This window comes from Pseudoliparis swirei, chromosome 11 (assembly GCF_029220125.1).
Source record: "Pseudoliparis swirei isolate HS2019 ecotype Mariana Trench chromosome 11, NWPU_hadal_v1, whole genome shotgun sequence".
Classification (NCBI taxonomy): domain Eukaryota; kingdom Metazoa; phylum Chordata; class Actinopteri; order Perciformes; family Liparidae; genus Pseudoliparis; species Pseudoliparis swirei.
The window spans coordinates 18597533-18876558 of record NC_079398.1 but is presented as its reverse complement, the minus strand read 5'-3'; the positions used below and the strand labels follow the sequence as shown (position 1 = coordinate 18876558).

General features: G+C 43.7%; 11 protein-coding genes and 2 long non-coding RNA genes across 24 annotated transcripts in view; 6 read left to right on the top strand and 7 right to left on the bottom strand.

The window, feature by feature from the left end:
• Positions 1-29981, top strand: part of efna2a (ephrin-A2a) — a 68356-nt gene extending 38375 nt beyond the window's left edge. The window contains exons 2-4 of the mRNA XM_056426440.1: positions 23023-23315; positions 27474-27539; positions 28901-29981. Of these exons, the coding sequence (XP_056282415.1) occupies positions 23023-23315; positions 27474-27539; positions 28901-29025 (484 nt within the window). The 3' untranslated portion in view covers positions 29026-29981. The remainder of the gene's footprint in view (positions 1-23022; positions 23316-27473; positions 27540-28900) is intronic.
• Positions 29982-35469: 5488 nt separating this feature from the next.
• LOC130201909 (synaptosomal-associated protein 23-like) lies at positions 35470-49790 on the top strand. Of its 3 annotated transcripts, none has more exons than XM_056427108.1 (8): positions 35470-35568; positions 39691-39805; positions 43121-43162; positions 43457-43505; positions 43773-43890; positions 45137-45316; positions 45397-45541; positions 46138-49790. In XM_056427108.1, exons 2-8 carry the CDS (start codon positions 39749-39751, stop codon positions 46198-46200), a joined length of 654 nt encoding a protein of 217 aa, XP_056283083.1. In that variant the 5' UTR covers positions 35470-35568; positions 39691-39748; the 3' UTR covers positions 46201-49790. The 3 variants fall into 3 exon arrangements, with proteins under 3 accessions (XP_056283083.1, XP_056283081.1, XP_056283082.1); XM_056427106.1 differs by lacking the exon at positions 35470-35568 and adding an exon at positions 35626-35764; XM_056427107.1 differs by lacking the exon at positions 35470-35568 and adding an exon at positions 41023-41060 and having other exon boundaries at positions 39715-39805.
• A 151-nt stretch (positions 49791-49941) lies between these two features.
• sptb (spectrin, beta, erythrocytic) lies at positions 49942-96778 on the bottom strand. 2 transcript variants are annotated; one of them, XM_056427105.1, is made up of 37 exons: positions 96687-96778; positions 92331-92557; positions 82384-82535; positions 81801-81974; positions 78266-78363; positions 77159-77239; positions 76877-76992; positions 76641-76753; positions 76364-76551; positions 74821-74938; positions 73882-74040; positions 72737-73039; positions 72509-72659; positions 70813-71683; positions 69958-70095; positions 68623-69382; positions 67404-67606; positions 66221-66311; positions 65329-65475; positions 64156-64422; positions 63565-63789; positions 63321-63410; positions 62118-62420; positions 61496-61626; positions 61084-61288; positions 59972-60195; positions 59718-59868; positions 58803-59047; positions 58054-58192; positions 57549-57633; positions 55617-55813; positions 55314-55396; positions 54611-54674; positions 54237-54493; positions 53423-53596; positions 52657-52699; positions 49942-52399 (listed from the first exon to the last, which is right to left on the bottom strand). In XM_056427105.1, exons 2-37 carry the CDS (start codon positions 92488-92490, stop codon positions 52190-52192), a joined length of 7116 nt encoding a protein of 2371 aa, XP_056283080.1. In that variant the 5' UTR covers positions 92491-92557; positions 96687-96778; the 3' UTR covers positions 49942-52189. The 2 variants fall into 2 exon arrangements, with proteins under 2 accessions (XP_056283080.1, XP_056283079.1); XM_056427104.1 differs by lacking the exons at positions 92331-92557; positions 96687-96778 and adding an exon at positions 88411-88981.
• Positions 80139-81424, top strand: LOC130201911 (uncharacterized). The gene is made up of 2 exons (XR_008833269.1): positions 80139-80544; positions 80864-81424. It is a non-coding gene; the product is annotated as an uncharacterized LOC130201911 (long non-coding RNA).
• A 1269-nt stretch (positions 96779-98047) lies between the features above and the next one.
• Positions 98048-139998, bottom strand: stard9 (StAR-related lipid transfer (START) domain containing 9). Its single transcript, XM_056427103.1, has 32 exons — positions 139783-139998; positions 137588-137657; positions 134612-134728; positions 122459-122575; positions 122311-122343; positions 122151-122212; positions 121682-121794; positions 119672-119814; positions 119398-119465; positions 119080-119177; positions 118720-118941; positions 118387-118484; positions 118219-118296; positions 117901-117978; positions 117163-117342; positions 116142-116193; positions 115691-115816; positions 114900-114982; positions 114627-114688; positions 113686-113879; positions 113021-113495; positions 106083-112361; positions 105538-105738; positions 105245-105431; positions 104840-104980; positions 104652-104751; positions 104204-104370; positions 102430-102494; positions 102056-102258; positions 101150-101229; positions 100631-100789; positions 98048-100031 (listed from the first exon to the last, which is right to left on the bottom strand). The coding sequence occupies exons 1-32, from the start codon at positions 139827-139829 to the stop codon at positions 99900-99902; spliced, it is 10230 nt and encodes a 3409-aa protein (XP_056283078.1). The 5' UTR covers positions 139830-139998; the 3' UTR covers positions 98048-99899.
• A 309-nt stretch (positions 139999-140307) lies between these two features.
• cdan1 (codanin 1) lies at positions 140308-157390 on the bottom strand. Its single transcript, XM_056426906.1, has 28 exons — positions 157297-157390; positions 155803-156491; positions 155057-155257; positions 153107-153297; positions 152761-152877; positions 152571-152649; positions 152334-152454; positions 151211-151320; positions 150958-151047; positions 150433-150508; positions 150085-150290; positions 149180-149312; positions 148941-149084; positions 148661-148827; positions 147461-147542; positions 147253-147342; positions 147095-147149; positions 146187-146323; positions 145987-146090; positions 145744-145893; positions 145501-145564; positions 144881-144959; positions 143807-144033; positions 143096-143203; positions 142936-142999; positions 142611-142822; positions 141382-141489; positions 140308-141254 (listed from the first exon to the last, which is right to left on the bottom strand). The coding sequence occupies exons 1-28, from the start codon at positions 157372-157374 to the stop codon at positions 141129-141131; spliced, it is 4008 nt and encodes a 1335-aa protein (XP_056282881.1). The 5' UTR covers positions 157375-157390; the 3' UTR covers positions 140308-141128.
• Positions 157391-159379: 1989 nt separating this feature from the next.
• On the bottom strand, positions 159380-182769 carry ttbk2a (tau tubulin kinase 2a). 4 transcript variants are annotated; one of them, XM_056425797.1, is made up of 16 exons: positions 182478-182769; positions 175377-175528; positions 173532-173679; positions 172320-172393; positions 171541-171681; positions 170420-170524; positions 169518-169583; positions 169280-169372; positions 169028-169153; positions 168707-168864; positions 168379-168586; positions 168079-168296; positions 167420-167984; positions 166290-166643; positions 164496-165499; positions 159380-164077 (listed from the first exon to the last, which is right to left on the bottom strand). In XM_056425797.1, exons 2-16 carry the CDS (start codon positions 175443-175445, stop codon positions 163591-163593), a joined length of 3816 nt encoding a protein of 1271 aa, XP_056281772.1. In that variant the 5' UTR covers positions 175446-175528; positions 182478-182769; the 3' UTR covers positions 159380-163590. The 4 variants fall into 4 exon arrangements, with proteins under 4 accessions (XP_056281772.1, XP_056281770.1, XP_056281771.1 ...); XM_056425795.1 differs by having other exon boundaries at positions 169028-169372; XM_056425796.1 differs by lacking the exon at positions 182478-182769 and adding an exon at positions 181756-182042 and having other exon boundaries at positions 169028-169372.
• Positions 182770-183037: 268 nt separating this feature from the next.
• Positions 183038-200823, top strand: tmem62 (transmembrane protein 62). Its single transcript, XM_056425804.1, has 13 exons — positions 183038-184447; positions 184834-184945; positions 185089-185226; positions 185603-185648; positions 186141-186282; positions 187022-187146; positions 187863-187985; positions 188418-188573; positions 191637-191796; positions 192654-192852; positions 193397-193492; positions 195060-195178; positions 195852-200823. Exons 1-13 carry the CDS (start codon positions 184247-184249, stop codon positions 196173-196175), a joined length of 1941 nt encoding a protein of 646 aa, XP_056281779.1. The 5' UTR covers positions 183038-184246; the 3' UTR covers positions 196176-200823.
• A 43-nt stretch (positions 200824-200866) lies between these two features.
• On the bottom strand, positions 200867-207573 carry ptgr2 (prostaglandin reductase 2). 4 transcript variants are annotated; one of them, XM_056425809.1, is made up of 8 exons: positions 207531-207573; positions 203776-203894; positions 203424-203615; positions 203098-203268; positions 202590-202799; positions 201507-201716; positions 201372-201411; positions 200867-201267 (listed from the first exon to the last, which is right to left on the bottom strand). In XM_056425809.1, the coding sequence occupies exons 1-8, from the start codon at positions 207556-207558 to the stop codon at positions 201203-201205; spliced, it is 1035 nt and encodes a 344-aa protein (XP_056281784.1). In that variant the 5' UTR covers positions 207559-207573; the 3' UTR covers positions 200867-201202. The 4 variants fall into 4 exon arrangements, with proteins under 4 accessions (XP_056281784.1, XP_056281783.1, XP_056281782.1 ...); XM_056425808.1 differs by lacking the exon at positions 207531-207573 and adding an exon at positions 204846-204931; XM_056425807.1 differs by lacking the exon at positions 207531-207573 and adding an exon at positions 204022-204667.
• On the top strand, positions 205018-232306 carry mideasb (mitotic deacetylase associated SANT domain protein b). Of its 3 annotated transcripts, none has more exons than XM_056425801.1 (13): positions 205018-205108; positions 209599-211309; positions 212963-213241; positions 213828-214209; positions 214404-214470; positions 217027-217169; positions 217742-217845; positions 222214-222289; positions 224164-224252; positions 226100-226243; positions 227329-227481; positions 228566-228792; positions 229693-232306. In XM_056425801.1, exons 2-13 carry the CDS (start codon positions 209831-209833, stop codon positions 229973-229975), a joined length of 3426 nt encoding a protein of 1141 aa, XP_056281776.1. In that variant the 5' UTR covers positions 205018-205108; positions 209599-209830; the 3' UTR covers positions 229976-232306. The 3 variants fall into 3 exon arrangements, with proteins under 3 accessions (XP_056281776.1, XP_056281774.1, XP_056281775.1); XM_056425799.1 differs by having other exon boundaries at positions 227326-227481; XM_056425800.1 differs by lacking the exon at positions 205018-205108 and adding an exon at positions 207581-207680 and having other exon boundaries at positions 227326-227481.
• A 2647-nt stretch (positions 232307-234953) lies between these two features.
• LOC130201109 (uncharacterized) lies at positions 234954-237326 on the top strand. The gene is made up of 2 exons (XR_008833134.1): positions 234954-235029; positions 236111-237326. It is a non-coding gene; the product is annotated as an uncharacterized LOC130201109 (long non-coding RNA).
• A 4830-nt stretch (positions 237327-242156) lies between these two features.
• Positions 242157-247291, bottom strand: crip1 (cysteine-rich protein 1). The gene is made up of 5 exons (XM_056425813.1): positions 247148-247291; positions 243680-243774; positions 242824-242881; positions 242538-242578; positions 242157-242386 (listed from the first exon to the last, which is right to left on the bottom strand). Exons 1-4 carry the CDS (start codon positions 247185-247187, stop codon positions 242538-242540), a joined length of 234 nt encoding a protein of 77 aa, XP_056281788.1. The 5' UTR covers positions 247188-247291; the 3' UTR covers positions 242157-242386.
• A 20125-nt stretch (positions 247292-267416) lies between these two features.
• Positions 267417-279026, bottom strand: part of crip2 (cysteine-rich protein 2) — a 19123-nt gene continuing 7513 nt past the window's right edge. The window contains exons 2-8 of the mRNA XM_056425811.1: positions 277203-277297; positions 272113-272170; positions 271450-271581; positions 269362-269430; positions 269155-269249; positions 268607-268664; positions 267417-268398 (exon numbers count right to left, since the gene is read on the bottom strand). Coding sequence (XP_056281786.1) covers positions 268331-268398; positions 268607-268664; positions 269155-269249; positions 269362-269430; positions 271450-271581; positions 272113-272170; positions 277203-277297 — 575 coding nt within the window. The 3' untranslated portion in view covers positions 267417-268330. The remainder of the gene's footprint in view (positions 268399-268606; positions 268665-269154; positions 269250-269361; positions 269431-271449; positions 271582-272112; positions 272171-277202; positions 277298-279026) is intronic.

Below are 279026 nucleotides of genomic sequence, written 5' to 3'. Positions count from 1 at the left end.
CACATTCTGCTCAGGTAGATAATTGAGGCAGGAACACACACACACACACACACAAATAAAATTGCTCACAGATGGGTAATTGATGCAGGAACACAGGCAAATACACACATGCCCGTGAATAAAAGCCTCTCTCACACACACACACACACACACACACGCATGGCCGGCCCCTTCGGCTTCGCTCTTATTTCCTCCAGGTTAGAGACGTCGAAGGTTTTTTTTTTTGACATTGAACTCAACAGAGGGGAAGTAGTTGATACGCTTCAGTGACATGTGATAATGAGGGGGTGGGGGTAGAGGTAAATAAAAGGGGCGAGGTTAATAAGCTCCGGGTGGAGAAGTTGCGCTCCAACTCTGGAGGAGCGAAGAGACCCGGAGAGTTCAGAGAGATCAAAGTCTTACATCCAGATTTCTCCTCTCGGAAAACAAATTGGCGTCGGCCGAGGACTTCTCTCTGATTGGAGCTACGATAGCATCAATTAGCACTTCAAAGCGGCAGAACAGTTTTTATTTTTTCTTTCCTCCAGCTATCTTTAGATGCCAGTAGGCGTCATTTCTTCTTCCTCTTCTTCTTCTTCTTCCGGGCCTCTTTTTTTTCCGCCAATAACTCTTCAGAGTTGGCCGTGAGTTTTTGCCGGAGAACAGTGGAATCCAGCCGAGGCCAGAATCACCTTCGTAATTGGCGAGCCACGCGTTACAAAAAAAGAAGGAGAGAGGGAAAAAAAATCACGAAGGCAGACGTGGAAGAAAAGAAAAGCAATACGTTGGCGGAGTGGATTTAGTGTGTGTGTGTGTGGGGGGGGGGCATTTGTGCGTGGGACCGTGTTGTCTCTCTGGAGCGGCAGGCTTCCTCCTGGCAAGAGAACGTTCTAATGATGTGCATGAAGTCATCAATGCAGCACTGTGGAGTCTTAGAATAAGAAGAAGAAGAAAAACCTCCTCCTCCTCCTCCTCTTCCTCCTCATCGTGTATTATCTCAGTCGTCAGCGCCGCTGCATCTGACTCCAGCCTCGGAGCTGCGTGGGAGGGCAGCGCGACCCTAATATGTTGGGCCCAGACGGTCTGATTGCCGCTGATTGAGAGAGATGAGATTGCAATAAAGCGGCTTCGCTGTCGAGAGAAAGAAGTAGGAGAAAAAAAGCCTTTGTGACCCCCCCCCCCCCCCTCCTGCGCTTCGTGGGATTGAGCCGGTTCATTATCATGGAGAGGCTGTCGACTCGTTTGGGGGGGAAATCCAGAGGGGAGGAAGAGGAGGGAGGAGACGAGGAGAGAGGGGGAGGGAGAGAGGGGGGGGGGGAATCAAAGCAAAGTTTGGTAAACTCTTCCTGAAGGTCGTCCGAGAGCGTGGCTGGGACGGGCCTCGGGGGGGGGGGGGGGTTGGGGGGGGTGTGGGGGTGGAGGGGGGGGGCAATCAAAGACGGCTTTGTCGACCAATCAAACGGTGAGGCTCCGTATCATCTTCAATCGGCTAAACGAGCCCCGCGGAAACAAAAAGAAAGGGAACGCTTCACTTCCTCAGAAGGCAAGTACAGAGGGATCCTAACCTCCATCTGTAGACTCCATCGGCAGCTTTGACCTCCACGGCGATAAACAGGCATTTCTGACACACACACACACACACACACACACACACACACATACACATACATATACACAGAAATGCGTCTTTGTTTTTCACTTCACAAGCACACATAGCAGGAAATTGTATGCTATTTCACACACACACACACACCTACACATGTACGCACACACACACACACACATGATACAACACACACACAGAAATGCACTCTGTCCACATCTTTGTTTTTCTCCTTACAAGCACAGATAGCAGGAAATTGTATGGTCTTTCACACACACACACACACACCCACATGTACGCACGCACGCACACACACACACACACACACTGCTCGGTGCTCTGGGGCTGTTTACATAAGGCCTTGCCCTGGGAAAGCACTGTCATGCTGCCAATGCTGCCAGCAGCGAAAGAGCGAGTGAAAGAGATGGAGGGGGTGGGGAGGTGTGTGTGTGTGGGGGGGGGAGGGGGGGGGTATATGGGAGATAGGGCTTTGCCAGTCTGATGTGCTCACCGCCCCGGGGGACCGGCGGTCACTCAGAATGAGGGATGAAGAATGGACGGAAGGAGGGAACGCGAGATAAAAGGAGAAGTGTAAAGGGAAGAAAATCTTAAGCAAGGGGAAGGACAGATTTGGATGGATGAGGTGATGAGGAGATACACATGGGGGAGGAGGAGGGAGGAGGGGGAGGAGAGGGGGAGATGGATTTAAGTCGAGTGAAGCAGGCCAAACTAAGCGGGGCGGAAGAACGGACCGACAAGCGCAGAACAAAGGAGGTTAGGGGGGGGGGGGTAGAGGATGGAGAGAGAGCGAAAGACTTGCAGGAGTAAATTAAAGATGGAGACGGCGGAGGAGAGGAAGAGTTCCCGAGTCCCCTCGGTTTGATGCCGCTGCTCAAACATGTTCACACACACTTTGAACCTCCATGTCCGCAGCTCGGCTCGGGCTGAAAGAAAGTTTATTTATTTAACCCATAAAAAGGAGGTCGGGGGGGGGGGGGGCTTGTGTGGTACTAGGGAAGAGGGTATGCAGGGGGGGGGGGGTGTGCCCAAGGTCAAAGCCACTTAAGTGTGTCCATCTTTCTTCTTATATAACCCCCCCCCCCTCTCTCTCTCTATCTGAGTTGCATACTAAGACACACACACACACACACACACAGAATCATACTAAATCAGGCAGGAGTGTATCGATTTAGCATGGTGTGCAGATTCCCACCACTGCCCCTATACGCAGATTAAAGGGAGAGGAGAGGAACACACACACACAGACACACACTCTCCTGCTCTCTCCCATACACACAGACGCCTCTGCACACACACACACATACACACACGTTGGCTCTCCAAGCTTTTTTTCCCTTATCAGTGCAAGTGGGCTATCGTCATTCTGCATATTCATTTTATGCATATTTGTAATTAGTTCTTAGGCGTTAAGTGGCTGTGACAGTATTTTCCAAACATGCAAGTTTAGAGGGCCCGCTTTTTAGATTTAATTTAACAGGGACGTGCTGGTGTGTGTGTGTGTGCATGTGTGTGTGTGTGTGCGTGTGCGGGTGCAGGCGAGCATGTGTGTGTGCATAATGATCATGCGCCTATGTTGGGGCTCTCACCATGGCAGCTGTTATCGCCTGCTGTGCGGCCACACACACACACACACACGCCACACCTACGCGCTCACATGTCAAACCCTCTCCGTTTCAACATTATCAGTCAGCAGGGCACTCCTGTGTCTTCCCGCAGTCACGTCTCGGAGTGATGTGTGTGTGTGTGTGTGTGTGTGTGTGTGTGTGTGTGTGTGTGTGTGTGTGTGACAGAGTGTGAGCCCTGTGTCATCTCTGTGTTCTCTCAGTTCTCCTCTCACACACTCTGTTCCTGAGCCCCCGGATCCTCAGAGATATTCAGACTGTGACCCCCAGAGCAGCTCTATAGCACGAGGAGATTTGGCTCCTTTAAAAGCATTTTCACTTGTTTTTTGTAAGCACGGCAGATTTTTTTTGGGGGGGGGTTTCTTTCCCCATTCTTGCTGTGTTTTTTTTTTTTAAAGCATTGAATTCATGAGCATACGATTTCCCTCTAGACAAAACATGGCTGACACACACACATATATATATACATATATTTATTTATTTATATGTATACATATTTATATTTATTTATATGTATACATATTTATATTTATTTATATGTATACATATTTATATATATATATATATACAGTATATATATGTATTTATTTATTTATATGTATACATATATATACATATATATATATATACAGTGTATATATATGTATTTATTTATATGTATACATATATATATATACAGTATATACAGGACTGTCTCAGAAAATTAGAATATTGTGATGAAGTTCTTTATTTTCTGTAATGCAATTAAAAAAACAAAAATGTCATGCATTCTGGATTCATTACAAATCAACTGAAATATTGCAAGCCTTTTATTCTGATTTATTGCTGATTATGGTTTACAGCTTAAGAAAACTCAAATATCCTATCTCTAAATATTAGAATATCATGAAAAGGTATACTAGTAGGGTATTAAACAAATCACTTGAATTGTCTAATTAACTCGAAACACCTGCAAGGGTTTCCTGAGCCTTGACAAACACTCAGCTGTTATAAATCTTTTTTTTACTTGGTCTGAGGAAATATTAAAATTTTATGAGATAGGATTTTAGAGTTTTCTTAAGCTGTAAGCCATAATCAGCAATATTAAAAGAATAAAAGGCTTGCAATATTTCAGTTGATTTGTAATGAATCCAGAATGCATGACATTTTTGTTTTTTTAATTGCATTACAGAAAATAAAGAACTTTATCACAATATTCTAATTTTCTGAGACAGTCCTGTATATATGTATATATATACAGTATATATATTAATATATGTATATATATAATATATATATTTATTTATTTATATGTATACATATATATAAACATATATATATACAGTATATAAATACAGTATATATATATATATGTTAATGCGTTTACTTGATTCAATTGATTTTCTTCTCCCCAGTTCCTGATGTTTTGTTGAACATTTCTAGAGGCGTCTAACAGCAGTTTGATTGGCAGTAAGAAGACGCCGACGTGACGCAGCACAACGATGTCACAATAAGGAAACACTCATTTAGGGCTTTACGCCGGTGGATTATCGGCTCAGGCGATGTTCACGTGTCTGGGAGTTGTTTTGCTGTACGATGAATGAATGCCGGAAAAAACTGCTTCATGTCGTGAGGTAAACAAATAAAATAAAATAAAGGGGCTGTGATCCCTCAATCATTTTAATACGTAATGTTACACAATGATCAGAGTGTGTGCCATAGAGGTTCATGCAGACGATACAATAACCACGGATTGCTCACTTCATCCAAACACTTCACAACAACAACAACAACAACAAAAAGAAGAAAAAAAAGAATAACTTGTATTTTATTTTGAAATTGAAAAAAACACACAAAGTATATATGCAGGCAGAGATCTAAATAAATACGGTGCATCCTGAAGAAGAAAATCTTTTTTTTTAAAGGGGGAGGAGCCAAACATGTGATGCCATGAGGGTCCAGACTTTAAGAGAAACACATCAAACTAACCGACAGCAGTCGTCTGACAAAGCCTCCACTCAAACGCACAAAGAGACGAGGAAAATAATCTTCTTTTTTGTTTACAAATGGCTACAGTGTGTCTCTGTCACACGGACCGTTTGGATTGTTTCGACCAATAGAAACGGTCGTCTCACTCGGCGCACACGCGGCGGCCTCTTGTAAGAGCTGAGCTGCAGGTCGTGGCGGCGGTGAGCTACTCGGGCCTCGGACTCCTCTCTTCTCCACCGTGCACTCGGGCGTTGGAATAGATAACCACGCACCTTCCGTCTGTGTTGTTGTTGTTGTTGTTGTTGTTTACGATTCATTTAAAGTGTCCGCTGTGTCCTTTCGAGGACTTCTTGCAGCGTTACACGCAGACACAACCGGTTCACGCGGTGTCGTCGTACAAAGCGCGGCTTGTTAAAAGAGGCTGCAGATGAGATTCAGTGTGCAGCGGTTAAATATGTCCTCTCTACCGCTCTTCTCTTCCTCTTCCTCCTCTAATTACCAGCCAAGACGAATGAGACCTTTACCGGGAGAGACCTTTCCCTCTTGGCATTCGAGAAGCTGAGGGGAAAACATTCAAACAGCTCTTACTTTCTCCCTCTCTCTCTCTCTCTCCCTCTCCCTCTCTCCCTCTCCCTCTCTCTCTGAGCCGTGTAACAGAGACACTGATGGAATCAGGAAGTCTCTCACCGTCGTGTGAGATCAATGTAACATGACAGGTGGGGGCCAGGTATTCATATAGACCCCAGCAGGATGGCCTCCCCCCCTCTCACGGGGGCACTTCATTATCAGGTGCAAATAACACACCGTGTGTGTGTGTGTGAGTGTGTGAAAAAGGATGTCGAGGAGCTGGTCAGGGAAAGTGGAAAAGAATGTCAGCTTCTCTCACTTGGTGTTCCAGGCTGTCCCTGGTCACTCTTACCATGCACTAAAGGTGTGTGTGTGTGTGTGTGTGTGTGTACATTAACATCTTCCCATCACTCTCTGAGTCCTTTTTAAAAATCTAAATCCTTCTTCCGGTGCTCAGCCATCTCTGCTCATACAGACCTCTCTCCATCCTCTTGTTTTTTTAAATACAACCCGTATATTTATTAGCTCTAATGTAACCGTCGGTTCGTTAAAATGTTCTCTTTGAAGTCTCGGCCGCCGAGCCGAACGCACTAAATGTGTCATTTGAGGAGCAGATTAGAGGAGCAGGAGAAGGAGTAACAATCCAGTCAGCGAAACTCTATTTATAAACCTCCGGCTGCTGATTGGACGATGCACGCTTGCTCTTGTCTTCATTGGATAAAAACACATGAAAGAGTCGGGGAGCATGCACACGCACACTCACACACTCACACACACACACGCTTGAACACACACAGTTGCCACCACCAGCGTGCGAGTATTCTTATTAACATTTAAACCCGCAAACTGTAACAGTACAGTACAGCCTCTAACAATAAATGTATCCCCTCTCCCTCTCTCTCTCTCTCTCTCTCTCCCTCCCTCTCACACACACACCTCCGCTAATCCGCCATGTGTTTGCTGAGAGGTTTTCCCCTTCCCTGCTTCTTCCCCATCTTCCTCTCTCACTCATCACATCTCTACTTCTCTTCATCATTCCACCCATTACACACACACACACACACACACACACGCACGTCCTCCTCCCAAACTGCCTTGAAAGAAAAGACTTAAGCGCTTTTCTCGAGGCTGCAGCTTAAGGGCGCTGTGAGGTTGTGAGTGTGTGTGCGTGGGACAGGGACCGAGTTCAAAGTGTGCTTGTCCGTATTCCATTGCACTAGTGTGTGTGTGTGTGTTTGTGTGTGTGTGTGTGTGTGTACGTTTGAGGGTGAGCAGGGAGGAGGAGGGATGGAGGGAGCAGCAGCAGCAGCAGCGGTGATGGTTGTGTGTCTGAGTGCACGGTGTGTGTGTGTGTGTGTGTGTGTGAGAGAGGAAACAGCAGCGCAAGCACTGCTTAATTAATCAACATCAAAAGACGGCATTAAAAATGAATGCAACCCGAAGCAACAGTTTGGCTAAAGTGAATAATTCAGGCGTGGCGCTCAACCCGCCGCCCGACGTTTTGTTACGATCTCAGACACTTAGGAAGTAGGACCCAATTGCACGACCCGGGAGACAGAGATAGGTTCTGCAGTGAACAAATCGTAAGCTCACGTAGTGAGGATCAAAAGCTTTCAAGAGCACAGCACATGGTAACAAGACACAGGTGGGACCAATCAGGGGCGGGGCTGACACTGATGAGCATAGGAGACAGGTGTGATGACAGGTGAAAACAATCAGGAAGCCTGGAATGAGAGAAAGCGAACATAAATGACCTGAACCTCTCTAGCATATCTGTCGGTGCACAACACGTTTCTATTAGGGACTCGAATCCAAATCTTTTTTTTCTTCTTCTTCTCCCATTTAGTCTCTCCGTTTGTACGGAGGATCAATGACGGGCCTCCGCCCGGGTGAACGGGAGGCAAAACAAACTGCCGCTCCACTTTTCTTTTTTTTCCCCGGGCTCAGAATGCCATTAGTCTCACTGCTGACCACAGTTATGCGCCCTTAGTTCCAAATTAAGGCTCTATGCCCATTTTTTTTCTTTCTTTCAATTAATTGTATTCGCAGGAAGTGGTTTTCAATTAAATGGAGAAGAAAAAAAAAGTTGAGATCTTTAACCTATAAGTGAAAAAAAATCCATTCTCTTTTCCCATTACAAGTGTAATTTGAATATCTGCCCCATCCCAGTGAATTAAAACACATTTTTATTATTTATTACGCGTCCGTCAGGCATCCATCCATCTGTCAATCAAAACTCTGAATTAATGTAAATATCTTACATGTCATGAAGTGCGACTGTACAAAATATTCTTGACTCAAATCACGCCTCACGCCTCCACACGGCTAAAAACGGAGGCAACATTTAAATTTGACTCCCACTTCCTGTTTGGGGAGGCAAATCCAAACTGTCGTGCATGAAATCGAGGCCACGCTAGACGAGTTGAAGGCTCCGTCTTTGTGCCGCTACAGTCTGGACTCCGCCTCCTGGAGGTGGATAGCAAAGGAGAAGTGAGCAAGGAGAGGAGACAAAGGGGAGGAAGGCGTGCGGCGGGACCTCCTTCAGGAGCCTCATCAGAACCAGATTGTTTCATGAATCATATCTCGCCGCCGCCCGCGTAGCTGGAGCGGTATGCGTGAGATCTTTGAAGTTGAAGACGTATAAAAAACCAAAAGCTCTCGGCTACGCAGCGTTCGGCCGGGGGGCGTTTGATCGCCCCGATCCTCGGCTGCAGGAGAGAGAGGTCGCCGGGGTCGAGGGTCGTTTCTCTTCGTCTGTGCGTGTCGGGGGAAAGTTCACTTCTTCACATCTTGTCGAAAGCCACACGTGCACACGCACCGGCACACGTGCACACGCACCGGCACACGTGCACACGCACTAGCACGGGCACGTGCAAGGGTAACTCTTTTTTTAGGGAATCTTTGCCCCCCCCCCTGAAACCAACCTCCTGGGACACATCAGCTAAAAACAGAAAGGAAAAGGAGACATCTGGAACAACAGTCTGGGTCTAAAGGGTGTGGGTGTGTGGGTGTGTGTGTGTGTGTGTGTGTGTGCACGTGCCATTGGGTGTGTGTGTGTGTGTGTGTGTGTGTATTTTGCTGTATTTTACTCAGCAGTCGACAATTTGAGTTCTCCTTCTCCCCAGAGTGAAAAAGTGGGAAACCATGCTGGTGTGTGTGTGTGTGTGTGTGTGTGTGTGTCCATGCACTAAACGCATCTATGCTCTGGCAGTAGGGTGTGTGTGTGGTGAAAGGAAAGGCTGGAGGCTGGATGTGTGTGTGTGTGTGTGTGTGTGTGTGTGTGTGTGTGTGTGTGTGTGTGTGTGTGTGTGTGTGTGTGTGTGTGTGTGTGTTTCCTTCTTCCTCCTCCCTCAGCGATGAAGCCTATTTCTAGATCCGTTTGAGGGTCAGTGTTTGGCCATCGGTGGGGAAGAGCTGTGTTCCCATTTGAAAGGAAAAAAAAAAAGAAGAGGAAGAAGAAGAAGAGGAAGAAGAAGCTCTCTCCTCACAATGAGAAGCAGAGTGAACACACATCATCCTCTTAGAGCTTTAACCCTTGATCTGCCACACCGCCTCGCAGCACCAGGTCCACCCGGAGGCCGCCGCGCTCACAATGGAGACGAAGAAAACTAAAACCTAAAATCCGGACAGCAGCGACCATCAAGTCAAACTGTCTCCATTTCAACTCGTCTCTTTATTGTTGTTTTGGGGGGGGGGGGGGGGGGGTGGCTGAGGAAAGCCAGCGGCAACGAGCTAATGTCACCGCCGTTGCAGTGATTACATCAGAGTCGATGCTCCTCACCTGCCCCCCCCCCCCTTACATCACTGTTGCAACACGGCAGCTTATCATGTACATCAAGGCGTATTTATGTATTAATTAATTATATCAATATATAAGATTTAAAAGGCCCACAGTTGTGAAATTCACTCAACATTACTCATCTTTCGTTTTATACACATTTACTTAAACTAGTTAAACTTCATTAATAAAGTAATTATATAAGATGTATGCCATCGTGTGTAAATAGATGTTTTTTGTGTTCTTCTTTCTTTGTTCGTTCGTTGTTTTGAGAGTCACAACTTTTTTATATTCCATCGTTCTACATCTTGATTACCGCGCAAATAGACCCAACTCAGGGATTTTTTATTATGTTAATTCGTTAACATAACGCGGTGCTGCATGCTTTATTAAAAACTCATATTGGTCACCGGGCTGTGTGTGTGACTCCGACTCCGACTCAAAGGCTTTACCATCAGGAAGTTATGGACTTTTTTTTCTTCTCAAGGGAACTCTGGAAGGCCTGGACCATGTTTATTTAACTTTTAAAAGAAGACATTTAAGAATATACTTTAAAGAGCCAACGTGTGTGTGTGTGTGTGTGTGTGTGTGTGTGTGTGTGTGTGTGTGTGTGTGTGTGTGTGTGTGTGTGTGTGTGTGTGTGTGTGTGTGTGTGTGTGTGTGTGTGTGTGTGTGTGTGTGTGTGTGGTGGTGGGGGAATAAGAAACATTCATCATATTTTTAGTGTAAGAATAACCTGATTACATACTAAATACAATTTTTTAAAAAGAGAAAATTATGCTGGGGGGGGGGGGGGCTTAGGTGCAGACGGCGAAGATGCATGTAAAGTGATTTTAAGATCATAATCAAATGAATAGATGAAGATATTGAACGAGTATATTTGACTTCTGGTGCTCGATTAAAAATATGTGACGATGTATCAATAACAAATATTTCTGCAGTCTGATTAAATGCTTCCGGCGATGATGTCGTCTGTTGGGCACCAGATATTAAACACATTTGGCGACGTTGTGGTGGAGTGTGTTACGCTGAGATATAACTCTCCAGTGGGGCAAATGCATATTATTATATTTTTGGGAGATTCTTTTTTTTTACTCACTTTTTTACTCACAAAATTGTCTGTTGGCGTTTTCATGGTATCACCACCCAAATAATATATATATATATATATATATATATATATATATATATATTATTCTAGCTGTTAAAATGCTACACAAATCACACACTAAGCAGAATTTCGACTACCGATAGTGACTCTGTGTGACTCCTTGCAGACTGTGCCATCTAATTGCCCCCAGCCCTCTCCGGGCCATCACCTGGCTGATGTCTTTTGACAGAAATAATGGTGGCATGTCGAAAAAAGAAGGAAAAAAAGCCCAAATTCACGAGAATTTAAAAGTCACACTCGCTGCAATTTAATGCTCCATAAAAACTGAGCAAACCGTTGGTTTTCACTGGGATGTATTCCATGGCATTGCTTCAGAGTCCTCTGTATGGAGAGTTAAGGGACAGCTTTGAGATTGACTCTGGCATATTTCTCCAAGTACATGTATATATATTGATATCTTTGTGTGGTTCATGATGCTCTACTTATACATATTGATCACAGCCATGCCATCCTCAATGCCGACCATACCAGAATGACGGGAGGGGGGAGGGTGGGGGGGGGGGGTCCTTAGCGTCCAGATGTGACCCCGACTGTGAATCTTAATGGCAGCATCGGCTCAGGCCCGCACACACACACACACACACACACTCATAACAGCCAGCGGCCAAAGATCGAGGGTCCAGTTGGTGATTTGCATTGGCTCTGCGGTGATGGATTGACACCCCCCCCCCCCCCCCCCCCGACAAGTGTTTGAAAAACATTACCGCGGGACATCTTTGCACAATTCCCCCCCCCCCCCTGCAGTTGGAGCGTCCTCTTAGAAAATCAGCCCGTGTACGTTTCTGAGACGGATGAAAGACTTCTTCTACATACCATCACGACCGAAAGTGGCTTCAGGCCAGGTTGAAATCATCACCAAGATTGTCTAATGTTTATGGATTTCTTCTCTCTGTGTGTGTGTGTGTGTGTGGTGGGGATGAGGAGAGGGTGGGGGGGGGGGGGCTATCTGTGACTATTTGGGGGAGGAAAAGGGAGCGAGACTGAGGAGCTGAGGCTCAGGGAGAGAGAGGAGCAGTGAGTCTCTGCGGAGTTGTTTTGGTCATGGTGCTTGAGCACTCTGATTAATGTTCATAGAGAGACACCAGATGGAAAAGAGAGAGAGAGAAGGAGAGAGAGAGAAAGGGTGGAGAGAAGGAGATTTGGGGGAGAAGAGGACCGTGGAAGAAGATGATCAGAGGGAGAAGAGATGGTAGGAGGTGGAGAGAGAGAGAGAGAGAGACTATAGGCTTAGCACGTGATGCTAAGCCTATAGAATTACATCACCCCCCCCCCCAAAAAGAAGAGAGGATTCTTCCGAGTTCTTTGCTTTACAGCTGCAGTGTTTTCTTTACTGATCCTAAAAAATCTTTTCAAAGTGATTTTCAAAGTCTTTAATAATATATGTGTTTTACTCTATTCAGGGGAAGCGGCTCCCTCTGAATAGATTATATATGCTCCTTCAGCCTTTTAAATCCATCGTGTGGGTGTACGTGTTTGACTGACAGCTGAGCCCGGCGGCGACACTCGGTATTAAAAGTAAAAACAAAAGCTTCAGCTTCCTCGGCGGCCATTTCCAGCAACTTTGGTGGCCCCTCCCCCTCCGCCGTGTCACCAAGATGGCGACCGTTGAGGGTGAGAAGTGGGTACCCATACAAGTAGAACACGCTTTCTCTGGGGAAAACCTCGCTGCGGAAATCAGGTCTCTCTGATGATTGCGCAACTTGGACACAAAAACTCAAGTTGTGCAAAGGTGTCGGATTACGGAGGACGCTGTTAAGCCGCTGTTAGCGCTCGTCGAACTCCAGCTAGTTGACGTGAGCGATGCACTCGCCTCCCTTCAGAGCCATGGCTCCTGTGGTGACATCACTGTGGTGACATCACTGTGGTGACATCACTGTGGTGACATCACTGTGGTGACATCACTGCTGGAGAAAAAATATATAGCGATTTCATTGGCTGTAAGCCGAGAAGACGATCCTACGCGCGCGGTCCAGACAGATCATGCAATAACATTCACTTTGACTCTAAAACAACGGAGCGTGGTTCTTTAAAACGAGCTTCAGCGTGCGGTTTTATTTTGTAGCGTTGCCATTTTTTCCCCCCCGTAAATAAACAATTTGACTGCGATTCTCCAAAGTCTGCAGAAGTGTTTCTTCAACTCAAGAAAAGCTTCTCTCTTTTTTTGGTCTCGTTGGAGCGGAGGGATTTTTTTTAAAGGAGAGAGAAGGGAAGAGGTTTTGGGGGGAGGGGGGGGGGGGGGCAGAGAAGGAGATGAGAAAAGAAGGTTTTTGGGTGCAGTGTGATTGAAGATGTGGTGAGTGGGAGACGGGAACACGGAGAGATGGAGAGACTGAGAGACGGCCTCACTTGTGGAAATTTAGGAGATGTTTTCCCAAATGACGCAGATAAAAACAAAATGTTGTGTGTTATTTGGCCTCCACGATGTGGTTTTCCTCTCTTATTTTAACCGTTTTTAAGTCGCTCGAGAACCTTTTTTGTCTATTGTCCATCTTCACTGAAACAATCGAGCAACACGTACGATCGCGGCTCATTATCATCTCAAAAATATGTTGCTGTCGGCCACATGAAGCTGATTATGTGTGGAATGAAGAAGTGATGTCATGTGACTTCCCGTGATATTTATGCTAATCACATGCTCACTGTTTCCTTAGTAAATCAACAAAAACCAAAGATCAGAATGTCTTATTCTGGTTTATTTGGGGCTGAATTGCAGCTATAAACGAAAGCCCGGTTTATTTATTCTCCATTTAGTTTTCTAAATAAGGTCCAGGCCTCTGACCAGGTAGCCAATCACAGATAAGGGGCGGCAGTCGTGTTTCACGCCCCACAGGACGACACTTCAAACAAACTATTCCGTCTCGAGGGCTTCAGCTCTGATCCCGAGAGTCATCATTCACAGAGAGGTCACTTCAGACTCCAGAACAATCGACCGGCGCCGTCGGCTTTTACTCGACGAGGACAATCTGGGTTCAGAATCAGTTTTTGTCGTTTTAGGGGGGGGGGGTGTTTTTCGGGGAGCTTCTGCAGCTTTTTTTCGGGGGGGGGGGGGGGGGGGCGAATTGGTCCCGGATAGCGAATTGAAAAGCGAGTGACATGAAGAGAGATTGACGTGAAGAGAAACGGACAGAACTGTGGAGAGAGAGACGGAGAGGTGGTGATCGAGGTGGCGAGACAGTCGCAGAGATGGAGGGAAGGAGGGAGGAAAGGAAGGAGGGAAGGAAGGAAGGAAGGGAAGGAGATGCTCGCTATTAAAGTTCTACGCAGTTGACCTTCAATCCATCCAGAACCGTGTTACGTTCAGAGCATGTGGCTCCACTTAGTGTGGCGAGACTTGTGCAAGAGTGTGTGTGTGTGTGTGTGTCTGTGTGTGTGTGTGTGTGTGTGTGTGTGTATTTTTGATTTCCTCCCAAGTGTGACTATTAGCACGGGCGTGCATGCTTCCCTATGTGTGCCTTTGATTGTGTTTACATGCGGATGTTTACGCGTGTGTGTGTGTGTGTGTGTGTGCGTGTGTTTGTGTGTGTGTGTCTGCAAACGCAGCGTGTGTCTTAATTGGACTCTATTCAAGTGTTTAATTACTCATTAGAGGTGCCGCAAAGCAATCCATACCCCCCCGACCGACCCCCCGCCGCCCTCTGTGACTTTCAAACCCACGGAGGCTCAAACGCTTTGACCCAAACTACATGGATTAGTTCACCTCGTCAATCTGGATCAACCTATCCATATCAGATGGGGGGAAATCCCTGAGTTGGGGGGGTTAGCGGTGGGGGTTGGGGGGGGGGGGGTGAAGCCAGAGCGAGACAGGCAGTTAATAAGCAAGTCAACCAGTCGGGTTTGACACACTTGATAGATTAGTCAGTCAGTCAGTCAGTCAGCTGGCCCTTTTTTCATTCTGGTGGTCAGTGATTCGACCCGGTGACCCCTCAGGACCAATCGGTCAGACACGTAATCGCGTTGCCAGTCCGTCTATCGACGTGTCCGTCCGTCTGTCAATGAACACTAACAACCATCTGACCTCCTTCCCGTGAGTGTGTAGGTCTTCACGAGCAGAGAGATAAAAACACAGTTCAGTAAAACACCACAAAACGGTGACGGGGGAACGATGGGGTGTGCCATAAGACAACTGAAGGTTATTACGTTGTCCACCACATAAAACAGAGACGCCCATGCAGCGACAACTTCCTCCAAAACAAACCAACAAAACATGTTAACATCATGACGGGAGGATTTATTGTTATTTTACTACCTAAAAAGTGCATTATTTTTCTTCAAAAGTTGAGCTTACAACAATAAACGCCTTGTTTTATAATGAACCTGCACGGTGGAGCCTGATTGGAGGAGAGCACCAGGCTAAAAGATGATGAATATGTAACGCAGCCAAAGAACAATGGAGTGTTTTCATTTGGCAGCTTCGAGGGGGAACTTGTTATCTGGCCCCAAAAACGTGCGATGTGGATGTCTTGTGGATGCAAATGAAGAAAAACTAAATGTTGATTGACATTCCCCCCCCCCAAAAAAGTCATTCAAACTGCATCGTAACATCTAAGGAATGCGTGAATAGAGATGAAATGAGAACACCAGCTCTCCTCTTCAGACATTGACTCTGTGGCTACGTGACTTCCCTCGGACCGCCGCCATCAATTCCTCGCGCTTCGCTTTCGGGGCCAACTTTGTCAATTCCAATCCAGGAGAGTGATGTGTGTGTGTGTGCGCGTGCGTGTGTGTGTGTGTCCTTGTTGTTGCCCGTCTTGAAGAAATACATAATAACCTTTCAGATGTGCTGCGTGTCCCCACGGTGATATAAGGGCGAGTTTATTCAGAATGACAGACGTGAAACTAAAAAACACCACAACTGGAGCTTGGGAGCACGAGTGTGTGTGTGTGTGTGTGTGTGTGTGTGCGTGTGTGTGTGTGTGCCGGTTTCTGCCGTACAGTCTACGAAGTTCTCGCGTGCGTTTCTTCTTATTTCACATACGCGTGTGTTTACTTTGAAGTGAGAATCAAGAGCTTCGTTTACATAATCAAACACCTGTGTGACGCGGGGTCACGTGCGTGTACGGGGTAGCATGTGATAGAACGTGTCGCATGTGCCCCGGCATCATGTATGTGTGAAGGTGCGTGCGCCTCAGCTCGAGGTTTACGTAGGAGGAGGTAAAGTATTTACTTTGCCCCACATACCGACGGCCCACAATGCAATGGGGGAGACGCAGGCGGAGAGACACACACAACAGCGTGAGAAAGGAACGGCTCACGCTGAGAGAAAAGCAGGAGGAAGTCTGTCTGTGTGTGTGTGTGTGTGTGTGTGTGTGTGTGTGTGTGTGTGTGTGTGTGTGTGTGTGTGTGTGTGTGTGTGTGTGTGTGTGTGTGTGTGTGTGTGTGTGTGTGTGTGTGAATCATTTTAAACATGCATAAAGAACAAGCCGAAAGCAGGAGGCGGGGTTGTGGGTAATAATGCAGGAATGCGGGAATGCAGGGGATGGGGGGGAGGAGGGGGGGAGTTCAAACAAGGCAGATAAAAACAGAAGGGGGGAGTCATGAAGACTGAAAAGAGGAGAAAGTAACAATGTCAAAAGATGCTGCTGTGCTCCTGGAAGAAAAAGGAGGAGGAGGGGGGAGGGGGGAGGAGGCGAGAGAGTAAATGAACCTGAAGTGAGGAGAGATGAAGATTGAGGGGAAAGAAAAAGGAGCAAAAAAAGGCCGAGTGAGGACGGGAGGAGAGATGAAGACGGAGAGATGGGAGCGGAGAGAGTAATGTGGACTTAATTGGAGACATTAAGAGTGACTGGAGCTGAGCAGCAACCTGAACCCAGACTGATCCCAGACCTGCCAATCGGATACATTAAGGGGAATTATCCCATTTTCAGATGCTCAAGACACAATGTTTCATGAACTCAAAAAGGGCCTGAACTATGTCTGAAGTAAATGGTGCAAAAATTGTGCTAAATGTTAAAAGAATGGTGCAAAATGTTAAAAAACGGTGCAACAATGGTGCAATCTCTCTGTGTGTGAGAGCCAGAAGAAGAAGAAGAAGAAGAAGATGATGATGATGATGATGAAGAAGAAGATAAAGAAAAAGAAAAAGATGATGAATAAGATGGAGGAGTAGAAGAAGAAGAAGAAGAAGACCTTCTCCATCTCCACCACCACCTCCTCCTTCTCCTCCTCCTCCATCCTCACACCAGGATAATGAACCCCAGACTCTGCAGGACTCCATCACTAGAACATAAACAGTAGTCGGCTGACGCGTGGTCCTCCCTGGAGGCCGGTCCCCGTAGAGCTACTAAAAGTTAAATATACCTTTTTTAACAACGTGTCCACATCCACGACAGATGAACATGAAATAAAGGTGTAGTTTATCTTCTTGCTCCTCCTCTCCTCCTCTCCTCCTCTCCTTCTCTCCTTCTTACACAACCTTCGAGGTGTGGGAAGCGTTTGCATCATTCAGTTTCATCTGCAGCTTCTCTTTGAAGCGTCGTTTGAACCCTCGAGAACACGGCGGCTAAAAGTGATGGATGGAGAAGAAGAAGAGAGAGAGAGAGAGAGAGACAAGCCCTTTTGATGTCGGCCGGTTGATCCGGCCTGCTGTTTCGGACGCGGTGCGGTTCGGTAAACATCCGAGGCTTCTCCCACCGGCTTTGATCACGGCCGCGCTGAGAGTCCATGTCGGGGGGGCGGCGGTGCCGGATCACCAACGTGGCCATCACACTCTCTTCTTCTTTATTTAACCGTGCGAGCGTCTATACAGGAAATTAAACACACACACATCCAGTCACACACACACAAAGACGTGGGCTTTCATTCTTCCCCTTTCTCTCTTTTTAATCGTTCATTTGAACTTTTAAACTCTTGAATTTATATTTTCTTTTCTTTATTTTTATCGTGGTCCAAACCTTTAAGAATGAACCATTCTGAGAGTCAGCAGCCAAAAGTTGCACCGAAGGAGTGAGACGTGTGGCGGTTAGGAGCCGTCATAGTGCGCAGGTTTACACTCAATACTAACAACTCAATATTAAACAGCATGCCCTTTAACAACAATCTGCTTTATGGGCATATTTTACAATTATCTCTTCTTTATTTTGCTGCTGAAGATTCTTCAAACTAATTTTCACGATCTTCCTCCTTTTTGGTAGTTGTACCTGTCAGGATAATATTGACTGTCAGTATGCCACAAAGTAAAACAAAACAACAACAACAACAAAAAGAAATAAAAGACAATCAAGTTTTATCACCCGGAAAAAAACAATCAGACGTGTGTGCACTGCTTGTTGAGCAGAGTTTACACAGAATGTGTGGAAGTATTAGTGAAGCTTTGTGTTTGTGCTCTTTGGTGTGCAGCGCCGTTTAAACACAAATGCATCGGGTTAGGTTTTGGAGATGTGTTTTAGTTTTGTCAGATGATGAGAAAACCCCAGTCAAAATATTGTCTCGGTCTTAAGAAAGTGGTTGTGTGAAGCAACACACACACTTTCTCATATATACTGTATAGTGGGTATACGGAAAGTCTGCAGACCCCTTTAAATGTTTCACTCTGTTTCATTGCAGACATTTGCTAACATCAATAAATTTCATTTTATTTCTCATTGATGTTCACACAGCACCCCATCTTGACAGAAAAAAACTGAAATGTTTGCAAATTTATTAAAAAAGAAAAACTGAAATATCACACGGTCTGAATATTTTCTGTACCCACTGTATATCTATATATGAGAAAGTGTGTGTGAAGCAAGACACACACTTTGTCATATGTATACATATATATATATATATATATATATATGTCCTTAGTTTGGATTGATTGAGGCTAAACGTGTGTTTGTCACCAGATATTTCCCCCAGGAGACGACTACAATTGAACTTGCATTCATCAACTCCACATGCATGACATCGCTCCTTAATTGCCACAACGTGGCTTAAAGTACCTTAAGGAAACCGTTCAATGGTATATTATTATGCTTTTATTACCGTTTGAATTTGATAGTGAAGATATATCCGAAACGGTCAGCGTACCTAAATTACAACAATTACTACAATTATTAAAATATCAGTAGCAATGTCCGTGTTTCCATCGGAAGTACTTCCTATACGTTAGAAATAGTCCCGATGAAGTGTGTGTGTGTGTGTGTGTGTGTGTGTGTGTGTGTGTGTGTGTGTGTGTGTGTGTGTGTGTGTGTGTGTGTGTGTGTGTGTGTGTGTGTGTGTGTGTGTGTGTGTGACACGAATGAGATTCCATTCTTTTCCACCGTAGTTGGGAGGACACGGAAGTCTCAAACTTTAAGACCGGGAACCCGCAGTGTATATTTATACGCTGCTGTAGCTACATCTTATCGTCAGAGCGAAGGAAATCATCCGGGAAAAGAACACACCGCCAAAATAAGAGTTCCCGGAGGTGCCGGGTTACTCTTTAAAAGCACCACCTCGTAATCGCACGTATTCATGAAGTTTGATTAATGTCACTTTTTATTAGTGTCATGGCGGCTTCGTGCATAACCCTTCAAATAAAGTGTGACAGAATATCAGTGAAGTCTCTTAACGGGGTTCACCGGGGTTTTAAAATCATATGCAAACCGTGATCACTGCACATTATAAGAAATACACACCGATACCCACACACACACACACACATCATGAGCGCCACGAGGAAGAGGTTGGCTGTAAGTGTGAGAGCATTCCCGTGTCTTCTTGGCCAGCGCCGTGTGTGTGTGTGTGTGTGTGTGTGTGTGTGTGTGTTTAATTCCTAATGAGGGGATGCAGGGACACACTCACTCACACCTCACTGCACACTGACATGTACTGTTTAGCAGCTCGGTGGCACACACCTGCACACATACACACACACACACACACACACACCTGCACACACACACACACACACACACACCTGCACACACGGCTTCTTCCGGCCTGGGGGGGTATTAGGAATGCAGAGCGTGTCAGAGGAGCAGGGCAGGGCGCTGAGTGGCTTAATACAACCTAATGTATCCTGGCACATTAGCCCTTTCTTGGTTTGAGCATCCTCACTCATCGAGACCCACTTTGCCATTTAACCAACCACACACACACACACACACACACACACACACAGGCATCGTATGCCCAAAGTACTAATGCTTTGATGCTATAGTCATCCATAAATGTATCAGTGCACAATCAATAGGCAGAGCACATTTGAGGCAGATGGAAAACCACAGTCGTACAAATTGAAATGAAAGACCCAAAAAAAAAAAAAAAGAAGAAAAAAAACTCCCCCCTCCGTCTGCTTTTTTCTCCAGCTGGCCCCCTCCTCCTCCTCCTCTGCTCTTTCTTTCCTCCTCTCTCTGTCTCGTTTCACTCTCATTATCCCTCTCCGTCCCCCTCCTCTCTTCCTCTTTTCTTTTGTCCTCGTTCCACACGTATTACTCCCCTACCTTTTCTCTCCCTCTCCCCCTCCCTCTCTTCTCTCCTTTCAGCCCTTTTATTCTCATTCTGTGCTCTCTCTGTTTCCCTCTCTCTCTCTCTCACTTCTCCCCTTTTCGTTGTTAATCAGAGCTGATTGGGGAGCAAAGGAGCCGAGAGGAGCTCCCCAGTGGATCAATGCCTCTAAATGATCTGTTGGCGGATCCCTCTAGAACCCGTGAAACGGGCTCTGATAGGGCAGCGAGGCTTGAAGGCGCTCATTTCACATCTAACTCACTTCCTGATTCGCCCTCTGGGAGAGAGATAGGGCCGCCGGTGTGGAGGGGTAATTTGTCCCGGAGCTTAATACCCCGCTAACCAACAGTGCTTAGACCAAAACGTCTTCATCCCAGGCAATCAATTACTGCCAAGGTGTGGGGGTCGGAGGGGGGGGGGGGTTATGAAGCTCAGTCTGTGTGCGTCGGAGACGTCGTGAACGACGGTCTTTGTTTACACTCGTTTGAAGAAACGTGCCGAGCTCCGAGAAACAAGATTAGATAATGAGCTGGATTCAAAACGTGTATCTGAGGGAGTCTGACATTAAATGGATCGCAGGAGAAGAAGAGGATGATGATGATGATGATGAAGAAGATGGAGGAGGAGAAGAAGAAGGTGATGATGAAGACAATATAGATGAAGGAGAAAATGATGATGAAATAGAAGAAGTAGAAGAATGTGAAGAAGATAAGGATGAAGAAGAAGAAGTTGGAGGAGGAGGAAAAGAAGGAGGAGGAGGAGAAAGAAGCGAAGAAGGAGGAGGAAGATGAGGAGAAGGTGAAGAAGGAGAAGTAGATGAAGAAGGAGGAGAAGAAGGTGAAGGAGAAGAAGATGATGAAGAAGAAGAAGGAGAAGATGATGAATAAGAAGAATAAGAAGATGAAGAAGGAGAAGATGATAGAGGAGGAGGAGGAGGAGACGGTAGAGAAGAAGAAGAAGAAGAAGAAGAAGAAGAAGAAGAAGAAGAAGAAGGGATGACACCACGATGTCTCACTAGAGAATGTTCAAAATATTAAAATGTGAGGAACTGAAGAATCAAAGCTGAATCTTCAGCGAGATCATTCATGAAACAAAGAAATGTGTTTTAAGACTTATGTCTGAACTAATACTAAAGTTTACTGATTCTGCATCAGAGGACACAAACTGACAGTTTTATCCTCATAACATGTTTCAAGGATAAATTATGTAATATTCTATATTTTCTTAATGTCAACAAATTGCATAGATACCAAAACAACAATGAATTTAGAAGCTCATTCCTTTGTGCCTCAAAAATAATTTAAAACTCATCGAAATATCTAAAACACGCTTTGATTTTTGAAGATTAAAGTATGCATTATAGAGTCGTGTCTTTAGAGTCACAAAGTAAAAAAAAAAAAATTTGTGTTTTAATGGGATTTTGTCGACAATGACAAAAACACACACTATGGGCAGCTTCATCCTTTAACCCTTTATCAGGCAAGGAACCAAATATGGTAACTTCTTTTATGTTGTTACAAACAGGCAAGGAACCAAATATGGTAACTTCTTTTATTTTACTACAAACGAGCAAGGAACTAAATATGGTAACTTCGTTGATGTTGCTTTTCTACCTAAAACGATCTTGACAGAAACAAACAGAAATGTAGATATTTTTGCAAATTTATTGAAAAAGAAAAACTAAAATAAATCACACAGTCTGAAAACTTTCCATACCCACTTTATATATATCTTTATTTATTAATTTAATTTTTTTTATCTCACAACAATAAAACAGTATTGTTATGTCCTCCATTGCACTGTAGTGTTGACATTTTGAATTGGGCTTTTCACCACCGTTAAGGGGTTCACTCCAGTGACTTCGAGATTGTAAACAGAAGTTTGACGTTGGCATCGAAACACGAACATGAATAGAGCCCCCTGTAGCGGAAAAAATAAATAAATAAAGGCCTCCATATGTTTCTAATGTCCTCTCACATGCCTTGCAGAGGATGGGGAGTCGCCAACATGTGTTCAACCATCTTGTATTAGATGTGACCTGCTGGTATTATTTACAAGCTCTTTGACTCTTCGAGAAGGACAAATACCAGCAAAGTAACCTCACCCCCCCCCCCCCCTCACCCTCTGGCAGCGTCTTCTATCCATTAATATTGCTTCTCCGGTGACCTCTGACCTCCCCAGTGATCCGCATGTGTACAGAACTAAGTGGGCTTTTCACCACCGACTCCGCTACGCCGCCTCGGGGGTCAGTCGGGATAATAATGTGCGCTCCCGACCAATCGCGTGACCCACTTCTCTTGGGCGTCGTACGAGAAAAGCACTAAAAAAACACACACACACCAAAAACACATATTCCAAACATGCTAATGACTCCCTCGGAAAGCGTTCTTAGAATAACACATTGGAAAGGCTTTTAAGGCAACCTGAGGGGTGATTATTGATTTATGTTGGCCTCATCTTGTCTTATTAAAACGAGTTGAAAACACCCTCCAGGATGTCATGACTCATGGGTTCAAGGCCCTCTGTGCTGGAGTGTCCTCGAGCAACGCGGCAATCGACCTTGGCTCCTCCCCCGTGGACGGCGAGCAAACAATTTCATATAATTTACGGCACTAAGTGGACGCTCACTGCGGTTTCCGCTACACGGAAACTCAGATTTTCTGTATTATTTTTTGTCTTCATGCAGATATTCTAACGTTGTGTGTTTTTCTCCTCCCTCCGCTGTGTCTCGCAGGTTCAGAAACTCCAATTTTCTCTATAATTTTTTTCTTCACGAAGAAATTCTAACGCAGTGTTTTTTTATCCCTCCCTCCGCTGTGTCTCGCAGGTTCAGAAACGCAGTTTTTCTCTGTCATTTTTTTCCTAACGGATCGTTTCTTTCCCCTCCCTCCGCTGTGTCTCGCAGGTTCTGGCACGGCGAGTACCGGGTGGCGGTGAACATCAACGACTACCTGGACATCTACTGTCCTTACTACGAGGGCCCTCCGTCCCACGGGCGCATGGAGCGCTACATCCTGTTCATGGTCAACTACGAGGGCTACACTTCCTGCCAGCACCGGATGCGCGGCTTCAAGCGCTGGGAGTGCAACCGGCCCAGCGGGCCCGACGGGCCGCTGCGCTTCTCGGAGAAGTTCCAGCTCTTCACGCCCTTCAGCCTGGGCTTCGAGTTCAGGCCCGGGCACGAGTACTACTACATCTGTGGGTTATCACTGTGTGTGTGTGTGTGTGCGTGTGTGTGTGTGTGTGTGTGTGTGACCCGTTAGTCACGGTGCTGTTCAATATGCATCCGTAAACGGTATGTAAATATGCAATCAGCAGAAGTTGATTGAGAAGGTTCTGAAACATCAAACATCGCGCGTGCCCCCCCCCATGAACACACCTTCCCTCACTCCCCCGACTCTCTCTCTCTCCTTAACTCCCTCTCTCCGTCTCCCTCTCTCTCTCTCCCTCACTCCCCAGACTATCTCTCCCTCTCCCCATCCCACTCTCCCTCTTCCTGTCCCTCTTTCTCCCTCTCCTTTTCTCTCTCCCTCTCCCTCTCTCCCTCACTCCCCCGACTCTTTCCCTCTCTCTCTCCCTCTCCCTCGCTGCCCCGTCTCTCTCTCTCTCCCTCCCTCTCCCTTTCTCTCTCCCCAACTACCTCTCTCCATCTCCCTCTTCTTCTCCCTCTTCTTCTCCCTCTTCCTGTCACTCTTTCTCCCTCTCCTTTTCTCTCTCCCTCTCCCTCACTCCCCCGACTTTTTCCCTCTCTCTCTCTCCCTCTCCCTCTCTCCCTCTTCCTGTCCCTCTTTCTCCCTCTGCTTTTTTCTCTCCCTCTCCCTCTCTCCCTCACTCCCCTGACTCTTTCCCTCTCCCTCTCTCTCTCCCTCGCTCACTCCCCCCTCCCTCTCCCTCTCCCTCTCTCTCCCTCTCGCTCTCGAGATCGTAAGCGGCGCGCTCAGCAAAGTGGTAAAAATGTCACCGGGCGTATTCCGTAATCATTTTCATATTAGCTGTATTGATTGTTTCTCCTCAGTCCCAACACACACGTGATGTATTAGTATCACAGATGGGCCCTCGCCCCCTGAGACGGAGGGAAAAAAGAAAAGAAGAAGCTATCATTCTCCCATCAGACAAGAGACAAATACTCGCCTCAAATTACTCTTAAACATTGTTTTCAGCGGCCAGAAGGCCGGATAGATTTACCTTCATCCGGCTGCTTAGTGCTCGGATCATGTTGGCTGTCACAGAAACATTGAACTGACTTTCAAAAAGCTCGTGACCAAACGTTTGACTGGTTGAAAACCGCCTGCCAGACGGAAAAAAGCGCAAAAAACCCTGTATTTGTGTCAGAATTGACACGTCAGGATAGTCTTACGGCCTTTTTATCCTGGTGTTCGCCCGGCGATGACGGCAAGGTTGCGACCTTTTGTAGTTTTCTCTTGTAACCTTGACGACTACAACCAAAGTTACGACCCGTCGCTCGGTGTCTAGTTCACAATTTGTCACGTAGATGGACGATTGCGATTCTTTGCCACCTCGCCGCCGCACACGGCTGACCTCATGACCTCATGACCTTCGTCGGCGGGACACGATCTCACCGTGACCCCGTAATGGGGACGAGGTTTCCTCCGCCATCGGCGTGTGTGTGTGTGTGTCTCGGCATGCAGGTATTGCGACATGGTTCGTGATTGAGTATTTTGGCCTCGGAGAGAGTTCTGACCCTACGGGGGCAGGGGGGAGGGGGAGGGGCCAAGGGGAAAGAAACGAGAGAGAGAGAACATCATTCCGTGATAGATGTGTTCAGCTTTTCATTTCATTTGTTGCAGCGTCGTGTTTCTAGTCGACAGAGATCCACTGAATTAAAAGACAATGAGATTAAAGTAACGCCGTCTCACTCTGATTTTTAAGAGTTTTTAATAACGAGCAACACAAATATGTAAAAATGTTTCATTTTTTTGACACAGTCGTGTTGTCTGCACTGTCACAAAGACACAGCGGGCGAGAGCCGGGGAGGCGAAGATAACAGCCACCCGATGTCCTGCTGCACTTTTCCCAGTCTGAGCACGCGTACACACACACACACAGGCGCGCACACACACACTCACACACTCTCTCTTTTGTTTTCGGTCTCATGTTAGGATGGACAGGGCCCCTCCAGAGTTGTATAGTTGCTGACTCTACTATTGTGTTTCTGGGACCCTTGAGGGGAATGTGTATTCTACGAGATTGGTATGTGTGTGTGTGTGTGGGGGGGGGGGGGGGGGTGTATGTGTGTGTTGCATGCATGTCTTGTAGGGGGAGGGCTGGTTGTGGGGTCAGTTGTCAAGCGATTGTGAGTGTCCGTGAAAAGGCCATGTCCATCATCTTGATTGACAACCACACACACACACACACACACACACATTTCCGTCTTGCACGGTTTCACACACGCACACAGACACACAGACACACACAGGTCAGTATTGATGTGGAACAAAGGCATTTTGACATTTGTAACCACGCAGCCCTTCTGATGAGTGTGTGTGTGTGTTTGTGTGTGTGTCTGTCTCTCCTCCACCGTAAACACCCCACAAAGTAAAACACATCGATCTATTGATGGCGATATGTGGCCAGACCTCTCTGTGTGTGTGTGTGTGTGTGTGTGTGTGTGTGCACCCATGTGTGCGCGTGGCTGTGTGTGTATTTGTCATGTGGGTGACATGTTGACGGGTCCACTCCGCCCCCTTACTTCTCCCAGCTGCCACCTGATGAGGTTGAGTGATTCTCAATGTGGGTTTTCAGGAGACGCCCGAGTGGGAAGCGGAGGCGCTGCGAGAGCCGATAAGACTTTTTTTGAAAAATTACTAAAAAGCGAAAAGAAAAAAAATTCCAGCAGCCACAAAGAAAAGCGAACGCTCGCCCCTTTCTCTCTCCGTGGCGTGTTGCCGTTTATCAGCGAAAACGCACTTTCGCTCCGAGGCCAGACGGAGGATGCGAGGCGGTGGAAGCCGGCTACAGGGTGAAGGGCAGAGAGAAGGATGGAGGGAGGAGTCGTGGGTCATAAAGGGAGGGGGGAAAGGACGTAGGAAGGGTCCGCTTTATTTCCTGTGCGCCGTGGATCTTGATGATGGGTCAAGATCCACCCTCTCCGGGGTCACTCTGGGCTCCGGCTATGCGGACTTCCTCAAGGGAGGAGGCCAAAAGGTCTCAAGCACCAGTGTGTGTGCACATCGTCTGTGTGTGTGTGTGTGTGTGTGTGTGAGTGAGAGTTGTCCGCCATCTGCTTTTAAGGTCTTCAGTTCTATTTTACAATCAGAGGCGAGATGGCAAAAAAAAAAAAAAATTCCAGATTCAATTTAATTTATCTACTTTGAAGTTTGTAGTCATAGTAACTTTCTTTTATTTTTTAGTAAATTGTTCTCATTTTCTTTGGGGGCTTTCAGCCAGCGCTCTAGTGGTTATAGCGCCGTCACCTCACGGCGAGAAGGACCCCGACGTTCAGGTGTGACCGCGGGTTCGAGTCCCGGTGTGTGCGGGCGCCCGATCCCCTCACACACTTGTTTACATTGTCTGAAGTGCAGTGCAGTGGGTCTACGGGGGCCCATGAGCTTAAAAATAGAACTTAAATAGGACAAAATATGAGTAATAAATGTCATCAGGAAAGCATTAAGCTGCATTAACGATGACATTAATGTCGAATTGTGACAAATGAGAGGAAAATGTCTTCATAATTCCTTCGTTTGCCAGCGCTGACATTTTATTTTAAGCATACATGTGTTTTACTTTAAAGAAATGTCGACAAAAACCTGCATAATCATGCTTTAAACATTCCACATTAAAGCCACGCGGATATATCAGAATAATAAATGTATTATGAATCTGGGAAGTCGTGAACTCATAAATATGCTGACTTCATACTAATTGGGGTTAAATTGAGGCTTGTTGTCTTTGTGTGTCGTAGGGGATCAAAAGCTCCTGATGGTTCACCGCGTGTCAGTTTTAGGGTTCATCTGAATAATTGTTTTAATGAGTTTGAGAACAGGTGCTTCTAAATTAAAATACTTTAATAGAAACCAGTAAAGGCATTCAGCCGGGCTACCTGAAGGACCCGGTTGGAGTAGCCCCTATATTTTTTATTCAAAGCAAATCCTATGGAAAGTCCACAACTTCATTTAAAAAAAATAATAATACTTACTGGCTAAACTGTCTCTGGCCCAAAACCTGATCTACATACAGCTTTAAAAAATATATTTAAAAAAAAGAAACCGGTCCAAAAAAAACCATCGTTACAGGAACAACATTTAACACCCCAAATTTCAAAATAAAAGTTTTTCATCTCAATTACTTTGAGTTGCACACTCAATTAATCCCCTCTTTCAATTTGCTCTTTCACAGCGTCTCCTCACCCAAACCACGTGGGGCGAGCGTGTCTAAAGCTCAAGGTGTATGTCAGACCTCCAGGTAAGTCACGCTCTAACTACACACACACACACACACACACACACACACACACACACACACACACACACACACACAAAAGGTCCAGATTGGCTATCAAAGTGAAATTAGTGGTGGATAAGAGGTCTGATAGAATGCCCCGGCATCTCTCTCTGCTCTGATTCACAGACCAGCCAGGCAACACTTTAACACCTTCACTCACACACACACACACACACACACACACACACACACACACACACACACAGATTCTGACACATTCACAGATACAAGCTCACACCGAGTGTGCGCAGGCGCATGCACGCATGCACAAAGTGGCATACGCACTTCACATCAGATCACATCACATGGCCCCGGCCGTGAGGGAGACCTTCTGTCCTTGTAGGAATGAGAACGAGAGACGGCTGAAAGTGCTCTCTGAAAGAAAAGAGAAATGTTACCGGGCCTCGGCATCCGCTGCTCTGAGAAACACGAGAGCGATCTAATAATAAACCCATCGCATGCGCTTAGCAGTCTAATGTAATAATAGACACTTTCTTCATAAAATTCCCCCGTGTGCCTCTGGCCAGGTGGTAAATGGTGAAGTGTGTCTTTAAAAAAAATATTTTAATTGTTTTTTTGCATAACGCCACACAACACCTTTTTGATGATATGTCCCTCATAGGTCGCCGTAGTGTTAGATTGTGGCATTTAAGACCTGACAGTAAGTCCCCCGACAGTGAGCCGACATGGGCAGTGGGTCACGGCGGCCATTACTCTAGGTTGGTTTTTTTCGGGGGGGTTTTTCGGGCTAAGCCTGAATCGAGCCTGGATAATGACACGGCTTTGAAGAAAAAAGCTTTCCACAGACTCGGCTCGTTCCCTCTGCCGCCGAGGGGGAAGGAGACGATCTCCTCCTCCACAGTTACTGAAACAAAGCGGATTCTTTTTATTCTTTTCATTCTGTCATTTCTGCGGCTCGTCGTCGAGATTCTTCTTTTTTTTCTTCTTCTTTTCTTCTGCTCTTAAAGTAATCTGTGTGACATTGCAACTTCCATCATATCCATGAAATACTGTCACTACAGTGAGCTGTGAGCGGCTGCACGTGTGTGTGTGTGTGTGTGTGTGTGTCAGCTGCTCCAGATTGGGAGTCTCTGTGATTAAACTGTAATTAGGTTGGTAAACCCTCCTGCAGAGCTCCGTCGCTGTCTTCTCCTCCTCCCTCTTTCCTCTCCTCTTTCCTCTCCTCTGCGCTGCCTTTTCCTCGGCTCTTGTGCCGTGATAGTTCCACTCGTCTCCCCTTTCTCCCTCTCTCCATAAATCATACGTTTCGTCTGGTCTCTCTCGGGTCAGATGTTTTGTCGCTCCTCTCTTCTGTGTTTCAGATGGGTCGGGATACGATTCCCCGGAGCCCTTCCTGACGGACGGAGGTCCGCGCTGGAGGCCGGGGTCCACGGTCCTGGTCGCTCTTCTGGCCTCACTGCTCCCAGGACTCTCCTCCTGGCTGTGAACCCTCCCCCACCCCTCTTCCCCCACCCTCCCACCTCCTCCTGGAGCTCCCACCCAGGGCCGCTGGGCTGGGCTGGCTGTCCCTCGAAAATCGACCACCCCTCAGGGAAGCCCTCTGTCTCCGTCCCCGCCTCCCTCCCTCCCTCCCCCTCCCCACCCTTCTCTCTCCCACCTCCACCTCCTAATACGACCACCCCCCCAAACCCCCCACACACACTGCCAGCCCCCCTCCGTGGCCCAGCAAACGGACACACTGCTCCCCGGATTGGCTGAGAGGGGTTTGGGGTTTCTTGAGCCGTCGCTTCATCTCCGATGCAGCTGGAAGAAAAACACAAGGGGAAACGTCTCTGCACTCATATCAGGGGGAGGGGGGGGGAGGGGGGTCCTTTTGATTTGTCTATTGACTCTCGGGCCGCTGACGGGGTAGACGTAGCCGCGGCTATGATTAAACTTGTCGTTTCTCGGTGCAATTCCTCATCATCCAATCACGAACAGGATGCGTTAAGCGATAGGCCTGGATGCACAACAAAATTAAACTTTTTTTCTCACATTGCTATCCTATCGAAAAACATGCATGGGAAGCGACCGAGCTCACGTTGTAATTGGAGTTCTGTACACGACCTGGACCGGTTGCAACGACGACAACAACAACGAGAGGAAAATAAACGTAGAGGAGGAGAAAAGAGAGAAAGGGAAAACAATGCGGGGGACATATTTCAATAAATACGATCGTTATGGCTAAATGTAAATGTGTGTCGACATGTTCCAGACGCAGTGTGTGTGTGTGTGTGTGTGTGTGTGGAGACGCAGTAATGTGATGCACACATCCTGCAGTTTGTCATTTTTATGTTTTTTGGTTGTTTTTTTATGAGAAGCTAAGATATCACATTCTAATGACAAGTATAATCATAGGCTGTTTCAGTGGGAGGGGGGAGGGTGTGTGGGTGTGTGTGTGTGTGTGTGTGTTCCGGGTGGGTTGGGCGAGGTGTATATTTCCAGGTGGGATGTGTTCTGTCTTATTCGCGTTTTTCTTAAACAAAAAGCATTTATCACAGCCCGGGCCAGCACCGTCTAATGTCGACTGGGTCGGGGTGACTTCTTTGGGGAACTGTAACTTTCTCAATGTATGAATGTACCACCGGTCCCCCCACCCCCGTCCCCCCACCCCTCTCTCTTTGTCTCTCTGTATTATTATGACTGGTCACTCAGCGGGATTTTTGTTGTTGTTGGAGGGATGGCAGGGGGGGGCGGGGGGAGGTGCAGGAGGAGAGCGAAGACAAAAAGGAGGCGACACTCAAAGTTGCATGACCACTGTGAAAACCTTGGGATCGGTTTGTAACGGGGATATATTTTTTCATGGGGGGACAATCAGAGAAAAACACCATACAACCGAGCTCTCTTTTTCTTTCCCCAGACATCGAAAAGGAAAAAAGGAAAATGCAAGCCTCTCTCTCTCTCTCTCTCTCTTTTTTTTCTTTTTCGGATCGTTGATGGATTAGCTCTGGCCGGGAGATAAATGGACCCACAGGGTGAAACTGACTGTAAATCAGCCCTCAGAGCCCAGGCCACATCACAATGGACTTAAATACTGACTGGAACTGGTCCTGAGAGTTAAACCAATACGGGACACGTGTATAGACTGTGGCAAATGAGGCGAGGTGGGTGTGTTTGTTTGTGTGTGTGTGTGTGCACACAAACATATACATGCACACACACACACACACACACACACACGGTCTTTGATAACGGGACGGTTCCTCTGAGATTTTGGGAGCATTAATGGACTATAAAGGGAACAGCATGTAGAGGGTGAGAGAGAGTGTGTGTGTGTGTGTGTGTGTGTGTCATGGGATGGAGACTTCTTTAATGTTGGGAAGTGAAAGCACTGTGAACACACACATTACGTCCAGTGTACAGATAAACACACACACACACACACACACACACACATGCAGACATATGTAGAAAAAAGCACATGCAGATCTAAACATTTACAAAGACAAGGCATGCACATACATACATTTAGAAACACACACACACACACACACACACACATGAGAAAACACAAACAAGGGGAAGCACTTCCTTTTCAGTTTCATCTTATTTTTGTAGCATTTAAAATCACTGTTAATGACTCCTGTGTGGGACGCAGTGATGGGGGTATAGCCTGTGGAAGATTTTTTTTTAAAGAAAAGTGTTTTCTCTTCTATTCCACTGATGCCGTGCGTCTGTCGTTCTTCTTCTCTGGTTTGTGATCCATGGTCGGTAGTGGGTAGGATGCCTCCGGGTCTGAGCGTCATGTATGAGTTTGTCTCCTTTTTCTTTCCGTTTGTGGTGTTTTTTTTGTTTTTTGTGTGTGACCTCAGTCATTAAAGTCAGTCGGTCAACAGTAAACACAGAAAGTCGGAGCAAGGAGAGAAACACACAAATAAAGATTGTCTTTTTGTCTACTCAAGAAAGAAAAAAGAGTGGAATTTCTTCAGCAGAAATGTGAATTAATGGTAATTTGATGGGCCCAGGTAATTGTATTCATGTATTAAACTGCACCTCCCGGTCTTTATCTTCACCAGGTCTATCTCCGAAGTCTTGTGGCGGTGAGCTTTGAGCCAGTCAAAGCATGAAATGTATTCAGATGGAATCACCCACTCCGATCTTCAGCTGTTTCTCCCTCGGCGACGTGACAGCTAATCTGAACCGCTGACAACACGGAGACGGAGGAGCGTGATGGCCACTCTCCTCTCGTCCCCATCACATGTACAGCAGGACGGCCTTCATGGGGGGGGGAGTCCATTTACTCAAGTGATGTGTTGATGTACGTGTACTTCATACTTCACTTGAGTATTTTAATCTACATTATATTTCCCCACCACTACATAATGTGCTTTTTACTCCATTATTTTACAGCAATGGTTGCGTTGATGTTTAGAAAGAAAAACACATCATTTAGGAGTTGTATTTGCTAATTTTCTGGAAATTCGGTTAAAACTTATCAGGTGTTATTCAAATTAAAACCTGAGAAGTCAACTTATCAGGTTTTATTCAAATTAATGTTTTATTCAAATTAATGTTTGAGGCCCCAAGGGTATAGTTCTAAAAAATTCATTTTAAAAAGTCTTTTAGTAATTGATGAAAATGTTTCCTTTTTTTTGCAGATTTTCTGGAAATTTGGATACAAAATGTTTTATTTTTATTAATGTTTGAGGCCCCAAGAGGTGAAGTTATAAATGAAAAGCACGTTGTTTGACGTCATTGGATAAAAATGTTTCTTTCTTTTGCTGATTTTCTGGAAATTTGGATAAAACTTATCACAAGGTTTTATTCAAATTAATGTTTGAGGCCCCAAGAGGTATAGTTGTTTTGTTTTTTATACCACGTCCTTTAGTAGTTGATGAAAATGTTAATTTATTTTGCTAATTTTCTGGATATTTGGATAAAAAAGGTTTTATTTAACCCTTGTGTTGCCTTCGGGTCAATTTGACCCGATTCAATGTTTCACCCTCCTGTCGCCTTCGGGTCAATATGACCCGATTCAATGTTTAACCCTCCTGTTACCTTTATATTTACTAACATATTTTACCCTTGAGGTCAATATGACCCCAGCTATTAAAATCTCCAGAAAATTATTAGAATTAATATTGTTTTCCAAGTTTAAGTGTGAGGTACTTTATGTTTGTTTGTTGACTCCCGAAAGAACACCGACATTAAACATTGAATCGGGTCAAATTGACCCGAAGGCGACAGGAGGTTTAAATATTGAATCGGGTCAAAATGACCCGAAAGCAACACAAGGGTTAAATTCATGTTTGAGGGCCCAATAGGTATAGTTCTAAAAAAAAAAATTAAAGCAATGATTAGAGAAAAGTTTGTAAAAAATGCATGCGAATATTTGCTTGGAGAAACTAAAAAAAAAAATTATACAACGACCTCTAAAATGTACTCATGACCCCTTGGAGAGGGCCCAACCCCTAGTTTGGGTACCACTGGACTCTATACGTTAAGTGGTTTAGCTCCACAGTAAAATGCTACGTACCCATTGATCCAACAACCTCTTCATGTGATGTGTAATGATCGACCGCTCTAGGGCCACTGGGATTTTTCACCGGTGTGAATATCTAACAGGACTTTGACTTCATTTTTTCAAATATTTCCACGACTCATATGTCCATCAAACGTCGGGTGAGCTTGAATGAGACGTGGAACCATTTCATGCCTTAAAGGATCTTTCTTTTTTAATGAATCTGTAATGTTTCCTCTAATCCTCGAGCGGGTTTTCTCTACATCGGACATGAATAGACAGATGGACCCTAGACACGTGGCCCCGTCGGGGCTCGTATACGGGTGTACAGTGTTAGCCTGAAACATTTATCAGCCTTGTTTTTTTTAAAGCGTTATTTGAAACCACCGACTGCCTCTTTTGGCAGCGCGCTGCGAAAAGAATACATCAAGAAAAGTTGTTTTTAGGGAAAAACTGTAAGGTGTATGAATAATAAATGAGCCTTGGGCTTGCCATGTTCGGCCCTCCTATGCAAAGCGGGCTAATGGCTATCGATGTCTCCGGCTTCCATCAAATTGCTTCATATGAGAGGCTCAATTCAAACGGAGAGAGAAAGAGCGGATTCCAGCGAAAAGGAGACGAGGGAATTAAATTATCTCCGAACATTGGGAAGCAACGCTTGGTCAGCCAATTCTTTTTTCCCCGACAAGTATATACCAGGTACCGGCGGAATTAGCCTAACGTCAAATTAAGCCCGATCAAGCAAGGCCCCCGAAAAAAAGAAGAAGAAAAAACCCTTCCCTCGTTTCAAATCCTTGTGAGAGGAGAGATGAATGTGTGATACGACTGGAGCAGAGCCAGAATTTAACAGATGTGTTCCTTCAAATCATAGGAAACTATAGCCGTCTGGGCTTTGTCACATGACACACACACACACATGCACACTCATATATATATTTATATTTCCCCATGCAGTCCCTTCGAAGGTCTTATTAATCACTTGATTATATTTCAGCTATTTCCATTGGCTGTCGTACATGTGGGAGAATACTTGGCAAGAATACGGTTGGCCTATACGATGTTGATTTTGGCAACAAGGATAAAGAAAAGCCAGGATTTACAGATGGCGACCCTCTCTCTCCGTCTCCATTCTTTTCACCCTCTTCGCCTCTCTTCTTTTGTTGATTTATTGCTCTCTGCAGACTCACTACAGGCTGATCTCTTCTCCTCTCTCCCCTGTATTATTATCTCCTCGTATTCAACTAACTGGCATGATTTAGGAATTATGGAATTAGGGCAACACGCTCCCATCTCTATTAATGAGAAACGGCATGATGAAAGAGCTGAATCCTGAACGTGCCATCTGTATAGTCACTATTACTTCTGTGTAGACACTATTAATTCGCTTAATCTCTCACTACTTTCTATTCTTTCTCATCCCTGCTTCCTTTCCAGCATCTCCCCCTCTCTCTCTCTCACACACACACACACATCCTCACATTACCGTAGTTGTAATTGCAGAAGAAATATTCATTCTCCAGCTCTTCAAGCGCGCTGTTGGATGTGGCGTGAAATGGTGAAATTCCACAGCAGCAAAGTTAAACTATATATGGACCGCACCGCCGTGCATAGCCACACAGCAGTCCAGATGGACCCTGTGTTATTGCTGAATAATGAATGCTGTATAGACTCTATAAAAGATACATGGGCAGTTCAGTGAGGGCAGCTCTGGAGAGTCCCTTGTACACATTTTTAGTTGTTGCTAAATGTTCAGGATGTAGGTTTTAGCATGCATCTTTTGCTATAGGTGGTCCAAGAAGGAAAACATATTTAGCTGCAGTTAGAGAGGGGGGCCTTCTAGACATTGTCAGATGATATGTTGGCTGGCAGCCCGCCCAGCGTCTTTGCAGTCACCTTGAACAGGCTTGTGTGGTATAAAACCATAAAACTTGGGAATTACACAGCAATGCTAGAGGCTCAGATTTCAGAGCATCTCTCAGAAAACACGATGAATAATATTCAGCACTCTTGTGTCCATGTCAAATACAGAGGTGTGTGTGTGTGTGTGTGTGTGTGGGGCGGGGGGGTTGGGGGGGGGGGGTCGGGGGGTCTAGGTGAAGGGTAAATGCTGCACTCATGTGGGGGAAATGAGCAGCGCCTACTTTTTCTCTGGAGTCATATGACAGGACATGCGCACCATCATGCGCTGCGTTCAAACGCACCCAGAAAGCCCACACTCCTCTGAGAATTAGTTTGAAATACAACCGTTTAAACAAAATAATTTGTTTTTTTCTTTCTTTTTACGCCTCTAACTATATCTGACAGCAATAGCACACGTTAATTTAAATGTTAAATATTGTAAAATGTACGGCTTATAAAAAGTGAATCGCGATATTTCCGACGTCACCTAAACGCATCAACCGACACACTTTCAGTCAAGCGGACGGAGAAACTACTGAAGGAATCCAAAAAGTTACCAGTTGCCAAGTTCACATTCCGTAAAGAAGGAGGAGTAACGAGCTCGTTTTTTTTAAACAAGGAGGGTTACCTGTAAGTATTGACTCCCAGACAAACACCTCGCTCCCTTTCCTCTCCCCTTCAGTTGTTTGTGTGTGTTTGGGCCGCTAGGTAGTTGACTGGAAAGCGGAACTAGCTAGTTAGCACATTAGCTCGGTTCTAACGAGTTCCCAAAGGTTCCGGTTCTGTTTACGACCCTCGCGACAGTCGTGCCACTTTCCGGGACAATGTAAGATACCTTTTTTAAATTAGCTTTTCACAGACTATTCGATGCTGTTCCGGGACTGTTTTATATCAGTTTTAAAGTGTTATTGTGTGGCCACAACGTTGGCAACTTGTGGGTGTGGGGCTTTTATAAGAAACACCGAGTATCCTACATTTCCGCATTCAGCGGAATGTCACCTGTTAATCAAGTGACCTGTGTTAAATAGTTACTAACTAGCTTTACGTAACTTTACACCAGAGTCAGGTGTGCGGATACAGCTTCGCACCAACAACGGAAATGAATATCAACAAGTCGTTATCTGTGCTACTTCCTAAAGTTATTACTGGCAGCTGTGTTGAAAACAGCTTGTTTTTATACACTTTAATGATGCTGTGAAATGCCTAAAGCTCATGGTTTAAGTTACAGTCTGTAGAGCATGATGTCATCGACCCAATTGCGGTTTGTTATTGTACACAGGTCAGCTCGAGTCACCCAGCACAAAACATTTCAGAAAAAAATATAAATGTGTTTATGATTTGAGCACTAGAACGGGCACATGGTAGAGCGCATACCTTCGCATATCACAAGATTGGGCATTGAATTATGAACATTGGCATTAGTTGCATGCCAATTGGATAAAAATTGACCGCGCTATGGTAAAAAGAAGATTTTTACCTTTTCATGACCTTGACCTTTGACCCGATCGATCCCAAAATCTAATCAAATGGTCCCCGGATAATAACCAATCATCCCACCAAATTTCATGCGATTCGGTTTAATACTATTTTTAGTTATGCGAGTAACACGCATACATATAAATAAATAAATACACAACGATTAAAACATAACCTTCCGCATTTTCAATGCGAAGGTAATAAAGTTTATTTATATTTTTGCACTTATCACAGACAGTGTCACAAAGTGCAGTCCAGTAGTCAATTAACACAATTTGGCAATAACGGGGGCCAAAACATTTCAACTTCAAAGTACAATACACAGTAAAAGATGGGGCAGTAAAATAAATAAACAGAAGTTGAAAAGCAAGCCATAGAATATATTTTAAATATATCTTTTGTCGTGAATAAGGAGAATGTGAACGTAACATGATGGGCTCGAGGAAAGACGTCGGTGTGTGCGCGCTGCAGTCGGAACTGGAGGAACGGGTTTGGGTGGATGAACAAGAAATATTTCCCTGTCGCCGTTTTCTGAAGACACTGGGGGTTGGTGCTGTGAAGGAAAGGCAACATGAATGAGTATGTCCCTTTTTTAAACGTGTTAAATGGTTCTACTTGTGCCTGTGAGCGCGTGCCGAGTGGAGCCACGGCTTTGCTGTTTATCCAGTGCGAGGTGTAAACAAACATGCCGTGCTTTTATGTGATTATGAGCTCGACTTGAACAGAAATCATCCGGAATGTACCCGTGCGTTGCTTGGGTGTAACCTTTTCATCGCTGTTATGAGGATAAATCAATATCCAGCTAAACTGAGGTCTGTTTTACTGGCGCATGCATTTGATCTCTTAGTCTTGACGAGTCAATCTGCTTGTTTTGTTGGCTTGGTATTTCACAAAAGTGTAATATATGTAAATTAGTCCTCCTTCTGTGTTCCAGTTGTAAACTCAAAGTAGTATCTTGCCACTAATCGGTATAAAAAGCAGTCGAGTCCGTGTGAACCAAAAGCCCTGACCGCCTTTTTTCTGAAAAAAGCCGAATCAACAACATTAAATCTCTGAGCTGCCCGTCAAGGAGACTCTGCATTTCCCTGTCTTCTTTATCTCAGGATGTTTGGTTGCTGCAGGTTTGAAAGGGAAATTGAAGTTCACAAAGGTGATTTAGAAAAACAAGAAAATGGCACAGTCCTTTTCCTTTAATTCTTTTTAAAGGAAAAGAGGTTGAAAGGGAATAAAGCGGTTTCCTCGGAGCTTTGTGTTTATGGCTAACAGGCTCTGTCCTCTTATTATTATTTTTTTTTAAAGAGCAGTGTTTCCCCATCACAGAAAACAAGCGTCCATCTTTGCCTTCAGTGGTCTTGATCTCGTGTTACCTTGAGCACCAGAGGCCGTCTGAGGCGGCCATCGCGCCAGACGGCTCGGTCCACGCTGTGACGCGGGGGTGCAGGAAGGTCACTCGATGCACAGATTGGATGTGTGTCTGCGAGGGGGCTTTGCTCACGCTCGTCATTAAAAAAATTAACCGGAAGGCACCGGAAACATTTTTTAATTTCGCAACCAGTGGCCCCCGAGTGGTCAACCGCTATCGGCACCTCCTGCTGTTGGTTTACAATGAAAGGCTCTCGGTGACACTTCCTGACTTCAGGTCCGCCCCTGTGCATATTTTGTAAGCTCGTGAAATCTATCTATCTAATTATTTATAAAATAATTCTTGAGTTATAAATGTGATTAAAAACGTATTTATATGGAAGATGTATGTGGTAGTATATATAAATATATTGTTTTTTATTTTGTTTGTTGTTTTTTTTCTTCTTTACTTTATATACATTTTCTGATTTAATTAAATTTTTAATTTAGGATAGGAATTTATAAGCATTTTTTGCTTCTACCTATACCTTTTCAGTCTTTCTCTTTTGTATATTATATAGAATAATTTTGTATTGTCTTTGATTTGATTGACTGAATATAATACACAAACAAACAAACAAATCTGAATTTTAATCAGAAGGCACGGAGCCGTCGAATAAGGACGCAGCTTACTTTTGTTCTAATTTAATTGGCTGAGGGAGTTAATTTTCAGGAAGTCGCATGAGCTCAGTAGTTTAACTGAAGTAACTGTGGCTTTTTGAAATTGAAGATTAGTTCCTTGTGATCCATTAAGATTGAATTTAGTTGCATTTCCATGCACTACACATTGTGTTTGTAAATGTGCTTTCAGCCAATTGAATAGGTTTAGTCTGTTGGATGATAATTTACAGTGGTTGCATAAATAATCCAATTTGTTTGACATGATAAATCATCCAAAAAATTTATTGTGTAACTTGTATGATGATGATTATTACGGCGTGAGAGCCCTGCAGATAATATAGTCGGTCTATATTGCCATTTAGACAACTTCTAAAAGAAAAGCCCGACCTTTTTTACCGCAGCATATATAAGAGGAACATGCTTTATACAGTTTTGGTTTAACAATATTCACTTTTATCAATTAATTTCCATTATTATTGCTATGGCCTTTACATCAAGAATTGGTTCTGTAGTCAACGAGGTTTTTGTGTACTTCTGCCAGTTACCAACGTCCAATTATAAACTCCTCTCCTCTCGTGATCAAACATTCTGCAGCTCAACTTTATTTACACCAACAAAAAACGGCTTCAGGCTCACAAGGAACAGTTTGTCATCTTTTGAAAAGAAGGTTTTTCATTTCCTTTTTATCCATCAGGCCTTCTTCTGCGTGTGTTCAGACTCCCGGCTCTCCTCCCGGGGCATCGCAAGAGCCTGGTTCTGCTTAGGTTCCTCACGTCTTCCTTCCATGCGACACGCACACATTCATGCTCATGCGTCGCATTAATGTTTGGACCTTGAACGTCTTTTCCATATTTAATATTTGACACTGGAAAGGAATACGTTCCAAAGCAGTGAGCACCGAGTGTTTCTGTGGAATAGTGATGTGACATGAGGCGACGAGCCCGATGTACATTAGAAAAGTCTGAGTTCACGAGAAGTCTTGGTCAAACGCAGTAAATAACTAAACCTGTAGGGTCTTTATTAAAAAGTTGTATGTCTTATGTTTACTTTTTAAACTATATTTTTGTAAACCATCAAATATTGACATCTGTAATTCTCTGTTATTTAATAATGATGCTATATTCCCTCACAAAGTGAATTCCCTTTCATAGTGAGAGTCCAGTAAGTTCTCTTATTAGTTTTAGTCACATAGCTCCATTAAGTCGATGACCTCTGATCCGACTTTAAACAAAACAAAATGTGCTTCTCTTCCAGGCCGCAGAATATCGAGCTCGGTGCAAAGAGGGGAGCCTCCAAACAGCACGGCAGCAACATGGAGGAAATGACTGTGGAACAGATCACCAACAAGGCCAACCAAGTGACTGATGAGGTAATGACACACTCACACACACACACACTCACTCACACACTCACACTCTCATTGTCTGGTTCTCTCTGTGTGAGTATGAAACTTCCTTTAAGTAACATTCTGTCCAAAAGGTTTAATGTCAAATGCCAAAAACAGTGCGACCTCCGGCCTCGATGGCACCGAGTGTCGGCAGCATACGCAGCCCGAAGATCAACAGTGAGGGGGTGGGATGTGTAGCAGTGTTTTTGGAAAGTTTCAGGGATATATTTAATTTATTTTTCTTCTGGTAACTTTTTTTTGGTCAGATATTTTCGTAATAATTCTCTCTTAACGTTCAATTTATCGACGCTGCTGCGAAAACAACCTGCAGCCAAACAAATGCTGCCGCAGCTGAGGATGCAAAATCTTAAAGGAATAATTTGACATGTTGCTCATTTGCCTTCTGGTGAAGAAGTTAGACGGGAGTTTAAATTACACTCGTGTCTTTCGGCCAAATAATCGTCCGTAGTCAGCACGCCGTTATCTTAGCTTAGCATAAAAACTAGAAACTGGGGGAAACGGCGAGCCTGATGAGGTCTAAAAGAATCCACCTCTCGGCGCCCTCTGGAGCTCACTATTGAACATCATGAGCGTTTGAACTTCACGCCGATCAAATCTACTTTCTATTTCTTCACGTAATTTGTGTTTTTAGTATTATTGAAATATTTAATTGACCACAATTGAAAAACAATCGGGATTCAACATTATTGTGCTGAAATTTTTTATCCATAACCATATTGAAGAAAAAAAACGACACGCACGTAATCCTGTGGTCGTTTAAATATCCAGTAGCACTGAAAGAAGAAGCAGTGGGTGGGTGAGATGCATTGTGTTCACAGTTGATTATTAAGCTCAGCATTATTGGGATGCGTGTGATGCTTTACGTCTAATTCACCCTGATGGCGCCCGTTCCCCTCGGTGGATTTGAGGGTTTGAACGTTGTCGTCTAGAGACGAGCGTTTTGATTACGAAGGAGATGATGATTGTTTCATCGGCACCGCGGGGAACCATCGGATTCAAATGGATTCAAATGGAGGCAAATTGATGTCGTCTCGCCGGGCGTGTAGCTGTGAGCCTCACCTTGTTGTCATTTAGCCTTTACTGGTGTTCTTCTTTTCTTCACTAAGTCTCTTATTCTAAATTAACCTGCCGTTTTCTCGTTCTCTCTTCTTCCTCCTGCCGCCTGGTTGACCAAGCAGCTCGTAGCAGGGCATGGGAGTGCTTCCTCACACTTTGGGTAACCACTCGGCGCATGCTGTCGATGTATCGGGCAACATTGCAATCAGTTATGAATCACGATTTTGTTTTTTAGGAAGTCTCAACCCGAGCTGTCCCATTAATGTTACGGCTGTTTCCATATGTCAAGTAGTTGAACACCAACATTGTGTCAAGATGCATTGTTTGTGTGCTGCTTTCTAATCATCCTGGTGTATTGCAGACTATTAATACCTGTAGTGTGTTTGTTTGTTTTTTCTTTAAAAGAAATGACGCTTGCATGTAGCTTGCTAGAACCCGCACGTGCCCCGCCTCCCCTGTACTTCCATTTAAGGTCCCAAACTAAAGTGATACGAATACCACGCCATTGTCTGTGTTTCATGAAGATCTGTCGCAGCATCGAAATCTGGAAGATTTGGCTGCGGCGGGCGCTTTTTTTTTTTCTTCCCTTAATTAGCCGAGTTCAAGTGTTTTGGGAAGCGGGACCGGAATGTTTACCCACCCTGTTGTTGATGTTCTGGCTGAGCCAAAGAGAACACGGCCCGGCGCTCCAATAACTCGCCAACTCCATGTCTGTCTCTTTTCGCAACTCGCCGATTTATTAATGTGTTCAGACACGGAGGGACGGAGGACTCGGGTCCTCTCTCTCTCTCTCTCTCTCTCTCTCTCTCGTTAACAGGTAATTAGTGACGGTAACAATGGAGTCGTGCCCCCGGTCACTTCCGTGCTCTGCTCCTCTTTGGATGCTCCGCACAGCGCTCGCTATTAATAGAGACTCAAAGGCCGCACTCGCCTGAACTGACCGCATTCCAGTTCAACGGCAACTCTTTTTTAATGTATTTCTTTAAGTGTGTGTGTGTGTGTTGCTGTAGATCGTTAACTTTTATGCCAGCCGTACCCATTTACAATTAGAGTTTACACCCAGGGACACTGCAGCTGCATCCAAATCCATACTATGGACTAATTCAAACGAGGTTTTTGTGTGTGGTGCGTTCACACTGGAGAAATGGCAACATTATGTTTACTAAATGCAGATTTATTTATTTATTTTGTGGTTGTGATAAAATTGAAAGATTATCTCAAATGTGTAAACTAGAGCATTCAGTTTCGTGACATTTGGGAGACGAGCAGATGAAGCTCACAATTGCGAGGCGTGTGATTAATATTTTAAACCACTAATTAGTTGTCAGGATAGTATTAATTCACCATCAGTCAGTAAATGGATGTGTTGACTCAAAGTTTTAGCGCTGCTCCCAGCTGTCCACTCATTTCTTGAGTCATTGGTAATTTCCATTTCTATGAAATGTCAGAAAATAGTGTCGGAAAAAATAAATAAATCTCAAAAGCACAGGTGGATGGATTTATATTAAAAATGCTTGTTTTGTTCATCCAATTTCTTAAAAGACAAAGAAACCAGCAAATATTATTAACAATATATAAACAGAAACAAAAATATATCAATTAATTAGAAATGCAATCTGGCTGGAAAAAAAATACGTCGACAATGAATCCTAATTTTAATCATTTTGATATTCAGTAGAGTAATAAACTGCTTCCCTTTGTTCTCAGCTGTGTTTTCCTACTTGTATTTATAAGATAGGAAACCTCTCTGGTTATTGAAATCAAATGACTGGATGTTTAATTAGATAATTCACTGTCGTCATCAAATACATGTTATTGTATCCATGGTAGGGGGGGGGGGGTGTTGCTATTTCAAGGGAATTATCGTCATGCTATAATTGGCCCTTTCCACAGCAGGTGTAATTAATAACCTGAATTATGGCCCCGTTCCATCCGGGTGGGCCGAGGCCCAGTGACAGGGCGCTGACGCATTAAATGGAATGGGACCTTTTATTAATGTATTAAATCTGTGCTTCCATCCTCCGACGTGGGTGGGTGGGTGGGTGGCACTCGATCCTCGTGTCCACAAACAAACTCTCTTTCCTCTTCACCTGAAATCTCAAACCAACAGTAACCTGCATAAATGTCAATGTTTTGGTTATTACCATTTTGCAATATTTCATTGTTTTTATTTATTTATCGTTTTTTATTCACTAAACCCCGCTTTTCTTCTTCTTTCAGTCACTGGAAAGCACGCGGAGGATGCTGCAGATGGCAGAGGAGGTGAGGCTTGGACCATCCAACATGTTGTCATGGTTCATGTTTGTCTAAGTGCCCACACCTTGATGAGGTTTAGAAACATTTCATAAATAAGTCTTTTAAAATAGTCCAAAGTATATTTTCCAAGCCAAATTTGAATTTGGTATCAGGACCACTGTTAATAATTAAACCTTGATAACAGATTCTAGTATTTAGAGGAACGTCATAGTGTGGAAAGTTTGACCTCAGCTAACTTTAATGAACTCTTCATAATAAATACATCTGTAATCCTTTCATTGTTGTTGTTGTTGTTTACAGAGCAGAGAGACTGGCACCAAGACACTGGTGATGTTGGACCAGCAAGGAGGTGAGCAGATGTCCCCCACGTAGTCCCACACAGTCCCCCATTTGTTGATGTTCTTCATTCACTTTGAAAACAACTGTCGGTGATAAAGTAATATCATGCGCTAAATATATATATTTAAATCCATTTTGCAAGTGTTTGCTGCAGCTAAAATGAACCAGATGTCATTGTGACAAAGACATTGATGTTGCCGTCTTGACTCCAAGTCATTTTTAAATGAAAGGAAGGAGAATCTGAATTGGTGTGTGTGTGTGTGTGTGTGTGTTTCAGAGCAGCTGAGGCGTGTGGATGAGGGCATGGACCAGATCAACCAGGACATGAGACAAGCCGAGAAGAACCTGACTGACCTCTCCAAGTGCTGTGGCATGTGTGTCTGCCCCTGTGACAGGTACACTACACACACTGCACACTGCACTACACACTGTACCTGCACGCTGTGTTATCGTGCTTTTCTCTGCTTGTCGTGTGCTCTGCGTGTTTGATAACATGCATGTGGCTGGTTTTATAAACGAAATTTCACAGTGATGCATAATGGCAATAAAGCATATTTTTGCATATTTTACTTATTTTACTTTTCTTCTTTAAATTTTGCATATTTTACTTTTATTTAAATTCCATGTAAAGTAAGTGGGGCTATTTCAGTCAATCCCGTTAATTTCTCTCCGTAGACTTGAGACATGAAACTCTCCTGGTTGCATCATCAGCGCTTTAGTTGACCAACTGACCTTAAAAACTAATTTAATAAAAGAAAATGTATTTTAAGAATCTGATACTTTGAATCAAAGGATTCTGTTTTTATTTTATTTTAAATTATCTAAAGAGCGCTGCTACCAGCTGGTGGAAGTTAAATACTTTGGAGCTGATAAAACTAAATACACACACACACACACACAGAGCTTGAATTAATTCACTTTTTCATTTCTGGGTCATTTTTGGAATTAATTCAGCAACTAAAGTTGCCGCGGTTTGTTCCCAACTGCAGTTGAATTCATCCTCCACCACGATCTCCATGGCAACAGCAGCCGGTGATCATGTGGTGTTGTGGTATTTAGAGACTAAAACTGGTGGCGCGTCCACAAACCTGAAGCCCTGTGTGTCTGTTAACTAGCGTTGATGATGATGATGATGACGACGATGTCATCAAAGGTAAATATTGAACCGGGAGGTACACGGCTGTGCCAACATTTCATTGGGCGCTTCATGACTCTCCGTCTGTGTGAGGTCACATGACCACACCGAGGAGAGTAAAATACACCTGTGGAAATGATACCAATCAATCTGTAGCATTCCCCAATTGTTTGTGGATGATGCAACAGTTTACTACCAAGTCCTTAACAAGACTTTACCCTCCCCGTGTGTGTGTGTGTGTGTGTGTGTGTGTGTGTTGTAACATCATATCTGGCTCTAAACATGGGAAATAAATGTCCCCAAAATGCTTTCACTCTGGAGAAGAGGATTCTTTGAGTACGATGAGATAAGGTAGGGAATCGTTTTGCTTCTCGATTAACGGACGCGTGTGTGCGACTGTCGTCATGGCGACTCGTCGTCTCGTTAGCCCGCTGCGGCTTTCAATGAAGTAGTTCTTTAATGTCCACCTCCCCGTTCAGCTGTTGACTTCGTGCCTTTCCCTTCAGGGTGTCGTCGATAGAGCACGACTCGAAATACAAGCGCACCTGGGGAATCCGAGAGAACGGGGACGCCGGCTCCACCGGCTCCAAGGTGGTCTCGCGGCAGCCGTCGGGGGTCCGCAACGGCCAGGCCGGCCAGGCCGGCCAGGTGAACGCCTCGGCGCCCTCGGGCCAGTACATCAAGAGGTGAGGGGGCCATCGGGATGAGCGCGGCGCGTCGGATATTAAATCACCGAGCGCTGAGACGTCTGACCCAACGTCCACAGGATCACCAACGACGCCCGCGAGGACGAGATGGAGGAGAACCTGGACGCCGTGGGCGGCCTCATCAGCAACCTGAAGTCCATGGCGCAGGACATGGGCAACGAGATCGACGAGCAGAGCAAGCACATCGACAGCATCGCCGACAAGGTGAGAGGAGAGGAGAGGAGAGGAGAGGAGAGGAGAGGAGAGGAGAGGAGAGGAGAGGAGAGGAGAGGAGAGGAGAGGAGAGGAGAGGAACATGTTCCCCTTAAAAAAATAAGTTTTTCTTCTAGTAAATTAACCTTTTTATTGATACCATCCAGTGGTGTGAATATATAAATATCATCGTATACACAGTCTAACGATAACGAGTTACAAAAGTGACATTAGGAAAAGTTTTATTTTAAATATTAATAGATATTTACAGACTGTGACAAATGCACCAGAACCTTAATTAACCCAAATGTTTACAAGCAGGCAGCAAACTCACTACCTCCTCCTCCTCCTCCTCTCTTTATTTAATTATTCCTCCACACATGTGTTTGCATCACGTTGAAGACGCCGTGTGGATGTTGCATTCAGTGTTTAAATCTATTTCATTTTAATGTTGCGTGATAAATGTTTTTACTGGCTCGCGGTCGTCTTCCTGTTCATTAGCACCGGAGTTCATAAAGTCCACAGGGAACTTCCAATAATGTGTCTTCATAATTGGAAGTCAGTGAAAAGGGCAAATACATTCATATTTATTCTTTCTTTTGTTTCAGGCGGAAATGAACAAGGTTCGTATTGACGACGCGAACCTGAGAGCCAACAAGCTCCTCAAGTAGACGACCGACAAGCTGCTGCCATCGACCTCGAGCCTCTGGAGCCCCCCCCCCCCCCACACATATACATATATACATATATATATATATATATATATATATGACATTTAAAAAAAAGAAATTCATTCAGGAAGAATATCTTTGCCTGCGGCGCGCTTTCACTGCACTAAGATGTAAATAAAATACGCAAAACATTCTATATTTTATAAATTGGCCACGTGCATCCGGGTCACGCTGGAGCCAGAGGAGCATCGGGGGCGTCTCCAAACAGGAAGTGGCCGCTCGGAGGAAGGGAAGTAGCTTCTTTATCTCGCCGCTTTTCTCTTAAAGTCAGGAAGTGCGAGCGGCGTCTCTCCGTGTGTGTGTGTGTGGACGAGGTCGTGAAAACACACACACACACACACGCCTACCGGCTGACCTTTAGTGAGCGTTAATTCCAGCGCCGCCCTCGAGTTTAATCGTACAACACATTGTCTTTGAAACCTAATCAAGTCTCTTATTGGTTCAATGTGTCATTAGGTTTATTGTATCATGTGTATTATTTTGATGTGCCTTTTTATTTAATTATTCTTCATCGAGCAAAAATGACTTGCGAATAAAGTTGTTTTAGTGTGTTTTTAACACTTTGTTCTCATGTCATTTCTGCCCTTTCACATGTAAAACGTCTATTTCATGAAATATTAAATGTTGTGCTTTACAGTCGTGGGAATCCTTTCACTCCAAGCACCCGCCCCTGAAAGAGAGCAACTTAATACGACCGGCCGAGAAGTCAAGGTTGTTCAATTATTGCAAGTAAAAGAAAAAAAGTATATACAAATGATTTTTTTTCTTTCTATAATGTTTGTGTATGTGTGTATATATTATTAGTAAACAAATATTTTCTTTGCACCCTCCTTCAAATTTGAAGGACACATCAGAATGAACCCTTCAAAGCTTCCAGAACATGTCGTAACACTGAATATGAGAGAGAACTTCATATCTAGTGGGTTTTTCCTCTGTGTTGATACTGAAATATACATGTATATAATGTGTATGTATGATATACATGTATATATATGCATATTTGTGTGTGTGTCTCTATATATATATACACTACCGTTCAAAAGTTTGGGATCACCCAGACAATTTTGTGTTTTCCATGAAAACTCACACTTTTATTTATCAAACGAGTTGCAAAATGTATAGAAAATATAGTCAAGACATTGACAAGGTTAGAAATAATGATTTGTATTTGAAGTATTAATTTTTTTCTTCAAACTTTGCTTTCTTCAAAGAATGCTCCTTTTGCAGCAATTACAGCATTGCAGACCTTTGGCATTCTAGCTGTTAATTTGTTGAGGTAATCTGTTGAGATTTCACCCCACGCTTCCTGAAGCACCTGCCACAAGTTGGATTGGCTTGATGGGCACTTCTTGCGGACCATACGGTCAAGCTGCTCCCACAACAGCTCAATGGGCTTGAGATCTGGTGACTGTGCTGGCCACTCCATTACAGACAGCAGCTGCCTGCTTCTTCCCTTAATAGTTCTTGCACAATGTGGAGGTGTGCTTTGGGTCATTGTCCTGTTGGAGGAGGAAATTGGCTCCAATCAAGCGCTGCCCACAGGATATGGCATGGCGTTGCAAAATGGAGAGATAGCCTTCCTTATTTAAAATCCCTTTTACCTGGTACAAATCTCCCACTTTCCCAGCACCAAAGCAGCCCCAGACCATCACATTACCTCCACCATGCTTGACAGATGGTGTCAGGCACTCTTCCAGCATCTTTTCACCTGTTCTGCATCTCACAAATGTTCTTCTGTGTGATCCAAACACCTCAAACTTGGATTCATCTGTCCATAACACCTTTTTCCAATCTTCCTCTGTCCAATGCCTGTGTTCTTTTGCCCATACCAATCTTTTCTTTTTATTGGCCAGTCTCAGATATGGCTTTTCTTTGCCACTCTGCCTAGAAGGCCAGCATCCCGGAGTCGCTTCTTCACTGTCGACGTTGACACTGGCGTTTTGCGGGTACCATTTAAAGAAGCTGCCAGTTGAGGACCTGTGAGGCGTCTATTTCTCAAACTAGAGACTCTAATGTACTTGTCTTCTTGCTGAGTTGTGCACCGGGGCCTCCCACTTCTCTTTCTGCTCTGGTTAGAGCCTGTTTGTGCTGTTCTCTGAAGGGAGTAGTACACACCGCTGTAGGAAATGTTCAGTTTCTTTGCAATTTCTCGCATGGAATAGCCTTCATTTCTAAGAACAAGAATAGACTGGCGAGTCTCACAGGAAACTTCTTTTTTTCTGGCCATTTTGAGAGTCTTATCGAACCCACAAATGTGTTGCTCCAGATAATCAACAAGCTCAAAGGAAGGCCAGTTTTATAGCTTCTCTCATCAGCAAAACAGTTTTCAGCTGTGCTAACATAATTGCACAAGGGTTTTCTAATCAGATATTAGTCTTCTAAGGCGATTATCAAACACAATGTACCATTAGAACACTGGAGTGATAGTTGATGGAAATGGGCCTCTATACACCTATGGAGATATTTCATTAGAAACCAGACGTTTCCACCTAGAATAGTCATTTACCACATTAACAATGTATAGAGTGTATTCCTGATTGATTTAATGTTATCTTCATTGAAAAAAACAATGCTTTTCTTTGAAAAATAAGGACATTTCTAAGTGATCCCAAACTTTTGAACGGTAGTGTATGTGTATGTATATATGTATGATATACATGTATATATATGCATGTTTGTGTGTGTGTGTCTGTATATATATAATGACACACATGTATGTGTGTATGTATATATATATATATATAGCGACTGTTTATATTAATTCACCAGTCCTTTAGTTAATCTAAATTATTTCTTCGTCATCGTTTGGTTAATAGAGATTTCCCCCCCCCCCCCCCCCCCCGGAGGACGTCTTAACGGCCTGCAGGCTCCGAGAAGGTCCGGGGCGATACGCGGGAAATTAATTCCCTCCCAAGTTTCATAATTGCACCGTCTGTAAGAAGTCTGAAAACAAATGTCGTCCTGTGACACGCGGCTGTGCGTCGTTGTTGTTTTTAATCCGCTCTCATTGCTCATGCAGCGCCGCGTTGTCGTTCCGGGAGACGCAGCAGTTTGGTCGTAATGAGGATAACTTAAAGGAATTGAAGAGCTGCTCCTCGGTTGTGTTGTAGCAGCCGCCGTCTCCTCTCGCGGTGAACATGACGTCTGATGATGGAAAGCATCATTTTGTTTTCGTCGACGGCAGCGAGATGCAAAAGCATCTCCAAACGTGCAGAGCGACGTGTAGCGGATCAAGATGACCACGCCGTGGCGTCCAGGCCTCGCCTCTCATAAAGGAATGCAGTACGGACATATCTGGAGTCTGTAGTCTGCATCGTGGCTTATTCGTAGGTCGAGAAGGAGGTCAGCTGTTATTCAGGGTTTGTGTTGTATGCGGGGTCGTCCTCAGCTGCGATCTGATTGGCTGAGGCGGTTTATTCTCCTGTTTGGCGGAGCTTCACTCTGATCTGAAATCAACAAAGTGCCTGTTGTTGAACAACTGCCTCTGGTTTTAAATGGTTTTTATTCAATAAATCTATTCTGAAATTCAATTTTTATATGGAAATGTTTTCAATGCGTTGGCATATTTTTTTTTAGAATGAATACTGTGTTTTTTATTTTATTTCAGGAAGTATGCAAAGATTCAACTGTGGACATGAAATTTGACATTTAGGAAAAAAAAGATTGAGATGTCAACGAGTGTCGAGTTTCAGGAGTTTATTTTAAAGTTTATTCTCTCAAAATGTGTTTGATATTTCCTGTTCACATCATTCTCTGGATATTTTACATAGCTAGAGTACAAAATGCATATTTTAAAAACCACTGAACAGAAAAGGCAGGTAGGAAGGAGTGGAGGAGACGGAGTAGGAAGTGGCCTTAAGTTACTGTAGATCGTGACCAATGAAAACAAAACTGAATAAATGTAATGCAAGTTTCCCAAACTATTTAAAGGTGCTTTATTTAAACATATTTTATTACTGGTGCTGGAGGCACAGCAGTGAGGTTCTACTGGCCTTCTGCACACAGAAGAAAAAAGTGTTAAGATCACCACAATATTTTCCCCTTTTCTATGTATAAATAATGAAGCTCCCATATTTCCTCTGAGCTTATCAGCCTCCATCCCTTCATCCCTCCATCTCTCCAATGAGGTCACCTGAGGTCATCGTAGTTCTGGGACTGACACGTTGATGTCTGTAGATGAGTTTCCAGACTGAACATAAACTCTATAATATAAACTACATATATTTATATATGTAGAAATATATATATGTATAAATATATATGTATTACTCTATAATGGCTTTATTTGTTGAAAGGTAGCAAATCCTCACTTCCTTATTTTCACATTAAAGACCCGTTCCCTCAGGTGTGTGTGTGTGTGTGACACATCGTCCTTGACTTTGCCCGTTTCCGTGACTCCTGGTTTTCTGCCTGGTGTCATTTCTTTGTTTGTAATTGGTGGTATATTAAATATGTGTGATATCAGAGGTGTTTTAAAAAGCATCACCAGTTAAATCAAACTATCCTGACACTGGACTTCAGGCTGAGCTGAACCAGAGTTACAATGTTCAGTTAAACACTTAATAGTGTCAACTCTTATCTAATTTTTCAGTCATAATTCCAGTTTGCGCTGCAACTAATATGAAGCGACTGTCTTCATAACCTGCAGATTCTTCACCAACAGTTTTCTCCTTCAACGCCACTTAAACACATTAAAGAGGCGGGAAGACAATATGAAGTATTTAGTATATAGTTATTTAACTATTTGTAAAACAAATACCCTGACAGGGTCTTATTATTGTATATTTCAAAGTAACGTCATATTGCGTATTCTACATCTGTATATACTCTCCATATTATGTAGAATATATATATATATGTATATCGCATATGAAAGTGTCCGTTTCCTCCTTATGAATGGATGAATGTCGTCAGTACTTGGGGTCTCACAGTGAACCAGACTTGACTTCAGAGAACAGATTAATCCCAGCTTCATGAAACACCTCAGATTATAACTCCTCATGTGTTGAAGCCTTAAGGCGGTCAAGTCGGGACTTGACTGAGGGGGTTTCCACAATATCACAATAGCGCCGTATCAAACTTCACGTAAAACGTACTTCATGCAGCCGTATATATATATACAGTGTGTGTATATATATACACACTGTACGTGTGTATATGCTAATTAATAGATCGGAAACGTAGAGTTCGATACACAAGTGTTGTGAGTATATTTAAAGTTCACAGACATAACTACAGAGAATACGACCGCACGGGATCAATAACCCCGACTGAGCGAGTCCATCTCCTCACAGTGAATAGAGCATTTAGTGTGTGTGTGTGTGTGTGTGTGTGTGTCCATTATACTCAGTCTGGTTCTGTAAGTGGCGTGAAGCGGTATTACAGTTAACCACCAATGCATAAGGCAGATTCATTAAAAAAAGCACTCCTCAGTACTCTCATATATATATATTATATATATGTATTAATATATATATATATATATATTTATATAATATTATACATATATATGTATATATATATAATATTCATATATATAATACATATATTATATATATATAGAAAGCGTGCCATACCATGAAGCAAAACAAAATGATTAAAAAGCAGGCAAAAATGAAAAGTGTTTAACAAACGTTCTTTGGTTGAGTGTGAAAGGAGCATTCCTGTGCTTTAATTGAACTGCTTTTGAATTTGGCATTTGTTTAAAAAAAACATCACACAAAGTGTGGACCAACGACACACCGGCTTAAATACAAGCGTCAAACTAAACTACAAAAAACTCTTGTAAAATAATATTTTTTTTAAATCTAGCGATTAAATAGCTGTCTTTGACTTGATTGTACACAAAATACATCACTTTCCCTTTCCAGGTTGCCACGGCGACGGCCCCTCCCTCCCCCTCCCTTTCCGATGGCCTTCACTTCTCTTTTCACTTCTTTTTGGCAAAGCGACTGAACTTCTTCTTCTCGTCTTTCTTGGCAGCGCCGGGCTCCGGCAGTGCGGTGGAGGAGGAGGAGGGAGGAGGGGGGGGCAGGCTGTGGGCTTTGGCCCCCGAGGGCCCCGACGCCTCCTCCTCCTCCTCCTCCGCCAGGGGTTGGACGGCCTTCTCCACGGCCTGGCTCCAACGCTGGAGCTCCTCCTGATATGTAAACACACACACACACACAGGATTACAAGGGGAAGTCCAGCTCCAGAGGGACGGTCAATTTAAAAAGTGGATGTGGTTCAAAGCACTTAGCAATGAAACTTTAAATAATGTGCAGCTTATAAAATGAAGTGTAAAACGGTGCCGCCTGCAGCATAAACACCCCGTGACTACAGGACAGGAGGTCAACGGGTCGCGTGTGATTGGTGGTTTGTTCGGTTTGTTTATGTCTCGATGGTCCAACGGCTCACCTCGTCTTTACACTGGAACAGATATTCACTGCCGTCTCGGAGCCTGAGAGGAGCGGAGGAAAAGAGTTGAAGTGAAGTTAAGGTTTACTGTGTGGAGGAGTGCAACACACACGCTTCAGTAATCGATGCAGCACAACTCTCACTTTTTTTCTTTTTTTTAAAATAAAAACTTTTACCAACTATTAGTTAAGTGAGTGCAATGATATATATATATATAAAATATATTTTTTTATAAATACATATTTATATATATAATTATATATATACAATTATATATATCTATATATAATTATATATATATATATATAAAATGATACATATCAAAATTAATTTAAATATATAATTTAAAAAATATATATAAATATATATACATTTATATATTTATACATACATTTATATATATATATATTGATATATATATATAAACATATACTATATATATAAGGGGCTAGCTTATGTTAGCGTATAGACTTGAAATAGGGAAAATAAATTAATGATATATCTATATGTGTATGATATATCTATATGTGTATGCATATACGTATGCATACACGTATGCATACACATATGATATATCTATAAAAAACATTAAAAAAGGGTTATTTGTAATGTTTCTTGGCCAAGAGCACATAACCCCTCCCATAAAACCACACTCGATCTTCTCATCGTATTCTCGGTGTGAACGTGAATATGCATTTCCCCCAAAACTATTCCTGTTAATTCACGAGACAACCGCAAGGACCTGAAGGTGGATGAGTTCTCTCACCGTAGTTTGGCGACGTGCTTCTTCTTCTTGTAGTTGGCGAGGAGCTCCCAGGTGGCGTGGCGGAGGGTCAGCGGGTCCTCGCCGTGGAACGTCGTCCCGTGGCCGAAGCTCTTGGCGTCCTTGTACGCCGACAGCTGACCGGGCTTCAGCACGCAGTACAGGCTGTTCCACGACCTGGGGGGGGGGGAAGAGGAGGAAGCTTGATCATGGATCATTTCAGGAGGCTAATCTCCAGCTGTAATGGAACAAAATTAATTGAATTTACTTCCAATTACGAGAGCCACAACAACATCACCACTCCATTAGGACTTCATTCAGTTCATTAGTGACAACTCAGAGCAGCTCGCTGGAAAGAGCTGCACCCAGACAGCCGGGGAAACATTTTACTGAGGTAATATATGTATATATATATACATACATATATATATATATATATATATATAAAATATATGCTATATATCAGGTGGCAAAAAATCTAAGCTAAAAAAGCGTACAAAATTGTCTTCATATTTGCGAGGTGTGAATATACAATACATGTATATATATATGCATATATATATATATACATACATATATGCATACATATGTACATTCATATATACTTATATGTATGTATATATATATACATGCATACATATATATGCATATATCATGTATATATATCTATATATATATAGATATATATGTATACATATATGTATCTATACATGGATACATATGTGTATGCATACGTATATGCATACACATATGTATACATGCATACATATGTGTATAGAAGCATGCACAGACAGCTCTGGGGTCTGTTCCCTGTTACCTGTTGGAAGCCTTCTTTCCAGAACCCTCCACGTCGTGCTTGCGGCCCACCACGCCCTCCTGCAGCACGGCCTGGGCCCTGAGGGTCTCCGTGGGCATGGTGGCGGCCCTCTCCGGTTCCCTCGGGGTCACCGCCGAGAACGAGGGTTCCAGCTCCAGAGAACCGCTCTCCCTCATTTCGGACTCCAGGGGCACCGTGGAGTCACCGGCCGTCTCCTTCAGCAGGGCGGAGCTGGGCTCCACCGGTCCAGAACCAGACTGGAAGAGAACAAAGACGGAAAGAGACGAGGCGGAGGAGCGTTTAGTTTTTTTAGAAGTGCTTAAAGGAGGTTCAGGAGTTAATAAGAAAGCAGCATAGAGAGGGTGACTACTCACCAGTGTCTGTTCCTCAATGGTGCAGAGCTGCGAAGATTCTTCAACGAAGCCTGTGTCTTCTCTCCTGGAGGAAAGAGGGCAGCAGGGAGAAACTCAAGATCAGTGGGTGAAGAACAATGTTTTCTTTTGTAGAGAGGAAGCAAGCATGAAAAATATATATCTAAATTTGTATTTCAATATATAAATATGTATTTATATATATATATATAAATATTTGTACATACATATTGATATGCTTATATATATACATATTATATCTGTATATAAAAATGTATGTATAAATATTTGTCTAAATATAAATATTTATATTTGTATATATATATATATATACTGTATTTATATATATATATATATTGTTACATATATATAAATATTTATATCTAGATTTATATATATCTAATATATATAAATATTTATATCATATATATATATATATAATATACTAACTCTTTCGAGACCTTTTTTGACCCTCTACTGTCCCTTCTTTCGACATACAGTTCTTTATAAAGACTTTTTTTTAACATCTTCTGAAATAACTTTTCTTCAACATTTTTACACTATCACCTTTTTATAACTTTATCAACACACTCAATAGCTTACATTTAAATGCACTACTGCGTCGCAGTACATTTACTGTGTGTGTATGAGTGGCCCTCCATCACTCAGGTGTACATAATAAGCAGGTGTGTGTGTGTGTGTGTACCTGCTGTCCATATCTGACTGCAGCTCTTCTTTGATGAACTGCTCCATCTCCTGTTGCCGGGTCCTCAGCTCCAACAGCTCCAGCTGCAATCAATAACCAATCAATAACAAATAAATAACCAAGTAATACCCAATAAATAACTAATCAATAACCAATCAATAACCAATCCGTTAGTCCATTTGCACTCCGAAATCGTATTTTGTGGTGTGAGACTTTTATTTAATTTTTCTTCTTCTCAAATCAACCACAGCATTTGTAATGTTTGTCAGTCGCCATGGCGATGTGACGCTCCCTGTCCCTGACCGTGGTGAGGCGCTCCAGCGCCGAGAAGCGCTCCTCCCACGTGGCGGTGGACTTCTCGAAGGCCTCGTGCCTCTTGAGGAGCTTCTCCACCTCGTCCATCGTGTGGCCGACGTCTCTGCTGGACACGTGCGGCTCCTGGGCGATAAGCCACGCCTCCGCCACCGAGGCGTCGCGCGCAAACTGACACACCTCCAGCACTGGGAGCAACGAGACACGGGAAGTACAGGAAGTAGGAGTTTATTTAAGAGATAGTTATGCACGGGTGACTTGATATTTAATTATTTACATTTTGTTAGGAGGAAGACATATTTACAAGGTTAAGACATTGTGTGGAAAGTGAGAACATCGTTAAAATGATGACATTTTGTAAAAAAAATTAGTGCTGTGAAAAATAACGCGTTAACTCAGTTAATTCAATTTCAGGTTTAACTAGTTATTTTTTTTAACGCATTTAACGCATTCGCAGAATGAGCTTCCAATCCGTCTGTTGTTGGTCGTCAGGACGAAAAAAAGTCACTTGCAAAATGAGCTTCCAATCCACCACTTCAATCTGAACTCTGTCCGCTCTCATGCAGACGGTCTGTTCATCGGTAATGATCCTTCCGCAGGTTCACCTCCGGAAACCTTGTTACGACTTTTACTTCTTGTAGATCAGGGTCTCAACACGTCGATCGCGACCTGCCAGTCGATCGCGGCGTAGTGTCGGTAGATCGCATGACATTAAAAAGATTGGCCCGCCCCCTGACATGTTCTCTATAGCACGTCTTTGTTCTTTTATTAAACTAAACGTCTGTTGTTGATCGTATCTCCACAGCAGCATGTCATTTCTGTCTCTTCGCGTTGCGTGAACACTTATCAATCTCCGTGCGCGCGCATCGGGACCGAGCAAAAAAAAGTCACTTGTCAATCTGTCCACCTTTAGATTGTATCATGGTGGAGTTAATGGTTGACAAACAAGAGAAAAATGCTCTGTTTAACCCTCCTGTTACCTTTACATTTACGAACATATTTTACCCTCGGGGTCAATTTGACCCCAGCAATTAAAACCTCCAGAAAATTATTAGAATTAATATTGCTTCCCAAGTTTAAGTGTGAGGTACTTTATGTTTGTTTGTTGACTACCTAAATAGCCCTTTAAATAAATAAAAAAGTTGATATTTCTTATATGTTTGACAGTGAAAAACAGCCTGGGGTCAAATTGACCCCAAAGAACACCGATATTAAACATTGAATGGGGTCAAATTGACCCGAAAGGGAACAGGAGGGTTAAACATTCTGTTTAGGATGAAGATGTATTCATGTTCCATATGGAAGAAAACTGCTAAATAACTGCTGAGTTGCAGCACCATTGTATAGAAGAATGTATAAATGTATATATCCGTCTTTTGTCATAAATCTCTATGTTCTCACAAAATATACCGAGAATATCGGTAATATGTGATTAATCATGATTAATCCACAAAAACCTGTGATTAATCCGATTAAAATTTGTAATCGTTTCACAGCCCTAAAAAAAATGTATGAAGATTTATTTGTATTTTTTAAATTATTATTTGTATTTTATTTTTAATTGTTGTCATTTACAATGTTTTGTCGCCTTCTTTTTTTTGTTCAGTGAAACTGAATAATTAAAAAAAATATTCTTTTAGAAAAGTAAGGAATTCAAAAATATAAATATTACAATAAGCTATTAATGTGGTTGTTCATCTCGTTAAAAAAAACAAAATTTTCTCTCGACTTAAATCGGAAGAGGCAAAAATATTTACACACTTTGAAAACATTTAAAGGGGAATATAACATTCCAATGTTTATAATTACCCACAATTCATAGTTCTTATGGATGAACAACCCCCACGCCGCTATTTCAGTTATAGACCCGTGAAAGGAACGCTACGCCCAGGTGTGGCCTCGAGGTGTGGTGGTGTTACTCACGGAGCCTCAGCCAGTCCCATCTGTCGTCCCACTTGAACATCATCTCCTTCCTTTTCTCCGTCAGCTGCACCAGCTTCTCTTTGATCTGAGGACAGGAGGTTAACACAGTCGCAGTCACACATCAGCGTTATTAAACAACTCCAGGCCCCGAGACCGGTTATTATCCTCTAAGAAATTAGTATTGTGGGGCAATTAACCGCACGTTAAATTCAAGCCGGGGTCAATTGCTCATTTAAATTCTTTTGGCTTCCCCCATTTCTAATTAGTGTTTGCTTTATAGTCTTCCCCCGATGAGTGGGGGGAATCTTTTTTTCTTTTTCGCGGCGATCCAATTTGGTTCCATTGTGCCAGACGAGAACAATCGCTCCCAGAGAAGTAATTAAATCTAATGAAAGCAGCGGTTCGAGAGCCCGGCTGAGGATGAAAAGAAGCCGCCATTGCCCCCCGAAGCCTCATATATAATATATATATATATATTTATTATTTATTTATTTATATCAAATACCTCAGCAGAGTCTCGGTGCCGGCGCGTCAGCAGGGCGGCGCCGAGGTCCAGGCAGTCAGTGAAGGTCGCTCCCCGGGCCTCGATCTCGGAGTGGATCCCCTGGTGGTACTTCTGCAGCAGCTCCACCGATGAGACGTCCCTAATGTGGAGGACGGAGGAGTGTAAAGTGATGCTGCTCTACCTCTGCTGGTCGGGACTGGTAATGACCGGGCGGTTTACTTCATAAAGTCATCATATAGTAATGCTCAAAATATTAAATATCTTCAAAAAAGAGAGAAAACTGCCTTTTGAAAATGGCAAAAATGTATGTTGACGATTTGACATTTTTTAAAATGTATAAGTTAATTTATTTGAGGTATTATCCCATTAATTAGAAGACATTGTTCTTTTATTTCCACCTACAATAAAACAATAAATGTATGGATATATCATACACACAGAAACCCTCTGTTTAAAAGTTGATCTATGTCGAGGTGTTTTTTTATATACATTGTTATTAATGTCAGAAAAACAATTTAATTGACTTTTAGTAAATATTATAATTAATAATAATAATGCATTTAATTTGTATAGCGCTTTTCAAGGTACTCAGACACTTTACATAAGATATTTAAAACATCCTAAAAGCTATACAACAAAATTACAATCACAAATAAAATAAATAAAATAAATAAAATAAATAAAATAAATATAGATGTCAGGTGAACCCCACATGCTGTTTTTAATGACTGGATATTTTAAAGGGTCACCTTGGTTTCTCCTGGGTCTCTATCTGCTGGATGGTGCTCTCCATCCAGGCCATCAGGTCTCGCACCAAGGCGAAGAAGCGGAACTTCTCCGCCGTGTCCTCCAGCTGCGCCCGGCGGCCGTCGCAGGCGTCCAGCAGGCCCCGCCACGCCTCCACCACCTCGCGCTCCTTCTCCTGGATGGCGTCCGCTCGGCCCCCTGCGTACTGGGCGTGGAGCCGGGCGGCGGTCTCCTGGAACTGTTGGACCTGGTGGGAGGAGAACCAAGACGAGAACCAAGAGGCCGATCAGGAGAACTCTAAAGTCTCCCTCTACCTCCGCTAGGCAGAGGGATAATAATAAAAATACTTTCTAGACACTCAAAGATGCTTAATGACATCAGAAGGCTGTTTTAAATCTGCTGAAGGGGGGAACGCTTCTCTGTGCTCATGACAACCATGTTGCAGGGTGATTGTGGTCCAATAAGCAAAACACACGAACTGTTACTCAAAGATATTTAAAGGATAGAGCTGAGCACAAACAGTGGGTTCAAATTAATGAGTAAATTACTTTAAACCATGGCTGATTTTCTTAATTTTAAAATATTGATTGCTGCAGCTTTCCTTCTTTTTCTTTTTTACTGTTCTAATTTAATTTATTTGCTTTGTTTGTATTGTTAGTGGTTTTACTCTTTATTTAATGTTTACCATGTTAAGTGCCTTTGAGTGCCTTTTTAGAGCGCTACACAAAATAAATGTATTTTTATCATACATTGTTTGAATGTATCAATAGGTTTTTCATCCCAAAGCAATGGGATTTAACCCCCCCCATAAGACCCCCGTTAATTGCTCTTTGAGATCTCTCTCTCTCTCTCCTTCTCTCTCTCCCTCTCCCTCCCTCCCTCCTCCCTGTAGAAAAGGAGTCATCAAGGTGTCGTACCTGTTTTCCCAGAGCGCTGATGTCTCTCTCGAAGGCGGCGTGCATCCTGTGGAACGACTCGGCTTTGCTGAAGTCCTCGCCCACGTCGTCGGGCAGCTCCTTCTGCTTGTCGTGGATCTGAGCCACCAGCTCCTTCCCGTCGTCAAAGTACCTGAAGAGACAGAAGAAGAAAAAAGGGGGGGGGATAAATCCTGGATTATCACCACGCTCGTATAATCCCACCGTCACGTCGTCACGCTCCGAGTTCTCCTCACCGGAGCAGCTCGTAGGAGGTGGTGAGCAGCTGGGCGCGCGTGTCGATGAGCTCCAGCAGGTCGGCCCAGTTCTCGTTGATGGCGTCCTTCCACTCGGCCATGGCGGCCGCCTCGGCGTGGCCCGCTTCGATCAGCTCGTCCACGGTCCCGTTGACCAGGTCCACGCGCTCCTGGCCCAACATCCCCGTCTCACGGGCGAACTCGCGGAACTTGTCCCTCAGGAGCTGACGGAGAAGAGGGAGGTGGGAAGAGATTGAGTTAAACGAGTCACAGTAGGAACTGTTTGTGTTCTTGGGAAGTCGGAGTTGCATTTCGTGTCATATGGCAGCGAGAAATCTTTTTTTTAATACTCAAATAGCCAAAGAAATGATGTAATGTGATATCTAAGCGTGATGGAAACAGATGGTTAGACACCAGAAGAAGCAGAAGGATATAAAATATGAAAAGTATCCTCTTGTTTTCTCTCATTCTGCTCTCCCAGTTAATGTAGATGTTCTAGTCAGTGAGCATCTCTTAGGCTCACAGCAGAGTCCACGGTCTCAATGAATCAGACTCCACGAGCAGCCGTCATGGTGGTCAGCGTGTTTACAGAGACAAATGTAGACATTACAACCATTTGATAATACAAATAATATTTTTTTTATATATAACAGTTAAATAATAAAATGGATAAAAAGCCTTCTTGAAGTGGAAGCGTCGCTCTGCCGCTGCAGGAAGAGGAACGGTCGCTCGGTTTGTGGAAATTATGCAGATTTGTGTGAAATATGATCCAATTATGTGGCCGGAGTCTCTCTCTCTCTCTCGCTTTAGCTCTCTCTCTCTCGCTTTAGCTCTCTCTCTTTCTCTCCGTCTCTCTGTCTCTCTCGCTCTCTCTCTCTCTCTCTCTGATGTTTTTTGTGTGAGCGGTACTGTGACGTGGCCCATCTCCTGGGCCGAGGCCACCGGCCACCGTGTCTCTCTCTCTCTGATGTTTTTGTTGTATGAACGGTACCGTGACGTGGTCCAGGTCCATCTCCTGGGGCGAGGCCACCGTGTCTTTCTCTCTCTCTCTCTCTCCCTCTCTCTCTCCCTCTCTCTCTCCCTCTCTCTCTCTGATGTCGTGTGAGCGGTACCGTGACGTGGTCCAGGTCCTGGCCCATCTCCTGGGACGAGGCCACCGTGTCCCTCTCTGCGATCCAGTGTTCCAGCTCCTCCACCTCGCGGCTCAGCAGGAAGTGGTGGTAGGTGTGGTCCAGCTTCATCCCGCGGTCCTCCGCCAGCTCCCTCAGCCCCGCGTACTGCTTCTCCACCTGGCCCTGGCGCCTGATGACCTCCTCGCTGCGAGGAAAAGGGGGAGGAAGACGGAAGGAAAGGAGAAAGTGAGCAAAGAGATTGGATTTGGGTTTCCTGGAGATGAGACGTGCGATTAGGAAACGCTTCACACGCTCGTCTCTCTTATCGCTTTGAGGCAACACAGACAACACGAGCCAATCAGGTTTGCCCGAGATGTAATTGTTGTTGACATCAAGTTATCGAAACACAAACCCATCGGGGTGCTCGCCGCCGAACATCTGTTGGGCGCGGTCGGCCAGCCTCCGGATGGAGCCGGCGAAGTCGTCCACGGCTTGCTTCAGGCCCGTGTGGTGCTTCAGCATCAGTATCGCACTCTGCTCGTCCTGGAGTGAGGCGAGAAGAGGAGGAGGAGGAGGAGGAGGAGGAAGAGCGAATGAGAGACATTAAAGCATGACAACATACTCTAAACTAGAACGGGCACTCGGTAGAGCGCATACCGTCACATATCACAAGATTGGGCATTGCATTATGAACATTTTGGCATTAGTTGCATGCCAATTGGATAAAAATTGACCGCGCTATGGTAAAAAGAAGATTTTGACCTTTTCATGACCTTGACCTTTGACCCGATCGATCCCAAAATCTAATCAAATGGTCCCCGGATAATAACCAATCATCACACCAAATTTCATGCGATTCGGTTTAATACTTTTTGTGTTATGCGAATAACACGCATACAAATAAATAAATAAATAAATGCACGGCGATCAAAACATAACCTTCCGCATTTTCAATGCGAAGGTAATAAGCTCTCAATTATGAGTAATGCATTCGGCGCCATGAACGAGACGATAAGCTCCACCTCCCCGCTCACCTTGGCCTTGTCCTCGGCGATCATGTACAGCTCCTGCTCCCCGATCCAGGCCTCGGCCTCATCGGCGTCGTTGTAGTAGTGCTGCGCCGAGTCGGCGCCGCTCAGCCTCTCCCGGCGCTCGGCCATCTCGTTCCGCAGCCGGGCCCACGCCTCCTCCAGCTCCCGCAGCTGGTCGGCAATTAGCTCCGCCTCCGGCGTGCTGCCCTCCTCCGCACCGGCCGCCGCCGCCGCCGCCATCCTCCTCCCTCGCTCTTGCACTTCGTCGACGCGAGGCTGGTGGCCCTCGATCTCCCTCTGCAGCGTCTGGTGTGCAGGAGAGGAGACGAGTGAGGAGACGAGTAAAGAGACGAGTGAGGAGATGAGTGAAGAGATGGGAGACGAGTGAGGAGACGAGCAAAGAGATGAGGGAGGAGACGAGTGAGGAGACGAGTGAAGAAACGAGTGAGAAGACGAGGGAGGAGACGAGTGAGGAGACAAGGGTGGAGACGAGTGAGGAGACGAATGAGGAGACGAGTGAGGAGATGAGTGAAGAGATGGGAGACGAGTGAGGAGACGAGTAAAGGGATGAGGGAGGAGACGAGTGAGGAGACGAGTGAAGAGATGAGTGAGGAGACGGGAGACGAGTGAAGAGACGGGAGACGAGTGAGGAGACGAGTGAGGAGATGAGTGAGGAGATGAGTGAGGAGATGAGTGAGAAGACGAGGGACGAAACGAGTGAAGAGACGAGTGAAGAGACGGGAGACGAGTGAGAAGATGAGTGAAGAGACGGGAGACGAGTGAGGAGTGAAGAGACGGGAGACGAGTGAGGAGACGAGTGAGGAGACGAGTGAGGAGATGAGTGAGAAGATGAGTGAAGAGACGGGAGACGAGTGAGGAGTGAAGAGACGGGAGACGAGTGAGGAGGCGAGTGAGGAGACGAGTGAAGAGACGAGTGAGAAGACGGGAGACGAGTGAGGAGAAGAGTGAGGAGACAGGAGACGAGTGAGGAGATGAGTGAGGAGAAGAGTGAGGAGACGGGAGACGAGTGAAGAAACGAGTGAGGAGAAGAGTGAGGAGACAGGAGACGAGTGAGGAGATGAGTGAGGAGAAGAGTGAGGAGACGGGAGACGAGTGAGGAGACGAGTGAGGAGAAGGGAGACGAGTGAGGAGACGAGTGAGGAAAAGAGTGAGGAGACAGGAGACGACTGAGGACAAACATCTCACCTGATTCTTCTTCAGCAGCATCTGCACCGTTTGAAGATTGTGGCCGTGCTCTTGAGACGTTGCCAGAGGAATCCTCTCCTCAATCCAGAGCTGAGAGGAGGAGGAGGAGGAGGAGGAGGAGGAGGAGGAGGAGGAGGATAAATAAAAGTGTGAGTTTTCATGGAAAACACCAAATTGTCCGGGTGACCACAGACTTTTGACGATAGTGTAAATAGAGGAAATGTAATAAACCAAAGTGACCCACCAGCTCGTCGGCCAGGTCTCTGTAGAACTGGTGCACGGCCCTGCTGGCCTCCAGCTGACCCCGGCGCCGAGCCAGCGGCGTGAGCAGCTGCTGGAAGTCCCTCTGCAGGGCCCGCTGCTCGGCCTCCAGCTCCGGCTGCTCCTCCCGGCCTCCGCTGTGCCTCGTGACGGCCTCCTGCAGCTCCTCCAGCTCCCGCGCCCGGTCACGCACCTGGTTCTCCGTCATCTGGGCGGAGAAAAAGAAGAAGATCAAGAGCCTCGTCGGGACGCGCGGAGGGGGAAACGATCCCAAAAAGTGAGTTTGTCTCGCCGAGAAACGAGGCTTGTGGTTTTATGACGCTTTTACCAATGAAGCGCAGACTGGGACGTCGTCCCGAGGGCGCACGGCGTTTTACAAGAACTCTAAAGCTTTTTCACATTTGGATTTTACAGTCAACATAAATGTTGATCCACAGGCGCTCACTCGCTCACAATGAATCCAACGAAAGCTCAAAAGCTTGAGATATGAGCTTTAGAGGAGCTCTGAGTCCATGTCATTGAGGAACAATAAGCACATCTTAGCGTTCCTGTTCCACAGCTAGCAGAGACGCACCTGATGCTTCTTCAGCAGGATGTTGGCCTTCGTCAGGTCCCTGACGTCCTGGTCGCCGCCCTGCAGCTGCTGCCGCAGCCCCCCCAGCCACGCCTTCATGTCGGCCAGGCTCTGGTCGAACAGCTCCGAGCGGTTGGCGTCGAACAGCAGCCGGGCTTTCTCCTGCGTGGTGGACTCCAGCTCGTCCCACAGCGCGTGGAGGGCGGCCAGACGCTCCCTCACCACGGGCTCCAGCTCGGGCTTGAACTCCACGAGGTCGTGACCCTCCTGCAGCCACACACACACACACACACACACGCACACACACACACACACACACACACAGAGAAGATGACGATGTTTCCAAAATACTCCTCGGGGCAAAGAATATATCACGGTTGAGGAAGAGGTGAATAAAAAAGGTAAAGAAAATGTGAATAAGATTCACAACTGTGTCATGTGGAATAATCCTTAACTTAATTAATACTTCATGTTTTACCAATACAAGACATTTTTTAGGAACAATGACACTCGAAAAAACATATTTGATCACCATGTTATTTTTATATCCATGTTATTCTTATATTTATGTTATTCTTATATATTCATGTTATTATTATATCCATGTTATTCTTATATTTATGTTATTCTTATATATTCATGTTATTATTATATTCATGTTATTATTATATACATGTTATTCCTATATATTTATGTTATTCTTATATATTCATGTTATTCTTATATATTCATGTTATTCTTATATCCATGTTATTCCTATATATTTATGTTATTCTTATATATTCATGTTATTATTATATTCATGTTATTCTTATATTCATATTATTCTTATATATTCATGTTATTATTATATTCATGTTATTCTTATATCCATGATATTCCTATATATTTATGTTATTCATATATCTTCATGTTATTCTTATATCCATGTTATTCCTATATATTTATGTTATTCTTATATATTCATGTTATTCTTATATGCATGTTATTCCTATATATTTTTGTTATTATTATATTTATGTTATTCTTATATTCATGTTATTATTATATATTCATGTTAAATAAAGGTGAATAAAATGCCGAGATGCTTCCCACAGCCCGAGATGATCTCGAGCAAACAGCCCAAAGCCTTAAATATCTTGGACCCTCTCTTCTGGAGGAGCTGCAGCCCACCTGGTCCACGTTGCTCAGCCAGTCCTTGTTGGAGGCCAGCTCGGCCATGAAGGCCTGGTGCTTCAGCCACTTGCTGTGGAGGTTCCTGGCCTCGTCGTACGATGTGTCCTGAGCCGTCAGCATCTTCTCGTTGATCCACACGGTCAGCTGGGGCACGTAAACACACACACACACACACACACACACACACACACACACATATACACACACACACACAGAAAATCAACCCACGAAGACTCCAGCATGCCCGGCTCAAAAAAAGTCGTGGGAAAGTCGTGGGAAACGTCAGCGTTTTTTTTTTGCACAGAGGTCTTTTTCTTTAAGCAGGATTTACTTCTCTATCTTTTCAAAACAGAGCATTTTACCAAATTAGCCAAATGGGACCTCGATCCTTTCGTACACAGTTGTCAAACACAAGGCCCGCGGTCCAAATCCGGCCCGCCACATCATTTTATGTGGCCCCTGACGGCTTGAAAGACTTTTGATCACCTTTTCTTAAAGACATTTAAGACAAACATCCTGTGCTTTTATTTTGAAGGTTTCAAATTAAATGGATTTATGTAATAATATTATAATATTAGAGAACTGTTCTTATGTACAATATTTCTACACTCAAATAAACAATAATCAAATGCAAAGAGTTATTTAAGTATACGTTTGAGAAGTTTATACAGCGTTACAGTTACAACCCTTTGAGGGCAGCCATGATGCTGGTGTGGCCCTCGGTGAAAATGAGTGCGACACCCTTGCCTTAGAACATTAAAAGTAACAACATCGCAGATGTGGCACATTGACGACAATAATCAACACACAGGCTGAATTAGGTTAGTAATGAACGCACTAATGGACGTTACCCCGCGGCGCGTGAACGGTAAACTAACGGTGAACTCACATCCTGCGTGTTCTGCAGGAAGTGCTGCAGGTCGCTGTTGTCTCGCAGCTTTTCCGACACCTCCCGAGCTCTCCTCTTATTCCGGTTGTGCCTGAAGATCAAAACACACGAAAATAAAAATAAATACATAACCAAGATATCTCCACGGGACGCCCACCTGACGCGGTGACGTCCGTTTCTCTGAGCGCTCGCTAGATCGATATCCATTAGAGCGGGCGCCCGTCTACCCAGCTGAATTGTGGGAGTTAATGAGCTCCCCGTGCCCTCTCTGGCTGTCAATAATGATAAAGTGATAAGACAGTTTCAGTGCGCAGCTGGTTTTCAACTATAAAGAAGAAACGAGTTCAAATGAAGACGTTTCGTATTCTTCGACACAACATCGGGGCTCGTACGGTATTTATAATAAATGATAAACAGCTTGATTTTCACACAATATGATGATAAAATGTCAGCTGGGATCGGCTCCAGCGCCCGCGACGCTAATGAGGATGAGCGGTATGGATAATGGAATGATAATAAAAGTGGATCTAAAGTGGATAAAGAGTCTCATTATATGTGTTGTAATGATCTCTGTAATGATTCCTTCTGGTCACATGACACCTATTGTTCTGTCCATCCTGGAGAGGGGTCCTCCTCTGTTGCTCTCCTGAAGGTTTCTTCTCTTTTTTCCCCCGTGAAAGTGTTTTTTCTATTTCTTGGGAGTTTTTACTGATCCGATGTGAGGTCAAAGGTCGTGGATGTCGTACGTGTTCAGATTGTAAAGCCCCCTGAGGCTAATTTGTAATTTGTGATAATGGGCTGTACAAAATATATTCAATTGAATTTAATTGAAAATAAACTTTATAAGGACGGCAGTACGGAAACAAAGCATTACAATATTATATACACGTATTATATTGTAGTGATGCCCACCTGGCCATTGCTGCTGAAGGTGTTCTGAATTTCCACATAAATAATGAATTGATCAAATTAAAATGGCTTCTTCTCCTCCTGCAGCCCGAGCACAGATGTGATTAATCGTGTGATCACTTGAGATTCTTGATTGAAGTGTCATTTCAGAACTTTTTGTTAAATATAAATTCATGTCTTCTCGTCAGAAATCACGTCAAAGTTTCTCAGAAACACGTCGTTATCATTATTTGCTATTCATCGATAACGCGGACTAATAACCCCAGCGTCTGACCTGTCTCGGACCGAGGTCATCTTGTCCTCCACCTTCCCGGCGTAGAGGTTGCCGCCGTCCACCAGGCGCCGCCCGCCTCGCAGGGCGCCGTCGATCTTGTCCTCGTTGGCCTCCATGGTGCTCGCAAAGTCCTCGTGCTTCTTCAGAGCTTTCTCTGCCCCGGCCAAGGTGTCCGCCTCGTCCACGTGGGCCAGGGTGTACTCCTGAGAAGGGAAGGTTACAGCCCGGTAACTGACCGCGCCACATTCCTCCACACAGCGTCGGAAACACACGAGGGCAAAGGGCAAAACTGACCCTAAGAAATATAATGTTGCCCCTGATGTCACGAGGAGAGGGGCAACAAACGCCGCCACAATTATGATAATTTAAAAGCGTTTTGTTTTTGTTCTTCGTTGTGTGTGTCCTATCTGTAGTGCAAGTACTAGGTAGGTACACACAAAAAATCACTAAATATAATTTTGAATTATATAAAACAAAAAAAGATGTTGTAATTGTTAATAGTTGTTTAAAAATGTAAGAACAATAAATAACCACAAAGAAATACAAATCAAATTGAATAGAATTCATGTTGTCTGTTTGTTCAAAAAAAGCTAAGAAAACACTTTGAATCTTTAGACTACTGCTTAATAGTCTTATTATTGGCTAATAGTCTTATTATTGTAATTTTTATGACAATTGCTCATATACTGTAAGCCTAAATAAATATATTTATTATTTTTGAACAGAGTTTAATATTATTTCACAAGTCTTAAAAAAGTGCCCCCAATTTCTTTATAAATGCTCCTGGAATTCAGTCAGAAAAAATATAGTCAAGACATTGACAGGGTTATAAATAATGATTCTCATTTTAAATATTAATGTTCTTCAAGCTTGTCGCTCAAAGGAAGGCCAGTTTTATAGCTTCTCTCACCAGCATAACTGTTTTCAGCTGCGCTCACATAAAAAGGGTTTTCAACGGTTTTCTACCCCTCCGTTGGTCTTCTAAGGCGATAACACAATGTACCATTAGAACACTGGAGATGGGCCTCTGTACACCTCTGTAGAGACTTCATTAAACACCAGAGAATAGTCATTTACCACATTAACTATGTAGAGTGTATTTATGATTCATTTAATGTTATCTTCATTGAACAGAACGGTGCTTTATTTTGAGAAACTAGGACATTTCTAAGTGACCCCAAACTTTTGAACGGTAGTGTATACGCGTGATGTCCAGTACCTGGTTGTTGAGGATGGCCTCCACCGCTTTCCCGTCCCTCATGAACTGCTGGAAGCCCAGACCCTGGTCCAGGAAGTCCTTGCGGCTGTCCCACATCTTCTGCAGCTCAGCCCAGCCGCGGTCCAGCCCCTTCAGCCTCTGCTCCAGCTGCTGGTACTGAGGATCCTCCTCCTGGCCCTGCGTGACCTTTGCCCCCGTGTCCCTCACGAGGCGATAGTCCTCCTCGTGGTTCTTGATGTCTTCGCGCACCGCGTCGTGGAGGCCGAGCTGCTCCTCGACCTCCGGCAAGGAGGCGGGCGTCTCCTCCGACGCCACGGCCTTCTGGCTCTTGAAAAGCCACGACTGGAAGTCGTCCATGTCCTGGAGGAACGTCTGCAGCTTGCTGACCTCGCCCAGAGAGTCCTCTCGGTCCTTCAGGGTCTTCTTCAGCGCGTCCCACGCCGCGTCCAGATCCCCTCGGCGGGCCAAGATGTCCGCCGCGTCCTCCGGGTGGTCCGCGGCCAGCCGATCGGCCTCCGCGCTCAGGAAGGCCAGCTTGTTCTCGATGGCGGCCAGATCTCTCTCCATGCCGCACAGCTTCCTCTGGATGGTCATGACGGCCGCCAGGTCGTTGCCCAGGTCCTGCGTGGACTCGATGACCCGCGTCTTGTCCCTGACCCACGACGCGGTCTCGTCGCACTCCAGCCCGTAATTGTTCAGGCTGACGGCGGAATCCACTCTCCTCTTCTTGTCCTCCACCGTGGCCTTGAAGGCCTCCCACCTGAGAGGGGATCATCACTTCATGTCATCATAGCTTATGTTTTATTATCCTGACCAGAGCCCTCTAAACACCAGTGTAACACCTGTTACAGGTACAGAAACCTAAAGGTATGAGGCGGCTATATAGAACCTGTTTTGAGAAAATATGAATTATTTTTAATCTGTATTTTAGATGTAAATGCACATTTAGATATTTATAATACTTATTGTTTGAGCACCTTTAAAAAATCTGTTTTTTAAGTTCCATACCTTATTGTACTTACTGTATTAAGTGGCTCGAGTACCTTTAAAAAAAATACCATTTAAACACCTTTTACAGGTACAGAAACTTAAAAGGTATGAGGTAATTATATACCTGTTTTGAGAAAATATGAAAATATGAATTATTTTAAATCTGTATTTCAAATTTATATATGTATGACACCATTGTAAATACCATTGTAACACCTTTTACAGGTACATAAACTTAAAGGTTTTAGGCCTGTTATATGCATGTTTTGATATGCCACAGGGAAAAGAGAAAATATGAACATATGAATTATTTTAAATATGTATTTCATATTTATGATAAAGCACCTCTTATTCAGTCGCAGCTGACACTCTTTGACCTCTCTGGTGCAAGGGTGTCTGCTGTCCTCCAGCTGCTTCACGGCTTTGTTGATGTCATCAACCCTCGACTGAACATTCGCCATGTCTTGAGCTAGAATGCTCAACCTGGAAACAAGATTAAGACAAGAAAATTCAGTTATTTTAAAAAAATCAATTATATATTTATATAGATATATATTGATATATATATATATATATTTATATACACTACCGTTCAAAAGTTTGGGGTCACTTAGAAATGTCTTTATTTTTCAAAGAAAAGCACTGTTTTTTCAAGAAAGATAACATAAATCAAAAATACACTCTATACATTGTTAATGTGGTAAATGACTCTTCTAGGTGGAAACGTCTGGTTTCTAATGAAATATCTCCATTGGTGTATAGAGGCCCATTTCCATCAACTATCACTCCAGTGTTCTAATGGTACATTGTGTTTGCTAATCGCCTTAGAAGACTAATGTCTGATTAGAAAACCCTTGTGCAATTATGTTAGCACAGCTATACAACTGGCCTTCCTTTGAGCTTGAAGTTTGAAGAACAAAATTAATACTTCAAATATTAATCATTATTTCTAACCTTGTCAATGTCTTGACTATATTTTCTATTCAATATTCAATTCATTTGATAAATAAAAGTGAGTTTTCATGGAAGACACGAAATTGTCTGGATGACCCCAAACTTTTGAACGGTAGTGTATATTTATTTAAATATAAATAATAATATTTATTTATTCATAAGTACAAATAATAATACATTTTATTGTGAAACAATAAATCAGGAGTACATAATTAAGTACATAATGACATAATATTTTCTGCGTACCTATTCTGTACCACTTCCAGGTCCTCCAGCTTCTCGGGCACCTCTAGACCCACCAACCACGTCTCCTTCTGGCCCATCCACAGCTCGCAGGCGTCCGTCTCACTGAAGATGGTGTAGAGCGCCATAGCGTCATCGAGCCTCTTCTGCCGCAGGTCAGCCAGCGAGATGAGCTCCAGGAACAGGTCCTTGACGTCGTTCAGGCGCCTCTGGATATCGGGGGTGTTCTGCAGCTCCTCTGGCAGCCCGCCGGCCTGTTTGGACAGGGCGCCGATGGTGGCGCCGTTCTTCATCGCCTCGTTCCTCAGGTCCCGGTGCCTCTTCAGCAGCCGCTGGGTGGTGTACTCGTCGTGGCCCGTGTCGTCGGCGCCCATCTGCCTCTTGGCGTCCAGCAGCCAGGCCTTGAGATCGTCGGCATCGCCCTGGAACTGGTAGAACCTCTGTGTGTCGCGCAGGTTCTGTTTCCGGAAGCCGGCCAGCTCCTCCAGCTGCCGCCACTGGCCGGCGATGTCGTCCGTGCATTCTCCGACCTTCGCGGAGCCGAAGTGATCGGCCCGGATCATCCGGTCCCCTTCGGCCAGCACCTGGTCCAGGTTGGCACGGCGGGCCCACAGCTCATCCTCGAAGGCGCTGTGCTTGCTCTGGAGCAGCAGGACGCTCGTCAGGTCCTTGCCGTAGTCCAGGGAGGAGAAGATGTGCTCCTTCTCTCTGATCCAGCTCTCCAGCTCCGTCACCTCCCACAGGAAGTTCCAGAAGAGACGAGACTGCTCCAGGCGAGCTCTCCGCTCGGCCGCCAGGGCACAGAGCTCCTGGTAGCACAGGTCCAGGTGCTGCACTCGGTCCCGGATCACCTGAGGATCACACGGCTTGTAGCCTGGGGAAATGAAGGGCAATAATGTCAGTGTGGCAGAAGCGCTATACAAATAAAATGAATTATTATTATTACTTATAATGAAAAAAGAATAAATATAATATAAATAATATTTATTTACTATTTATATTGAAATAAATGAAAAAATATATATAAATATAAATGTAAATATATATATATAAATAAATATATACATAAATATATATACATCAATATAAATAAATATAAATATATACTCTGAAAGGTGCATAACAATAAACATAGCCATAGAATAAAACAATGAAAATATAATAAAAATAATAAACATAAATATTGTGAAAGAATAACAGATAACAGTAATATATAAAAAGTATATACAGTATTTTAAAGTAAAAAAATAAAAAATAAAATATGTATGTATGTATCTGCTGAGCCAATGTTAACATTTTCTAAGTTTGTTAAATTTGGTAACGTGTTTAAAAATGATTAACATTTATATTAATTGCACTTAATGGACTTTAAATGAAGGCATTAATAACATAATTTTTTTATTGAAATTGTATATTACTACTGTTTGTTTCGCCCTTTTCCAAATCATGAAGTAATTTTTGGGGTATTGGTTAAAATGTGAATGTAATTCATAAACTTTGACGAAATAAAATAGAAAGGACTATCCGATCATAGAGTATTTAAACGTAACCAGAAAAAGCATCTCATGATCATTTTCAGTATTCTTTGGGACAGTTTTACTCTAATTTTGGTTGCAAACACGTTTGAGGTTCAACATCCGGCCCTGCTTCAGATCCAGGTCATGTCCTCATCTCCTCGGGGCCCCCGGCGAGCACTTACTGTCTCCGTTGGCGAACTGGAGCGCGGCGGCGCTGGCGCCCTGCACTCTGTCCGCCTGCAGGGCGATGTCGTTCTCCAGCAGAGCGTGCTTCTGCAACAAGTCTTCAACTTCCAACAGGTGCTTCCCGAAGTCAGGAGCCAGGAGTTGAGCCTGAAGAGGAAGAGGAGGACACGGCAGTCGGATCGGTTGAACCTCTAACTCATCCGGTTTATGAATAATCGGCGTACCTTCATGTCGTCCATCCAGCTGATGATGTGCAGCATCTCCTGGAAGATCCTCTGCAGGGTCAGGTTCTTGTCCAGCCGCGCCCCGCGGGCCCTCAGCAGCTCCTGCAGGTAGTCCCACAGGCGAAGCATGTTGTCCTTGCGCGCGTCGATGCGCTTGGCGTCGTGGTAGCGCTCGGCCTCCAACTCCCCGGAGATGCCCACCAGCACCTGGACGCGTTCCTCGTAGGCGTCGATGTCCGTCTCGATGGCGTCGTGCTTCTTCTTCGCCGCCTCCACCGCCGGCAGGTCGTAACCAAAGTTATCCTGAAGGGAGACGAAGGAGAAACCTCATGCTGTGTGTGTGTGTGTGTGTTAACCCTTTTTTAAAATACTTTGATTGTATTTATATACAAAGCGGATCATTTTTTTACAAGTATTTTTAGATCTCCAATAAGTTATGTTTATTGTAGTATATTTTTAAGCTCCATCAAATGTGCTGAATATTTTGTTAACAACAATAACAATTAAAAGAAAACTTACATAGAGCTTCTAGACTTTCACTTCTTCTTACGATGATTTTAAACTTCCTTTTTTTTGTTAACAAACTAGCTAAATATATAATTTATTAACTTTTTGTGCTCAAAGCATTTCCATAGACTGTTTTCTAGTCTTATCCTGTTTGTTATTGTTTTATGTTTGTTATTGTTTTATTTTCGTAATTGTTTTATGTTTGTGATTGTTTTATTTTTGTAATTGTTTTATTTTTGTCATTGTTTTATGTTTGTAGTTGTTTTATGTTTGTTCCTGTTTTATTTTAGTAATTGTTTTATGTTTGTTATTGTTTTATGTTTATTATGGTCTGTCAAGGGACTACAGATGCAAATTAGCTGTATAGCTAAAATCTGGTACAGTTCATAAAATGGTGATATTTATGTTTTAATAACTGTACATGGTCCTTTTAAAATAATAATCATAATGATAATAATAATAATAATTTGTTACTCTCAAATAAGACTTTTTAGTTTGTGTCATGTTTTTCTGCAAATCTGTAAAACTATTCTGATGTCATGCATGTAACTTAATGTAATAGGGTGGCCTGATTGAGGTCGAGAGACGCCTCTGAACACATCCCATAATACCCGTGGTTCTCGCGGCGGGTGTGTTACCTGCGCCACCAGCCTCTGGTTCTCCAGCAGCCAGGTCTCCCTCATGGCCGCCTTCCTGTCGAACCTCCTGGCCATCTGCTCCAGCTTCTCCTGCCGGATCAGCTCATCCCTCAGGACTCGCTCCCGCACGTGCTCCGCCCTCTCCAGGCGGCCCCAGGCCTGCAGACGAGGAGGTGGAGTTTGTTTGTTTGTTTGTTTGTATTCACAGTCGAGTGCTTGACCCCGCCCACAAAGATATGAGAAGGTCAACGTCAGCTCCTGGACTGGTGCTGACATTGAAAATGATTCAAAGCATCAGAATATTCTCCTATCTTAAAAACTGGAGAACATGTTGGATATATTTACGTCATAAATTACTGAAATGATTCATTGATTATCAAAAACGTTGCTCTCTTTCGGCTGACTGATTAATAAACTAATTGTTTCAGATTTACTGAGAGTAATCTGATTGAAACATACACACAAAATATGAAAATACTTGTTCTTTGATCACTCTATACCATATTGTGCATTATCAATAAAGTATATATATATATATATATATATATAATTTTTTTTCCGTCTAATGATTAAATTCATCTGTGATTTAATTGTCTCCTCTAGACTGAATGCATTGTGTCCCTTTAAACGAGCTCCACACATTAAGCTGTAGCTGAAGGGCAGAGTCAGTAATCAATTAGTTCATTTGTTTTTAATAACTGATTCATTTGTTTTATTCTGGGGATTTTTTTGGATAAATGGCAAACAAAATCTCAGCTTCTCAATTGAGAGTATTTTTTTGGTGCTTTTATTTGTTTTAAATGATGATAAATTGAATATCTTTGGCATTTTGGACAAAACAAACCATTTGAAGACATTGGATTTATAAATTGTGGTTGACCCTAGTCAAGAAAATATACTGAGGATGAATCAATAAATAATAAACATGCCCCTCCTCACTTTGTTGATGTCTGCGACCAGGGCTCCCTCTTTGGGCGTGTAGACCCTCTGGTTGTTGGCCCGCATGCGGCTCAGGATGGTGAAGAGCAGAACCTCCAGGTTCCCCTTCTCCTGGAACCTGAAGACAAAAACACAGGTAAAAGAAAAAGTAACAAAAAGTAACACACGAGCTGCACACGTTTTGAGGAAGAGGCCCACAATAAAGTATAAATGATTTAAAGACCCATGGGTTTGTTGATTGTCCCTTTTATTCTTTTTTTCTAAAACATATTTATCAATTTATTTATAGTATAATCCAATCTTAATCAAACTATAATTTATTTTGAAAAAAGTTTAATAAAAACAAAAAGGAATGTACTCGTTCTATAATTTTTTACTTCCATCTAAGGTCTAATTATATTAATATTTATTTATCCATATGTATATGTGCTCACTTATATGTGATTAAGATGTCTGATCAGCAAAATATTTAACATGTGTTTGTTTGTTGTTCTCCAAATGTCGAAAATAAATAAAACGTGTCCGTTTAAAAACAGTAAAACATTAAAAAGTCCAAATGCATTCAACGTTTTGATGGTACTGAAAATAAAAATGTATGATAAAATGTACTTATTTGCATTGCAAAGTTTTAAATCACTATAAAATGGATTGAACTTGGCTGGAAGGAAGACAAACGTAAATATATACACATCACACACATGGAAAACATTAGATTTTTTATGGAATCAAACTTGAACTACTGGCTATAATAGCAGCCAATAAGTTTAATGAAAACTGTTAAAACATACAGAGTCTAATGATGGTATTTTGTGCCCTACATGACAAAGTTATTAGATTTCATAGACGACTCTAATCCACTTAAATTACAATGTGTGTTTTTTGTGGAGGTTTTGAGCTCTGATATTTGATGAATTGTTCTTCTCTATTGTAAAAGAGTTTTAAAACTCAAAGACTGATACCACTTACTGCTTTTGAATATAAAATGACAAAAATGGAGGCAGGCTTTCCAAAAATGTCAACGTTTCTTAAATTAACTCTGTTTTGTCACTTGTCTCTTTAACTTTTACTTTCTTTTAAATCGTCTTGTTTTGTGTTTCTTATGTTGTTGCCTGTCTTGTCCAGGTCACCCTCGAAAAAAGAGATGTTTAATCTCAATGGGTTTCACCTGGTTAATCACATAAATAAAAAATAAATAAAATAAATAAAATAAATAAAAGGTGAGTCCTCTTTAGATTAAAAAACAATGCACAGGCGTGTTTACATGCAGATGTGCGGGTTTAGGGTTTAGGATGTGTGTATATGTGTGGACGTCTGCCTCGACGAAATAAGGTTATCTCTTTTTATTTATTTGTTTGTATTAATGTTCCTGTACTCTAGGTGGGTGTACCAGTGGGTGGGGGTGGGTTTGTTGTCTGTTTGTATATGTCAACAAAAAGATCGAAATCAATGGAAGTGTCAGTTGAAGTGCATGATTGCTGCTGTCAATATTTCCAAATAAAAAAAAGAGTGCACAAAGAGAGCAGGGTGCAATGCAACAACTCACTTGGGCGGCTTCTCCGCCGTGCGGTACGTGTTGAAGGCCTGAAGCTGCTGCTGGACTCCCGTCAGCGAGTTGGCGAGCTTCTGGTTGTTCAGCACGACGATGGTCTGCTCGATCCACGGCAGCAGGTCCGACGCCAGCGTCTCGTACTTAGCGATCATCTCCTCTGTCTCGATGGCGTGATCCAGAACCTGAAGAGAGAGAGAAATGAGAGGGGGGGCGTGAAACATTTGTTTATATTTATTTTATGGAAACAAACTTGTCATCGTTCTCGTCTCACCTTTCCGACTCTCTTGCCCTCGACGGCGAGCTGCTTCATCTTGGAGAAGTAGTGGTAGAATGCCACCACGTACGTGATGATGGACTTCTCGTCCGGGTTCTCTGTGAACACATCTGTGAAACAAAACCGGTCAAGTCACAGCCAGAGAGGTCTTTTGATTTATTCTTTTCCACCAGGCTCATAAACATGTCAGTTTCCTCTGTCCGGGGGTGGGGGGGGGGGGGGGGTTCACTTGCCTTCGGGGTCCAACAGCTTGGTGACGTCGAGCTGCTGCTCGGCTACATTGAAGGCGCTCTGGAGGTTGTGGGTCGGGTTTGACCCCTTCAGGTTGCCAAAGTCCACCAAATCTGGCCTGAAGGGATAAAAAAAGATGGAGCAAAAGAAGGAAGAACAAAAAACGAGAGGAGTGGAAGAGATGAAGCAGAATGAGGAGGAGAGACACTGAGCAGACGGGGTGGGGGGTCCTGAATGTTTACGTTGCAGAGCGAGAGTGGATTCGGCCATTCGTCTCTTCTTACCGGTGTCTGTGTATGAGAGCGTTGAAGGCCATGCCGTCTTTCCAGCTAGTGGTGAAGTTTCTGATGTTGACGTTGGGATACCTGCAAAAAAACAACAAGCCAAGGAGACGAGCGTGAGGAGCGAAGATCCAGGTTTTGAAATCGATGTTCTGCTCCTCAACGTGTGCAGCAGGAGTGTTTTCTGCAGACTCGGACATTTAAAAGATCACAAAATGGATTCCAACATGGACGCGAGCAAATCACGACACTTCAAATGAAGACCTATAACCATAAAGAATAGTTTATCATCTCTTTTGCTTTCTTTGCAGAGAGAGCTGAGATGTGGAGATCAACGTCACTCTCGTGTCTGCATGTGAACCTGCGGCCGGTTAACTTAGCATGAAGCCGAGCGTCACTCTGTCCAGCACAAAACCTCATGTGAAGTTTTTATGCAAATTGCACAACGTTTATGCTAATGAGTGAGTTTTATAGGTGCTGTTTAGGGGGATTTTGTTACCTTTGAAACATGCCGGGTAACATCTGTTTCCCCTTGTTTCAAGTCTTTATGCTAAGCTAAGCTAACTGTCTCCGAGCAGTAACTTCACATCGCTTATCTTATCTAACCCTCTGAAGAAAAAAAAGCCTATAATAATTTTTCCAAAAACGCCAAACTATTTCTCGAAGAAAATCGTCAATTACGTCTTTATTGTTATTAAACATATTCTGTTATGTAATCTGTAAAAAAATAAAAAAGGAAGAACGCCTAAACTGTCGTTTTTGATGGGACCATTTTATTACATTGGATCTGCATCACAAAAAGTGACTTTAATTTAAATGAATATATAATACAACATTTAAAAACAACGGTGATCGCAAACCCATTTTCTTCCATAAAAAAACGTGATTAATAAAACTAATAGCAAATGTTATTGATAAAACACTTTTTCAAGACGCTCAAATATGTTTTGCATTACAAATTAATTATTAAAACGAGAAGCTGGAACACTTAAACAATCAACAGAATCTCTTTAATATAAAGAGATTCTGTTGATTCTCACACGAATTCCCAAAAGGTTATTTGCAACATGCTCGTGGAGGCGGAGGTCAAAGTTCACAGATTCCACTTACCCTGCCGTTTTCATCTGACACCACAGAAGAAGAGCGTCCTTGGCTGAGCGCGTCTCCTTCTGGTCCGCCTGGCCCGTTTCCACGACGATGTCCTGGATCTGATTTTTTTTTTTTTTTTTCAAAACAACAAGCACAGCTGGATGATGAATAATGAAGCGTGACTAATGTGACTGTGAGCTTCACAACCAAACAAGAACAATTCACAGCGGGGAGCAAACATGTAACTGATAGTAACGTGTCACTAACAGGACGCTCGCAGCTGGGAAACACTTTTTTGGGCAAAGTGAATACACTTTTGAAATGCATGATTCATTATAGCATACGGGGAGGATTTCATTTGTGTACGACAACAACAAACCTAGCAACATATAATTCATTAATGTTATTTATTAGCTGAGTGGATTCTCACAAATCCAAACCAAAAGATCCAGGTGGTAAATTTTGAAATTCTTCACACAGTGGACCAATAATTATAAATATCTGAGAGACAGGCCCTGAGATAGAGCTACATTTAGTTCTTGCTTTATAAAGACTAAAAAGATACAGACCCGACCCGAGACAACTTATGTCTTTTTCTTTTCTTTTTCTTTGAAAAGGCTGAATAATGCAGGAGGCCGTATTGTTTGAACTAACGCGTCTAAAAATAACAGAGCTGGCTGTCAAATTAAAGCTAAATATACCCCCCCTCCGGGAAGAAAGACAGTCAGACAGACGTCTTCTGGGTTTGCTTCTTAAGGCAGATAATAATGTCTTTGGAAGCTGAAGCATTCGAGGAAAAATAAAGTCTAAAACATCCCAAATACTCTGATTTAATTAATATAAGTGTCTAGAGTAGCATAATCATAATAACTATGTTACGGTCATATTTTAACTGTGGTCAGGCTGCACAGGGCACCAACTGCTGGTGTTATTTGAGGATTGTGAGACACATGTTAAATAACATAAAATATATATATATATATATATACACACACTTTTAAAAAGATATTTATTTATACATATATGTATAAATAAATAAATATAAATATATACATATGCACACACAAAAAGATATAGACATGCATGAATAAATAAATATAAATAGATATATATTAATTAATATATATATACATTTATATTTCTAAATAAATGTATATATATTGTGGCATCACAAGGGGCCAGGTAGTGGAGGGACGCTACATTCCCACTCCAGTTCAGCGGGCACCTGACAAAATGGCCGCTCGGGTGGAAACTACAGCTCCCAGACTGCCTCACCACTCACCCAGCTGCAGGTGCTTAGGACAGCTAATTGAGGCAGGGCTGGAGGGAAGGAGCTGGACAAGCCAGGAGTGGAAGGGCCTCCAGGACGAAGCCCAAGAGAATGAACAAGAGGAGGACTTTGTTAAGCGGACGTTGCTGAAGATAAGTTTTTGTTTAAGGAACCTTTTTCTCCCCCGGGGTGCTTTTTGTTGAGGAATGGATTTTTTTGATTTTGTTTGAATGAATAAACATTCCCGTTCATTTTAAACCTTGCTATTTTGCCTGTTTTTACTCTTCCCTTGCACTGCCCCACCCTACCCGGCACTAGGGACAGCCCGTGACGTGACAATATACATACACACATAAAAAAAGATAATTAATTAAAATACATATCTATATATATATACATACAAATATATTATTTAATATATATATATATGTAAAGAAATATATAAACGTAGTACGTAGCTTTAGATCTGGCACAAGTCGAAGAATTCGTTAGAAAATAAAATAGAGATTAAATAGGACGTTCTTTCCTGGAGGAAACCGCAGACCACAGCGCGTCATCGGCGACGTGCAGTGGGACACGCCCACCACCGGAAGAAAAACATCCTTCTCCGGTAAACTAGTTTAGCACAGACGCGCCTCACCGGGAGAAAAAAACACCGGGGACACAGCGGAGAGATGGCGACCGGTGCGTTCACGGCCGCGGACACAAGACCCTGCTGCGCGACGGCATACGCACGAGCATATTCCTCTGAGCCCCCCCACCCCGTGACGCACACTACTCCCTCACGAGGACCCCCTGATTCCTGTTCATGTGCAACAACACAACAACAAGGATCCCCACATCTAATGTCCGCAGCACCGAGCTGTCCGAGGCTCCACAAACGAGACATGAATTACCTCCCCGCCGCGCGGGAGATGGAGAGCCATGTGTCCCGCGGACCCTCCGGGAGACTCACACCGGAGAGGGCTCGTGGAAGTTAACGTGACCGTATCCACCTGTGACTGCGGCGATGCCCGGGAGGTGGACTCCGGTAGGATGCTTATGCACGATATAATACTGCAGCACATTTCATTAGCTTTGACTCTTATGTGTGTTGAGTAAACGTCGGTGGGTCTGCTTGCATTTGCATCACTTGACTTCTTATACTTCTGCACATATTTATTTGTATATAATAGTCATTGTTAATTTGTTGTATTGTATGATTTAAAAAAAAAAGCTTTTTATCTTCTTCCCACCTCTTTGACCTGTTTATTTTAGTTAATTTCAATACAGTGTTATCCTATTGGGATGAGGGATATTGTCACAAATTTCCCACCTTCCGAGCTAAATTCATCCTCCTGTCATTCCAGATCCTGTCATATTCACCTGATTGTCCCTCATTCCCTTCACCTGGTCCTCACGCCCTTCTCACCTGCAGCCCATCCCCTCATTAGTCCCTCACTATTTAACTCCCTCACTTCCACTTGTCCTCTGCCAGATTGTCTTGTGTGTCACCACCAAACTCTCCAGTGAATTCCTAGTACTAGTTCTGATCTGCCTGTTACGACCCTGTTTGCCTGTTCACCCGACTTGAGATTTTTGCCTGCCCCTTTTTGGATTTGTTGCCCTGTTTGACTGACCACCCGGTTTTGACCCTGCCTGAAATACAGTAAACTGCCTCCTCCTGCATTCCTGTGTTTGTTGTGCTTTTGGGTTCCAGTACCTGTAACCTTTACAGATATAATGGTGATATTAATCATATTTCTTTCTTATTTATATTTAAATAAATGAATAAATATATATGTATATATCATTTAACATTTTGACAAAATCATAAGAGAGAGATAGATCAAAATGTTGTCTGCAACATGTTGTATTCCCTGTAAATTGTTGGTATAATGGTTGCAATAAAATGTTGACTTTTATTTCAACCCACAGCTTGAAAAAAAATCAATGCACTGAATATTTAGCGGTTTAAACCACCACATTGCTATACATTTTTTTTGTTTTGTTGTTTATCCTTGTGTTTTACACTTCTTGCTCTAAATATGCATAACTATAATGAGCATCATCAAAAAATCTGCACATGCAATGTTAATTGTCTGAAAGACGTCTGTTAATGTCTAATTGATGCCGACTTTCAATAAAATAAAGAATGAAAAAAATTACGATTTATAAAATTAATAAAAAAATGTAAATACCCGGCATTTACTTACACAAGTTTCATTTGAACCTCTTCGGGCTTTGAGCGATTGAAAAATAAGTTCCATCCAGCTCAATGTGCACGGCGTTGCGTGTATATCTCACCTGGAAGCGAAGGATCATGGTCCAGATGAGGCCGAGGATGAGGCGATGGTTGCCGTCCACGATGTCGTGGGAGCCCATGTTCTCCAGGTGGACCCTCTGCTCTTTGAGGAACTGCAGAGCCTTGTCCACGTTCTCCAAACAGTGGATGCGCATTCGGCCTTTGGTGGGTTTCGGCTAAAGACGGAAATAAGAAAGACGACATTGAAAAATGACCCAACCCCAGGACAGTAGAGGAAATATACTCGATGGAAAAATGTACCCTCGTCCTAAGGATCAAAGATCCCACGAACAACACAGGGGGAAATGGACTGTATACAAGGAAAAGATGAGCTAAAAAGAATTGATAACAATTGTCAAGAGCGATTGATGACCCCCTATTAATTTAATTTAATATATCTTGTCTACTGGTGGTTTGTCTTTTCTTTATTTGTATTTATTTATATATCATTTTATTTATTTATTTTATTTTTAATTATTAGTATAATATTCGTAAATATTTTTGTACTATTCTTATTTTTGTATTCTAGTGAGAGATTTATATAAAACATATACAAATTTGAGATTTGCCCGGGGAGCTTCTTACAAGTCGCTCGCCGGCCAGCGCCTCCAGCAGTTTGATGAGCATGCGCCCGTCCCGCAGGTCCAGGTAGAGGTTGGAGATGCGGCAGCCGACCCGGGACAGGATGGAGTTGACCCACTTGGTGAATGTCTTCTGCTGAACAGCCTCGCGCTCATCTGAAGGGAGCAGAAAAATAAAGACATGAGCTACCGTGAATAATGAAAATAACTTTGACCACCGATGGAACGGCACCGCCGGAGCCGCTGGGGATTAACCGCCCCGCTCGAGAGCTCCTCGGATAGATGGAGGAGCCCGAGTTGAGTTTACTCTGGAAACAGAGCTGGTTAAATTAATCCTCGGTGCAGAGTTAAGCTGTGCACTCGTACCACTAGCTGGGAAGATAAAGCCTGGATGTAGACAGCTATATTATATTAGCCAGTGAGAGAGAAAAAAACATGAAATTAAAAGTTATTAGATCCATAACCGCCGCTCCTCGACACAGATAGCAGCCTGAACACTGCAGAGCGTACCCGGGAACATGAATGTAGAACATCAAAGGAAACATGGTGAACAAGAGATATTTTAGATATTCTTACAGGTAACTGCAGCCTCAGCATTATTTATTGTCTTTCAATTATTATATAGTCTAGAAGAAAATAAACACTCGGGAAAGCCTTTTTTTTCTTTTTTTTTCAGATTTTTAATATGAACGTAAGCGTGGAATTATAATATATAAAAGTACACACACGTGCATATTTCCAGGTATATTTCTTACATTTCCTTTATTATTTACATTTTTGAATGTATCATGCTCTGCTATTTAGTTAAATTATATTTTATTTTATTGTGAAAAATATTCTTCTGTCGCTTCAACACATTTCCCCCTGGGGATGAATAAAGTAAAATCTAATGTTATCTATACGCTGACGATGTTAACCTGTATGCACACGTTACAGTTGTTTAATTTAGATTTTTTTCCAGAGAAAACTTGAGTCCGTACGTTCTTGTCATTGTCAATTTAGACGATTTTAATTGTGCATCAAGATATTTATTTATATATTTATATATTTTCATTGACAGAAGATAAATGATCAGACCGAGTTATCGCTCGGCTTTGCTTAGGTGCCCGAGGCAAGTGTGATTAATCAATGTCCAAAACTTAAACTTCAGTTAAAAGTTAATTAAATGGTCCACTCCATCACAGTGCCTCCGCCCCCCCCCCCCCCCCCACCACACACACACACCTTCCTGTTAAATGGGTCAAATAGGGACAAGTCAAAGATCTGCTCACGTTATCCCTGCTGTGTATTTTTAAAATGTCATCTCTTCTCTTGGAATCAGAGCAGTAAATAAAACATAAATCAGCATGTGCACTGTTTATTTTTTTAGTTTGTGGACCCATTTGATGTGAATGGGAACGGGGTGGGGGAGGGGGTGGTTTGTGGATGTGTGTATGATGGTATCTGCATTTAGTGAGCGTACTAAACGCCCTGCGTGGTTAAAATCGCCTCTTATTTTTTTTCTTTTTTCGCAACGGCACTTTTTCTAAATTAGCCTCAAACGTATTTTCGGCATATCTCTCAGCTGCGACGTCTTGTTCCCGCAGCGATGCGTCTGCAAAGAGTTCCTCACAGCCGAGTTGGTTTATTGATCTGTAGGTCTAGAAAAGAGATCCATAGACAACAACAACATCATATGCACTTATGATCTTTAAAAAAAAAAGTGTCTGTCGGCCTTCGTTTCCAACATATTAAACGATTCATTTGGACATCAGAGTTTTAAAACGTATAACAAAGTTATAGACTTAATGTCAATAAATGACAATATTACACTTCTGATAACATTTTAATCAATATGAAATCACCCCAAACTGTCTCACCCACCTCAAAACATTCTCAGTAACTCGTAATTTATATTTTTGGGACTATTTTGGATATTAAGTGCTAAAAACAATAAAAGAAATGCTGTCAGCAAAAATATTAATAATATATTGGTCATTTTATGTCATTTCTGATGTAAAAATCCACTGCTCCCACCTTTTAAAAAAAACCAACATGATGTCACCTTTGGCTCGATAATTAGTGCAAGTTTAATAACTCGCTGACATTTAAACACAACAAATAATCATGAGATGAGGACGAGTAGATTTTGATTGAAGCTCTTCTAGAATAATCTGGAGCAAGGGCGACACGCACACACACACACACCCACACACCCACACCCCCACACCCACACACACACTGCTCTTCAACGTTTATCAGGTCAACCGCTGGTGAGACTTTTTCCCATCATGCAACACGGGCCTTCCCCCCCTCGTTGTTCCTCCCCCCAAATATGACTTCAAGCTCCGGAGTGCAGAGGATCGCATCCTTAATGACTCGTCTAATAAATGATTCAGGCCCCCGAGGCCGCGGAGAACAAGCGAAAAGAGGTGGAACAGAAGAAGAGGGAGACGGAGGTGAAGGAAGGAGAGAGGAGGAGTTAAAGGTTTGGGATTAAAAGGTTAAGAAGGAGACAAGAGAACAGAGTGAGGAAGGAGGAGAGGTGGAGCACAGGTGAAGGAGAAAGAGGCCGGGCAACGACGGGCGAGATGGATCAGCAGAAAAGTAATGGAGCGAGTTGATGCAGGCGTTCGGGTTTAATCTGCAGAGACCGGCGAGGAACATGGAATAAGATTTATTACGACACAGTATCTAAAAATTACCCAGCAAGCACCACGGGAAAAAGAAGCTCCCGCTCCATCGTCGGCCTCACCGAAGTTGTTACAGTATGTAAAACACACGGCGCAGCAGAGCACTGTGAATAAATCATATGCTCTCTCTCTGCTGCCCTCGGCAGAACAACGGACCGCCACGCCGTGGAGAAAGTCGTGGCGATTAAAATAAAAATTGCAAAAATAGCACCAAAAGAAAAGGTGTCGCGAGGACCAAAATAATTAAATACAAAAACCTAAATCTAACGAGACGCGAAGGCTCAGAGTGCAGCCGAGGACGATTGAAGTGCATCCTTGAAGAAGAAAAAACTTGGTTCTCACCGTGTCGTCTCACATCGACCTTGAGTGGAGCCCAGAGTGCACATTTAGGAGGGAGGAGAAAGGAGGAGAAGGAAGGAGGAGTGCCGCTTACATGCGTCCCATCCGAGCCGTCTCCAGACGAGTAGTTTACTGAGCTCGATGTGACACCGGCTCAGACTAACTTCTGTTTACTCTAAATAACTCTAAATAATATCAAAATAACTCAAAAATAATAATATCAAAATAAGTCTAAATAATATCTTAATAACTCTAAATAATCCCAAAATATTCTCAAAATAATATCTAAATAACTCTAAATAATATCTAAATAATATCAGAATAACTCTAGATAATATCTAAATAACTCTAAATAATATCTAAATAACTCTAAATATCTAAATAATATCTAAATAACTCTAAATAATATCAAAATAACTCTAAATAATATCAAAATAACTCTAAATAATATCAAAACAACTCTAAATAATATTTAAATAACTCAAAATAATATCAAAATAATACCAAAATAACTCTAAATAATATCTAAATAACTCTAAATAATATCTAAATAATACCCAAATAACTCTAAATAATATCAAAATAACTCTCAATAATATCAAAATTACGAGTAAGGCAAGATTCAATATCGTACAGGATTTCATTATCGTAATATTTCCCATATTTCAGGCGACATTCCAATGGAGAGGTGACACGTCTGAGAGTTATTCTAATTATTTAGTCTTTAATTAAAAAATGTAATCTAAATGTTTACCTCATCGTGCGGGTTTCTCTTCATTCATGGCAGAAGTGAAACGGAGGCGGGGCTTTTTCTTTCTTTATTTGTTACACGTTGAATATATTTCGGTGCAGCTCATAAATGGGAAAGTAGCGGAAATATTTCATCCGAAGGGCTGACCACGACTTTTGCTCCTCCGTGTCTGATGTGTGCTTGTTCATCAGGAGCTAGCGTTGTCGTGCAGGCCTTCTCACATGAATTAAATATTTTGTGAGTAAGTGCCGCTTCTCTCGTTTCGCACGCTTCCCTCTTCTCCTCCGCATATCAATGCCAGCTTTACTAAACATTCCTCTGTTCCACATGCTTTTACTGTGTAATCCCATCTCACTCTTTGACTCAAGTAAAAAATGACTTATTCATGCTGATGGACTTTCCCTGTACACCGCCTGATCCCCCCCCCCCCCCCGCGACACCCTGAGTCACGGGCACTGTCAGAGCCACCTGTCCCGCAGCCGCGACGCCACCGAGTGTGTGTGAACACACCTGTCCCGGAGTTTAAATGTCGGCTGTGTTTACACGCTCAAAACCAGATGAATTGCGCGAGCTTTCGCCAAAACGCACTCACATGCTGCAACAGCGCCGCGTCGGATCGACGACCATTAGAGGCCCGTCGTCAAGAGCAACACACACAGCGGTATGTTGACTCGTGAGGGTTTGAGTGGAGCTACGAAAAAAAAAAATTGCATAAAGCCTTTTGTATCTTCAGAGGGAGAGCGCGTGCCTCAAATGACGTCACTCGAGTCATTCGGTGGTCGAAGACGACAAATTTGAAAATGAAAATAAAAAACAGTTTGAAGTATGAAGTTGAAAAGAAGTCCAGGCCTCTGTCGCTACATTAGCGACATTAGCTGCTACCAGCGTAACGCACTCAAACCTCCAACCAAACAGTCAACAAAAGAGTTGAATTATGGGTAACGTAGGAAAAAGGGAAAATGCATGGAATGAAAAATAAAGACGATATCTCTGTTTCTTCTACTGTCCAACAATCTTAAAGGGTTTCAATGTTCAAAAACGTATTAAAAGATGCAGAAAGCAGCGAATGAACGGGGAAAAACTGAACAACTGCTTAAAGAACACACGTTCACAACCACGTGAGGGTCAAACTCCTGGAGAGATTGCATTTTTAAAACCGTAAACAAGGGAAGATCAAGGGCCTAAACACTTGAAGGCCAAAGTGGACTCACCCAAAAGGTTAAAAGGTCAACACTAGACAGGATGGGGGGAAAAAACACCAACACAAATTGAGTGTGTCGAACTCCCAAAAATGTTTGAAATCAATAAAGCAAAGCACCGACTGCTCTCCCCGTCTCCCTTTATTTTTTTTTATTGTCGTTTCATCCGATCTCCCCCAATAACGTGTGAATAAAAAAATTGAGGAAAATTCCTTGACATGCTTGGCGGATCGATACGCTTGGCTCCCGAACAACCACTCTAATTTGGGAGAGCATCAGAAGTTTATGGTATCAGCTGACTCGGCACTCTGCAATCTAGCAGAAGCAGAGAAGAAAAAAGCATGTTTCCCCTCTCCGTTACTGCATTGTCTCCTCCATTTTCTTCCTCTCGCTAATGCACTCGTCATCGGGGAGTTGGATAACAAAGATCCACAGCTACGAGCCGACCTCTCACTTAAAACTGGAAAAAACGTACCTCGGAAAAACAAGCTTTTAAAAAAACAGCAGAGAAATTGATTATTTTTCAAATGCCGCCGACGCAATGATTAGAAGAAGAAGAAGAAGAAGAAGAAGAAGAAGAAGAAGAAGAAGAAGAAGAAGAAGAAGAAGAAGAAGAAGAAGAAAATGTTAGGATGAAAACACCACTTCTGCTTTTGTTCTTTGGAAACAGTTTGTGAATATTATGAATATGTTTGTTATACTTTCAGAAGAAAGAAGCGCCTCATAGTGCATTACGCGACCTTTTGGAAAAAGGTTAAACATCACAACCTTTTTAGGAGTTTGCCTGTGAATTATTAAAAGCCAAGTCAGTGAACAATTGGGGCAGAGCCACGGCTTCCTGGAAATAAATAAATGACGAGCCTGTGCATTCAATACGAGGGACGAGCTCTCTTTGGAAACTCGGTTTTGCCGCGAGCTTCCTCCAGTTCTCACGGCGGGATGAGAAACTAACAGCGGCTCACATCACGGCTCGAGCAAAGAACACAAGTTGGGAAAGTGTTGTGTCTCTGAAACACATCACACACACACACACACACACACACACCGCTCTTCCATCAGGACCCCTGTACCTTGCAGCTGCCTGAAGCGTCCATCCAGGATGGTGTTGAAACAGATGTTGGAGGTGCTGAAGCTCAGCCAGCGTGCCCGCTTCATACTTTTAGCTGAGGAGGAGGAGGTGGTGGTGGAGGAGGAAGAGGAGGAGAGGAGGGGGGCGGTGGGAGGTTTAGCGGGCCGCTGACGTCTAGGGGTGCCGGAGGAGGACGAGGAGGAGGACGACGACAGCGGGGAGGGTCCCGCGGCGAGCGGGATGTGCAGGAGAGCGCCGTTGTTCTCCGCGTGGCGTTCAGGCTCCTGCTGCTTCCTGCTGCCACCGCCGCCGCCACCCCTCGCCGCCTTCCTGCCTTCGGCTCTCTGGGCCCGGTGGACCGGCGGCATGCTCCTGCTCCGGCTCGCGCCGACCCGAGCGGCGGCCTCTTTCTCCGCGGGGGCGCGGGGGCGGCCGCCCGACGCCTCCTTGGTCCCGCCGCCGCCGCTCCGGGTGGCGGCGGTCTCCCTGCTGCCGGCCTTCAGGCTGATCTTAACCTCTCGGAGCCGGGGTTGGCTGATGGGGGCCGCGCTCAGCAGGCACGGGCTGCTCATCTTGACCCCCCCCCCCCCTCAAACAACAACAACAACAACAACAACACGGCGGAGGAGCTCGGCCCTCCACGTCTCTTCCTCCTCTTCTCCGTCTCTTGGCTCTGTGTCCTCCTTTCCAGATTTCTCTTTCGCGTGTTCACTCTTGCTCCCTCCCTCCCTCCCTCCTTCCTCCTCCTTCCTCCCTCTCTCCTCCGTGACGATGCTGCCGTGCCTCCGCTCTCCGGCAGCCTGTCGGTTCTCCTCCAGAGTGGTTTCTGTCGCCCCGTCCATGCGTACGAGACGTTTCAGTGTGTCCACGTGCTGGCGACGCTCCCTCCCCTCCACGCAGCGCTCCCACTCCGTCGTGACATCACTGGAGTGAGATTCCTGATCCAGCACCAAACGCTCTCTCTCAAAGGAACATGTTTTTTGTTTTTTTGAGGTGTATGTAGGGAGGAGTGCAAACGGGTGGATATCCAGCATGTTATTGGCTGGCTACATATTTCTGATGCCACAAGCTGTAGAGCGTCATCCAGAGCCTCTCTCTCTCTCTCTCTCTCTCTCTCTCTCTCTCTCTCTCTCTCTCTCTCTCTCTCTCTAACAGGAAACACTGATTGCATTACAGGAGCATCAGCGCAGCAGCACTCTAACACAATATCACCGACACCCACACAGAAGCCTTCATCACTTAAAGAGACAGTGAGAGAAGGGGGGGGGGGGCATCCAATAACCGGACTAAATATTTATTTGGGCTGCATATCGAACCTCAAAAATTTCTATTATGTCTTTAGAGACAGAAATTCATGTAGAGCTGGCATCAAATGGCCATTTTTAATACTATTTTATGGCCCAGCACGTTTTCAGGAATAGGCATTAGTCCGAAACAGCTTCTCGAATTTCAGTCAGACACACTTATACGCCACGTTATTGGCTATTAGCAGCACATCTCTTTGGAGGAGGAACTACTCCTGAACAAACGAAGACAAGGAGAAGCAGAAGGTGCCAATCTCTGCCAGGTGGGACTGGACAAATCGACTCCACGTCGAGCACAGTGGGTACGGAGAGTATTCAGACCCCTTTAAATGGAAACTAAAAACACAACTTTTCCGACTATATCTGGATTAAAACACAGATTAGCACTTCAGTGGCACTTAAATGGCTCTTATTATGGTACTTTTGTCATTCGACTATATTGAGGAAATGTTAATTTCTGTATTCTTCTTGTTCTTAGTTTGTACTCGAGGTTGAATGCACTTATTGTAATTCGCTTTCGATGAAAGCGTCTGCTAAATGACATGTAATGGAATGTAATGTAAATGTTTCACTCTTTTTTTCATTGCAGCCATTTGCTAAAATCAAAAAAGTTCATTTTATTTCTCATTAATGTAACTCAGCACCCCATCTTGACGGAAAAAAAAAATGAAATGTAGAAATCTTTGCAAATTTAACCCCAATTGAGCATCTCTGAAGACATCTGGAAATGTCTGTCCACCAACGTTCACCATCCAACCTGATGGGACTGGAGAGGATCTGCATGAAGACGGCAGAGGATCCCCAAATCTAGGTGGGAGAAACTCGTTGCATCATTCCCAAGAAGACACATAGCTGTAGGAGCTCAACAGGCTTCTACTCAATACTGAGCAAAGGGTCTGAATACTTATGACCAGGTGATATTTCAGTTTTTCTTTTTTAATAAATTTGCAAAAATGTCTACATTTCTGTCTTTTCCTGTCAAGATGGGGTGCTGAGAGAACATTAATGAGAAATAAAATGAACTTTTTTGATTTTGCTGTTAACCTGTAGTGTATTGACCTGTTTCTCCCCCCAACCGGATGAATTATTGATGTTGTGGTTTTGTAATAATTGTAGTTATTTTAAAGATTTGTAAAAAAATATATATATACGGTGGGTACAGAAAGTATTCAGACCCCTTTGAATTTTTCACCATGTGATATTTCAGTTTTTCGTTTTTAAGAAATGTTAAAACATTTCTACATTTCTGTGTTTTTCTGTCAAGATGAGGTGCTGAGTGAACATTTATGAGAAATAAAACAAACTTTTTTGATTTTAGCAAATGGCTGCAATGAAACAAAGAGTGAACATTTTAAAGGGGTCTGAATACTTTCCGTACCACTGTATGCCTGTGAGCTTGATGCCCAATGAGAAGGTACAGCACTCTGGCCACAGAGCGGCTCCTGAGCGGAGAGATGTTTTCCCGCCGTTGTTTCCCACATGCGGCCGGTTCAAAGGAGCGAGTGAGGAGTCGATCGGCAATAACGAGTTCATCGACCGGTTATCGTTATCTCCAGGCGGTTACATGAAAGCCGACAAAACTTAAATCCCATCGGGAGAAAGTCGAGGTGCCTGTGAGATGATTGGATGATGCCCGTTAGCTGGTCCAATGATCACGAGGCGTGAAGCAAGCAGCTGACACCAATCAGGGCCTGAACCCACGTAAACACTCCATTTAAAAATGTTCATTATCACTGAAGAGGTGCCAAAACTACCAGGGACTCACAGGAACGGAGGACTAAGTGCATGTGCAGATCCACGACAGTTTGACGGCGTATAGTCACACAGAAATATTTAAAACACCTGCGAACAACACAAATAAATGGCTGCAGCGCGTGACATGGTGCGCACGCAGACTCGTGAGGGGAAACCGGTGCCGGACTCTACGAATCAAGTTCTTAAAAAGCAAACTGACTAACAGCGTTTTGGTGTCTGCACCATGTAAAAAGATTCCACAGTGCCGTCTCCACATTCATGCCTGATACCTCTACGGATTAAGGAAAGTATCCATGGTGTGACCATCGGCTTCAGTCCTATTTTTAAAAAAAACACGAGCAGCCGCCGCTCCACAGGTGGAGCTCTGAGGCAGACGGGCGGGGCAGCTGCCCAGATCGGTCAGACGCCGGGCATTCTGGGAATGTGAGAGCGATTCCCAGTTGCTTAAGGAGGGTGCGGAGCGGTGTCAGGCCTCAGCTGTCGGAACGAGGGTGTGTGTGTGTGTGTGTGTGTGACACCATGAGTAACATGTACACACAAGCCAACACACACACACACACGTGCAAACACAACAACGCCTGCAGAGCTCTAGCGACTAGAGAGGGATTTTGTCGTTTCCCTCAGTTAATCGTAGTGAAGGTTACGCGATGCGTTCAAGTCCATTCCAACCTTCCCGTGTCGAACACACGCCCATTATAGCTCGACCTTTCTGCCCTTCCCACGTTCTTAAAAAGACTCCGTCATCTCAAAAATGCGGCCCCACAAATGCCACGACGGGGGGGGGGGGGAGGGGGCGCGGCCTGTTCCCACCCACCCTCCCCCTCGCCACCCCTCCCCCCGCCTCCCGGTGCCATGCGCTCACCTGCGAGGGCCCGGATGCGCGAGCGCTCGAACAGCCGGGCGGAGCAGTTGTCGTTGTCCAGGTCCTCCAGGTCCGTGAGGCCGAAGCGGGTGTTGATGCGGCTGTACTGCTGCGTGATCTCCGCATTGTCGAAGTCCGTGGTGGAGGTCGCGGAGGTCATGGCGGCAGCCAGCGCGGCGAGCGGGCGGCGGGACGGCAGGTGGCGTCCTCGGGGGGGTTCCGGGTGTCTGGGGGGGAAGAAGAGGTGTTAGTATGATGAATAGAGTTCAAATGAAACTTCGACAATATTTATACATTCAGAGATTCTTGAGTATATTTTTCAAATTGGCCCCATAAGCTCCCGAGGCCCCTTCTCACAATCTCCATTTTGTGTGTGTCCCTTGGCTCAACTGTCACCCTGCAGTGTGTTAGTGTGTGTGTGTGTGTGTGTGTGGTATGGCGGGTTGAAGGGTAGCAGCTCCGATAGCCGTCTATCTGAGCGCAGCACAGCTCTCTTATCACGGCACGCAGGGGGAGGGCAACCCCTCTGTGTGTGTGTGTGTGTGTGTGTGTGTCTGTTGGTGGCTTTCTGTGAGAATTAGCGCGTGAGGTGAAATGAGGCGGGAAATTCAACTTGTGTTGCCGCGCCACGATGGAGGAGAGGGAAGTCGCTGAGCACCACGGATTTCAGGAATATTTTTCCCATCAGAAATGAACAAAAATTAGAGATAAGTGCCAAAAAATCTGCGTTCGTAACATATTTCTGAGTTCACAGTGGTGCAAAGTTACTAATAGGAGAATATTACAAAGTAGCAGAACATTAAAATACTCGAGTAAAGTACAGTTGGACTTCCCAGGTGATCTGCATTCAGAGAAGAGGCCCGGTGAAGCCCCCCCAGGTCTCCCTCCTCCCGCCCAGTATCAGTCCTCTGCAGAGGGCTCTTATCGGAACGCTCCCCTCTTATCACCCACCCCCCCCTACACACACACACACACACTGCACAAACCCCCCTGTGTCCACTAACCGTCAGCCTCTCAGACTCTGACAGCGTCGGAGGGGCTGACGGAGACCGCTTGCTCCCCGACAGACAGCAGAGCGTGTTTAGTGCGGCTCCATTTGGACCGAGGCCTCTACTTATAGACGGACCCGGGACAGGAAGTTCACCGCCTGACACGGCGAGGTGTCCTTGAGCGAGCGGCAGAGCTCTCACTCCCAGTAGAGGTCACCTTGTGGAGCCGTGAGCGCCCGTAATGTAGAATAAACACCGAAATGAATGAAGGGAAATCCCCGTAATTAGAGGGCCGGGCGAGTGTTGCATGATGCAAATGAACAGATAAAAAAAACCTGTGAAATAGTTTCCATGACAGCTGCAACTAACACGTATTTTCATTATCTATTAACCTTTCAATGAGATGGAATGCAAAGCTGTAACGATTAGCGGATTAACAGATTAGTTCAGCTTCAACAACATTAAAATAATTAAATAATGAATCAAATATAATATTAAATAAATATAAATAAATGAATATAATAATAAGAAATAAGAATAAGAAATAAATAATTATATACAATTTGTTTTAATTAAGTCCAAAAACAAGGGAATCCTCACATTTTAGAGGCTTAAAACAGTGAATGTGACTTTTTGATTTTTCTTGATAAATTACTTTTAAGAATTAATATTCCAGCTCATCAACAACTAATCCATTCAGCCTCATAGTTTCTATGTCTAAATTCCATAAAGTGAAGGTTATCCGCACATAAGTGATGTAATCCCATTATAAGTAGTGTTATCATGGTTACCACTATGAGGTATTGGGCATGGATTTGACATGAGGCAGATTGAAATAACAAACCGTAAAGGTTGTTATTGGCCTGTAAGACACATTATGTAATACTTTGGCACCATTCATTGTTTCCTATCGCCTCTAGACAAAGAGCTCGGCACATGGTCCAGTGTTTCATCATCTTTGTGGCTCCAGGTTGTAAGATGATGACTTGAAGGCGCTGGATGAATTTTCAGAAGTTGTTTAAATGCCAAATGAATTCCTCCAGATACTCAAATGATGCTTGTCCTCATTAATATATATATATATATATATATATAAATATATATATATATACACTACCGTTCAAAAGTTTGGGGTCACTTAGAAATGTCTTTATTTTTCAAAGAAAAGCACTGTTTTTTCAATAAAGATAACGTTAATCAAAAATACACACTATACATTGTTAATGTGGTAAATGACTATTCTAGGTGGAAACGTCTGGTTTCTAATGAAATATCTCCAGAGGTGTATAGAGGCCCATTTCCATCAACTATCACTCCAGTGTTCTAATGGTACATTGTGTTTGCTAATCGCCTTAGAAGACTAATATCTGATTAGAAAACCCTTGTGCAATTATGTTAGCACAGCTGAAAACAGTTATGCTGGTGATATAAGCTATACAACTGGCCTTCCTTTGAGCTTGAAGTTTGAAGAACAAAATTAATACTTCAAATATTAATCATTATTTCTAACCTTGTCAATGTCTTGACTATATTTTCTATTCAATTTTCAATTCATTTGATAAATAAAAGTGAGTTTTCATGGAAGACACGAAATTGTCTGGATGACCCCAAACTTTTGAACGGTAGTGTAAATATATATAAATATATATTACATTTCTTTTAATCCAAACATGCTACAATAAATTAATGCCACAAGTGTTTTGATATCTGCACATCAGCTTTGGGGGGAAATGGTTAAAAGGTGTGATAACTCTATTGCACAATAACCTTCTCCGCTGCTTGTGCTTGAAATTGACTGAACCTGTTTTCCCTTCTTTTGTTGTTCCTGCAAAAAATGCGGCGCAAACAAAATCTGCACGACGTAAACAACCAATCACGCAGCTCCTGAGATGAATAATAACTCTCCCAGCTGCAACTGTGTGTTTACACCTTCAGCTGTGAGCTCATTATTCTGAGCATCAGATGGAGAAGAAACAAGAGACGGGTGTGGTCGACACGAATGACCTACAGAGAGTGTGTGGGTCTGTGTGTGTGTGTGTGTGTGTGTGTGTAACCGTAGCAGCAACTGGACTGAGGAAAGGGAGTGAATCTGAGACATGCACAAAGTGGACAAAGATCAATATGGGAGGAGAGGAGGGGTGATGGAGGGGGGGGGGGGGGGGGGTTGGGTAACGGACTGATTGACTCTCAAAGTCTGCAGCTCGAAAAAAAGAAAATTACTTTCACACTCCGTTTAGCATAATCCATACTGAACATTGATTATGTTCACAAAGCTGTGAGAGGGGAACAAATATATAAATAAAAAGTTCCTTTGTCGTGGTCAATAATGTTTTGACTGCAGCGATCGTGAGCTTGGTTAAAATGAATCGATAGTAAACGGTTTCTGGAGTGTGTTTAGGAGTCTCGCCCCAGACATGGACACACACTCACACACGTGTCCTTTTAAGGGGAACGAGGGGCAGCGCCTCTTTTGTTTAGGGGAAGAAGGGAAAAAAAGTTTGCTATTTCTGAAGCCGGTAAATCGCATCTGATCAGAGGACACATGCTAGGGTACTTCAAGAGGGGATTATGAAAGTGTGGAAAGTAACCGGGCTAAGGTTAACATAAGTATATAAACTCAGGTCCTGGAGCTACAAGTACACATTTGCGGTATCTTTACTTGAGATTTTCTATGACATTTAAGATGGAAATAAGTCAATTAAACAGCGTTAGTTGCTGTACCTCAGAATAAAATACGACATAAAAACATATGGCAGGCATATACATTATGAAGCAACAAATACTGGTTAAAATATCAGCTAACTATAATAAAAATAGCAAATATTATCCTTAAAAATATATAAGATATTAGTGCTAAAAATCTTCTGAAAAAAAAGATTTTGCTCATTGTGCACTTTATGAAATATATATACATATATATACACACACACATATACATATTATATATAAAGATATATGTTGGGAGTATTTCTTATCATTCAGAACTCGCAGAGTAAAAGTATCAAAATACTTTTTTAGGCTTCTGAGAAGAAAACATTTGAAGAGCGCAAACACGCGCAGTGACGTCATTGAGTTAGGACGCGCTGAAAGATAACACACCGATATCTCGAGAAGATGTTCCACTAACATAGAAAAGTCTTTATATAGCAGAGTGCATTCATTTAAATAAATAAAAATAATAAGCGTGTGAAAGCTTTGTGAGAGGTTGGCCGTCCAACAGGTGGACTAGAGGAAACTTTTAACTCCACGACAAACAACAGCAGGCTGCACGGAGCGCGGGCCAACCGGTGACCGCGGACAGAAACTATTTGGCCACAGATCAATACATTTAACAACTCGCTCCTCTTCGCCTCCAACGAGCACTTACTCGCTTCTGGATGATGTTTCCTGTCCGAAAGTGTTTATCTTCTCTTTCTCCTGCCAATAAACCAATTATAATCCCATCGAGGCGGCGCGGGGGTCCCGGTCAGAGCGGCGCGAGGAGGGCACACGGGGGTCCTGCACGGGGGGTCGAGGGAAAGGGGTTAGTCGGTGCCGCGCGCGCGCTCCACGTTCATTCCCGAAAGCCAGCGAGTGACCCACCCAGCCGGGTTAAAAATAAAGTGGGCGCATGCATGATATGCGCGCGCGTGGGGGGGGGGGGGGCATTCCTGACCAGAGCGGGTGACTCTACATGGCAGAGAGACACTTCTGATGTCTCGTGCGCCACCCCGCCCCTTGTCGCACACACCCACCGTGAACCCCCCCCCCCCCCCTCAGGAATATGTCCCCTCTGTCGCGCGCCTCTCACGGAGTACACAGGGCCCGCACGCGGGCACGAGCCTCACAGGAACACCGGAGAGAACACACCTGTCACATAAATACCACATCGGAGGCAGAAAGTAATTCATGTTTTGAGGTACTTAAAACATCAACTCACTAGAACAACAATAGCAAATATTATTCATAAAAATAATTTTAAAAGATGATCGTATAGTGCAACACTCTTCTGTATTCTCTCATGTTGATACTTTTAATTTAACTTTTAATTAAAAAATGTTCTCACATTTGGCCAATTGTGTACTCATGTGAAATATATATAAATTTTATATATATATATGTATATATAATTATATATATATATATAATTTATTAAAAAATATATATATATTAGAATTCATGTCCTGGCTGATTTACTCGCTGTTCCATTTCGTACTTGACGCCTCATCTTACAAGAACATATTGTACTTTTCAGAGAAGATTGAATACTTTAAAAAGAACAAAAGGCCTTAGTTTAGACAATATAAAGCATTGTTTAAATCCTTGTCTTGATTCATGTCTATGAGAGTGCTTCTTTTAATGAAACTATGTGACGGTGCGTCAAAGAGAAGAGAACCAGATATGTTGGGTTCCTTCTGACTGATACAACAACACCGTATTAAAGAAGAGGCGCATTGAAAGCTGTCTGTGGGTTTAGATACCAAAACAAAGAAAAAAGTTCTTTAACCCTTGTGTTGCCTTCGGGTCATTTTGACCCGATTCAATATTTAAGGAAAAGCTTTTTTCCCCATATTTGACACAAACTTAAAGAAAGTAAAGAAGATACAAATCTGAGCTTTTGATCCTCTGTTCTTCATATAAATACTGAGGTTCAATTCCCAAGCATACTTAGTCTAATTGCAAATGATAATTAAGGATAAAGAATATTTCTGGGACCAGGACACCAAAAGAAATCACAAAAAAACACAATTCACTTTAAAATGTATTGTATTCGTATAAAAAACGGCCAAACACACGGGCCACATAAGATCTCATTAGCATCGGGAAGCAGGCTGTTTATAATAAAATACACTTACAACACGTCATAAAAACATAAATAACAATGCTTTCTTACACAAAAAAGAAAAGGAACACATACAAATATATAGAAACATAAAAAAAAAAATATATCAGTTCAAAAAGTTGTGTATGTTCCTTCACTCTGGCCGCGACACAGTATTTGTGTCTTCTTTGGTTCTTTTAAATCTCAATGCGAGCGCTTCCTTCAACTCCTGTAAATAATATGGCTTCATATCGGGACGCCTTTGATCGGCGCCTGCATATCTGCAACACTGTGCCAACAAAAAAAAGACAAAATCACTTCTTAATAGGCGGCATTAATAAATGCATTAACGGTCTTGTGCAAGCGGCCGTAAACACTCTCTGCCCATTAAATAGAAAATAGAAAAACACATTCAACAGAAGGCAAGAGGAACAACAATAAATACCAAACACACTTGAGAAACGGGCCATAAGAACTGAGCTTAATAAGATTCAGGGTACCATAATTGTGTCCATGTCTTACTGCAGCTTTAATAATGCATAAAAAGGGAGGTTAGGGGGGGGGGGGGGGCAGCATCTTTTAGCGTTTATACCCCAAAAGTCCTGAAAGTCCCTGTTCTGCTACAAACGCTTTTTTTTAAAGGTTCGGGTCCTCGCTGCTGATTGGTTACAGGTGACGTAACAAATGCCGGTGGAGGCGGAGCCTAATCATCCTCAATATTCCTTCAATGCAACACATTACGATCCAACGGGGACTGCACGGACGTTATTGGAGGAGTTGAACCTTATTTCACTTCCTCCGCCGCGGTTCCTCATGTTTTCTCTTAACCTTTAAATGTATTTAATTGTGTTTAAGTGTGACACACGTACTGCACAGAGAGCCTGACATTAAAGTAAAGTGTTTTCCATACAGTCCCCTCACATATATTTGACCTTTTTATTCTTCATTTTATCATGTTTTTTAGTGGTTCACCTCATCAACTCGGATGACATAAACTCAACTGACCTTCAAATCCATGTATATATTCATAGTCATATCTGCCGCCCCCCTTGTTATCTATCCAAGTCTATCCAGAAACAAAGCATTTACATGCAAATATTTGCAAAAACTGCTTGACCCAGATATGGAACAGTGTTGCAGCCTCTTGTATAACCACAAAGGGGCCGCATCTATTTATCCATCCATCATAGATAGAGAGTGAACACTCTTGTGTAGTAAATACAAATCAATACAACCTTTATTATGTGTTGATGGACTCTTTAAATTTAATTTAAAAAAGGTTTTCCAGCTATGATAACCTTGTTGACGTTGACATATTTGGCTGTCAAAAAAATCAATAGAGACTCTATAGCGAACAGGCATCAAGGGACTTAAATGGCAGATACTCAGGTGACTTTAGACCCGTTTCGTCACATTGATGAAGCGATAAAGTGGAATAGCTTTCAAGTCCTGGATAATTAATTATTAAGCCGTCTAGACAGAAACGCGGAACACTGAACATGGCAAGTCATTCCCTCGGACTTCTAATTAATCTTTGGTACAATAGGATTATGATTGTTACATGTATTCATGTACATCGCAAATATAAAAATACAGTCTCAATATTTTATCAAAAAATACCTTTATATATTTGTATATATATAAAGCTTCAACGGTGTTACTGGGAAACAATAGAACAGTGCTCTTAGAATAACAAGAAAAAGTCAAGTAAATTAATTTCAGGTGCAAATTCAAAAAGACAGACCAACTCCATGAGGGAGACGGTTTAGTCCCAAGTGCTCACTGCCGACGTGTCGCCATGACTCCCGTGGATTTGGCGAGTAAGGCATCGAGATCGGCGATGACGGCCGCGTGTCTTCTGGCAACAGTGTTCAACAGTCGGTGAGGGAAGGATGGAGTTCCTAAGTCCACCTGGAGGAAGACGTTCAAGGTGGAATTAAAGAAACCGACATCACTGAGGCGGTGCGTGTCGCTCACTGACGTAGTAACACTAGGATGTATGAGACACGGGGTTCATACACATGGTGACCAATGGGGGTCCAGGACTTTAAACCAAATTTCCATGACCAAGCATTTTTTTTAAATCTCTATGCATACATGAAAAAGTGAGAAAATGTCGTATTTAAACTAAGAAAGAGAATTCCAAAGCATACAGTATATAACCGTAAATGACTCAAATGAATAAGAGACAAGAGTTTGGATTAAAAGAATAAACATTTATGTCTTTTTAGTTAAGGTGCGTTCACTTGCAGCGCGGAAAACATGCGCGAGTATGAAAGAGCGAATGCCGGCTTATATTTAGAGCGTCTTTCTTTTAAAAATAATTAATTCTTTAAAACTCAGCGTAAATGCACATATGAATATAACGTATTTCCATGACTTTTCCAAAACTTTTGGGATTTTATTTCTTTTTTCTAGAACTTTTCCAGGCCTGGAAATAACCATTTTAAAATGCCATGACTTTTCCAGGTTTTCCATGACCGTACGAACCCTGAGACCATTCTTCTCACCTGTAGCAGGTAGACGACCCTGGTGGCTTCCCGTCCACCGCGTCTAATGGGCTGCAGGATCCAGCAACTGGGCATCATCTCCCCGCGGACGGCGTCCACGCCGGGACGAGGCAGCGACTCCTCGAACACCGACTGCATCGCCAGCACGCACAAGCCGGCCTGAGGCGGAGGGCAAAAGAAAAAGAGCCGTCAATAAAAAAAACAGGCAGCGCAGCCTTTTGATCAGACGGCGACAGCGAGCCGGTTTCTCCCACACCCGCTGCCTCGGGGGTTGTTGACGCTTTCCGTTGCTACGAGTCGTGTCGAAATAGAGTTGTTCTTTTTGTGGATGACAAACTAAACCTCATAAAAGACGGCAACACTAATCTGACAGTGAATGTAATTGTTCTCCTTCCAGCTGAAGTGTGATCTCTGTGAACAAGCGCTCTGAAAGCGATGCTCAGTGGACCCGATACAAGGGGGCGAGACAAGCGGTAATCATCGGGTCCGCCTGGTTGATTCCTGCAGCTGTGCTCGTACCTGCTTGGACTCGGTGCTGATGCAGCAGAAGTCCCGCGGCTGGCTGAGGTGGCAGGCGGAGGGATCCGTTAGGACGTGAACTAGACACAGAAATACAAAAAGGCAACGTGTCAGATCAGGAAAACCTGTAAATAAATGGAACTTTTTCAAGAAATAGTGGAACTCAATGTTATTGAGGTTGTATAGCTAATTATTATTCTACTTTCACAAAAAAGGCAACGTTTAATATTGACGTTTTGAACACGGGAGGCCCGATGATGTTGCAAAGGTATTAAATGCCTCGTACTGCAGGTGTGAGAGTGGAGTTGGTCATGCACGAACACAATGAGCGCTCAGTGATGAATGTACTGTACATAGCTACTGGATGCAGACTCATCATTTGAAGCAAATACATTTGCAGTATCCATGAATGCCTCGCGAAGGTATAAATAAAATGTTGCAGAAATGACAAAAATGTAAATACGTTTCTCTATTAATAAAGTCAACATTATTAGCATAAACCTTGTAACATTCCAGCAACAAGGTGGAGAAAGTAGTCAGATCCTTTAACTTAAGAAATATACTCCGTCGCAATTAAAGGTACTGCATCCCAAAATGTTACGTACAGCTAAATGTACATAAAGTAAAGAAATTAAAAGCGTTGAATGTAGAAAACTGTAATATATATCATAGAATGAATTATTACTTCTGTAGTTGGTTGCGATGGAGCCAAATTCAACTATTTTAAATACAGTTGGGTATTTTAGTCATTATGTTACCATGTAAAATCTTAAGTTATAAAAGTAGTAACTATATTTGGTGGAGAAAAAAATAAGTGTCATCAAATGGTAACCCTGAAGTATAGCTCTTGACCACAGGTGGTGTAAAGACGGTGTCTGAGGAGGACGTGGCCTGACGTAGACTCACACAGCTGAGTGCTGTCATCTAGTGGTCGTGTCCAGACGGAGCGGACGGACGGGTTGTAGGCGTGGCTCCTGGACAGCTGGCAGATGGTGGACCACAGAGCGTCCACAGGTCTGTCCAGCTCCGCGGCTCCAAGGAAACCGTGGACAGACGGGCTGGAGGAGGCCTTGTAGTATGCCTGCACGCCTCGCTCTTCTCCCTGGTACCTACAGAGAGAAGACTCGAAACGTCAGCAAATTAACGATATTTTGTGATGATGTGTTTTTTAAAGTTAACTCGTCACGTTGCAGCTCATTGATCTCAGACGGTGAGAGAGTCCTCGGCTTGAGGGGAGATGATTTATGGATGAGTTTATTAAAGAGAAGGACTGAGCTCACCTCCAGCCCGCTGTGGTCTTGCTCATTAGCAGGTTGCTCAAATCCCCAGAAGAAGCCAGTCGCACCTGTGGGAAAAGACATTTGCAATTCAACCAGATACAACTGTTTGAAGGAGTAGAAAAAAACACTAACAATGGCAATTAAAGGCCGGGTGTTTTTTTTAACCCTCCTGTTACCTTCGGGTCAATTTGACCCCATTCAATGTTTAATGTCGGTGTTCTTTGCGGTCAATTTGACACCAGGCTGTTTTTCACTGTGTCAAACACAGGCACGTGCACAGATAGAGCCCTAGTGGTGCTCAAGCACCAGCCCTTTTGCCCTGGATGAGAAAAGTGCCCTTTTTGCTGGAGCCACATTTTTTATTCATCAGGATTTAAGAATAAAAGTTACTCTCTCTGTCATCAAGTCCCCCAAAATGTGTTTTAATATCCGACGGGGCATTTATTTGAGAATTTCGCCCCGACATGCTCCACGGCGCTCGCGAGCTCACGAGCCCCCCCCTCCTCCCCCCCGCCGCGCCCCTCCCTCCTCCTCCTCCTCCTCCGCAGTGCTCCTCGCGCCACCAAACGGGTGCACCTCCTTCTCCTCTGACCCGCAGCATCAGACACACAGGTCATGACGGTGTTTGTTCCCTGACGTTGTTTTGTGATAAATCAACCACAACATTAGCGCTGCTGAAAACATGACGTCACAACTGGTCCGACGTTTCCTAAACAAAATAAACAAACAAAAACTCAGAAATCCGTGATTTCAAAGCCTCGTCCAGCTGTTTACTGACGTTAGTTATGTTTAGAGAATAGAGAATAGAGAGAGAGAGAGAGAGAGAGAGAGAAAATTCTTATTCCGTTCTATTCAACGGGCTAGTCTAGGATTTGCGTGGCCAGACTGAAAAACAAAATCATAAGGCCTCTGGTATTGTTCAGAGGGCCGGGCCAAATGTGGAGGCGAGCCGTATCCGGCCCGCGGGCCTTAGTTTGAGGACCACTGCTCTTGGCTGTTGATGTCTATCAATATCGCTCATTTTGAAAATGATGTAAGAGGGCAATACGGATCCGTATCAGACCAGCGAGGAGGGCAATACGTGGCTGGCAATTTTTTTTTGGCATTGGGCGCCCTTTTTTTTGGTTTGAGCACCTGCCCCCCAAAATGTCTGTGCACGTGCCTGGTCAAACATATAAGAAATATCAACTTTTTTATATATTTAAAGGGCTATTTAGGTAGTCAACAAACAAACATAAAGTACCTCACACTTAAACTTGGAAAACAATATTAATTCTAATAATTTTCTGGAGGTTTTAATTGCTGGGGTCAAATTGACCCCACGGGTAAAATATGTCAGTAAATATAAAGGTAACAGGAGGGTTAAACATTGAATGGGGTCAAATTGACCCTCAGGTAACAGGAGGGTTAACCCTTGTGTTGCCTTCGGGTCATTTTGACCCGATTCAATATTTAACCCTCCTGTCGCCTTCGGGTCAATTTGACCCGATTCAATGTTTAATGTCGGTGTTCTTTCGGGAGTCAACAAACAAACATAAAGTACCTCACACTTAAACTTGGAAAACAATATTAATTCTAATAATTTTCTGGAGATTTTAATAGCTGGGGTCATATTGACCTCAAGGGTAAAATATGTTAGTAAATATAAAGGTAACAGGAGGGTTAAACATTGAATCGGGTCAAATTGACCCGAAGGCAACACAAGGGTTAAAGAACCAAAAAAGATTTGAATCTGGTTTTCTGTATCTGAGCTCTAGACTCGGGTCTGTGTTACCTCAGCCAGAGCGCGGCCAAGGAGACTCGATGTGATGTCCTGATAGGTCGTGGAGATGGAGGAGGAGGAGCCGAAGGAGGCGGCGCGTTGACGTGCACAAGTTGAGGGTGACGGCGAGGACGTCATCAGGGGCTCAAACGAGGTGACGGGCGGCTCAAGGCGGACATCTTTGAAAACACATAGGTATTAACATGGAACATCAACACAGAGAATGTAAAGACCAATGACAGGGAAACATATTTTTATATGAAAACTGCAAATGAAGATGAACTTCAGTTATGTTGTACTTGAATGTGTAGATGTGAGAATGTGGACAGATAAAAGAAAAGCCTCCTGTCAACTTGTTTGACGTCAATTGTTCTTTGTATTTGAAGTTATTCTTATTCTAAAATTGAGCACACGTTTGAGGACTGTGTTGCCCCCGTTGGTTCGGGTTTCATGTCCTCACCGTGGGCAGACAGCCAGGCTCTCTGTGACTTCACACTTTGAGGACCACATGCAGGCGGACGCGTCCTGACCTTCAGCCCTTCGTCCAGGAGCCCGGGGATCTGAAGGGAAACGGAAACGACAGTCACACGACGAGGATATAAATACATGTGGCTGGGTTTTCATTTCAGCTATTCCAAATCTGTCTACCTGTCCAGTCAGAAGTGGTCTGTTGCCGTGCTGCAGCGTGTTTCCACTGTTGTACCCCGATGTTGGTCCGGAGGAAAGACTCAGGCTGGACCCGGTGCATAAGGTGCTGTTACTGGTTCTGGTCCGATGTCTCAGGTCATCCTGACCACACAGGGAAGAGGGAGAGACCCGTGAAATATACAGCGTGGATAAAAACACAGCACACTTCTAAGATCTTGTAATATATTTTCTGTGATTGCTAACTTAAGTCAAATTAAAGAATTAGCTATTTAAAAAAAATATTCGTCAGAAAAAACTAACAATTTCACAACGTTATCTTTTGCTGCGAATTTGTAATCGAACAAATAATTAATTGATTTATTGAAAAATAATCGACAGTTTTGATCTGGTGATGGTAGAACTGACCGTGACTTCCTGAGACAGGCCCTGCTGCTGCTGGAGCCTCTTCTTCTCCTGCTCCGTCCTCTCTCGCAGTCGCTCTCTCGCCTTAGCGATCTCCGTCCGGGCCTCCTCCCGGGCTCGGCCGTAGTCCCGCAGCATCTGCTCGATGTCAGATGGACAGCGGCCGTCTCCTCGTTGGGGGTCCGGTATTCTGACGTTTAGATAACTCAGTGAAAACTCAAGTCACGTTTTTCCAACACGGAGCCTGAAAACATTAATATTTAAAATGTAGGGCGAACACGGGTATGGAGTCTCACCTGGTGGCACTGATGACCTCTTGGCGGAGCGGTTGGAGGGACTCTTTACGCCTACCGGGCATGGCGGCAGACGCCTTGGGGGAGGAAACCTCTTGTGAAGAGGAGCGCGGATGTCTGCTGGGACTCAGACTTCGAGCTCTGTGGTGAGTCTGGAGACGTTCCTCCCTCTGCTGCCTCAAACCCTCGATACTCCTGCGGTGTCTGAGAGGAGGGATTTTAAAAATTAAAAAAATAAATACACAAAGATGAGATTCTTTTTTTTCTTTAGAAAGAGGCTTTCAAAAAAAATAATACCAATCATTCAAGATCAAATTGCATTGACATATTTTAGGGCTGAGCATTGGACCTGAATACCTGTTCACTTGTTTACCTTCATCGAACATCTATTGATCTATAGTAGAATTTTTTTTTTTTAAATACAGTTCAAACACTGAGGCATGAAGGTTTGATTGTTTATCTTTCTCGTCTGTATTGACATTAATAAAACCAAACCAAGCCATAATCGGCAAGACAATTCATATCCAAATGAAGATTAGTTTCCTCACTCGTCATACAGCCGTTGTTTCGTAGACGGAGAGGCCGGCGCCTCCAGCTCGCCTCTGGTCCTCGGCGACAGCATCTTTAACAGCGTGTCCGTCTCCCCGAGGCCGTAGTGGAGCTTGGCCTCCGTCAGCTCCACGGTGAGAGGTGTGGGGTTCACGTGGAGGCTCACCGTCGCCATCACCCGCTCCCTCTCCTGTCGCAGCCGCTCGATCTCTCTGGCCCGTCGGTCAGACTCCACATTCCAGCCGGAGCTCTCCATCTCGTCCCAGTTTCTGCTCCCGTCATCGTCGTCTTTAGGAGGAAGTGCCCCCGTCTTGTCGCACTGTTTCGACTGCTGGGGGTTGACGCCCGACCAGCCGGTGAACTTGTTGTGCACGGGCAGGTCCTCCGGGCCCCTTTGGTGGCGTCGAGACGGGGAGACGCTGGCGACGGGATCGATGTTCGTGAGGACGTCCGTGTTGCACTCGCTGAGCGCCAGCGACGCCACGTCGTCCTCTTGGAGTTGAACCGTCCCGTTGCTGCCCGGGGGCGGGTGGTACGAGTCAACAAAAACATCTACGGGATCGACCGCAGGCCTGGAGTAGCCCGATGGGGCTTCAGCCTGTTTGTGCACGTCAGCTGGTCTTAATATGGGAGAAATGTGGTTCCGTATCGTGAAACCATTTGAGGAAGGAGAAGTCCTCCACTGCCGCGTGGAGTCGTCGTCGGTGACATTCCTCCCGACTGTGTATCTATCCATTGATGCAGCAACGCTCACGGGGCCTCGAGGGCTCGAGCGACTCGTGTCGCTCACCTTCTCAAGCGACACAGATTCTGATGCGCGAGAGGAAACGTCACCGTCTCGTCTTTGCTCATCCTCTGAAACGGATCGTTTGCTGGACGACACGCCGAGGTCGTCGCTCTCAGAATGATAGTTTCCTCTCGGCTTCGCGCGTAAACGTGTTCCCACGGTGCGAATGGGAGACGACGCGCGGTCCGTGTACGTCGCTTGTTTCTTCAAGGAAAGCGTAAAAAGGGGACCGGGCTTTTCTCGATGGCCGTTTTGCGACAACCTGCGAGAGACTTCAGATGTCGGGACACTTTTGAGACCCAGCGGCTCCGGCGTGCTTTGCTTCGAGCCTCGAGACGAAGCGGATCTCACACGTCTTTGACATTCGCCCGGCGTCTTCGCGGGAGCTGCTCTGTTCTCAGATTGAGAGGCGCAGGTGTTAAAGCTCCGATCGGGACCGCTCTGGATCTTCTCCACGCGGTCCGCGGTCCCGTCTCGGGACACGCCGACAACCTCAGAACCGATCACCTTGACGATCACATTGACCTTGTGAGATTTGGACCCCTCGCCGGGCTTTTGATGAGCGGCGACTTCCTCCGCGGCCGGCGTCGAAGAAGACCTCTCCGTCTGGATCCCGACATCGACGGCCGTTTGCGTCGAGCGGTCCCTCTGGGCGCCGTCACCGGACTCGCTGCGAGAGACGCCGACGTTGGACTTGCGGACGCTCCGGTTCGGACTGGACTTGGAGACTTCGCCCGTTCTCATCTCCTGGACGTCGCCGAGCAGGTCCGAGGTGCTGTCGATCAGCTTGGAGAGGTGAGCCGACATGCTCTCCATACTGGCCCACGTCGGAGATTCTTTTATTCCCACTCTGGTCTTCTGGGTCGCCGGCACTTCCGTGTTACTCCTCTTGTGGCGCTCTCTCCTCTGTGGAGCGCCGCCGCCGGTATTCACCGTCTGAAGGCCGTGCTCAGTTTGAGTGCCATCCTCGCAAGTCCTCCTCCTTCGGGCTGGTACTTTGCTCTCCTGGGGCTCGTAGCTTAAAGAACCGGCGGTCGCCGTCGGGTCGGCCGGTCGACTCGAGAGCCGAGCGCTTTCGTTCCCTCGTTCCTCGTAATCGTCCGTGCTGCTCGGCGTGCCGGAGAGCCCCTTGTCGGCGGCGTACGTGCTCAGGTGGGAACAGAAGGGCGAGTTCTGCCCGTTCAAACCGTTGTCGACGCTGCAGCATCTTGTGATTCGCTTCTCGGCGGCATTCAAAAGTGGAGATTTACAGGAGAGGTCGGCGGCGCTCCCGAATGCAGGGTTCTTATAGGACGGTTGGTTTGAGTCCTCGCCGTGCCGCTGGTGGACGAACGGGTTGATGTCGCTGGAGGCAAAATGCATCGGGGAGTCCCGCTGCGATTCACTCTCCTTTGCGTACGAGATGATGTTTTCTACAGTTGTCCCATGGGACATGACTTGTAAAGTGTGTCTTTTTGGGGCTTTAACTTCACTTCTACTCATCGTTTTAGATTTGCTCACCGACACTGCGGTACACACATCTGCATCTTCACTTTGGACCTGTCGGACTTCTGGTCTACCGTTGCTCAGAGCGCAGAGCTTCACCCATTTCGATGCGAGCCGGCTTTGATGCATTCTGGTGGTTTGCTCGTCCTCCTCGTCCTCGTCCGATGACCTGGGCGAGGACTCGGTGGAAGACGCGGGATGAGTCTGCATCTTAGTCTTCCTCAACCTCTTCGACTTGGCCTTTTTAGAGAGAAGAGCAGATCGATTCAGCTCGTCTCCAGGTGCGTGAGGCTGATCCTCTTTTGACGTCACAGATCCGGAGCGTCTCGTATGCTTGATGGCATTCCCCGGTGCCAAAGCGTGTTGCGGCGGAATAGAACCTGAAATACTCGCTTCATGTTTGGACTCTGCACAGATCTCTGGAGTCTCTTTGTCATTTTGTGTTTCTTTAACCGATTCGCACGTCGAATTTGATACACGTTCGCATTTGTTGCGGTAATTCATATTTACCACACAAGTCTGCACCGAGGTATTTGTACGATTCTGTGAACATCTGAACGCACTCTGTGCCGTGACACACGGTTTGCCTCCGCTTGTGTTTTCTGTTTCACTTTTCCCATCACGGCCAGGAGGAACCAACAACCCGTCCGTAGAGGCGCCATCATCGGTGGACTCGTTTTGGCTGCTGTGAAGAGTTTCTCCATCGGATAATAATTTTGTGCGAGGACTATTTTGGAAATGATGCTTGTGCGAACAGTCTTTATCTTCAGCGTTAGATGTGGCTTCCATACCAACGTCCTTTTCATGCCTACAGCCACGGTTTTTCTTTGCATCGCCCGTGGTGGGAGGTGTTTCTCTGGGTACTTGGTGGAGTTCAGAGCTCCCGGCGTCCACTTCATTCGAAGCATCGTTCTCCACAGTCGTTCCTGTAGGATGGATGGAGGAACAAGTAATCGGGGACAGACTAACTGGTTGCCAAGTGGCGTTGCCAGTGGACTGTTCCGCCTCTCTCTGGCTGTCGAGTGTCATCTTTGTTTGGGCGTTGTTGTTTTTGGCAGAGGACGTTTGGAAAGCACGACGATAGACCGACTTGTTTGATGTCACATCAGAGAAGTTCTGCACACGGTCCGTCTCCCGTGTTACTTCAGAAGATTGAAGCACGTTGCTCTCACGGCTCGTTCTTAATCCGGCCGACACATCCGATGACAGGTGTTCACTGTGGTCCACTGTGTCTTCAGGCTTCATCCTTTCAAGTGCACGGTGTCCTTCAAGGATTTCTCCTTTTTTCACCCCATCGCTCATTTTAACCATCGTCTTTTGTTCTTGCCATCCCTTTTCATCACTCTGACAGCTGGAATGACACGCAGGGGATGACGAGGCAAACGTGCTTCGACTCCCGCCCTTCCCGTCATCCTTGCTGTCAATCAAAGACAAGTGCACTCGCTCTTTGACCACTTCTGAGATTCTCAGGTCAATAGCGCTACAAATAGCATCCGACTTGCATACGTGTTTTATGCTTTCTTGATGTTTTCCGGGTTTATCAAGCTGTGATTCACCCTCTTGTGTTTCTGCAGCTGCTTCCTTTATTGCTACATCTCCCTTTCCAAGTACTCTGCTCTGAGGACCATTGTCACCACATTCAGAGTCCTCAAAGATCTGTCCAGGCTGCCTTCTCATGGGATCAGGAACTGGCGACGCCTCTGAAGCTACTGTGACTTGTCTGATGCGGCCATCAGCGAAAACAGAATCGTCAGCTACCACAGGAGACTGTTCTCCTTTTGAGTCACTGTCACCAGCACAAGAATCTTCCTTGTCAACTGGTGCCGAGCAGAACGTTTCCAACTCTCTGCCGTTGCTCCTTTTTGGAATTTTCAAGCTGCCCATGAAAGCCTCCTGCTGGTCTTTGTTCCTCTTCCTGGTATTTTTAAAAGCCGATTTAACAAGCTCCTGCTGTAGTGCAATGTCCTGCTGACTCAGAGCTCCTTTGGTTTCAGCCTCGTCCGACATGTCGTCCCGTGTAGAAGATACATGTTTGGCGTTCCCAAGCTCATGTTGGATCATGTTTGTCAATGTTTCTGTTGCGCCATCTAGAATGCAGAGATCTTCCTCTACAGTGGACGGTTTGAGGACGCTTACAGGGGAAGACATTTGTTTTAAAACTTGAACTTGGCTATGATAAGAAGGATGCATTACTGATTGATAACCTGACATACATGTGTTCGTGTCAGAGGACATTGTCGTGTCAACGACCTCCATGTCAGGTCCATCCTGAAGCAGTGTTAGTGGCGAGGCTTGTTGTTCAGTGCAGTGGATCTCAGTGGGAGACACACAAGTGGTTTGAGGTTCTACGTTCAGTAACAGTGCTGGACCTTTGATGCTGCGGTCGGGAGTAAACATACCTGCGTTCCCTGTGTTTTCTGCTTGCTCCACACACCACCCTGCTGGCTTCAGGGCGTCCTCTGGCGTTGTGAGAATCTGAGACTCTAATGTTCCCGATGTTAAACCGCGTTCCTGCACGGTTACATGTACACCCTCGGTGCTGGTGGATGAAGAGCTACGTCCACTCTTAGCGTCTGAGAGGTTCGTACTGATTGGACTTGGACCGCTGCTGCTCGCGACACCTTTGAACATTGTTATTCTTTGGAAAGGCAGAGAATCCCCGTGAATCCCGGGACCGTCGGCCGCGTCAGTGGAGGACCAGGCGTCGGTGAGTGCCGGCGTGTTGTCCGGCTCCCTCACACTGCAGCTGCTCAGGGAGCGTGGGCTGAAGGTCCAAGTGGTTTCCCTAAAGTCCTCTATCAATTTGTCTCCGCCTCTGGAAGGAGGCGTCGTTGTGGCACCGCTGTGTCTTGATTTTGGGGAACCTTGCTGGCTCCAGTACGTGTCAGCTGGGTTTACTTGAGGTTTCCAGTCTAAACTCACCTCTGCTGCTGTATTGTGCCGCATGAATGAACGGGAGCACCCCGTCACCAATGAGTAAGCCGGCACCACCGTCTGGCTACGTTTCTCCGCTGTTGAGTATTTCCCGCCGCTCTCCACAGCCAAGGAGTCTCTAGATATTTGACTGTCTTCGCTCTCCGCTTCGCTCTGAGTCGCTTCCTCGAGTCTCAGCTGCTTGGCGAGGGCCGTCACATAAGAAGAGGACAGAGAGTCGACAGAGAAAAGGCTCTCACAGTCCGACCTTACTCCATCTCCGTCCTCTTGCTCTTCCTCCCATCCCGTCATTCCCTGCTGCGTCTCGACCCATCTGCTGGTGTTGCTCATCAGAGCCTCGGTGCTATGCCAGCGCTTCTGTTTATGGTCCTCAAACGCAGTCCTTTGGTCGAGCTCCTCGCACGAGACGGCCGCTTTAACGGCACATTTGCTTTGGTTCATCTGGGTGTCTTTAAGGCTCCGGTCTCTTCTTTGTCTCCAGTGAAATTTGCTCGCTATCCTCCCCAGAGGTTTGGGGTTTCGTCCACCATTCTCACTGGATGGTGGTTTCCTGAACACTTTGGACAGAGCCGTTTTTAGCCTCGGCCCAACAGAAGAAGAGAAACTCTTCCTAATGGTGTCCAGTCCATTGTTACCTGCGTGGGATTGATTTATCTCATTCATGCAAGGGACAATCTGAGAACTGGTTTTGCAAGTTGTGGTTCCTTGTGTATTTTCTTTGCAGACTTGCTGCAAAGTCGTTCCAAGTGGTGACTTCAGAGAGACCAAAGAGTTGTGATCAGATCTGTTCTTAAAAGACAGCTCTCGGTTTGGCAGCAGAGGTTTTCTCTCCGGTCGTTCCCGGAAGGGCTGAGCTTGGGGTTCCTCTTTGGCCGTCGGCCTGAGGTTTTCAGAGGAGTTCCCTCTTCTCCAGCTGGCTTGACTTTGTCCCGAGAAGAGCGAAGCGGAACAACTCTGGGTTCTCTCCCGAGGAATACACTCATCGGAAACCCACTTCCTGCTGCCAATGGAGTCAGAGGTTGTGAAGGAATCTGACGTCAGTTCTGTGGATGCGTTTCTTTTGAGGAAGTGTCTATCGGAGAGAGAGAAGGAAAAATACTTTAGGATTTACATTCAAGAAGAAGAGATCTACAGTGCATATACTACCGTTCAAAAGTTTGGGATCACTTAGAAATGTCCTTATTTCTCAAAGAAAAACATTTTCAATGAAGATAACATTAAATTAATCATAAACACACTGTCTACATAGTTAATGTGGTAAATGACTATTCTCTAGTGTTTAATGAAGTCTCTACAGAGGTGTATAGAGGCCCATCTCCAGTGTTCTAATGGTACATTATGTTATCGCCTTAGAAGACTAACGGAGGGGTATAAAACCTGTGAAAACCCTTTTTATGTTAGCGCAGCTGAAAACAGTTATGCTGGTGAGAGAAGCTATAAAGCTGGCCTTCCTTTGAGCGACAAGTTTGAAGAACAACATTAATATTTAAAATAAGAATCATTATTTATAACCATGTCAATGTCTTGACTATATTGTATATTCATTTAATAACTAAAATTGTGAGTTTTCAACACCAAATTGTCTGGGTGACCCCAAACTTTTGCACGGTTGTGTATAGGAGGTGCAACCAACCACAAAACAGCCAGATAAAGAAATAAAACAGCTGAAACATGTTGGTATTAATATAGTACGAGCCCCTGGGCTCTACAGATGTGTGTCTATGTGCTCACCTGAAGATAGGGGTGTTCTGTGGGTCGAGCCGGGACAGAAGATCTGCTGAGAACGAGTGTCTGCGAGAAACAAACGATCTGAGCTTTGGGGGGGAGCCCATATCAGGAGACTCTGGGCTGTCCGGTCCTGGAGGCAGGGCCCTTTCCAGCTGCTGCAATTCTCTCTTGGCTTCCAACAGAAGTCGCTTGCGGGCGATTCTCTCCAGCTGGTAGTGCAACTGTCTGCGACGGACGCGGCTCTCGGATCGGCGGAGGGCGTGATGCTTCAGGAGCTCCTCTTGCACCGCCTTCTTCCTGGCCCGTACCACCTGGGACGGCCGGTCCACCGTCCGACCTTCGCGATCCTCGGACGTACGACTTGCTGCCGGCTCTGGGAGGGTTGAGGGGAGACGGTCCGTCTGAACACCAGACTCGTGGGTGATTCTCAGCTCTGCGGTCGTTAGGTGTCGTTTCTCCTGCGTAATCCACTGCTGGACTGTTGGGTTAGGATTTAAAGGAGGGAATCATTAGGTGTGGATATATTACAAATGCACAACATGTATCCATATTTCAACTCATTCTGAAGAGCTTATCCAATGTTAAATAAAACTTTGGCTTGGATTTCTAAAGTTGAGAGTTCTGCATGAGAGATAAAGTTTTTTTGTGGAAGTGTAAAGACGACATACTGTCTCTGTGCTGCTGTAGGAGGTGGGCCTGCTCCCTCTCCAGCTCTCTCTCAGCCTTCCTTTGTTCAGCCTGAATCTCGTGTCGCAAACTCTCCACGTAGCGCTGCTGCTCCTCCAAGCGCTGCCTCGCAGTCGGCTGCTCACCGGGGGAGAGACATGCACCCGGCTGGCTTTGGAGCGTCACATCTTCGACGCTATAAAAACAGACACGTCAGATGCAGTGTTAAAGGGAAAAAAGGGCAACTGTGATAGGAAAAGAGCAAAGAGAAAAACAGTAAGTAAAATACAAAGCATTTTACATCACCTCGGCACAATTTAATTTCTAGAATTTAGCAGTTATGTGGTGGGAGGTTTGAAGTAAATGCTGTTGTGGGTTTTCAGTTCAGCGTCTCAGCTGTAACCAAGCAACGGCTGAGCCTGTCCTGTAAACAGCTAACTGGGATTGTTCAGGAGGGAGGGGGGACGGGCTACTAGCAACACGTGTCATCTCGATAACTGAACAGTAAGATGCATTGCCCTATTTCTGCAACATGAATATGACAAGACATGTACCTCATTATAAATTATGTATGCTGCATGTTGGCAGAAAAAGCTCTCTGTGCAGAACACACAGTATACACAGAGGGATGAATATAGGGCAGGATGATACATCTATATAGGGATATCAAATTCATCAGAAAATGTTGATTATTTCATACTAAAGTTCTTAATTCAATCAGAAAATACTTTTAATTTGTTAAGTATTCAATTCATACGAAAGTACACAGAGCATAGTATACAGAACAAGGGGTCGATTTCATATAGACTGAACAGAACACCTGCAATATTATGATATATATAGTTATAGGTATTAATCACTGATATCGTGACAGATGTTTTTGGCCTAATCACCCTGGGTGAATATTGTCTTCTGTGAATTTATTTCTGGTGGCAGTGTTTACCTGTGGTTAGGGGTGGAGGGGCAAAGGTCGATGTAGGTGCAGGTCATGCCAACTTCACTGGCCTGCGGATATTTTAGAGAAGAAACAACTTTTTAATATTTACCAGAACTAGAACAAATAAACAATCACAGCTCTGCTCAGAACAAATGATCTGAAATATTGTGCATCACTAGCTTCACAGTATGTCAATTACAGCATCTCATGTATCTGCTCATCATCAATATCATCACCACTGCCATCATAACCAACAGCTTCATTTGCATCTTCACCCACCCGTCTGCGTTCCCGGAGGACGGCTGCCTCGGCCGGGTGATTGAAGCGGAACTTGTGCACTCCTCCCAAGGTGATCACCATCCCTGGAGGCCGAGAGACATCTCATACATCACAAGCTGTCCTCGTTCTGGGTGTATGTTGTGCAGTGTCGGAGCGGGGCGGGTGGATATGAGTGTGTGTGTCTCTATGTTTAACCTTGGGAAGAATCTATCTTTTCACCTTCAAGTGTGTGTGCATATATATTTATATAATTGTCAATTATTAAAATATATTCTGTTAATTGTGGTTACTTAATTATACATGAACCTATGTATATATATAATTATATATTTATACATTAACCTATATATATATAGGTTAATGAATAATAATATATATATATACATAAATAAAATATAATGTATAATATTTATATACATTTTATATATATATATATATGTGTATATAACCCCATGACGTCATGCTTTCCCCCCCCCCCTGGCATTTATTCTACTATATCATAACTTTCTCTTTCTATTGTTGTATTCAAACTAAGCTTCTAAAGGCATGAAAGTGACAGTTGCCTCAGCATATTTTATTTTTTTTAACAGATATGTGTGAACAGTCAAAGAAAAGTTATATTCAAGTTGCATGCGTGCATATCAGAAACCCTCATATCTAGATCTTTAAAATACGCTCCAACTTTGACTACAGAAAGCCGTGGGAACACGACGGTGTGAACAAGACGGTGTGAACCAGACGGTGTGAACCAGACGGTGTGAACCAGCAGTTGGTTGAGGACAGGCGCTGACCTTGAGCCAGTCTGCAGGGCTCAGTGACTTCTCGGTCGTTCAGCAGACAGACGCTACCCGGCAGCGGTCGGAGCGTCACCACGCCGCTGTGGTTTTCGATCTCACAGCTGGCACTGCCCTGCAGAACTAGGAATAGAACACAATCACACACACACACTGAGTTAGAGAGCTGTGCTGTACCACTCAATATATTCAGCGCAGCATTTAATGAAAAGTAAACAGTCCATTTTATGATATACAGTGTCATATTTTATCATGCACTCTCAGATATATTTCTGCCATTTTTTGTACTACTAGACTTTGCATGTCTACTCTGGGATAATGCATGGTTGTAAGAGGCCTTGAGAATTTCCATTCCTATAATTTAAAAACAGTCAAGAAAAGATCCTATAGTTTTAAAAAAAAGAAATATTTGCAGCTGGATGATGAAACATGGGAGAATAATTAATACCTATTTGTGGTTTTTCAAATTGTTCCTGAGGTCCTATGTGGGTAATTCCTTCCTGTTAAAATAAAAGGCATTGTGTAAACATGACGGCTGTATTTAAAATCTACATAAACAAAAACATCAAAACAACTTGTGTGCATTCTGGACATCAGCTGGTTGTATCATGGATATAATAACAATAATGGTACTCAATGATCTTAAGAGAACTATCGTCCTTCCACTTCTCATCCTCACTTATCGGACAGAATCAATATAATTTCTTTACTTTGAAGTCTTATCTAATGGGATTAAAGGCTTCCTCATATGGTGTCAAGACCACATGCGCTCCCAGGTGGCCTCGGCTCTTCACGTGCAGAGGAAAGTGTAATTGTCAGGCTTGAGGGTATGCTTGTCATTGTCAGAATCAGGACAGCTTAAGCTCCCCTGAGTCCTAGCCTCAGAACTAAGAGCCTCTGATCCAACGGAGCTCTACGCATTGTGGAAGACGCAGAGATGGGAGATCGACAGGACAGTTGGAGGGTACAGAGAAAAGAAAAGACAGTAGAAACGCACCTTTTCTCAAGCGCTTTTCTAGCAGAACAAAGAGAAATAGTGTGAGGAGGTGGTTGAGGAGGAGGAGAGGGAGGGGGAAGAATCTAGTAGAAGAAAAAAGAGAGAATGGTTTAGTCAGGACAGCTGACAAATCAGTAGCTTGAGAGTTGGAGAAAAGTAGAGCGAAGGCAAAGAATATTAGTTTGTGTGATATTGTTCAAATGAGTGATGTGTCGCTGGGGATGAAAAGAAATGTACAAATAACGAGACAGCGTGAAAGCTCATACTTAACAACAGACACGGATAACACTATCAATATCAATATTGAGCGCTACACTTGTAATGGGAATTTCAAAAACTCAACAATTGTGTATTCCAATATTTACTTTAAAAAAGAGAAGCAACAGAATAGAAGATGGACAATTAAATGATACCAAAACACAACAAAGCATGACACTTCATGAACACAACACTCTCTATGTCGTCATCATACCCTGAGGTGATAGAAGACGACCCCGGTGCTGAGCACGTCTCCATCCAGAGTAACCAGGTGCGGCTGGAGGGAGTTGATGAGGAATCCGGCCCGGTCTCGGTTGATGTCCACGCTGTACTGCTTCAGCAGCTCCTTCTTGTCTCTCCAACCCTCCGTCCAGTCCTTCGTCAGCTGCTCCACCTGAGGAGGAGGAGACGTGGACGATGAAGGAAGGACATTAAGAGAGGAGGTCTTAAATACGGGATTGATCGGGTCAAAGGTCAAGGTCATGAAAAAGGTCAAAATCTTCTTGAATCGCATGGAATTTGGTGGGATGATTGGTTATTATCAGGGGACCATTTGATTAGATTTTGGGATCGGTCGGGTCAAAGGTCAAAATCTTCTTTTAACCATAGCGCGGTCCATTTATATCCAATTGGCATGCGACTAATGCCAAAATGTTCATAATTCAATGCCCAATCTTGTGATATGTGAAGGTATGCGCTCTACCGAGTGCCCATTCTAGTTTTATTCTTTTTTTTGTTACTCAGGATAATTCACTAATTAGAGGGAAAAGGCTATTTAGATACAGAAATGCTTAAGTTTGGTTGTTTCACATAACCTGTATGTGCTGACGTTTTAAGTCTATATCATGGACATTTACAAATAAAGCGTGTGCATGTGTGTGTGTATGTGTGTATGTGTGTGTGTATGTGTATATGTGTATATGTGTGTGTGTGTGTGACCAGCCCGTGTTACCTTTAGTTCGTTCTGTAGCACGATGTCAGAAATATTTCCTTCCCTCTCGTCGCTCAGGGATGGACTGGGATTACGCTGCTGTCAATCAAGAGGGTGAAAAAATGGCTCAGTCAAATATGCTGTGCACAAGAAAAATGTGACATGCGTTACAATGTAATCACACGATCTTTACCATCCCGGGGATTACAAATGTCACACAGGCACAAAGCACTGTATTAAAGCCTTTGCTACAACAATGTGTAATGTGGGGTTTTCTTTCATTCAAAGCCTTACAACACTAAGAGGGATTTTTCTTCCTCTGATAAAAGGTGCCCGTACCATTTCAAAGCTGAGCAGCATGCTCTTCAGCCTGTCAATCTCCTCTCTCAGTTCCCGGATCAGCCGAACACTGGCGTCCTGCACGCACACATCAAGCTCACGTCAACCTGCTAAAATCATGCAGATCAAACATGAAGGTTTGGCGTCGGACTCCAAACAGCCGCTGACCTCGTTAACCCGAGGCTTGTTGACAATATTTTTGGCGTGGGCGGCGTAGCGCAGGGTGCTGAGGGTCTCGTTGTAACTGTTAGCGGAGGGCGAGACGGCTGCAACACAAACACACACATCACAAAGAAAAGTTATGAGAGAGATTTAAAGGACCATTTCAGTGGTTTTACTCGTGTGGTTACTGCAAATTATTTTCCAAAGCATAACCATCCATTTTTAAATTAAATATACAAGCTCCCGGCAAGCTATTAAATTACTTTCCGTTAAAAGCTTATAGAAATAAACACATCCCAGCCATTGTCTTTTCACAGTGCTGCCATCTGTTCCACTGACTTGCAATCATGATGGTCTTGGAGTTGCCGCCCAGGCTGTCTTTCAAAAGCCAGGTGAGGACTGAGTCTCTGTAGGGGATGAAGCAGTGCCTCCTCCCTCCTCCTCCTCCTCCACCTCCTCCTCCGGACAGGGAGCTGCTGTGGCTTCCCACCGTGCTGCCATCGACCTCAGAGGCCATGCTGTTGATGCTCTGACAGCTGCTGGACATCTGGGAGTTCTGGGCTGCGGAGGCAGTTGGAAGAAGACGAACAAAAGATGGATTCACGAAGAGCGTTTCAGAAAAGAAGGGAATACCGCGAGGATCAACAACATGTGAAAGGTAAACACAGGAATTTGTGATCATGCTAGATCTCCGTTTACCAAGAGCAGATATGACGATGCCCAAAGTGACGAGCGACTTGTTGATGTTAGAGCCCTCGGTCAGTCTGTCCCTGCAGTAGTGGTAGTCTGCTCGCTCGCTGTCAACCACATAAAAACAACATTAGGTTCATGGCATTTGCAATGATTAAAAACACAGATTATCCAATTTTAAAAAAAATTCGACTTGGGGCAGTAGTCCAAGTCCACTAGGGGGCAGTTTAGTCAAAAGATGTTGAGACTAAACACACACAGAGATACAAACATACACACACACACACACACACACACGCACACAACAGAAGGAAATAATAGTCTCACCTCCCAGCCAAGTCCACCAGGTTAATCTTGCTGACAGTTTCTGAAGGAAGGTTATTTTCGAGGTTTGCCTTTTGGGGAAAAAAGACAAGAGTAACCAGACAGGAATAGGCAAGAAAATGATAAACATTGCACTTGAATATAGATACTGACAATATTAACTGTTTTGGCGTAATAACTGGCAAAAGTAAGAAAGAGGATCATTAGCAGATGGACTGATTGACAGATGAGTGTAGCTGCACACAAGCTGAGTGGAGGGCTGAGAGAGGATGATGACCTGCGTGTACTGGATGGTGAAGATGGCGTGGGATCGGCTGCTAGCGTCGTGGTTGTGAGTTGCTGCGGTGATACGGTTGGCGATGCCTTCCTCCAAAAGGTCCATGGCCTGCTTGCAGTCTGAGACCACGTGCTGGGACAGGTCTGATTAGAGGAACAAAATGTTGAGAAATATAAACAGGGTTCATACACATTTTGACCAATGGTTTTTCAGGACTTTAAACCAAAATTCCATGACCAAACATTTTGTGAAATCTCAGTGTATACATGAAAAAGAAAGATCATTTTGTATTTAAACTAAGAATGAGAATTCCAAAGCGTACAGTATATACCGAGTAAATGAATATATCAAGAGAACAAATTTCCATGATGTTACCAACAAAATTGTTATAATTTCTGTTAATGACTTTTCCAGGCCTGGAAATAACCATTTAAAAATCCCATGACTTTTCCAGGTTTTCCATGACCATAAGAACCCTGTATAAAGCAAATAAACCGAGAGTATTTAAGTTTAATATCGACCGTAAAATCTTAAATTGTATGAAACATGGATTGGAAAACTCTCTATAAGAATACGACAAGTAAAGCTACTTTATTATGCATCAAGATGCACAATGTACAACAGTTGGGAATTAGAGAAATATGTAATTTTACAGAATCTTCTAAAGATTCTGAAGGGAATTTGTATTTATTTAGGTTTTGCTTTCATATGACTGCCAGAGGAACAAGGTAGAATTGGTCAAATTAAAAAACCATTGTTGATCACCTGACAATTTTTGTAAATCATAGTGTAGATAGCTCGGAGGAAACACACACAAAACGAACAATGACCTGACGTGAAGAATCATAAAAAGATGTAGAACACACAAACAGGAAATGTGTCTCATCGACGTTTTCACATACTTGAACGTGTGAATCATGTATTTAAGAGTCTGTTAAACACATGCACACACAGATTGCCAAAGGAGCAGCGTGATGCTATAACATGGGGTAACTTATTATTGATCCAAAAGGACAACTCAACATAAATGTTTATATTATTTTAAAAGAATCAGAGTGACAGTGAAACACTGTTAGATGGACAAGAAGTAAAAGCTGGAAGCCTTTATTAAAGCGCTCTGTGTGAGTGGCCAAGTGTTCTCCTTGGAACCACAAGGAAATGACTTCACTTCCTTTGGTCCACTGGGATCTCTCCAGATACTGACAATGACAAACACAGAGACGCCGGCAGATGAGAGGGAGAGAAGGAAAGAGGGAGGGGGGATGAGGAGACTGAGGGGGGGAAAAGAGAAAGAGAGAGAAAGTAAGACAAGAAGAGTCTGGGTTTAGAGTCCAGACGGACTAGTCTGCATCGGATCAAAAGACTATAAGAGATCAAAATCCCCTTCCTGACCACAGACCAGTAATTTATTGAATAAGTCTTTGAATAAATGATGGATAAAAAATGGTTATTGGACACTTAACATTTGGTGTATAGGAAACCCTTAACAATTATCATATAATTTAAATATGCAAAATCTCTCTGCATGTCTGAGACAAACTGTCGCTGCAAGATTGTTGAAAAGAAAGTTCTTCTTCTGCACAGATGTTATCTTATTTTAATCCCAGTTAAATTACCCCAGTGGGTTAATGCTAATTGGAAGCCTCTAGATCGGCAAGATGGAGAGAAAAAGACAAAAATCAGTAAAGATCTGTTGATTTTTTAGCTCATCATTTTGTGCATATATGCACCCGGGAATGCAGGGTCACGTTTGGATAAAACATTTAAATTATAATTCATTTAAATGTCGTAGCACATACTCTTTGCTCTCTACCTTTTCTGCACAGAGTATAGACGCACACGTAGATATATGACGAAATAGTAAACAAGTAAAGTTGATAAAAATATAGAAAACATAACTTTGTGTTGGGGACATTTTATGTCTCCTAGTCTCACTGAAATAGCAAAGAAAGGATGCTTCTGGTACGTCTACCGCTGTCCAAAGAAGGTAGAAGGTAACAGAGCACTAACCTTGTACATAGGGTCCTTTCTCAGGGTGTTCTCGAACTCTCAGGGAGGCTCTCTTCTTCTGCTCTCCTCCTCCCAGCAGGTCTCGCACACGCTCATTGTAGATCTCCAGAAAGCTGCAGGGCCAAAGGGAAGAGACAACACACTGCTATCAGCACAGCCTGGCATCGTCATGGTTACACGGTCCGGGTTTGAGCTGGTACACACAGTCTACTACGGTAATTACATGAGGCATAATATCTGCTTTGTCACATTAGCATCGCCTTCAAGAAGTTGAGGAAGCCTCCGACGTCGACAAGGTCATTTAGCTTTTTGATTTGCAGTGTTTTGCCTGCAGCTTTGCAGCATAATTGTTCCGTAAGTACCCGTGTAATTTGAATGTCAACATCAGAAACCCAATTACTATTGCGGTGATAAAAAAAATAAAAATAAAAGACAAAGCACACACAGTCCGGCATTTCTAACACAATACCTGATCTCTACTCTGCTTGAGTTTTGCTCATCGGGAAAAGTGTCTTCAGACCTAAAGAGACCCTGCAAGGAAAGGCGAAATGCAAATTACTTCACATGACAACAACAACATATACAAGTACTTGAGTCATCGGTGTGCTCTCCACAATCCAGGGTCATACCTGACAGATCCGAGGGGTCAAACCGATGGAGTCCTGACATCAGACAGGAGAAAACAATGAGTGTTGCTTATTGTACGTGCAGTATGGGGTTTTATACTTTGTGTGTGGTGAGTACGTATACAAGGCCATGCAGTGATTTCCTGCTCACCGGTGTCCCCATCATGGTGTACGTCTTTCCAGATCCCGTTTGTCCGTATGCAAATAGACACACGTTGTAGCCCTCGGAGGCTCCGGACAGCACCGACACACCCAGGTCCTGGAACACCTGAGGAACAATAACACACACACACACACGGAATCACAAACACACAAAGAAAGACTGACTCACAGATATAAATAACTGGGTGGAGTAAAAAAAAATGCCTTGAGAATTAACAAGGGTGCTGATCTAGGACTTGAAATATACATGTTAACAATATAAGTCGGATTGTAAACGCTTGTTTTACCAGAAAAGTCGGGGCTCTCGCGGGCTGATGGAGCGCATACAGTGTAAGCCGAAGACCTTGATCTGACTTGCATTGGGGAAAGATTTAAACCAAGGGTTCAGGGTAACAATGCCGTCTTGCCGTGGCAGCAGGCCAGTGGTGGGGAGGTAATGTTGCCTCCTGCTCATGGTGTTTGGGTAAGGAGCAGGGAGGTCAGCTAGTACTCTGGCGAAACGACTTTGCAGAATGAGTGTGTGAGAGAATTAAATGTGAGGGTGAAAAGACTTTGTGGAGCGACTGGGTCAGCAAAATAAACGTTGGCTAAAAGCTCGGTGGTGAGACCTGGGATCAGGGAGAGACCCACTAACAACAATCAACTGAGGCTTCTTGTTTTCCTTTCCTCCGCTTGTGTCCGAGAGCCGGAACCTGAAGATTATTAACACGAGGAACGACCACAAACACTTATCTTTTAACCAGGATGAAGCCCATGCTGGATAGTGTATGAAATATAAACAATAACAAACTATCATCGCAATATCATACAGCAACTCATGATGCTCATCACCGATTCACTGCAACGCCATATATATATATATATATATATATATACACTACCGTTCAAAAGTTTGGGGTCATCCAGACAATTTCGTGTCTTCCATGAAAACTCACTTTTATTTATCAAATGAATTGAAAATTGAATAGAAAATATAGTCAAGACATTGACAAGGTTAGAAATAATGATTAATATTTGAAGTATTCATTTTGTTCTTCAAACTTCAAGCTCAAAGGAAGGCCAGTTGTATAGCTTATATCACCAGCATAACTGTTTTCAGCTGTGCTAACATAATTGCACAAGGGTTTTCTAATCAGACATTAGTCTTCTAAGGCGATTAGCAAACACAATGTACCATCAGAACACTGGAGTGATCGTTGATGGAAATGGGCCTCTATACACCTATGGAGATATTTCATTAGAAACCAGACGTTTCCACCTAGAATAGTCATTTACCACATAAACAATGTATAGTGTGTATTTTTGATTAATGTTATCTTTATTGAAAAAACAGTGCTTTTCTTTGAAAAATAAAGACATTTCTAAGTGACCCCAAACTTTTGAACGGTAGTGTATATATATATATATATATATATATATATATCACATTTTTGTGATATATGATTTTGTATAAACGATGAGAAGAGATTATGTTTTAAACGGCTTTATGTTTTAATGCCATATAGAGATGAGAATATTATCAAACTCAGTTTTGTAGACAAGATAGTTGTACTATATTGTTAAATGATGCATTCCTATAGATTAAGATATACATTTACTGGAATATGCACTCAGCTGTCAGCCTATTATTATTATTATTATTATCATTAGGTACTACTGATGTAGTCCAATACAACAGTCCTGTAGTAAATGCCGACCTAGATTACATTTGTTATGTTCAGTTTTAGTTGAAACCGTTTCAGACGGGTGTTGATTCCCCTTTGGGATGATTTTGGGGGCTGTTGATGAATGGCTTCAGCTCTCCGTTTGACATCAGAGTCAAACCACGTCTCTAGTGCCACGTCTAGGAACCACTTACACAGGTGCCAGGGGAGAAACGTGGAGCTAACTCACTTTGAGCTTGTCAAAACGCCAACCGGCATATTAATCTCTCGGTGGAAGTGTCCCCGAACCTGTTCTGGCAGTTAAGTATCTCGTGATGAGAACTGAAGAGTCATCCAGTATTCTGCCGATTAATCAAGGAATCTAATATAAAGAAATACGTATGAAGCAATAGTAAATATACAGGAGAGAAAAATAGACAGAATAACTAATTGATGTCCGTTTTAGAAGGAAAAAAAATCTACATTTTATTCCTTAAATTGCATGCAAGAATAATATCTGTCAAAACTAACGCAATGTAGTGCATATTACATCGTGATTTCCCGATAATTTATTTCAAATGAAGACTTGTTAAAAGATCAATTGCATGCATAATGTATGTTTTTACCAGGGGCCGTGCACATTTATTAACTAGAACGGGCACTCGGTAGAGCGCATACCTTCGCATATCACAAGATTGGGCATTGAATTATGAACATTTTGGCATTAGTTGCATGCCAATTGGACAAAAATGTATCGTGCTATGGTAAAAAAAAGATTTTGACCTTTCCATGACCTTGACCTTGACCTTTGACCCGATTGATCCCAAAATCTAATCAAATGGTCCCCGGATAATAACCAATCATCCCACCAAATTCCATGTGATTCAAGAAGATTTGACTTGTTCATGACCTTTGACCTTGACCTTTGACCCGATCAATCCCAAAATCTAATCAACTGGTCCCCGGATAATAAACAATCATCCCACCAAATTTCATGCGATTCGGTTCAATACTTTTTGAGTTCTGCGAAAGATTTTGACCTGTTCATGACCTTTGACCTTGACCTTTGACCCGATCGATCCCAAAATCTAATCAACTGGTCCCCGGATAATAAACAATCATCCCACCAAATTTCATGCGATTCGGTTCAATACTTTTTGAGTTTTGCGAATAACACGCATACAAATAAATAAATAAATACACGGCGATCAAAACATAACCTTCCGGCATTTTCAATGCGAAGGTAACAATCCAGTTTCACCTTCAATGTAAATGTGCAAGAGTTAGCATGAGAGACGAGTTGTATCTGTCGTCTCTGGGCAGGTTATTATAATCTAGTGGCCTTATATTGTACTTTTTTAGTCACTCGAGGATTCTTTACAGACGTATGTGCATGTGTTACTGGTTAATCTAATCCAGAAACTCAGTCCAAAAGCAACACATGCAGCAACCCGATCTTGATCAGATTGAGACGCAGCACATTCCCCCCCAGAAGCATAACACACCTTGTGAGGGGTCCACTGCCCCGGCCCCCGGGCTCAGGCCTGGACCACGGAGACCGGTGGGTAAGTACGCAGAGACGAGGGGAAGAATAATCTCAAAGCTACCACGACCACCACAGATCAAACACAGGAATCATTTCAACAAATATACATATGTATATATGTATATGTGCCCTTGCGAAAGGCCCCGGCCTTGTAAAAGCAATCTTAAAAAGGATTCAATAGTCATCCGGTTGTTCTGAAGAGTGTGTGAATCTGTGTGTGTTTTTAATATTCATCAGCCTTGAGATTTTCTCAGAGTAAAAGGAAAATATTAAACACGGACTCTGTGGGGTGAAGCTCACAGAGACCAACGTCTTATCTCACCGCAGCCGATGAAGCAAAAAGCAGCCGAGGTTCGTCCAGAGACCCATGCTGCACGCAACTAGAATTTAGTCAATATATATTTACAGTCACTTTGATTTCAAAAGCCTGAGAATATGCAGTTGAAACGCCAGTGTGTCCATTCAAGGGCTACGAACTATTATTATACTTATTCATTAAAGGGTACCTGTTGAGATCGCGAATATGTAGCCAGATCAAAAGATAATGTGTTTCTAAAGGTTATTCATGCACTGACGGTCCAGTATTCAATAACAATACGTAGTTTAGGCTGTTCAAAGTCCCTCAACTCCGACAAGCTTCATTGCACTGGTGCTTGAATATGGCGCCGGTGGTGTGACGTCACATCGTTGAGAGATCGACAGCCAGCCACAGCGGATGTGTTCAGAAACCAATGTAAACAACGTCGAGCGCTCGCAAACAAATGCTGAGAACTTGATAATAATATAGAAAACGGGCGAAATATGGACGATGAAAGATTGTCAGATTCAGCAACTGGATACTTGTATGAACCATTAAAAGCAGACTATCCCCATTTAGTTAATTGTAACAGCGATAGCGATGATTCTGATGAAGTTGATGCCAAAGGACCGCCGGTACAGATGCTTCACCGTGCGGACCGTGCACGCAAGTCGGCGGACGTTTGGTGCAGTTGTGGGAAATGCAGGGCTCTCAAGTCTCACGCATTGAGCGTGAGACTCACGCATTTCGGTCTTATCTCACGCACTCCCGCCACACATCGAATTCCTCACGCTGAAAAAACCTCTCGGCTATTTAATGCTTGAATGCAGGGGTGCTCAATACGCCGATCGATTGTTCCGCTGCAGAGCTCCGACGCCCAACAACTCTTTTCGGCTCGATGCCGGCGCGCGCAACGGTCAGCTGTATCGGGTGTTGATGGAAATCTCACGCTTGCCTGTCTTCAAAACTTGAGAGCCCTGGAAATGTGTGCCACAAAAAACAGACATAGAGTGCATTTGTTGTAAAGAACACAAACTTATGTCCGATGATATAGTGACATTAGACCTCATCTGCTTCACACAAAAGCGTGAGCTTGATAGCTACATCGCGCATAAGCCAGCGCTGGAGATGTCTTTCATTGATGCAATGTTCGGCCGACATGTTCGGGGCCTGCACCGAGGGAGAACTGTCAAATCGGTAAGTTTGAGCAACGCGTGTAGAAGTGGCTCCGGATTGGCTGAATTCCTTTCAACGACTCTACGTCATAGTGACCTTTGACATGAGTAAATAACTGGCAATATGTCTGCGCACTGAAGCGTTCACGGACTCGGAATGTTGACAAAGAAATTTAAAGCCTCGGGCTATGCGTGACTTGTTGACAATAGCGGCGGGGAAAATATGATTTATTTGATGCGCCTAATGGATGTAGCACGTTGTTGTTTTGGGCTACAGGTACCCTTTAATGTGCAAATTATGAATCGATTTGGTGTTTAGTCTGTACAACTTTGGGTAAATGTCCATAACAAATTCCCAGAGTTGAAGATGATGTCAGTCCAAAACCAAAATATATTCAAATCAATTTTCATAGAAGACGAAGAACATCAGCAAATGTCGAAGCTGTCATCGTTGCCAATTCATTTTCTGTCACTGGCCTAATTGAATTACTGTCTAATCATTTGTCGAATGCTTTTTATGCATTCAAATCACTGACATCATTTCACATTACTTATTTCCTTACCTACAAGTGCCGAAGAGTAAAGCAGGCAATTCATTCATAAGAAAATACCAAACACTGGATGCAGTTTTTTGCAACTTCTCTCCTTTATCGGTATACATTATTGTAAATTGAGTATCTTTGTCTTTTGGACTGCTGGGCGGACAAAACAAGACATTTGAAGATGCAGTAATGGCTCTGGACAGTTTAAAGACAACCCTATTTACCAAAAACAAAGAACTGTACAGAATAATCAATACAGGACGTAGCTGTCAGCTGCAGCCCAACAAACACATATGATATTATATATATATAAGTATTGTTCTGTAGCCTAGACAACCATGTGCAGACTACCGCCGCGTGTAACTAGTAAACGTGCTGTCTTACTCAGTGACCTTATAAATCACCCAACAGGCGCTGTGGTAAAGACATCTAACACAGCAGTATTTCGCCAGATGGAATACCTTTTAAAACCTGGCAATTAAAACTGGAACTCAGTATATTCATTATTGATGAATCAGAAGAATGTTTTCTAGTTTAATTGGGTTTTTTCTCTAAAAAAGGAAATTCAGAAAACAGCGGAAAATGTCCATTATTATTTCTCAGAGTTATTACTTCATCAGACAAAGTTTAAAAGCCCAGAGATAAAACATTTACCATTAAACATGAAGACATACAATGCTCACATTGCAGGACATTTCCACAAAGAAGGTTTGTTTATTTTTGCTGAAAGTGTGACTGAATAGATAAAACCAATAACAAATGTTGCAGATTCATTTTGTACTCACTAAAACTAATAAACAGAAGCTTTTGTGACCAATGCATAAGCCTGGACAGAGAAAAATAGAATTTTAAAACTAAGAATTTTCCAGAGGAAAAGATAAAAATTGAAACCGGGAGTTACTTACGTAACTTCTACCCAATAAATATCAATGTGACAAAGTGTGCAGCCCTGTGGAGTCCAGACCACCTAGAGGATCCCCCCTGCCTCCTGGCTGAATGGAGGCTTACACACGAAGACAAAAAGCAGCGCCGCCCCGGTCTTGTGCTCATCCTACTATTCAGAAACAGACACAGACAACCTCTCCTCCCTCAAAGACAGAGAATCAATACAGCCCTTGTTAAAAGTGACCCTCTTAAATTCACTCTTTGCGTGCTACGACAAGGCTGAGGGTCCCTCCAGGCTGAGCACAAAGACCAGCAACCCTTCGACTGGAGCTCCGACTCTGAACTCGATTCTCTTTAGTTTTCTCCGTTTCCACTTCGTTTAGATTTTATCAAAACACACGAAAAATACCTAAAATAACCGGAAGAAGAAGAAGCATAACCCTATTTTAACCGGTTGAGAGAATTCTAACTGCGTGTGTATGTTTGTCTAGGCTAGGTCCTGTGGGTCATAAAACAACCCTGTTGTTTGTCATCACTCTCAAACCAACGATAGCAGAAGTTTGTTATTTTGGTGACGTTGTGCTCGGGCGTCCCGGATGGACGTGAAGGCCCTCGGCCACAACCTACTTTCACAGTTTCCCCGCAGCATTGGGAGGTATTTTTGGACAAAACAAAGCAGTTGAGTTAGGAGGCAGATTGCATTGTGGGAATGGAAATGTACCCCAGGATCAAATGAAGCAGGAGGAAAAACAGCCTGGAGATAAAAAGGGAACTGGGCCGGAGCCATAGTGAAGCGTGCAGGCTGATTGGTCGCCTCAAAACACACAGGGGACAGACTACTTTAACAGGAAGGCAGTCGTCATCAGCGCGCCGCTACACGTGTGTGTGTCTGTGTGTGTGTTTTTGTGTGTGTGTACGTGTGTGTGTGCGTCTCAGACACTTTGGAGGAAACGGCGTCCACAAAAGCTTCAGAGTTTGCTTCCCCCTCTGAGAAAAAGTACAACAAAATCAAACAATGAAAGAGGAAAAGCAGAATATAGATTTCATTCTTCTGCAGGAAATGAAGGTGAAACTCATCCGGTCAAAACAGAGAGAAGGGAAGGAGCAATTAGAAACGCTTTAGTTAGAAGGGGCGGATCTAGGGGAAGTCAAAGAAAAGTAAGGTTGGCTTCGGCCAACATGCATGACATATAGTGGTGTGTATATGAGACACAGGTTATAATTCAAACATGACCCACTTTCTTCCATATTGGCCTCTCTCCTATACGAACCAATAAAATCAAGTAGAAAAACAGCATTCAGAGAATATATAGCATGTCAAATGCAGCTGCTATATCTACAGCATTTCCTCATCCTCGATTCCTCAGGGCTGCATTAACAGAGATATTTGGCGACCACTATTGCCAAAATCAATTGCGAAGATTCATAATCCAAGCAATGCAATGTCAAGAGATTAGAAAGAGAGCAGGTTAGTGTTCCATCAGTTGACATTTATTCTGCCACATAAATTAAGTGACTTACAATCAGATGCTGTTATCTTGTACTTCTAACTTACCTCAACAAAATGAGGTCTTCTGAAAAACAAGGGACCGGCTGAGTTTCATGCACGGTAATAAAAACTGTGTTTTGAAACACTTCCCAATCAAAGTAGCTGCCTAGTTGGTGGCCTGGTAAAACAGGAAGAGGAGAGAAAGGCAGCAAAGTGGGGGAGAAATTTTGAAAAACAGCAGCAATAGTGAAAGAGAAGGACAGCATGAAAAAGACAAGCTGACAAGAGTGAAAAAGAAAATGATGTAATGCCTCTGTAACGAGGCAAAAGTTCCTGTAATCACTGGCTGTGGGGAATGCCAATTTCTGGTCTGGTTTTTATGTGGCCTGCGCTACACTAAACGCTGGAGGAGTATTTAGTGTAGTGTGCATGTGTGTGGGAGTGAGAGAGAGAGAGAGAGAGAGAGAATGTGTGTAACATGTTGTCAGGGGTGATGGCAAAAGGCCAGACAAGCACAGTGAAGCACTCCGCCACATTTAAAAACTTCAGCTTCTCATTAGTTTTGCCAGGTTTGATGCAACCTCGGGGACCGAGAGTCATTTCCCTCACTGAGAGGACCCCTCGGAGCTCCATGCGAAAAAACTTGAGACTGAAAGTGAAACAATATGTGCAGAAGGAGAAGCAACTTTCACGATATCCAACAAGATTTCCTTCACTCTCCTCCATGTCCAGCATTGGGCAGCTGCAGGGGAAGAGGCGAGGGTCGCTCGGTTCACGTCCCACGCTCTGCAACTGGGTCACACAAAAACAGCTGGGCGCAAAGCAAAAGTTAAATGCTTTTGTCTGGAGACGCTCTTGTCCCGACTTCCTGCTAGAAATCTGGGTTGTATAGAAATCCGAGGTGAAAGAGGGATAAATGTGTAGACTGCAGGGAGGGAGGACGCCGACAGGGAGACAGCATCATGTGCAGATGAGACTCAGAGGAAGCTGTTTGGCCGGAGTTCAACAACGCTCTTGTTTGTCTCATACAGAATTTGTAGGTCAGATTAGTTTGTGTGTGGGGGGGGGGGGGGGGCAGAGAGGCTGCAAGAGAGGGAGGAGACAGAGATGAACAGGCTGCTCTTCATTACTCAGGCTTTCCTCCGCACGGGAATGAAGGAGAAGAGGGGAGAAAAGAGAAACCGAAATCTGGAAAGTCAAAGAGAACGATAGCAGAAGTCTCTCCGGCAGAGCGTTGCATTCATCAGTCGACACTCTCACAGGCTGGACTTCAAACAAATATATAACACCGTATCTGGAGAGACTTTGGGGATTTGCCGCTCCTCCCCTCAATCCTGATTGAAGCGGGCCGAAGCCGAGAGAGGGGCGCTGCATGTCAACGCTGGAAATGACTTTGTGACTGATGGGAGCCGTGTGTGAAATCCATAGGGGACAGTGGTTCCATACAGGGAGATACAGTGGAGCAGCATTACGACTATTCTTACACTATTTGAGTGTTATGTGAGGCCCACACGCATGAGTTGCTCCATAAATATCACACCTATCAAAGCGTGTGATGTTTTATACATATTCTTCTAAAATCTGGTCAAGATATTAAAATAATTTTTACAAATGGGACATAAAAACACAACAAATATAAGAACACAAAAACAAATTGGAGGTCATCGAAAGGTGTTTTCTGATCACTGATGGCAAAGACAAAGTGTAAGCTGCTAAAATAAAGATCTACCATTGTGTCAACAAACAGCGGTCGGATAAGAAAGCCGTGTTAATGCTTCAGATTGCCAATTGACTCGTCTCCGTGACTTGACTCGGTAGCGAATGAGCAAGACATTTCTCCTTCCTCTTCGGAGGTGGATGATATAGCGTTGCAACATGTTTCTTTCAGTTAAAGTACGGCATTGATTTTTGGGGGATTTTGATGATGACATTTTCCAAAAAGGTTTGGCGTGTTTTAAGCATGTTCGCACCACTGACACACAGACCTAGAAACACTGTGAGTGTAATACAATCTCACAACACACACAGAAGAGGAGGAGAAGAGGGGGAAAAGAAACAGCAAGCCAAACTCCTTTTGGCAAAAAACAACAACATTGTGCTGTGAGATTAATCCTCGGCAGTGACGTCTTTGCGCTGAGATTTAACTGTGAAAAATTACTCAGCGAGGCAGCTGAGAGTCTGGCAGGCGCGGCTGGGGGCTGCAGAGGCTCCCCTGCCTATTCCCCCTCCTTCTGCTCCTGCTCCTCCTCTACCCGAGGAATTCACATTTTCACTCTCTCTCCCTCTCTCCCTCTCTCTCTGTGCCTAATCAGTTTCTCTTGTCATTCCCCATCTCAATCCTAATAAACAAGCTGAGGGGTTTGTGGTGTTAAATTAGGGGGAAAAGTTATTTATTAGCTCGACACACAGCCCCAAAACAAAGGCAGCATTGAGACAAACAGTCCCACCAGCTGGCTCTCATCATGGATTATGTTTCTCTTCCAAAACCGTACTCCTTCTAACCTGGCTGAGCCCTCTACTTCCTCTCTGCTCAACTTTCTACGAGAAAATGTTTTCACTCAAAAGATACAACTTAATGTTTTGTCCAAAATATAGTTAGATACCACGTGTCTGTCTACTCGGTCTGCTGTAACCGTGAACGAGGACGGAAAGCGTCACAAGTATCTGGTGTAAACTATCCGCGATACATGGATATGCATCACCGACGGGAGGGGCCGGGGACCGGGGGCCGGGGGCCGGGCGGCCGGTCTGTGAGTGGTACCGGCTGTTTTGGGATAGCACTGGACTGGAAAAGCAAGAGTTAAGTTCCATGTTGCCCGGCGTCTCGCTCCACTACGGGCTCAGATCATCTTGGCGTCTCATGGGGACGACCAATGCAAGACAAATTCAGAGCAAGTCCCTCTTCCTGCTCTGAAAAAAGAAAAGCATGCTAAACCATGAGAAAATCCAGTGCTGGCCAATTTTTTTTTTAAAAGCATCAACTCAAAATAAACGTGGTTGGATCGCCGCCTAAAAGTAATGGCACCGCATGAAATGAGGGGACTCAACAGTGTGGGGAATTAAAATCAAGTCCCAACATTGCTGTACAATTTTGGTTGTGGATAACAAATTTGCCACTAAACAAGCAATTAGTCTGGTAAAATAGTTAAGAGTGGCTCTTGAGTTATAGTGTCCACCTGCCACCGGGATCCATTAATCTGGCTCGCTGCCCGACAACACAAACACAGCACTTTCTGCTTTTTTAAATCAAGCACACGTCTTCAGATCCACCAGAGAAATGATTACAAATTCAAATAAAATCAAGTGTGATGCGATCCGTTAACGGCTGACGTGGTCATCTACGAGATTCTTTGTGAAAGAGGCAATTCTTTGCATTCTGGTGCAGGAAAAGAGGTCAGATTTAAATCCCCTGTCCTTCAGTGGTGCCCTTTCACCCGCCCCGGGACAACAGAGGAATGTCTTGTGGCGACCAGGCCACTGTGACTGGACGCAATTCTGCGGAGGAAAGCTGCAGCCAGTGCCAGCAAGAGAGGAATAAAAAAGAAGTGCTGTGTTGTCTGTTGCTGTGAGCAGTGTGTAGGCCGTCTTCACAGCCTGCTCTTTCTCAAACACATACAAAGGCATCTCTGACAAGAGGAGCGACAGCCAGTGAGGGAGCGGCGGAGGAGAAGAAAAAGTGACTGTAACACTTAAGGGCGCAGCTATTTTGTTGGAACAATGAAAACTCGATGGAAATACAAATTAATAACAAGAACAACTCTGGATGAATAGGTTTTTGGAGAGATTTCCTGTCCTGGACTTGGGGACCACTTGATCTGGAGCATGTCTCAGGTTCCAGCTACACCCTCCAATCAAAGCAACAAAACGATATCTAATAGCCCAATCAGAGCCAGCACATGAAAAGCGAGCCGACTCTAGCTGTGCCATTTCTGAGGCAAAGAGGCTTCTGGGTAACAGATGGAGCTGATATCATATCCCACGAGTGACCATCTGTGTAAAAACATGCACACACACCCCTGTCTTGTTGTGGTTTGTCTAGGAGGAGCGCGTTTCCTCTGGGCTCTTCACTTGGTACAGAGGCCTGGATTGGCACACACTCAAGAGGGCATGGAGACCATAAACAAATAAAGTTAGGGCACAAATGGCTACGTGTCAAGCTATTTTTTTTAGTAAATCACCAATCGCACATATACCCATCCATTAGAAAAGGACGTAAAGCAGAGAATAATCTCACTCATATTATTACTGACTGCATTATTCAAGAAAACATCCAGATTCAGAAAATGTAACGTAAACCTCAGGAGAACCTCATTAGTTCTGGATCTCCTTTCATAATGAACTGACGTTTCTATCTGAAAGAGAATCCCTCAAAGCACTGTTTACGTTGCCGTCTTTCCTCGAAGACAACCTCACAGAACAGTTGGGCTTGAGGCTGATGTTGTAATGTGCTGTGGAGGGGCCCCTTATTGCGGCTGTGCCCCACAGCGTGTATATGTGAATATTATGGGAATTTTGTAATAGCGCAATAGTGTCTCCGGTTAGAGGTCAAGTTGTAGGTCATTACCTCTTCCTGCGAGGCATAGTGAGGCTCTGCTGGGTCCACCGACCAGTAGCAGTAGTCAAAACAAAACTCCAGAAGCTTCTCCCTCGAATCGACAGCGCCATCGCCACGTCCATCCAGCTTCAGGGAGAAAAGAAAAGCACACAGGGATTATTTCAACCGATCTAATAACAGTCAACATTCTAGCATAACAAGGCAGGAAATACAGCATAATTACATCATTCTGTAAGTACAATTTGGAAGTACAATTCTTTTCTTTCTTCATGAGGTGTGAATGCGAACCTCAGATTGTTTAAATTTTTCCAATACATTTTATATTTGTTCTAGGAAATAAGTTATTATGCAGAACGCTTAAACAAACGACCCGTTAACGAGGCGGCATCCCTAGCCTGCTTACATTTAATAACAAGAAATATTGCTTATTGAACTGCTCTGGGGTGGAATTGCAAGCAAGTTGTTTCCATTCATTAAAAAAGCAATCAGTTCTCCAGTCCTTTAATCGCCTCGCTGCATTACCAGTAAACACTGTTGTGTTTACTGCGTGTGAATCCTGAACTAAGGAGAGACATCACCGCAGCTTTTGGACTTGTCCAGGCACAACAGTCGTAAAAACAGAACTGCGTGGAAACGATTCTTCTAAACCGCTGCATGGACCCGGTACCTGAAGCAGATTGTCTCTGCTGAGAGCACCTGACTGAGTGGGAAACCCGATGCCTTCTGATTGTTATGCTGTCACCTTCCATTTGGCACAATCAATGTATTAAAAAAAATATATATACATAGGGTTATAAATCTCATCAGGTCTATCCACTTTATCTAAAGAAAATACCTCGTACATTTGCATATAGAAGAATTCATTCTGGGTAAACAAGTTTGTGAGCCGTGGGGCGTGAATGTGATAAGTGCATGTTAAACAGCTTCCACTTTGTTAGGTTTTATGTGGATACCATCACATTATCATAAGTATTTAATCACATAGCTCTTGTTTAATAGTACAAAAACAGTTTTAGCATAAGGCATTATTGCAAAACTATCAGACGAGTGCACGTCCAAATTGAAAAATCAGCATTGTTGGAGCAGGGAAAGGTTGAATGTCTTGCTTAAGTACACTTCACTGGCAGATTGATGCCAAGGAGAGAGCTGGGTAATGTTGTCAATGTTATACTTCAAATCAAGCAGTCAGTCGAGTAACTCATTCATTATCCAATTGATGAATCCACCCAACCATCCTGGAAATGGCCTTTTCTTTCTCCGACTGCAGCATGAGGCACACGCTGGGTATCAGGCAACTCTATTGGCCAACAAAGCTCCACTGTCAATAACTTCCATTGAAGTCTATTTATTGCTTCACACTCTGTAATCAAGTTCACTTGCTCTTTATAGCATGTATTACTTGTGGTTTGTTACTTAGCTCTGTGTTTATTGTGCTTTATTTTGTCTTGGATCTTCAAAAACTGTCCCACTTTCCATAAATAATTATTCCCATGAGACTCCAATGAGCCCATGCAAGGGCCTTGATCCTTTTCCATGGCAGAGGGAGGCCAGGCCATATGTGGTTTGTCTCCGTCACATCATTTGTAACAGATTTTCTCCTCCCCCACCCAACTTCCCTCTCGACATCAGAATGTAAAAAAAGAAAAGGGGCAGCTCTGTAACTAATAATTTGATCAACAAAAGGTCTTCGTAGATGTGTGACTAGATTCTAACTAAATTCAAGTTTTCAGTTTGGAGGTGCAAACTGACCATTTATTAACTTTGCATTGAAAATGCGGAAGGTTATGTTTTGATCGCCGTGTATTTATTTATTTGTATGTGTGTTACTCGCACAACACAAAAAGTATTAAACCGAATGGCATGAAATTTGGTGGCATGATTGGTTATTATCCGGGGACCATTTGATTAGATTTTGGGATCGATCGGGTCAAAGGTCAAGGTCATGAAAAGGTCCAGATCTTCTTGAAACGCATGCCATTTGGTGGGATGATTGGTTATTATCCGGGGACCATTTGATTAGATTTTGGGATCAATTGGGTCAAAGGTCAAGGTCATGAAAAGGTCAAAATCTTCTTTTTACCATAGCACGGTAAATTTGTATCCAATTGGCATGCAACTAATGCCAAAATGTTCATGATTCAATGCCCAATCTTGTGATATGCGAAGGTATGCGCTCTACCGAGTGCCCATTCTAGTCTTTTCTATGTTTGCTTGTTCACATTAGAGATGGAAATGTTTTATATATGATCCTCAAAGACGTATATTATACACTTCAAACACACAAAGTTGTATCATGTCAATATTAGCTAAAGCAAACACAAGGCAAAATGTGGTGCAACAACACCAGGCGCTCTGCAGGCGATGCAGCTCACCCAATGAGGCGAGCCGACTCAGACATCTGACGCAGCAGGTTAGCAAATTAGAGAAAGTATCATGTTACAAGAATGTGTAACTCACACAATAATTATTTCCAAATGTGTCCTTGAAACCTGTTTTATACATTCGAAAACAACTGTTCACACATAGTTCTGTTTTCATGCAAACAGAACTATTATGAATAAGGCCTGGGGCCAGAGGTCCGGTAAAAAAAAACTAACTTGACATCAAAGCTATTAGAGATTACATTTGATTTACTGTCGTTTATTCTTTGAGGTTTTAAGGTTTACATCGCCATCTAAAAATAATGAAAGAAATTCAGTCCTTACTATCTGAAGTCTGCTATTTGTGTTTATATTGGGGTCCAGCATGTGTTTGACAGAAAGGGTCTCTCAATCAGTGTGTATGTGTGAGCTCAACACATTTAATAAACAAGAGTAACTTCAGGCAGGAAATGGCTGCCTCCAGGCTGTAAACATCCTGTTGCTGTGATAACCTGGACACACTCCTCTCAATTCACCCAGTGCTACCAACAAAAGATACACAAATAATAACAATATTGGATATATAATACAACAGTTGGGACATTTTCACACCAAGAATACTCACCTTTACATGTTTGACCCTTACAAGCTTGTCCTCCACCTGAACTGCTAGCCTTCCTTCATCCGCCCTCTCCCTGTGAGCAAGAAGAAGACAACAGCCGCGTCAGTCAACGCAGTAAACATCCACATTTGGAATCGTGAAGAAACGTGACAAATCTTTAGGAGAAGTGAGAGAGATCCGATCGGAGAAACCGCTAAGACACGCTTACAATAGAGAAGAGAGGGTCTAGGGGGACGCTATCGGCATTAATCAGTGTCTCCCGCTCCAAATGGGCGACTTCAAACTGAATAGATATAACAAAAGCTTTCACTCTGGATTCAACACCCTGCAGACAGATTCAAATAGGTTTTTAATCTTTTTTCTGATGCAGATGCAATTGAAAGGGTGTTCAGATAAATTTAGACCACTTGACGTGAGGCTGTCACATGACAGTTAACACAATGAATCTTTGTGTGCGTGTGAGCCACGAAATCGCCAACGACCGGATTCAAATGAAAACGGACCATCGCATACTCCAGAGACTTGACGCTGTGTGTGTGTGTGTGTGTGTGTGTGTGTGTGCGTCCTTGCATATGTGGAAAACAAGGTCAACTCAGCTTTGCTTGCTTCAGCAGCTGGACCGAGCAAATATGATGCAACACGCGCGCAACTTGAAGAAATCACAACATGGGCGCTGAGACAATTTTCGATCTCCAGGAGCGATAATGATGGCGAATGCTGCCTGATGTGCAAGCGCTCCTGCTATGCGGTGGGTGAGGGGTAGACGAGGACGCTGTTGGAATCGTGCTTCACCATGCGGGACTCATTTTCCACAACCCCAGCAGTGGCCCAACCCCAAACCACCAAGCTTTAATCTCAGGAGTAGTATGAAGGAGAGGAGGTTGGTGGTGGAAAATAGTAAACCTCATAAAAATGGGTATTGATGCAAACCCAAGAAGAGCAATTGCACAATAAGCCTGACCATTTTTTTTTTAGCACAAATGCGAGTGGCACTGAGCCTAACCATCAGAAGGCAACACACTTCTGTGCAAGACTGAATGAGAAATGTAGTTGACGAGTCTGGTGTTAATATGATCCGTCTCTCAGCAGGCCCTCGTTCAGAAATATAAAGTAAGGAAATACATCCTTCAGAAAAGAGGAAAGTGAGACTGACAGAGATGCAGAGATTTGCATGACAGTGAAGATTATTTTTTAGAAATGCTTTTGTTATGCGAAATACCAGGAAGACTGGTTGAAAGGATCATTGTCCAACCCTTCATAGCCTGAATAATGCTTTGTTATGGTACTGTAGTAAGCACCCCTAAAACACATCCTGCAGGAGTTCAATTTAATTCAATGTACTTTATATGTACTATATACCCGGGCCCAGATAGAGCAATTTACCTTTTAATGTTGCGCTTCAGTGGAGCCAAGTAACTTTACAACCCCCCTGAGTTACAACTTAAACACTACTATAAAGTTGTTTCTGAAAATGCCTCTCACTTAACGAAGGGAATGGCTTAAAAGTATAGTAAGCAAATTAGAATTAAGTCTGTTTTGTGTATCGTAATGTGTGTAGAAGTAGGACTACAGAGTTCATTAGCTAGAATGATGATCAACAGAATACATTAAGAAGCACATAAGCCACATGGCTTCGTTAAATATTATGACATTTAAAAAATAGGAAAACACCATTTACACGTGCTTGTTATAAATAATATTAACCAATACTGCTTATAAGGGGAAATCATACATAAAGAGATAGCGACGGTGTTTTGAATAAATCAAAATATATATTTTTTTTTAAAGTGTACCAATTATCTTAATAGTAGTTGAGTAAAAAGATAACTTTGAACCTCAACCAGCTCCATCTTTTTCTGTACATTACTCTTCGCCACACACGCGCTGCTTAGTCAGTAAACAGCACTGACAGCCACAGTTGTTATTACCCTCCATGTGCACCCCTGCGCTGAGCTTTTAGCTAGAGTTAGCTTAGTTAGCGAACGTTAACCAGCTAGTTTAATGTTAACCAGCGGAACTTTATACAAAAGGCGACACAAGAAGGGTAATATCATGTAAGTACCAGGCGTTAGGCGACAGTTGATGTCGTAATACCGGTCACAACATGTCTGCTATGAATTGAGATGCGGAGGCGACTTTAAATACTTCAAATCAGACGCTAATTGGCGAGAAGAAGCAATTAACGTTGGGCAGCTTACCTCGCGCTGAGAGGGCGGACTCGAACGGCAACTTTAACGTTTGCCATGAATGCGAACAAAACTTCTCAACAGTCGATTTAACTCGAAGCCGGCGTGAAAAAAGCAGCTCCAGTCTTCTTTTTGTTGTGTTAAAGTATTCTTGCATATTAAATCCGTTAAAAAGCTTTAAAGAGCGGGAGTCAACCGTCCAGCCGTCCGCTGTTCACGTCATTTCTAACGGCTGGTCGCGCGCGCCGACCGCGTCTCAACCGACGTTTAACTCTCAACCGAAGTCGTTTAACTTCCTGCTGGACAGAAGGGGCGGGGTCATGTTGCTGGACACGCCCCCACACACGGACATATTCAAATCCCACCGCCCCCCCCTTTTTTTGCATGTTATTTAATCCCACTATTTAAAGTGTTACACTGGAGATTATTCTGTTTTGATGGTTTATAATAATAATCCGATTAGTGGATTATTTCATTGATACATTTCTCCAGCCATTATGGAATAATAAAATGTGTGTGACAATGACGACAAATAGAAACATTTAAAGCAGAATACTTCTTTATTATACTTTTTAAAGGCAACATAAAAAATATTTCAATTTTAAAAAGCAGCAGGGAATACGGCGCTCGTTCAACATGAACTAAAAACCAATCACAAACGCAGTCTCTCATTCATGGAACAAACATGCAATCACTAGTAGTGGCGGTCAAAGGCAATGTGTGAAAGTGCTATACTAAAATGAAGACTTTGTTTTTTCTCTCGTAAGTCTAAAATCCCTGCAACCGCCACAAAAAAGACCATTTTAATATTATTTTAAGTGTTTCTTTAAAATCTATGGCTCGTCTGGTTCAATATTTAACGGAAAAATTGGTAGTTGCATATTTTAAGGTGACAAAAGTTACTCAGTTTGATGCAGACCCGACTTACGTCCCTTCCAATTCTCCACCGTTTGAAATGTTTCATCTACTGTTCTAGTTTTTCCCTTCGGACACAATCATATACCAGGATTGCTTGCGGGAAAGTTTAACAGATCTAAAAAGACAAAAAGGTGTGAAATGATCCGGTCCCTGAGCTACTTCTGACAGGCAGGGCTCTCCTACCTTAGCAAAAGAGCAGAGGGATTCACTAAAAGGCTGCTTTCACTTCACATGTGGAGAACAAAAAGGTCTGGAGCTTGCAAAGCCCGAGCTGATGCCGACTGTGGTGCAGCTTTGATGGGCTCTGCAGTGGCAATTCGGGGGGGGGTCAACAACAACAAGAAGTCACCCAGATCAGTCTCTCTTTCTCTCCTGTGACATCAAACACAGGTGTGGATAACAGAAAAGATGCAGTGGGGTGCAGAGTAGTATTATTGTTGTCATGTAGCGCCCTCTACTGTCTGTTGTGAGACTTGCAGCATATCCAAGTGGCTCTGCAGCTCCGCCAGAGGCAGCAGTGGGGGTTTAATACTCTGTGACTGCAGCTGGAAATTCTCTATCAGCTCCTAAAATGACACGGAATTGAGAGAGAACAAAGTGAGTGAGAGGAAAGAGTTGAAAGGGGTCAAATCGCTAAACAAAATTAATTCATTTGAGGAATATAAGAAGACAAGAATGCAGGGAAACCCTCACCGCCGGCAAGACCAAGTTGGTTAGCTTCTTCCAATGAGATACGACCTCTTCCTCGCTCAAGACCCGTCTGTCCACCAGCTGTCTCACCAGAAACAGGTAGTTCTTCCACTAAAGAAAAGACAAATAAATGTGTTCCAAAAGCATCAAACAACTTTCAAAGAAATATATATATATTTTTTATGTCATCAAACATCAAAAGAGATGTGGAATTTTGGAGCATAATTTTTTACAATAAAGCCAGGTCAGGGGCCTTTTCTTTCTCTCTTCCCTCTACAATCATCAGTCTAAAAGTTTTCATGATAAAGAATGTATAATACCTGCAATAGTAAATCCCAAAATAATGAAAATAACTGACCAAAAGGCTAATCTTGAGCTCAATATGTAGAATAAATCTAGGGCAAGACACGCCATAATGATGTCAGATAAAAATGTTAAAGATGAACACACCAAAAAAAGTTTCAGATATTATTTGAATACAGACTATGACATCATTACCTTCGCATTGAAAATGCCGGAAGGTTATGTTTTGATCGCCGTGTATTTATTTATTTATTTGTATGCGTGTTATTCGCAAAACTCAAAAAGTATTGAACCGAATCGCATGAAATTTGGTGGGATGATTGTTTATTATCCGGGGACCAGTTGATTAGATTTTGGGATCGATCGGGTCAAAGGTCATGAACAGGTCAAAATCTTTCGCAGAACTCAAAAAGTATTGAACCGAATCGCATGAAATTTGGTGGGATGATTGTTTATTATCCGGGGACCAATTGACTAGATTTTGGGATCGATCGGGTCAAAGGTCATGAACAGGTCAAAATGTTCTTGAATCGCATGAAATTTGGTGGGATGATTGGTTATTATCCGGGGACCATTTGATTAGATTTTGGGATCAATCGGGTCAAAGGTCAAGGTCATGGAAAGGTCAAACTCTTTTTTTACCATAGCACGATACATTTTTGTCCAATTGGCATGCAACTAATGCCAAAATGTTCATAATTCAATGCCCAATCTTGTGATATGCGAAGGTATGCGCTCTACCGAGTGCCCATTCTAGTTTGAAGTGTTTTGCGACACCTGTTGCTTTAAATCCTTGATGTGTAAAGCCTGCAGGTGTATAGATGGCCACGCACATGGAGTATGTAGTGAGGTATTTGAGAGTACATGTAGAAAAGGGAGAGTGGTTGTAGGAATCATCATTAATACGATAAAGCATCAGTTGGACGGACCTCAGTGTCGCTGGCCTTCAGCACGGCGGTGACGGTGAGCGGGGTGAACAGCAGGTGCAGGGGGGCGGAGGAACAGCGGTCTCCTCGCCACAGCTCGGCGAGCTGCTCCAGCAGCGCTCTGACGGGCGGCTCTGGACCCGAACCAGGACCCACGACGACCCCTTCCCCTCCGCTGAGCCCTGGCGCCGGCAGTACGGGCAGCTCTGCAGACACTGAGCAGAACAAGAGGTACAACTAGACTTTACATCGTGATTGACCCCTTTATATTGAAACAGTGAACTCGTCGTTCTCCCTGGTGTTACGCGTCTATCCTTCAGACTCTCACCCAGTTGGCAGGCCAGCAGGACCGTAGAGTTCAGCAGCATCTGCTCCGACATCACCGTTGAGAACTACGCGAAGAGGAAAAAGAACAAACGGCGTTACAACGACTGGCAAAAAACCTTAAATCCAACGCAAGTTGTTGTTGTTTAGTGGGCTTTGTGTACCTTTCTGCAGGCCAGTGTGTCTCCCACTCTCTCGAGTAGCGTTTTCACCTGAGAGCCGGTGAGGAGCTCCCCGTCAGTCCGGGGGCCGACTGCAATGCTCAGCAACTCCTGGGGTAAAAATTCAGAATGTTCACTTTTACTCCAGTAAAATGGCGAGCTAAAGCCGCATTCACACCGCAAGGGGGCGGGGCTTATCTCTGTGGCTCTACTCCATGGAAGCGGTGATAATTTCCACCATCCACCACGGAAGAACTAACCACTAATTCTGCTTTATACTTGTTGAGGACATCCCACAAACGTTGGAACATCCAACGCCCTCGTGTTTGGGTTCATAACATTAATATCATATATATATATTTTATTTATACATAACATCACCCGTAGGCTCACACAGCTCGGTGACTCACCGACTACGTCTGAATGACTTCCGCTTCCAGCGCCATCAGAGCAGCAGCAGCGATTGGATTCACCAACGGCGGAGCGTCTCACCGCTGATTGGCTTTCGTAACTCGGAGTCGGGCGAATTTTCGCAACCACTCGCATCTGTGCCTTGACTTTGCTAATGCGATCTACTTGCGCGAAAAATTTGCAACGCTTTTGTTGTGAACGCACCTTAATTATCTGAAGATGCAAGTTATTTCCCGAGTAAACGTAAAGGAAGTTGCAGTGCAACCCTCCGATACATCTGTATTTCCTCTCACGCAAGAGTACCTTCATCTCGATGATGACGTCAGAGGGCAGCGACGCGCTGTGGTCGCAGTGCGGCGGGCAGGACGTCGACGTCGCTCTCTCGCTTCCTTGTTTCCTCGTGGGAGAGGTCGACGGCTCCTCCTTGGCGACGACCGCCTCGAGCGCTGCCTCCGGCGTGTCCACCGGGCCGCCGCCCGCAGCCTTCATCACGCGATCGCACCGGCTCTTCCACTCTCTTCTTATCAGGGCTGGAGAGAGGGAGAGAGAGAGAGAAAGAAAGAGAGAGAGAATGTCTTAGATGGGCATCCTGAGGGAACCTCAACTCGCAGCGCTGGTTTATTTATTTTTTTGCCCCCTTTCATCTACAATGGCATTGATGTTATGCAACAAGACATCATCAGCGCCCGAGAGCTTTAACTGTTCTGGATAATTCCGGAGAGTATGCATGTTCAGTTCATACAGTTTCATGTATTCTTGCATAGATTTAGTGAACGAGATAGAGAAAAAAAAAGAAGTCCTTGGAGAATGTATCGAGTCCAGTGCAATACGCTTGCAGAAATAAAAAGGGGAATAATTTGAGTTACATTGGAAGGCATGTACCAGTGTTTTACGCTAGATAACTAAATGCTTTCTCCCATCTTTATGAAAGCCAGCAGCTATTATTCATTGTGGCATGAAAAATCAATTTGCAGCGATATCAAAATATGGATCCACTGACCCAAAACCGCGGATAATGTTTTGGCCCCTGTGCGACGACCTTGTTCAGCAGATCGGGTGAGAATACATTTGTTGGTCACTGTTGAGTTTCTGCTCTCGGTTACAATCATCCGGTCACGGCGGGCCACCGACTCGAGTTCCACAACGAACCCCGGCCATAAATATTAATGACTTTGAATTAAATGTGTGATAAAAGATCGGAGCGACAAAAAAAATCATGACTCGAGAGAAAAAAAAACTTTGGATTGGTACATTAAAAAAATCAATTAATACAAACGGTAATAAAATCTAAAAGATTGTCCCTCTGTGTTGGAAAACGTTAAAAAAAAAATCTATTTCCAGTGATTTGTATTGAACAATGAGAACACAAGCAGCTACCTGTGATGTTGGCGGAGAGCCAGCTGCAGGCTTTTTCTGTTGCAAGACGTTTGGTGATGTTTTCAGATGTGGTCAGGACCTGCAGAAAAACATGGGAAAACTAGAATGGGCACTCGGTAGAGTGCATACCTTCGCATATCACAAGATTGGGCATTGAATTATGAACATTTTGGCATTAGTTGCATGCCAATTGGACAAAAATGTATCGTGCTATGGTAAAAAAAGAGTTTGACCTTTCCATGACCTTGACCTTTGACCCGATTGATCCCAAAATCTAATCAAATGGTCCCCGGATAATAACCAATCATCCCAACAAATTTCATGAGATTCAAGAAAATGTTGACCTGTTCATGACCTTTGACCTTGACCCGATCGATCCCAAAATCTAATCAACTGGTCCCCGGATAATAAACAATCATCCCACCAAATTTCATGCGATTCGGTTCAATACTTTGAGTTTTGCGAATAACACGCATACAAATAAATAAATAAATAAATGGCGATCAAAACATAACCTTCCGGCATTTTCAATGCGAAGGTAAAAACAAACAGCTATTTTGTATGGAAAAACAAAACCTTGTTAGATCCTTTTGTGCATAGCGATTTAAAACCAGACATACAGCAGGGGACGTCTCGTCGGGGAGCAGAATGCGGACGGCCTCCGGACTCTTCTCGCAGCAGAATCTGCAAAACCACATTGAAATTACCGCATAGTGGAGCAACCCCGAGGGGCAACACTTACTTTTACCTCCAACAATCGAATGGCGATTTGCTTATACATGCATGTAGGCTGTTAACACAGGGACCAGGTACTGAAATCATATTAAATCTACGGACTTGAAAGAAGCCCGTTTTGCTGGTACCTGGTGGCCTTCGCCAGGGCCTCCAATCCAGCGACGCACAGCTGAGCACAGATGGAGTCATTCAGCTTCGAGGGATTTGAGTTTGGCGACTTGAGCCCATCTCGCAGCATCTTCTCTCCTCGCTCCACCAACTCGCTCACTAATGTGGCCCTGAAGGAAAAGAAAAAGTGATGGAAACCGTTCATTTAGAAACGTGCTTCTGTGCACTTCCCACGCCCGACCATCCAGCTGTGTGACGCTCACTTCATGTGCTTGACGGCGTTGGATCCGACCCTCTCGGCCACGAACTCCACAGTGCGACGCAGCGACGGAGGCTGGTTGTGGAAGAAGGCTTGCTCGAGATCCACCTGTCACATGCGAGTGGTTTTAATACTCCGGGATAAACAAAGACAACCCAAGCGAGATCATTTGTATATATCGCGTCACCTCTCCCGTTGACTCACCTGCAGTTTCTGCTGCGACCTGTTGGCGGTCACCGGGTCCTTGAGTCCGGCAGAAGTGGGCGTGATCTTGCGGATAATTCCTCCGCTCTTGGCGGCGCTTCCGGACACAAAGGCAGCGAGGAGCTTCCGGAACTCACCTGGACCGATGGAGGCGAGGCACAACATCGAAACACATTGTTAATACGCGCATGTTGCACACGCCAAATATGCGCTAAGCTACCCGGGTCCTGATTAACAGGCGTGTCTACCCCTTCTGAAACTTTACAACTACAAAATGTAAACGTGCCCGTTAATCCCTGAGGGGACATAAGAGACACAGGGTTCATACAAATGTTGACCAATCGACTTCCAGGACTCTTTAAACCAAATTTCCATGACCAAGCATTTAAAATCTAAGTGCATACATGAAAAAGTGAGAACATGTCGTATTTAAACTAACAATGAGAATTCCAAAGCACACAGTATATAAATAATAATGAAACCTAATAATAATAGATACATAAATAATAATATTAATAATAAAACCTAATAATAATAAATAAATAATAATATTAATAATAATAAAACCATATATGTCTCAAATGAATGAGACAATAGTTTAGATTTAAAAAATAAACATTTATGTATTTTCAGTTAAGGTGCGTTCACTTGAAGCGCGGAAAAAATGTGCGAGTATGAAAGAGCGTATGCCGGCTTATATTTAGAGCGTCATTCTTTTAAAAGCATATTAATTATTTAAAACTCAGCGTAGATGAACATATGAATATAACACATTTTCATGACTTTTCCAAACTTTTATTTTTTTAGCACTTTTCCAGTGCTGGAAATAACTTTTAAAATTCCAGGATTTTTCCAGGTTTTCCATAACCGTACCAAACCTTGAAGACATCTTTCCATGTTCCACTCACCAAGAAATGGACAACACGTGTAGAGCAGCTGCTGATCCACCAGGAGAATGCAGTCCTAAAAAAGATCAGGAGCCTCGATGTAAATGAAAAAAAAACAGCGGGGGGGGAATTTTATGGGCAAACAGAGATGAATAAAAATAAATGAATATTTGACTTACGAGGCCCGCGACGCTCATGGTGCCGCCGTCCAGCTTGGCCACCTCCGTGAACTCGTTGGTGAAGAAAATATCCTCGGGAATCACCGGGATCTAAAGACAGAGTTCAATGAGAGTTCAACCATTTTGAATATCAAACAAACAAAAAAGTGCACGTGTGTGATTTGGGTTTTTTTTATGACTCAATCTACAATTAATTATTGCGCCTCACCTGAAAAAGCCAACCCAACACAGACACCATGAGGAGCTTGTTCAGGTAACACATTTCTCCACACCTGCCCAGCAGCATCCTCCTACAAGCACACAAGAAATAACCAGGAAGAAAATAAAGTCAAAAAACAAAAAGAAAGGAAAATATATATATATATATATATTGTAGGACACTAAGAGCATTTGTGACATGAATCAGATCTGCTCCTATTATATTAAAATGTCCAATACACACAGTGTTTTTTTACAATTTAAAACTATGTTAGTCGTGTTTAGTGAAGCGTTATCTGCACAGCCGGCTGTTTAAATCACACAAATCTCCTGCTGCAAATGTGCTTAGAAAGTATCAACTGAATCTGTATTGATTGATCAGGGCTGATTCTTAAACTAGAGGCGGATTCCTCTCACTTGCTACGATAAGGGGGGGGAATAAAAATCCATGAATCAACACATTGGCCTACAAACATGTCGACTTTCCTCCCGTGGAGCTGAAATGAAACCCACTCGGGTTCAGTGGATGTCCGCCGTCAGTCTGCATGCTGAAGGCGGGTTAGTTTTATAAATGTCCGGTAATGTCAGGTTAGTGATTTTCAGTGTGCACGTCTATTGTAGCACATTTACATATTATATAGGAACCAGTTTTTGCCCCCACTGACTGAAATCCAGGGGCATTAAAAAATAAATTGGGGGCACTTTTTGAAACTTGTGAAATAACATTTAACCGTTGTTAAAATTAATAATAAATATACTTAGGCTTCAGGCTTACAGTATATGAGCAATTGTCATAAAAATGGCAATAATAAAACGGAGAAAACCAAAACATGATACGGCAACTGGACCGGGTCACATAGGCTACGATACTTCTGACAAGTTCAATAAATTTTGGGAGGAAATTCTGGGAGGTATTTTTTGCCCCTCGCCTTGTGATATCGGGGGGGGAAATTATATTCCTTAGGGGCAGTTTTGCCCTTTGCCCTCGTGTATTTCTGACACTGATTGTAGCTGCAATTTAAGCAAATAAGTATGCCGAGAAAAATATAAATACAGTGTCAGTTTTGTGCTTCTTGAGGTGAATTAATCGTTTTTCCACCCAAAGTCGTCCACCCAAGTTAAGCGTCTTTGTGTATTTAGAAAAGCGCTATATAAGTTTGAATTATTATTATTACTCCTTTAACCAACGTTTAAGGAACAGGAGGCAGACCTGTACAGGAGAAGCAGTTTGCCCAATGCCGTCCTGTAGCAGAGCAGGAGGGGACCGATGAAGTCCATCATGGAGAGGAACTCCACCAGCCAGGGCACAGTGAGGATGGTGCGCCTCCTCTTCACACTGTTACTCAGCACGGCGCACACATCCAGCACCGGAACACTCTGAGGGAGATAACCAAATTAATAAGACACATTTATCTCGACGTGAGGCATTTTTAGAGTTCCCCCGATTGAGACGCAACATCATTCTTTAGTTTGGCTCTTTTTTAACTCGCCTTGCGCCGTAGGGCTACCGCGGTGTCCTGTATCTCCCTGGAGGGTCTCTCCGATGTTTGGTATGGCAGAAAGCAAATGAAGCCCAGAAACTTCGCCAGGAGACGCGCGAGCAGCAGCACTGAGGTGAACCGCTGCTTTTCATCCTGAAGAGGGCGACGCAACAGACAGAATAATTAACATGTTGGTCACGTTGGTATTTTCTGAATAAGACCACCCCCCCCGAAACCAAACTCTGTACCTGCTGCTCCATGTCCCCGTCTCCCTCCTCCGGTACCTCCGCGATGGAAGCAGGAGGACTCAGGATGGACACCTCGTCCAGCTGGAGGAGCTGCTGGCACAGGCTGTCCTGCAGGTGCTGCGTCAGCTGGCAGCTGGGGAGACAACACGTTGTGCAGGGTTCATACACATGGTGACCGATGGGTGTCCCAGGACTTTAAACCACATTTACATGAGCAAACATTTTGTGAAATCTCAGGTGTATATACATGAAATAGTGAGAACGTTTAAACTAAACTAACAATGAGAATTCCAAAGCACAGAGTATATACACTGTAAATTAACATATGAATGTATCACATTTCCAAGACTTTATCAAAACTTTAGGGATTCTATTTTTTTTCAATAACTTTTCCAGGCCTGGAAAAAATTGTCTTTTCAGTTAAGGTGCGTTCACTTGCAGCACGGAAAATGTGCGAGTATAAGAGAGCGTATGCCGGCTTATATTTTGAGCGTTTTTCTTTTAAAAGCATATTAATTATTTTAAACTCAGCGTGGATGAAAATATGAATATAACACATTTCCATGACTTCTCCAAAACGTTGTGGAATTTTTTTCCGAGGACTTTCAGGTCTGGAAATAACTAATTTAAAATTCCATGACTATTCCAGGGTTTTCCATGACCATACGAACCCTGGTTGTGTCAAAATTACTGCTGTTTTTAATAAAAACACACAATGAGTTATTATCTATGCAAATGTTGAATAGTTAATAATTCGGGGATAACAAAAAACATCTTGCAACATAGCCACACGCGTCATTAAACGTGAGCTCGGACCCTAACTGGCTGGTGAAGTAGCTCTAAATTTAAAGGATAGGTGTAAATACTATAATTATGATATGATTTAGTAACTAGTGGTCGCTTACCAACTAGCTGTCTGCAGGAAATCCCTGAAGAACTCCTGGTGACCAGGGAAGGACGGTGGCGGGCAGGGTCCGACGACGCCCTGAGGCTGAATGAGACGCTCCTCGAGACGCTTCAGACGCCCGAGGCTGTCGGCTCCCAGCATGCCGAGCAGGTCCGCGTCGGGAGTGTCTCCGGGGGAGCTGTTCACGCGGGGGCCTTTACACATCTACAGGTAAAAAAAAAAAAAACACACACAGATGGATTTAGTGTACCGACCGTGTGCAATGTGCCACTAATCTGGTTAAAAGGAGAAGTGTCATCACTGGAGGTTAGAGCCCATTATTTGTTTAGGTGAGGATGAGGTCTACCTGGACAAGCTGCTTCAGAAACAGGCGAGCGAAATGTGGATGGTTTCCTGCAGCGGTCAGTTGACTCATCATTCCTCTACAAGAAGAATAAAGCAACAAAATACAAAAGAATATAAATCAGACAGATGCATTAGACCAGTGGTTCTCAAATGGAGGTATGTGGACCCCTGGGGGTTCGTGAAGGCCCTCTAGGGGGTAAGTGTACACCTGTGGGTACGTGAAGGCCCTCTAGCAGGTACGTGAGATTCGTTTTAAATATATTTAAAATGAGCATCCATTAAAAAAAGCCCATGAAAATAGTTATTTAATAAATATTCAATAAAATAAACGGAATTGTATATATTAAATAATATATGCAAAATGCTGTGTATTACATCTTTTTTTCAACCCAAAATGCTTTGCACTGGTCAGGGGGTACTCAGCTTTAAAAACAAATTCAGAGGGGGGGGGGGGGGGGTACAGAATTTAAAAAGGGTGAAAACCACTGCGTTAGACATGTAGATAAGACGAGCCGATCGGACTTGCCTTATCCTGTTGCCGAGAGCAGCTGCAAAGTTCCAGCCCTGGTCTTTGTGGAAGTCCTCCCATTCTCGTAACACCTCGTAAAAAATATCTCTGAGAAAAGAGCAAAAACAAAAAAACATAAAAAAGGACAACAGTGACGATAAAGTCTAATTCAGCGGTTTCTTGACCCGGTTGCAATAATTAACTCTCCGAGTCTCGAAAGCTTTACTCAATGTTTTTACTGGACATGTAGGAATACATTGTGATGATATACCTTTGTTTCTTAAAGGTGTGGAAGGCCTTGTCACTAATGAAGTTGGACCGGTTGTCGGTAGCTGGCTGGAATGAGACCGAGTGGATGAAAGTGGAGACGGAAGGAGAGAGCTGCAACACGTGGAGGAATAAAAACATGTTAATGATAGAATAAGTAGGTTCATATACACACTTTGTGTTAGAAGCTACTTTATTCTAACAGGTAAACGCAGTGGAACATGCAATATTATTGTAAAACATGTATAGAGCTGTAACTGTACAGCTTTAACTCATTTTTTTTTTTTTTAAGAGCCACAAAAACATTATTTCTTGGGCATAAAAACATTTTAAAAAACAAAATAAAATTTAAGATTTCTTTTTTCATTGGCATGTATCCCTTTTGAGAAGCTGATACAGTGAAGTACGACTCAAAAAATTTATGAATTATTTAAAAAGCTGCAGATTAATGATTTGCAGATCAACAAATCAGTTATTCAACACCAATAACACAATCTAATAAAAATATAAATATCTGAAAAGCACTCTGAGGAATATTTGGAATTCGTGATATTGGGCTATATAAAATAAACTGAATTGAAAACAGGTGTCTAATTAAAAAAAAATGTTTTAAAGCATTATGTATTGACACTAATATTGTACCATATTCAATAACACTCAGCCACTAATAAGCCTGTATGGCAGTAAAATATCATACAATAGTGTGTTACCTTGGCCGTGCTTCCCTCCTATATTGTGTATTATTTCAAGATTTGTTTTAAGAGCCACTAAAACATAATTGTGTTGTCATAAAAACATTTAAAAAGCAAAAGACATGCAATTTAATAAGATTAAGAACAAAATTGCCATTTATCCCTTTTGAGAAGCTGATATTTTTAAAAGCTTCAGATCGACAAATCAGTTATTCAACCAGCTCTAAACACTAATAACACAATCTAGTAAATATAAATATCTGAAAAGCCCTCTGAGGAAAATTTTTACTTTGTGATATTGAGCTATAAAAAAAACAGAATTGAAAAAGGTGTCATTGTAAAAAAAAATGTTTTAAAGCATGATGTATTGATACTAATATTGTATGATATTGAATAACACTCAGCAACTAATAAGCCTGTATGACGGTATGTTACATTGGCCGTGCTCCCCTCCTGGGCCTGAGTCAGATGCTGCCGGAGCTCCGGAGAGAAAGACGCCACCCGGTCGTTCTCTGCCAGGAGACGCAGGGTACACTTGTCCAACTGAGCTACCAGCCTGACAACAATACATATATCGGAATCAATTTAGGGAGAACAGAATCAGTGAATTAGGGAGCAATGTGCTAATATATATATTCCTGCTGGTGAAATGGGGTAAATGAAACAACTCACTGAGACTGATTCTCCAGAACCTTCACCGCAAAATACACACAGTTGTGTACTTGACTCAGGTAACATCTCTCCAAAATTTCTGAAAATGTGTTAAAAAGTTTTTAATTTCATTTTAATTTTTTTTAAAGTTGAAAAATCCTAATCTTTTGATGTGAATCGGACTAAAGTGACACAATTACTAATTACACACCTGAATTCACGGCACACAAACTTCCCTGTTCATCGTCGTCATGAGTCTGAGGTGATTGAGACGTGAGCAACTGCACCACAAAGAAAAGCTCCAGGAAAATGTTGGGCACAAGGTTTTCTGGAAGACAAAACAAAAATCTTTAGAATCACGTCTTACATCGTACATACATTCATCTCCTTACTCCTAAAACCTCAAACGTAGCTCTGACTTCCTAATGATACATGTTGTGCAATTTATTTGTGCTATACTGCTTCTAAACATCTCAATTATATTAATTAAAAAAAGACCATTTTAACTGTCCCCCCCCCCCTAAGTAGCAAATTACCACCACCTGGTGGTCACTCACCAGAAATGCAGGTACAGTACAGCTCAGCCAGGAGATCCAGTTCCAAGGAGAAGGTGACTTTGGATGGTTCGGGACTGGGCGTCTGCAGATCTGGTGTAACTTTAGCTCCCGTCCGAAGACCCAACTTGGTGGGGGTGCACGGCTCCAGGGAGGCCGGCGGAGGAGGGCCGACCTGCTGAGCACGCTTCGTCCTGACGGCAAGAAAGTTTGAAACGACACGGGTGAACTGAAGCAACGCTGTCGAGGACCTAAAGAGCAGCAGAGGCTCTCATTTATAATGAATGAGAAAATAAAGAAAGTATATATATATTGGTACATATACGTAGAAAACGGTAAAAGAATACCAGCCTCATAATGCGTTTAGACTAGAAAGTCTAGTTTACACAACTACAAATCCCTAAGAAATACAAGAAAATACTATCCAACTATAATGGAGAACCGACAAGGTCCAACTTTTAACTTACTCTGATGATTCTAGAGCCTAAGTATAGGCACAATGAGAATAAGCAAGAGACTTACGGCGCAGCAAGAGGGATTTATACGCATTTTGGGTTCTGTTATTGTCGGGATCTGCACATCACTTTGTTTTAGGCATACTTGTTCATATCAAACTGCGTTTCAAGGCAGTTAAAGTATTTTGCGTCTGTCAAAATTATAGAACCGTTTAAAAAAGTGTTATAGATGCAATTACAACACAAGATAAAAAGGGACTAAATAAGAGGCACAGACCTGTAAATAACCCCATGAAAGGTTTTTTTGTTGTTGATTGCCTGTTTTTGTATCTGCCTTATTGGTTTTGATGTATGCCTTTTATATTGTATTGTTTGAATAATTTTATAGATGTTTTAATCTACTTCCTTTTTAGAGTTAAATCACTTTTATTTTGAAATGTTAACAGGAAGCGCACTTTTATTTTATGTTAAAATACAAACTTGACGATACAGCTACGGATGTTAAGGACGGATGCGCGTTTTATTTAAAGTTTAATAGTTTTAATGGACCCGTATGAGGCGAAGGCTCTTACGGTGGTGATTATCTAAGAGTTTTCATTCATGTTTATTCACCTACAGAGAGAAAATAAAGAAGTTTCACCAGCAGTAAGTTTCACGCCAATTCATCGACGGGGATCCGTTACAGACCTTTTATTTTACTACCTACATTCTATTGGAGGTAGTAAAATAAGTTAATTCAGTTTCAAGAATACTAGAGTAACGGTTGTAGGAGCCATTAGACTAACTAAAAACAGCTAACCGCGCCATCACTTTTAAAACTGTACCCAGGACCCGCCCATAGTACTATTCTGCGTCAGAAATACACGAGGGCAAAACTGCCCCTAAGAAATATAATGTTGCCCCTGATATCACAAGGAGAGGGGCAAACAATGCCCCCATAGTTTCGATAATTTACAAGCATTTTGTTTTTGTTATTTGTTGTGTCTGTCCCGTCTGTATTGCCTGTACTAGGTAGGTACAAAACAAATCAGTCAATATAATTTGGAATTAAAAATAAAATAAAAGTTCTAATTGTTAATAGTCGTTTAACAATTTTTTATAAAAAATAACAAATATATAAGAATACAATTGAATATGATTGTCTGATTTATGTTTTCTGTTTGTTAAAAAAATCTAAGGAAACACTTTGCATCTGTCGACTACTACCCAACAGTCTTATTATTGCCATTTTTATGACAATTGCTCATATACTCTAAGCCTGAATAAGTATATTTATCATTTTTGAACAAAGGTTCAATATTATTTCACAAGTTTTAAAAAAGTGCCCCCAATTTCTTAAAAGCCCCTGGATTTCAGTCAGTGGGGGAAAAAATCCACCCCACCAAAAAATATGTAAATGTCCTACCCTGGTTCTATTACACCTATACATTCACACCATCGTGTACATGGGACGGGTGTTTCATCAGTATAAGTGGAATAATTCTGCACGTGCACTTACTTTTCTCTCTTGAGTAGCTCCCTCTCTTCCTGCAGGCTCAGAGGACTGCCCGCCGTCATGGACCCATCAAGACCCTCGCCCCCGAACGAGGGACTACAGGACTCACTGAACGGGGTGGAAGTGAAGCAGGCCTTTGGTTTGGAGTGAGGCCGTTCGGCACTGACTGGAGTCGGGTTGATTCTTCTCGATGGTTTGGACACCCTGGAGGATGAAAACCGTTAGATAAAGAAATCAAAATCAATGATGGAGTCACTGTTGACATTTAACCCAGCGGTTCTCAAACTGCGGCGCGGCCCTCTAGTGGGGCGCCAAGGAATTATAGTTGGGGCGCAAGGGAAATGCAGATTTTTTTTTTTTTTTAAATAGATTTTGATTTTTACAGGTTGTTATTATCTTGACAAGATATTCAGTGCAAACCCGGTAAATTGCAGCTACAAAAAGCAATTTCTTGTCAAATATTAGTTATTTTTTGCACTGATAGAACTGCATTTGTATTCTGTGAAAGTGAAAACTTTTATTTTTATTTTTCTGATGGAGCAATCTGGTTTAATTAAAAGTGATTATACTATTTGAAAAGGTACAGATGTAGGAATCACAAAAAGTTCTTATTTCAATGAGAAAAAAACCAGCATGCACCATTTTGTTACAATTTTGTTGGGGCACGAACATCTTTCTTCCACCGGAGAGGGGCGTGACAGAAAAAGTTTGAGCACCACTGGTTCAACCTCAGAGTTGTTTGGACTTACGCAGGTGAAATGGGTGACGACCCAACAGGAGGGAAGTCCTCCAAGTTGTTGAAGTTGAGCTGGCCCACCGATGGAGGTGAAACCTGCTCGCTTATCCTACTGTTCCCTCCTCCTCCTCTTCCTGACCTTTTCCCCCCGCTTTCCCATCGTCCACTCTCATCACTCTGATGTCCTCCCTTCCATCCTCCATGTTTCCCTTGTTGTACCGCCATGTTGCCGGCACTCTTCTTTCGACCCTTCTGTGACTGGGAGCTGGGGCTTTTTTGGAGGTCGGGAGGAGAAACCATGTAGTCCCCCAGACTGCTCTTCTGGCTGGACCGGCGTTCGGAGCCTGAAGGCCTGGAGGCGGGGCTCCATCCCGCAGCAAAGGAGGGGCTGCTGAAGGCGTCAACTCCACTCAGAGAGTGGGACCCCGACTGCCCGGAGGCGTCCTGCTCAGACCCAGGTGACCTCAAGGGGGAAGGGGAAAACAGCTGGACCCGGCTGGCACTCCGAGAACCAGCTGCACAACTCCTCCTGTCGGTGAAGGACTGAGTCTGTGCACCAGGTCTGGGGATCTTGGCCGGAGTGGCAGGGCCATGAGTCAGCGCTCGTCTGCTCTGCTCTCGCAGGAAGTTCAGAAGAAATGGGACAAACTCTTGTTTGTGAACCGTCACCTCGGGTTCTCTGAATGCCAGCCTCTCCCCATCCTGTTGAAAAGAGAGACACACACGTGTGGCAAAACAATCAACTGTGAGCGAAATAGATATAATTCATAAAACTAAAATAACAAACAGCCAACACCGTTTAGATCAGAGGAATCCAACTCATATTCACCGTGGGCCACATCGGCATCATGGCCACCCTCAAAGGGTTGTAACTGAAACATATAAACTCCCGAATATATTGTTAAATAACTCTCTTCGCATTTGATTATTGTTTATTTGAGTGTAGAAATATTGTACATAAGAACATTTCTCTCATATTATAACATAAATACATGTTATTTGAAACCTTCAAAATAAAAGCACGCGATATGTTTGTCTTTCAAGCCGTTGGGGGCCCCATGAAACGACGTGGTGGCCCGGATTCGGCCCGCGGGCCGTGTGTTTGACAACTGTGCTTTAGATGAAAACACAGTCGAGTGTAACGACATGCATGCTTTGCTGGTCAGCTGCAGGACATTTATGCAGAAAGTAGTCAACATTAGCTAACAATGCACCGACTAACATGCGCTAAACTGCGCCGCCCTCTTCCGGTAATAACACGAACTACAACAGGAGCATGCGGCGATGGTAAACTCTGTTTTTAAAACTACAATTTCTGGAAAGATAGTCGACAACGTAGCGTCTCGTCTGAAGTCCCGTTCGGGGCACAGCTAACCTAGCTCGCTAGCTCTCCGGGGCTAAAAGTTTTGTTTACAATCCGTTGTGCGCCATGTCACCTCCTAGAACTCGTGTCGCGAGGGCGTGTAACGTGTCTCACGCACGAGGCTCGTGGTCGTTTCGGACATACCTCATCGTTCCTTAGCCAGTCCAAGACTGTTTTTAGGTCCACTTTCTTCCACAGAAGAGATTCCAAAAGATCCGCCATTCTGAGCGGCTGAAGGACTGTGGGGAGGGGGGCGGGGTTAGCGCGTACGCATGCGCGTAATGCGTATGGCGTTTGCCAACACGTGAGCAGCCAATGGGAGCTGTTTTTTTAGATGAGCCCCGTGTCTGTTTTTTTGGCTCTATATAAATATATATATGTATTACTGGTAGAAATATTATATATAACATAATTAAGCAAAATGTATCTTGAAAAAATATTTACAGGTGAAACCAGCAAATACAATTATTGTGGATATGTGTATGTATGTATGTATATATATATAACACTATATTATATCATATATATATATATATATATATATATATATATATATATATATAACACTATATTATATCAAGCAAACTGGTAGGTGAGACAATTTTATTCTTGAACAATTATTTTCAGGTGAAACCAGCAATTTAATATATTGATGTATTTTTTTAAAACATAACATCTCTGGATTTAAACAGATGTGTTAACTTATGTGTAGGAGCCATTTCTATACGTTATTTTAATGCTTGTATTTATTTATATTTTCTGAGAATTTGTGCCCTCTACAGGTCAAAAGGCCAATAAATAGGAGAGTGACCTGGGGGAGGTGCGGCTGACTGGGAGCACACAGCTTTTGACCTTGCTGTCTAATTATGTTGCTGGAGGATAGGCCTCGCTGCTTTTTTGTGCTCTGAAACTTTATTTGTTGTTTTATTTTCTACCCACAAGTTGTAACATCCATTTTGGTAATAAACCCACCACTTGGAACTGTACTTGGACCGCTTTGGATTTCATTTATTTCACAACACAAGCGTCAAAGAACCCCCAGTCACCGCCAACAAACGTGACTAACAAATAGACACTCAGGATAAATGGTCACTATATTATGTGCCTTAAAAAGTAATGATATAACTTAAATTAGTGATATACCTGTCAAGAAAAAAAGTATTATTCCAGCACCCTTGTAACGATACAGAACAAGTCAGATGTCTTAAGCCATTTAGATGGTTAAAAAAGTAGAAAATAAATGTAATCTTTGGTTCCTCTTATTTAAAGCTGAAGTTATCTGTTTGTTCATGGTGATGTTTGTTTAGTGGAGAATGTTCCTTGGATAAAATGTTTGTTCATTGCCCACAGATTACGTATTAGGAATAAGATTAGAGAGGTTTCCTTTAAGATTATACGAAGGTTTTACCCTCAAGAAATGTAAAAAACCATTGAGATATTGTTACGTACACTGGTCTACTTGTATTGTATTGTGTTCTGTTTTGGTTTTGTGTTGTTGCTTTGTCTCCCCCTCCTGTTGTCATTCTCATACTTCACAGACATGCACACCTGGTTCCAGTCATCAAATCATCACACCATTCCCTTTTAAATAGTCCTGTGTTTTGTTCAGAGTGGAGCTTTTGTGACCACCTCTACTGTTTAATTTGGTAGCAGCCTACTTTTTGTTGTGCGCACAGGGTCAATGAGGATAGGTGAGATACCCCGGGGTTTACATTCTACATACACGTAGGTTTACGTGTTGGTAATACCTCAGGTTAGAGTGAGCACCACCCACTGTACTTTTTGGGTGCACAGCACCTGTAAAAGGGGGGGGACGTGGGTTTTGTTATGTTCTTTTCTTTGGTGCCACTGACAGTCCTTGTTGGTCCCTGTGTTGTGCTTGTTAATAAACCCTTTTTTATATAACTTTGTGTCATGAATTGGTGTGACCGCACCCTCACTTAAGTAAACCTGCTGCCCTTATGTTGCGTCCCACTTCGAGCCATCAGGAGGCGTAACATAAATATATTAGACTTTTTGCACAGGTCAAATCTGAAAATTTGGGCCAAGTCAGTTTGCATGTCTGACTGTAAATGGAGCCCTCCTTAGTTGCTCTTCCATTTTTACATAAATAAATATTTGTTTCTGTCCCCAGGTATGTAATTGGGCTTTATAAATACAAATGACGTGACAACAAAATGTACATAAGACATGCAACATACTTTTTTGCTGTTGAAATTCTGCCATGTTGAGGTATTTTGGTTGAATCTTTATTAAATTTGCAGCTTAAACTGATATTTAACTCCCTATACATTTTGTTCAATCTGAGATGGCGACAGATGATAAACAAAACAGTGCATCAAATTAATAAAAAATAACTAGACAACTGACTATTATAACCTTTATGTCCAGCGGCCAACGTTTCAGGATTTAAAACAGAAACCTTTCACAAGTTTCTGTCTGCATGCGGAATGAGTATTTTATTTATAACCAGTTTATAAAAATAAAATACAAAATAATTTTAAAACAAAAACAAAAAAAGCACTGTACAAGGCATTGATATGATACAAACGATAGAATAAACATAAATAATTACAGTTATATACAACGCAAAACTCCCACGTGTTACATTCTTTCCTTGAGACTGTACATGTCAAAAAACAATGACACAGTACCACACAAAATACCAACCATTAAAAAAAATCCTGAAAATTGAAGTCAAAATGATGGATGGGGAAATTAGCATATGTCACTATAAATATTTGTCGTCAAGTATTTATAAGTAACTAACCAAAGCTTTCATTAGTTTATATCTTACCTTTCAAAATAAAATAAAACGGCTGGTTTGTTCCGTTGGCCTCTGTAAACACAAATTCCCGGCGAGCTACTATAAATATGACACTTTTCTATGAGCGGGCCACTTTAAAGAATGACAAATGAAATCTCATCTGGAGGGTACCACTAGTATTACAACCTCACACCACGTATGTGTAATAATGATTTTTTTTTTTAAACCTGGAAATCTGATTATCTTTTAGAACCATCAGCACCATTGAGTGTCTGCTCCTCCTCCTGTTAAGAGTATAAGTTATAGTGTTACAATCATTTTTTTGTAATTAAATAATTATTTCATATTTTACAGGTATATATTTAAAGGACTTTGAAAGCTCGAAATATCTCGAAACGAGTGAGTTAAAAAGGAGCAAGGAGGATTCGAAGATTGACTGCGAAACATGTAGAAATTGCACGCCCCCGTGTTTTGAGTGCATGCAATTATCACAAATATACAAACACACCTTGAATGCAGCACTCTGACATCCCCCCCCCCCCACACCCCATTTCCACCTGTTAATTAATTAAATTGCTTCATGATGTCCAACACAGACAAGGCTCAGACATCCCTCGCTATGCACAGAGGGACAGAGGGGCAGAGAGGAGACATTAAGGCCACTGACTGAGTGAACGCTGTCTGCCTTCAGGATGAGTCATCAGAGCTGCGTCTGCATGAAGCGGCACACGTTCAAATAATCACTGCACGCTCCCGTGTTAGAACCGCAGCTGCAAAATCTCTGCAAAAATATTTGGCAATGTGCAGCCATGTCTTGCTGGAGGCTACACACAGAAACATGAAGGTGCCATCTGGAACCGAAAATGGTTCTTCAGAGAGATGCCGTAGAAGAACCATTTCTGGTTCCACAAAGAACCTTTCAAACTAGGGCTCTTTAAAGAACCATTTCCTTAGAGTTCTTCAAAGAACCTATAAAGGTGTCTCAAAGAACCTTAAAAAATGGTTATTTAAGGCACCATTTCTGGTTCCACAAAGAACCTTTCAAACCAGGGTTTCTTAAATAGTTCTTCAAAGAACCTATAAAGTTATCTCAAAGAACCTTCAAGAAGTGTTCTTTAAGGCACCATTTCCAAAATGGTTCTTCAGTAGATGATGGTTCTTCGTGAAACCAAAAAGCCTTTTAAAGAACCATTTAAGAACTATTATTTTTCTGTGTGTATAACTGCTATTATCAACTGGTGCGTTTCCCTTTATACGATACAAGTGCTTAAAACTCAGCATAGTCTTTTCTCCTTTAGTAGTATTTTTCCACGTCAGTTAGTTGCACTGATAACAAAACAAAAAAACTGTCCGTCGTATTCCAGCGACGCAATAAATACCGGGTCAGTGCAGGAAGTGCAGAAAACAGGCGGGAAAGAGAAAATATGTCGATTTAAAAAAGTAATGAAGTCATAAAATAAGATAAGACGTGTGGCGAGAAGTGGTACACACTGCTTTTTACTCACGAGTCGATGGTGTGTGTTTTTTCTCTGTTGTGCATGCAAAGTGTAGCAGTGGAAGGAAGCTGGAGCTATTGCGCAATATCTTACAGGCAGAGAGGAGGTTGTGGAGGAGAGTGTCAGTGAGGAATCCTAGCTAAATAAAAACACAAATAATACTCTGATTCCTTTCCCTTGTGCACAAACGTACCGTATGTCATCTTGTAAAAGACATTCTGCAGGCGCAGGAGGAACAAAACAAAAATTTAAAAAATCATTCTTGCACATGGGAAGCATAGAACATCATTTTGGTGTGAGAAGTATATCAGGGTTCATACACATGTTGGCCAATGGATTTCCATGACTTTAAACCAAATGTCTATGACTTTAAACCAAATTTCCATGACTAAACATTTTGTGAAATCTTGGTGTATACACGAGTATAACTTAAATTACACTACTGAGACAATAGTTTGATTAAAATAATTATATAAATATTTATTATTTTAATCAAACTACGTAAATGAAAATATGAATATAAAACATTTCCATGACTTTTCCAAAAGTAAATTACATTTTTTTCCAGGTTTTTTCATGACATACGAACCCTGTATGTATATTTATATATATATATATATATAATATATATATATATATTTATATATGTACATACATATATATATATATATATGTACATATATATATATATATATACATATATGGCCTCCATTTTTCAATATAGCGTTTGACAACATTGTTGTTTTGAGGTTTGAGATTCACATTTCTTTCAAGGTTTTATATCTCCAACGCTGACACAGCAAAGACAGGTTGTACTTGAAATATATCCTTTTGTGTGTGTGTGTGTGTGTGTGTGAGTGTGTGAGTGATTACAAATAGTAGCTACTCAAGTACTGTTGCTCAAAAAAAAAAGAATACTGGTGAAAAGGGGCGTCGTTTTAAACCGCTGGCACAAGTCTGTTCTTTGTTGTCTCGTTAAAATCAAAGTGAATCCATAAACTGCCCAAAGTGCCACAAGGCTGCGCTGAGACATCCGCGTCTGAACATTACTCGTCAGTAACGTACCTCGTATTGCTACGACCGAATATCCACCACGAGTCTCACCTGTAAATCCCCCCTCGGCAACACGGTAGGCACAAGAAGGCGTGCGTCCTCACTCACTCGACGTGATTGATTGTATTTTTTTTTTAAAGGGGGGGGGGGGTCACTTTGGAGCAATCCCTTCCCATTTTAAAACATTTTAAAACTAATGCGAGTGACACACAAACAAAAAACTCACATCCAACAGTCACGCGGAGGAGGGTAGGAGTCGAAGAAGCATCAAAATAAATATCTCAAGAGCTACAACTGTACAACAAATTCTGGCTTTATGCATTTTCACATTAAGTAAAATATAATACCCTGCCTGCAATCTCCGAATGCAGAGGAGACAACCGAGTCAACCTCAGGCCCAATATTTAATTTAGTTAGTGATTCAGCTCGACTGATATTCAGCATCATCCAAGTGCATCAATACCGGGGATGAATAAGTACTATTGTATTACCGTGGTGCAGGATGCATGAAGATAAATAAACAGGGTTAGGATTTATTTATGTGCCCCTAACTATTGATTTACATATCATAGTCCTGGCTGCATTGGGTCAAACTTAGCCGCTGCACTATTTAACTCTACAACATGATAATATGAAGACAACGGAGGACCCTGCCATGTCCATATCGCTCTAATAAGTTCCCTTAAAGGGACACTCCACTTACACATGAGGCTCAGACTGGGTGACGCACTTTAACAATGAGCCTTCATTGTAATCTGGAAGGGGTTTGAAAGAAGTTGTCATTTATGTTATCGAGTTGCATTCTGGGAAATGGAGTATCCAACATTTTTGGTACTTAACGAACTAAGTGGGCACATCTCTCTTTAAAATATGTCTCGTAGTCCAACAACTTTTATGATAAGTGCGGTACTAATTTGCCGGAGTGCCCCTTTAAAAGCTGGGCACGTAAATGAATGAACCCATGTGCAAAGAGGAGGAAGCGATGGGAACGATGCGGGAAACAGAGAGACAAGTGGAAGGTACCGACTGACAGCTGGGGGTGGGAAAGAAAAGGGAAACCTATACAGGAAGGACACTGCGGTCTACCCCATCACAATAAGAGTCGTCCCATGGGGAGGGCAACTATCTGCTCGGCTTGCTGGAGCACTTGCCCTCTCGGCTGCAGGCTTTGCCCCTGGACAGGTGAAAGGGCCCGGTGCGAGCCTGGCGGCTGCAGCACGTGTCCTGGTGGTGAGCGTGGAAGCGGCGTGGAGGAGGCGAGCCCGAGAAGCTGGGAGGCGAGCGGCTGCGTCCGATGCATCCCCCCCCTCCTCCACCTCCTCCTCCTCCTCCCCCCTCTCCTCCACGGTGGTCGTGACGTGAGGGCGAGGAGCTGACGGAGCGCTGCAGGGAGGAGGCGCTGCGCGGGGAGGCGCTGGAGCTGCGGTGGTGGTGGTGGTGCGGAGAGCTCGTCAGACTGCAGACGCCCGGCCTGGAGCCCCCCCGCTGGGCCGGAAAGCGGTGGTGGTGGAGCGGGGAGCCGCCGCGGGAGCCGTGCATCAGCTGAGCGAGGCAGGTCAGGAGGTCCGAGTCACTGTTGTTGCCGGCTCGGATGCGGAAACGGCGAAGCCTGAGCGGGCACACAATGCACGAATAACAGCCAAGTCATGGACCAGGAAACAGGTGATACATCCCAATGAGTTAGAGGAGAGGTCATGAGCATAAAGACTGGAAACCAGTGCCGAGCTAGGCTAATCCATCGGGCTCTTGTTTTATATTCATCATAGAAAGCAAGAAAGCAAAACAAATTACATTTCTTTAATCTAAAGAATCAACAAATTACAGTTGTCCGGTGTTTTCATAAATGTATGAGAACAATAATTAGATTCAGTGTAATTTGCCCGATATCACAAATTAGCCTTCAAATCTGTACACATACGACATCCCTGACCTTTGACCTCAGCACATCGGATCAGGAAAAACTGGTTTGGTGAATTTCGTAATTTTTTTTTCTTATATGTTGATTCTCAAAAAATTCGACAAATTACCTGCCCTCCGCTGTGGAGCGGCCCGGTGGCTTCCCGGGCGGCGGGCGCGGCAGGAATTGGGCGGCCAGCTGCTCGGCCGAAGACGATGAATGGACCGGACGCGGGATCCGGCTCTTGCGGGACAGCGGGCTGGAGGAGGAGGAGAGGGATGGAGCATCGTCTCCCGCCTGGCGGTCGGAACGGGAGCCCATGAGAGAGTCGTCGTCCTGAGAGCGGTCCGAGGCGGAGGACAGCGGGTCCCGGGCGAGGGAGGAGGCCGCCATGGGGAAGCCGCCGCCGCCGCGCCTGTCGGAGATCGATGGCGAGGCGGTGGGAGAGGGGGCGGGGCCTTGATGGTTAGCTTTCTTCTGCAGGAGTTTCTCCTTCGCGGACCCCGCTGGAGGGAGCTCCAGCAGGCTGGAGGGCTCCAAGACTGGGATGCGACTTAGCCTCCGGGTGGGGTCCTTATGGGGGGCGACCGGGGAGGACACCGGATCGGGGGCGTGGTCCACTTCTCTACTGACCTCCCCCCTTAGCAGAGGCTCTGTGGCACAGAGGGTCGGTGCAGAATCCTTCCCGGGGTCTTTCAGCCGGGGGAATGCTCCGTTGCTCGAATCCCTTTGGCTGCTGACAGGAGGGGAGAGGTGGCCGTTGGCATACACGGGGCTGCGAGGAGAGCGCGGCGAGGAAGGAGAGCGCGGCGAGGAAGGAGAGCGCGGCGAGGAAGGCGAGCGCGGGGGAACCGAGCGAGGATAGCGTGGGGAAGACGCGCGGTTGGAAACAGGGCTTTGAGCTTTGGTGTGGATGTCTCCATTGACCAGCAGCTCAGCCAGGGGGTCTGTGTGTGTCCCCAGATGGGTGAGGACATGGTCCTGGGGGGAGCTGATTTCTGCCGTGCGCTCCTGGACCAGCTCAGCCTCGGCAGCGGCGGCGTCAGCCTCGCTGCGCCTCTCCAGCAGGAGGCACTGTGGCGCACTGTCCGATCCTGACTGGAAGGACAGCCCAGAGGGACGCTGAGCTGTCAACTGGAGGGGGGAGGAGGGGAGGGAAGAGAAAGACACAGGGGTGTTATTTAAAAAAAACATCAACCGCACTAAGAGTGGGAATAATACTCTCATTGCCAAGAGCCTGTTGCTGATAGACTACAACATGTCGAGTTGTGCTGTAGTTCTGTAGCAAGAGCCTGATGCAGATGTGTGAAAAGAGGGAGTGTTTTTATAAATGTGGGGTAATAAATGGTGATTAGGTTTGGCAACAGCATGCAATACCATAGCTACCATTATCAGACCGAAACACACACAAGTGCCATGGGCAGTGTCAGTCAAGCTGTGAGTACTAAACCAGCAAGTAGGACAGGAAACGTTCACGCAACTTCGCAGGGGGCTTCAGCGAAGAGAGGGTGAGGAACAAATACAGGGAGAGAGAGAGAAAGAGAGAGATAGAGAGGACAAAGACGATCTGAAACAAAAGAGACCATGCAACCTGAAGTCATGACTCGACATTCCAAAAAAACACACATGCCACAATCAGACAAACACACACAACCCCCCTATTCAGATCACAAGGACACATCTGACCCATGCTCTGTCTGGCCTGCACACAATGCCCCCCTCATGGCTTTCTGGAGAGATCTGCCTGACAACAACGACAACAATAAGCAAGCCAACGGAAAAAATAAACAAAGAAGTAAAAAAAAAAAGCAACTTAAACAAAACAAAAACAAACAAAAAAAGATGTGGACAGCCGGAGGTTTGCTACTGACGTAGAGGAGGCCGAATGGAAGCTTTTAGGAGGTGGCGATGGGCTCATCATCACCTGCTGAAGCTGGGCGCGAGTGATGCGTATGACGGAGGGGAAGTTGGCGTTGACGGCGCCCGGCGGGATGGCCGGCAGTTTCCTGCGAGTGGGCGAGCGGGTGGTGCCGGGGGTGGCGGTTTGGTTTGGCGGCAGCGGCAGGGAGGTGTGGCAGCAGGAGGAGGAGCAAGAGGAGGGGCGCTCCCGCCGCTGCGGGTCCACGGACTGGCTGCGCCTCATGGCCGCCGGGTGGCGCGGGTGTAACGGGTCCGACAGGGTGGTCAGGAGTGTGTGAGGGCTGGGAGAGAGCAGAGGGGTGGGGCCGCACGTCCGGAACGCCACCTCCTCGGGCAGGGATGGAGGAGAGGTGGGGAGCTAGAAGAGGGGAGGAGGGGAGGAGAGAGGAAGGGTGAGGAGTGAGACTGGTGAGGGAGTGAGAAGATGGAGAAGGTATGGCGGAAGAGGCAGGACAAGCCTGATGTTGAGTTGTTTTGAACGGGTAAAGCGACTGGCGGGGGAGGGGAGAGGAATATTTTGGGAAGGCCGTATACATTATCAACTCGGAGGCAGTTGTTCTGGTTGTAGGAGAGAAGGAGGGGGGAAGGTTATTCCTCCTGTGGTGTAAACAAGCTGATCAAAAAAACTGTGTCAAGGCCATTTATGCTGATTGGGCAGGATTTCGGAGGGCTGGTTGAAGGTTATAAAAAAGTAACACATTTTTAAAAAAGGAGCAAATTAAAGTAATTTAAACTAAGGAAACCAAACCATATTTTTGCAATTAAATAATTGAATATGTGAAGTAAATAAAAACCAAAACACACATAGCGAATGTCTGCAAATAAGATAAAACTCTGCGTGATATTTAACGCAAATCAATGTGCATGTCAAAGCCATGAGCTCTCTTTCACCCCCCACCATGCTGTGATCTGATAAGGAAAAGCTCTGCAGTTGTGACACATATATATATATATTTTTTGTTACAATCAATAAACACAAAAGCGAATAAGCCAGAAAACATCGAGCAGTAACATCTGGCTTTAAACAAGATGCAGCTGGTTTAAGCATTGAGGTTGAGGCTAGATCTCTTGTACAGCTTTACAGTCGCTCTCATGTCGATGTTGTGAGGCGGCCTTCAGGTGAAAGAGTCTTACCTGAGTGAGAACGCCCTCAGCCAGAGCTTCAGCCGGGCTGGTGGGGGTGACGGGGTGCAGAGCCCCCGCGAGGCCCACGCTAAGCTCCAACTTGTCCACTTTTGCACTTCCCTTGGAGGACGTCGTGCTTTCCTGTTGAGCTTTGCCGGGGTTAGCGGCGCTCGGGTAGCCCCGCCCCCATCCGGGTGACCCCGGCTGGAGCACCTCCGGCTCCTCGTCCTCCGCCGAGGGGCTGTCGGTAACCTTTGCTCCCGGAGAGCCGCCGGGCCGCTCCACCATCACCCACTCCCTCGAGTCAACGTCCTGCCTCCCGGAGCTCAGATTGAGGGCCACGAAGCCTCCGCTGATGACTGCCGCCCCCTCCCCGTGCTCCAGAGATCCACAGGAGACCGGCTTAGGAGAACCACCACCACCACCACCACCGGACAAGATCTCCTCATCGTAGTGCCAGACCCTATCGGGATGCTCCCCGGCAGGTTGGGCTTGACCGTGAGTTACCGGGATGACAACGGCACCGTCGGGCTCCGCCTCCTTCTCCTGGGCGCCAAGCAGCTGCTTCCCTGAGCTGCACACGCACACACACACGCACACAAGACAGATGCAACCACTTTGTTCTAACCTCGGGAGAATTGAGAGAAACCGATGCTCGAGAGACGTACCAGGCCTCCAGGAAGCGCTCCGGACTGGGCGTGGCCTCGAGGGCGACCCTCCGCTCCTGCTCAAAACTGTGGATGTTGCGGAGCTTCCTCAGCAGGGGGCCGTCGCGGTCTGAAGCCGCCGCCTCGGAGGGCAGTTTGACCGGGGAACCAGGCCCGGGATAGGGGCTCTGGTGTCCATGGTTGCCCTGGTTGTTGCTGTGGTCCTCCTCCGTTGCCCCCTTTCGGGAAAGCAGGAAGAGTTGTTAGCGGGTTTGGTGTCAATTTTCCGAGAGCGCTCGCGGTGCCGGGGAGCGACGCTACCTTCCACACCGCCGACCGGATGCGGTTGCGGTTGCGGTCCAGCTCCTCCCAGACGTCGGCCTCCTGGTTGCGGTGCGGGTGCAGGGGAGAGCCCGGCAGGCGCTCCGGAGCCGGGTTGTTCTCCACGTCGCTGAGCTGCTCGTCCTGCAGAACCTCTTCTGTGTTTTCCCTCATCAGGTCGCCGGGAATCAGGGAGGCATTCGCCATACTAGGGGAAGGGGGGGGGGGGCATTGTTTTATGTTTGAGGCTATGAAAAAACTGGAGTCACAGCAGGAGTCTATACGTTCCATACTGGCATATATAAGATAAAGAAGAGTTGTGTGGTACCCCATGTGTGCCGGAGTGAGGCGCGTGTGATGCTGCGGCGTCGTGGCAACGGCGATGATTGTCAGAGTGCCATCGGAGCTGGTCCGCTCCCAGTCGTACGGGTCATTCTCCACCACGTTGTAGGTTTTCATGCTGTTGTCGAACACCGACATCAGCAGCTGTGACGACACCAAATGAAGACATTTATTTATTTTTAAAGGCAGAAATCGACTTTTCTAGATCAAGCATCGCACGCATTTACTAAAACATCGGATTAAAGCAACGCTTGGCGAAACATGTTTTATTTATTCTTCAAAGATCTCATTTAGACCCGTGTGTCACCTGGTACTCCGGCTTGGTGAAGTAGTCGAGGCTGGAGATGTGCTCCAAGAACACGCCGAACTCTGCCGGCAGGTGTTTGAGCATCAGGCGATGGTCGTAAGTATCCTTCAGCTTCCCCACATGTTCCTGGGACACACACACGCACACACACACAGACACACACACACACACACACACACACACACACCTGTCACAGCTCATCACCCAGCTGCTTAGTGTCCGTGAAGGTGAGCGATTATCGGCCGTCCTCACTTTGTCCTTGATCTTCCTCCACGGCAACTGACCGACCAGAAACTCCACCAGCATGTAGAAGAGGGACCACAGGTCATCGTGGCGGCCCATCTCCTGCACAGGCACACCAGGGGTTGAGTTATTGTTAAGTCAATCGTCTTCAAATGGTCAACTCCTGTTGTACAAAGCGCTTACATGGACGCGTGTGTGTGACGGCGTCACTGATTACATAAGAGCTGCAGGGTGGAGGGACACTGACCTTATTCTTGTGTGCATTGACCGATGCGTAGCGGACCGTTCCCCTGAACCCGGCCACTGGCCGGGGCTGACACATAAAACAAGAAACAGACATCAAAAAAATGTTTACTGTACAAAAAGCAAAAAAAGGGATTAAAAGAAGATTTATTTTCTATTGTAGGAGTCCAATTCTGGAACAACGTTGAAATGCATGTAAGAAGGGTCAACTCATTTTTGGTTTTCAAAAGGATTATTTATAAAATAATTTGTGTGTGATTGAACCATATGTATATGGAAGATGTATGTGTATATATATATATATTATATATATATATTAATATTATCAAATAAATCAGATAATTAATATAAAATAAAGAAAAATAATAAAGAAATACATATATATATTCTTTAACTTGTTATTTTCTTTGATATCAAAATAAATCTGATAATAAATATAAAATAAAGAAAACAAAAATATATAAATATATATATTATTTTTTATTTTCTTTATTATTTTTCTCAGGTCAGATAATTAATATAAAATAATGAAAAAGAATAAAGGAAAACAATATTTTAAAAATATATATACGATAAACACTATTTCTGTGAGAATTAAAGACTAAGAACTAAGAAATATATGTTCTATTTCCATTTAGAGCAAAAACTGTCAATGCTTCTACGCATGCACATCAATTCATATTTATCATATAAGGAAATAGTTTGATTTGAGTGAGATTGATCACATTTTATGAGGAATTTGAGTTTGTCACGATCAATTTAAACAATGTAATTATGTATCACGATATGATTCTTCATGTTTCCATTCCACTGAAATCCTTATGAATTATCACCCGGCCCGTTAATTCATCAGCGTTGAGCAGCGTCATGCTCGGTAACGACTCGGCACGCGAGGAGGACGCTCACCGGCCGGACCTCCTGGCACGAGTTGGTGAACTGACGAGCCAAACCGAAGTCCAGCATGTAGCAGGTCCGACACGTGCTCGGGAAGCGGCCCATTGCGAAGTTGGACTGTGAGACAGGAAATGGCGGTTAATGGGAATAAATACAAATAAATGTGTTCCTGTGCTAGAATTTAATGTAATACATACATTAGATATATATGAAATAAAGAAGAGTTTAATACTGATGATAATCCTAACTTTTATTTTGAAGGCCAATGCTCATCTCTAACAACGACATTTAATGCATTTTTTTGGTATTGCTGTTGCCATGGAGAACCACCATGAATTCAGATTATTCAGGTCATTCTGGGCCATTCCATCACCCGCTGTGACCTCAACCAGCTGTGACGTCTCCGCACCATCGAAAAAATAAAAGTCGCTTGGTCAGCATTGTGTATAATAATTAGTCAGAGGAGTAATTCATTAAAGCTGGTGGGAGTCATGGGGCAGTAATGGCTACATGAAAAGGAATGAACTCACTCAGAGTTACCTGTGGTCTTAGCATTTGGTTTTCAGGAATGCTCAGAAGACAAGAGCATGTTTACATTAAGCTACATCATGGGCAGCCAAACAGTCACAAACTGCCCGGAGTTGAACAGAGTTGAAGCCGGGTAACGAAATTGTCACGGGAGTATTAGGGTGGACCCAAATGCACGACTCAGGAGACAGAACTGGAAAATAATTTACTTTACTCCAAGTACCGGCAGGAACAAAACGGACGGGAACAGATAAATACGCTTTGTAACCCTGGAGGGCTTGGTCAAGAAGAACACAAAACAATCTGGCAGAGGACAAGTGGAAGTGAGGGAGCTAAATAGTGAGGGACTAATGAGGGGATGGGCTGCAGGTGAGAAGGGCGTGAGGACCAGGTGAAGGTAATGAGGGACTAACGAGGGAGTGATCAGAGGCAGGTGAAGGGAGTTGGACTGACGAGATGGGAAGCAGGATCTGGAATGACGTGATCGTTAGTGAGACAGGATGAAAACAACGAATAAAAAAGGAAGGTATGGAGCTAAACTGTTCCAGAAATATGAAACCAAGCAGTGCAGAATCTTCTGCCGCCTCCAGCTGACCGCGACTCACCGGTTTGATGTCGCGGTGCAGGAAGCCCACCGAGTGGATGCTCTCGATGGCCTCCAGCATCTGTCGGCCCAGACGCAGGGTGGTGCTGATGCTGAAGGTTCCCCGGGTCATGCTCCTCCTCAGGTCAGCCAGGTTGCGACCCTGAGAGAGAGAACATGGTACGAGAGTTAAGTCTGATGGATCCAACAGCGGGGAGTGTGTCTCACACATGTCACAGAAAGAAAGAAGAGAGACGGATTTATCTGGTTCTCTTTGAAACCAACAGTCTAAAACACCCCAAAATATCACATTTACATTTATACAAAACAGAAGAAAAGTAAGTCCTAGTTTTAGAAACTACAACAAGCTAATTAGAGTTGCAGCTAATGGTTATTTTATAATTTTGTATCCATTTATCTGCAGTTTATTTTCTATAATTGTCCAAAAATAGTGTCCCAAGTTTCTTAAAGTCCAAGACGGGAAGTCTTTAAACTAATTTGTGCCATCTGAAACAAAAGTTTATTCATTTTTAGAATTAATTCATTAAGAAAAATAAAATAAAGCAGGCAATTTACCATTTTTGCATTAGAAATTAATCATTTATCAAAAATCTTTAGGCGATTCTACTTTTTGTGTTTGACTTATTGCTGGAGCTCTAAAGCAAATGTTGAGCACTTTGGTATGATAGATTAATTTAAACAATTCATCAATTATCACAATTGTTTTTCAACCATACAATACGCCTGCAGTTAAAAGTTAGAGCTCGTGAGGCACTGCTAGTCTTGTGCATGTCGACCGACCTGAAGCTCCATCACCACGTAGTTGAAGCGGTCGTTGCGGCCGCATCCCACAAAGCGGCACACGTGGTCTTTACCTGGGAAACGAAAGATGAAAGAAGAGTTTCAGGAGGAGGAGGAGGGGGAGGAGGAGGAGGAGGAGGAGGAGGAGGAGGAGATGAGGTCGCTCCAGTCGCCTAAAGTCGGCAGCATCATGTGAATTATGATGACGTGCGTGCTCATATTTTCCCGTCCTCTACGGCATCACCGCCGTCCCTATGCGACGACCTCGCTGATTTATAGGCTGTAGCACCCAACACCATAAGCATGCATTTTCCTTGTGCATGTGTGTGTGTGCGTGTATGATGAAAGGTAATTGCTGCACTGGCAGCCGGACTGCAGGCCGCACCCCACACCCGTCATTCAGCACGCAGTGCATGCAAACCGTCTCCATCACGACCTCCACGTTTAAAAAAACGCTACTTTTTAAGATCGCCGAACTTCTCCGGCGACGTTCCCCGAATGAGCCAATTAAAAGAAACAAAAAGAAACACAGAAGAAGCTATTATTAGCTCAATCTGAGACTTCTTTTAAGGCCCTTGATTTGATGTTTGCCCTTCAGAGCTGGGCGGGGCTCAGCAGTGTTTTGTGTGTGTGTGTGGGGGAGGGGGGGGGGGTCTCAAGTTACATGCCAGTTCCCTCAGGAAGCAACAAACCCGAGCCATTAGACGGCAAACATGATCCCGGCACATTGATTTTCTTCTCAGGAGGTTGAGAGAGAGAGAGAGAGAGAGAAATAAATTAATAAGAAGGCCTGGTGGTCAAAAGGCAGGAAGGAGATAGGAATAAAACTACCCCGCCCCCCACTCCCTGGAGGAGCTCTCGTGTGTCTCTGCTGTGAGACGTTGGGAGAGTCCGGCACACTAACATCTACTTCCTGTTTCTGCCATCTGAAACTTTTTGCATTCCAGACTCCGAGTCGGATGATCTATATTCTAGAGAGAAGATTCTCTGATTCTGCACTCGGGCCTTCCCGGTATGTTCCACGAGCACGATACTTCCTGTATTGATCCGCTTCTTTCCCAATTTCTTTTTGTCCGTTTCTGTTTCATCAATCCAGGAAATATTATTGACATTGTAAATGTGGTCTTAGCATTGTTTTTCCAGAATGATCCAGTAGGTCAACGGGGCCAGAAACCAAATCCACCAGAATTCATTTCTTTTTTTTAGACTCACCCTGGAGCTTCTTGAGCACGGCGACCTCCATCTTGAGCACCTGTTTGGGCTGCTGGGCCGACTCCACCTTCAGCGCCACGCTGACCCGCGTCAGCATGTCCACCGCCTCGTAGATCTCCCCGAAGCCGCCGCCGCCGATCTTCTTGGCCTGGAGGAGGAAGATGATGATGATGATGATGATGATGAAAAGCCGCATTAGAAAAAAAAACATTTAACTACCCCGTGAGTACAGAAAAAAAATGCAAATGTTGAAATGTTCTAAGAAGCTCCTACGAAATGTATCCAGAGAGTTTGAATGACAATATCCAAATTGTATATATTTTTTTAAACTACCATCCTTTTTTTCTTTTTTATGAATAACTAATTGTGAAACTTCCATTTTTGGTTAACAGCAGGGATGCAACAAATACTTTATCTTTATTTCAGATTAATTCAACCACTATTTTCTTTTTATTAAGAATGGTTTGAGCTGAAAATGCCAGAAAAAAATGGAAGTTCCTAATTATAAACGGTCCAAACCCCCAAAACACTCGGTTTACCATCACAAAAAGAACACACAAAAACAAAGAAGAAATGAAACATTTGAGAAGCAGATAATATTGTGTGACTAGATTAAATATATAAAAGACGCAGAGTTCATACACATGTTGACCAATGGATTTTTAAACCAAATTTCAATGACCAAATATTAGTATAAATCTCAGAGTATAGAGTATACACCTAAAATGACACAACTGGGACAGTAGTAGGATTAAAAGAATAAATATGTATAGAAATGTTTATTCTTTTAAATCAAACTGCGTATATTAATATATAAATATTACACATATCTATGACTTTTCCAGGCCTGGAAATAACCATTTTAAAATTACAGGAATTTTCCAGGTTTTCCATGACCATATAGGAACCCTGAAAACATCAGAATAGTTGCGGATTATTTTTCCTTCTGATAAATAAATTGACTTATGTCTTCAGTTCTATCTGATATTCCACTTATCTACATTTCCTGTCCTCCTGGTGGCATTTACACTGACGAGGGACAGACACCTTGTTTCTCTACGCCTTCTTTCTTCATTTCACTCCTTCAAAATGCCCCCAAACACTTCTACCTTTCAACTCTCTCCTCTCTGCACTAGCGGAGCTTTAATTATCCCACGTGTCCTTCACTGTCCTCCACACACGCACACACACGCACACACACACACACACACACACACACACACACACACACACACACACACACACACACACACACACACACACACACACACACACACACACACACACACACACACACACACACACACACACACACACACACACACACACACACACACACACACACACACACACACACACACACACACACACACAAGGAGCTCAAGTCGTAGGATTAGATGCAGCGTTCTTATGTAACTCCTCAGTGAGGCAGGAAGTGTTGCCAGGTTGCCAGTAGGGAATAAAAAGCCCCACATGGCGCCCGGGCTGGCACAAGCAGTGAGCGGCATCGATTCCCCGGGCTGCTGCTGCTGCTGCTGCCTAGAGCACACTGCACCGACACAAATAGCTATACAGGCTATTTTTGGATCTCCTGTTCTGCAGCAGCCCGTTTACCTGGACAGAGAGAGAGAGAGAGAGAGAGAGAGAGAGGCACACAACCCCCGACCTGTCCGTGTAACAGGTTACCCAGAGGGAGGCGGGACTCGCTCATTGTGGGATAAACAAAGGGAGATGTTGTTGTGTTGTTTGTGTACGCGGAGGCCGAGGCCCGAAGCGGTCGGCGCCGACGGGTGCCGGACGAACACAAACGGCCCCATTGTCGCCCCGAATCTGAGCGCCGCTTACCACTTTCCATCGCTCCTTGACCAGGGAGAGCACACTCAGGATGTCCACTTGCTCCACGCCGCCGCTCATCCCGTCGTCTGTGGACCAGGGACGCTGTCCTCACCCCCCAAACCCTCAAACTGGGCCGGGCATTCGGGCCTTGATGGGGAACCCTATAGGGAAGACACACAAAAACAGAAATTATTAGGGACAAATTTCAAGGAAATCGGTTATTCTCAAAAGTCTTAAGTCATCTATTGTCATTTTTCCATTTGTGGAATGTGTAAACAGTAAACAACTACAACAACGACAAAGAAAATTTAGACAACATGTAATTTATAAATCAAGAACTATAAAAAAAGACGTGGAGTTGATGCTCGTCTGTGTTAAGCTGCAGCATCTTGAGATCATAGTTTCATGGAGATTTTATGAAGTTAAAAACACACAAAAATGGCTGTTTTTTTGGCTGTGTGTGTGTGTGTGCGCGCTCCATGTGAAAGTTTGTAAAGTGTCCCCAGTGGAGAGACAAAGTTGAAGCCCCCGGGCTTAATGGCAGCAGCGTGGTGATACTGCAGCTGCCACACCTGCTGCCGGCAGCTGCCTCTCCGGACCGACTCGGCCCGCCCAATCACGGGCCAGCGTCTTAAATTACAACAAAAAAAAGGGCTTCATCTCGATATCGTTTTCCACCGCCATTTATCTTCCGTGTGTCGACAACCAGGGAGCAGCGCGGATGAAGGGAGAGAGCGTGTCAAATATAATGAGGCGAATGTTGCATCTAGTTGTGGGAGATTATCATTATTTTAAATAATGATAATAATGTATATATATATATATATAATTTAATATCCAATCACATACTACCATATATTTTGTATGAATACAATATTGAACTGAATTAAGTTTAATTGATTTGCTTCCAATAGAGTTTTACTTGTATTCTTAATTCAAGGCATAGGAAACGTGAAGTAACAACGTAAAAGTCCAATTAAATAAATCTGATGCCCAAAGATAACATTGGTACCACTTTTTGAAAAGTCTATTATAAAAAGGATTCTAAGTTGGCTAATTATTTTCAATGGTTTGTTAATAGTTCATAAATAATGCATAGACGCTTTTTAGATCTGTTATAAACTAAAGACAAACCCCAAATGGTGAAAAAATATATTCTTCAAATATATTCTGTTCATAAATAAAAAGAGCATCAAGTCTGCAGTTACATATGTTAAAAAATATGTTATTACATATGTTAATAAATATGTTAAAAAAGGTAATTATTTTTCCAAAAGCTGAGTAACAAAAAGAGCTAAAAAAAAGATATCTGTCCTCCTGGCAGATTTATTTTCTACCTGGCATGATCCTCTAAGGAGGCAATCAATCCCATCATGCACCAGGGCGAGGGTTTGGGCGATGGGAGAGGGCAAAGCGTGGTGAGATAACAACGAAACGACGAGCGTGACATGTGACCCGGGGGGTTGAAATCTCTTCTTCAGACATATTATTACTATAATATTATTATTATAAAATATTATAAAAAGTCTCAGAACTGTCTTAATGTCTAGATTTGTGTGACTATGAACGACGTTTCTATGTAATTTAATGCATCTGTACAACACATAACATGTATATATCGTCATAAACAACAGAATATTCCCTTCTTTGGTCAACAATATAGTTGAACTCATGTTATTCCAGTGGAGAGCCTTTTATAAACCAGTAAAACATTAAGAGAGTTACACACTAAAAAATAAAAGGAATACATTTGTAAATTCCTTTTAAAAACCAATGAAGATTGTGTGCTTTAAATCTGCCGAGGGACACCATGGAGCTTTAGAGCTGAACGCTAACGTCAGCATGACGCTCAGAATAACAATAGCATGCTAATGTTTACCAAGGGCACTGTTAGCATGTTAGCTAAAGGAAACATTGGAGGCTAAATAGGATGTCATTTTGGTTTTTTAAGGTATTTGCATATAAACCGCAGCACAAATATGACCTGACGACCCCAACGTGTGTGTAGTTCATCCTATAAGGAGAACATGGAGGCGAGCACCGAATCTCATCGCAATCCACACAATATATGTCCAAATGTTGCACACAAATTCACACAGCTAGTGAAAACATAAGGAGATCAATAAGATGCATCATGAATAGATGAAAGTTTCCCCGTTTCAGACGTTTCACATTCCCAGAGGAGACACGAGGAACAGACGTTGAATTTTTGGTTTTTTTTAAGGCCAAAACTCAAGCAAACTTCTATAAAAGTCTCTTTCTGGCACCAGTTTTTCTCCTGATGTGCAAATCTTTCTTCCAGACACATAGAAACCAAGTGAGCGCTGTGGTATTATGATATTATATTATCAGTGAAACGAGGGAGACTCGCTGTAAACACGGATTTAATAACCTCTGGAAGCGCTGTGCCAACGGCTGCTTGTTTCAGTAGTGGCGTTTTGCTTTTACCTTATTGTCTTTTTTTGCACTTTTCCTCTCTCTTTCTTTTTCTTTTCTTTCACGTTTGTCTTAGTTACGGTCGGACACTGGACCATAACTACTTTTTTCGATACTTCTACTGTGGCTTTTGTTCACTTTGTCGTGAGTATCGGTGAGCCGCAGCATAACAATGACTGGGACCGTCGTCTACTCGCGCGCTCAGCTGATCGCGCTGTGCAGGCCGAAGCTTCTGCCTGGAGACAGACCTGTGATCCCGCTGGAGCTACGGAGAAGGGCTCGCGGCTGCAGATCTGGCGTCAAGCGGAGGGCTAAAACGAGGAGATACAAACCCTCGGTACCGTCGATCATAACGGGGAACGTGAGGTCTTTGGCGAATAAGACGGATGAGCTCGGCGCGCTGGTAATGACCGAGAGGGTCTTCCGTGAGAGCAGTCTCTTGTGTTTCACTGAGACGTGGCTACACGCGGACTATCCGGATCACAGCGCGTCTTTGCCCGGCTTCAGGACTGTTCGGGCTGACAGAGACGCTACACAGAGCGGTAAGAAGAGGGGGGGCGGGATCGCTGTTTATGTGAATGAACGGTGGTGCCACCCGGACCATGTGTGCGTGAAGGAGCGCTTCTGTAGCCCGAACATTGAACTGTTGGCCGTGGGGATGCGCCCGTACTATTTGCCGAGAGAGTTCACGTCCGCCATTTTGGTTGTCGTGTACGTGCCGCCATCAGCTGACGCTGAGGAAGCTGTGGACACCATCCACTCCACTGTGTCTGCTCTGCTGAATCATCAGCCTGGAGCATTCATGGCTATCACTGGTGACTTTAACCACACCACATTGGATAAAGCTCTGCCAACCTTCCATCAATACATAGACTGCCCAACAAGGAACAATAAAACTCTGGACTTGCTGTATGCTAATACTAAGGATGCATACAGCGCCACTGCCCTTCCCCCCCTCGGCAGGTCTGATCATGACCTGGTCCGGCTGACACCCAGGTATGTTCCTCTGGTGAAGAGGCTGCCGGTGACCACCAGGACTGTGAGGAGGTGGTCTCTGGAGGCTAATGACGCTCTACAGGACTGCTTCGAGTCAACGGACTGGGATGTGCTGTGTGGACCGCACGGGGAGGACATCAACAGTATGACCGACTGCATCACGGAATACATCAAGTTCTGTGAACACACCACCATCCCATCACGGACTGTGCGCTGCTTCCCAACAACAAGCCCTGATCACCAGGGACCTGAAGGCGCTTAACATGAAGAAAGCTGCTTTCAGGTCTGGAGACAGGGATGAGCTGAGGAGAGTCCAGCGCAACCTGAAGGTGAAGCTCAGGAGGGCAAGGACTCCTACAGGAGGAAGCTGGAGGCCAAACTCCAGCTGAACAACACAAGGGAGGTGTGGTCTGGCATGAAGCAGATAACGGGCTTCAAGGTGGGAGGAGACAGCCAGGGGGCACCCTGGAGAGGGCCAACGAGCTGAACTGTTTTTTCAATAGGTTCAGTTCACAGCCCTCCCCCCTCTCCTCCACACATCACACCTCCCCACCACCTCCTCCCCCTCTGTCCCCCCTGCTGAGCTGCACATCCACCGAGCCCTCAATAACAATGGGCTCCTCTACCCTCCCCCCTCTCTCTGTGGCGACTGACCAGGTGAGAAGACAGCTGGAGAAACTACACCAGCGCAGAGCTGAAGGTCCTGATGGCATCAGCCCCAGGGTCCTAAAGACCTGCGCCACCCAGCTGTCTGGTGTCCTGCAGCGCCTCTTCAACCTCAGCCTGAGGCTGGGGGAAGTCCCGGTGCTGTGGAAGACGTCGTGCCTGGTCCCTGTCCCAAAGAAGTCAACACCATCTGGCCTCAACGACTACCGACCGGTCGCCCTCACCTCCCATGTGATGAAGGTGCTGGAGAGGCTGGTCTTGGCCCACCTCCGCCGCAGGTGAAATCATCGTTGGACCCTCTGCAATTTGCTTACCAGCCTCATGTGGGAGTGGACGACGCCATCATCTACCTGCTGCAACGAGCTCAGTCGCACCTGGATGGAACCGATGTCTCTGTGAGAGTCACTTTCTTTGACTTCTCCAGTGCATTTAACACCATCCAGCCGCTGCTGCTGAGTGAGAAGCTGCGGGTGGCCGGTGTGGACGCGTCCACCATCTCCTGGATCACTGACTACCTCACAGGCAGACCACAGTTTGTCAGAATGGGCCGTGTGCTGTCTGGAACGGTGGTCAGTGATGTTGGAGCCCCACAGGGAACTGTTCTGTCTCTCTTCCTCTTCACCCTGTACACCAGTGACTTCCAGTACAACACGGAGTCATGCCATCTGCAGAAGTACTCTGATGATTCTGCAGTGGTCGGGTGTATTAGGGATGGACGGGAGGAGGAGTACAGGGCAGTGGTGAGTGACTTTGTAAAGTGGGCCGATGAGAACCACCTGCGGCTGAACGTGGCCAAGACCAGAGAGATGGTGGTGGACTTCAGGAGGAAGGCGACAGCTCCTACACCTCTGAGTGTCCTGGGAGTGGACGTGGACATGGTGGAGGAGTACAAGTACCTGGGCGTCTCCATCGACAGCCGACTGAACTGGAAGGCCAACATCAACGCTGTGTACAAGAAGGGGATGAGTCGACTCTTTTTCCTGAGAAAGCTTCGATCCTTCAACGTGTGCAGCAAGATGTTGGAGTTGTTCTACCAGTCGGTTGTGGCCAGTGTGCTGCACTTTGCCATTGTCTGCTGGGGGAGCAGCATCGGAGCCGGTGACCCCAGCCGCCTTAACAAACTGGTTAGGAAGGCTGGCTCCATCATCGGCTGCCAGCTGGAGCACCTGGAACAGGTGGTGGAGAGGAGGACGTTGAAGAAACTGGTGTCCATATTGGACAACCCGGACCACCCTCTCCACCACCTCCTACAGGGACAGAGGAGTTCTTTCTCCAGACGTCTCCTCACGCTCCGCTGCCACAAGGAGAGATACAGGAGAACATTCCTGCCGACGGCTATGAGGCTCTACAACAGTTCACCTCTTGCCAGATCACCCTAACCCTTCTTATATTTTGTGTTTTGGTTTTTTTATTCTTGTGTGTTGCTGCTACTGACTCGACAAATTTCCCCTTGGGGATTAATAAAGTATATATCTATCTATCTATCTATCTTAATAACCTCTGCTTTGTTCCGGGTGTCCGAACTTCAAGGTCAACCCCACGTTCCCGTTGTTTTCCTTCTTCTATGGAGCCGGGAAAAAAATATGAGTTCTGTTACATCTGAGCCATCAGAACACGACGAGACATTTCTTCTTCTTTTTTAAAGGACGAGTGAGTCGTTTGAGACGGCCGACATTCAACCTCCACTAGGCCTGAAGAGTGAGAAAAGCCCCCCCCCCCCCTCCAAAAAAGCCACTTCTCCGCTACAAGCATGGACACACACTGCATGGCTGCACACACCAGGCGGCCTCACACTGTGACGATAATCTCACACCTCACAGAGTGCCTGCTCTTCCTCCTCCTCGTCCTCTTCCTCCATACGAACCACCATCAATGAATAAATAAGAAATACAACAAAAGAAGGAGGAGGAGGAGACTTGGGACCAGACGTTAAACCTATCTATAGACAACCGGCTCTTCGTCTCATCGCGATGAATCACACTTCCTGACCCCTCCTCCTCCTCCTCCTCCTCCTCCTCCCCACATCTCCACGCTGCCGCCGATGCTGCAGTGCCTTTTTTTTAAATACATCTGCTGACTGCAGCTCGTCGTCCCCTCTTGCCCTCATGAGAGCGTCATGAAATGTCAATGAGGGAACCCGTCACCCAACACAGCGGCCCTCCTGGAGATGTGTTGTCTGTAAATATTGACAGAAAAGCACTCACCCTATAAAGCAACCTTGTGCACACACACACACACACACACATGTGCAACTGGCTGTCGAATGAGAATAACTTGAGTGTAAAATCACATTGTTGTGCCTGATCCCAGTGATGTCTGGCTCAGTGGAGACTTTGTTGGGCTGCTGCCGGATGAAATGAGGGTCTGGTGTGCCCTGGAGAGGAGCCAGCGTGGGGAGGCCCCTCCACACTCCAGTCACAGCTTGGATGAAGCCATCCAGTCTGAACAATCTGTGAAGGACGAGTGTGACTGTCTCTGGCATAATGACCACAATGGAGGATGCACTGCACGTTAAGAGCAACTTTAAAATGTGCAGAGCTCAAAATCTAAGTGTATAACATATTAAATAAATGTTTTTAAAACAACCCTCTGGTCCCGTTGTTTCCACTGGGATGTGACAGGTAGCTGCAGCACCATTACGTCCATGTGTGAAGAGCCAGCTGTCATGAACCGCCTGCCCTCCCCGCAGTGGACACGGACCCGGTGCGCGTTGCCGTGGAGAGCTTTTTATTGCATTAAAAGCACAGCAGATTTACTCAGGCGCGTGCACGCGCATTTGGCCGTCCACACCACACAGGCCACGCAACTTCATCATCATCTCGCCATGTCCACCGCGGACGAGCGGTAATAACGCTGTAAAAGCGATGTCAGCGTGCAGGATGACCAAAGTCAGCGCGTGTGTGCAAACTGCAAAGCCGCGCACGCGAGCATGCGAGTCGGGTGTTTATAGGTGGTGGGTGGGTAAAGAGGGGGGGCGGCACGGGTCGGCCCTCCGTGTTTCTGAATCCTTACCTCGGGTCTTTTCTGCCGATCCTAGATCCAAAAGGAGAGAGCCGGGTGTGGTTACAAAAAAGCCTGCACGTTGGAGGGCGGCGGGGACGACGTCGAGCGGAATCCCATCGCGAGCGAACCCGCCATGAAGAAGAGTGTTATTGTCGTTAGCAATTATTTTTGGTGGGAGAAACAAGTCCGAGTGCGATCCGGCCGTCCCTCTTTCCTCTCCTAACGCCTGTCACCTCAGCATCTCTCTCTCTCGGTCGCTGCGGATCCGTGACGTGCCGCCTCTCTCTCTGTGTGATGATCATCAGCCTTCCCTGCGCGCGCGAGCCCGATCCGATCGCCCCTCGCAACAAGCCTCGGGAGCGCGCACCGGGGTCTTTAAAAAAAAAAAAAAGAAGCTCGTTCGCAGGCGACGCGTGCGCACACAATCACAGATCGGTTGTTGTTGGGGGTTTTCCACAGATAGTCGAATATTATAGTAAATAGGCAAAGCTGAATGTTACCGAAATGCCATTTGAAGGGTTTTAATGGTTATATTTTTTGTTTAGAAAATTATACATTGTTATTCGGCCAGAGAAAAATATGACACTTTTCACAAAGACCACTAGGAGGCGCCATTAAGTTAAATATGGCGTATGTAACGTTAACTGATGGCGTAGTCTTCACAGGGATTACAAAAACACACACAAAACAATAAGCCACTTTACAGTGTGTTCATTTTCTATCCATCAGTCGATTTAGAAGTTGTTTTAAATGTTGAGATATAGATATGTTTATGTATGTGTACACTTCACAAAAGTGATATTGTGTGTATAGTAAGATAACAAATTTGATTGCAATTTTAATGAATGCATTTTAATAAATATACATATAATACTTATTAAATATATTTATTCTCATAAAAATAAAATAAAAATACCATAAAAACCAACCACTCCACCAGGTTGTGGCCGTGTCGTCATTCTCGAAACTCCTCGCGATGACAGCTGCCTTGCCTTCGTTTTTTAGTGCCCGGATAACCCTGTCAGAGTGAGCGCTCTTCCATTACACACACGCTCTTTTTCCTGTCAGAATGAGAGCTCTCCCGCAAAACACACACATACACACACACACACGCACACACACACACCCACACACGTTTTTTCCTGTCAGATTGAGACCCAGCCTGACGCACACACACGCTCTTGTTTCCTGTCAGAGTGAGACACACGCTCTCCTTTTTCCTGTCAGAGTGAGACCTCTTCCACCACGCTAACACTCTATTTTTCCTGTCAGAGTCCACCACACACACTGTCTTTTCTCATGTCAGAGTGAGACCTCCTACACGACACACATACTCTCTTTTTCCTGTCAGTGTCCCCCACACACGCTCTCTTTTTTCCTGTCAGAGTAAGACCTCACACGCTACACACACGCTCTTTCTCTCTCCGGGTGACGTTCCACAATCCAACCCGGTCAGTGTGCCGCGTCGGTAGCTGGTAGCTTAGCTCGCTGCTGGCTAACCTGCCGAGCTCCATTCCTCCGCCTCCAGAACAGCAGCTGAGTGAACCCCCCCTTCTCCCTCCCACCCGCCCCGCGCGCCTCAATGCATCTCCCGCGGCCGCGATGGCAGCAACAGAAACGGTCTGAGACGGTTTCACAACATCTGTAGTTAATGTCCGTGTGATTTGGTGCCCGTGGTTGGTTGATTCCACCGGTTACTAGCTAGCCGGTTGTTGTTCTGCCGCGCGGGACAGACGGCGGCAGCTAGCCTGCTGTCTCGTCGCTCCACGGCGGGGAGGATGCTGAAGCTGTTCGGGGCGCTGGTTCTCTTCGGACTGGCCGTGGCGTGCATCACCTCCTGGGTGCTGGACAGCTATGACACGGCGTGGCACCCGAAGCGGAGCGTCCGGCACCCGACTGTTGGCGACGGAGACGAATCCAGAGGGAAGTCTCCTCCATTCCCCGGCGGCGAGTTGGACAATATATTCTGGTTTATACAGGTGGGCTAGATTTTTATTTCTGGTGGTGATAATGATTGCTGTCAGTATTGTATTTTTTTTTGGGTAGTCTTACATTTTACTTAAATCTAGGATTACCTACCTTTTTATCTTCTGGTTCTGCAAAGCCAGCGGTGGTAATTCACCGTCCGAACTCTCTGTGAATGATTGACAGAAAGGGGTCAGTGACCACAGAAGTGTGTCATTGTCAGATAAAAAAACCAAAAACAAAAGGTGGTTCAGCAACAGACTGTGTACCATTCTCTTTTACAACACTTAATTACTAATGCATTTTTAAAAAAAAGGCTAAATAAAAGCCATATTTAAGACCATTTAAACATAATTATTTATTTATTTATCCCCAATTCTGTTTATTTGTCTCCTTCAAGGTCTCTGACATTCACATTAGCCGCTTTCACGACCCGAGACGCATTCCAGATTTTGAAAAGTTCTGCACCGACACAATCGAAGTGATCAAGCCAGATCTAGTGCTCGCAACAGGTACGGTACACCTGCCCCCTCCCCACACCAAGCCCCCCCATCTTTAACCAAAGTCACTTGGAGAGTCCTGTAATGAGGCTATGGGTGTGTGTGTGTGTGGCCACGTTCTTTTTTTCTCAGTTGAATCTTTTCCCACTCCACAGGGGATCTGACGGATGCCAAAACCGAGAGTAAGGTGGGTTCCCTCCAGCACGAGGTGGAGTGGCAGGCCTACCACAACATCCTGAAGAGGTCGCGCGTGATGGAGCGCACCAGGTGGATAGACATCCGCGGAAACCATGGTGATTAACCGCAGCACTTTGTTATTGTAAATGGCCTCTCGGATAGAAATGTCCCGGAGAACAATTAAGATTCTTCTGGAGAATCCATTAACTGTGGCGCTCGCCCCCCCCCCCCCCCCCCTTCCTCTGTTATTGGATTGCGAGCTCTTCGATTAGATCCGATGTGAAAGGAGATATCTATCAGGGGCGGAAGAGAGATAATTATTGGGTCTTGAGTTGTTTTTTGTTTGTGGTTTTTATCGTAAACAACAGATGTTGATATGCCTTCCTGTCACGTGAGGACATCTGATTCCTTGAATACAAGTTTATCGTTCCACTGGGAATTTCTTGATGAGACATTCAGTACCCTTTTTTTTTCTTCTTCTTCTTCTGACAGATGCCTTCAATATTATGTCTCTGGACAGCATCAACAACTACTACCGGTCAGTATGAGTTGGTCCACAGTGCAGCACACGTCCGGTTCACATAGTCACAGTTCATCTACTCCTGCGTGTCTTCCGAGATCGCCGAGCGTGAAGTCTGAATCGCTGCACGTCGCGACTTCAATGCGTGTGAAACATGAGTCGTCGCACAACTATTTATTGACAATAATCCGAGCCATCTGAGCTCTCCGAGGACTGAAATAGAAGCAGAATCAGCACCAACAAGAGGCTGACAAGCTTTTCTCCTCGACACATCTTGTGTTTTATTTATGTGGCTTTGCTGCTTCCGCTAATGCCGATTGATCTTTTGCCTCCTTAATTCTCTTAATGTTGTTATCGTCCTCGGCCAGACAAAATCTGCCTCCTACGCAAAAGATTTATTTATTTGCATGGGAGTATCTGGGGGGGATCTGTTGAGAGCTGCTGGCTTCATCCCAGAAAGTTTTATCTTTTTCCTCATATTGCATTTTTTTTTTTTCCAATTTTCTCCAGGAAATATTCGGCCAATCAGAAAGTCGGCTCCTTCCACTACGTTCACCAAACGCCATTTGGCAACTACTCCTTTGTGTGTGCGGATGCCACTCTGACTCCAGGACCCAAGAGGCCGTACAACTTCTTTGGTATTCTCAACCAGGTACAACTGTTGTGACGCAACATAAACATCCACTGGATTATTTAGTATCCTCATACTTTAAGTATTAAGTACATAAAGTTTAGAACTACGTGCTACCAGTCCCAGCGGTGGAGACATTGGTACTGTCTATTTATAAAGCATTCGTCTTTCTATGTATTTTACTTGTGGTTTTGTGTGTATTTTATTCTATTTTAATGTGTACTATCTGGACCTCTCAAATAATTTGATATATTGATTTAAATGATAAACTGCTTTAAATGTGTCTTCAAAGGATACATTAAAGCACATTAAAGTCCTGGAATTTTTTCATAGTTATTTCCAGGGCTGGAAAAGTCCTGGAAAAAAAAGAAAATTCCAAAAGTTTTGGAAAGTTGTTATATTCGTATTTTTATTAAAGTTTAATTTAAAAGAATATAAATGTATATAAATATTTATTCTTTTAATCAAAAATGAAATCACAAAAGTTTTGGAAAAGTCCTGGAAATTTGTTATATTCATATCTGCATTTCTGCAGTTTGATTGAAAGAATAAACATTTATATACATATTTATTCTTTTAATCAAACTATTGTCTCATTCATTTGTAATGTAAGGGTTAAAATCATGTATACACTGACATTTTTGCAAAATGTTTGGTCATGGAAATTTGGTTTAAAGTCCTGGAAATCCACTGGTCACCATGTGTATGAATATGATTGTAGTGGATCAGGCCCTCACCATATAATGTGTGTTTTTTACAGACTCAAATGGACTTGCTGGACACGTTCAGAGTCGAGAGTCTGAAGAGCAACCAGTCGATCTGGTTTGGCCACTACACCACCTCCACCGTTGTCTCCCCGTCTCCGGGAGTTCGGAACGTGATGAGGTAAGAAAACTACTGCTTCCTGTTTTTTGAGAGAGGGTGTGTGGAGAGAGCCAACGGGCTTCTCCCTCTTTACATATGGACAGCCACATGTTATAGCGCACAATCTTTGGAACGAGGAAGCCAAAGGTTGGAAGTGTTTGACTCGGAAACACACGAGGGCAAAGGGCAAACATGTTGCCCCTGATGTCACGAGGAGAGGGTGCAAAAAATGCCCCCATATTTTCCTCTAATAATCCTGTTTTTGTTCTTTGTTGTGTGTGTCCTATCTGTATTGCCTGTACTAGGTAGGTGCACACACACCAAAATCTATAAATATTTTGAATTATAAAAAAACTAATTAATAAGTTATAATTGTTAAACAAATAAAAATAGATAACCACAAAGAAATAATAATAAAATGTTTCTCTGATTTATGTTTTTTGGAAAAGAAAATCTAACAAAACACTTTGAATCTGTAGACTACTGCCTAATAGTCTTATGATTGGAATAAAAGGCAATTTTTACCCCTACTGACTGAAATCCAGGGGCATTTCAAAAGAAATTGAGGTTTGACTGGCAGGTGGTTTTTAATTTTCATCATGTTCAATGTCACATTTTAAGATGTCTTTTTATTTTGCATTCTCAGGAACACTTAGTATTTTTAGAGCATTTTTTGGGGGGATATGATGGCGGTGTTCCCACAGTCCTCTGACATGTGCCCCCCTCCTTGTGTTTAGATCTGCAGTTGCGTACCTGTGTGGCCACCTGCACACGCTCGGCGGCCTGATGCCCGTCCTCCACAGCCGACACCCTCAAGGCACCCTGGAGCTGGAGCTGGGCGACTGGATGGACAACCGCAGGTAAGGAAAAAACACACGCACACACACACACACACACACACACACACACACACACACACACACACACACACACACATCTTCACATCACAAATATTTTCTAATATGATAGACTTATAATTGTATACAACTTATTATACCGTTATTTATTTGTTTAGTCTTTTATCCAAATCCAGATGACTCATTCATTGTATCAGTAGGAAATATAAAAGAAATATAAAAATAAAATATAAAAGAAATATAATATATAAAATATAAATAATGAATTATAAAATATAAAAATTAAATATAAAAGAAATAGAAATATAAAAATTTAGTACTAACGATTAGGAACTAATGAAAAAAAATCTGTATTGTTCATTAAAAAAGGTATTCAATTGCACTTTATGTGGTATTAAAAAGGCCTTTGAAACCCCGTGTCACGTCTGTCTCCAGGTACAGGATTCTGGCCTTGGACCACGACCTGCTGAGCTTCGCTGACCTGAAGTTCGAGCAGTGGCCCGCGGTGCTCATCACCAACCCCAAGGACGCTCAGTACCTGCATCCCGGGCTGGAGCCGCTGGGTCGCATCCGGAGATCCACATACATCAGGTGTGTGTTCAGTGTGTGTGTCCACTGTTTGTTGAACCACAAACGTCTCCACTGCACAATGCACATGATACACAACACATTATTTTACAGCGTGCAATGTTTATTATTACATCACTGTTGAATAAAGCGCAGTTACTTTGGCCTCGGACAGGGGTGTCAAACTCAAATACGCAGTGGGCCAGCTGGGTGAAGGTCCAGTGTGGGTTCAACGTTTATTGAAAACGTATTGAAAGAACCTTAGTGCACATATTGAACCTGGAACTAACAAGGCCTATAGAGTATTTCCTATAAAACAACATTAATTGAAAAAATATATATATATACAAAAATAAAAAATAATACATAAATAAATAAATATAATTCAATTCAATTCAGTTTATTTGTATAGCCCAATTTCACAAATTACAAATTTGTCTCGGAGTGCTTTACAATCTGTACACATAGACATCCCTGCCCCAAAACCTCACATCGGACCAGGAAAAACTCCCAAATAACCCTTCAGGGGGAAAAAAAGGGAAGAAACCTGGAGGAGAGCAACAGAGGAGGATCCCTCTCCTAGGATGGACAGATGCAATAGATGTAATGTGTACAGAAGGACAGATTTAGAGTTAAAATACATTCAATGAATATGACAGAGTGTATGAATAGTTCATAGTAGGCATATTCCACGATGGAGACCTCCACGATCCATCAGGCAGATGGCGGTGGGGAGGAGGAGGGCGGAGTCTCAACAGGACAGTGGCGTAGTCATGAGCAGGAATTCCACGACCCAGACGATCCATCAGGCAGATGGGATCTATGCCGTCTCATAGGGTCCGATGACCCCATGAGACGTAAAGTCAAAAGGACTTCGGGAGAAAGCAGAGTTAGTAACGTGTGATTGAGAGATGAAAATTCATCCTTAAGGAGAGAAAAAGAGGAGATAGGTACTCAGTGCATCCTAAAACGTCCCCGGCAGCTATAAGCCTATAGCAGCATATCAAGGGGCTGGACCAGGGCAAACCTGATTCAGCCCTAACTATAAGCTCTGTCAAAGAGGAAGGTCTTAAGTCTACTCTTAAACGAGGTGACTGTGTCTGCCTCCCGGACTGAAATTGGAAGCTGGTTCCATAAAAGAGGAGCTTGATAACTAAAGGCTCTGGCTCCCATTCTACTTTTAAGACTCTAGGAACTACAAGTAGTCCGCATTTAGTGAGCGTAGCTCTCTAGTGGGGCAATATGGTACGACAAGCTCCTTAAGATATGATGGAGCATCACCAATCAAGGCTTTGTAGGTTAAGAGAAGAATTTTAAAAGTGATTCTTGATTTTACTGGGAGCCAGTGCAGAGCAGCTAGTGCAGGAGTGATGTGATCTCTTTTCTTAGTTTTAGTGAGAACACGAGCTGCAGCATTCTGGATCAACTGGAGGGACCTAAGAGATTTATTAGAGCAGCCTGCTAATAAGGAGTTGCAGTAATCCAGTCTCAAGTAACGAACGCGTGAACCAATTTTTCTGCATCTTTTGAGACAAGATGTGCCTGTATTTTGAAATATTACGTAGATGAAAGAATGCAGTCCTTGAGATTTGCTTTACGTGGGAGTTAAAGGACAAGTCCCGATCAAAGATAACGCCAAGATTCTTTACAGTGGTGTTGGATGCCAGGGCAATGCCGTCTACAGAATCCACATCACCAGATAATTGATCTCTGAGGTGCTCAGGGCCGATTAAAATTACTTCGGTTTTGTCTGAGTTTAACATCAAGAAGTTGCAGGTCATCCATGTTTTTATGTCTTTAAGACATGCTTGAATTTTACAGAGTTGGTTGCTCTCCTCTGGTTTTATCGATAAATATAGTTGAGTGTCATCTGCATAACAATGAAAGTTTATGGAGTGTTTCCTGATAATATTGCCCAAAGGAAGCATGTATAAGGTAAATAAAATTGGTCCAAGCACAGAACCTTGTGGAACTCCGTGATTAACGTTGGTGGTTATCGAGGCGTCATCGTTTACAAATACAAACTGAGATCGATCTGATAAATAGGATTTAAACCAAATTAGTGCCGTGCCTGAAATGCCAATCGACTGAATAACAGTAATAAAATCTGTTTCATTAATGGTTATGGTTCTATCTGCAGTTTCTCCAGAGTAATTGCAAGTGAAAACATTTTCTACAAGCAAACAACAGCCAAAAATAATTTACTTCAAAGAAAAATCAAATGTCTTGTAGTTGCCAGAGAAAAAAAAAATGCAAAAATGAAACTACATTAAAAACTGAAAATGCGTCAAAGCATCGTTTGCTGCTCTGTGATGCTCACTGGTCTGAGCCAGACATTTGGTGTGTCTCATCTTGGATACAAGTTCATCAATGTCTGGCGTCAGGCTCTGAGCTGAGGACATCCTCAGGATGGAGTGACGGTGCTCATCAGTCTGTCTCTGCACAGAAGACACACAGCTTTGACATTTACATCCGCAAACATACGCTGTGCCTCCCACCTGTCTAGAAAACTCCCGTTTTCAAATTCCACCTTTTGTTTAGCCTTTTTTTGGGGAGAGGGATAATTGAAAAAGTGGTATGTAATAGAGACTGTGAGGCGCGCATTCGCGAGCCCGCGATTGATGCGCCAACAAACGGACAGTGCATTGTGGGATTTGTAATATTATGGTGGTGTGTGCGATATACCGGCGGGCCAGCTCAAATAGTAAATAGATTTTATGTGGCCCGCGAGTTTGACACATGTGGCCAAGGAGGTTATGTTTATAGGTTTATTTGTGTGTTTGATTGCTACTAGCAGTATTATATTTGTACAAATCTTGCGATTCAATTTGGTAAAAAGTTAGTAACAAGTAAGAAACAATTGAGTACATTTCTTGGCTATTTATCACAAACTAGTGCAATTATTCAAATGCAAATAACATGTCTTCATGTGTTCCTGATGCACATCTGGATGCAGATTTTAAATGTTTACCTACTTGGCAGAAGTTCATCCGAAAGTGTTGTTTTTGTTTACAAGTTAGCACAATAAACTGCCCTTTTAATCTAATTTTCACTATAAAAACAATCATTTCCGTGGCGTCTCGACAGGATCTTGGCGTTCTCCGAGGCCCCGATCACAGCGGTGCACGTGAGCGTGGACGGGGAACCTCTGGGCAGCGGCCACTCGGCTGGGGGCCCCCTCTACGTGCTGCTGTGGGATCCGTCGCTCTACCTCAGGGGGCTGCACACCGTCAGGGTTCAAGTGGAGGTCAGTGCAGCATTCATTTAGGGGACATACCCATTATATCATTCTTCATTCATGATTGACATTTTCCATCCCCTTGGTAGCCATCTGATATTTCTTTGTGTACATTACTGATGTACTGCACAATGTGACATCCTGGTCCTCGACTGCACTTTATTGTTTTTTTATTATTCTGTTTGTGCTATTTTTTAACTGTTTGCTTCACGTCATGTTTTGCATGTTCTTACACTACCGTTCAAAATGTTGGGGTCACCCAGATAATTTGGTGTTTCCCATGAAAACTCACACTTTTATTTATCAAATGAATTGCAAAATTATTATAAAATATAGTCAAGACATTCACAAGGTTAGACATAATGATTTTTTTATTTTAAATATATTTTATTCTTCAAACTTGTTGGCCAGTTTGATAGCTTCTCTCACCAGTGTAACTGTTTTCAGCTGCGCTCACATAAAAAGGGTTTTCAAGGGTTTTCTATCCCTCCGTTAGTTTTCTAAGGCGATAACACAATGTACCATTAGAACACTGGAGATGGGCCTCTATACACCTATGTAGAGATCTCATTAACAACCAGAGAATGGTCATTTGCCACATTAATAATGTATAGAGTGTATTTATGATTAATTTAATGTTATCTTCATTGAAGAAAACAGTGCTTTACTTTGAGAAATAAGGACATTTCTAAGTGACCCCAAACTTTTGAAGGGTAACGTATGTATTACATGTTTTCCTTTGTGTGGACCTGAAGGAAGATTAGCGGTCGCGACTCAGTTGACAGATCACTCTCTCACACTTTAAATGTGCTCTTTTTTTTTACACTTGCGGTATTAAAAATTCTTCTCTCTTTCATGTGAGTCAGGACTCGGCGGGCCGGTCGTCGGTGCGAGAGCAGCACTTCACTCTGGAGGAGGACCTGACTCCGAGCTTTGGCTTCGGGCCGTCCTTCATCCTCCTCACGGACCACTACGTTCTGGCCCGGGCGGCCTTCGTCGTCACGGTGCTGCTGAACGTCGGCGTGCTGCTGGCCTTCAGGTTCCTGCGTGTTCCTTCCGGGAGAGGTGAGCGGCGTCACCGAGAGTGCAACTATCTTATTTTCAGTGTAAGAGCCATTTAGTTTGTTTTTGTTTTGCTTAACTTCCCGCCACTAGGGGGCGTAGGCCACTGTCAATTACGACAGAGGCCAATGTATTCGGAAGGTTTTTAATTTAAGAGCAAAGAATTCTTTGATTTACAGAAACAAATTCTAGTTTCATGAGCAAAACTAACAATTAATTAACTTACAAATGAGAATTTGCTCTCAAAACCTTTTTTTCAGGTGTTTTTGATTTCTTTCATTTTTAGGGAACAGACAAATGGATTCAGACAATATATGTATTTTGGTAAATGTTTGAATCCATAGAACTTTATAAATAAATAAACTTTCACATTACAAACTGGACATTACATCTGTTTATTGCACGCGTCAAAACTAAACCTCCAAGCAACCACAGTGACCTTTTTTAATAAGCAACGGGGTCACTACAATAGGCGTACATAGTTGTATAAATGATGACAAGTGTTCTTCATGTAGTCATTTATTGTTGTTTTGTGTATGGTCTCCAGGCTTGACTTCTCAAGCGTGCATGTCGCTCCAGCTGGTCAGCACGACGGACTCCTTCTTCTACTCTCTGCTGCTGTTTAACCTGTGCACAGCCTTCGGTGGGTCAAAGGTTAATTTCCCCCTTCTCATTGTCTTCGGGCAGAACATGCCTCCTATGTTTAGAATTATGTTGTTTTAGCTAATCTCTGAATGTATAGACTCAAATCTACTGTGTGACATAGTTACAGGGTTCATACAGTCATGGAAAACCTTTAAAAATCATGTAATTTTAAAATGGTTATTTCCAGGCATGGAAAAGTCCGTGAAAAAAAATTTTAAACTCAAAAGTTCAGGGGGAAAAAAATGAAAATGTATTCTTTGTATGTTCATTAATTCAATTCAGTTTATTTGTATAGCCCAATTTCACAAATTACAAATTTGTCTCGGAGTGCTTTACAATCTGTACATATAGACATCCCTGCCCCAGAACCTCACATCGGATCAGGAAAAACTCCCAAATAACCCTTCAGGGGGAAGAAACCTTCAGGAGAGCAACAGAGGAGGATCCCTCTCCAGGATGGACAGAACAATAGATGTCATGTGTACAGAAGGACAGATTTAGAGTTAAAATACATTCAATGAATATGACAGAGTGTATGAATAGTTCATAGTAGGCATATTCCACGATGGAGACCTCCACGATCCATCAGGCAGATGGCGGTGGGGAGGAGGAGTGGGCGGAGTCTCAACAGGACAGTGGCGTAGTCAGGAGCAGGAATTCCACGACCCAGACCTCGATGATCCATCAGGCAGATAGGATCTATGCCGTCTCATAGGGTCCGATGACCCCATGAGACGTGAAGTCAAAAGGACTCCGGGGAGAAAGCAGAGTTAGTAACGTGTGATTGAGAGATGAAAATTCATCCCTAAGGAGAGAAAAAAGAGGAGATGGGTGCTCAGTGCATCCTAAAACATCCCCCATTAAAGTTTGGTTTAACCCTTGTGTTGCCTTCGGGTCATTTTGACCCGATTCAATATTTAACCCTCCTGTCGCCTTCGGGTCAATTTGACCCGATTCAATGTTTAATGTCGGTGTTCTTTCGGGAGTCAACAAACAACATAAAGTACCTCACACTTAAACTTGGAAAACAATATTAATTCTAATAATTTTCTGGAGATTTTAATAGCTGGGGTCATATTGACCTCAAGGGTAAAATATGTTAGTAAATATAAAGGTAACAGGAGGGTGAAACATTGAATCGGGTCAAATTGACCCGAAGGCAACACAAGGGTTAAAAGAATAAATATTTATATCAATATTTATTCTTTGTATGTTCATTAAAGTTTGATTTAAAAGAATAAACATTTATATCAATATTTATTCTTTGTATGTTCATTAAAGTTTGATTTAAAAGAATAAATATTTATATAAATATTTATTCTTTTAATCAAACTATTGTCTCTCATTCATTTGTGTCATTTAAGGTATAAACTCATGTACGCACCGAGATTTCACAAAGTGTTTGGTCATGGACATTCGGTTTAAGGTCATGGAAAGGTCATGGAAATCCATTGGTCAACATGTGTATGAACCCTGTAATGACGATATTGGTTTCCCTTGTAATCGTGCATCTGTTCCTGTATAGTTAACGCGCGAGCCGGTTTCCGCCTCTCTCTCCCCGACAGGTCCGTGGTTCGTAGGCGATCTGATAGACGGCCACGGCGGCGCCTGCTTCGCCTTCGGGGTGTTCGTCGACGGGCACTTCCTGGAGGGCAGCCTCACTTATGTTATTGGAGTCTTTCAAGTAAGAAAATCCACTTTTATTCAGCGCGAATTTGTTTATTCAGGCCACTGTTTTCTAACAGGGAGGCGTCCACACAACCTGCTTTTTTCTTCTTTTTTTATTCACATTTCAGCTTTTTTTCCTTGTAAAATACTGAATATTTTGATCTCTTCGACATTTAAAAATGTCCTGAAAAAAAGGGTTTGGAAAAGTTATGGAAATTAGTTATATCCACATGTTCATTTACGCTGAGTTTTAAATAATTCATCTGTTTTTAAAAGAAAGACGCTCTAAATATAAGCCGGCATTCGCTCTTTCATACTCGCACATTTTTCGCGCTGCAAGTGAACGCACCTTAACTGAAATGACATAAATGTTCATTCTTTTAATCAAAACTATTGTCTCTCATTCATTTGAGTCATTTAAGGTTATACACGGTATGCTTTGGAATTCTCTTTGTTAGTTTAAACACAACATTTCTGACCTCTTCCAAATGTTTGTTCATGGAAATTTGGTTTAAAGTCTTAAAAAAACCGTTGGAACCCTGTTTATGTTTTAATCTTAAGGGGTCACAAACCAAACGGCCTTATGCTTCCATTCATGAACACGTTTATAACTACACATTGATATCCTGTTGTTGTGATAATGGAGGTCTAATCCCACCTCTAACTGGAGTCATTTCCCCTCCTGCCAGCTCCTCTTCTTCAACATGCCCCTCACCTGTTACCTCTGCTGGAGCCTCCACCACCGTTGTCGCGGCAACACCTTCCGATCCCACTTCCTGCGGCCGGGCTGCCGCTGGTGGACCCTGGCGGTGCACCTCCTCATGCTGCTGCTGCTCACCTGGCAGGTGCACTCCTGCTACTTCCTGCTGCAGACCTACGGCCCGGTCGCCTTCTTCCTGTCTCCGGTGCGCACCTGGGCCCTGGCGCTCGGCCTGCTCTTGGTCTACCGCGCCTGGACAGGCCCCGCCCCTTCCGTTCGCGACAACAGCAGCAAGAGCGTCTCTCCCTCTTGACAGTAACTTTCGCCGTGCGCGTCACGACTCCCCTTTCGACTCGCAGATATATTAAGCCCCTCCCCCCCATCTCTTTTCTTTCTCTCCTCCAAATAGCCACTGCGCAGCACACCACTCGCCATCCTGTTTATAGATGGTATTGTTTGCTTGATATGCATGTTATTGTTAAACCATCGCACATTTCTGGCCATATTCATATTAGCGATGTGTACAGTGTAAAAAGAAATGCCGCCGTGGATACATTGGGGGTGAAATAGCCTCTTTGAGCTATGCAGTATTCCAATGCACGCCACAGCTAACGGTATATAAGCTCACTCATTTATTGAAACGTCAGCACTTTTTTGGGGGAAGTGTTGCCTTGGCCGAACGCCACGTCACCACCGCCAAAGGATGAATAAGAAAGAAATTGTTCCCTCTGAGAATCATGTTCACTCAATAGTGAAGGCGTGACGTGACACACACACATCGCGTGGATGAGAGAAACGTCATTTTGTACACTGTTAGCTTTCCCCCGATTGCTCATGGCCGGGGCAGTGACGGTAACTTTGGGGTGATGCAAACTAAGCGATTATATTTTTAGGTTTATTCTATGTGCGATTTAAGGAGAATACAAATAAATCAAATTATGTAGTCCAGGACTAAAAGTGATTTTTAAATATAAAATGAACTCCATTGCGCACAAATGCCAAATAAAACAAAATATTATATTTGCATTATTGAATTGTCGTACCAAAAACTTTTTTATGCCAGTTTTCACCAAAACAAAACGAGCTCTTCGTGCTCCTCAAAACTTAAATAATTTAAATGCATTTTAATGGCATGTAAAGCCCTCTGTGATTCAAATGTTGGTATTAAAAACTATCAAAACTACCATCAAAACCATCGTAAACGTCTACAAAGTGGCAGGTGTCCTTGAAGGTAACTAGGAGGCGAGGTTGTGAGAGAGGATTTGAAAAAAGGAGTCCAAATACTCCGCTGTAATATTAATCTGAGAGGATGGGACCTGCTCCACTTCTCTGGGTCCTTGTGGATCTCGGGGGCCACATATTAATCAGTCTGGCTCCAGGAGCCGAGCCTCCCGTCACAAACCGTTTGAAGTTGATTTAAATTTCTCCTCATATGTTTTGCAGGATTCTAGGGATGCTATTTAAATAGATCGGCTCCTCCCATTTCGAATAGTATTTATTTATCACAAATATTGGTCCCTATCCGTCATCACTCTGGTAATCACAATATGCTTATTGATTATTAATTATTTGAGGGCCCTAGTTTATTCAGATTCGATGGTATGCAGTGATTTCTTTTTTTTAAACCTTTTTTTTAATTGTCTCGAAAGATGCCCGTAACTTCCTGTGGTAATTGTACCTGTGTGTGGGGGGGGGGGGGACTCGTATAAATGGTATTGGTGGTTGGAGTATTCTCATAAAAAGCTGCTAGTTTAATTTTCCTGTGATCAAATGTGGTCTGTTCAAGGAGATCCTCGTCTGAGGCCCCTGGTACGCAGGGACAAGTGTTCACTTTTTGACGAATTAATTACAGACTTAAAATTGGATATACAGGACTGTCTCAGAAAATTAGAATATTGTGATAAAGTTCTTTATTTTCTGTAATGCAATTAAAAAAACAAAAATGTCATGCATTCTGGATTCATTACAAATCAACTGAAATATTGCAAGCCTTTTATTCTTTTAATATTGCTGATTATGGCTTACAGCTTAAGAAAACTCTAAAATCCTATCTCATAAAATTTTAATATTTCCTCAGACCAAGTAAAAAAAAGATTTATAACAGCTGAGTGTTTGTCAAGGCTCAGGAAACCCTTGCAGGTGTTTGAGTTAATTAGACAATTCAAGTGATTTGTTTAATACCCTACTAGTATACTTTTTCATGATATTCTAATATTTAGAGATAGGATATTTGAGTTTTCTTAAGCTGTAAGCCATAATCAGCAATAAATCAGAATAAAAGGCTTGCAATATTTCAGTTGATTTGTAATGAATCCAGAATGCATGACATTTTTGTTTTTTTAATTGCATTACAGAAAATAAAGAACTTCATCACAATATTCTAATTTTCTGAGACAGTCCTGTATACTCCCTGAGAGAGGCGATGTATGTGTTTTTCCTTTTCGTGGACATTGGAGAGAGAAATGATCTTGCGGAACGAAGATGTCAGATAGAGGCAGTCTAAGTCTCGCTATTCTCAGCATTCATCCGGTTGCATGAGGCCATTATGATCCTGTCGACCGGTCCTGATGCTGTCGTGTTGCTCAGGAGGAACTAAAAGTGGCCCCTGGGAAAGCATCCATGTGCAAGTCAATCTTGTTATGTGTTGACGTTGGGATCTCCCGTTATAACCCACTTCATTGTGGATGTTTAGATTCCAGTCCTTGGTCTTCCTAGAAGATGTTTTGTCTGTCCTGATCCCCCGATCCTCCTAAGGAAGAGGGGTGGGGGGGGGGATGATTTGAAGGGCATATTACTGGCTTCATCCTCAAAAAGAACATCCAGTTCCTCACGCGATGGCTCCTGTAAGGAGCTTGATCCGGATGCGCCACAACAGTTTCGTTGTGGCGGGTCGGGGAGGGGCCCCGGAGATTAGGTGACGCTACGGGTCTTGGTGTTGGTCTCTCGGCCTGTTTGTGGGGGCGTGGCGAGGGAAGTCGAGACGTCCGGTTGCGAAAGAGCAGTTTGTTTCTCAGGACTGTGAGCACTTGAAGAAGAGGCTGGTGCCAGGAGTAGTTAAAGACCGTGTTTTTGTTGTATACTCCATCGTAGAAAAATACATTTTAAACGATCCATCAAAAAAAAATCTGTTATGTGGTGAAATGAGATGAACCAGTACGATGCTGTTTTTATTTATTCTTTCTAATTGGTGGCTCCTCCCCGCCCCCCCTCCTTTAATGTTATGTTAAGGGCATCCCTTGCATTGGAAGTTAGTTTGACAGCTTTGTGTGTAAAATCAATGTTTGTCTGTATTTATTTCCCCCCCCCCCAATATCATTTTTTGTGAAGGTGTGAGGAAAGTAAACTGAATGTTGCACTTTTGATTCAATTCTTTCTAGTCGGAGGTAGCCGGTGCCCAGATTCACAAGAGCAAACTGATCTTAAAAAAGAAGGGAAAAAAAGACTATTTATTTATAATATATATATAATATATATATAATAGTGTATATAATATCTACAATATATTATATATAATAATTGCTCAGTGCCGTGATAAGACAGTTTAATATTAGAAGTGCTGCTAGACAATGAGAAATGTAATTGTGTACTTTTACTGGCAATGGTTTAATCACTTCCTCCCACTCCCTTCCTGCATAGATACGTGTTCCGTATGAGAGTCCTAACAGTATAATATAATAATTAATGGACTTCTGTTGCTGCAGGAAGATTCTTACGAGTAATCTGCAATCCGTCCACAAGGAGGCGGTATCGAGTTGCACTCCAAATCACTCATTAACAAACCATATCTGGACGAGACACTTGATGGTTTTTAAATCCTGTCATTATGTTTAACTGTGAATCTGGTTGATTGTTCACGAGAAAAACAGACATCAACCCGACTGTCTCTGAGAAGTTCTACTGTTCACTTTATTGACTTATTCTGCACACAGCCCCACCTATATGAATGAAAAGTTGATAATTGTACACCCGCCACGTGTTTTACTTGAAAATAGGGCCAACCACTTTAAAAATATATATATTTTATTAATGGTTTATAGTGCCGTGGAATATAATGTTCATTACAGTGAATCATATACTTTGCATTTTTCTTTGTTGTCAAACGACGTTACAAAAAAGGGAGTTAATAAGAATATGAAGCCCAAGACGGTGAAAATAAAAGCCGATGAATAAACAGTGAAAATAAAAGATATTCTTTATATATTTTCTCTTTGTTTGGTCTTGTTACACATTTAATGAGTTTGCTAATGCTACGTAGCTCAACTGAAACATGAAGTCGTCTTTCCTGCCAGATAAAGCTCTTCGTAAACAGTTTGTTTATCTAAAGTGAGAAATGTTAATTGTATTTAGCTAGTCGGCTCGTGCACACCGTTAGCTAGTTCAAAATATTTTATTTAGTTAAAGAAAATCACATCTCCACAATGAAAGTCCAAAGTCTTGTTTCTTCTTTGGCGGCTTTAGCTCAGTGGGGTAAGAGGGCCGTCCTGCAACCGCAGGGTTGTGGGTTCGATCCCCGCTCTCCCCATTAGTTGCAAGTCGAAGTGTCCTTGAGCAAGGCACTGAACCCCCAGTTGCTTCCTGGGCGCATCACTGCAGCCCACTGCTCCTTAATAACTAAGGATGGGTTAAATGCAGAGAACTAATTTCCCCTTGGGGATTAATAAAAGTGTATATTCTTGTTCTTAATGTGGAGATAATAGGAATGTAATGTTACTTTAGGATAACAATGACGTTATAAAAAGCGTCTTTAAAGTGTTAGAAAGCTAACTTTCATTATTAGCTTGCTAGCTAGCTGCTACGTGTTTTCAGTTAAACGCTAACTTGCCAATTTTCTTAATTGTTCCACTGATGTCTGTATATATATTTTTATTAACTGAAAAAAGCTATTTTCCTTTCACACTCCATTGTATTAACAGTATTTTGTCTTTTTGAGGCTCCATAAAATAAAACATCTGCTGATGTCTTATTGTTTTCTTCACTGAAAGATTTACAAACTGACCATACTGCTGCAATTTAGAAAAGCGTTTAATATCACGAGGTAGCATTACAACATTGGGCTCTACATTATTAAACTGCAGCACCAATATTATACAAACGTCTACATCAATAAGTATTACTCTGAGTTATAACCTCCCAACGCTCTTCACATTATTCACAAGGACACAATTTCAAAGAAGATTGTGAGACTTTCTCTCATTCACGGTTCATAATTGCGATCGACTGGTCTCGGCTAATTAATGCGATTTCTCATTTGAGTTTATTCAGTTAGTGCTGAAGGTGAGAGATAGAAACTGGAGGTTAATTTCCCAAGGCGCCTGCCAGGTGAGAGCGGAGGGTTTTCTTTTACTCCGATATCTTTATAATTTGCTTGCCAATGTTCCCCCCCGTCATCATGGAGCAAAATGCCTCTAAGAAAATGACAACAAAAAAATTTATTCAACTCCTGCCCGGTTAAGAAAAAAAAGAAAAAATCATACATTAAAGAAACATGTAATGATTAAAGCGTACATACCTCCCATATTTTCAATGCCATTAACGACAGTTTCCAGCACCTGCAGAGTTAAAGCACAATTACAACTAAATGATGCGAGGAGACGGAGAGCGCACATACTCACATCATCATCATCATCATCCATTTCCTCCTTACATTGATTTGGCCTGATTGAACCAGCTGGCCGAGCTCACTGAGGGCGGCCTCGGCTTTGTTCATGTAGTTGAGCACCGTGAAGCGCTCCCGCGTGATGTTGTTCCGTCGCAGCGTTTCCTTTACGCCGTCGCTCAGCGGTGGAGGATACGGCACATCCTTGTTGTACTGCGAGATCTGCCCACACAGGACCACATGGCTGTCGACGTTCATCTGGAGGTGAGAAGAGGGGTCGGAGGTCAACGTGTGTGACGATCGGCGTCGGAAATACAAGATGGCAAAGGGCAAAAACTGCCCCAAAGAAATGTAATGTTGCCCCCTGATGTCACGAGGAGAGGGGCAACAAATGCCCCAGAATTATGATAATTTAAAAGTGTTTTGTTTTTGTTCTTTGTTGTGTGTGTCCTATCTGTATTGCCTGTACTAGGTAGGTACACACAAAAAATCTAATATAATTTAGAATTATAAAAAATAAAATTATAATTGTTTGTTGTTTAAAAGAAATTTTATAAAAAACCACAAAGAAATTATAATAAAATTGAATATGATTGACTTATTAAATATTTTTTTGTTAAAGAAATATAATTTTGGATTACAAAAAATACAAAGAAATAATTAATAATTGTTTATAGTCGTTTACATTTTTTTAAAATATAAAATAACCCCAAATAAATAAGAATACAATTCAATATGATTGTCCGATTTTTGTTTGTTTTATGTTAAAAAGAAAGCTAAGAAAACACTTTGAATCTCTAGACTACTACCTAATAGTCTTATTATTGCCATTTTTATGAAAATTGCTCATATACTGTAAGCCTAAATAAGTATATTTATTATTTTTGAACACAGGTTAAATGTTATTTCAAAAAGTGCCCCCCGATTTATTTTTAAATGCCCCTCGATTTCAGTCAGTGGGGGCAAAAATTGCCCCTTAAAAAATATGTAAACTTCCTACCCTGGTGACGGTCGAGTTCTCGGGGACACAAAAAAACTTGCTCGTTGGAGATCAGGGCCACAAACCCACGGCCAGAACTTCTGATTCGGCAAGGACAACGTCCCCTAGATCATGTTCAACTCAAGCAGCACCTGTGTGATCACGGCATCGCTGATGGCCCCTCCCACGTTGTCAAAGTAGACATCTATCCCATCGGGGCAGCACTCCTCGAGCCTCGTGGGGACGTCCTCCCCTCGGTAGTTGATGGCTGCTGTAAAGCCCAGGTCGTCCACCAGAGCTTTGCACTTCTCGTCCGAACCGCAGATCCCGACGACCCTGACACAGCCGTCCAGCCTGCCGATCTGGGGAAAAAGGAATGAAAGCGGGGTGAAGCGATACGATCTGGAGTCACATCCTCTCTTCTTTGTGATCTAATCTCAGTTTACGGTGAGCCAGATTAGATCTGCCACCCTGAGTGTGGTTTTCGGAAGAAGAAAAGCGGTTATCGTTATCACCAACCACCTTGCCTTTATTTTTCTTTCAAACAAAACAAATATAAAAAAATAATATATATATATATATATATGTTTGTGCATTTTGCCAGTATTGCATATATATATATATATATACTACATTAAAGGCTGATTTATGCTGTAGTACCTGTCCGGCTACTGAGCCACAGGCCCCAGCGGCACCGCTCAATACCATGGTCTGATTGGCCCCTTTGGTCACATGACCCTTCTCCCTTACGCCCAGCAGAGCAGTGAGGCCTGTGATGCCAACTGCACCCAAAAAGTAAGACAAGCGCCCGTCAACAATCTTTGGATCAACCTGCAACAAAACAGAAGGAATCGTCACATTTTGTATTTTTCTCGTTTGCTCGTCACACGCAGGTCACTTTTAGCACACGCATGCATTTCAAAAAGCAATTTTCCAAATTCGGCAAGAGGACATATGTGCATCCCAATGTTGTAGATATGCCACACCTTCTGTAAGGCACTTCCTTTCATGACAGCCTTGGTCTGCCAAGGCCAGTTGAAGGAAGTGACCACGTCTCCCTCGCTGCAGGCGCTGCAGAGGCTGGACTCCACCACGCCGACGCCTCCGCCGTCCACACACTCGGACAGTTGCCATGGAGTCACGTAATCAACACCGGTGTCTTCGTTCATTCTGCATCGCTGAGGCAGGGAGACAAGTGAGAGCGATGGACATGGTTGTTAGGTGGACTAGTTAACCGTAGTTGATCTAACTTTGACTACTTATGTATGAGCAGATGAAACAACTACAAATGGAAGTCCATTCTCAATGTACCTATACCACAAACCGGAGGATTCATACCATGTAAGGGTCAACTGATAAGCAAAGCGTCCGAAGAAGGACCTCCCCATCTTTCAGGTCAGGTGCCAAAGTCGTCACCTCGAGCCGGAAGTTGTCAGGAACTGGCGCCCCGTCATTACCTTAAGGCATAAATAAGTAGTTTGATTAAACGGTAGCAACACGTGTGCAGTAATGTTGCAGCGCGAGACACGAGAACAATTACACCTTCTGTTATTACGTTTGTAATAATAATAGTACGTCTCCTACCCGGTCGTGAGTTGAGGACGACCTTCTGTACCTGCATCCTTGGAAAGTTACGTTAGCCTTGAAATCTAACTCGTATAACCGGACCTGGCAACACACTTCAGGCTTTAAGTGCGTGTTACGTCTCAGTATTAAAATGTGTTAAAAGGTGTGTTCACTTCATGAAAATAGCCAACTAATTAAAAAACACAGTTTGTACTTCACAGGACTTCATTCGTTCCGAGCTAGCAGAAAGTCAACAGAGCGGTGTGATGGTCCCACTCGGCGCACAGCAAGACAATTCCCCGTTATCAACTTCCGGTTACGTTAAAATTCCGTAAGGCAGTTCGACCAATCTTCTTTAGCTAAAGTCAGTTAGCATGTCATATTTGATTCGGTGTCTATTTTTTTAAACGAATTTAATTAGGATGGAGACGGCCTCGTCTGACATCTACCACAGATATGTTGAATTGAATTAAATACAAATTGTAATTAATATAGGTGCCCGTTACATTCTGTGCACGCTTAATATAATTCCCACCGACGTCATGTATTAGCTACAATTAACTCGTTTTCTGTAATGTTGTTTTATAGATCCAAAACAAATTAAAACGAGATGTATTAAACGTAGATCCGCCATTGTTCCCCCCGATGTTCCGGTGTAGCGGGGGCTCACCATCTTGCCGTTCGTCGCTCGTCTTTGCAGCGCCCCGTTAAGCCGTTACAGCAGCGACTGCAAATCAGAAACGGAACGCCGCCCTCAAGCCACCTATTTATTGTTAATCCAGCTCATCAGCACTCGAGTGCAGCTATTAAGTCTATTTGACAGTGAATATAACGACACTTACGATCGATGCTGACAATGCAAACCTGACCGTTTCTCATCCAAGATGGTCAAACGCAGGCAGGTCCCACAGATGGGTTGCAGTATCGATCGCTAGCTTAAAAAAAAGAAAGAAAAGTGGTTCAAACTGGGAAGTGACGCTTTGTGGAGGAATCTTTCAAAGAAAAAAGTTTAGTGGGAGTTTTGTTTGTAAAACTGTAGTTGCAACACGACATCGTCAACGCAGGGGAATGAAGCCGTGTGCGCCATGGAGGGACCGAGCTTCACGTAAGTACACTTACCCCGTCGGGGCTCGTGGACTTGTGTCCACTTGACGCCAACCGCCGGCTCTTACTTTATGATTTGGCTTATTGGCGTCAGGTCGTAACCCCTCCCCCCTCCCCAGACGTGTCATGATTCCACGTGTGTCATTGTGTTAAGTTATTCCTGTTATATTTGTTGTGCAGACAAACCTGCGTGGTCAATACGATCAGCTGCATATCTAATGACGTGTATGACTCGAATGACAGCTCTAAAAATAGAACTTTAATTACCTCAGATTTGTCTAAAAATAGCCACCTGTTGTTGTGCACTCAATCCACGATTACAGGTGCTGCACTATCACATAAATACAATGAAAACATCATATAAATGGCTTGTTTTTGTTCAGAGCAACACTGGAAAAAACTCAAACACATTCTCTTCACAATTAAATAAAACAGAGAATTGTCGTCAATAGTCTATAATAAATAATCCAATCGGTCGCCACTCATCTGTCAATAACCCTTCTAGAACTACTGGTATCAGCTTCAAATAAACATACTTGTGCAGCCTAGAGAAGAGGCTGTTTCTCACACACACACACACATACACTCACTCTAACACACACACACTATCACACTCACACTCCAATTCCCAGTGCAGTGTCATCGGTGGCAGACATGTCAGTCTGACTCGACTTCTTGTCATCGACATTGGTGAATGTTTTCAGGCCTCGCACATTATTTTAAGGACCAGAGAGGAGAGAGAGATAAAGAGAGTCAGACTGCACTGCAGAGCCAGCGACATCTTCCCCAGGATAATAGATCTTTTTCTGTGCATTGTCATGGTAGGAAAGGCACAAGTGTCACCGACAACAATAACAATGGGTTTGTTTATATTCAGTGAAACGGCTAAATCAAACTCGACCCCCCGATTGCTTTATTATTATTATTTACGTCTTGTCTGCTGTGAAAAAAGACCAACGCAATAGTCTGCCATTCATTCACCGCTTGTATTTGTTTGACATTACGTCACAGAGTCGTCACCTTGCAACATTTGGGCCTGCAGGATTCACTCTGTATGATTTCAGCCTAAAACTCTCTCAAACTCAAGTTTGGGCTGTGTTTAACTGTAATAAGTGACACATTTTGGGTTTATTCAACTATATCTTTTATTTTGATAATCAATTCAAACCTTTTTTTTTATGCAAAGATGGCAGACAGTATCTGGGTCAATGGGAGGATGTGTTTATCTCAGTTTAAATGTCTTTCTAAGACCAGAGTGGTATGAATTGACGAAGGCCTTTTCTATCATTATTATCATTATTTCTCATTATTTATTATTATTATTTGGAAATCTGAAAATACCACCACCAAACATGAAACAACAACAACAACGTGTTCTGATTGTATTCTTTCTTTCCTCTCGCGGGGCGGTTCCGTAGAGCTTCTTCTTGCTGTCACGCGCAAATACCTGCGCGTGCTTTTCAAGAGGAATTCCGTGAGTGATGTCAAACAGTGGCGTCCCTAGGCCCGGATGTTTTTTCATTAGCCCCGAATGTTTTCAACCAAAAAAAAAATTTGGTACACAAGTGGTTAACACCTCCAGGTCGCACGTGACGTCATTCACCCAAAACAGCGGAGTCAGACTGGCAGCAGGCGCACGTAACAGCAAGCTTCTGTCTGAGAGTGTTTCTATGTCTACACATTTCGCTGCTTCACTCCTCTGGGCTAAGCCCAGCGCCGCCGCTCCCATAACGCGCATCGCTCTGCCGTGATACGCGCCGACACATCCGCGCACACAGGTGAACACACTCTCACTCGAAAAACTCACTAGCACCCCCCCCCCCCCCCGTCCCCGTCCCCGTCGACAACGCTCGCACTGGCTAAGCCCCGGATGTATCCAAATCCTAGAGACGCGCCTGATGTCAAAGTGTGTGACTTTGACTGAAAAAGGGGACGCGCAGAAGGAACGTATCCTCCCGGGGGGAAGAGTGCGTCCTTCCCCCTTAAATCCCCGCGGTGTGTTGGAATTTCCCGCATGCACTGAGAGGGGGATCTTGCCCCGTAAATTACAGCACGTTGCGTGTCAGAGGAAAGCCTTTTATGGGCATGGAAGTGGGTGTGGCCATCGAGCTGGTGTCTGTTGAGGGGGGGGGGCGGATCACAAGACAAGCAGAGACACACACACACAGAGAAGTTGATGCACAGCAAAAAGGCCGCATTGCCAGTGTGAGTTTGTGTGTGTAATCCCAATGCAAGAATGTGCAACAGACAGCGCCGGCATTGCGCCCACGTTTCCGCACATTAAGCGCTCCGTTTCCGACCCGGGGGAAGGACTCAGCTGTACTCGCTCGCTCCCCCCCCCCTCCCCTCTCTCTCGCTGTTCCTCCTCACTTTCTCGAGCGAGGAGGGAGGGCAGAGAAAAAAGAAGAGTAGAAGAAAAGTACCCGCGAGTGAGGTCAGCAGCCGTAGCATGAGTCAACCTCGGGGATGCGTGCAGTCATCGTCGCGTGTCTGTAGCGCGCGAGCCGCCGCCGCCACTGTGCGATCCCGCGGGCTGAGCTGCCGCTCGTGTAGCCGCTCTGGTGACAAACACTGTGAGTATCCGGACGGTGTCGGGTGACCGGCGTGGCTGCTGCTGCTGTTGTTGTTATTGTTGTTGTTGACTGTCGAATTATTGTTGCAACCAACTTTTGTTTACCTCGCGCGTCTGAAGGATGTGTTTTTCTCTCGGTGTCGCAACAGGCGCTGATCGACTGCACAGAAACATGTGACGCGTTTAAACCCCCCTCCTCCTCCACCATGTTGACAAGTTGAATCGATGTGCGTTGCATTGGTTTCGTGCGCGCGATGCCGTGCACGCGGCCACCACCGCGCACATGCTGCGTTGGCTGGCAGCTCGTTGCGACGGGACACGGCATCAGTGACTGGCTAATCTGTAGTCTGCAACAAAGGGTTTCTAGTAGATAGCGCTGATCTGGCTGCCCACAGACAGTGGTGTGTGTGTAGGGGGGGAAGAGTCCTCTAGGACTCAGCATATTCTTCCCATATGTGTCTGTACCGGTCGTGTCTTGCACGGTGGTTTAAAATTAGGAAACGGTGATGGACGAGGGCGGCTAATGGTGCCTCCCGGTGCGTTCAGGAGCCAATCGAACGTGTTGCTTTGCATATCGGTGCTGAACCCCAGGGCTCGTGTAAGGTTGCACTTGCGATGCGTCACGATGATGATGATGATCCCTCACCTCGGATGGAGTCCGTGTTCAATGCACAGAGAGGCAATGCGCAGCGCGGTCGCCCTGTTTGTTTGTTTGTTGTTGTTTGTCTGTGCGTCTTTCTGCAAGGAGACCGTGTGTGCTTTATTTCTGTGCACCTTTTTCATGCACGACGTCGCATGCGTTTTTGACAACATGGCTATCGGCATGCAACTCCGCGTGGCATCGCTGGTGCACGCGCACACACACACACACACACACACACACAGTTGCACAGCACGCTCCTCCAGCCTCCTGAGCCAGTGCAGGAACTGAACAGCTGCAGCGTCTATTTTCGGAAGCCTGTATTTTACTAGGCCACCAGAGTAAAGGGTGACAATTATCATGCACTTCCTTGTTTGCCAGAGATGTCCACGTTGTAGATATGGAGTGTTCATTTCTGTAAACGGCATGACATGGTTGTTTTGTTGTTGTTGTTGTTGTTGTAGCATGTGTCCTGCAAATGATGCTGATTTGTTTACATTTTCTTATAATAATAATAATAAATAGAATAGTACACAGACTAGGCGGTGATTGCATTTGGGATCTGTGCACTTGTTGGATTTTGGCAACCTGCTCCAAAACCACCATGGTTTTGACGATAATAATAGTCTTGACGATCGCCACGGGTTACCATGGCGATCGTCAAGAAGCGAGCTATCAAAGCCCGCAAGGCCATTTTGACTTTTTATTTATCTTTCTCCCTCTCGTGGTTTCATCCTGAGTCACGGCTTGCTCACTTTCAGTCGCCTTCCCTTTTTTCCTCTGAGTCTGCAGCCGCGGTGCAAAGGGCACACCGCTTTCCCCCCTTTTTGCTTCTCCTCCTCTGATGAGTCACACGCTTGTTTTTATCACGTTCAACCCGCTCGTCTCTCCTGTAGGTCGGCCGGCGGGGAAAGAGAGCTTAAATTACAGGTCAGCCGAGCCGGCCTTCAGCAGTCGTAGTGTCAGTGAATGTGTGTCATCCAATCTGTCATATTTCCCCCGGAACTATTTGATTGTGCGATCTCCACCTTCCTGTAGTGCATGTGCAGGTCCGGTGTACGCGTTAGCACGAATGCTTGTTTCCTCGTCACATGAGCTCAGTGAATAATGACACAGTTATACTCCCCTCCTCTGTGGTCACACACAATACCTTTTCAGCGGAGGTCTATTGTTTAAAAAGCAAACTGCAGGTTTTTTACATGACTGAGGGGGGGGTGGGGGTGATGTGAGGACCTCTTTAGTCTGGTGTTTGACCTCCTTTCTCATTTTCTCTATACAGGCCGTTGCCCATGAATGAGAGAAACAATCGGACTCCTTTCAGATCCGGCCCGCGACCTTTGAGTGGGCCACGGAGAGCTTCAGAGGGGAGGAGGAGATTATCTCACTACGGCTCACTCTGACGTCAATGTAGTTTTTTTTATTGTCGTGGATTGGTTTGTTCAAGCGATCCGGCGGAGCATCCATCGGCCGGGTTTTTTGTTTCGGGAACGTTCACCCGGCTCGGCTTCTTCATGCCCGCCATGAGCGTACCTGCACCGCAGAAGCCCAGCGCCAAACGAACCGGCAAACGCATCACGTTTTTCAGCGACCAGAGCGCAGCGATGAAGGAGACGTCGTCTCAACACCCCGAGGGGTCCTACTACGCCCCGGGCGGCCCCGCCTCGGACCCCGGACAGAGCGAGGCCGCGAGTACCGTGACCTCCAACCCGGAAGCCCCTCACATGTACATGAACTCCGTCATCTTCAGCCCAGACAAGGGCGACCAGAACCGGGGTCATTATCAGCAGACCGTGCCGATGAAGTGGGCCCACCAGGAGCCCGCTCAGCCGCCGCCGCCACCGCCACCGCCGCCGCCATCTCTGTCCCAGCAGCAGAGAGCCGCCAACTGGAATACCGCGTCGAGCTGGGGGCAGAACTTTGCCAATTACGTCGGGGGAGTCAACGCAACGGACTCGAGGACCCAGAGCGCGTACGCCAAGTCGATGCACGAGACTTCTGGCTTGCAGCCGCATCAACAGCCGCCGATCAGAGCGGCGGACAAGCAACCGTTGGGGGCGAATGCAGCGAAGGCTCGGGGACTGGAGTGGGAGCAGCAGCAGCAGCAGCAGTCGTCTCAGGCCTTTCAGGAGACCTTGAAGCCCGGGGCCCTGAACACCCAGCAGCACAGCACCTCCCACCCGGGAGGAAGCTCGGTGTTGCAGCCCTTCCAGTTGGCCTTCGGGCAGCCCAAGCAGCACCTGCCGGCTTACTACCAGGCCTTTCAAGGCAACCGGACGACCCTACCGAACCCACCCAACTACCCGACGCAGGTGAAACCCCCATCACACCAGGTGCAGCAGCAACAGCAGCAACAACAACAACAACATCACATACTCCATCAACAAATTCAGCAGCAGCACCATCAACAATTGCAGCAGCAACAGATCATTCAGCAGCAGCAGCTTCAGCAGCAGCACGAGCAGCAGCAACAAAAGATCCAGCAGCAGCTTCAGATTCAGCAGCAAATGCAACATCAGCAGTTGCAACAACAAGACCCTCACGCGCTCGACTACTACCCCGGCGCACAGAATGCACACCCGCATCCACCGCCCGTGGACTCCTCAGCCCTAGCTCCCCCGAACCTCCAGGAAGCGATCACCCAGGACATCACCCCGGATCCCCGGCAGCCTTCGGACCTGCCGCCGCCCGTCCTCCAGCCCGAGGTCCCGTCCCACCCCCGACCCCAAACCCAAGCGCAGCGTCGCAGGTCGCGCCGGCTCTCGAGGGAAGGCGGCGCGCCGTCGGACAACCCGTTCCTCGCCGTCTCCCCGGAGCAGGGTCCCCCGGCGCCGGGACAGGGCTCCCAGAACGGGGCCCGGGACGCTCAGGCCGCGCCGACGGCCGTCATCCAGAGCACGCGGCGGAAACGCAGGGTGTCCCAGGAGGTCAACCTGGAGACTCTCGCTCAAAAGGCCTCGGAAATGGAGTCTCTTCCGCCGCATGTAGTGAAGGTATGTCCTCCGGTTCAGTGTCCCAGAACCATTCTCTCTCTCTCTTTTGTTCCTGTTCCGTCTTGTTTTCTTTGTGCCGCCCACGTGTTGCTCAGCTGTTTTCTCTCGAGCGAGATAACCTTCCACACAACAGGACTGAGTGTTCTGAATCCCTAGGATTGGGTATTATCAGTTCATATCTCAACTCAAGCCGTAAACCTTAATTTTGATCATCTAAAAAAAAAAAAAAAGTGTTATCCGAGGGTATAATAATTGCGGTGGGACCGCTGCTCCCCGAAGGAGAGCGGCAAACTGGAACAAACTGCCACGGCAAACTGTGCCACAATCTCTCAGTGTTGTTTTGTGATTCACGTGTGTCGCTGGAAGAGAAGCCGAAATGTGATCTCGCGCCCCGCGGAGAGTTTCCGCCGTGGAAAACGGTCGGCCCGCTGATCCGGTCGCAAGGTAAACACGTGCTTCACAGATCCGCTCTCACGAGAAGGAACCGGAGAGAGCCGACCTGGCGAAATACGTCGGCTAGGACGCGTGTCTGCGGTGAGGGCGTCTTCGGGTTGCGCAACACTCACTCTCTGAGTCAGTGTGTCTATGGTTCGGCGTGCCGAGGCCCCCCGGATCCGCCTCGCGGGGTTAGCGGATCACACACACACACACACACACACACTGTGTTTGGTTACATGCCTGCACACCTCCCCCCATTCCATCAAAGGAGAGAAACTCCAGCCTGGCCTCGGCCGACACCCTCCCCCTCCCCCCCCTCCTCCTACACAGGGAGGGGTTGCCCTGCCTGCAGTGCTCAGCAGAATCTCTCTCTCTCTCTCTCTCTCTCTCTTGTGAGCTGAGATCCAGCGTGGCCGCCCGCCTCCCTGCCCATGGAGGAGGAGGAGGTGCATCGTGCAGCGGCAGAATGCATCTGTCTTCAATGAGGAGGCGGTGGTGATTCAGGCGGCTTTTTTTTGGAAGTTGCCCCAAAAGGCAATCCCGCTCATTAGAGTTTCCTCAAAAGGAAAGAGGAAATAAAAACTAAAAATGCAGAGAATGCTTTTTGGGCACGGTTCCTTTAGGACACGTAACTCGAGGTCTGTGACCCGAGTGCCGCGCCTCACGGCACCGTGCCGAGGGCACGAGGACAAGAGGCTTGTTCGATAAGACTCGACTCATTGTTTATATGTTCAGAGTTCACTGTTTGTTTTGGGATTTTGTCAATTAGGAACACACCTTGTTTCATGCTTTATTGACTTTGTTAACACTCCATTTTTAGTATTGAGGTAAGGAACAAGGTTTTATTTTAAGGCTCCCCCATTTACTCTCTGGATTATAATTTGGCAGAATTAAGAGATATCTACCCATAAAGGGACCTTTTTAGTTGAGATACATTGTGGAAAGCAAAGCTACAATAACTGGAGTTGTTCCAAGGTTGGGATCTTTTGTTTGCACCTGTATTTCTCAGCTGGCACCATTTGTGGTGCTTCACCTCCAAAAGGATGTAACATAGACTTTGATTGCAGCGCTGCAACTGTCCATTATTTTTATTATCAATTAATCTGATCCGTTATTTTCTGAAAGAATTGTTTTGCCCGTTTAACGCTGAAAAAAATAAATCTATTCATTTGACGCATCGTTAACACAACCCCGCCATCTTTTTTTCTCCACCAGGAGCCCCGCAGGCCGTGGAGTCCCGCCGAAGCCGGGCGCCTGAACGCCAAGCGGCCCCGAGACGACAGCCTGCTGCCGCTCGTCATCCCCGTGTCGGTGCCGGTGCGACCGCAGGAACCCGGCTGCTCGCCGGACCACCGGGACGAGGACGCCCTGGCCTCCGACTGGCCCCCCGGGCCCTCGCAGCACCAGGACCCCGGCCGCGGCGACCACAAGCCCTCGGTCATCGTCACCCGCAGGCGCTCGCTCAGGAACCCCTTGTCGGAGAGCTCGGAGCAGGTAACGGTCACTCATTGTTTTACCAAGTTGATGTCCTTTGATGGCATCTTTTATTCTTTATGGGCAGATTTCCGTACTTTTTATTCTAAGACATTATCTGTTGAACCTTGACCAGCGAGAGGAAGGCGGTGGGCTGGTGTCGACCGTCTTCGTCGTTCAGTTTTTAGTCTTTTTCTAAAACTCCGGCATTTTAATTCCTTTACGTACGTGCCACTCGCCCCCGCCCACAGACCCCCCCCTCCCCCATCATGCTCTCTCTCTCCCCTGCCCCCATTCCAGTGCTCCACACTTTTTTCTCCCTACCCCTGTTTTATTTGCGGGGTGGAGGGGGTGGAGGGGGGGTTGATGAACTGGTTGCCCTGTCCCAGATCAAGCAGATTATCCGGGTTTAGCAGCGCAATGCTGTACATGATGCACCGTACAGGGGATGCTCGGGGGGGGGTTCTTTCTCTTTTAGGATTTATTTAAATGCACAGAAAGCCAACTGCGTTCATGCCGTTGTTAAGTATTTGTCGCCGCCATGTGTCACAATGCACTTTGATGAATCTGCCTCCCCATACAATAATGTCGTTGTCCCCCCCCCCAGAATGGACGAACCGAAGGGGAGAAGGACGACGAGGGCAAAAAGTCCAAGCGGCGTCCGCGGCCAGAGCCCCTCTTCATCCCGCCGCCCAAGCCCGGTTTCTTCGCCGCCCCGCCCGTCTACTGCAGCATGACGCCCTACCAGAGCCACCTGCGGTCGCCCGTCCGCCTCGCCGAACACCCGCTCTCGTCCTGTCTCATCCCCCCCTACACGCCGCCGCCGATCCTCAGCCCCGTCCGTGAGGGCTCCGGCCTCTACTTTTCCACTTTCCTGTCCTCCGCCGCTGCCGCGTCCGCTGCCACCGCTATCCAGGGCGTCCAGGGCCTGCAGGGCCTGCCGCCTCCTGTGACGCCCAAGTCGGCAACACGCAGCCTGTTGCGCTCCAGTAAGTCAGACCACGAGCCCCCCCCCCCCTCTTTTCCCCCGGTGACATCTCCACTGTGGGAATTCAAATATTCAAAGTATTTACTGTAGAAATATTATAATACATGTACTAGATATTCTAGTTTGATGAGCTCTGGGCTCTTTATATATATATATCTGATATAATGTCACTGAGTTTGATTTTGTGTCTTTTAGACAGCTGTGACATCACACCGCCAGTTCTGTCTGCTATGAGCGAGGCCACTCCGGTCAGCATAGAGCCGTGAGTATTTCCCTCTCGGCATCCTCAAAATATCTTCTTTTGTCGGGGGGGAAAAGGAAAAAGGTTTTGGGCGGGGGGCTCAAAGCATGCATTATTACCAAAGCCAAAGAGGAGTAGCTCCGCAATCAATTATTCAAACATAACACCGGGGCTGAATCGTGAAATGTCTCACAGGAGAACACGGACCTCTTGACATACTGAAGCCGTCTTCTGCCCCGTCACCCACCGCTCCGGCACTCGCCCTTTGTCCTCACAGCGCCCTCTGACCTCACCACTCTGACCTCACCGCTCTGACCTCAACACACGCTCTGATGACCCTCTCCATAGAAGTGCATCCGGTCATAAGAACTGCTCCATGTTCGCTGTCGGATGGAAAAAAAAGCCGAAAACTCGAAGGCTAATGTCAGTGAGAGCATCAGAGTACACACTAAACAGGTTTTGGTTATAATATATACGACACATTGCCTCATGATTCTTAATTTAAACCATCTGATTCCAGCTCGCTGAGGAGGAAATACTAAATCGTTCACACAAGAGTTCTGAATCATCCCGATGAACGAATCCTTGGTTCACGTTTAGATTCTGGAGGCGACCGGATAGGATTTTGGTTTCCGTGTAGTCAGAGTTGTACCGAGCAGGCTTCGGTTACTCTGCAGGCACGAGGTCTGTGTGCGGAGGACAAAGGAGGAAGAGGAAGAGGCCGTTGGCCAAAATACAAACTCGGTACCCACCGGTCATTTGGCTCCTTGGGGAAACAACCCAGACGTACCCGTCGTCTCCCGAGTTGCTCATCTGGAAGAGGAAAAGGAGTTCACGGCCCTCTGGTACATCTGCTCGTTGCACCACAACCCCAGAGAAAAATGTGGTTTGATTGAATGAAAATCTTGCGGGTTATAACTCGCAGGGGTATCAAGCGGTGCACGTGAACGACTTGAACCGAACGAGAGCCGCAGCGCCGCCTGGCCCTCAGCCAAGTTCCCCCCCGAAACGTCAACACGGCCGCTGATAACTTGGATGTTTATGGAAGCAGTGGAGAAAGTGGACACGGGGCCTCCATTTAGTTTGACTTCTCCGTTGTTGTTGTTTCTTTTTGCAACTGCAGCAACAGCGAGGAGCATTTTTTATTTTTTTATGGCGGTTGCATTGTGCAAGCTGCCCCCCCCCCCACGACTGGTGCCCGGTTAGTCAGGGACGAGCCAGCCAGGCTTCCCATAAATCAAGCTTTCAGCCGGTCGTGCTGCACTCCCAAACACACGAGAGCCCTCGCAGTCCAACTTTGGAGGCTGCCAGAACACACACACACACACACAGTCAGCTGGAAATACTGCAGGCCTACTGGAAATGCAGGGGTGGGAGGGGGCATGCTGGAACACAGTTGCCCGTGAACAGAACACAGCATGATTTTTTTTTTTTGTGTGCAACCATAACACGGAGGCGTCTGGTTTCCGTTGACATGCAGGCCCACAGAGAGGCGGGCATTCGTCGAATTTCCTTCCTACTTGAACGCGACCTCTGTCCCACAGCCGGATAAGGATCCATTTACTTTCGGTTCAGTGAATTCAAGAAAGTGAAGAAAAAAAATCAAACAATTGGAAAGGAATTAGAATTTGACCCTTTATGCTGAGAGGACAAAAGAGAGCTGTGTGACACGCAAGGAATCAACACAGTGCAGGGATTGTTCTGCTGGGAGCGGGAGAGCCTCAACTATCCTCCTGTTGCTATTTAAAGATCACAGCAGGGCGGACAGCCAAGTCATCAAATTGTGACCTAATAAAACAAGAGCTTACTGATATTGATATATGATTTCTTTAAATATATTTATACATTAAATATTCTATTTTTATATATATATAATTATTAAATATTATATTTTATATATATATTTAAATATTATATATAAATATAATATGTAATATTTAAATATATATATATAAAAGTTAAAAAAAAAAAAAAAAAAAACAATTCATTACAATTCAAAATCAACTGAAATATTGCAACATCTCTTTTCTTTTTATTATTTATATTTTTATTTTGGCTTAAACTTTAAGAAAACTCTAAAAAAAAAATAATATAAATTTTAATATTAATTAAAAAAAAAAAAAAATAACAGCTGGTTTTTTGTGTGTCAGTGAAGCCCTTGCAAACCCTTGCAGGTGTAGTTAATTAGAATTGTCAGTGATTTGTTTAATACCCTACCCTACTACTTTTCTTTTTTTGATATTTTAATAGATAGAGATTTTGAGTTTTCTTTTTTAAGCTGCCATAATCATATTAAAAGAATAAATAAAAGGTTTGCAATATTTCAGTTGATTTGTAATGAATCCAGAAATGATGACATTTTTGTTTTTTTAATTGCATTACAGAAAATAAAGAACTTCATCACAATATTCTAATTTTCTGAGACAGTCCTGTATATAATATTAAATATTTAAATATATATATTTTATATAGACATATTTCAATATCAGTAAGCTCTTGTTGTATAAGGCACTTGCTGAATTTTTAAGTAGAACCAAATTTAGAGCCGCGCCGCTGACGTTGACGTCCTGTTCCCAGACGGATAAATATTGGGTCGCGGTACCAGGCGGAGGTGCCGGAGCTGAGGCAGCGGGCCGCCGTGGAGCTGGATCCCCATCGGGCGGCACTGGTCTGGGCTCCACTGAGCGGGCTGGAGGACAAAGCCGACTTCCAACAGAGAGGTACCGAACACGCATGACCTTTTAAACTGAAAGTATAAATACTGACAGACAGTCTGTGGTCTGCAGGATGTGATGGTTATTCACCGTGAGGTTCCTAGAATGTTCTTTTATCATCCTTTTGTTTATAAACCAGGGTGATTTTAGATAAGATGCATCAGTGAGGAGAAAATAAACTTAACTGTCACTGCGGGGGAAGTTTTTTGTTTTGGGTTCGTAATATTGCATTTGACGTTCATTCTCCCCCTTTTACTGAGCATATCATGTTGTCCCTGAACGTCTCTGGCGCGGTGCTGGTTTTCTGCCCCAATGGATGGGCTTAGATCACCCAGTTGTTGGATTACCTCCTACTTATGTCTAAATGTATGTGCTTATGTGTTTTTTCCTGCCCTCTCTCGGGGCATAGTCGGGGTTGGTGTTTTCTCTTCTTCTTCCCTCATGTTATGCTGTAATCTTTCATCCACCCTTTCTTGTAATTTCGATGCTTTTGTACCTGTACTCTGGCAAACGACAAATAAATATATCAATCAATCAATCAATCAATCAATCTTTCTGTGCTCACCACCTGGTCTCAGTGGAAGACCTCATGCACCTGGCCTGCTCCAGTGTCCTGCGCGGAGGAGGCACCAACCAGGAGCTGGCCCACCACTGTCTGTACGAGTGCAGAGGGGAGATCATGGTGAGCACAACGGAGAGATTCATATGGGGGGGGGTACCACGATTCAAGAGAACCGCCAACCCGTCTTCCCCCGAAGGATTGCCTTGAAAGTGCATAAAGCTAAATTCCTGTAAATTAATTTTTAAAGATTTTGAGACGTCTACTATTTGGAAAGACGTGTTTAAAGGAGCTGCACGAAGGATGGAAGCTCAGACATGATTGAATGGATTCTGTAAGAGATAAGCCTCTTTTTTTTTGCTCTTCTTGCTGGTTTGACGTGAAGCAGGACTTTAAAAGTTGATGTCGGGCCTTGTTTTGGATGCTGTCAATCAAATCTGATGAAATCTAAATAGAAAATTGCTGAATGGTAAAATTCTGAATGCATACATATGGGTTGTACAGCCATTCATCCTTCATGTTATTCAATTTATTTTATATAAATGTATAACGTTATATCTTTTTAAGGTTTTTAAGTTAAAAGGGGATTTCTAGATAATATTGCGTGCATAAATCATTTAAAATGGTGTTCCCATCTTTAATGACAAGAAATGTGAAGCCTTGTGAACATAGTTATATTCCTTATTTGTTATTTCCATGGTCGCCTTATTAGAATTGAAGACAGGAACAAATTACGTTAATTCACCAGATCGTTTATATGCACTTTGGTAACCGGGTTTTTTCTAACCAGATTTCTTCATGTTTCATATCGTCGTACGAAGGAGAAGCTTGACTTCCTTAATCAGGGGTTTGGGATTCATAAAACCTCTTAACTCTTCTTTTTCTTTTTGTACACATGCAAATGCTATTAAAAAAAAAGGTTGTTATTCATAGCGGTGCGTCCTTATCCATAATGATTAAATCCAGAAGTCCAACCCGGAGTCAAAGTGAAGCTTCATATCTCACATTGATTACATCCAGCAGCAGGTTTAAAGTAATCTGGTTGTTGCCGTGTGCGTCCTCTCCACTTCCTGCTGTAACTCGATATCTTCCCCTCGCCAGGTGTCTGTAAATGTGGCCATTTGAACGTCTGCGCTCTCGATGTTTACTGAACGGAAGCGAGCGATCTGCAGACTCTCGTTGTGCTTTGTGTACTGAAACCAGTGTGGTGGCCTGAGGTGACTGAGAGGCACACACACACACACACATTACATTCGCCCTTTTAAAGGATTTGTCAAGTTTTTCAAGCAAAAAAGCGTTCTACTTCCTGCTTCTCGTTGTTTTGTGATAATAAACTGAGTATTTGGGTACGCGGCTGATTGTCAGACAAAACAAGACCTTGGAAGATGCTTTGGGAAGCTGTGACACTGTCGTGTTGTAGCTCCTGAGGTGGAATGTACAGTGTATTGCCTTTTAATTAATTCATATAATTATTAGTGCTGTGAAAAATAACGCGTTAACTCAGTTAATTCAATTACAGGTTTAACTAGTTTTTTTTTTTAAACGCATTTAACGCATGCGCAGAATAAGCTTCCAATCCGTCTGTTGTTGGTCGTCGGGACGAAAAAAAAGTAACTTGCAAAATGAGCTTCCAATACACCACTTCAATCTGAACGATGTCCGCTCTCATGCAGACGGTCTGTTCATCGGTAATGATCCTTCCGCAGGTTCACCTCCGGAAACCTTGTTACGACTTTTACTTCCTGTAGATCAGGGTCTCAACACGTCGATCGCGACCTGCCAGTCGATCGCGGCGTAGTGTTGGTAGATCGCATGACATTAAAAAGATTGGCCCGCCCCCTGACATGTTCTCTATGGCACGTCTTTGTTCTTTTATTAAACTAAACGTCTGTTGTTGATCGTATCTCCACAGCAGCATGTCATCTCTGTCTCTACGCGTTGCGTTAACACTTATCGATCTCCGTCTGGCGCGCCACAGAGCTCCGTGCGCGCGCATCGGGACCGAGCAAAAAAAAAAGTCACTTGTCAATCTGTCCACCTGTCCGTGTCGATGAGGTTTCAGCTTTGCAGCGGTGTCCCCGCCGTCCCTTTCATCACGGCCCAGTTCATGAAGAAAACCCACACAGTCAGTTTGCCTCAGCAGCTGCTAGAGGAAGACTAGAGGCCTTTAGATTGTGTCATGGTGGAGTTAATGGTTGACAAACAAGAGAAAAATGTTCTGTTTAACCCTCCTGTTACCTTTACATTTACTAACATATTTTACCCTCGGGGTCAATTTGACCCCAGCAATTAAAACCTCCAGAAAATTATTAGAATTAATATTGCTTCCCAAGTTTAAGTGTGAGGTACTTTATGTTTGTTTGTTGACTACCTAAATAGCCCTTTAAATAAATAAAAAAGTTGATATTTCTTATATGTTTGACAGTGAAAAACAGCCTGGGGTCAAATTGACCCCAAAGAACACCGACATTGTACATTGAATGGGGTCAAATTGACCCGAAAGGTAACAGGAGGGTTAAACATTATCTTTAGGATGAAGATGTGTTAATGTTCCATATGGAAGAAAACTGCTAAATAACTGCTGAGTTGCAGCACCATTGTATAGAAGAATGTATAAATGTATATATCCGTCTTTTGTCATAAATCTCTATGTTCTCACAAAATATACAGAGAATATCGGTAATATGTGATTAATCATGATTAATCCACAAAAACCTGTGATTAACCCGATTAAAATTTTTAATCGTTTCACAGCCCTAATAATTATACTATATAAAAAATACACATATTTTTTGCTGCACTCGTGGTGTGATTTGGCTCCGCCTTCACTCGCGTTGTGTTTTGGCTCCGCCTTCACTCGTGTTGTGATTTGGCTCCGCCTTCACTCGTGTTGTGATTTGGCTCCGCTTTCACTCGTGGTGTTATTGGCCCCGCCTCCACCCGTTGTGTGATAGGCTCTGTCGGTCCATGTTTTTTTTCATCCGGCCGAGTGACCTCTGCATGAAACGTCTATTTAAAGCCCGTTGCCATGCCGATGCGAAACACAACGTACGATTGGAGGACACGCCGCGTCCCGTGGTGTTTGTGTGGCCATGAGGCCAAACGGCACCGTGGGAACGTCATGCGGCGGCATCTCGAGTGGCTCCTTCCTGGTCACCCCAGGATTAGTGTTTTTATTTAAGAGAAGCAGAGGGACGCTGGGATAATAAATAAAAGGAAACATTAAAGCTTAGCTTTCCAGAGTAGCCCTGCTGCTTGTGACACAGTTAATTTGACTCATTTAAATAATTATAGTGATAATAAATAAGGCTGCGACTATTAATTATTACAATAACAAACTGTGGCGCAATTTCCCACGAGACCCAGGAGATCAACATATCCTGTTTTAATTTATTTTAATGTCAAGGCAAAAGTGGAGAATTCTCACACTTGCTTTCATAAAATAACAAATGGCTTAATATATTTCCTGTCGACAATAATAATGATACAATTTATTAATGGATCACTTTTCTAAATAAAGCTTCCGAAGGGTTTTACCTCCATAAAGGCAAATATCAAAGTGGAGCAATGTCGGAACGCAAGCTTTTCTTTTACACGTGCAAAAAAAAACATGTTTGGAGACCGATGTCCTGAATATAAGGTTTAAAAAAGTCACATTTTCAACCCACTTATTGTCTCGTGTGAAGAAGTTTTATACCGATAAAACGACAGTGTATTCTCCTCTGATGAACTCAGGCTCTCCGTAATGTCTGCGTTGCCAGCTTGTTCACAGCGACTTGGGACGTAGATCTATTTATTTATTTATTTAGTATTCATTTATTCGCACAGTAAAAGAAAAACAGTACAAAAGTAATATTATTAAAAGACACAGAAATGAGTGCAGGTGAGAAAAGAAACCCAAAGGGCTTATGCAAGGTTCTCGACTAAAGTAATAAACAAGTATAAAGTTCAACGGGGTAAATCAAACACAAGATAAACAAGTACCTCGTCCTATGGTCCTGTGTAATCTATCCATCAACATATACATTTATAATAATACATGTCATCAACTAACACAAAACACGATGTACATGATGGCTCTTGAGCAAATGGAGTTCCCGAATCAATACTTCCGTTATTGAAGACGTACAAGCCGGAGTTGACTCGCGCAGTAACAGCAGAGAGCGTTGTGCTGCTGCAGGGGAGCTCAGAGCAACACTGGTCCAGCGTCGTCAAGGAAACCACTAGTGTGTGTGTGTGTGGGGTGGGGGGGGGGGGCGTGTCGATGCGCCCACTCTCTCAGCAGTCCGGCTCAAACTGCAAAACTGCCGTCTTTCAACATTCCTGCACCGTCCAGACTTTTTATTTGTACTTTTTCGAGTGTAATCACGATGTGACGCATTCGGACATCCGAGAGCGATGCTCAACTCTCTTCCCCCCCCCCCCCCACCCTCCCTGGTTACCTGAAAGCCACGGGTGTCCTGCTTTATTAAAGTGTTGTTTGCTCCTCAGGCCGCTCTCTCCCTCCTGATGCTGAGGAATCCACTGTTCCCCAAGTCTCACAGTCTGACAGGCTACCACTACTCAGGTAAGTAATCCACCAGTGGAATGACATCACCTGTAATCATAAACGGATGGGATTTTACTTTGGGATGAGACAATTGACCCAAAAAGTTTACTTTCTGTAACTTTTCAGGACCAGATTCTCATCTTATGTGATGATTTATTTTATTTTTAGGCTGTCAAGCGGGCACAAAAAAAAGACACCGATCAATTTTCTTTTCTTTTCTCAACCAAACAATGAATTGATTAATCAATTATCGGTATTGCCAATAACCCTGATGTATACTATTTTTCTTAACCTACACAAATATGATAATTTCATGTACATGATCAAGCGCCTCTGGAATCACGCTTCTGTACAGTTGTGGTTGCTCTCTCCACATCCCGACACTCTGAGGGTCATCAAGTTGACAAAAAGGAGTCAAAACACACAATGAACAAAGAGATGAAAGATTAATTATTAACAAAAATGTGATTGGTTATTCTGATTAATTTCAAGTTCCCATAATATGGTACGGCCACAATAATCGCGTCGTGAATATTGTATTGTGTATTTTTAGTCATTGCAATACAATACATTATTATTCTATATAATATACAGAACAGAAAGACTGAAAAAGTATAGGTAGAAGCAAAAAATGCTTATACAGGACTGTCTCAGAAAATTAGAATATTGTGATGAAGTTCTTTATTTTCTGTAATGCAATTCAAAAAACAAAAATGTCATGCATTCTGGATTCATTACAAATCAACTGAAATATTGCAAGCCTTTTATTCTTTTAATATTGCTGATTATGGCTTACAGCTTAAGAAAACTCAAATATCCTATCTCTAAATATTAGAATATCATGAAAAAGTATACTAGTAGGGTATTAAACAAATCACTTGAATTGTCTAATTAACTCGAAACACCTGCAAGGGTTTCCTGAGCCTTGACAAACACTCAGCTGTTATAAATCTTTTTTTTACTTGGTCTGAGGAAATATTAAAATTTTATGAGATAGGATTTTAGAGTTTTCTTAAGCTGTAAGCCATAATCAGCAATATTAAAAGAATAAAAGGCTTGCAATATTTCAATTGATTTGTAATGAATCCAGAATGCATGACATTTTTGTTTTTTTAATTGCATTACAGAAAATAAAGAACTTTATCACAATATTCTAATTTTCTGAGACAGTCCTGTATATTCCTATCCTAAATTATTATTATCAAATAAATCAGAAGATAATTAAAAAATATCATGTGATCGCCTCAGAATCATTTAAAAATGAACATCCTCTGTAGCTGTGCATGGTGACAGTGACGAGTACATTCTCACAGAAAGTTGCCTGAACTAATACGAATATTCTGCCGTCCGGATATTTTTTGTGTGCCTTATCCGATGGACCCCACCCGGCTGGTGTTCAGACGCCCCGAAAACAAACGCACGTAATAAATTGAAAATCCAGATCTTCATCAGTTTTTGAATTCTGCCGTAACGTTTGTGTTGTGACTGAACGAGCCGGCGTCAGCAGCCGTCTTCCTCCCTGCTGTCCATCTCCCCGTGACTTTGCCTCAGAGCCATAGCAGCTGCAGCGAGTGAGGGTGTCGGGGCTGCGCTGTGCGTGTGTGTGTGTGTGGGGGGGGGGGTGAATGGAGACTTTGGAGGATTGTCAGGGTCAACGCGATGAGAGAAGGAGGGGGTTTACAGCATGTGGTTAATCCCAAGCAGAAGACAGGAGCGCCATTGTTTATCGTGTGTGTGTGTGGTTTTAAGGGTGGTGGCTGGGATTGAACTTGTCAGGGTCTCCACCCATTCTGAATACTTGACTGTTTTTAAAGGGCTGTGTCTCTCTCTCTCTCTCTCTCTCTCTCTCCCCCTCTCCCCCCTCTCTCTCTTTTTAAATGTCCCTCCCTCAGGATCAGACAGCTGGACCACGGCTGAGCGATGCCAGTTCAACAAAGGCATCACTGCACACAAGAAGGACTTCTTCCTGGTGCAGAAGCAGGTACGTCGTGGTCTCCGAACACCACGGAGAGGACAAGTAAACGCCACACGGTGACTGTGGGCCTGTTAAAAACCTTTGCCAGAAAAACAAACATTTGCACACATTGTTTTTCTCCTGACTGGGTGGGCTGAGAAGGGAAGTCCAGCCACTCGTGAACAATGTTTCCAGTCAATTATTCTTTTTCAAGACTGCGAAAAGCCATTTCTAGCTCCTTACACTCTGTGATATGCTCCCAACTTCCCATAATGGCGCACAAAATTTCAGCCAACCCAATTGTTACCAGTACCATTAAGATTTGGCTTCAATTCAGAAGACAACACGGCTTACACAGAGCCTCAATCCAAGCTCCGATATTAAATAATCACTTATTTTTTCCATCCTGCTCGGACCCCACCTTCCAAATGTGGGCTGCCAACGGGCTTGTCACAATCAACAATCTTTACAAAGATGGGGTTTTCTGACTTTTCATCCCTGTCAGCCAAGTATCACCTGCCAAACAGTCATCTTTTCCGCTTCTTCCAAATTAGGCATTTTGCTCAAAAGCAGTTCCCCCATTTCCGCAACCGCCCCCCTGAATCAGGAATTGACCAGTTTCTCACCCTTGATTGCGACCAAAAAAGGCTGGTATCTACTATCTATGGGAAACTTGCCTCCTTGGACCTAGCCTCTACTACATCTGTAAAAGAGTCTTGGGAGGTGAGCTGGGTGTAGACATATCTGACATTAAGTGGAGGGACATTCTTCATTTGGTGCAAACCTCATCTATCTGTGCTAGGCACGGTCTAATGCAGTGCAAGGTGCTACACAGGGCTCACTTTACCAATGCTAAACTAGCCAGAATATTCCCTCTTAGAGGCGATGCCTGTAACAGATGCAAGCAGTCTCCTGCCAATCACACACATATGTTTTGGTCATGCCCCAGCCTGAAGGCCTTCTGGTCTAGTATTTTCAATACCCTTGAACAGGCCCTTAACACACCCATACCCCTTAACCCTCTAACTGCCTTATTCCCCCAACACAGAACATGCCCACCACGACCCAGCGGGTCATCGCCTTCACAACCCTGCTGGCCAGGCGCGCCATTCTCCTTAAATGGAAGCACGTCTCTCCACCCACACATGACAGGTGGATACAGGACCTATTACAGTGTATTAATCTCGAAAAGATAAGATTTTCACTACAAGGATCCCTGACACTCTTCCACAAGACCTGGACTCCCTTATTACTGCTAATCAATGACCTTACGATTAACCCTGATGCTGATGAGGTGTGAATGAGATCTGGTGGGAGGGAGAGACTTTTCAATTCCCTTTTCCTTGTCTCCTTAATACACTGATCATTACTCTATTTGCTTTCTGTTTACTCTTATTGACTATTAATATGAAGAAGCACCCGTATTTTTATTTCATGTAATTTTGACCCCTTTTTATTTAATTCCCTTTCTTTTTCGCTTGTTTGATGTCTTTTTTGTTTGTTATGTTTTTTTTTTTTTTTTGTGACCATAGGGGTGAGGGTGGGGGGAGGGTGGGAGGGATGGGGTAACTATGCAATTCTCCTACAGACCATCTTTTCTACGTTGTATACCTACTGTATCGTTATTGTGATGTCTGTCAAAAATCCAATAAAAAAGATTTGATAAATGTCATTTTAGGCTTTTATTGTGAAGCTTCCCAAAACAAATCCCATGTTATTGAGTTACCTGAAGGACATTTGATATACGGAATAAGAACAGATGATGAATAATTGCTCCGTCTTCTCTCCATGAGAGCACAGGCCCTAAAATACAATGAACGTAAAGGAAAACTATATTAAAAGGGTGTGTGTGTGTGTGTGTGTGTCTCTCACAGGTGATCACTAAGTCAGTGGCGCAGTGTGTGGAGTTTTACTACACGTACAAGAAGCACGTCAAGATGGGCCGCAGCGGGATGCTGATCTACGGCGAGGTGGAGCCCCTTCAGACCAAGACCACCGAGGAGGAGACGGACCACAAGGTCAGGGACCTGCCACCGCTAGTAGATGGATGGGTGGGTGGGTAGATAGATAGATAGATAGATAGAGGGGTAGGTAGGTAGATAGATAGATAGATAGATAGAGGGGTAGGTAGGTAGGTAGATAGATAGATAGAGGGGTAGATAGATAGGTAGATAGATAGAGGGGTAGGTAGGTAGAGAGATAGATAGATAGATAGATAGATAGAGGGGTAGGTAGGTAGGTAGATAGATAGGTAGATAGATAGAGGGGTAGGTAGGTAGACAGGTAGGTAGAGAGGTAGATAGATAGACAGATAGAGGGGTAGGTAGATAGAGGGATAGGTAGATAGAGAGGTAGATAGATAGAGAGGTAGATTGAGGGTAGGTAGTTATTTTATTTATCCCCAGGGGAAAATTTGCGTTGCATGTTGACGAGGTGAGGAACGACCAATCGCAGCCGCCATTTTTCTTTTCTCTCCGCTGTAAATGTGTTGCAAAAAAAAGAAGATTAAACCGTTGCAACGTCCCCGACCTCCTCCACCTCGGATAGAAACATCCTCACTGTGGGGCGAGTTTGACGAGCCCTGATGCACGAGCTGAAACGTCATTTTAGACCCTGACAAAAAGCAGAAGACACTACTTTTTTTTAATACATGCAAAACAGACAAATATATAGAGTTTAAAATATAGATTTGAAATTACATTTCTACTGAAAACTGATGACAAGCTTCTGCTAAAAGAAAAGAGCCTCCGGAGGCCTTTTTATGTCCAGTAGACGGAGCGGAGCGACCTGACCGCGGGGGGGTCGGATCAAACCTGAAACACAGCAGAGTTTTATTTGGATGTGAAACTGAAAACCAAAGTGTCGGTTCAGAAATATCGCCGCTCCAAATATCACCGTTGACCTGCCGGACTCTGAAAACTATAACGACCACCAGATATCAACCTCAGCGTTAATTTCATCCACGGGAACATAACCGCCGCCGTCGTGTCGGCGTGAAGCTGATGTTCAGGAGACTCGATGGTTCTGCACACAGAGTTTTCTCCAGCTGCATCCAGCGGGTGTCATGTTCTCTCCTTGAGTCGTGACCCGTTTCCTCCAGCAGGGTTACCACCGGACGGAGCCGCAGAGGGAGGACGACAGCAGGAAGTGGGAAGGGTCAGCTGACGGGAAACAGGAAGTCGGCCCCGCCAGGGCGGCGGCGACGACGACGACGATGACGATGATGATGCACGCGCCGCTGCAGCCCGCTGAGAATGTGAGTGTGAGAATAAGTGGCTGAAGGTCATCGCACATGAAGAAGAGTGTCTTTGCCCTCGAGGAGGAAGAAGATGATGATGTCATTACATCACAACGTCCATGCTTTTTAATTACTTGCTTTCAGCTCTAAATTCTAAAGTTGTTTTATATATTATTTCTATCGTAGTAAATTATCCTCTTCTCGATGTTTGCTTGTTACCATAGAAATAAATACAATATATGTGCACAAGTATTAAATATTGCTGACACCTTTTAGTGTAAATATAGTAAAATAAATAAAATTAGAAAAGGTCCATTACAGTAACGTGGAGCCGGTTCAGCGCATTAAAAAAAACAAAATATAATGTTCTGAATATAATGAAACATTTTAATGATAATCTAATTAAAAAATATAAGCATGCAAAATCATAAAGTAGGTCAGCACTCCGGAGGGAATGATGTCATTGTTGTACGTGTTAGTTAATACTGTGGTGGTTATATTTTTAATTACCACACTTTCTCTTATCTCCCACAAGCCATAAAAGTACTTTGATCATCAATCTTTTATATTTTTTGTTATATTAGTTTGTTTAATGTGTAGTTTAAGACGCTTGGGGAGGCAGGAAGTCAAAGGCTAAAGAACATCCTCCGCAGGCGGCTGCTTCAAATCCTTTTGACCTTTTGAACTCCTCCTGTCTCGTCCCCCTCCTTTGGGCTGTGTTGGACTTGCTGCCCCCTGCTGGCGGTTTTCGGGGAGACGACTTGGCTGAAGTCCACCTCCCTGCATTGCTTGACTCTCGTGATGCAAAACAACGACTCCACTAAGAACTTTTATCCTTGTTAACTGCGTCGCATTCCTTGCCGTTTAGCACACGTAGCAGGTTGTTGGTTGTGTGTATTTGTGTGTGTGTGTGTGTGTGTCAACTGCCAAATGCCAAATGTGTGCATGCCATTGTAATAGTGTCCCACATAAAAAGGTGCTCATAAAGTAGCTTCAGGCTCATGATTCTCTTTGCTAATTGCTCTCGGAGACAGTTCCTTTCTTCCCTCACTTTAATTGTCTCGCTCTCTCTGTGTGTGTGTGTGTTTGTTTATGTGTGCAGACGGGGACCGTCCCGCTCATGAAAGGCCAGGAGGACATTGCGAGGGATCAGCTGCTGCTGTCCCGGGTCGTCCATCTCCCCCAGCTGCCGCCGCCGCCGCCGCCACACCCCCCCGCCTCCAAATCCCGCTACGACGGCAACGCACGCAAAACCAGCCCGGCGGCGGCGGCGGCCATCAAAGCGCCGGCTGGCCAGGAGGGCGAGTTCCCCTGCAAGAAATGCGGCAGGTCAGCACTGCGACAAACGTCCCCACGGGCCTCTCTGCTGTTGCGTTGGAGACGTCGGCGCGGCGGTGTTTACTTATGCAGAGCGGCCGTTACATAAGTGTGTCTCCCCCCCCCCCCCCCGCACATGAACTACGACATGCTCTGCACCTGCTGTCGGTCCCGCGCTGCGCGTACGAAGCGTCTCGCGGTGTTATTTCTTGTTTTTTTACAGAATCAAATCGTCCCGTCACACTTAAATTAAAAGACAGCGAGTCCTCTGGCAACAGCCGGGGGGGGGGGGCTGTTTATAGCGCCGCTGTGTCCTAGCAACAGAGACACAAAGTCGACGCCGCTCTGCCCGGTGACCTGACGAGAGCCCCCCCCCCCCCCTCTCCTCATTACAGACGATCCACCACTTCTTCACCAGTCTCGATACCGTATGTCTCACGAGTCACGTGGTGTTGCGTTATCGCTCGGCCTTTATTTCCAGACACACACACAGACTGACCTTTGACCTTTGACGTCTTTATGAAGACGGACCCAGAGATTCTAAAAAGCACCGACATAAAAGAGACGATAATAATGTGAATAAACACTTCCCAGTTAATGTGTTCCAGGCATTGATTTTGGTGCTTTCTATCCATCTTTTTGGAATAATAAAGGAGACGCCCAGACAGCACTCCTTTATTCTTTTTGTTTTTTTCGTGCCTGTGCTGATCCATTTCAGAGTCTGCGCTCCGTCGTCGACATTAAACTGATGAAAAGGGGGGTTGAGAAGTGCAGAGGAGCTTCCTCCGCGCCCACGGCGGCCATTCATTCATGATTCATCTCCCAGCGGCGCCGTGGCTCGCACGCCACGCGTTGCGCCCGGCTCCACGGGAAGGACTCTCAGGAAGCTTCTCTCCCGTCTTCTCCCCGCAGGATTTTCTCCAAGGTGAAGAGCCGCAGCGCCCACATGAAGAGCCACGCCGAGCAGGAGAAGAAGGCGGCGGCGCTGCGTCAGAAGGAGGCGGAGGAGCGAGCGATGGCGGCGGCGTTGGCGGCGGAGGAGGAGGCGGCGGCGGCGGCCCTCGCCGCGCGGCCGCCCAACGGCACGAGGCCGCTCGACGGCGACAGCACCAACGACGGCGACAGCACCAACGACGGCGACAGCTCCAACGACGACTCGTCGGGCGGGGAGGACGACGACGACGACTGGCAGTGAGAGGAAGGGCCACGCCCCCTTAAGCCACGCCCCCTCCCTCACTCCTGTGAACCGTTTGGACATTTTTTGTGAAACAAAGAGACTTCCGTTGCTTGGCACATTCAGGGACAGATTTACTCCTGTGTGTGTGTGAATGCGTTGACTGTGTGTGTGTGTGTGTGTGTGTGTGTGTGTGCGTGTGCTTTTCCAAACGCCTCCCTTTACTCTGCAAGCGTTACCTCCCTTGGTCACAGAGCTCGCTCAAATTAAAGCCATGCCGCCTCTCGGCGCTCTCCTGCTCTCTCTCTCTCTCTTTCTCTCTCTCTCTCTCTCTGCCGTTGGCTCCTCCCCTCTCGGGCTGGTGGAGCGATGGCGTGTACAAACTGTTGCCTTTTGTGTTTCGACGCTCTTCTGCATTCAAGGCTGCCAAAAGCTTTCTCAGACGCATGATGTGCACCAAATGAATCCCCCCCCCCCCCCAACACACACACACACTCTTCCTCTGTGGGTGTTGTTCCTCTGGGCTTTAGTTCTGTGAATCCCCCCTCGGCCCTCGGCACTTTTTTCTAAGTTCCCAGTTTGATCCTCACTGTTGATGCCTTTGATGTGTTGATGCTTTTTATCTTGAAATGACAATCAAATTTTACACTGTTGCTTTTTTGTTATTATTATTATTATTATTATTATAAATACATAGACCGTTAAAGGTTACTTTTATTTCCTGTGTCGCTATATAATAGTTATTGTTGTTTTTTGTGAATATTCTTGTTGATGATGATTATTATTATTAATATTATTATTATATCTTCCTGGTATTGGCTGCAATTTAATTGAGCGCTTCTCCCTACTTGTCCATATCTTTAGTTTATTTCCTTTTTTTTCTTTCTTTTTTTTCTACTTAAACAGAAAAACAAAAAAATAATGCTACTCGCTGCCTGTTTTATAACTGAGATATTTTTGGAGAGAAACCGGAAATGAAGAAAAGGAAGACGCGTATGTGCAATAGAACAATTTGACCCCCTGTTACCCCCCCCCCCCATATATATGTACTGAAAACCAGATTTTGCAGGTTTCAACAGGAGAGAAAAAATACTAAATATTTAAAAACCAGATGTCAAATGTCACTTAATTCTTAACCTAAATTAAGAGAAACCAAAGTTTTCTTTACTGTAAACCAACTCAACATCTCCAATGTTTCTACTGCAGGATTTTGAAGACAAGACATTTTTGTTAAATGCTCCTTTAGACATTTCTTTCACTTTTTCACAAACTTTAAATAAACCAGTAAATGATTTACTGTCGACAAACTCCCATTAAGAGAGAAATAATGTTTTCTTTCTGCAAACCATACTTGACTTATCATTTTGCAGGTTTTTACAGGTGACCCTGAGTGCTGTTAGGAGACATAGCTTCTTATTTATTCCCAGTTTGCTGATATTTGTTGACTCTAAATTGCAAGAAATTTGATGCCAGAACATTTTGGGGGGCGTGGACTCTCAAACTTGTTGAAACCGGCACTATGTGGGTCAGCATTTTGCTCAAGGGCAGCCTGACGAGGCACACGCACAGAAAGACACTGAGCACAGATAGTAGACTTTATTTATGTTGACGACCTGTTTTAATCCCTATGTCTCTATGTTGAGCCCCTTCTGCCACGGAGCCAGCCTCTGTTGCCGTAGCAACAAATGAGTTAATGGGTCATTTTCCTTTTTTTCTTTTTTTTTAAGGGACAAACCACAGTGGGGAAGTTGGGAGGGGAAGAAACGGCTCCGATTACTCAAGTTAAAACAGGGGTCTATGCACAGACTGTGTGTGAGTGTGTGTGCATGTGTGTGTGTGTGTGTGTGAGAGAGGTCAAAAACTGTATGCCAGTGAATTAGAGGGGGGGATAACTAGTTTTTCCAGAGTGTTCAATTTTGGTATGTTAATTTATATTTCCTTTTTATTTGGGCTTGTTCTCTCCGGGGGAGGGACGTTGTTGCCACAAACATAAAAAATAAAAAAGCTATTTATAAAAATAATTTACAAAAAAGCCCGAAGTATGGATGAAATTGAGGCTGTGGACATTAACCGCACAGCTGTAAACTTTCCCTCATTTCATCCAGTCGGCTAAGGGAATTTTAAGGGGACACAAATGTTTATTTAGCTAATAAAATTAGAAAGATATATATGAATGAAATTCTACGTTTGCATACTTTCTTATGCTATTTTCATATATGGGGTTCACACTGAGGAAAAAGGAATTTAAGTGCTTTTTACTACAGTGTAACTTATTTGTTTCGATTTGATTTTTACCACCTGTGTTTTTAGTAATGATTTACAAAGCACTGTATATTAAAGTTTTAAAATATTCATGAAGCTTTTGAGTGTGTTTTTAATATATTGACATTATCCCCTTTCTTAGAATCGGAATAATGCTGGTAGTGTGTTGACACTTCTGCGCCACCAGGGGGCAGCATTGCAGCAGCTCAAGCGATGCAGTACCCGCAGGCGGCACTAGAGGGCGCTGTTGTAACGGCAGCCGAGAGCCTCGTGGGTTCATGGATGAGCTAAAGGTGTCTAAGATGGATTTATGTACCTCATAACCATGAGCTCGTCATTTTAATATTCCCAAAAATATTTTGGGGTTACAATTGTCTTATAAAGTTCATACATAAGTTTAATTATCTTTTTTAATTCACTTTATTTATGAGAATAACAGTGTGACGAAATGCTAATTTTCTACCTTGTCCTTTTTAAAAATGTCTGCTGTTCTATTGTGCAATGTTCTTGATTAAAATACACCCATCATACATCATACAGTTCAAATATAAGTATAATGCAGCTGGGAAGCGTCCCATCTACCTGGTAAATGAAACAAAATAATATTTGGCATACAGAGCAAATACACTAATGTGATTATTATATGGGATTTTAATTTTTTTTACCTTATTGTGAGGTTTATAAATGTGTAAATGTACCTTTTATTTTAATGCTGTGATAATGATTCCAACCACATCGCGTTCAGAAGGATGAATTATAATAAACATTAGAGCAAAATATCAAATTATTTGATATCCAGCTCGGTCAAGGTGAACATTTTTATTATGTCCAGATACATATTTATGTTAATTAAAGTTACCAACATGCAAAAACACCCTGAACACGTTAAATGTATGTAAGACTACTCAGTTTATTGTTTCTGTTTTCTTGTATTTGTCATATTCTGTAAAGTCTTGTGTGTTTGTACCTCCTGAATAAAACATGTTAAATCCTGGTTGTGTGTGTGTGTGTGTGTGTGTGAGTGTATGAGAAAGAGAGAGCGATCAGGAAGGTCAGGAGATCAGCAGCATCCGTCAGTGGAGATTTTAAAAAATATGACGGGGAACTGCCAACTCCCAGCAGCAGCAAGGCATTCTGGGAAAGGCAAACGAGAACAGCATGCGGCTCAGATGTGTCCTCGCGTGCTCTTTTTTTGCTTGTTCCAAACCGAGGAGGAGGAGGAGGAGGAGGAGGAGGGATGAGAGACGAGGAACACACAGAGAAATAATGGTTCTGGTTCTTGAAATTGCTTTGTGGTTCTACGAAGAACCATTACCTACTGAAGAACCATTCTTTCATTTGAGGCCCCATTATAGGTTCTTTGAAGAACTCTTTAAGGAAATGGTTCTTTAAAGAATCCTGGTTTGAAAGGTTTTTTAGGAACCAGAAATGGTGCCTTAAAGAACCCTTTTTAAAGGTTCTTTGAGACACCTTTATAGATTCTTTAAAGAACTCAGAAATGGTTCTTCTATGGCATCACTCTGAAGAACCATTTTGGGTTCCAGATGGCTCCTCCATGGTTCTGTGTGAAGGAACACGACTTCATCTGACTGTGGAACACAGCTGAAGACAGATGGAGATATTGAAGCCTTTCAAGATTTAATAGAAAGAAGAAAACCCCTCACTGCTTCTTAAACCTTCACGGAGCTCCTCCTCCGTTTGACGAGCCGCGCTCCTCTTTTACATTTTGGAAAAACACTTCTGAGAAATTCCTGCAGCCCGACGACGACGTCAATGAATCTTTGCTGAGCATCCGTCACGCGGTCCGGTTAAACTCCTCGTCCTTCAGGGGCCCGGACAACATGTGTGGAGAGAAAACCTTGTTATCCTGGCCAGGTGCTGTGAAACAGGAGTGTGTGTGTGTGTGTGTGTAGGAGTGTGTGTTCACAAATGCAAAGACACTCATCAACCCGTCACGATGCTCAGCCTCCACATGAAGCATGTTCATGACGTGTGAAGTGAGGCCTCTCCAGATGCTGCCTGCAGGTCCAGGAGCTGAGAGAGCACCTTTAGTCTAGGAAATATACAGAAATGAGCTAACACAATGTTTGTGTGTCTTTGTCATCATTTTCTGTCTCTTTGTAGTCTTTGTAGTATTTTTGTGTCTCTTTGAAGTCATTTTCAGTCTCTGTAGAATTTTTTTCTCTCTTTGTAGTCTTTTTGTGTCTCTTCATCATCATGTTGTGTCTCTTTGTAGTAATTGTGTGTCTCTTTGTAGTCATGTTGTGTCTCTTTGTATGCTTTCTGCCTCTTTGTAGTCTTTGTTAAGTCTCTTTGTAGTAATTTCCTGTCTCTTTGTAGAATGTTGGTGTCTCTTTGTACTCTTGTTGTGTCTCTTTGTACTCTTGTTGTGTCTCTTTGTAGTGTTAAGTTGTAATAGTTTATTTTGATAACATCTGCAGAGGTCTTATGTTTTAAATTAATACATATAGAAAGATATTATAATAGACAATATTAAGGAGAATATTGATATTGTTATTAATGTATTATGAAGCTTAGGGTTAATGTTTACTCTATGCAAATGTAAATGGCAAGAATTAATGTATATTGCATGAGAGTGACTATGTTAGTATTATAGATTGACGAAGCCGGTTGAAATCCGTGAAATGACTTACAATAACAAGAGACTTTTATTGTGAAGGTGACTTTTAATCCAGTCAAAAACAAGACGGGAATCTTATTGTGAAAGCGTCGGAACCGGAAGTGACGTTTCGACCGGCACCAGAGAGGATTATGAGACTGCGTGTTTTTAGAGGGACCGTTCTCTTTCACAGGTAAGCCCCGGAGGGGGGAGGCTGAGCTCCGTGAGGAGCCGGCAGCCGGGACACGAGAGAGAGCGCTTTCAATTTACTGCTTAGACTTCTTGCCATTAAATATTGTTAACCGTATCTATCGGATTCAGATTCTCATTTTTATCGAGCACGGGACCTCCAGTTTGACACACCATAATAGTAGTCTTGTTGTGTCTCTTTGTACTCTTGTTGTGTCTCTTTGTACTCTTGTTGTGTCTCTTTGAACTCTTGTTGTGTCTCTTTGTAGTCTTGTTGTGTCTCTTTGTAGTCTTGTTGTGTCTCTTTGTACTCTTGTTGTGTCTCTTTGTAGTCTTGTTGTGTCTCTTTGTAGTCTTGTTGTGTCTCTTTGTAGTCTTGTTTTGTCTCTTTGTACTCTTGTTGTGTCTCTTTGTAGTCTTGTTGTGTCTCTTTGTAGTCTTGTTTTGTCTCTTTGTTCTCTTGTTTTGTCTCTTTGTAGTCTTGTTGTGTCTCTTTGTAGTCTTGCTGTGTCTCTTTGTACTCTTGTTGTGTCTCTTTGTAGTCTTGTTGTGTCTCTTTGTACTCTTGTTTTGTCTCTTTGTACTCTTGTTGTGTCTCTTTGTAGTCTTGTTGTGTCTCTTTGTACTCTTGTTTTGTCTCTTTGTACTCTTGTTGTGTCTCTTTGTAGTCTTGTTGTGTTGTGTTGATCCTCCAGTCTTTTCGGTGCATGTTTTAAAGTAAGCTCCTCACACGTTAATCACAGACTCGGGGGGGGTGGGGGGAGGTTTATAGAGCGCTCATGTTTAATTGCTCTGTAATCGTGAGTCTTGTTCTGCTGGAAGCTGCTGGAAGCCAAATCGGAGCAGAAGGAAGTTCAGCAGACTTTTGCCCTTTGGCTTAAAACAAATAAAAAACCACTAAAAGCCTCGATTGATTCACGGAGATCCTGTTGGAGATTGGAACTCGGAGGCCTCATCGCCTCGTTATCTCCCCAGAGGTAGAGGCTTCCTCCTGGGCTCCGGGTCGCTGATGAATACTAACTGCTCTTTCCCTTATTTTATTTTATTTCATTTTATTTTTCCACGCACACGGGGATCCTTATTAGCCATTACAACCCCAGAGGGCCCGTTGACACACGTGTGCTGCAGTGGAAACAGATGAACCTCCAGCAGCACCGAGCAACGGCAGCCAAGTGAGATGAGGAGGAACAGAGAGAGCGTCTGAGACACGCATGTTCAACCAGAGCCACGAGGACCAGACCGAGGCCCGACGGGTCCTCCACAGCCAATGAGAGGCCCTCTGGAGCCAATGAGAGTTCCTCTGGAGCCAATGAGAGTTCCTCTGGAGCCAATGAGAGTCTCCTCTGGAGCCCAGACTCCTGAATCCCCCCTGAATGAACTTCTTCGAGGCGGGAGTTGTGCACGTTTCCCCAATTTCGCACATTGGGATTTCATTTTGGCGGGCGTGAGGCCGAGGATGACGATAAGAGGGCGTGGTGGCATGGGCAGATTGTGAGGCAACAGGGGCCCGGATACAGACATTTTACATCTCTTTGTAGTCTTCTTCTGTGTTTTTGTAGTTCTTTTCTGTCTCTTTATTGTCATTTTATGTTTCTGTCATTTTCCGTCTCTTTGTAGTCTTTTTCTGTCAGCGTTTCTTTGAGGGACATTTTGGAGGTCTCTGATCGTCAGGTCTCAGGGGTTTCCAATATTAGCTGAATAAAGTAAATGATTGTTCTGTGTTTGATTCACAACACGTCCTCTTACTAAATGGATCTTTAGAGGAGCCGTTCAGCGTGAGAGGATTGATCCGTTTCCCCTTAAAGTGACTTGTGTCCCCTTAAAACAAAACAATTCATACTCTAAACAGTTTAGTTGTTAAGTGAATATCCCATAATAATAAAAAACAGGAATGACTTCATAAAAGTCTTGAAAATGTTTCAAAATTCTGTTTAAAAAAACATGTTTTGGGGTTTAATTGTGTCCCATTAATTTATATAACTCTTTAGCGTCATCGCCGACAATAATCCTCTGACATTTGTGTTAACAGTTGAGTTATATTTATGTTTTCATTATTTTCAAGACACGCCTTTTAAAGTGAGTGACAAGTAGACGCTGGACTTCCTGCACACGTCTTTCCTTTGACGTTCTGGAACGACTTTAACATGTTTTTGGGAATGTGCTCGGCCCGCGGACTGTAAAAGATCATTTACACAAATGCACTTTGTTATTTTAAGTGGCCTGCTTCAGAAAGTTCAATCTTGTAGAAAAACACAGATGTTAAAAAATAATAAATGCCCTGTCGGCAAAAAAAAAAAAGCACATGTGTGAGTCCGTATTAAAAAGTGTTTTTTTTATTGCTTCCACAGTTTCACACATGTGATACAGATTAAAATGTTTGGGCCAGGATATGAAGCATATTCTCCCCATTGTTCAGGCTCACTTATTGTCTGTTGGAAAAGCAGGAAGTTAAAGTGTGAGGAGGAGATTATTAATAACAACAATAAAAACTGGATTTGTTGCATTAACTCTGACGTGCAGATTTTAAACTGCATGTCCAGATGTGAACACATGTGTGCAGGTTGAACACTGACAGACAGATTTGTTCCATAAATTGGCGCCTTTTTGTTCTATGATGTCATTTGTGTTTGAAAGTCAAAGGAAATATTATCGATAGTCCTGTATGTTATAAAATATTAATTGAAACGCATGCAATAAGTTATTGGCTTTGTCCAAAATCCCTCAACCACGTTATTTTAATATGAAACGTATCCATGTTAAAGTGGAAGAAGCATTTAGAGCTTTTAATTAAATTAAGTGTCAATATCACAAAATGTTACTTACTGTAAGTATATGAGTATTTGCAAGAAGAAGTACTCGACCATTGAAATGCTACTTTATAATATCCTCTTATTTACTACAACACTTAATACTACTAATGTTGCAGTCGGTCGAGGGATCTTAATTAATTAATATACACACTTTATATACATTACTACTTAGTAATTCAACCTTGAACACAACTTTAGTGTTCTGTGTACATTTTCTAAAATCTTTAAAACAGTGAACAATTTAGTATTTCCCTCCAAAATATAAAAGAGTGGTAGTATGACATAGCCTTAAAGGGAAGTACTCAAGTAAAGTTCATTTTAAGTGAACTTACGCTCTTGAGTACATATACTAATTTACTTTCCATCTGTGAATAAATATCCATGACATTTATATTGCTACTTTCTGGAAAACAATCCCACAATGCAATGTTTCGTGTATATACAGGACTGTCTCAGAAAATTAGAAAAACAAAATGTCATGCATTCTGGATTCATTACAAATCAACTGAAATATTGCAAGCCTTTTATTCTGATTTATTGCTGATTATGGCTTACAGTTTAAGAAAACTCAAATATCCTATATCTAAATATTAGAATATCATGAAAAAGTATACTAGTAGGGTATTAAACAAATCACTTGAATTGTCTAATTAACTCGAAACACCTGCAAGGGTTTCCTGAGCCTTGACAAACACTCAGCTGTTATAAATCTTTTTTGGTCTGAGGAAATATTAAAATTTATGAGATAGGATTCTGCAATATTTCAGTTGATTTGTAATGAATCCAGAATGCATGTCACAATATTCTAATTTTCTGAGACAGTCCTGTATATACAGAGTAAATATTGAGTGTGTATGACGCGTGTATTTATTAATACTACCACCAAGGGGCGCTAAAGTAAAACCGTTTCAAATCTTAACCAAGAGCAGCGTTACAAAAAGAAAGAAGGTCAATTTGTTATTACCTTCGCATTGAAAATGCGGAAGGTTATGTTTTGATCGCCGTGTATTTATTTATTTATTTATTTATTTGTATGCGTGTTATTCGCATAACACAAAAAGTATTAACCCGAATCGCATGAAATTCGGTGGGATGATTGGTTATTATCCGGGGACCATTTGATTAGATTTTGAGATCGATCGGGTCAAAGGTCAAGGTCATGAAAAGGTCAAAATCTTCTTTTTACCATAGCACGGTCAATTTCTATCCAATTGGCATGCAACTAATGCCAACATTTTCATAATTCAATGCCCAATCTTGTGATATGCGAAGGTAGGCGCTCTACCGAGTGCCCGTTCTAGATTTTGTTGTTTTAAATTCAAAAGTTTAATTTGTGTGTTTTCTCTTATAATATGACAACAATATATTTTATTTTTTTACTATATCCAAGTGCCACAAAATATAAGTGTTGGAATGAACCGTGTCTGCTTCCACGTGTTTGTAGACGACAATATTTTATAATAATTGGAAATGATCCTCACATCATATGACTCTTATGACGCTCACAGTCAAATTTGAACTTTTTATTTCTGCTGAAGACATCTCGATGCGTCGCCATGACGACCGAGATGTCGGTACTTGCCCTTGTTGGAGAGTGATGGAGAGATATGTGCGTTTCTTCAACAAAAACAAACAAACTGTTATTATCAGAAGAGGAATCTGAACACACTCCACCCGACCGCCTCAAAACACCGCAGACCGTTAACCCCCTCGGACCTCATACCTCTACCCATCACAAGGACATTGTTCTCTTTATTACAATAGACGTTTCAATAAAAAACTTTTTTTTTAAACTTTGGTAACACAAAAAACTAAATATAAGAGTGTAAGGATGAGTGTGTATATCCAGCTCGCGTTGTGGGTTACAGGTTGTTGTCTTCTAAAGTACCACATGCCTTTACTCCACGCTGTGCAGACACGTCTCGGTTGCTTTCAGAATAAAAACAGAAGCAGCTCTGTCTGACTCTTTATTTTCTAACTTTTGTTTTCTAATGTTAAAAATGTAAATATGTATATTAGAGCTTAAAGATACCCGGATGCTTCGACACTCATCGGACTTAAAACACGATCGGACCAACTGGTTCCTCTCGCTTCATCACAATATTCATGTGCGGAGCCATTCAATATCATATGAGGACCTGTGTGTGATTAATTTATCTTTATACAGGATTCTTGTTTGAAAAAAGATTATTGTTTATTACTGCAACGTTAGCTCAATTAGCTGGATCGCTATAGAAATGGATCTTTTCGACTATAGAAATGTTTCTTTTGTCTGAAAGCAAAAAGCTTTTGTTTTTCGGAATTACTACAAATTATTAGAAGACAATCTGTGGTTACCCATGCATGTGTTAAATATAAGCCTACGCAGCAGTAAACTACTCATTTGTAATTTCGATGCTTTTGTACCTGTACTCTGGCAAACGACAAATAAATATATCATCATCATCATCATCATCTTTTATTTAAAAGTATTGTAGGAGTTTTTTTAGAATTTGTTTCCACTGTGTTTTAAATAAAAGTATCTTTATTTCTGTCTTTAAGGTTAAAAAAAACAACCAAAGTTCGTAGAAAGAGCCACAAAATAACGAGCAAACGTCATAAAAACAATCGACGGCATTGAGTGGAAAGCTGCACGCTAAAACCAAAGGTCGTGTTAAAGGTTATGCACAAACAAGCGGGAAAGTTGCTCTTCGAGAAAAATCTGAAAAATTCTTCCCCGCCAACCCCCCTCTGCATGTTTCCATGTCGCCCTCGATGTGTGAGGCCTCGGCTGTGACCTCGGTGTGTGTGTGAAGCCTCGGTGTGTGTGCGGCCTCGGCTGTGACCTCGGTGTGTGTGTGTGAAGCCTCGGTGTGTGTGAGGCTTCGGCTGTGACCTCGGCTGACTTGTGTTGCAGAAGAGCGACGGGGCGACGGCCAGATGGACGGACGGCGTGGGCACGGCCTGTTGTGCCTTGTTTGTGCTCGTTGCCGTAGCAACGAGTTAGGCTGGGATGGCAGAGGGTGACGCTCGCTTCCTGATTCATGCAAAGCAAAAAGAATCTGGCAACTGAACCCCCCCTCCACCAAAAAAAGAAAAACCCAAAGAGGAAGCATCTGGTGGATCTGGAAAAGCTCTGCTTACCCACAATGCAACAGCATGGGCGTGGGTGACAGAGCTCTCTAAATGCAAAAATAAAACATTTTAAGGTAAATTTTGAGCGCCAGAAACCAAATCAAAATATTATCCCCCTGGAAATAAAATAAAAAATAAAAATGAGTTTACGTGTCATTCAGTGTCTATTATTCTTAATGTATTGTATTTTAGTGTCTCGGCGTGGCTGTTGATGAATTTAGTTTTCACTGACATGGTTTTATTTTTTGAGATTCTGTTGTCGCATGTTTTATGTCCTTTAACCACGCTATGAATAAACGTTCTCACTCTCTCATGTACTGTGGATTGTAGATTGGTGTGATTTAGTAGATTCCTAAAGAAATTAAATTATAAAGAAATGTCTGTCTCTCTAAAATGACATATTGTATTTCGTCTAACAAGTATATCATCTTTAGTTAGATGTTTCTCGAAGTTGAAGCTTTTTTTAAATTACACAATATTTTCTGACTGGCTCTCATGGGGGAAAAAAGAAGAGAAAATGCACCTTTTTGTTGGATTTATAGGTCGTTATCTGACAAGACAGCGGCATGACACAAGGAGATGCAACAGAGGTCAACAACTTGACAAAGAACAGCCGTAAAAAAAAAAGACAAAAACCTGATGAAGATCACGTGATTTAACTAAAAGCTCAGATTTCTACTCCTCCATTTTGCTCATGAATCGTTTAATTTTTATCGTTCTCAGAATAAAAATTTCACGTCACTGCAAAACTTAAATTTAATCTAATGTGGGTTCAAGTGTCACGAATTCCCCGTCATATTAGTTCTCATGTCGTTTCAGATCCTGGTCATCCCTCGTTTCCTTCACCTGGTCCTTCACTTCCTGTTTCCTCATTAGTCCCTCACTCCTTAGTCAAATTGTTTTCTCTTGTCCATCTGCCTCTTGAGTCTATTTTATTATAGTTTTAACTATGTACTGGCTCTGTGCCACTCTGAGATTCTTGGATGAAGTGTGCCTTACAAATGGAATCCATTATTATTACTATTATTATCAAGGAGTCACGATCTGTTTTCGCTCTAAGACAAAAAATAATGTAGATTAAATTACACATTGGGTCTAAATGCACGTCGCTTGAATGCCGTCGTGGGCAAATAAATTGCTCTTAATTTAAAAATGTGTTTCACGGAAAAGAGAAAATAAAAAACACAATAATAGGTCAAGAAAGACACAGATTTAAAAAGGTTTAATCAGAATGTCCTAAAGAACAAAAAGAGACCAGAGGACAGACACGGCCATCTTTAGAAACCAGAAGAACAATAAAATAAAAAAACACAAGGCACGCAAAATGTTCTCTTCTGAACGAGAGCACAGATTTGTTTGCCTGTTTTTTTATTTTTATTATCTGGACTCGGGGAGCCGTGCTGGCTTCTTCAATCTAGTTTCCAGGAGACGTTGAACCTGAGGAGGAAGCAGAGGGGGAAGAAACACACATTAGGCACGCAGGGCAAAGAGAGTCACACACGGTCTGGGTTTGTCTTAACAAAGGAGATGAAAATATAGGAGATGGATAAGCAAATGAACGAGGGATGAACGGGCGCATACTTCCTACCTATGTGAAGGTGTGGCTCTCGGTTCCACCGCGACCAAATCCTAAGAGGAGAGAGAGACGGGGAGGAATTAGATCAGCAAATTAAACATTGGAAGTTTGAGACTTTTATTTTGAAAATCTGCGAGAAACTATTCTCGGAGGTTAGGCTTTGACAATATGTTACCGATTACATAAGGTACGGGTTATTGACGCTTTATTGGCGCTTTATTGGCGGTTTACAGCCTTCAACGCTGTCACACGCACAACATCGAGCCGCTCAAAGGTGAGCGAGGAGGAAGGCGTTTACCTTTCGGTCCGAACATGGCGCTGTAGCAGGGGTTGTTACAGTACGGCTTGCCTTCATGCTGCAAGAGGCGGAGATGAACAAAGCATTGGATAAGGCATCAGATTATCTATTCACATGAGTCTGTCCTCTGCAATGAACAAGTAATGTATGACCAACAAGCGTAAAAACTACCAAAAACATGGTAAAACAAACAATAAAATAAAGTTCTAATGTATGTCTGTGTTAGTTGTTCCCTTTAGCTCGTCTTATATGCTAAATATATGTCCAGTTAAAAAAGCATCAGCCAAATATGAACAAATATATGTACATTAAAAAAAATTGTCTTTAAATGTTAAAGGTTTACTTCTTAAATCTGATTTTATAACTCTTGTTGATTTAAAAGTGTTGAAAGTTAAACCTGTAAAATCAAAAACTGAGTGGATATTTAATTAATCGTGGAACCATATTTGCAAAATAATGTGCGTTAGCAAAGTATTAACAAAGATATGAAATCTGAATAAACCTTTAAAAAAAAAGGTCTTCTTTGATCGTCAATCTTTGGAGGTTTAATTCTTGAATTTTAGCTCATTTTATCCGTCTTGTTGATTTAAAAGTGTTGAAAGTTTAAACCTGTAAAATCGAAAACTGAGTGGATATTTAATCATGGATCCATATTTGCAAAAAAATGTGCATTAGCAAAGTATTAACAAATATATGAACTCTGAGTAAACCTTGAAGAAGAAAAAAAAAGAGTCATCTTTGGAGGTTTAATTCTTGAATTTGAACTCATTTTATAACTCTTGTTGATTTAAAAGAGTTGAAAGTTAAAGATGAGGAGAGTGGATATGTAGTCGTGTGTAACCGTGTGTGCGTGTACCTCTGCGTGTGAGCCTGCCGACAGCGTCTTGCTGCACTTCTCACACTTCAGACATGGCCGGTGCCAGTCCTTGCCCAGTGATGTCACCCTCTCAGCTGCCAAACACACACACACACACACATAAACCACAACGTTAATCAAAACCGCCTTGGATATCCGCCGCACACACACACACAGAGAGAGCTACTGCAGTCTGAAGTGTCACATGGTCACATGACCAGTTTTGCATCATTCTGTAGATAACCTTCCAGGACATTGTTTGGGTGTGGTGCTGCAGGCAAAAAGAGGACCGATTAACCCTGAGGAATCTTCCGCCCTGCCTCGTAAACTCTAATAAAGATCGTCTTTATCTGTAAAAAGTCGGGGAGGAGTTCGACTCTGCAGGTCTTTCGTGGACGAGAGTTGAGGCAACTTTCGAGGACACGTCACATGATTACCAGCAAGAATCTGGCCGAGAATCTACATGCAGGAAATGCTGAAATGGAGGATGTGTGATCATGAACTGAGGCATGTCGTAACTCTGCTTTTAAAATAACAATCTATTAAAAAAATGTTTTTAAATGCCACTGATCTCCGAAAAACCTTCCCACAGTACCAGGATATGACATATACTCCCTAGAAATAGCTCGATGTGGCACGAGATTACACGAGGTGCAAACGGGGGGGAGTTCTCCGTGGGCGAGGTCAGCCTCTAGGGCCAGTTGCATGAAAACAATTGCTGCAAAAAATGCGGTTGACCCCGAAATAATTACTGCGATTTAAAATGAAAACAACAAATGAGTGCACTGAGCACACAGTGAGTTCTTGCCTGTCGAGAGTCTCACAGATCAAACGGGGCCCGGAGTCATTATGAGCTACGCTGACGCCCTTGTAGTGTTGTTATGCTCTTGATTGTACGGACGGCTGATAAAGAGTTTTTTTTGTGCACGTGCACAAAAGAAACATGTTTGCACCTGACAATATGAGAGTAAATAGAGCGCGAGAGACATCAGAACTATTCAGATCTGTTCTCTGTATTAACTCGCGCTGACTGAAGCATGATGGAGGCCCTCGAGTGTACACAGACAGACGTGAATCTAAATGGAAAAACGGCTCAACTATCTGCTTCATTCCTTCCCAAAAAAGATTCAAGGAGTGGTTGTTTAGCAGTTTGTCAAGCTAAAGAAAATAGAGGCTCAAGAGGTCAAGCAACAACAACAAAAAAGGAGAAAGAATGCAGTTTGAAGCATTTAGAGTTGACGGATGACCTTAAAGAGAAAATAAACGTTGTAATATCTTTAATAGTTAGGCATTTATTTTCTTTCCCGACAAGATGGATGAGGGGATTTATCCCACTCCCACGATTAATATGAAGCTATGCCGCCAGCAGTAGATTAGCTTCGCCAAAAGACTGGGAACAGAGGTGAAAGGCGAGCCAAAAGGAAATAAAGATCTGCCTAGCGACTCCTCCAAATCGTGTTAATTAACACATCATTGAAGTCAGTGACTCTTGTATTAAATAGTGAGCTCAAGATGTGCTCGCAGATGGATGTTGTTCCAGTTGGATGGGCGAGCTGTGGGCGAAACCCGTCTCGCGGTGTGCCCCTGTCTTTATGCTAAGCTAAGTTAACTAGCTGCGGTCTTTAGCCGTATAACTAAAGGTTTACCATTCTGTGAAACAGGCTTATTTTCTTTCACACTTGAATTACTTAGAAATACTTATGACATTGTGGGAAATAGGACACTTATTTGCAATATTTGATTTCACTCTCATGTCTGAATATTAAGTTAGCCAGCAACCACTTAGCTTAGCAACAAGACTAGGGGGGATACAGCTAGCCTAGCTCTGTCAGAAGCTAACGATCTGTTAGAGGGAGAGGATGGGTGAGTGGAGCAGTGAGGTGCGATGGAGGGGCTGACATGGAGTTTATATCGGAGGTTTTGGAGGGTGTGGGGGGGGGGGGGGGGACTGATGCAGCCAGTTAAGGATAAATAATGAGTCTCTGCTGCAATGTAAAGAATGCACAGCGTTGTTGCAGTGTACATCTCCTCTCTCTCTATATATATATATTAGAAAAAGTGCATATTTCCTTTGGTTCGGCTTGTACCGGACGAATCTAATTGGTTTGCTTGTTTTGGCCATGATGGCGAAAGTTTGTCCACGAAAAAAAAAAGGAAGAATGGGAAGCACTGCTCCCCGGGTGCACGGTCCATTCATCTGACTGACAGTCCAAAAGACTTGGCTTTTGTATTCTGCCTTGGCCTCCAGCCTCGGCGTGTTTCCCCCCCCGGAGAAGATTAACTGCAGCACTACTGAGCTGCAGACAATGTGGTAAATGGATTAAGTCACAAATAAAATGGAGTTGTCCCTTTCCTCCCTGGATGCAGTAATAGCTCTTCCCTCTGCGATGATGGTGTACTCACGGACCTACAGCGACGGAGGCTGCTTCCGTCATCGATCATGCTTTCTCGTCAGACATCGGGGAAGACAATTCAATTTCAGGGAGCACTGATCGTATCTATTCAAAGTAACTCGATAACAAGAGAGCTTACAGAGTGCAGGGCCCTTTGGGGCTGTGCCGGGCATTAATGTGCCAAAATGTGTATGACTAAATGTAGAAAGCTTAGATTGCAGACTGACAAAGACTGAGTTGAGCAGGTAAGAAAAATAGGATTCTACTTGAAAAATAGGATTCTCAAGTATTTCCATTTTCCACAAGTTTTATTTCAAAGTAAACTATTGTACTCTTAACTCCATGGTTACCCTTCAGATTAATATTTTACATCCAAAGCATCCGTGCTGGAAGAAGCAATGAGATAATTTACTTAAGTAATAGAAGCACTACTTGAACCCCCCCCCCCCCCCCCAAAACACTTAATTAAAAGTAATGCATCAAATAACTGGAGCAAAAGTATCTATAGCTTCTGCAGGAAAAAAGTTTTTACATTTCAAAAATACAAGTACTCATTGTTGTGCATTGTCAGTAATGGAAAGTAATCTGGTACATCTACTAAATTACTGTTCTAAAGCACACTTTACAGAGTATATTTATATATATTTAGGTACATTCATATTATAATTTCGACTTAAAAATTGTGATTTTACATACACAATATGAATAAATGTAAGTGTCATTATGATGCATTTTCTTTTATTAAACGAGTTGTTCGACTCCACCTTGACCAACTTCACCATAACATCCTGTTAAATGTTGCATCAATAATAATTGTCTTATAATATGACAACGACAGGAGGCATTCTGCACGAGGACTGGAGATACTTTGACTCACAATAAACCGAAATAAAATAATCAAAGACTTTTACGCACGTAAACGATCTGAATACAATGCATTATGCTTCATGCTTTATGCATTCTCTAAAATCCTCCACGTTTAATATCGTCTCGTGTGTTGTTTCCTCATGGCTCACTCTAACCAGGAAACGCGACACCCTGCGTGTGCAAAAAAACTAAAAACCAGAGAACTTACCGAAGTAAACTTCCTTCTGGCACTTTGGGCACTTTGGCATTTTCGCTGCAGATGTTTGTTTGTGTGAGTTGAGGAGATACGCGGCAGGTATCCGGAGGATGAAGCGTGATGGCGCACCTGTCGGAACTGACTGCACTGTGGAGGTGCAGATGTGCGCCGCGCCGGTATTTATACAGCCGCCGGGCGGTGGGAGCGGCTCTGCGCTGCGTCTGTACGCGCGTGCACACGCGCAGAAAAAAAGCATCACATCGGTGCATTGGATATTTAAGAGTGTACAACTTAACTCATCCGAGAGTTTTTAGTGACTGTTAATTAAGTCTAGTATGAGGAATGCAATGTTGCTCTATTAAAAAGTAACACATGTTAGTTTATTTCAATATCATCATCATTATTTTTATTTTTTCTTATTATTATAGTCGCATTGGGGACAGATTTAAGGTAGATTTAAGTTTTTTAATGTACATTGTTTCTGTGGTGGAAAGTATACATTCACTCAATTGGTCAGTAATTTACCTGTTGTACTTTATTGAGTATTTCTATTTTCTGCTATTTTATATTTCTAGTCCACCAGGGCAACTTTACTGCATTTATTTGATAGCTTTAGTTGCAGATAGCCTAATAAAGTATAATCAACAAATATATTGATTATAGATTGAGAAGACTTTACAATATATAGCTTCACCTTTACCTGCAGCACCATTAAAGTAACGTACACACAATTAAAATAATCATAATCCAGTAATATATATTATTATGCATAATGAATACTTGTACTTTTGCTATACTTTCCTATGAATAAGTAGTTTTATGCTGGATTGCTGCTACTGGAGTAAAAGAGTTGAGTATACTTCAAGTGAGTGGTTTATTATCATTTGTTTTTATGGAAAAAGCAGATTGTGTGTCATTTAATGTGTTTCATCACGTCAGGAGCGTTTACCATAAACAAACTGAAACACTTCATTAGCTCACAGTCAGCAGATGGTCCTGTAAGTCATCAGGTAACTACAGGGTTGCATTTCACACCTCATCATCTATTAATCAACCAGCGCGCTGCTGCAGCATTAATACTCTAGAACAGTTCCTTTGTTGCCTCGAGTCGGGGAGGCAATGTTCTTTTTGGCACCCAGAGTTCAACAGAGAGAGAGAGGTGTGAACTCTGATATGATTTAAACGCTTCTGAGATCACGATTTACCTACTACACACAGAACACTAAAGGTTCTTAATGGTTCTTTAAAAGGCTTTGTGGTTCTACGAAGAACCATCACCATACTGAAGAGACATTCTTACATTTGAGACACCTTTATATGTTCTTTGAATCAGAATCAGAATCAGAAACAGTTTTATTGCCAGGAATGTTTACACAAACGAGGATTTTTTTTGGCAGAAGGTGCAACATTGAGACATGACAAACAACAATCAACGCGACAGCAACAGTGAACTTAAGTATAAGATAAGATAAGATAAGATAAAGATAAAGATAAAGATAAGGATAAAGTGCTCGGACAACAAATAATGTTAAAGTGTTTAGGTGTGTGTTTCAAGTGAAGTGTGTTTAAGTTAAAAGTGTATGTTACATGTGACGTGTGTTTAAGTTAAAGTGCATGTTAAAGTGGCATGTGTGTGGAGGAGGCCTCCAGTTAAAGTTGAAGAGCTCTTTAAGGAAATGGTTCTTTAAAGAATCCTGGTTTGAAAGGTTCTTTGCGGAGCCAGAAATGGTTCTTCTATGGCCTCACTCTGAAGAACCATTTTCGGTTCCAGAAGGCACCTTTATGTTTCTGTGTAGATGGTTCATCTTGATGAGGTGGGGCTTGAACCTCATCCATGACGAGTGCTACCCTCTGAATCCCCTGATGCTGATTACACATAAGGACCACGTACCTCCACTAAAACAACATTAAACTACATTCCTCAAGTGAACCGCGGCCAAAGGCAGGTTGCTAAATTGTCGAGTCCTGATCCTTAATGATTTACTTCATGAGCGTGCAGCCCGAGGTGAGCAAATGGATCTCCTCGCTAAAATAACCGAGGAATGAATAATGAATAATCCAAAGTCGAGGTGAATCAACAGCGACTGAAGACAAACACGCTGCGCGTGAGTCTCGTCTTCCTGAGTCTGGAACTTTATCTCTTTATTTATTGTGCTTTGTAACAAAGAACGTGACACAACAGGGATTATGTACCCCAGCAGGTAGTTGAACATCTGCATTTTACACACACACATATATATGGCCTCGGTGTCGCCAAAAAAAGTTCCTCGTTTGTTTGTGAAAACATTCTTTGGCAATAAACCTGTTTCTGATTCTGATTCTGATTCTGATATATATACACATATATATACATATATATATTTCCATATATATTATATATATATACATATACATATCTATATATGTATGTATATATATATGAATACATATATATACATATATATGTATACATGTATACATATATATGAATATACATATATATGTATATACAGTATATTTATATATATAATATATATACATACAGTATTTATACATGAATAACACCCCCCTCCACAGATTAGTCACACAGCCTGTTGTTTCTTTGTGTATCGGGTTGGCATGTGACTGCACCCTGATGATGATGATGATGATGATGATGATGAAGATGATGATGTCAGACACCTCTCTGGCCTGGACTTTGGTTTGGTATTGAGCTCACACTTTGTATTAGCTAACCCTAAACACTTTGTATTTTGTGTAATCATTCCAACGCAAAGCCAATCACACGCACCTAAACCGCGGGGGTTGACCTTTGACCTTTCCAGTGGGGTTTTGAAAAGACCCTGTTGTCTGTGTCGCGTTGTGTAGGTGTGTATTGTGCTCACACAGACACACCTGCAGAGAGAAGCCCCGGTGCTGTCTGTCTTCACAGTTGAGCGACCTCATTAATGAAATCACCACGGCAACTAAACAAAAGCGCCGACCTCGTCGGAGCTTCGGCGCGATCGGCCTCCGAAGCTGCTCCCATCGCTAATCTACATGACATGTCCATCTCACGAGTAATAAACACACACGTGCAGATTAATTCATATCTTTTTGAGATGGGAGCTTTCTGAACACAGTGTCTCGCGGCGATGGAGAGATTTGGATAGAAGACGTTGTTGCGCAACATGATAACGGCCAACATGTCCGAAGGAAGAAAAAGAAAAAGAAATCCACTCTAACTCGAGTCGAGGCGTCGGCAGCCAGTTGGTTTTGGGCTGGAATTTTGTGGGAAGGTATAAGAAGAAAAAAATATTCACCTGCAAATTATTCTTCTAGAACCGGTTCGTGACTGATTTACCTGCAGGTGGGCAGAACCTCCAACGCCCTCGGGAGAAGAGGGCCGGCTTGTAATTTGTTCCCCACTGAACGGTTTCAAATAAATTCGGGTTGCTATCGGGTCGCCTCCGAGCCGGTGAGGCCGCTGCGGCCGTGTAATTATACATCGCGGTGATCAGCCCGCCTCCCTTAAATTAGACGAGATGAACATGGAGGTGCAGTGGGTCTCGTGCTCCGCATCACTGAGCGAGTACAATGGAGACGCTCAGAAACAGTGCCGTGTGCAGACGTTCTCCAGACATGAAGTCAAGCTCGGCCACGGAAAACTCGTTCCATTAATTCAAAAATACCGCCGGCGATGACACAGAGGTCATTAATCGACTTAGGCCTTATAACTCTTATATTAGTTCATTTATTTTGGAGGCAACTTTGTAGACTCACGATAGTTCAACTTGACACATTTTGGGCAATAGATGAATAAGTTTAAGTCTTTTTTACTGGATAGGCAGCATGGAGAGGGGATTGGGTTTTGCCGTTAGTCAAGCACCTAGTTGTTTGTGTCTTACCTTATAAAAACAGATGGAGAGGAAATTTAAATATGCTTTAAGTGTATTTGTATTTTTTTAAAATAGAAAAATATGCAAATAACAAAAAATACAAATACACTTATAGCATATTTAAATTTCCTCTCCATCTGTTTTTATAAATGTCCAACCTATTTGGACCACGATGTGAAAAACCCTAAACAAATGTTCAAGATTCATATGCTTAACAAAAATTAGAGAAGGGTTTATTTTCCTTTATCTTGTAGTATTTTGTGACACATTTCAGCGTCCCAGGCACCGAAACATACATAAAGTATACCTAATCATACATAATAATACCTAATCATACTGTATACATAAAGTATACCTAATCATACCTAAAGTATACCTAATAATACATAAAGTTTACATAATAATAAATAAAGTATACCTAATAATACCTAAAGAGCATACTAAAATATTTGAAAGCAGTCCATTTCTAAAGCTGCAGAAATATAACGGAGGGCTGGATCTGGCAGCTAACAGCGGGACTGAAAAATGATGTCATGTTTTCCTCCTCCAAAAAAAGAAGAGGATAAACCCACTACGGGTGCGGATTGTGATGACCTTTCCCCCGGTGAGTTCTTCTGATCCTCAAACACAGAGGAGCTACTGTATGAAGCGGCTCCCGTGGGCTCGGAGCCGCACTTCCCTTTTGTTGGGGAGCCTGGCATGACATCATAGGTCGCCTCACATTTCCTTTTGACGTATCGAATTGCACCGACATCAATCAGGAGAAATTATAAGACAATTAGAGAGGCCTCTCTCGCTGAGAAGAGTGATGGAGGGAAAAGTCTGAAATTACTTGCAGAGCCCAATAAATTTCTTGCCATGGATTTCTGCGAAGCGCGAGACAAGCGAACGTGAACGTGTTTTCAGGAGTGAAGTCGAAAAAGAACGTGTCGGGGGCGTCGGCCATTTCAGTGAACCACCACGTGCCGTCAGAGCGGCTGAGTCGGCGGTTTCAAACTGGAATACGTGCACCTACACATTTATTGAAGCGGTATTCACACGCGGGCACATGGACGCCAAGTGTACCGTCTGAGTCGCGTGGACGCGGTACTTTCACACGCTCCTACGATGTGCAGCAGATGTTCATGCAGCAGAATAATGGGTATAATCAATACGTTTTTTATTCACGTGATTAGCTTTAAATGAAGTGACAAACCAAATAAAACCAAATGAAACCAATTAAAAACAATTAAAAACCAATTGAAACCAAATAAAAACAATTAAAACCAAATAAAAACAATTAAAACCAAATAAAAACAATTAAAATCATGACGCCACAGTTCAGCTTTGGGGTGTTTTCGCCTCTTTCAGCTGGCAGCTCTTTTCTCTCTTCTTTCCTGATTTTCTCATGGATTTACACCCTGTATATATTGATTTTGAAGTCACTGAAACTGGAGAACAAACAGTTTTCTATGACATTTATGTAACAAACAACAACATTTGACTTCAGGACCGTTTACATGTTTTATTTTTTTTGTATTTTCCACTGTGGAATTGATACCTTTATAGAGAGAAACCAGTTGTCTCACACTATTCCTCTCTCAGACACACTCCAGGTTGTTCCTCTCTTATCTCTGCTCCCATTACCTCACGCTCCTTTCCCTGGGAGTTGATACACCGGAACGTCTGCGCTTTTGGTTGCTGATGGCGATGAGTCATCATCTCTTCCATAACCCCCACATCAGAGGTATAAGAAGTCTTGGTGAGGCCTGTAATGACATACGTTTACACTCAGAGGAGGCGGAGATGATCCACGACTGTATGTGTCGTGTTTTTCGAACCTGAACTGTTGCGACGAGAAAACATGAAGCCATCGTTTACGTTTCTTCCATTTTTAGAGGATGTGACACGCGCCTCTGATTACTGATCACAACCAGACGACGACGCTGCAGCCCACTGGCGTGTTCGTGTTGCATCACGTCATCTCGGAGGCTCTTTTTCATCGTGTCTCTCGGCCCTCTGCTGAGTTACACTTAGCCCGTCTGAACGCGTTTTTTAAATTTTTTAGCTAACTGATCCCTTCGGCCTCCCGAGTGCACGAGATGTTGTGGGAGGCTGCGAGCGTTCTCACAGCGAGTGCATCCCGGTGTCGTAAAAATAAAATAATAAAAAAAGACCACAAGGGAAGATTGTTGTGAGTTGTAGAAATGTTGCCATGTGTGGCCGCGGCGTCCTGCAGGGAACTCGTTGCTACTTAAGCTTCTGCAGGAGGGTCGATCAACACCTCGGCACCAACGGCGGCTTATAAAACCACTGAATGGCACGCGGACACATTCACGCTGATTCCGCAGCAGGGGGGGGAAATCCAGCATTCAAAAAGTCCTGCATTCAAAATGCGAAGTAAAAGTTATAGCGTTGATATATTATTAAAGGGAGAATAATGTTCACTGTATGTTTTGGTTCATTATTACTGATGCATTCATGTTTTCATCACTTTGATGCTGCAGCTAAAAGTTTTTTATTTACTTTATTTAATGCCGTGAATCGATAAAGTATTATTTTAAATCTATAACAATACATCTTTATTTGTAGATTACACGTGTTAATCTGAGTCTACAAAGAAGCTTAAAGTTATGTGGAGTAAAAAATACAGCATTTATTAAAATAAGAATCCATTTTATTTATATAGCGCTTTTTAAGGTAGGCTACTCAAAGACACTTTACATGTTAGATTTATACATCGGGGAGAAATTCAGGATTAAGTGTCTTGCTCAAGGAAACATCGACTAGGGCAGGGATTGAACCGCCAAAGACGGACCTGCTGACCACAGTCACCCTGAAGATGTTAAGATGTAAAAGTATGTATAGATTACTTGGTTGTTGACAGGTGCTCTATTTTTAAACTCTTTCACAAGAGGGGGGAGCGTGTCCCAGATTTGAACCCGCAACCCTATGGGTCACAAGGTTTGTGTAGTCGTGCGTTTCCTTTTCTTCCCATGGTTGCAAAGACGAGCTCCAGTCATGTTTGACTTGGATGCTTTTTGGTTATCAACCACCAATCAAAACAAAGACTCTCAGACACACACACACACACACACACACACACACACACACACACACACACACGCACACACACACATTCCTTCGTGGGAGTTGCCCAGGGAGGAATGCACAATTTGGGCACCAATAAAATGAAACCACCACTGCAGACGTTTCCGATAAAGAAATGCATCCCATAATAAGCAGTCAGATTGCTCCGGTAGACCTTCAGTCATTAAGGCAACACGTTCTGCCGGCACCTGGCACGAGCTCCGCTATTTAAAAAAGAAAAACAAAGGTCAAGCAAATAAACACTGTGGTAAACCGTCATTTCCGTGGCAACCGGGTGACTGTGCTTGTCGGCGAGGTTGTTTCCGCTGCCACGGCAACCGGGAGTTGCTCAATAACAGGAAACGAAGAGGTCTGCATGTTTCTGAAGGAAACTGCGCCATCGTTTCCTTTTACAGACGTGAGAGATAAAGTCACTTTTAAGTTTGTTCTCAGATAAAAGAATATTGAGTAAATCAGAAAAGAACAAGCATTAACAAAAAAAAGTGTGTATGTACTACAATGTGTATTGTATATAACGTGTCCTCACACAACAGGTCTGTATCTTACAAAAAAGTGATTCCTCATTTTTACGATGAAAATTCCAGAAAATTCTAGACATTTTTTCAAATGTGCATCTTTCAAAAGTGCATTTTTCAAATGTGTCAATTTCGGCTCGTTCCGCTCAGTCAATCCTTTCAAAATAAATCTCTGGCTTTGCAGGAAACCACTAAAACAAACCCAAAAAAGTGTGTATGTACTTGTGTGTATTGTGTATCAACATGTCCTCACACAATATGATATTTTACAAAAGAGTTATCCCTCATTTTTTACGACGAAAATTCCAGCGGCTCGTGTCAATCTCCGCTCGTTACACGCATTCAGTTCTTCCAAAATAAATCTGTCTTCGCAGGAAACGACTAAAACTACTTTTTTTAGGGTCGAGGAAAAGTTTGTGAAGCGCTGAGTGAGATTTTAGGAGCTCAGTGGCGTTAATAAAGTATGACATTTACGATAAAAAATAAATAAACTGAGGAGCATTTAACATGTAGGGTTTAAAAAAAACACCCTGTCCTGTAAATGATACATCACCCCATCACTCAGCACGGCCAGATGTGCGATAGCCTGCAACGATTTTCAATCAATCAATTAATCAAATATGGAAAAAGTGGTGACAGTTTTGTGATGCTTATTATTAAATTTCTCTTGAGTCATTTGAATAAAATGTATACAAAATTGAACACATGCTCAAATCTGAAGAGTAGCCGGCTCCTCGGGTGCTTCGGATAACATGTTTGACCCCCGAGTGCCGGTAAATCATCCACATCTGGTTTTACCGCTGCATTATTTAACCTCGCTGTTTCCCCCCCCTGAGCCTCATTTGGTGGCTTGTGATTTGTTGCACACGCTCGCCTATCGGTTGGCTCCGTAGCCCACTTCACATTATCTGTTTGTCTGAAACATCGTGTTTCACTCTGAACCGTGCAGGTCTGTTTTCAGCTCCGTGTTGCGGCCTCGTGATAACCGTCACGCTCCTCGTCAACATACTCGGGATCTGTTTCTTTGCTGGTTTTAGAACCACAGTTTTAACAATACCGCCTTAAATGAAGTCTCAACAGCCTCTGCTGCAACTCATTATCGCCAAGCATGCGGGATGAAATCCAGGGGTTTATTCCAAAGACCAAGACTCCAATTTTGTACCTAAATGAGCCAATTTGCTTTGTGTAAAATGTCAGCTGGACATCATGTGGAACACTATAACATGTTTTAGTCATATTCTTGTTTTTGCAGCAACGTGTTTCTTGCTGCAAACCGGCTCCTTACGTCTTCTGTTCTTCTTTGATTTATTTATTCATCACTCCCCTCAACTCCTCGGAGCGTTCCAGTTTCTTTCATCTCAATATTTTGGGGTTTTAACGTTGCAATACAGCCTCACAGATGGATGCAGACGACTAGACCACTAGCTTTGTGAACACGATGGAGCATTTAGCAGCCAAAGAGCCGAACACTTTCAGTAATAATAATATATAACATTGGATTTGCATTCATCAGACAAAGGCAAATCCAAATGAGCCAAAAAAACATTAATTAATGCATCTTAAATAACTTGCCTGTTTAAATAAGTGTAGATATTGTGTTTCCACCAGTTGCTCAAATAACCCGCCATGCAGATTCTTTTCTGATTGCCATTCAGAGCTTTTGGTTTCTCCCCTTGGATCAGCGAAGGAGAACATAGACAGCAGAGATATGTCCAACATTGATGGCTAAATATTTACACTTTGTTTGGCTTGTAATGGGTCCCCCCCCCCCCTCCCTCACCTGAAGTGAAGTGATCAAAAGTCACAAGCCGCTCTTTGTTCCCCGCTCTGCAGCCAGTAAATCAAGTTTCTCTCCCTCTGCAGGATTCATGCTCTCATTCACTGAAAGCGGCACAACGACCTCCTCCCATAAACCTCTGTGTAGATCAAGCCTCTTTCCACTGAAAGTTGGAAAATAACTCTGTTATTTAGCACCTGTTCCCTCTGGTGTACCTCCCAAAGCTCTTTCTGCCCATTAGAAGCCCCGTTTTGGCTTCGATTTGGCTTTATTTGAGCACCGACGGGTCTTCTCAAAGGTCAAAGAAAAGCCAGCGGAGAGATTGCAATAGATGCTGGAACATAAATGGCGAAAACGTTCGAGCCAACGTGGAAGTTGCTGGACCCAGACTCATTTGTCTTCTTTTTTTTTTAGGAACTCCGTGGGTCTCGTATCACTTCGATGAAGACTTGGCACACGGAGTCGGAACATTTCCCACTGAGCATGCTTTCTTTTCTATTGCTTGACCTTGTCAAAATGAACAGTATCGGTGGACGCATCTCGGGCCGTCTCGTGCAGCACACGGCGGCGTGACGTCGCGTTTGGGCTTTTGAAGATGGACGTCGGGACCGGACTCCGTGGAGATTACTCTAAAACCTTTGATTGCCGTTCCTAAAGAGGACATCGAGCTTCTGATTGGACGGCTGCTATTAAGGCCTTCTGTCATGGCCCTGCTGATGCGCCCCGCCCCCCCTTTCTGGATCATGGTCCATGCCTACTACGAACTATTCATACACTCTTTTATATTCATTGAATGTGTTCATGTACCTCTGTCATGCTTCATTCTGGTCACATGACATCTATTGCTTCTGATCCTCCTCTGTTGCTCTCCTGAAGATTTCTTCACTTTTTGCCCCGTGAAAGGTTTTTTTCCTCTATTCTTTGGGAGTTTTTCCTGAGGTCAAAAGTCAGAGATGTCGTATGTGTACAGATTGTAAAACCCGCTAAGGCAAATACTTAATTTGTGATATTGGGCGATAAAAAATAAACTGAATTTAACTGAGAAATATTCTAGTTTGAGTGAACACTGTTTGGCGGTACTGTCCTCTGCCACCTGTGAAAGCGAAATTGTTTGCTTTCCTCTCCGATAATCAAATACCATACACAAGTGTTTTGTGCATTAAATATTATTTTAGCTTAGCATACAGACTGGAAGCAGGGGGAAACCGCTAGCCCGCTCAGATTAAAGCTCATGGTACAAAATAACCAACAAAATGTGTTTCCACATGTGCTATGCTAAGCTCAGCTTTACCCCTTGGTTACATTTCCATATAGTTCTCGTAAAGCTTTGCACAGACGTCAATGAGTATTCATCCAAAATGTTAAATACAATTCTTTCAAGTAGTTGAGTCTTCTTCAAAGGCAGGTGGTTACTCGGGGCGGGGGGGAAATAATCCAGAAGCACAGTGGCCTCTTTAATGGTTGACTCTGCTCGAAGGAGGGATAACCACACACACTTTCACGAGGTTGGCAGGTCTGGAAATTGTTCCTGCAGAAAACCCACCGATCCGAGCGGCTCGCATCGTCCGCCGCTCCAATTCCCATCACACGGCGGTTTTCTTTTGATTCTTTTAAAAGCTTCGTAGGTTGGTTTTTCCAACTCAGCCGAAACAGCACTTAAATCCTGAAACACTGCGACCCAAAAAAAGCTTTGGATGGATATATTTTTATCCCTTAAATCCCACATAAATCGATCACCAGACAAATGATTCATCAAGTACGCCAAATAACATGCGTGTGCTCTCCTTCTGCCCGTAAGTCACTTTAAAGAGATTCAGCAGGACCGACTTTATGGGTCATTCGCTAACTCAGTTTATTAGGATGATAAAAAAAACAGCGGTACGCTTTATTAGGCTTGTAATGTACAGTTAAAATCACAGGATGTGTGTATTTATAACCATTTTAGATGGACACATCGGGTCATGCATTGTTTAGTTTTGACCCTGATAATAAAGCATCGATAACGACTTAATGAAGAAGCTGCATGTGCCGTGACACCCATACTTAAATCCATTATTGGTACTTAAATCCTTCAGATTTCACTCGTAAGGAATGCTCACATCTACAAGATGATCTCAATGATCCCGTTTGAAGTGTACCGGCTCTTATTAACTGCTCTCTCACACTTTTCCCACATGCCGGGCTCAGGTTATTAGTGGGTCAAAATGGCTGCACGCTGGTATTTGGAGAGTTTACACTGTGCAGTTTCCTCTGTGCAACTGGAGAATCCATCGAGCCAACGGGGGAGAAAATACATCTCACGATATTCACTCCTTCAGACGGCATCTGCGAATCCCAATGAATGTCAAATCGCAGTCGGAGAGCCATAAATCATCAGATGTGCGCGTCTGTTTTATCTTTATTTCCATGAAAACCATAAAGTGGGTTCAAGAACTGAGAAATATGATACTGCAGAGAGCCGACCAGAGCTGACCAAGGTAACGGTTGCATTATATTTTTTCAAACTGTTGACTTTATTGTTTCTTGGTCCCATCTCAAATCCTAAACAATGAGCAGATTTGATGTCATTTTAATCCCAACGCATAACAGTTTCAAAGAATCTGTGGAAACTCTGTGCGGTTGGTGTTCTGTTGCCGCTGCTTCCAGATTTATTTAAACAAGTATGGCGGCGCATTGGCCACCGGTTTGTGGTTTGCGGTTGTTGTTGTTGTTCTCTCCAAGCCCATTAAAGATGGCCGCCGAAGACCAGTACATCAATGGGAGGGTTCAAGCTGTATGATTTAATGCAGGTTATTTCTAAACATACACACACAAGGATTATATATTTTGTGTGTAAAAGAAGTCCAACGTCAACGAGTCCCAGAGTGTGTTTACGTCGTGGTCAAGGCTTGTAGTCTCTCGTCTGACCTCCAGAACCCCCCCCCCCCCTAGCTCTCACTTTAACCCTTGTGTTGCCTTCGGGTCAATTTGACCCGATTCAATGTTTAACCCTCCTGTCGCCTTCGGGTCAATATGACCCGATTCAATGTCTAACCCTCCTGTTACCTTTATATTTACTAACATATTTTACCCTTGAGGTCAATATGACCCCAGCTATTAAAATCTCCAGAAAATTATTAGAATTAATATTGTTTTCAAGTTTAAGTGTGAGGTACTTTATGTTTGTTTGTTGACTCCCGAAAGAACACCGACATTAAACATTGAATCGGGTCAAATTGACCCGAAGGCGACAGGAGGGTTAAATATTGAATCGGGTCAAAATGACCCGAAGGCAACACAAGGGTTAATTCAGCTCCATCTGGATGAAGATAGCCCCCCCCCCCCCCCCCGTCTGGCAGCTCGGCGAGACCCCCGTGCGAGCCGCATCCCAGGCGAGGGACTCTGCATTGAGCAGAGCTCCAGACCACCGAGTCGTGTTTTGAAGTTTTTGGCGTTGACGCAAACGGCTCGTGACAAAAAGCCTTGCATGCAAATCGGATTCTTCGCGAGGTCTTCAATTGTGAAGGAAAGTTAGACCGTGCGTGTGCGCTCCTTTTCATCGATGACATCGTCAGACATAATAACATCTGGGAGCTGTTGTTTCTTTTCTTTCAATCTCTTTGAACCACTGTTTTGTCTCCGAGCTGCTGCGCTGGAGGAATTGATTTCCAAGGTTTCCTGTCAGTCTTGTAAACGGCAGGTTTTTTCGTCCCTGTTACGACACACAATAAAACAGCTTGTAAAAGAAATATTCTTGCACGGCACATGTGCAGTTCACAGTAATAATGGTCGCAGATTTTTGCACTTTCTTCTTTGTCGGTCGCTGGAGTAAACTGGAGCGAGACGTCGTTACTAGCTAACTCACATTACAGTATCACATCACAGTGTTAATGGTCCAAGCGACAACAGACACACTGCCACCCAATTGAATAATTTCCAGTTGTTATTTTCACTTTTGGAACGAGGTTGTTGTGGGTGTTAACTTTTACAAATCCAATTTGAAAAGTCAAACAAAGCAGCTACTGTTAGCTTAACAGTGCTAGCATCTATAAATACTTAACAATGCACATTATGGTCGTTACTTGGTCTTTTTGTCGTTGTTTTTTTAACCTTACATGTAACCCTTGTGTTATATAACTTAATACAATGTATGATTTGCTCCGTAGCTTTGGAAATGACGTTAGCTTACGACAGTAGGTAGCCCAGCAAGTTAGCCATACATGCTAATGTTAGCATGTTAAGTTAGCGCAGATAAAAGCCCCGTTTTATCCGTTTCTCACACTTTCATATCAAACTTTTATTTCAGACTCAAGGTCCAGATAGTACAAAACATTAAAATAGAATAAAATACACACAAAATCACAAGTAAAATACATAGAACTACGAATGCTTTATAAATAGACAGCCGTACCGATGTCTCAAGAGCTGGGACTAAACTTTATGTTTGATAAAACCATGATGTTTTCATTTTCTGAGTCATCAACCAGATTCAGATATAAATACATAAGATTTCTTAAAACAGCTCTGAAAGTATTAACTCCCGCAGCCACAAACATTTCACTGGCAATAGTATTCGCATGGCATCATTATAAGCTACATGAGAGTTTTATTTTACAATTTTTTCTACAAGACAAACGCTTCAGCCGTGGGGAAAATCCAAAGCTTAGCAGCCTTGAAAAGTGACAGCATATAAAACACCAAATGATATGAAACGGCAGTTATTCACTGATCATCCGCGCTCATCACACATCCTCTAAAAGACGGTGTCCTAAAAATTGCAGAGCGTAATTTCTTTCCTGTTGGAGAGGAACCATTTACATCTTGTGGTTTTCCTTCATCAATTTCTTCTTGGACCAGATCAAATAAAGCTTCTTGTGGCAGAGGGGATTTTTTTTTAGCCACATTTCTTGGCAACGTCATGTTATCCAACCACACACCGGCGACTAATCAAGCACTAATAACATGTTTTAATAAGTATGAATACGTTTGTGTCTGATCTCTCTGACCCCTGCTCTCCACCACCGAGCATATGTAGTAATTCTCGCTTGAAGATGAAGTTTTAACTGTAAAAGTAAATCTCTCCAAATAGGACAAAAAGCAAGAGATGTTTGAAATAACTTGGAATGCATGCTCGTCTGAGAAAACCCACGTCTCCTTGGCAACCGCCTCCCACAATAACACAAACAGGCCTCGATTCCACTTCGCCAGGCAAATACTAGGCCAAATGCAGAGGAAATATGTTTTCCCATGCGATATAGCTCCGGAGGGGTCCCTGTGGTGGGCTTACACTATGTGGGAAACGCTCTGTGACCCCTGAAGGAGTCTGTGAAATAATATCAGAGCAACAGCTGGGGTCTGTCCAGGCTGCAGGATGGAGACCCTTTTTTAAGCTTTTCTCTGGTTTTATGATCCATTTGTTGTCTCGTGTATATTTGGCATGAAGCGCAGATTTAAAACAAAACAAAAAAATTGTTACTTAATTCTTTTAAATTGTTTTCAAGAAACGATCTGAGCTCAGAGACTTTAAAGCCTGTTTGACATAGTGGCCGAACGGTGACATTACGATTTCCGGGTTCATCTTGTGATGCCGTTTGAGCCCAACAAATACTTTTCCATTGACTTGGGAAAGACAGATCTCTTAATCAGTGGCTATACTTTTTTTGAGGGGGGGATGGGGGAATCAACTTCCTAAAACGAAATGCATGAATAGCCCTTATTTATATAATTAAAAAAGATATAAAAAAAACTCTGACTGACGGGTATAATATTCAGAGAAAAGGAAACACCACAAATGTTTTCCTTATCTAAGTCGATGGAGAAACACATTTTTTTTGTAGCCCCATTGCAACATGTGAAGACCCGGAAAGTTGCATTTTCTTCAAAGCCCAGCGCTCTTATTTTGGCGGGCTCGGGTGCAACATGTGACCGACATTTAAGAGCTGGTGTTGCAAGGATATTGTGAATTCCCAAAGCTGCATCCAGAGGTTCAAGTTCATCTTGCAGAGCATCCTGCCCTCGTCCTCTCCTGTCATCTCCTCCCATTGTCCTGTGTGCCGCCTCCCTCGTTCTCTCCCACAAGGTGACTGCAAACAGCTTGCAGCACTTTCAGCTCGCCCGCCCCTCCTCGCTTGTTTTTTTCTTCTTCCATCCCAGGTCCTGGCAGCTTGCACACTGGGTCCATTGTACACACACAGAGAGAGACGCTTTGTCCATTTACCGGACGCTCCACAATGGGCGAAGCTGCTGTGTGACGACAGCGGGCGTGTCCTTGGATGCAGGAAGAAATGCAGAGAAAAGAAAACGTCAAAACGTACCACGCAAACCAGAAAGACATGCGACTCGTTTGCAGCTAAATACAGTACATGTTCGCCTTCTCGTCTCTCTTGTGCAAAAAAAAATTCCGAGCCCTGTTTGTGTGCACATGCCAGTGATGAGGTCATTGTTTTTATATCTGACCTCAATTAAAGATAAGGCTTAGGGTGGAGCTACTCCAGCATTACTCAGTGGTGTTTTATGGATTTAAGGGTCAAACTGTTCACAATGATAAAGGAATCAAGCTGGTGCACATATTCACATGTTGGCCACTTGATATTCGTCCTCCTTATCAAGCTGTAAACACGACAGTGACGGATAGTATTGCGTCATCAAGACGATATGGGGACCTTGTTTCCTATACGCGCACAAAGCGGCATTAACTTTAATTTGTCGCGCTATTGTCCATATATGTATATTATATATATATATAATATATCTATATTTATATATGTATATAGTTTATGTATTATATATACTGTATATAATAAATATTTATTTTATATATATCCACAAATATTCATTATAAAACATACAATTTCATTTTTATTTAATTTCTTGCATTTTCATTTCCTTTCAAATTTAAATGATTAAACATGCTGCTTGTTAAATTGTTTTTTATTTCTGTATTGTATATTTGTAAAAAAATATGTGCTGCTCCTACAAGAAATTTGAATGAAGTCTAATCTAATCTAATCTAAAGATATATTTCTATGTCCGCCCACTTGATGAGAATCACAGACTAAAGGAATGTGACTTTACTAAATTGTAAATGGACTTTCTGACCCTGCAAACAATGAGAGCCAAATGTGTCAGACATATTTCCTCCTCGCTGCTCAGCCCTTTTTCTTTTATAATGAACGTTGAATAAAAGGATGTTTGGATCAGAGCGCAGCAGCCCACCTACGACTGTATGGAGTCCCACCAGAACCTTCGGTGCTGTCTCGCCGCTGCATTAGCACCCTCCCAGCTTTCCGACCGGCCTGAGAGATTTACGAAAAAAAATAATACTAAAAGGTGAGTTAGACTGCCAACTTTCCTTTTTAAAGAAGCTTTGCAATCGAAGCCAATTCATTTTTACAAATTAATCTCTTTTAATCTCGCCATCATTCACCTCTGACCCTGAAAATCAGTAACGCTAATATTATATATTTATAATATATATATATTTATATTATATATTATATATACTATATATATTATATAATATATTTTATTTATTTATTATATATTATATATATATATAATATAAATATATGTATTATATATAATATATATAATATATATAATAAATATATTTAATATATATATAATATATATATATATAATATATTCCACTGTTTCCACTGCACTATTTAATTCAGTATATATATATATATACTGAATTAAATATGTGCAGTGGGAAACTGCAGTAAAGAGCATAAAAACAGGAAAAGGTGACAGCAGAGGGGAAAAACTTTAGCCAGACGTGTGATGAGAAACCCGCTGCCCCGTGTGATCGGTGTAACAGCTGCTTCCTGCCCGTCTGAAGGGTGTGGCTGAGCGTTATGTAATTGATCTGACATCAGTTAACATTTTAAGAGGTGAGGCGGACTTTAGTGCTTCTACTGGCCTCAGATGCTGCAGAGAGGACCTCGTGTTTCGTGATGTCATCCAGCCAACGGCTTCACGAGCGTCCTTTGACCATCAGAAGTAATTAAATCTCCCGGCCCAGGTCCACTTCAACCAGACCACATGAATGACAGCGGAGAGCTCCACTGTTGCTCTTGGATTAGCAATCAAAGGGATCCGTTTTTCGTATACACGTTTAACTAATCTATGATATGCTTCGGCTGTCTCAACCACAGCTGAGCCAAATCCAAAACTTCCCCCCCCCCTCTGCATGTAGCATCACAGACTCTGTAAGTGTGAGATAACCTGAAAAAGGCTACTGGTCTCTTTGACCTGATATCATGAGCACCAAAAAAAAAAAAAAAAAAGAGGGCTTTACCAAAAGCGTGTTACAAATCCCTTCATCGTGGGCTGGGGGCGGGGCCCCGAGGGATACCAGAGGATTCAGAGCGTTGGAGACAACGGGGAGGGAGGGTCTGGGGTCGATTTTTAAAATGTTGCTTTTGGGACCATCGGGGTATTAGGGAGTTTTCTTCGGCCTTTCTGCAACTTTATCCTCCTCACATTTACAAATGTCAAAATGTCCATCTGGGCTGAGTCCAGGCGTGTCCGAGCTGCGTCGCCAGCCACGGGGACGATGTTATGAGCCGGAGGAGGGAGAGGCCGACATCTGCTTCTCGCCGACTCTGTGTGCGGATTAACTGGTAACACACGACGCTGGTAAAAAAAATCAAGAAGCCTTTTTTGAGGTGTGGCAGCATCTGTAGGTTTGGTTTAAAAGAAACATCAGGGCCGTGAAGGATGTGACATTCAGATGACATTGCCTCCGTGATGAGGACGGAGGTCGTAAAGCCACTGAGGCCGGTCACTAATACTCAGGGATCTGAAGTCACTGTACTGTTAAGACGGGTTCTTATGCAAAAGAAAAGCGTGTGAGGGCGCATGTGGGATTTATGTCATCAAGCTGGAACCTCCCATCAGATGTTTTGCTCAATTAGCCTCTTGGCAGGAGTCAAAGTCGATTTGGAAAACATCCTAAGTGATATGTAAATGTCTTATGACGAGCTCGTCCCAATAAGAGTAATTTAATTACAATAATGCGTTCGGCATGGTCAACTGAATGGGAAAGTAAAGAGTCTCTTGGCAGCTTGCCTTCCACCTGAATGGGACTGGTTCCAGACTGGAGCCGGATATTAAGCTAACGTGAATCCAGACTGGAGCCGGATATTAAGCTAACGTGAATCCAGACTGGAGCCGGATATTAAGCTAACGTGAATCCAGACTGGAGCCGGATATTAAGCTAACGTGAATCCAGACTGGAGCCGGATATTAAGCTAACGTGAATCCAGACTGGAGCTGAATATTAAGCTAACGTGAATCCAGACATGAGCTGAATATTAAGCTAACATGAATCCAGAGAATGTAATTATGAGTGTACGACGTGTTTTATCATCCAAGTCGTAAAATTCCGATAATACGTGGTTGCCTCACATCAGCCACAGGCTACATGCATGTAAAATTGTATTGTGTTCTCAGTGCACCGTGTATATATTAAATATGACAACAAGAATTCTGTAATCATACAACTGTCTTTCTCATTATCCCTTCCATCCGAGATGACGTGAAATCACATCTCAAGATGTTGTTTGAGGTTTAAAGACTTGAAATCATCTCATTTAACATCAAATGTAACCCACAATTGTTCTCTTTATGAATACGGCGAGACACGGTGCGATGAAGGTGACCTCCGTGGCCTCCCAACGCGGCGGCCCCCGGTTCTGGTCGCTCCGCGGAAGCCTTCAGGACCGTCTGGTGGACGGGTTGAGTCCACGGCCCCCATACGCACGTCTCTATCAGGGAAGAGCCGGATAGAGACATGAAGTGAGACACAAACTCTCTCACTCCCCCTCAATGAGGAAATGAGGAAACGAGGAAACGGTCCAAAGGAAAAACTGAAAAGACACTGGGAGGAATATGGATTTCCCCCTCATGGGTCCAGAGCTGTGTGTATGGAGCACACGACGTAAGAGACGAGCTTTCTCCACATTCAGCGTGTTTCCATGGAAGTCGTGGTGTCTACATTTTTGCCGGCAACAGATGGCTTCAACTGGCGGTGTGTGTGTGTGTGTGTGTGTGTGTGTGTGTGAGTGATTTGATGCCATATATACTGACGTCTGTCCGTTTTTACACTCTTTTACCTGTAGGCCGGACCCACCTTCCTGTTCCCGGTGACGTGAAGTGAACGGCGTGCAGCAGCCGCCAACGTCTTAGATATTCGTGGAATGAGAAACGGGGAGATCGGTTTCGGCCCCGGAGGAACTGAGCGTGCTTCAGTTGTTGTTCCTTTAGGTTTCAGTGCAGCGTCAGACAAAAGCACGCTGATCCAGTTTTACAGCCCCCCCCCCCCCCCCCACCCCTACTGTCTAAGGCACTTACAGGTGGACACAATGAAGATAATAATAGTAATCCAACAATAACACAAAAGAGTAATAACAGTGTGTGTGTCTCTGTGTTTCAACGTATAGATGTAAGAATCAGAAGTCAGTCAATGGCAGATCAGATGAACTTACAGTACCAGTCAAAAGTTTGGGGTCACCGAGACAAGTTGGTGTTTCCCATGAGAACTCACACTTTTATTAATCAAATGAATTTAAAAAATGAATATAAAATATATGTGCGGATGTGTTATTTACTGTGGTTTTTTCTAATAAAAAAAAAAAAGTTGGTCTGTTTTTGTTGTTTTCATAAATAAACCAGTTGGAGTATTTCACCGTATAATGCATACAAAAAGTACATAAATACTAAATAAAGCGTGACAGATGACACCTGCTGTCTATGAAACACCTCGTGCAGCTTTAAAGCTTCCCGATATGTATTTCTGCCTCATGAAACTCGCCTCGTCAGATACGAGATGAAACAAACTAAAAGGTTCACCTCCCTTTTCTTTCATGAGAAACGTACTTCCTCTGCACTCTGAAGTGGTTTATGGTATTCAGTCAGACTGGGCGTGAACATTAAACACATAGCTACTATAATGTACCTTTTTATTAGATAATAAACCCACAAACACACACAACATGTCCTGTTTGATTATTGCAATTCATGAACAGATAGATGGAGTTAAAAGAAACAACAAAGCCTCAGATGAAGAGTTTCTGTTTATTGGATGGACAACAGGTAGGAGACAAACAATAATACTCGATGCACATCCTCTCAGATGACTTGTCTGCAGTGTTTCTACTCGCTAAGCTGCTGTCAATAACAACAAGACTTTAAATAGTGCGTCATCTCTCGGAAAAAAGTAACAGCAGAGATCTCGATGGTAGAGATTTATACAGCTTACGTCGCCTCGTTTGACCTTTAACCTTAATTCACTCGAGGACTCCATATGAAGCTATAAATACACGTTGCTGTTCCTCCCGTCGCCCACATTCTGCCTCATTAATACAATAAACATGTCATTTATTAAGTTATTTAGCGCATTATCCAGATTTTGACATTAAACAGTTTGAAAAGCCTGTAACAGTCCCCTAAGAGATCAACCCTCCCACCTTTTTCTACAATATGTTGGGGCTTTAAAATATAATGTTATACATCAGGAATGTTGTCCGGGCAGAATGCAAAATATGGCATTTTATTAGTTTATTAAATACAGATTTATTGGCACCGTGCTACCTGAGCACCACATGCAGCAGCAGCGGCCTCCAAGATAAAAAAAAAAAAAAGTAAGCTCTGGTTGTCAACTCTACCCACAATGCACCTCCCCAAAAACCTGAGAATCGCATCTCTCGTCAAACCAAAACATACGTCATCTCAAATAAACAGACATCCCACCGCAACATTTAAAGATAAGACCTTCGTACAAATGATAAAGAGTATTTGTAGCAACCTGTGGGAGATACATCTATAAAATCAGCCGGGGGACGAGGGTCAGCATGAAGGGAAAAGGATCCGAGAGGCGGGAGGAAGAAGAACAGGCGACGAATAATAATAATACTGCGGTTGGCGGTCAGCGGTGTGAAGAGGGGGGTGAAGCTGAGGGGGACAAACGGGTTCAAGGCTGGGTCACTGCACTGGGCTCCTTCTCATAGATGTAGCTGCCAACACCGCCGGTGTTCACGCCTGGACAAACCACAAGGGGGCGAGACAAGAGGGCGTCAGGGGGGGTAAACATAGGGGGGGGGGGCGGTGCAGCAGGAGAGGAGGCAAACAACAACACATTCGAGGGGGTAGAGTGACTCTGGGGTGACTTCTTGAGTGAGTGCTCAAGACATTCTGTTTCAAGTGTAGCTGATAAATGGGCGGGTGGACAGCGCCCCCTAGCGGTTACCTTTGGGCCCGAAGAGAACGGCGTAGCACGGCTTGTGGCAGTAGGGCTGGCCGTCGTGCTGCAGAGGGGACGACAACGTGAGCACAGAGGAGAGACACCGAGTACGTCACGTTCACTGGGACTTTATTCATGACATCAATTCAGTGGAAATTTTAATCTCTTCTTTTATTTTTGTATGTTTTCTTTTTTCTGATAATTGTTGTTTTTCTCATCCTTTGGAAAATGATATATTTGTTAGCAAATGTTATATAATGTTTATATATATATATAATTGTATATATATATATTTATCATTTTATATATAATTATATATATATATATTTTGATATCTATATAATTGTCAAAATGTGTAAATTCAATTAGCTGTTTTTATGTCTTTATGCTCCGTATTTAAACATGACACGAGGGGCAGGACTTTAGAAACGCCTCTAAATATAATGCAGTCCATCACAAACACAGACCTCAATGCTCAAACATAGAACTACATGTACATCATGAGAGTATTCTCTCTCTCTCTCTCTCCCTCTAGTCGTTCTCTCTCTCCTCACCTCCGCGTGGCTGCCAGGAGCCAGAGTCTTGCTGCACCTCTCGCAGCGCAGGCAGGGTCGATGCCAGTCCTTACCCAGGGACGTCACCTTCTCGGCTGTTGTGACAAAACACAAGACGCACGCCCGTGAGACACCGTGGCGACCGCGCGCAAGTGCACACCTTTTTTTTTTTTAAACCTTTATTTTGTGTTGTGTGAAACTACTCACCGAAATACACCTTCTTTTTGCATCGGGGACACAAGTTGGCCTCTCCGGAGAAGGTGGTAATGCCAGCAGCTGAAACACACACACACACGCACACGCACACACACACACATATTACAATATTGGAAAGGCAAAGCTTCATTAAATGACCACTAATATTTCCACTTGTAAAAAGACAGTTTACTAGTAAAGGGGTATGAAAAAGACAAAGTAATAAACAGCTTTTATATTTTTCCAAGATGTAATTATTGAGAACAAAGAATAATATTGCAAATGTGTTATGGTCTTCCATGTTAAAACAATATTAATATTCACTGGTGAATGTTGAGTGGACGTGTAGTGTTGTGCTGCCGCCTGCAGGGGGCGCCAAAGAGGCAAATACAAGGGATTAGTTTTATTCTAATAATGAAACCACCTTTACATAACATTACCAGTGGCGGCTCGTCCATAGGGGGCGCTAGTGCGCCGCCCCTCTTAAAATTTGGAGATGAAAAAAAAAGAAGAAGAAGAAAAAAAAAAATCCTGTCAAAAAACATTATATGCCAAATCATTTAAATAGTAAATATACCGTGTTAACGCGCTAAATGTGTGTGGGAGACCGTAAGCCCCTGTCAACAACCACTTAAGTTCATGTGAAAAAATATAATATATCGCCATTATCACGGAGAGAAGCCCCTCCCCTTTTTCGAGGCGCTGCTCTAACGTGTGTGTACGGCATCGAGAAAACATTTCAGTCGTTTTGGCAATGACCGGCTTCACATTGGCGGATGAAACCGGGAATCTTGGTGCGCACAAATGTGCGCACGCGATTGGATTATTCGGCAGATCAGAGACCCGTATGTTCCCTCAGCCCATAGAGCAGTGTTGCCAGGTCCGCGGTTTTCCTGCGGAATCGGGCCACTTTGAAGTGTTGCGCGGTTGAATTTGTTGTCCTTGGTTCGGTAGACCTATTTTGCATGCAAATTACATGAATATCTTTAAATAAAAATCCATATTTTAAATGAAATAATTTATTCATACCCAAATCCTACCAAACTGACTCCAGATCAGCACATACACACATTTTATTTATGATAATATACTGTATCTAATTACACAAGGCCATTTTAGGACCTAGGTGAAATAACTTGAGGGAAAACTGCTTTTAATGCTGGCAAACTAAACATATGTTGTTACTTTGTAGATATTACAATACATTTGGCAATGATAGCAATGCTGTTGGACTTTAAAAGCAGTGTATATGGTTTGGCACGGGCATTTTTTGTTTTGTTTGCCAACTTGAAAGAGAGGCGGGCTAAATTTCTTTACAAGTAGTGGGGCCAATGTACAATGTGATGCATCTCTTTCTGAATCCAATGTTTCGTTTGTTTCGTTGTTGTGGACAGTGTTGAGCACTGTGTTCTTGAAATAAAGCTTTGTTACAATATTCTACTCAAAACCTCTTTTCTTCTCATTGTGGAGTGCTATTTAAACTGCGCCGCCCAACTGCGCCCCCCCAAAAAAAAAAATCACCAGCCGCCACTGAACATTACATATCTTTTTGCAGACTCTTCACCGTCACGTAACACTTTATAAAAGCACAAACATTCAAACCTACGTAACCAACACAAACTAAATTTAACAAACTATAAAAAGCATATCTAATGTAACTAAAAGCAAAACTTTTATATAATTTTAAAAAGTCGAAATGCAAGTCTTAACCTGCATCTACCCGTCTCTCCTCTTTCTATTCAATTAAGTAAACTTTTTTTTTAATTATCTGGTGAGCGGTTTCACACATTGAAATGTTTTGAATCAACAACAAAAGTAAGTAGAAAACTGCACATCGGAGAGAAATTGAAAAACACCTAAGATGAGATGATTTTGTTCCTGCTGACACACACACGCACGCACGCACACACATACACACACACGAGCCTGAGAAAATCCTCCTCAAGTCCCAAAAGCCTTTGTGTTGTCGGCGTTCTCATCAGAGTCAGCAGCAGCTTTCCTTCCGACCCAAAGCCCCACCATGTGGCTCTTCTCCCATTCAAACACTCGCTGACGGAGCTGCACTTCCCAGTACGCCCAGTAGGAGCACCTCTCACTCACCTTTGGATGCCGGCTTCGGGGCGAACACTCGCTTCTCCTCGGCTTTGGGGGCTGAGTCCCCGCTGGCGTGTGACGGGTTGCTGTTGGCGGGAGCGTCGTAGACGTAAGAGCCGGCGCCGCCGATGTTCACACCTTAAAAGATGAGAGGGGGGAACAATATGAGACTTCAAAAAGAAAAAACGTTACTTGACATGTGGCATTCAGATCTACAATAAAATACTAATTTGCGATGTGGGAATAGTAGAAAATAAACAACCCATTATAACTCATCACTAACTCAATCAATACATTCATACATGCTCCACTAAATACATGTATTAATTAATAGATACAAGCTTAAATAAATCAACAAATCAATATTCCACTCAGAATTATAACGAAATAATATATTCATAGAAACATTGATTATTCATTTAATTTATTTGTGAATGCACTTCAGGTTTTATTATCTTTATAAAAACGTTTATTATTTGAATATGTATTTATTTACATACCAACTTATCCAATGTATTAGGTATACTATGGAGTATACTGAAATATAACCAGAGCAACATCACCTTTACCTGTAGCCTCACAACTACACGTGTATAATTGCATCAATAAAGTGGCGACAATGTGTGTTTATTCATAAATATGTTGTTTTTGTATCTACGTGCAGTTCACCTTTCGGCCCAAAGAGGGCAGCATAGCACGGTTTGTGGCAGTAGGGCCGGCCATCGTGCTGCGGGAGAGACAGAAAAATTAGTGTTAAATTTTTTTAACATATGATGCAAAAGTGAAAATGAAATTTTTCACACTTTGATTTTCTGACATCCTATTTTGGGGTTTTGGAGAAGAGATTGGTCCAAAAAAACAAGCGTGGCCTTCTCCCGCAATGTCAACACATAATAATGGCGCTGTGCAGGAGGAGACCTCGAGGGGTCAGTGCGAGAGATGGCTTGCTGCTGATGCATGCTGGGTAATGTGGCGGTCGAGTGCAGGAGGCGTGTGACTGGGTCCAGAGCCCGATGGCCATAGAAAGAGAAGAAACCGAGCGAACGCCACAGGCAAGACGCAAGGCCCCTTGGGTGACATCACGGAGGGGGACATTACCCACAATGCCTTTGGCCACTTGAGCTCCTTTTTTTTTTTATCAAAAGAAAAAAGGATTGCTTTCTCATTATTTAAATAATGCATTAACCATGACCGGATCAGCTTCTGGTACTCGACTCTCACACTTCCTGTTTGACATTCATGAGGTCCAGGCCGGTCTGGCTGTGACTCAGCCCTGATGACTCTCACAGATACACACACACACACACACACAGGCCTCCATTGTGAGGGTATGTCAGCGCTCTGCTGTGCGGCAGCGCTCCAGCTGCGGAGGCAGAACCCTGAAGATGGATTCTCCAAGCCGCTGCTCAGCCCGCTGCCTCCACACATCGCCACATAGAGAATGTGCGTTAACCATCTTTTTATTTTCTGACCTCATTTTACATCTCAATGCCCCATCGCTCCATCGCCCCATCACTTCGACCTCGAATCGCTCACTTTGCTACGATGGAGACCAGAGACTAGAGACAGACCAGAGACTAGAGACTAGAGACAGACCAGAGACTAGAGACAGACCAGAGACTAGAGACTAGAGACAGACCAGAGACTAGAGACAGACCAGAGACTAGAGACAGACCAGAGACTAGAGACAGACCAGAGACCAGAGACTAGAGACAGACCAGAGACTAGAGACAGACCAGAGACTAGAGACTAGAGACAGACCAGAGACTAGAGACTAGAGACAGACCAGAGACAGACCAGAGACTAGAGACTAGAGACAGACCAGAGACTAGAGACAGACCAGAGACCAGAGACTAGAGACAGACCAGAGACTAGAGACTAGAGACAGACCAGAGACTAGAGACTAGAGACAGACCAGAGACTAGAGACTAGAGACAGACCAGAGACAGACCAGAGACTAGAGACAGACCAGAGACTAGAGACAGACCAGAGACTAGAGACTAGAGACAGACCAGAGACTAGAGACAGACTAGAGACTAGAGACAGACCAGAGACTAGAGACTAGAGACAGGACCAGAGACTAGAGACAGGACCAGAGACTAGAGGCAGGACCAGAGACTAGAGACAGACCAGAGACAGACCAGAGACTAGAGACTAGAGACAGACCAGAGACTAGAGACAGACCAGAGACTAGAGACTAGAGACAGACCAGAGACTAGAGACAGACCAGAGACCAGAGACTAGAGGCAGGACCAGAGAGACTAGAGGCAGGACCAGAGACAGGACCAGAGACTAGAGACAGGACCAGAGACTAGAGGCAGGACCAGAGACTAGAGGCAGGACCAGAGACTAGAGACTAGAGACAGACCAGAGACTAGAGACTAGAGACAGACCAGAGACTAGAGACAGACCAGAGACTAGACAGACCAGAGACTAGAGACTAGAGACAGACCAGAGACTAGAGACTAGAGACAGGACCAGAGACTAGAGACAGGACCAGAGACTAGAGGCAGGACCAGAGACTAGAGACAGACTAGAGACTAGAGACAGACCAGAGACTAGACAGACCAGAGACTAGAGACAGACCAGAGACTAGAGACAGACCAGAGACTAGAGACAGACCAGAGACTAGAGACTAGAGACAGACAAGAGAGCAGACACTAGAAACCACAGACCAGAGACAAACAATGAGACCAGAGACAGACCAGAGCCTAGAGACCAGATAAAGACTAGAGACTAGCTACCAGAGACCGACTCCAGACTCCAGACTACAGACCAGAGACCAGAGAGGAGATGGATTCATTTGGACCCTCAGTATCTATATTCAGAATAAAGGTTCATCTTTTAGAAGAGATGCTTTCAGAGTTATATCTGTGAACCTGAAGGTCGTTTTTCCTTCTCCAGTTTGGGTGCATTATATTTTGTAGAGGCCTGAAGACGAAGGCGGCAGCTTCTCGTCCTTTTCTTTAAACCGTTGCTCATGAGTCTGACGACCTTATGACAGTCACGGCATCGTTTTGCGAGACATTTCAGATTCATCTTCACGCATTCATAAAAATAAACTTCCCAAACACTTTCCCCATTTTAACTTGAAGTTCCTCAACGATGTCAGAAAGTCGCTCGGCCATTTAGTTTCCAGTGCGGCTCTCTTTAGGGTCAACGTTGGAGACCCGTCACCTCGTCTTCTCAAGCCTGGCTCTCTGCCACCGGCCTCGGGAAGCTGCTGCCCTCATTCGGTGCCCCCCCCCCTTCACTCCTTTTAAAGAGGCAGTCAGTATTTCTTTAAGGGTCGTAAACTTTTGCATTCCGGACCTCGAGATGACATCAAACCACAATCCCCTTTTTTTTGTCTCCATGCTTTTAAATTATTTGTTTGTTTTATATACGTAACGTCTCTCAGCCTCACTCTGTTTCCATGACGATGATGAAGTATTGAGTTTTGTTTTGTTTTTTGCCTCCTAAAGTCAGGCTCGTGGCACGTACTGCAGCAGCCCCGGGCGTGAGAGAGAGAGAGAGAGAGGGAGAGAGGGAGAGGGAGAGAGATACAGAGATAGGGAGAGAGAAAGAGAGAGACAGACAGACACAGAGAGAGACAGGGAGAGACGGAGAGAGAGACACAGAGAGGGAGAGAGATACAGAGATAGGGAGACAGAGAGAGAGAGAGAGGGACAGAGAGATACAGAGATAGGGAGAGAGACAGGGAGAGACAAAGAGAGAGAGAGACAGAGAGAGGGAGAAAGAGGGAGAGAGAGGCAAAGAGACACATAGAGAGGGAGAGAGAGACAGAGAGACAGAGAGAGGGAGAGAGACATAGAGAGGGAGAAAGAGAGAGACATAGAGAGGGAGACGGAGAGAGAGACGGAGAGACAGAGAGAGGGAGAGAGACATAGAGAGGGAGAAAGAGAGAGACATAGAGAGGGAGACGGAGAGAGAGACGGAGAGACAGAGAGAGGGAGAGAGACACAGGGAGAGAGACATAGAGAGGGAGAAAGAGAGAGACGGAGAGAGGGAGACAGAGAGGCAAAGAGACACAGAGAGAGGGAGAAAGAGAGAGACGGAGAAAGAGAGAGAGACGGAGAGAGGGAGAGAGAGAGAGACGGAGAAAGAGAGAGATGGAGAGAGGGAGAAAGAGAGACGGAGAAAGAGAGAGACGGAGAGAGGGAGAGACGGAGAAAGGGACAGACAGACACAGAGAGAGACGGAAAGATAGAGAGAGATTGTGTGACAACTGTAATCGTGCAGACATTAAACAGCGTCCTTTGGGGAAATTGCTTTAGTGTACAAAGACGCTGAGATCACATCCTGTGATGAAGAGAGGGAGACTCGCCCACTGGGTGAGGATTGAACCGTTGGCTGGGTCATGAAAGAGGGGGAAGGGGAGAGGGGGTCCATCTTATGTTGAGACGTGTGATTATGCAACAGAGAGGAAGAAAAGGCACGTAGGAAAGTTATGTGCGGTGAAGGGAGAGAACTTCATGCCTCTACACACCAGCTTAAACATAAATAAACGACATCAGGGAAAAGTTCAACAAACTAAAACTGACCACCAGCGGATCGTCTCATTGGTGCTCACATTTTGGGGGAATTTTCTGACCTCCGTACGGTACCATGACAGGAGTCACAAACAATACAATTACCTTTAATGAAACAATTATGAACAATCCGGGGAAATCCAGAGAAACTAGAAAGAAGCTTGGGTACTAGCATGCTAGCGGTTAGCTCGAAAGCTACAATAGTTCACAAACTCGCCCCGTTTGCACCCAGTGTGATATTTTCTATAACTTGTAGTGAGAACTATAACTATTCATCGCTTTAAAACACTGAAACAAACAAAAACAGCGAGTTATTAATCGTGGATTAACTGTGAAACACCATCTCTCAATAAGTCAATACGAAGCACTGGCTTCCCCTTTTTCAGATGTCGCAACGAGTCACTGAACTGTAAAAAAAACAACTGTAAATGGCACAGAGTTCATTGACCTTTGACCTCCTGTGTGACCGACACTGGACTGAAAGACAACACAACGAAAGTAGAACACGTATTAACAGAGAAGAATCCCTTATGTGGAGGACACAGCACAGCACAGCACAACACACACACACACACACACACACACACACACACACACACACACACACACACACACACACACACACACACACACACACACACACACACACACACACACACACACACACACACACACACACACACACACACACACACACACACACAATTACTAGTTGGACTGTTCCAGAGGACGGAGCGGTACAATCTCATTTAAGTTATTAACCTTTTGGGTTTTTGGACTGTTATTCAGGAAGAACAGCGTTCGAAGACGTCACTAATGTTTGTTTTTATTATTGTAAAGGTTTTTTGGACTAAACGACGAATGCAAATTAAAAAAACGACATAATTACATTTAATTGCTAATGAAAATGATTATTAGTTGCAAGCGATGGAAATATTGAGATATTTTAACTATGTAAAAATACTACTTCAGTAAAACTACGTATAATTAAAGCAGAATAGCACCGCTGATGGTTTATACATTGTTGGAATATAATTACCGATGCAATACGACGCGAGAAACACATTTAACGGACGTAATTTCATTTCTACCGAGATCACACGCGTGAAATCTTAATCTTAAAAGAGTAACTTCTGAAATAAATGTCCGGTCGGGGATCAGAAAGAGGAGAACAATATGAATACAAAGACATGCAATGGGGTCGAGGGTCACCGGCGTCTCACTGACCTCAGCGTGGCCTCCGGCGGTCAGCAGCTTGTTGCAGCGGTCACACTTGAGACACAACTTGTGCCAGTCCTTCCCCAGTGACGCCACCTTCTCAGCTGCACATGAAGAGACAGAAGAGACACAGTCACGTATAACAAAGCAGCACTGGGGGGGGGGGGGGGGGGGGGCACGGGGACACACACCGACCAATCGGTTGTGTCACACTCGTTTCAAGATCGCTCGAGTCGTGACGTCGCGCTGCAGAATAATCATCAGCTTGTGCGTCTCTGTGCCCTCGGAGAATCCTGTCCTGGGGCGGGGGGTGGGTACTGGGAACGCCTGTGCACCACCACAGGATGCGGCGATGATGTCATTGAGGGATAGACGGACAGTGGTGCGAGTCCCCGTCCAGCTGGAGCATCATGGAGGGGGAGGGGGGGGGGTTCCCACATCCAACACCCAACCCAGATCCTTTGTCTCACTCCTCCTCCCCTCCAGTTTAGAGTCGACCCATCCTGCTGCAGACGCCCCATCAACCCCATTTCCGTCCCCTCTCTCTCTCTCTCTCTCTCCCAGACAAGTTTCCAAAAATAAACCTCTGCCGCGGCCACAATGGACACTGAGGAGTCGTGCAGGCAGCGGAGGAAACACCTTCTGTTATCGGGCGGATGCTGGAGTCTGGTTTCCTACATCACCCCACAGTCAAAGGGTACTGCATGTGGACCACTAGAACCTGTAAGAGGTTAAGGTCCTGGGTCAGCATCAGAGATCTGAAGAGGTAATTAACCAACGTGTGCAAAACAAAAGCAAAATTAAGACTAAATAAGGACGTCATGGAGAGGATTAAACAGGAATGTCGTAGCTTCCGGCATTCCTTTCATTTTCTGACTTTTAAAAAACAATCCAACTGTTATCTTCAATACCTTGAGGAAAAAACACAACAAAAATCTATTTTCCGACCGTTCCTTTTATGGATGTGTAATTTCTGTGAATTCTTTTCACCTTTGACCTTCATTCAATCATACATTTAAAGTTGATTCGATGTTCCGGGCATTGTGTGTGTGGAAAATGCTTTAAGAGATCCAGCTGCTCTCTGCAGAGGTTTCCATTTACTCCCCATCAATTATAAAAACACCGAGATGAATTACTAGTAACGAGGCCCCGGAGGCCCCGGAGGATCGCGTGCACGACCTCCCATCGACGCTGGAGAGGAATGCCGACGCAGCGGAAATGTGACATCGCTCTTCAAGAGACTTTTATTCAAAGAAGAAGAAGAAAAGAGAAGACTGTAAATCACTCTTCATCCATGACTTAGTTGTTTGTATTCAAAGTGAAAACGGAGAGAGAGAAGATCAAACCACTTTCTCACTGTAGAACAGACCCCAGTGTTAAAGGGCAGCTGTTATAGATGGATAGAGATAGATAGATATATACTTTATTAATCCCCAAGGGGAAATTTGTCGTCCCCTTGGAAGAGGGGGGAGACCCGTCTGTGTGCACCACGTAATCCAGATGTTTATCACCCCACCAGCGAGTCCTCATCATCCTGCGTCGCACTGCATTGCCTCCATTGATGAAATAAAGCCGCGTGCATTTAGAGCGACACGTCACCGGCATGCAGAGAAGGAAATGAGAAGTGGCCGACGGAGAGTTCTCCGTCTTCCTTAAGTAGTAAACGTGTTCCCCTCTTACCTCATCGAGGCAACCTCAAAGGGACGTCTCTCCGGATGTTGGCGTCCACGAGGATGTGCCAATTCCTTTATCTCGCACTCAAAAGCTCACAAACAAACAAAAAGGATTCCCCTCGGGGTTCAATGCAAACTAAAGAGTTTGAATCACTTCTTG

Excerpts from the sequence above, each read along its gene's own strand:
- ttbk2a (XM_056425795.1), bottom strand. The coding sequence starts at position 175,445 with ATGAGCGGCGGCGTGGAGCAAGTGGACATCCTGAGTGTGCTCTCCCTG. Across the intron at positions 169,584-170,419 it reads CGTGCCAGGAGGTCCGGCCG|CCCCGGCCAGTGGCCGGGTT; the intron begins GTGAGCGTCCTC and ends TTTATGTGTCAG. Across the intron at positions 168,587-168,706 it reads CTCACTCCGGCACACATGGG|TATGGCGAATGCCTCCCTGA; the intron begins GTACCACACAAC and ends CCCTTCCCCTAG.
- sptb (XM_056427104.1), bottom strand. The coding sequence starts at position 88,981 with ATGAGCAGCCCGTGCCTGCTGAGCGCGGCCCCCATCAGCCAACCCCGG. Across the intron at positions 54,494-54,610 it reads CCATTGAGGAACAGACACTG|TCTGGTTCTGGACCGGTGGA; the intron begins GTGAGTAGTCAC and ends GTTCTCTTCCAG. Across the intron at positions 52,400-52,656 it reads TGTTCCAGTGTAAAGACGAG|GAGGAGCTCCAGCGTTGGAG; the intron begins GTGAGCCGTTGG and ends TTTACATATCAG.
- stard9 (XM_056427103.1), bottom strand. The coding sequence starts at position 139,829 with ATGGCAAACGTTAAAGTTGCCGTTCGAGTCCGCCCTCTCAGCGCGAG. Across the intron at positions 119,178-119,397 it reads CTGGTGGACTTGGCTGGGAG|CGAGCGAGCAGACTACCACT; the intron begins GTGAGACTATTA and ends TGTGGTTGACAG. Across the intron at positions 117,979-118,218 it reads TGCTGCTCAGCTTTGAAATG|CAGCGTAATCCCAGTCCATC; the intron begins GTACGGGCACCT and ends CTTGATTGACAG.
- ptgr2 (XM_056425808.1), bottom strand. The coding sequence starts at position 204,882 with ATGAGAAACGGTCAGGTTTGCATTGTCAGCATCGATC. Across the intron at positions 202,800-203,097 it reads GTGGCTCAGTAGCCGGACAG|ATCGGCAGGCTGGACGGCTG; the intron begins GTACTACAGCAT and ends CTTTTTCCCCAG. Across the intron at positions 201,412-201,506 it reads TTCAATCAGGCCAAATCAAT|GTGCTGGAAACTGTCGTTAA; the intron begins GTAAGGAGGAAA and ends TTAACTCTGCAG.
- LOC130201909 (XM_056427106.1), top strand. Across the intron at positions 45,317-45,396 it reads TCGGGCCAGTACATCAAGAG|GATCACCAACGACGCCCGCG; the intron begins GTGAGGGGGCCA and ends CAACGTCCACAG. Across the intron at positions 45,542-46,137 it reads TCGACAGCATCGCCGACAAG|GCGGAAATGAACAAGGTTCG; the intron begins GTGAGAGGAGAG and ends CTTTTGTTTCAG.
- cdan1 (XM_056426906.1), bottom strand. The coding sequence starts at position 157,374 with ATGGCGGATCTTTTGGAATCTCTTCTGTGGAAGAAAGTGGACCTAAAA. Across the intron at positions 145,894-145,986 it reads AACGCCGTCAAGCACATGAA|GGCCACATTAGTGAGCGAGT; the intron begins GTGAGCGTCACA and ends CTTTTCCTTCAG. Across the intron at positions 141,255-141,381 it reads CCAACTTGGTCTTGCCGGCG|GAGCTGATAGAGAATTTCCA; the intron begins GTGAGGGTTTCC and ends GTGTCATTTTAG.
- crip1 (XM_056425813.1), bottom strand. The coding sequence starts at position 247,187 with ATGCCAAAGTGCCCAAAGTGCCAGAAGGAAGTTTACTTCG. Across the intron at positions 242,882-243,679 it reads CGGCAGGCTCACACGCAGAG|CATGAAGGCAAGCCGTACTG; the intron begins GTACACGCACAC and ends CGCCTCTTGCAG. Across the intron at positions 242,579-242,823 it reads CGCCATGTTCGGACCGAAAG|GATTTGGTCGCGGTGGAACC; the intron begins GTAAACGCCTTC and ends CTCTCCTCTTAG.
- mideasb (XM_056425799.1), top strand. The coding sequence starts at position 209,831 with ATGCCCGCCATGAGCGTACCTGCACCGCAGAAGCCCAGCGCCAAACGA. Across the intron at positions 214,210-214,403 it reads ACGCAGCCTGTTGCGCTCCA|ACAGCTGTGACATCACACCG; the intron begins GTAAGTCAGACC and ends TGTGTCTTTTAG. Across the intron at positions 224,253-226,099 it reads TCTTCCTGGTGCAGAAGCAG|GTGATCACTAAGTCAGTGGC; the intron begins GTACGTCGTGGT and ends TGTCTCTCACAG.
- tmem62 (XM_056425804.1), top strand. The coding sequence starts at position 184,247 with ATGCTGAAGCTGTTCGGGGCGCTGGTTCTCTTCGGACTGGCCGTGGCG. Across the intron at positions 184,448-184,833 it reads ATATATTCTGGTTTATACAG|GTCTCTGACATTCACATTAG; the intron begins GTGGGCTAGATT and ends GTCTCCTTCAAG. Across the intron at positions 185,227-185,602 it reads AGACATCCGCGGAAACCATG|ATGCCTTCAATATTATGTCT; the intron begins GTGATTAACCGC and ends TTCTTCTGACAG.